The sequence below is a fragment of the Anas platyrhynchos genome, chromosome W (genome assembly GCF_047663525.1).
Source record: "Anas platyrhynchos isolate ZD024472 breed Pekin duck chromosome W, IASCAAS_PekinDuck_T2T, whole genome shotgun sequence".
NCBI lineage: Eukaryota > Metazoa > Chordata > Aves > Anseriformes > Anatidae > Anas > Anas platyrhynchos.
Genome location: NC_092620.1, coordinates 1,998,810 through 2,287,167, shown reverse-complemented (window position 1 = coordinate 2,287,167; position 288,358 = coordinate 1,998,810). Strand labels below are relative to the sequence as shown.

The 288,358-nt window shown below is 46.2% G+C and overlaps 3 protein-coding genes across 26 annotated transcripts; 2 read left to right on the top strand and 1 right to left on the bottom strand.

Moving 5' to 3' along the window:
* Positions 1–78,243: 78,243 nt before the first annotated feature.
* LOC140000541 (E3 SUMO-protein ligase PIAS2-like) lies at positions 78,244–102,010 on the top strand. The gene is made up of 6 exons (XM_072030532.1): positions 78,244–78,374; positions 94,944–95,049; positions 95,651–95,724; positions 96,585–96,745; positions 97,329–97,461; positions 97,884–102,010. Exons 2-5 carry the CDS (start codon positions 94,953–94,955, stop codon positions 97,456–97,458), a joined length of 462 nt encoding a protein of 153 aa, XP_071886633.1. The 5' UTR covers positions 78,244–78,374; positions 94,944–94,952; the 3' UTR covers positions 97,459–97,461; positions 97,884–102,010.
* On the bottom strand, positions 85,862–177,799 carry LOC113842159 (E3 SUMO-protein ligase PIAS2). 9 transcript variants are annotated; one of them, XR_011805585.1, is made up of 7 exons: positions 177,594–177,790; positions 166,722–167,196; positions 163,412–163,496; positions 162,719–162,769; positions 162,503–162,593; positions 103,084–109,968; positions 102,282–102,984 (listed from the first exon to the last, which is right to left on the bottom strand). XR_011805585.1 is itself a non-coding variant. In XM_038169427.2 (6 exons), exons 1-6 carry the CDS (start codon positions 177,615–177,617, stop codon positions 87,656–87,658), a joined length of 834 nt encoding a protein of 277 aa, XP_038025355.1. In that variant the 5' UTR covers positions 177,618–177,785; the 3' UTR covers positions 85,862–87,655. The 9 variants fall into 9 exon arrangements, 7 of the variants coding, with proteins under 7 accessions (XP_038025355.1, XP_038025353.1, XP_038025354.1 ...); XR_011805584.1 differs by having other exon boundaries at positions 102,282–103,215; positions 106,695–109,968; XM_038169427.2 differs by lacking the exons at positions 102,282–102,984; positions 103,084–109,968 and adding an exon at positions 85,862–87,763 and having other exon boundaries at positions 177,594–177,785.
* Positions 177,800–235,362: 57,563 nt separating this feature from the next.
* LOC101789923 (E3 SUMO-protein ligase PIAS2) lies at positions 235,363–287,199 on the top strand. Of its 16 annotated transcripts, XR_005261418.2 has the most exons (15): positions 235,369–235,538; positions 245,934–246,408; positions 249,635–249,719; positions 250,362–250,412; positions 250,538–250,628; positions 273,388–273,522; positions 275,847–275,952; positions 276,554–276,627; positions 277,488–277,648; positions 278,232–278,365; positions 278,814–278,985; positions 281,818–281,957; positions 282,444–282,502; positions 283,771–283,808; positions 285,197–285,214. XR_005261418.2 is itself a non-coding variant. In XM_038169518.2 (14 exons), the coding sequence occupies exons 1-14, from the start codon at positions 235,515–235,517 to the stop codon at positions 285,377–285,379; spliced, it is 1,812 nt and encodes a 603-aa protein (XP_038025446.1). In that variant the 5' UTR covers positions 235,363–235,514; the 3' UTR covers positions 285,380–287,199. The 16 variants fall into 16 exon arrangements, 11 of the variants coding, with proteins under 11 accessions (XP_038025446.1, XP_038025447.1, XP_071886624.1 ...); XM_038169518.2 differs by lacking the exon at positions 282,444–282,502 and having other exon boundaries at positions 235,363–235,538; positions 275,904–275,952; positions 285,197–287,199; XM_038169519.2 differs by lacking the exons at positions 282,444–282,502; positions 285,197–285,214 and adding an exon at positions 285,223–287,199 and having other exon boundaries at positions 235,365–235,538.
* Positions 287,200–288,358: the final 1,159 nt, after the last annotated feature.

The following is a 288,358-nucleotide window of genomic DNA, read 5'->3' as shown; positions in this document are numbered from 1 at the left end:
CTCCTGCAGCCGCTCCAGTCCCAGCTCCTGCAGCCGCTCCAGTTCCAGTTCCTGCAGCCGCTCCAGCTCCAGCTCCTGCAGCCGCTCCAGCTCCAGCTCCTGCAGCCGCTCCAGCTCCAGCTTCTGCAGCCGCTCCAGTTCCAGTTCCTGCAGTCGCTCCAGTTTCAGCTCCGGCCGCTACTCCAGTCCCAGTTCCTGCAACTGCTCCAGTCCCAGCTCCTGAAGCTGCTCCAGCTCCAGCTCCTGCAGCCGCTCCAGCTCCAGCTCCTACTGCTGCTCCAGTCCCAGCTCCTGCAACTGCTCCAGCTCCAGCTCCTGTAGCCGCTCCAGCTCCAGCTCCTACTGCTGCTCCAGTCCCAGCTCCTGCAACTGCTCCAGCTCCAGCTCCAGCTCCTGCAGCCGCTCCAGCTCCAGCTCCTACTGCTGCTCCAGTCCCAGCTCCTGCAACTGCTGCAGCTCCAGCTCCAGCTCCTGTAGCCACTACAGCTCCGGTTCCTGCAACTGCTCCAGCTCCTGCAGCCGCTCCAGCTCCTGTGGCCGTGTCAGAGAAACGAGCAGTAGCAGTGCAAGCTGCCCCTGTAGAGAAGGTGAAAATATGGTATAGAAATTCAAGTCGTTTAGAACGCAGAGAGTCTTCTGCCAATCCAGGTAAGGCTTCTGCCAAAACTAAGTATAGAGATGACGAAGATGATGACGACGCTGGGCCATCAAGGATTCAGGAGGAGGAAGATGAGGATGCCGAAAGAGCAACAGTAACTACCCGAAGCCTAAACGAGCGCGAGCTACGAGATGTGCGAAAAGATTTTGGTCGCTGTATAGGTGAGCAGCTTGTCACCTGGCTGCTCCGGTGCTGGGACTCTGGAGCCAATTGTGTGGAATTAGACGGCAGGGAAGCCAGACGGTTGGGATCCCTTGCTCGAGACGCCGGCATTGACAAAGCAATTGCAGATGGAGCACGACCCACCAGCCTCTGGAGGCGTCTCCTCTCAGCTGTGAGGGAAAGGTATCCCTTCAAGGAAGATATTTTATGTCTACCAGGCAAGTGGACCACTATGGAGAAGGGAATCCAGTACCTGAGGGAATTAGCCGTACGGGAAGTGATTTATGAGGATCCAGACCAGACACAAACATCCAAAGATCCAGATGAAGTCAAGTGTACACGACCCATGTGGCGGAAGTTTGTACGGAGTGCACCATCATCATATGCCAGCTCATTGGCAATAATGGCCTGGAAAGAGGATGAGGAACCCACAGTGGATGAAGCGGCTAAACAACTCCGGCAGTACGAAGAAAGTCTCTCCTCTTCCTTACAGGCCTGCGTCTCAGCTGTGGAGAAACTTTCTGAAAAGGTTCACCAACTTGAAGAGAATCTATTGTCCTCCCCACCTGAACCAACCAGTGCCCACCGACCAAAAGAGAACACCTGGGAGAAAACACTTTCTGAAAAGTTTCACCAACTTGAAGAGAGATTATTCTCCTCCGCACCTGTACAAAGCAGTGTCTCAGCTGTCAGGGGTAGGCGTTCACCCACACAAGGAAGACGATATGGTGGGTACTCACCCCGTGCCACCCTGTGGTTTTACTTACGAGACCATGGAGAGGACATGAGAAAATGGGATGGAAAATCTACCGCGACCCTAGAGGCACGGGTACGTGAGTTGCAAAAGAAAACAATCAGGAAAAAAGGATTCTCCGAAAAGTTTGCTGCTCCAACTTCCAGCAGACAATCCTTCAAACACAGAAACGAAGAAGATTCTGACCAGGATTAGGGGGGCCCTGCCTCCAGCCAGGGGGAGGAAAGGGACAATCGAGTTTATTGGACTGTGTGGATTCGATGGCCTGGCACATCACGCGCACAGAAGTATAAGGCTTTAGTAGACACCGGTGCACAATGTACTATAATGCCATCGAGCTATAAAGGACCAGAGCCCATCTATATTTGTGGAGTGACAGGAGGATCTCAGCAGTTGACTGTATTGGAGGCTGAAGTAAGTCTGACTGGGAATGAGTGGGAAAAGCACCGTATTGTGACTGGCCCGGATGCTCCATGTATCCTTGGCATAGACTATCTTAGAAGAGGATATTGCAAGGACCCAAAAGGGTTCCGGTGGGCTTTTGGTATAGCTGCCTTAGAGACAGAGGGCATTAAACAATTATCTACCTTGCCTGGTCTCTCAGAGGACCCCTCTGTTGTGGGGTTGCTGAGGGTCGAAGAACAGCAAGTGCCAATCGCTACCACAACTGTGCACCGGCGGCAATATCGCACTAACCGAGACTCCCTGATTCCCATCCATAAGCTAATTCGTCAATTGGAGAGCCAAGGAGTGATCAGTAAGACCCATTCACCTTTCAATAGCCCCATATGGCCAGTGCGAAAGTCTAATGGCGAGTGGAGACTAACAGTGGACTATCGTGGCCTGAACGAAGTCACGCCACCACTGAGTGCTGCAGTGCCGGACATGCTGGAACTTCAGTATGAACTTGAATCGAGGGCAGCCAAGTGGTACGCCACAATTGATATCGCTAATGCATTTTTCTCCATCCCTCTAGCAGCAGAGTGCAGGCCACAATTTGCCTTCACTTGGAGGGGAGTCCAATATACTTGGAATAGGCTGCCCCAGGGGTGGAAACACAGCCCTACCATTTGCCATGGGCTGATCCAGTCTGCGCTAGAGCAGGGGGAAGCTCCTGAACACCTGCAGTACATCGATGACATTATTGTGTGGGGTGACACAGCAGAGGAAGTTTTCGAGAAAGGGAAGAAAATAGTCCAAATCCTTCTGAAAGCCGGTTTTGCCATAAAACAGAATAAAGTCAAAGGACCTGCACGAGAGATCCAGTTTTTAGGAATAAAATGGCAAGATGGACGTCGTCAAATCCCAATGGATGTGATCAACAAAATAACAGCTATGTCTCCACCAACTAACAAAAAAGAAACACAGACTTTCCTAGGTGTTGTGGGGTTTTGGAGAATGCACATCCCAAATTACAGTCTGATTGTAAACCCGCTCTACCAAGTAACCCGTAAGAAGAATGAGTTTGAATGGGGCCCTGAACAACGACAAGCCTTTGAACAAATCAAGCAGGAAATAGTCCATGCAGTAGCCCTTGGGCCAGTTCGAACAGGACCAGATGTAAAGAATGTGCTCTACACTGCAGCCGGGGAGAACGGCCCCACCTGGAGCCTCTGGCAGAAAGAACCTGGGGAAACTCGAGGTCGGCCCCTGGGGTTTTGGAGTCGGGGATACAGAGGATCTGAGGCCCGCTATACTCCAACTGAAAAGGAGATATTGGCAGCATATGAAGGAGTTCGATCTGCTTCGGAGGTGGTCGGTACTGAAGCTCAGCTCCTCCTAGCACCCCGATTGCCGGTACTAGGCTGGATGTTCAAGGGAAGGGTCCCCTCTACGCATCATGCAACTGATGCTACATGGAGCAAGTGGGTTGCATTGATTACTCAGCGGGCTCGAATAGGAAACCCCAGTCGCCCAGGAATATTGGAAGTGATCATGGACTGGCCAGAAGGCAAATACTTTGGGATATCATCAGAGGAGGAGGTGGGTCGTGCTGAAGAAGCCCCACTGTACAACCAGTTACCAGAGAATGAAAAGAAATATGCCCTGTTCACTGATGGGTCCTGTCGTATTGTGGGGAAGCATCGGAGATGGAAGGCTGCTGTATGGAGTCCTACGCGACGAGTTGCAGAAGCTGCTGAGGGAGAAGGTGAATCGAGTCAGTTTGCAGAAGTGAAAGCCATTCAGCTGGCTTTAGACATTGCTGAACGAGAAAAATGGCCAGTTCTCTATCTCTACACCGATTCATGGATGGTAGCAAATGCCCTGTGGGGATGGTTACAGCAATGGAAGCAAAACAACTGGCAGCGTAGGGGCAAACCCATCTGGGCTGCTGCATTGTGGCAAGATATTGCTGCTCGGGTAGAGAACCTGGCTGTGAAAGTACGCCACGTAGATGCTCATGTGCCCAAAAATCGGGCTACTGAAGAACATCAAAACAACCAGCAGGTGGATCAGGCTGCTAAGATTGAAGTAGCTCAGGTGGACTTGGATTGGCAGCATAAAGGTGAATTATTTATAGCCCGATGGGCCCATGACACCTCAGGCCATCAAGGTAGAGACGCAACATACAGATGGGCTCGTGATCGAGGGGTGGACTTGACCATGGATGCTATAGCACAGGTTATTCATGACTGTGAAACATGTGCTGCAATCAAGCAAGCCAAACGGTCAAAGCCTCTTTGGTATGGAGGACGATGGCTGAAATATAAATATGGAGAGGCCTGGCAGATTGATTACATCACACTCCCTCAAACTCGCAATGGCAAGCGCCACGTACTTACAATGGTGGAAGCAACCACCGGATGGCTGGAAACATATCCTGTGCCTCATGCCACTGCCCGGAACACCATCCTGGGCCTTGAAAAGCAAGTCCTATGGCGACATGGCACCCCAGAAAGAATAGAATCAGACAATGGGACTCACTTCCGAAACAACCTTATAGACACTTGGGCCAAAGAACATGGTATTGAATGGGTGTATCACATCCCCTATCATGCACCAGCCTCCGGAAAAGTCGAACGATACAATGGCCTGTTAAAGACTACCTTGAAAGCAATGGGCGCTGGGACGTTCAAAAACTGGGATACGCATTTAGCAAAGGCCACTTGGTTAGTCAATACTAGGGGATCTACCAACCGAGCTGGACCTGCCCAATCAAACCTGTTACGTACTGTAGATGGGGATAAAGTTCCTGTAGTGCATGTAAAAAATATGCTGGGTAAAACAGTCTGGGCTACTCCTGCCTCAGGAAAAGGCAAACCTATTCGTGGAATTGTTTTCGCTCAGGGACCTGGATACACTTGGTGGGTGATGCAAAAGAACGGAGAGGTCCGGTGTGTACCTCAAGGAGATTTAATACTGGGTGAGAATAGCCCATGAACTGAATTGTACCATGTTAAATAGTATATTATACTGTATGTTATCACTACCATGATTACTATAGGTGACTAATTAGAATGTATGGAAAAGAGTGTAACCTGAGCATGACATAAATGGTATGGAATAAGGGGTGGATAGATGTCCTGGTTTCAGTTAGCACAGAATTAATTTTCTTCCTAGTAGCTGGTGGAATGCTGTGTTTTGGCTTAGGATGAGAAGAGTGCTGATAACACCCCGATGCTTTAATTGTTGCAGAGCAGTGCTTATACTAAGCCAAGGACATCTCAGCCTTTTGCTCTGTCCTGCCAACGGGCAGGCTGGGGGTGCAGTAAGAGCTGGGAGGGGACAGACCCAGGACAGGTGACCCAAACTAGCCAAAGGGGTATTCCATACCATCTGACGTCATGCTAAACAATATATAGGGGTGGCTAGCTGGGGGGGAAGGGGCCGGACTGCTCGGGGTTAGGCTGGGCATCGGTCAGCGAGTGGTGAGCAATTGCATTGTGCATCACTTGTTTGTACATACTATTATTACTTTCCTATTATCACCATTGTATTATTATTGTTATTATTTTTATTATTATTTTGTTATTATTATTTTCCTGTCTTATTAAACTGTCTTTATCTCAACTCACGGGCTTCACTTTCCATTTCTCTCCCCCGTCCCAGAGAGGGAGGGGGGAGGGTGAGCGAACGGCTGCGTGGTGTTTAGCTGCCGGCCGGGTTAGACCACGACACCACATCGCCCAACTGAGGAATTCAGAAAAATATTGTTACCCATAGCTGGCTTCAAGGGCAAAGTCTATGTGACTGCTAATCACAAGGGGGTTGTTTTCTCGCAGGTGGGGTTTTTTTCTTGCAGTTGTTTGTCTGAGTGCTTTTGACCAATAATCTTGTGTGAAACACTGTCCACCCCTGTTAAATTCACTATAAAAGTTAGGCTATTCGGGCAATAAGATGGAGCATGATCTGACTCTACTGGTGTCTGTCGTGCTTTCGGCCGTGCTTCCTCTAAAAGTAAATTGTTAGACTGGAATAACAGTGTTATTAATGGAGTGCTCTCAGGCCCTGAGAGCAAACATATATTCACCTCTGACTGGAAAGACCCTGAAATGGGGGCGGAAGCAACAATATAGGTGGACAATTTTACCTCAGGGGTTTACAGGGCCACCTATCTATTTGGGTAAGTTCTAAAAAAAAGATTTTGGAGCAATTGCAACCTCCCAAGGAGGTATTAATGTTACAAATATGTGGATCATTTTCTATTGTCAGGACAGGAGAAAAGAGTTGTGAAGAAAGCTACTAACAAGCTATTCAACTTTCTGGGAAAGCAGGGCTTGGGAGTATTAAAAAATAAATTACAATATGGAGAAAGAGAAGTCAGGTATTTAAGGCATCTAATGTTTGAGGAAAATGAAGAATAAATCCAGAGAGCATCCAGGGAATTGTTGAAAATTAAGAAAGAACTAAAAAGTTTTAAAAGAAAGATTTTTTTTAAGGAATCAGGAGCCATGAAGTCTGAAGGAAAATGGATACTCCCTGATGGGAGAGAAATGCTGAATAAAGTGATAATGAGGCAAATATTAACTGTTTTACATCAAAAGAGTCATTGGGAGGTGCAAGCAATGTGTGATGTTGTGCTAAGAAAGTATGTCTGTGTAGGAATATACACTTTAGGGAAGCACATATGCAGAGGATGTACCATATGTCAAAAGGTAAATAAAAAGGTCTTCTGTAACCCATGTAGAGGGGGACGGGAGCCAGGGGTTTGACCTTTCCAAAGTATACAGGTAGACTTTACTGAGTTACTTGTTTGTCCTAATTGACCACGTGACTGGATGGGTGTAAAGCTTTACTGCAAGGGTTAAAGCAGGCCTTAGAGACTGAGTGGGATTTTCACAGCCCCTGGCACCCCTCCTCTTCTGGGAAGGTGGAGCGAATGAATGTGTTGGGTCTGTCTGAGCTGGAGTCACCTTTTCCCTGCAGCAGCCCGCACAGTGCTGTACTCTGCACTCGTAGCTGATATCACTCCAGTGTTGTGTCTATTGCTGCAGAGTGCTGGCACAGCATCAGGACTCCTTCCGAGCCCCCAAGAGCCAGCAGGCTGGGGGTGGGCAAGTGATGGTGTCATGGTTTAACCCGGACGGCAGCTAAACACCACGCAGCCGTTCGCTCACCCTCCCCCCTCCCTCTCTGGGACGGGGGAGAGAAATGGAAAGTGAAGCCCATGAGTTGAGATAAAGGCAGTTTAATAAGACAGGAAAATAATAATAACAATAATAATAATAACAATAATAATAATAACAATAATAATAATACAATGGTGATAATAGGAAAGTAATAATAATATGTACAAACAAGTGATGCACAATGCAGTTGCTCACCACTCGCTGACCGATGCCCAGCCTAACCCCGAGCAGTCCGGCCCCCTCCCCCCGGCTAGCCACCCCTATATATTGTTTAGCATGACGTCAGATGGTATGGAATACCCCTTTGGCTAGTTTGGGTCACCTGTCCTGGGTCTGTCCCCTCCCAGCTCTTACTGCACCCCCAGCCTGCCTATTGGCAGGACAGAGCAAAAGGCTGAGATGTCCTTGGCTTAGTATAAGCACTGCTCTGCAACAATTAAAGCATCGGGGTGTTATCCGCACTCTTCTCATCCTAAGCCAAAACACAGCATTCCATCAGCTACTAGGAAGAAAATTAATTCTAACTGAAACCAGGACAGATGGGGAGGGGACATTGCCAGGGCAGCTGACCTAAACCAACCAAAGGGATACTCCATAACACCTGATGTCACACTCAGCAATAAAAGGGGGGGCTCTTGTGGGGGAGGGGGCTGTTCCTCCTGAACAACCACTACGCGTTTGAGGCCCTGCTTCCCAGGACGTGGCCGAACACCGCTCACTGATGGGAAGTAGAGAATAATTTTTTTCTTTCTCTGTGCTTCCGTGCGGACTGATTGTTTCTTTTGTTTCTGTTTTTCCTCCCCATTCCCTTTCCCTTTAATTAAACCTTTCTCATCTCAAACCTCGAGTTCTCTGTGTTGTATTTTCTCCCCCTTCCTCTTTGAGGAGAGGGGGAGAGAGAGAGCGGTTGTGGTAGAGCTCGGCTGCCCACCTGAGTAAAACCACCACAATGAACCAGACATTAAAGAAGCAATTAACTAAACTAGTGTTAGAAACCAAACTTCCTTGGGTAAAATGCTTAGTCCTACAGGTTCAAACAGCACCAAGAAAGGATATAGGAATTTCACCATATGAGATGCTGTTCAGATTGCCCTATCTGGGCAGAAGGGATGAGATACCACAATTCAAAACAAGAGAGTTTTCTTAAGAACTGTATTCTGGGGTTGTCCTCTTCTTTGTCATCTCTCAGGACCTGTGGGTTGTTGGCTCAAACCCCACTTTTGGAATTCCCCATTCACCACCATCACCCAGGAAACCGGGTCCCGATTCAGACCTGGAAAGGGTCAACTCCAGCCTGAACGGGAAGGACAATTACTAACCACTGAAACAGCCGTAAGAACTGCGGAAAAAGGTTGGACTCACTATACTCGAGTGAAGGCATCTGTCGACCCTAGTACCTGGGAAGCTGTTCCTACAGAAGACTTGTTGGAAGTTGAAATAGAAGAGAAAAATCTCATAGTGGACTCTGAGCAGGATAAAAGCTTACAATTGTAATCTAACCTTTTATTTGCACAGGTACCTAACGAGTGTGACTTGTGATTGAGAGAAAGGACAGACCTATAGCGAATTGCAGTGCTCCCAAAGGGGGGTTGTTATAGTAGTAGTGTACATCTTATTCTTTGTATAGATATTTTTTTGGAAACCTAAGGTTTAAAAATAATGACAGGGAAAAATCGATTACTAATTTTGTTTTTAGTGATTCTAGGCCTCAGAGAAGACCTCGGTCAATTGGCAACTTGGAAAAGGCATGACCAGATAATAGCAAAAACGGGATACCCCATCAAAATATGGGTGACTGTGACATAGGGTTATGCACCACAAGCCATCACGTTTGATGCTTGTGAGGTGTTAGCTTGTGGAGATTTAAATGCCCAACGACAATTGAGCAGAGAGAACAAATAACTGGGAGAGACCCAACAGCCAGATTGAGAATAGCTGTATGGAAACAATCCTCTATTGCCATCAGAGAAAGGGAGAAACTCAAGGAGAAAACAGGAGGCCCTCTGAAATGTGGCAGTTCAAACATTTGAGATTCAAACAGGGTATGGGGATGTGAATGCCTGGATAGAATGGGTCAAATAGACCGTCCAGAGTCTCAACCGTAGCTACTGCTATGCTTGTGCCTCGGGATGACCGATTGCCCAGATAGTGCCCTTCCCATGGGGGTGGACCTAAGACTCCCAAGGGATGCGATGTATGATTGCATTGTACCAAGAAAAGACTGCCTGGGGAAATGAGGCCTGTAAGTCTCTCTCTTTGCTATTCCCTTCCTTGCACGATAGCAATATCAGAGCTCCCCCTGCATTCTCTACAGCTATAGGTAACCATACAGCTTGCCTCTCACGGCAGGGTGTGAGTGCTACCTGGCATCTGGGAGAATTTACCTTAGGCTACCAAGGACTTGATGGGAAACTGCTCAAGACTTGAGATCCCCAGGGCAGATCTCTGGTGGTACGGTGGAGGGAAGATCTTACGGTCCACCCTACCATCTAATTGGGGAGGCACTTGTGCACTTGTTCAATTAGCTATACCCTTCACCCTGGCATTTGAAAGAGAAACATCACAAATGCCCAGAAGAACTAAAAGAGGCTTAGGAATATCATTTGATGATAGAGTATACATAGATTCTATTGGGGGTACCTAGAGGAGTTCCGGATGAACATAAAGCCAGAAATCAAATTGCTGCAGGGTTTGAGTCACTGTTCTGGTGGGTAACAATCAATAAAAATGTGGATTGGATTAATTATATATATTATAATCAGCAGAGATTCGTCAATTGTACCAGGGATGCGATGAGAGGAATCGCTGAACAACTAGATGCCAGCAGCAAAATGGTTTGGGAAAACAGAACATCATTAGATATGATGCTCGCAGAGGAAGGAGGGGTGTGTGTGTGTGTGTGTGTGTGATACTGAGCAACCATTGTTGCACTTTTACACCCAACAATACTGTCCCAGATGGCTCAGTAACTAGAGCATTGCAAGGGCTTACCACCCTTGCCAGTGAATTGGCAGAAAAAGTAGGCATATTTACATCTTTGATTGTAGTTGTAGGAGTTTTGACAGCCATTGGTTGTTGCATTATCCCCTGTGTAAGAGGACTAGTACAGTGGTTAACTGAAACAGCACTATTGAAACAAATGACCATGGAGCCACCACCTTACTCAGATAAGGTGATAATGAGGAGATGGAAAGCAAAGAAAGCGAAGAAGAAGAAATCTACCAAATTACACCTTAGAGAAAGGTTTTGCAAAAATCAACAGTTTATAAAAAAAGGAAAAGGGGGGAATTGTGGGAATAGAAATGTTGTTTTTGCAGAGTTACATTGTTTAGAAGGAAGGAATGTGGCAGACGACCTTGTAAAATGCAGACAACCAGACTCCTTAGGACAATTAGGTGAAAATCACGGTGTTAAGTCAAGTCAGATAAGTGAAGAAACATTACCACTTCAAGCAGTAAAAATGTCAAAAGCAATTTGAAATTTAACAGGCCGGCAACTGAAGGCCATGCATTGTCTGTGAAGCATCAGATAGATTGTGAACCTGGATTACCCACTCAGTGGGGAAACAGGGGAGGGTCCTGTCATCAAAAAGTATATAAACTGTGTTTTGGAACTAGTAGATGCGCTCTCTCCTGCTTGTGGGGCGCCCGCCCTTGCAATTGCGAATAAATTACTACTTCACTGAGATCCTCACCTGAGCCTAAGTTATTGGCTACGGAGTGTTTCTCACACCATGGTGGAGCAGAGTTCCGTGCTGCAGCTCCGCTGCCACAGTTACCACCGTGGACACCCTCTCAGCAAGAACCAGAGGGAGTGCCGGAGTGGATGTCTCCACAGTAACAGACGCCACCCTGTGGGGTACTCACGTTCATAAAATTCCATTGAACGTCAAAGGACCAATTGGGAATGACTGTAGTGTATTGCTGCTAGGACGATCAAGTACAACTTTGACCGGATTGTTCATTTTGCTGGGGATAACTGATGCCGACTATAATGGACAAATCCAAGCTATGGCTTGGACACCATCTCCACCACTGTCAATACCAAAGGGAACTAGAATCACAGAATCACAGAACTGTAGGGGTTGGAAGGGACCTCGAAAGGTCATCGGGTCCAACCCCCCTGCCAAAGCAGGTTCCTCAGAGCAGGCTGCCCAGGTAGGCGTCCAGACGGGCCTTGAATATCTCCAGAGAAGGAGACTCCACAACCTCCCTAGGCAACCTGTTCCAATGCTCCGTCACCCTCACCGTGAAGAAGTTCTTTCGCATGTCAGTGCGGAACTTCCTGTACTCTAACTTGCAGCCATTGCCCTTTGTCCTATCCCCACAAACCACTGAGAAGAGGTTGGCTACATCCTTCTGTCCCCCACCCCTCAGATATTTATATACATTGAGGAGATCCCCTCTCAGTCTTCTCTTCTCCAGGCTGAACAGACCCAGGTCTCTCAGCCTTTCTTCATAGGGAAGATGCTCCAGGCCCCGTATCATCTTTGTGGCCCTCCGCTGGACTCTTTCCAGGAGATCCCCGTCTTTCTTGTATCAGGGAGCCCAGAACTGGACACAGTACTCCAGGTGAGGCCTGACCAGGGCAGAGTAGAGGGGGAGGATCACCTCCCTTGACCTGCTGGCCACACTCCTTTTAATGCACGCCAGGATCCCATTAGCCCTCTTGGCCACAAGGGCACAGTGATGACTCATGGTCAACCTGTCGTCCACCAGGACCCCCAGGTCCTTCTCCACAGAGCTCCTCTCCAGCAGGTCGTTCCCCAGCCTGTACTGATACTTCGGGTTGTTCCTTCCCAGGTGCAGGACTCTACACTTGCTCTTATTAAATCTCATTGGGTTTCTTCCTGCCCATCTCTCCAGCCTGTCCAGGTCTCACTGAATGGCAGCACAGCCTTCTGGCGTGTCAGCCACTCCTCCCAGCTTTGTGTTATCGGCGTACTCTCTGAGGGTGGACACTATTCCCTCATCAAGGTCGTCAATGAAGACGTTGAACAAGACCGGACCCAGCACCGACCCCTGGGGAACACCGCTAGTCACAGGCCTCCAGCCAGACTCTGCTCCTCCGATCACCACCCTCTGAGCTCGGCCAGTCAGCCAGTTCTCAACCCACCTTGCCATCCACTCCTCTATCCCACCCTTTCTCAGCTTTGCTAGTAGGATGTCATGGGAGACAGTATCGAAAGCCTTGCTAAAGTCAAGGTAGATGACATCCACCGCTCTCCCACCATCTACCCAGCTGGTGATGCCATCATAGAAGGCAACGAGGTTGGTGGAGCACAACTTCCCCTTGGTGAATCCATGCTGACTACTCCTCATAACCTTCTTCTCTTCCAATTGCTTGGAGACGGCATCCAGAACAAGCTGCTCCAATACCTTTCCAGGGACAGAGGTGAGACTGACTGGCCTGTAGTTTCCCGGATCCTCCTTCCTGCCTTTCTTGAAGACCGGAGTGACATTGGCTATCCTCCAGTCTTCAGACACCTCACCCATTCTCCAGGACCTTTCAAAGATGATAGAGAGTGGTTCGGCGATCACATCTGCCAGCTCCCTTAGCACACGCAGATGCATCCCATCGGGACCCATGGATTTGTGTGCGTTAAATTGGTCAATTGATTCTTTTCCAAGCAGTAGTCTGCAGGAGTTGGTTCAAGAACAACTCCAACAAGGACATATTGTTCCGACAAACAGCCATGGAATTCACCGGTGTTTGTCATCAAGAAGAAGAGTGGGAAATTGAGATTACTGCATGATTTGCGACGAATCAATGCAGTGATCGAGGACATGGGCTCCTTGCAGCCAGAAAAAAAAAAAAAAGACAAAAAAGAAAAAAAAATGAAAAGAGAAAAAAAGAAAAAGAACAGTATCTTTGAATATTGTGTTTGACTCGCAATGTGCTGTAGGTGTCGCTCAGCGTATTGAGAGGGCACATTTGAGACATATCCCAAAGGAAAACTTGTTTCTAAAATTTAAAGAGCTGTTATTTTTGGTAGAGCAGCGAGTGCACCCGTATTGTATTATTTACATTATTTACACACCATGTTGCCCAGTATTTTTGCAGAGGGTAACGCATGCGCTGACCAGCTAACTAATATGACCCTGACTGCCCCAGTGCCTAAGGTGCTGGAGCAAGCACAGTTATCCAGTTATCCCATGCCTTTTTCCATCAATCTGCCAAAGTCTTGGCGAAACAATTCGCTATATTGACGCCAAATTGATTATCCAAACATGTCCTGACTGTCAACAACATGTTTCGACCCTGTCTTTAACAGTAAACCCTAGAGGTCCCTACAGTTATGGCAGACCAACATAATGCATATTCCAGAATTTGGTCGCTTGAAATATGTTCACGTATCAGTAGACACTTTCTCTCATGCTATTTGGGCAACATCTGCAGCGGGTGAAACTCGTCACCATGTCAAGGCTCACTTCCGTGTCACTTTCTCAGCACTAGGCATCCCAAAGGAAATAAAAACCGACAATGGCCCCACCTATGGTAGTCACTTCCTTCAAACCTTTTTTTAAACTTGGGGTATCCGACACATCACAGGAATTTCTCATTCCCCCACGGGTCAAGCCATTGTTGAGTGCACACATTGCACCTTGAAAGTACTGCTAAATAAACAAAAAGGGGGAGACACCCAGGAAACACCACAGAACAGGTTGGGAAAGGCACTTTACGTAATGAATCACCTATCATTACCCTTTCCTCACAAAGAGGTACCGCCCATAGTAAAACATTACAAAAATATGAATTGTACACTGTCACAGGTGCCACAATCAGAGCAGGCCTTAGTGATGGTAAAAAAATTAAATACAGGTCTTCGGGAGGGACCCCATCCTCTAATAACTTGGGGTCGAGGGCATGCATGTGTCTCCATGGGTCACGGACCAAGATGGGTACCAGCAAGGGGAGTAAGGCCATGGTTGGCCTCCCCTCACAATCACTGCTGTCATCGGTTATTGTCAGCCCTAGGTCTCCACACAACCACACCGCAACATCTGGGTCACCCTCATCAACATGACAAGACAAGAAGCGATGTGCCTGTCCCTGGCTAGTGCTAATGACGTGTTTACAACATGTCTGGTGGGGATCCTGGCAGATAACAAAGACTGGACTGTTTACTTACCGCAAGCACCCCTAGAGCCACAGGAATTAGATATCCTGGGAAGTATAACAGCAACAGCATGTGTAAGGTTCAATTACAAGGGCAAAAACCAAACCATGAAACAAATCGTCAGTGCCACACTTGCTCCTAATCACAATGCATCTCTTTGGTGTAATTATACAAAACTATAATAGCATCATTCCTTGCGCCAGGAGTCGCTGTGCTCGGCTGCAGGATCGACTGTGGAGTGGATGACCCTAGGTGCACACCAAGCATTTTCCTCGGAGGGGCCTCCACTCTCAGCCACTCACCACGGGAGTAAACAAGGACCTCCTGAAGCCATGGACAAACGGTATGTTTTACAGTACTGGAAGGGCCTGTAAGTTGTACGCGTGGCTGGGGCAGCTGGTAAATCACGCAGAGATGTCTGGCAGGCAGCATAGCAGCATAGTCCCCGTAAGGGAGGAGGGTACCCCACAGTCTTTGAGACAAAGTATTGCTGTGAAGTGAGTTACTCCACGAGGAACACGGCCAGAGATGCTGCAAGCAAGTTTGGTTATTGTTTTAAGTGATATAGTCTTGTGGTATGAATGAGAAGTGCAAGGGGCCTCTTTGCATGACTGCGTGATTGTGCTGTGTAAGTGAGACGCAGCATCGCTGCAAAGCAACATCCCTAGCGCTTAGTGGCTTGTTGACCGATGGAGATTCTATTAGGCACGCTACTTTACAATCGTAATTCTGCTTGTGATTTTCACTCTGTTGCTTATTGTACCTTGCTTATGGCAATGTCTGCGGTGCTGTCCAGGTTTCAGTTAGGACAGAGTTAATTTTCCTCCTAGTAGCTGGTAGAATGCTATGTTTTGGCTTGGGATGAGAAGAGTGCTGATAAAACCCCGATGTTTCAATTGTTGCAGAGCAGTGCTTACACCAAGCCAAGGACATCTCAGCTTCTTGCTCTGTCCGGCCAACGGGCAGGCTGGGGGTGCAGCAAGAGCTGGGAGGGGACAGACCCAGGACAGGTGACCCAAACTAGCCAAAGGGGTATTCCATACCATCTGACGTCATGCTAAACAATATCTAGGGGTGGCTAGCCGGGGGAGGGGGGCCGGACTGCTCGGGGTTAGGCTGGGCATCGGTCAGCGGGTGGTGAGCAATTGCATTGTGCATCACTTGTTTGTACACATTATTAGTAGTAGTACTATTATTATTATTGTTGTTATTATTGCACCGATGGGCTGAGGTCAACTGTATGAAGTTCAACAAGGCCAAGTGCCGGGTCCTGCACCTGGGGCGCAATAACCCCAAGCAGAACTACAGGCTGGGAGAGGAATGGTTGGAGAGCTGCCAGGCAGAGAAGGACCTGGGAGTGATGGTGGACAGTCGGCTGAATATGAGCCAGCAGTGTGCTCAGGTGGCCAAGAAGGCCAACGGCATCCTGGCTTGTATCAGAAACACTGTGACCAGCAGGGCTAGGGAGGTGATCGTCCCCCTGTACTCGGCTCTGGTGAGGCCGCACCTCGAGTACTGTGTTCAGTTTTGGGCCCCTCGCTACAAGAAGGACATCGAGGTGCTTGAGCGGGTCCAAAGAAGGGCGACAAAGCTGGTGAGGGGCCTGGAGAGCAAGTCCTATGAGGAGCGGCTGAAGGAGCTGGGCTTGTTCAGCCTAGAGAAGAGGAGGCTCAGGGGTGACCTTATTGCTCTGTATAAGTACATTAAAGGAGGCTGTAGCGAGGTGGGGGTTGGCCTGTTCTCCCATGTGCCTGGTGAAATATCTGGTCATGACTCTAACTTGGTATTTGTACTCAGCAACGTCGTCGACTCTATACTTTGGAAACTGCATCTCGGAAACTATTAGCAATTATACCTATCACCTTTTTTCATCAGGGAGTCAATTTGTGGAGGGGAAAGGGGAAGATATTTTTTCTTACTCGTTCACTCTCCCTTTCTTCTTCACCACCCCTTTATCCTCCTTGATCACTCTCCCTTTCTCCTTCACCACCCTCTTATCCTCCGAGCTTGTTACAATAGTTCTCCAAGATACTGAATATCCTTGGGATACTCAGACCAGCGTGGTCTTGTTGTTATGCCTCCTGAATGTGCTTCAGGTTTTGCTTAAAGTTAAACAACTACTTAGGAATCTCATCCAGAGATCTGCCCGGAGGCAGGATAGTTGTGAGTGCCAGGGAGTATGGGAGGATATGGGCAGGCATCTAGAGCATTGGGGACCTCCAGTGTTTTGGAAATTCACCCCTGAACAACTGCAAAATCCGAAAAAAATGGCAGAATGCTTGAAAAAAAGGTGTCATGACTCTGGCAGTTCCAAAGTGACACAAATCATTGTAACGTGCTGGGGCCTGGCTCATGCCTATCGAGCTGCCATTGATACTACTATCAACTTAGTGACAGACCCTGAGGCCACTCCAAGTCCTGTGACAGATCCAATGGCCACTCCGACCACTACGATGGACTCTGAAGCTGCTCCAGTTCCAGCTCCTGCAGCCGTTCCAGCTCCTGCAGCCACTCCAGCTCCTGTGGTTGGGTCGGAGAAACGAGCTGTAGCAGTGCAAGTTGTCCCTGTAGAGAAGGTGAAAAAATTCACCTCTCTTGTAGGCATGGTAGCTGCCACTGGAAGTCAGAGGAAAATCACTGATTACTTAAGGTATATTGTTCCCATCCTTTGGGTGTCTGAATGTGCTGAGAATTTTATAAACGGTTCCTTAAATTCTTAGCAAAGTTCTGGGGGGTTCATCTTGTCTGTGGAGACTGTTGAATAGCTCAGCGCAACTGAGCTTTTCTTTGAGATGGCTTTGAGAACAAAAGGATTTGGATGCTCAGACACATCAGATATAACAATGCTATTCTTAATTAAAATCTGACATAAATATGTGCTTTTTTAGTTGAACTCCTCTACCTCCACCATCAGACTGGAGTTAAGGAGAAATAAAACACAATGGTAGCAACCCATGTTAGGGGCCAGAGAAAGCCCAGCCTGTTCAACTAATTCTGTGAGACTGTATTGAAATGACAAAGATGATTTAGCATATAAACCAAGCTCTGTATCACTTTCATCCCATCACTGTAAGTCTGTATTAAAACCTAATACCTAAGAATGGCACATACCCATACAGCAGTTATGGGCATAAAGGAGAAACATGAGTTGATGACCTGGGGGAATGGGTATTACAACAGAAGCTAGATCAAGTTATTTTTATGGATCCTTTAAATTCTCAGTTACCCTATAACTACAACCTATCATCTGAATTTTCAATAAGAAAGTAAAGTACAAGATTCCCATAAGATCTTTATTCAAACCATCATTTGAAATGCAACATTTTGATGTGTCATTTGAAAATAGCATCAAAAATTCTATTTGACCTGAATTTCTGTTAGGTTCCCAATATAAAACCCTTATGTAGGAAAACCTTGTTATTTTTATCAGTGGTTCATGTTTACAGTTAACAGCAAAATCTGTGGGGGATCCAAACTTTGAGCTGTTCTGGAGAAGTTCTCATGCCACCCAGGGGAACTGTATGAAGAGAACATGCCCAGAAAACAACATCTCCAGCTATCTCCATGACGGCCTCCTAAAGCCAGAAGCATCTAAAGCTTCTGAATTTTGCCTTTTAAGTACATCCAGAAGTCAACTTGAAATGCTGGGAAGAGAGAAACCCAGAGGAAGGAGAAAGGGACTAGAGTATCACAAAATCACAGAATCACAGAATTTCTAGGTTGGAAGAGACCTCAAGATCATCGAGTCCAACCTCTGACCTAACACTAACAAGTCCTCCACTAAACTATATCACTAAGCTCTACATCTAAACGTCTTTTAAAGACCTCCAGGGATGGTGACTCAACCACTTCCCTGGGCAGCCCGTTCCAATGCCTAACAACCCTTTCAGTAAAGAAGTTCTCAGTATGTGACTGGAAAAAGCCCAAGAGCCTCCCAAAGCAATCTGCTACCAACTGGGAACATTTCTAACCTGTCAAAAACTGCTTTGAAGTGTTTCCTTCACCCCTCACTGAGGTTTTCACCACCTCAACTTTGCCAAAACCCAAACCAACCTCTGTGATGCAGCGAGGGGTAGAAAACTTGAGACTGAGGAAGAAGCCAATGCTGAGAAGACGGCAAGAGCAGAATATCAACAATTCTTAATAAGGAAGTAAACTTATTACTGTCAAGAAATACAGTAACTCAACAATCTTTTAAGAATGTGACTGTTTGGAAATGTGCGTGCATATTTTTCAAGGACACAAATACAGATTTATGAGTTCTGTAGAGGAAATTTTGTACTGTGTTTCATAAATAGTGACAAATCTAGGAAAAGACTTCCTCGGCCCCCATAAAGGAGATAAAGGTCATGCAACATGGACCTTCCTCTGGTCTCTCACCAAAAGCCTTGGGCTCTCCTTCTGACTTAATTGTTCAAATGGACATTCAGCCCTTATTAAAGAGCAGATGAAATCCATTGCACTTTTACATCTCCTATGTGCTTGGCTTAGTGGAGCTGGGGCTGAACAACTTATGTATTTTGAAAGCTGCTCCAGCTGAAATTGGTTTAAGAGCTCATCTGGTAGAGCCTGGCCAAAGCCCTGTGTGGATGTACTCCAGATACATTTCCAATACCAAACGGACTTCATAGGACTTCTGGATGGTCACTGCATTTTACAGGGTGAAGGGGTCCCCTATGACTATCAGTCCAGATACAAAGACAACTGTACCATTTTTCATCCTCCTTCAGTACTCATTTTTCTTACTGTGTTTGGTGTTATCCATTCTTTACTTTGGTTCATTGAGTGAGACAAGACTGGGACCCTGAATGTTCACATTTTACATAATGAATGGCTAGAGGCAGGAATACATCCCCACGCAACACTCAGTGCACTGCACACCACTCCCACCTCTCCCACCCCACTTCAGGGGGATAGCAGTGGATAATCCAAATCAGCCTCATGCTCTCTCTCAACCCAGTACTGGATTACAGTACCCTCTGTGCACCTCTGGACGGCTAAGAATGGCAAACATCTACATTAACATGTATTTTTATCTTTCCTGTGCACTTCTGGCTGTGCTGCTGTTAGAGAGCTGCAGCTCAGATGTCAAACAGCACGTTATTGCATGGCAAAGCTGGCTTCAGCCCGTGGCACAGTAAACAAAGTTGTCATTTTACGAAAGAGATGAAATTTCAAAGGGAGTCCCAGAGACTCCCTTTCATCAGCACTTGTTTACCCAATCCACAAACTAAAAAGAGAGAAGAAAAAGGATGTGCTACCAGAGAGGAAGAAGGATAAGGAGGAAAGGATTGCATTAAAAATAAACCATTTCTGGATCTGAAAAGAAATCCATGAAGCATCAATGCATTTGCAACAGAGTTGTTCTGTTACCCTACAGCTTAGAAAAGCACAGGGCTGTCCTGCAAATCTCACAAGTACTTCTCACAAGTACTTTGAATCCACATACTTCCAGAGTTTCCATCAGTCACTGGGAGAGTCAAATTCAGTTTGGCACCTTGGGACCTGCAGAGGAGGCTGGATGATATGCTGCTGATGGGATGCTTATAAGCATCCTGCAGCAAAGGCAGGGGACACTGCCTGCAGTGTCACTTCTGCACTGCGTGGGGAGAAGATGCTACTGGCCACAGGAGCTGCTTGACTGAAGCTAACTCATCCTGTCCACTGAAGCAGATGCTAAGCCTCCTTAGCTTTAATGCTCCTGATGCTGCAACACTCAGGTTGCAAACATTACTGACACTACAGCAGCATTAAGGAATTTGTGAGACGGTACCCAGTCAGCGGACTACCTTTTTTTCCCCCTCCCAGGAACATACATGCTCTTCAAAAACATCATACGATGGGTGAGCAATTGGCTAACGGGCAGGGCCCAAAGGGTTATGGTAAATGGGGCTGCGTCAGGCTGGCGGGCGGTCACCAGTGGGGTCCCTCAAGGCTCCATTTTAGGGCCGGTACTTTTCAATATTTTTATAAACGATCTGGATGTAGGAATAGAAGGTATTTTGAGCAAGTTTGCTGATGACACCAAACTTGGAGGAGTTGTGGACTCGAATGAGGGTGGAAAGGCCTTGCAGAGGGATCTGGATAGGTTGGAGAGCTGGGCGATCACCAACCGCATGAAGTTCAATAAGAGCAAGTGCCGGGTCCTGCACCTGGGACGGGGAAACCCTGGCTGCACGTACAGACTGGGCGATGAGACGCTGGAGAGCAGCCTAGAAGAGAGGGATCTGGGGGTCGTGGTGGACAGCAATTTGAATATGAGCCGGCACCGTGCCCTGGCAGCCAGGAGGGCCAACCGTGTCCTGGGGTGCATCAAGCACGGCATTGCTAGTAGGTCGAGGGAGGTGATTGTCCCGCTCTACTCTGCGCTGGTGCGGCCTCACCTCGAGTACTGTGTGCAGTTCTGGGCACCACAGTATAAAAAGGACATGAAACTGTTGGAGAGTGTCCAGAGGAGGGCTACGAAGATGGTGAAAGGCCTGGAGGGGAAGACGTATGAGGAACGGCTGAGGGCACTGGGCCTGTTCAGCCTGGAGAAGAGGAGGCTGAGGGGAGACCTCATCGCAGTCTACAACTTCCTCGTAAGGGGGTGTCGAGAGGCAGGAGACCTTTTCTCCATTAACACCAGCGACAGGACCCGCGGGAACGGGGTTAAGCTGAGGCAGGGGAAATTTAGGCTTGACATCAGGAGGGGGTTCTTCACAGAGAGGGTGGTTGCACACTGGAACAGGCTCCCCAGGGAAGTGGTCACTGCACCGAGCCTGTCTGAATTTAAGAAGAGATTGGACTGTGCACTTAGTCACATGGTCTGAACTTTTGGGTAGACCTGTGCGGTGTCAAGAGTTGGACTTGATGATCCTTAAGGGTCCCTTCCAACTCAGGATATTCTATGATTCTATGATTCATTTGCCCCACAGCCTCTCCTCCTCCTGCTTCAGACACCAAGGCAGATTATCAGAGGCAGCTCCCCACAGCTTGGGCTGACCTCTTCCCGCACAAGGGCTTCGTGCTGTCCTTTCCCCCAACACCAGGCTCTAATACAAGGAACACAAACTCCCTCAGCCCCTGTGGATGTTCTCTAAACCCAGCTCCTCTGCTCAGCGGGGCCTGGAGCCTGGTCCTGCCAGGAGGATTTAGAGAGCAGCCCGCCTGCTCTCCCACAGGAGGCATCAGTCTCACCCACTCCCCGGGCTCTGAGTGCTGCTCCTGCCTATTAACTCCCATTCCAAACCATGGAGCTCCCCTAAACAAAGACACGTTCACCTGCCAGAAAGCTTAATTAGTACCAATGGAAACTGTCCTCCCCGTTGTCTTCCTCAGTATAATATCCAGCTAAAATGTAAAGGTGTAGTGCAGTTTATTTTGATTTATGCTCTTGATTAGTGACAAGTTATACTCCTGACTACACTACTCCTTTTGCTATGAGGAAGGGTTGCATTTTAGCTTTCCAGGAATGACAGGCAGGTTTCACATCCATAAAACAGCGTTTAGATGGCACCCCAGAATCTCCTCTCCCTGTACTGCTTTGCTTTCCTTTGCTGAAATCTAAATAATTTTCAACCCTCAAAGGTCAGAATTCAATGGGAAAACCAGCCCAGGAATCCACGGTTCTTTACAAGAGGGAACACAATGACAACTGAATCACAGCAAACCTCGCAGTCACACAGAACTTCATTTTCCCATGGCATTGGGCAGTGCACACAACTCACTGCTCGATGTCCATTCAGGTCGGTTATAGCTTTCAAATATACATTTTTCCAGGATCAAATCCCGTATCTTAACACCACATGAGCCACAAGTGCTGGGAGAGGACTCTTTTTATGCTCCTCAGTACTGAATGTCCAGAAATGAGATGCTATTTGCTCTGTAAGTTTCCAGTTTTGAATAACCACAACTTTCTTCTTTTCTAACCATCATGTCTCCCATTGCAATCTCCTTCCAGCTGAGCAGCTTACTGAGCTTACAAGAGAGATCTGGTTTCCCAATACACCAGCTAACACTTAGGTCTTTGATCATCTGCAGTCGGGCTGCTCCTGCTTTGTTTAAAAGTAAGCTTTTTCTTGGTCATGCTACATGAATTAAAAAGCCTGAGACTTCAATCCTGTCTTCAAGTGACATTTGGATTGAGGCACTGATTTGTCTGATACATTGCACAAAGATTTGAAAATATAATTGAATGTAATTGTCAGGCGTGTTTTAAATGAAACCATTTTCTGCTGCACAAACCGCCCCCCTGTTTTGCTCATTCCTGCAGTGCTGGTTCTGCACTGCTCGTAGTGAGGCTTCGGCGTTTACGCTGCAAGAGAGCAGAGGAAGGATTCTACCTACCCTGCAGGAAAAACAAAGATCTTTCCAAAAATGCACATTATCTAGTGACTAAGAAACAAGAACAAGTGAACTAAGCCCTGCAGGCTTCCATTGAATACTTACTAAGAGAGATGTCCAATTTGCAGTACTTGCACTCATCAGTATGGGCAGAGCCATGGCCAAGTTCAAGTCTAGAGTCACCTTCCTCAATCAAGAACCTTGCAAGTGTGCTAAGGCACAATCCCCAAAGCACACCGGAACTCACATTCATCCAGGAGGGCTAGCAGAGGATCCTCAGACCTTTTTAGCAAAAGTATTGCTCAGGTTTAGCATATCATGGCTACAGGGGCTCTGGAAAATTCAGGCAAAACAAGATGTGAAATGTGTAGGTACTGACTTCATCAGCCCATTGTGAGGGACCAAATCCTGCCAGATTTTGCCTTTATTATTATTTAATAGCTATTAACTTATGAACCTCCTGAGTACCCACCTAGGATATTTTGAAAAGTTTGGCTACATATCTCCTCACAGTGTCACAAGTTTTTTCCATGGTTTTGGTAAGAGAGGGCATCAGAAATGTCCAGAAATGTCTCAGGATCCCCTGCCTATCTTCCACATGAAAGATTTTTATGTTAAAAACAAAACAAAACAAAAGTGCTTCCACAAACCAAACCTAAATTCAAATGGTTGATCTTCCACAGAGGAGGAGTGGCTTTTATATTTCTGTCCTTTAAAAGCAATAGCTCATAGCTCTACCTCCCAATTAACCTCAGAGAAGTGCATGCATCAGTCTGCCATATCTCAGAAGTGTCCTGTTTCCGGAGTCCTTATCTGAGCCGGTCACGTGACTTCACAGGCACTTTACACATCTATACAGATGAGATGAGTTTCGATACCTTGTGGATGTGTTTTTCACCACAACTATGAACGTTTCTGGCAAGCTAACACTTGATGCTGCCATTCTGCTTTTGATAACCTGTCCTCATGTCTTAATACACAGATCATTTGGGATTGCCTGGCTCTGCTATCCTATACCACATTAGGAGCATGAACTGACCACGCATCCACTCCTGCCAGTGCCACGTTTTTCCCTTCTCATCCATCCACTTCTTTGACACCAAGGTTTCCTCAGAATTTCTGTCTAACATACTGTTCAGTATAGCACAGCTGGGAGTGAAATAGCAGGATCTAAAGCAGAAACAGCCCTAGTTGACATAGCAAAGTCCCAGCTACCTCCTGCAGTATGTTCACTCACCAGGGATAAGCCCACCTTGCAGACCATACTCCCAAACCAACACCACAGCTCCCTGTGCCCCCTGGGTCTTCTCCCCCAGAGACTGCCATGCATCTTCATTTCGAGTTTTTTTCTACCACACAGTGTCACCCTCAGAACGATTTATTAGAGAGCATACTGAATGGGCTTTTTGGAGAAGACTTTGTTGTTTCTTTTCTTTCACGATCACCATATCAAAACAACACCGGCTGCTAACAAGCAGCAGCAGGGTATGCTGCAGGGAGTACTGTTTTACCAGAGTCATTTCAGTGCTCTCCAATTTTAATAAACTGCTGTTCAGCTGTTTTAATCAAGCCCATTCCTATCATTCTGATTGAAATAAGCCGCCGATGGTGTTATCCGTATGACCACCTGGGAGACATAACAAAACATATGACAATACTTATATATCAATAACATCTCAAAAACACATTTTAGTTTATCATTGCAAGCAATGACTTTTTTTTTTTTCCTTGTGTTTCTCAAGATTTTAGTATCCTTGTATGATAAAACCAGCAGGCCTGAAAGTACATGGCTCACTTCTTTTGCCCATCAAAGGCTTCTGTGGTCTTACTACCTATTGGGTCCTCTATTGAACCCTATCTTCAGCTCAGATGGACTGAAGGTGGCAGAGAACACCATAACCGGACCAATAGGCCAGATGTATCATCACACCATTAAGGCAGTTTAATTTTGGCAACAACAAATGCTTTAAGCATGAAGGTTCACAATCCCAGTAAGTTGCAAAACATATTAAAAGGAAAACAGAGCACTTCCGGCTCTAGAAAAGAGACGAAATCTAGGGAAGAATCTCTAGGAAAGTCCTCCTTAGGTTGAATGTACATACCTACAGCTGGCCTCACCACCCCATGGTTTTGGAGGGTTATATGTTTTACTAAGAACATATAAAGTATTTACTAAGAACAATAAAGTATTCACAACTTTATTGCTTCCTAGAAGATGTACAGCAATACACTATGCATGGAAATGAAGCTTTTGGTGCTCAAAAAGCCCCAGCAAGTACAGACCTCTGTGAGACAACTACTCACAACAATAACAGCTGCCACAAACCTGAGCCACACTCTCAGTTACACCACTTACTGAGCCAAGGTCGTGATACCATTTTTTAATCTCCATTGAACAGTTCTGTGCATTCTAAAGAAGTGTCTAATGCCCTGGGATGAGAGGCCTTGGTTAGCTTGGTTACTCTGGGACAGCAGAGCTGCCTGCAACTGGAGTAGGGCTCAATTTCTGAACTCCCCTGGACAGTAAAAAACATTCCAGCTGCGAGACACACTTTGCTTTGTACGTTAGTTAATGCCTGAATCAGTTCCTATTGAAATCAGACAACATGATGTTCTTCATTTCTGAGCTATTTGATCCTTTCTCCAGTGTTTGATCTTCACTGTTCATTGGTTTTGATATGGCCACTGCTCTTGTGAAGTATGGCTGCCTTGCAATTCTAATTAAATTATTTGCTCAGTATGCCTTTTGCTTTGGAAGTCCTTCATTTGCATCTAATAAATCACTCTTACAGAATGAGTAATAAGTTGTTAATGTCTCAGCACCATATATTAAGTTATATAGATAAAAGATAGAGTAATTATAGAATATACTTGGAACAATACCAGGCATGTATGAATAAACACATACCTATATACATGTAAATATATTAATTCTAGAAGCTAATGAAAAGAATATTTATATCTATTTCAATTGCTACCTCTAAACACAAAACCTTCTACAAGGAGGTGATACACAATAAACTGCAGAGCCATGCTGTGAAAGATATTTACTGTGCATATGCTGACATATAATTAGTTTTGTGCTCTTTAGACATCTCTCTGGAGACCTGTAAATGTATACAAGTAAAATGAGGCCAGCAAAATTTAGTCTTCAAGTTTTCTTTTTGGCGGAAAGAATTATTCACTAGAGGAAGGCTTGCTTTCAATTAATATCAACAGTTTGATGTTGGGTGTTATATTAAGACTCTCAGGAGAAGTCTAGTGGTAACAAAGTAAGAGTGTTATCAAAGGTAAACAGCAGTTTATGACATAGCTCTGCAGTTACTCACCAGAGTCACACCTCTACATGTATACAGATCTTTTTTATTTTGCTGTATACTTAGCTTTCAAGCAGTAGACAAATGGGTAAATAACATCTGTAACATTTATGTGCAATGCATGTCACAGCTAGATTTATCAGTAACTCAAAATCCCCATCTTTCAGCTCCACAGTCATTAACGTGACACTGACTTTGACATTTACGTATTTATATTAATATTATAACCTTTGGAATGTATACCTAACTCGTGCAATTAGATCCTGCTTGTATAAGAAACACTTGCGTCCTGAACCTCTTTCTTGTTAAAGAGGCTAAACAGATTGAGAGTAGAACTGCTATTCAGTGTTGTTCAGTATTAGCAAGTATTTTGCATTCAAACGTTTTGGTTCTCCATCCTGCACTCCATGATGGTTCAATTGTCTCTGCCAAGAGTGCCTAGAGAAATCTAGAAATCTGTATTTATTAATCCTCTATCTTCAAGAAGATATCTGTCTTTATGCTACATTTGGTCTTCTTACATGCCTAAACTGAAGACTTTGAATATACAGACTGTAGATGCACACACCAAAAATGCAACAAAACAGAGACAGACAGATACATGCATACATACATAAATACAGACTTAGAAGAATGAACCATCTTTCTCTTGTTCTGAGGTAAAAACTGCAGCTACTCTGTTTTTTTTCATAATGCTCCCATAACTAGTTAAACGAGCTGAGTGTTGGGCAGCACTGATATGGATCACATTCCAGCTAAGAGCCCAACAGGAATTGCAGCATTGCTGTGGTTCAGAGAGAGTTTTATTTATACATAGTTATTAAATGCAAGATTCTTTTAATTGTGGTTTGTTGTTTTTTTTCATTAACTTAAAGTGTTTCTAACACAGCAGAAGAAGCCAGCTTTCAGGAGAATTTAAATTATTTTCTTCCCTTTCTCAAAAACTTCCTCTGCTGTGTTACCCCATACGATGATATCATCAATGTACTGCAGGTGTTCAAGAGCTCCCCCCTGTTCCAGTGCGGTCTGGATCAGTCCATGGGAAGCGGTAGGGCTGTGTTTCCACCCCTGGGGCAGTCGATTCCAAGTATACCAAATGCCCCTCCAACTGAAAGCAAACTGGCCTGCACTCTGCTGCTGGAGGGATGGAGAAAAATGCATTAGCGATATCAATTGTGGTGTACCACTTGGCTGCCTTCGATTCGAGTTCGTACTGGAGTTCCAGCATGTCTGGCACTGCAGCACTCAGTGGTGGCGTGACTTCATTCAGGCCCCGATAGTCCACCGTTAGCCTTCACTCACCATTAGACTTTCGCACTGGCCATATGGGACTACTGAAAGGTGAATGAGTCTTGCTGATCACTCCTTGGCTCTCCAATTGACGAACTAGCTTATGGATGGGAATCAGGGAGTCTCGGTTGGTGCGATATTGCCGCCGGTGCACAGTTGTGGTAGCGATTGGCACTTGCTGTTCTTCGACCCTCAGCAACCCCACAACAGAGGGGTCCTCTGAGAGACCAGGCAAGGTAGATAATTGTTTAATGCCCTCTGTCTCTAAGGCAGCTATGCCAAAAGCCCACCGGAACCCTTTTGGGTCCTTGAAATATCCTCTTCTAAGGTGGTCTATGCCAAGGATACACAGAGCATCCGGGCCAGTCACAATGCGGTGCTTTTCCCACTCATTCCCAGTCAGACTCACTTCAGCCTCCAATACAGTCAACTGCTGAGATCCCCCTGTCACTCCATAAATACTGATGGGCTCTGGCCCTTTATAGCTCGATGGCATTAGAGTACATTGTGCACCGGTGTCTACTAAAGCCTTATACTTCTGTGCGTGTGACGTGCCAGGCCATCGAATCCACACAGTCCAATAAACTCGATTGTCCTTTTCCTCCCCCTGGCTGGAGGCAGGGCCCCCCTAATCCTGGTCAGAATCTTCTTCGTTTCTGTGTTTGAAGGACTGTCTGCTGGAAGTTGGAGCAGCAAACTTTTCAGAGAATCCCTTTTTCCGGATTGTTTTCTTTTGCAACTCACGTACCCGTGCCTCTAGGGTCGCGGTAGATTTTCCATCCCATTTTCTAATGTCCTCTCCATGGTCTCGTAAGTAAAACCACAGGGTGGCACGGGGTGAGTACCCACCATATCGTCTTCCTTGTGTGGGTGAATGCCTACCCCTGACAGCTGAGACACTGCTTTGTACAGGTACGGAGGAAAATAATCTCTCTTCAAGTTGGTGGAACTTTTCAGAAAGTTTCTCCCAAGTGTTCTCTTTTGGTCGGTGGACACTGTTTTTTTCAGGTGGGGAGGAAGATAGATTCTCTTTAAGTTGGTGGACCTCTTCAGAAAGTTTCTCCACAGCTGAGACTCAGGCCTGTAAGGAAGAGGAGAGACTTTCTTCGTACTGCCGGAGTTGTTTAGCCACTTCATCCACTGTGGGTTCCGCATCATCTTTCCAGGCCATTATTGCCAATGAGTTGGCATATGATGATGGTGCACTCTGTACAAACTTCCGCCACAAGGGTCGTGTACACCTGACTTCATCTGGATCTTTGGATGTTTGTCTGAGGTCTGGATCCTCATAAATCACTTCCCGTACGGCTAATTCCCTCAGGTACTGGATTCCCTTCTCCATAGTGGTCCACTTGCCTGGTAGACATAAAAGTCCTTCCTTGAAGGGATACCTTTCCCTCACAGCTGAGAGGAGACGCCTCCAGAGGCTGTGAGATTGTGCTCCATCTGCAATTGCTTTGTCAATGCCTTCCTCTCTAGCAAGGGATCCCAGCCGTCTGGCTTCCCTGCCCTCTAATTCCACACAATTGGCTCCAGTGTCCCAGCACCGGAGCAGCCAGGTGACTAGCTGCTCACCTATGCAGTGACCAAAATCTTTTCGCACATCTTGTAGCTCACGCTCATATGGGTTTCGGGTAGTTACTGTTGATTTTTCGGCATCCTCATCTTCCTCCTCCTGAATCCCTGATGGCCCAGCATCTCTATACCTAGATTTGGCAGAAGACTCTCTGCGTTCTAAACGACCTGAATCCCTATACAATTTTTTCACCTTCTCTACAGGGACAACTTGCACTGATACAGCTTATTTCTCTGACCCAGCTACAGGGTCTGCCACAGGGGTTGGAATACCCTCTGCAGGGGCAACTTGCACTGCTACAGCTCGTTTCTCCGACCCAACCACAGTGGCTGCAGGAGCTGGAACGGCTGCAGGAGCTGGAACTGGAGCAGCTTCAGAGTCCATCGTAGTGGTCGGAGTGGCCATTGGATCTGTCACAGGACTTGGAGTGACCTCAGGGTCTGTCACTAAGTTGATAGTAGTATCAATGGCAGCTCGATAGGCATGAGCCAGGCCCCAGCACGTTACAATGATTTGTGTCACTTTGGAACTGCCAGAGTCATGACACCTTTTTTTCAAGCATTCTGCCATTTTTTTCGGATTTTGCAGTTGTTCAGGGGTGAATTTCCAAAACACTGGAGGTCCCCAATGCTCTAGATGCCTGCCCATATCCTCCCATACTCCCTGGCACTCACAACTATCCTGCCTCCGGGCAGATCTCTGGATGAGATTCCTAAGTAGTTGTTTAACTTTAAGCAAAACCTGAAGCACATTCAGGAGGCATAACAACAAGACCACGCTGGTCTGAGTATCCCAAGGATATTCAGTATCTTGGAGAACTATTGTAACAAGCTCGGAGGATAAGAGGGTGGTGAAGGAGAAAGCGAGAGTGATCAAGGAGGATAAAGGGGTGGTGAAGAAGAAAGGGAGAGTGAACGAGTAAGAAAAAATATCTTCCTCTTTCCCCTCCACAAATTGACTCCCTGATGAAAAAAGGTGATAGGTATAATTGCTAATAGTTTCCGAGATGCAGTTTCCAAAGTATAGAGTCGACGACGTTGCTGAGTACAAATACCAAGTTAGAGTCATGACCAGATATTTCATCGTCTCATAAGCCACTGTTACAACGCACAGTACCATAACGATCTTAAACCAGGGCCCGGAGAGGATAAACAGCATGACAGGGAGCACATATGGAAAATAATGTGCTATAATATAATTTGGAAAACAGGCGCAGCAGACTTGAGATTAAAGCAATCGGCATTATGACAAGTAACTATTAAGCAGGTCTAATACTTATACCAATTTTAGTTTAACTCACTCTGGTCAGATCTGTTGTTAGCTCAACCCTTTGGGCCCCACGTTGGGCGCCAAAAGGACTGTCGTGGTTTAACCCGACCGGCAGCTAAACACCACATAACCGTTCACTCACCCTCTCCCCTCCCTCTCTGGGATGGGGGAGAGAAACGGGAAAGTAAAGCTCGTGAGTTGAGAGAAAGACAGTTTATTAAGACAGGAAAATAATAATAACAATAATAATAATAACAATAATAATAATAACAACAATAATAATAATAGTACTACTACTAATAATGTGTACAAACAAGTGATGCACAATGCAATTGCTCACCACCCGCTGACCGATGCCCAGCCTAACCCCGAGCAGTCCGGCCCCCCTCCCCCGGCTAGCCACCCCTAGATATTGTTTAGCATGACGTCAGATGGTATGGAATACCCCTTTGGCTAGTTTGGGTCACCTGTCCTGGGTCTGTCCCCTCCCAGCTCTTGCTGCACCCCCAGCCTGCCCGTTGGCCGGACAGAGCAAGAAGCTGAGATGTCCTTGGCTTGGTGTAAGCACTGCTCTGCAACAATTGAAACATCGGGGTTTTATCAGCACTCTTCTCATCCCAAGCCAAAACATAGCATTCTACCAGCTACTAGGAGGAAAATTAACTCTGTCCTAACTGAAACCTGGACAGCACCGCAGACATTGCCATAAGCAAGGTACAATAAGCAACAGAGTGAAAATCACAAGCAGAATTACGATTGTAAAGTAGCGTGCCTAATAGAATCTCCATCGGTCAACAAGCCACTAAGCGCTAGGGATGTTGCTTTGCAGCGATGCTGCGTCTCACTTACACAGCACAATCACGCAGTCATGCAAAGAGGCCCCTTGCACTTCTCATTCATACCACAAGACTATATCACTTAAAACAATAACCAAACTTGCTTGCAGCATCTCTGGCCGTGTTCCTCGTGGAGTAACTCACTTCACAGCAATACTTTGTCTCAAAGACTGTGGGGTACCCTCCTCCCTTACGGGGACTATGCTGCTATGCTGCCTGCCAGACATCTCTGCGTGATTTACCAGCTGCCCCAGCCACGCGTACAACTTACAGGCCCTTCCAGTACTGTAAAACATACCGTTTGTCCATGGCTTCAGGAGGTCCTTGTTTACTCCCGTGGTGAGTGGCTGAGAGTGGAGGCCCCTCCGAGGAAAATGCTTGGTGTGCACCTAGGGTCATCCACTCCACAGTCGATCCTGCAGCCGAGCACAGCGACTCCTGGCGCAAGGAATGATGCTATTATAGTTTTGTATAATTACACCAAAGAGATGCATTGTGATTAGGAGCAAGTGTGGCACTGACGATTTGTTTCATGGTTTGGTTTTTGCCCTTGTAATTGAACCTTACACATGCTGTTGCTGTTATACTTCCCAGGATATCTAATTCCTGTGGCTCTAGGGGTGCTTGCGGTAAGTAAACAGTCCAGTCTTTGTTATCTGCCAGGATCCCCACCAGACATGTTGTAAACACGTCATTAGCACTAGCCAGGGACAGGCACATCGCTTCTTGTCTTGTCATGTTGATGAGGGTGACCCAGATGTTGCGGTGTGGTTGTGTGGAGACCTAGGGCTGACAATAACCGATGACAGCAGTGATTGTGAGGGGAGGCCAACCATGGCCTTACTCCCCTTGCTGGTACCCATCTTGGTCCGTGACCCATGGAGACACATGCATGCCCTCGACCCCAAGTTATTAGAGGATGGGGTCCCTCCCGAAGACCTGTATTTAATTTTTTTACCATCACTAAGGCCTGCTCTGATTGTGGCACCTGTGACAGTGTACAATTCATATTTTTGTAATGTTTTACTATGGGCGGTACCTCTTTGTGAGGAAAGGGTAATGATAGGTGATTCATTACGTAAAGTGCCTTTCCCAACCTGTTCTGTGGTGTTTCCTGGGTGTCTCCCCCTTTTTGTTTATTTAGCAGTACTTTCAAGGTGCAATGTGTGCACTCAACAATGGCTTGACCCGTGGGGGAATGAGAAATTCCTGTGATGTGTCGGATACCCCAAGTTTAAAAAAAGGTTTGAAGGAAGTGACTACCATAGGTGGGGCCATTGTCGGTTTTTATTTCCTTTGGGATGCCTAGTGCTGAGAAAGTGACACGGAAGTGAGCCTTGACATGGTGACGAGTTTCACCCGCTGCAGATGTTGCCCAAATAGCATGAGAGAAAGTGTCTACTGATACGTGAACATATTTCAAGCGACCAAATTCTGGAATATGCATTATGTTGGTCTGCCATAACTGTAGGGACCTCTAGGGTTTACTGTTAAAGACAGGGTCGAAACATGTTGTTGACAGTCAGGACATGTTTGGATAATCAATTTGGCGTCAATATAGCGAATTGTTTCGCCAAGACTTTGGCAGATTGATGGAAAAAGGCATGGGATAACTGGATAACTGTGCTTGCTCCAGCACCTTAGGCACTGGGGCAGTCAGGGTCATATTAGTTAGCTGGTCAGCGCATGCGTTACCCTCTGCAAAAATACTGGGCAACATGGTGTGTAAATAATGTAAATAATACAATACGGGTGCACTCGCTGCTCTACCAAAAATAACAGCTCTTTAAATTTTAGAAACAAGTTTTCCTTTGGGATATGTCTCAAATGTGCCCTCTCAATACGCTGAGCGACACCTACAGCACATTGCGAGTCAAACACAATATTCAAAGATACTGTTCTTTTTCTTTTTTTCTCTTTTCATTTTTTTTTCTTTTTTGTCTTTTTTTTTTTTTTCTGGCTGCAAGGAGCCCATGTCCTCGATCACTGCATTGATTCGTCGCAAATCATGCAGTAATCTCAATTTCCCACTCTTCTTCTTGATGACAAACACCGGTGAATTCCATGGCTGTTTGTCGGAACAATATGTCCTTGTTGGAGTTGTTCTTGAACCAACTCCTGCAGACTACTGCTTGGAAAAGAATCAATTGACCAATTTAACGCACACAAATCCATGGGTCCCGATGGGATGCATCTGCGTGTGCTAAGGGAGCTGGCAGATGTGATCGCCGAACCACTCTCTATCATCTTTGAAAGGTCCTGGAGAATGGGTGAGGTGTCTGAAGACTGGAGGATAGCCAATGTCACTCCGGTCTTCAAGAAAGGCAGGAAGGAGGATCCGGGAAACTACAGGCCAGTCAGTCTCACCTCTGTCCCTGGAAAGGTATTGGAGCAGCTTGTTCTGGATGCCGTCTCCAAGCAATTGGAAGAGAAGAAGGTTATGAGGAGTAGTCAGCATGGATTCACCAAGGGGAAGTTGTGCTCCACCAACCTCGTTGCCTTCTATGATGGCATCACCAGCTGGGTAGATGGTGGGAGAGCGGTGGATGTCATCTACCTTGACTTTAGCAAGGCTTTCGATACTGTCTCCCATGACATCCTACTAGCAAAGCTGAGAAAGGGTGGGATAGAGGAGTGGATGGCAAGGTGGGTTGAGAACTGGCTGACTGGCCGAGCTCAGAGGGTGGTGATCGGAGGAGCAGAGTCTGGCTGGAGGCCTGTGACTAGCGGTGTTCCCCAGGGGTCGGTGCTGGGTCCGGTCTTGTTCAACGTCTTCATTGACGACCTTGATGAGGGAATAGTGTCCACCCTCAGAGAGTACGCCGATAACACAAAGCTGGGAGGAGTGGCTGACACGCCAGAAGGCTGTGCTGCCATTCAGTGAGACCTGGACAGGCTGGAGAGATGGGCAGGAAGAAACCCAATGAGATTTAATAAGAGCAAGTGTAGAGTCCTGCACCTGGGAAGGAACAACCCGAAGTATCAGTACAGGCTGGGGAACGACCTGCTGGAGAGGAGCTCTGTGGAGAAGGACCTGGGGGTCCTGGTGGACGACAGGTTGACCATGAGTCATCACTGTGCCCTTGTGGCCAAGAGGGCTAATGGGATCCTGGCGTGCATTAAAAGGAGTGTGGCCAGCAGGTCAAGGGAGGTGATCCTCCCCCTCTACTCTGCCCTGGTCAGGCCTCACCTGGAGTACTGTGTCCAGTTCTGGGCTCCCTGATACAAGAAAGACGGGGATCTCCTGGAAAGAGTCCAGCGGAGGGCCACAAAGATGATACGGGGCCTGGAGCATCTTCCCTATGAAGAAAGGCTGAGAGACCTGGGTCTGTTCAGCCTGGAGAAGAGAAGACTGAGAGGGGATCTCCTCAATGTATATAAATATCTGAGGGGTGGGGGACAGAAGGATGTAGCCAACCTCTTCTCAGTGGTTTGTGGGGATAGGACAAAGGGCAATGGCTGCAAGTTAGAGTACAGGAAGTTCCGCACTGACATGCGAAAGAACTTCTTCACGGTGAGGGTGACGGAGCATTGGAACAGGTTGCCTAGGGAGGTTGTGGAGTCTCCTTCTCTGGAGATATTCAAGGCCCGTCTGGACGCCTACCTGGGCAGCCTGCTCTGAGGAACCTGCTTTGGCAGGGGGGTTGGACCCGATGACCTTTCGAGGTCCCTTCCAACCCCTACAGTTCTGTGATTCTGTGATTCTAGTTCCCTTTGGTATTGACAGTGGTGGAGATGGTGTCCAAGCCATAGCTTGGATTTGTCCATTATAGTCGGCATCAGTTATCCCCAGCAAAATGAACAATCCGGTCAAAGTTGTACTTGATCGTCCTAGCAGCAATACACTACAGTCATTCCCAATTGGTCCTTTGACGTTCAATGGAATTTTATGAACGTGAGTACCCCACAGGGTGGCGTCTGTTACTGTGGAGACATCCACTCCGGCACTCCCTCTGGTTCTTGCTGAGAGGGTGTCCACGGTGGTAACTGTGGCAGCGGAGCTGCAGCACGGAACTCTGCTCCACCATGGTGTGAGAAACACTCCGTAGCCAATAACTTAGGCTCAGGTGAGGATCTCAGTGAAGTAGTAATTTATTCGCGATTGCAAGGGCGGGCGCCCCACAAGCAGGAGAGAGCGCATCTACTAGTTCCAAAACACAGTTTATATACTTTTTGATGACAGGACCCTCCCCTGTTTCCCCACTGAGTGGGTAATCCAGGTTCACAATCTATCTGATGCTTCACAGACAATGCATGGCCTTCAGTTGCCGGCCTGTTAAATTTCAAATTGCTTTTGACATTTTTACTGCTTGAAGTGGTAATGTTTCTTCACTTATCTGACTTGACTTAACACCGTGATTTTCACCTAATTGTCCTAAGGAGTCTGGTTGTCTGCATTTTACAAGGTCGTCTGCCACATTCCTTCCTTCTAAACAATGTAACTCTGCAAAAACAACATTTCTATTCCCACAATTCCCCCCTTTTCCTTTTTTTATAAACTGTTGATTTTTGCAAAACCTTTCTCTAAGGTGTAATTTGGTAGATTTCTTCTTCTTCGCTTTCTTTGCTTTCCATCTCCTCATTATCACCTTATCTGAGTAAGGTGGTGGCTCCATGGTCATTTGTTTCAATAGTGCTGTTTCAGTTAACCACTGTACTAGTCCTCTTACACAGGGGATAATGCAACAACCAATGGCTGTCAAAACTCCTACAACTACAATCAAAGATGTAAATATGCCTACTTTTTCTGCCAATTCACTGGCAAGGGTGGTAAGCCCTTGCAATGCTCTAGTTACTGAGCCATCTGGGACAGTATTGTTGGGTGTAAAAGTGCAACAATGGTTGCTCAGTATCACACACACACACACACACACACCCCTCCTTCCTCTGCGAGCATCATATCTAATGATGTTCTGTTTTCCCAAACCATTTTGCTGCTGGCATCTAGTTGTTCAGCGATTCCTCTCATCGCATCCCTGGTACAATTGACGAATCTCTGCTGATTATAATATATATAATTAATCCAATCCACATTTTTATTGATTGTTACCCACCAGAACAGTGACTCAAACCCTGCAGCAATTTGATTTCTGGCTTTATGTTCATCCGGAACTCCTCTAGGTACCCCCAATAGAATCTATGTATACTCTATCATCAAATGATATTCCTAAGCCTCTTTTAGTTCTTCTGGGCATTTGTGATGTTTCTCTTTCAAATGCCAGGGTGAAGGGTATAGCTAATTGAACAAGTGCACAAGTGCCTCCCCAATTAGATGGTAGGGTGGACCGTAAGATCTTCCCTCCACCGTACCACCAGAGATCTGCCCTGGGGATCTCAAGTCTTGAGCAGTTTCCCATCAAGTCCTTGGTAGCCTAAGGTAAATTCTCCCAGATGCCAGGTAGCACTCACACCCTGCCGTGAGAGGCAAGCTGTATGGTTACCTATAGCTGTAGAGAATGCAGGGGGAGCTCTGATATTGCTATCGTGCAAGGAAGGGAATAGCAAAGAGAGAGACTTACAGGCCTCATTTCCCCAGGCAGTCTTTTCTTGGTACAATGCAATCATACATCGCATCCCTTGGGAGTCTTAGGTCCACCCCCATGGGAAGGGCACTATCTGGGCAATCGGTCATCCCGAGGCACAAGCATAGCAGTAGCTACGGTTGAGACTCTGGACGGTCTATTTGACCCATTCTATCCAGGCATTCACATCCCCATACCCTGTTTGAATCTCAAATGTTTGAACTGCCACATTTCAGAGGGCCTCCTGTTTTCTCCTTGAGTTTCTCCCTTTCTCTGATGGCAATAGAGGATTGTTTCCATACAGCTATTCTCAATCTGGCTGTTGGGTCTCTCCCAGTTATTTGTTCTCTCTGCTCAATTGTCGTTGGGCATTTAAATCTCCACAAGCTAACACCTCACAAGCATCAAACGTGATGGCTTGTGGTGCATAACCCTATGTCACAGTCACCCATATTTTGATGGGGTATCCCGTTTTTGCTATTATCTGGTCATGCCTTTTCCAAGTTGCCAATTGACCGAGGTCTTCTCTGAGGCCTAGAATCACTAAAAACAAAATTAGTAATCGATTTTTCCCTGTCATTATTTTTAAACCTTAGGTTTCCAAAAAAATATCTATACAAAGAATAAGATGTACACTACTACTATAACAACCCCCCTTTGGGAGCACTGCAATTCGCTATAGGTCTGTCCTTTCTCTCAATCACAAGTCACACTCGTTAGGTACCTGTGCAAATAAAAGGTTAGATTACAATTGTAAGCTTTTATCCTGCTCAGAGTCCACTATGAGATTTTTCTCTTCTATTTCAACTTCCAACAAGTCTTCTGTAGGAACAGCTTCCCAGGTACTAGGGTCGACAGATGCCTTCACTCGAGTATAGTGAGTCCAACCTTTTTCCGCAGTTCTTACGGCTGTTTCAGTGGTTAGTAATTGTCCTTCCCGTTCAGGCTGGAGTTGACCCTTTCCAGGTCTGAATCGGGACCCGGTTTCCTGGGTGATGGTGGTGAATGGGGAATTCCAAAAGTGGGGTTTGAGCCAACAACCCACAGGTCCTGAGAGATGACAAAGAAGAGGACAACCCCAGAATACAGTTCTTAAGAAAACTCTCTTGTTTTGAATTGTGGTATCTCATCCCTTCTGCCCAGATAGGGCAATCTGAACAGCATCTCATATGGTGAAATTCCTATATCCTTTCTTGGTGCTGTTTGAACCTGTAGGACTAAGCATTTTACCCAAGGAAGTTTGGTTTCTAACACTAGTTTAGTTAATTGCTTCTTTAATGTCTGGTTCATTGTGGTGGTTTTACTCAGGTGGGCAGCCGAGCTCCACCACAACCGCTCTCTCTCTCCCCCTCTCCTCAAAGAGGAAGGGGGAGAAAATACAACACAGAGAACTCGAGGTTTGAGATGAGAAAGGTTTAATTAAAGGGAAAGGGAATGGGGAGGAAAAACAGAAACAAAAGAAACAATCAGTCCGCACGGAAGCACAGAGAAAGAAAAAAATTATTCTCTACTTCCCATCAGTGAGCGGTGTTCGGCCACGTCCTGGGAAGCAGGGCCTCAAACGCGTAGTGGTTGTTCAGGAGGAACAGCCCCCTCCCCCACAAGAGCCCCCCCTTTTATTGCTGAGTGTGACATCAGGTGTTATGGAGTATCCCTTTGGTTGGTTTAGGTCAGCTGCCCTGGCAATGTCCCCTCCCCATCTGTCCTGGTTTCAGTTAGAATTAATTTTCTTCCTAGTAGCTGATGGAATGCTGTGTTTTGGCTTAGGATGAGAAGAGTGCGGATAACACCCCGATGCTTTAATTGTTGCAGAGCAGTGCTTATACTAAGCCAAGGACATCTCAGCCTTTTGCTCTGTCCTGCCAATAGGCAGGCTGGGGGTGCAGTAAGAGCTGGGAGGGGACAGACCCAGGACAGGTGACCCAAACTAGCCAAAGGGGTATTCCATACCATCTGACGTCATGCTAAACAATATATAGGGGTGGCTAGCCGGGGGGAGGGGGCCGGACTGCTCGGGGTTAGGCTGGGCATCGGTCAGCGAGTGGTGAGCAACTGCATTGTGCATCACTTGTTTGTACATATTATTATTACTTTCCTATTATCACCATTGTATTATTATTATTGTTATTATTATTATTGTTATTATTATTATTGTTATTATTATTTTCCTGTCTTATTAAACTGCCTTTATCTCAACTCATGGGCTTCACTTTCCATTTCTCTCCCCCGTCCCAGAGAGGGAGGGGGGAGGGTGAGCGAACGGCTGCGTGGTGTTTAGCTGCCGTCCGGGTTAAACCATGACACCATCACTTGCCCACCCCCAGCCTGCTGGCTCTTGGGGGCTCGGAAGGAGTCCTGATGCTGTGCCAGCACTCTGCAGCAATAGACACAACACTGGAGTGATATCAGTGCTGTTCCAGCTACGAGTGCAGAGTACAGCACTGTGCGGGCTGCTGCAGGGAAAAGGTGACTCCAGCTCAGACAGACCCAACACATTCATTCGCTCCACCTTCCCAGAAGAGGAGGGGTGCCAGGGGCTGTGAAAATCCCACTCAGTCTCTAAGGCCTGCTTTAACCCTTGCAGTAAAGCTTTACACCCATCCAGTCACGTGGTCAATTAGGACAAACAAGTAACTCAGTAAAGTCTACCTGTATACTTTGGAAAGGTCAAACCCCTGGCTCCCGTCCCCCTCTACATGGGTTACAGAAGACCTTTTTATTTACCTTTTGACATATGGTACATCCTCTGCATATGTGCTTCCCTAAAGTGTATATTCCTACACAGACATACTTTCTTAGCACAACATCACACATTGCTTGCACCTCCCAATGACTCTTTTGATGTAAAACAGTTAATATTTGCCTCATTATCACTTTATTCAGCATTTCTCTCCCATCAGGGAGTATCCATTTTCCTTCAGACTTCATGGCTCCTGATTCCTTAAAAAAAATCTTTCTTTTAAAACTTTTTAGTTCTTTCTTAATTTTCAACAATTCCCTGGATGCTCTCTGGATTTATTCTTCATTTTCCTCAAACATTAGATGCCTTAAATACCTGACTTCTCTTTCTCCATATTGTAATTTATTTTTTAATACTCCCAAGCCCTGCTTTCCCAGAAAGTTGAATAGCTTGTTAGTAGCTTTCTTCACAACTCTTTTCTCCTGTCCTGACAATAGAAAATGATCCACATATTTGTAACATTAATACCTCCTTGGGAGGTTGCAATTGCTCCAAAATCTTTTTTTTAGAACTTACCCAAATAGATAGGTGGCCCTGTAAACCCCTGAGGTAAAATTGTCCACCTATATTGTTGCTTCCGCCCCCATTTCAGGGTCTTTCCAGTCAGAGGTGAATATATGTTTGCTCTCAGGGCCTGAGAGCACTCCATTAATAACACTGTTATTCCAGTCTAACAATTTACTTTTAGAGGAAGCACGGCCGAAAGCACGACAGACACCAGTAGAGTCAGATCATGCTCCATCTTATTGCCCGAATAGCCTAACTTTTATAGTGAATTTAACAGGGGTGGACAGTGTTTCACACAAGATTATTGGTCAAAAGCACTCAGACAAACAACTGCAAGAAAAAAACCCCACCTGCGAGAAAACAACCCCCTTGTGATTAGCAGTCACATAGACTTTGCCCTTGAAGCCAGCTATGGGTAACAATATTTTTCTGAATTCCTCAGTTGGGCGATGTGGGAACACTGTCATGGGAACTTCTCATAGTTGCCCTGGTAGCTTGGTTTGCTCAGCTACAGCAAGCCATGGGATTTTTGCTGTTTCAAAAAATCCCTCAACAATTCCCCCCTTTTTTTTTCTTTTTTTAGCAAACCACACCCAATATAACATTTTTGCAAGTAACCCTTTAACCACATTTATCACAATACCACATGCAATGATGATTGACACCACAGCAAACAGAATCCTTAATCCCTCTTTGACTAATCCCAGTAACCATCTATGCTTTGTTTCAAACAAGTCAGTGAGCCATTGATTGAAAGGATTGATACCATATTGAATCTTTCTCATGTGCTCTTTCAGGAAAGTAATGGATTTGTGAATTGACTCATTATGATCAAAAAGGTTTAAACAGTACATTCCCTTAAAGTCCTCACACCCATCCCTTGCATGTTTCCCTGGCTGTCCCCTTCGTACATCACCGGGAACGCCATGGGATCCTGACAGATGTCTGTAAATGCTCCTAATTGTTTTTCCTCCACAGCTTCGCCCATGATTCTCCGCCAATTAACTCTCCCCACTATCCTTCTTTCCCCTCTTTCATCTTTCCTATCCTTAGTCTTACGATATTCTTGCCCACTGACACGTTCTTCCTTCCCTTTGCTTAATTCTTCCGTAGCTCGATCTCCCTCCGGCGAAACGGCCTCTTTCCCTCGTGTAACCGCTACGGAGCCCCAACACGGAGGACCGGGAACCTTACTAGTACTAAAAAGCAAGGTGATGTCTTCCCCGGCGCCTGCTGCTGGCGCCCCACTCTCGGAACCTGACTCACCCTTTCCTCCACTCAATCTGTCAGATGCCACCGCTGCCAAGTTCCTTTTTACCTGATATCGCTTTATTGCATTTATCACGTCTCTCCACAGTTTCATCAATTTTTTTGCTACCTTGTCATCGTCTATTACCATATCCCAGAGTACATCCCCTAAATTTTTCCAAGCGGCTACTTCAAACAATGACTCTGTACTTGTGAAACATGATTTTACTCAACCGATCGCAACTAGTCCCGCTAGTTGCTTGAAGTCTACTCCCCGTTTTTCTAAAAAGCGCTGTAATAAATCTAGGGTGACTTCGTCCTCCATTTTCCTATGATTTTTGCCAGCACTATTTTCCTATGATTTCAGCCTGCACTATGGCGATATCCTGCACTATGGCAATATCCCGGGAATCTTCCTGCACTATGGCAATATCCTGCACTATGGCAATATCCTATGACAATAGCAAAAGGAAAGCGCGCAATACCCTGTAGTCAGCCTGCACTCGCTTTGCAGCGACGCTGCGTCTCATTCACACAGCACAATCACACACAGAGGCCTCTGGCACTTCTCAATCATACCACAAGAATATAATTTAGAATGATAACCAAACAAACCAGTATTGTCTCTGACTGTGTTCCTCGTGAAGTGACTTGTAACACTTTGTTTTAAACCCTTACACTGACACAAATACTTTCAAAACAAAATACCTGGCCATTTAAGAATAACGCATACAATTATTAACACTCCAGTTAGTATCCCTCCAGCAGGCGAAAACATACTGTTTGTCTGCAGCTTCAGGAGATCTTTGTCTGCTCCTGCGGTGAGCAGCTGAGAGTGGAGTCCCCTCTGAGTAAAACACTCAGGGTGCACCTAGGGGCGTCCACACCACAGCCGATCCCTGCAGCTGAGCAGAGTGTCTCCTCAAGTATCTCTGTCGTGGCATAGGCTTGCTTCTCGACCCAGCATACCAATTTTTCTAAGTTGTTACGTGCGGCCGCAGATGCCACTCCTGGCACTAAAATCGCCAATGCCGCTCTAGCTGCAACCCCACACAATTCAACATTAGCATTGCAATCCGGTGCAAGCAATGCCCATTTATGTCTGGTGATCTCACGCAACTGTGACAAGCTAGGAGCAAATACAATGAGTTTATCTAAGTAACATGGACATCTGATAGCATTTGCAGGGATACCTTGCCAGGCCCTATCCCCACAAATCAGAAAAACATCAGGAGGTAAGGCCAAAGCTGCACAATTGTTCCAAACACTGTAGTTGTTACCCCTTGTCTCCGTGCCATAAACCCCTAAACCCTACTTAGCAGCGTCATTGTAATCACAGGTGTTATTTGTATTTCTGTACCCGTATGGCCCTTTCTAGGTTCCTGTAGCAGGATTCATCTGATAGCCACGGCTACGTTCACATTTGTAGCCACCTTTCAGGTTGATACAGATTTGACTACAGATACCAGGGTTTTGGCATTCATCAATATCTCCACAGTTTCTCTTGTCTACAAACTCAAATCCAGCTGGACAGTCACATTCATTTATGTTGCATTCCTTCAGGGGCTCATCACCCCAGTCCTTGCAGTCTCTCTGCTGGTTACACACTTTATTGATATCTATGCATTCTCCACTTCTGCACTTGAATTTGCCAGGTCCAGAGCACTGAATAACATTGTTACAGTTTGCTTCATCAGTGCCATCCAGACAGTCTCTCACTCCACTGCACTGCCTACTCCCATGGACACAGTTCCCATCTTCACATCTGAACTGGTCTGGCCTGCAGGTCCGAGAAGGGCAGTTAATTTCATCACTTCCATCCTTGCAATCAGGATCTCTGTCACATCGCCACTTCTTGTAGATACATTCACCTGAGCCGCACTGCACCTCACTCACAGAACACTTCACCGGAGGTGCAGGCTGGCGGCCATACTGCTCCAAAGATTCATCCGAGTGGTCAGAGCAGTCACCTTGACTATTGCAGACAAAGCTTTTGGAAATACATTGCCCACTACTGCATGTGAACTCTGCTGCACTACAAGTCACATTGCCACAATTTTCTTCATCTTCTCCACTGTCACAATCTTTTTCACCATCACATTTCCAGGACACTGGGATGACTGGGACACTGGGTTGACTGAGGACCACAGCTGATTTCATTTACCCGGCATGTTCTCATATGACACAGCTCAGCACTCTCATCAGACCCATCTTCACAGTCCAGATCCCCATCACACTGCCATCTGTTTGGCACACACTGACCACTGTTGCACACAAAGTCAGATTCAGCACACGTCTTCTTCACACAAGCACTCTCATCACTGCCATCTGAGCAGTCTTCACATTTTGCTCTAGCACTGTCGGCAGCAGTGCACAGGCTGGCGAGGGCGAGCAGCAGGCAGAGTGCCCCGCAGCGCGGCAGCGCCCACCGCCGCCCCGCACCTGTGTCGCTTATACTACTCCTATTACCCGTGCTGTTAGTGTCAGTGGCATCCTCCTGGTACCGTTTCTGTCTTTGTCGCCCCTTATTCTCCCCCTTTTCTTTTTGCCACTGACCATTCACCACAAATGGATGAGACACATGATTACTAGTTAGGAAAGAGAGTGTAACGTCTGCTATACGGCTGCAGGCAGTGCCAGCTGCAGCCTTAGAAGCTGTTTGTGAAAGAGCCTGCCGGTGGTCATTTGGCAGTGTAATCTGCGTCTCTGCACTCCTGTCCCGCAATAAAGGTAAATCGTCATTAGTAATCCATAGAATGTGGCAACCCCACGGAATCTTATCCAGAAACATAGTTATAACACTGATCTGGGGACGAATAGTCTTTTTTGCATTGCAAGATAAACCTCTTATAAAAAGAATGCCAGAGAGAAGCAGCACAGCCGCCGCTGCTTCCATGGTTACGTCAGACAGGCTGCAGGGTCCTGATCTCCGCCCCTCTGCTCTGTGCTGACTCGCCACACGGTGAGGGTCGGCTGCCGTTGTCTGCTGACGCCTCTGGTCTCCCGTAGCAACTCGATCTCGGATGTCCCACGTCGCACTGCGATTACTTCAATTTCCCGCATTTTCCGCGGCTCCTTTTCCCGCGTTTTCTGCGGCTCCTTTTCCCACATCCCCCGCGGTTTCTTTTCCCCGTGTCTCACCACGAGTCCTTTGTCCGGGTCGGTGCTTTGAGTTTCTCAATGTTTCTCAGGTGTTCCGGCATCCGCCAGGTCTGTCCTTGTCTCTCGTAGTTGGCCGTAGCCCTGCAGCGTCAGTCAGTGCTCTCTCCGTGTAGTGGTAGACTTTCCGTGAGCCTCAGGTCTCCCGGCGCCGCTCCGGTGTCCCAGCGCTGCTGCAATCCCTCTGCCTGTTCGGGTCTCAGCGCCGCTCTGATGTCCCGGCAAGTCTGGGTCTTGGTCTGTGCGGGCCTCAGCCTGTTCGGGTCTCAGCCTGTTCGGGCGCCATTTGTTAGAGGAAGCATGGCCGAAAGCACGACACACCAGTAGAGACAGATTATGCTCCATTTTATTGCCCGAATAGCCTAACTTTTATAGTGAATTTAACAGGGGTGGACAGTGTTTCACACGAGATTATTGGTCAAAAGCACTCAGACAAACAACTGCAAGAAAAAAAACCCCACCTGCGAGAAAACAACCCCCTTGTGATTAGCAGTCACATAGACTTTGTCCCTGAAGCCAGCTACGGGTAACAATATTTTTCTGAATTCCTCAGTTGGGCGATGTGGGAACACTGTCATGGGAACTTCTCATAGTTGCCCTGGTAGCTTGGTTTGCTCAGCTACAACAAGCCATGGGATTTTTGCTGTTTCAAAAAATCCCTCAACAATTTACTAGTTGAATGCCCAATTTAATCAAATCCCTTCCCAACAAGTTAGTCCCTGCCTTGGATACATGCAATAATTGCCCAGTGATCATTTTATCCCCTGGTCTCAGCTTGGTATCCCTCAAAAGTGGCACCGTTATCCCAGCCCCTTCTACCCCCATCACTTTTTAGGGTTTCATTAGTTAATTTAATCCCTGATACTTTACAAGTCAGTAATGACCTAGCTGCCCCAGTGTATTGGGTTTGATGGCAAGGTTCGGGGGGTGTGAGGGGTGTGGGGGTGGGAAACTGCAGTGGCAGCCCCTGTGAGAAAAACCCAGAAGCCTCCCCGTGGCAGATAAGGGACAATTTCATCTGGCCCCAAAGGGGCCCACTGCTGCCCAAAGCTAAGCCATGAGCAACACAGTTGGTGCCTCTGTGAGAGCACATCCACGAAGACAAACAAAGAAACAAACAAAAACCTTCTGCTCAACAGCAGCTGGGAGAGCAAGGAGCGAGAAACCTCCCCGCAGACATCAAAGTCAGCGCAGAAGGAGAGGGAGGAGGCGCTCCAGGCGCTGGAGCCGAAGCCCCCCTGCGGCCTGTGGCTCCTGGTGGAGCAGGCTGTCCCCCCCGTCCCCCTCCCCAATACTTGGGAAACTGACCAAACACCACAGCAAATATACCAAAACTTCTAGACTGTTACTTAGATAATGCCTACATCCCCTTTCCCTGCTCATTCAACTTCAAACAGCTGTCAAACGCTACATACCATACCTTTAACACCTTCAGTAACCCTTTTTAACACTTCTGTTTTTCTCCAGCCTGTACTTTCACCAAAGGCTCAGTCATTGGCCAACTTAATTCCATACCTTTCTCCCTCCAGGATGCTGAAACAACATATCAGTATACCGTATTTCATCCCATTTTCCTTCTCTCCTCCTTCTTCCACTCTGGATATTCCTATTTGAAGTGGCCAGCCTGGCCACACAAAACATCAAAGCCTGTCCCTGCTAGGATTCAGGCCACAACACAGGCAGCCTTCCTTGCCTGCCATTCCTTCATCTCTCTTCCTCTCCTTTCCATCCTGGCTCTGATTCCCCCTGAAGATTTTTCTCCAACCCTCTGTCTCATTACCTGCTACACTGCCAATACCATTAGTTTTGCTCTCTGCTTTTCCTTCTCATCTCCCCTCCGGACACACACCTCCAGGGCCTCCCGCAGGAGGGTCCCCCAGTGACTGTTCACTACATCCCCCCACCTTCTGAAGCATTTTCTGCGTATCTTGCCAGGCTTTAATCACACAATGAACTTCCAAGAGCCCTTGGGATACCGGGTCCTCGGGACTCATCCCCAAGTACTTTCTCATTCTGACCCCAAGTCTCTCATATGATTTCTGTTGCACACTATTATTATTCCAGCCAGGATTGGCAAGTGGGTATTTCTGCTCTGCCAGTATTACCCCTGGTCCTGGAGGATGAGCTCTTTCCCATTCTTGTATAGCAGCTCTCCTCCTGATCATTCCCATTTCTTTCCCTGTAAACAACATACTTATAGACATAATTCCCTCCCCCAAGAGTATAAGTCAGGTCGTAGGAACTGGTCTAATTGTTCAGCTAGGCTGTTGGGGTCCTCGAATAAAGACTTCCTCTCCTTCTTAAAAGTCCTAACCTCTCTGCTGGTAAGGAGGGGGGGTAGTTCACCTAAGAGGATACACAGTTAGTGTTAGTACTGTTAGTATCAGGGAAGGCAAAATTCTCAACATATCTTCCACCTTGTTCTAATTCTTGCCAGAGCCTAGAGTACGATCCTTCTTTAGGGACAGTGTTAATTACAGTCCCTGTCTCCCTTCCTGGAGTGACTGCTGCTGTCACGGGTACAATATTAGGATTATAGGGAGCATAACTTGGCTCCTTCTCCGAAAAAGGAATCTTATTGTTTACACATAAATTTAAAACCTGAATTTTCATCAGACCCATATTTTGGCCAAAATACTGCTGTTTCCTTAATTGGTTCTTTTGTCCAGACTGATACACAATATTTAACTTATTTTTTTATTTTTTTTACAATCCCTCTAATTTTGAGATTATGTTTCCAATTTCTTATCATTCTTCAGGAAGAACTATTGGTAGGCACTCCCCCAGGGATATCTCCCTGTCCCCTGGAACTCATATTTCCCATTTTTCCTAGCCCTCGCCAGTATGTTGCTACAGAAATTTCCCTTCTGCAGTGTACCACACACTAACATTCCAATTCTGGAAAATGGGGGTGTACTGCCAAGCACTTCCCCGTGCAAGGATTACCGTACACCAAATTTCCCTGGTGTAGTGCCAGCACTTCCCTGTGCAAGGGCTTACCATACACCAGATTTCCGGAGACTCTTCACACAGAGTCTCACCCAACCCCCAAGGCAATACTTAATATTTCTTACCTTGGTCTGTGCACAGAGTTACTGGATCGATTCTTAAAAACCCGGAGTGCCTACCTTCTTCCTTTCCCCACTACTTCACGGATCGTGCCTCTTTAACCGGTCTCAGGCCCTCTGTCAGCTTTCCGCAGAACCGCCACCGTCGATGCACAGGACCGCTGAAATCAGCGGGGCATGCCTTCCTGCTGCTGTGACGGTGGGGCTCCCCAGTAGGTGACTGGATCCCAGACGAGCCCCCAAATTGTGAGAAACACTCCATAGCCAATAACTTAGGCTCAGGCGAGGATCCCAGTGAAGTAGTAATGTTTCTTCACTTATCTGACTTGACTTAACACCGTGATTTTCACCTAATTGTCCTAAGGAGTCTGGTTGTCTGCATTTTACAAGGTCGCCTGCAAAGCTTTCTTATCACTGTAAGCATATCTCAGTACCACATTCCTTCCTTCTAAACAATGTAACTCTGCAAAAACAACATTTATATTCCCACAGTTTCAAGGGTTAATGAAACGCGGGAAAAGCAATCACGTTTTGTTGCTTTCGGGAACCTTGTGGAGGGCAGAGCATGTGCAGAAGAAGAGGGAGGCAGTCGAAGCCGCCCCTGCAGTCTGGACAAGATCCAGGAACAAAAGGTTGCTAGCGGTGATGGGGGGGAACCGTGAGCCTTCATCCCCACGACCCCCAACGACCACCACAAAGAGAATTATAATACGAAGTGGGGATAGGATATACATATGTATAGGCGTACTCGGGTTTCTTATGAATATGTAAAAGCAATGTTCTATATATATTTAGAAAGTTTGACGGGTGGGTGTGCATGTTGGTAGAGCATAGACTCCCCGCCCACCCAGCACTGTTTACTTGCCTTTTATAAATATTACTACATTCAGATTGCATTTATAAGAAATTGGTGACCCCGACGTGATCTTCTTGGGCTTTGGATCTGCGACCGGTAAAGGGAGGCGCCCCACCTAGTGGCCCTTGCCGATAGCGGCGCTAGAGTCCAACAAGATTTTGAACATAAGAGGCAAGAACCAAGAGCTCTTCCTCTGTGACCCGTAATTCTGCGCGCGAAGACCTGAATGAAGAGGATTTGTGAGTATACCGTTCGGTTGGGTGGGATTTGGCTATGTGACTGTGTGTAAGGGTGTGACTGAGATGGAACGTAGTTCCAAAGCGAGTGCGGAGGTCTTCTAACCACGGTTCCGATCTCCTGTGAGGGACTCGGCTGGTGAAGGACCAAAGCGATTAGTCTAGGAATTTGTGGGTGGGTTAACCACTTGCAAGACACCTCCAGACACAGGCACAGCCAGGGATTCGGAACCTCTTTAAGGGTTCCAGGGATTCGGAACTTATTTGAAGCTTCCAGGGATTTGGAACTTATTTGAAGGTTCCAGGATGGGTCAGGAGGAAAGTAGATTCTCAGACCTGAGAGGCTCAAAGAGCCCGGACATTCCACCAGAAAGCCCATTAGGGATAATGTTAAAATATTGGGATGACTGGGAATTGAGGAAAGGAAAAAATAAAGAGAAAATGGCTCAATTTTTTATGATAAAATGCCCAAAGGAACCTTTAAGGCCACATGTTTTTTTGGCCAGTTTTCGGATCCTTTGAGGATTGGGTATGTCAGGCATTGAACCTCTATGTTAACTCTAAGAAGCCTTTTGACCAATGTGAGATATGTTCATCTGATTCGTGTCAGTATGGAACAATGCTAGGGCCACATGCATTGTGCATCACTTGTTTCATACACATTATTACTAGTAGTACTATTATCATCATTATTGTCATTATTATTATTGTTATTATTATTTTCTTGTCTTTATCTCAACTCACAGGCTTCACTTTCCCATTTCTCTCTCCCATCCCAGAGAAGGAGGGGGGGAGGTGAGCGAGCGGCCGTTTGTTGTTTAGCTGCCGGTCGGGTTAAACCACAACAGAAAGAAAAGCTGTAAATGAACTTGTAAAGGAAATGAAGAAAATTGCACATGTCCCAGTTCAAACTAGGAATCAAATCGACCTAAGAGGATTATGGAAGGGGGCTTTATGGGTGGTGATTGGTTTGCTAAAATAAGGGTGGTTGTATTGGGGATATGTGGAGGATTATTAATAATTCCATGTTTAATACCTTGTATTACCAGACTAATACACTCGGTTATACAAGGAATGCAAATATCTGTGGTACCTGTTGACCCAGAACCAGGGAAAGTGAAAACCCATTCCCTGATGATAATAAAAACAAAGAAAGATCCAAAATTGGTATCAATTGGAATCAATTCGGCAAGTATTGACTTGATTAGAAAGGAAAACACGAATCAATGACATGAAAAAGGAGATCATAGAATCATAGAATCATAGAATATCCTGAGTTGGAAGGGACCCTTAAGGATCATCAAGTCCAACTCTTGACACCGCACAGGTCTACCCAAAAGTTCAGACCATGTGACTAAGTGCACAGTCCAATCTCTTCTTAAATTCAGACAGGCTCGGTGCAGTGACCACTTCCCTGGGGAGCCTGTTCCAGTGTGCAACCACCCTCTCTGTGAAGAACCCCCTCCTGATGTCAAGCCTAAATTTCCCCTGCCTCAGCTTAACCCCGTTCCCGCGGGTCCTGTCGCTGGTGTTAATGGAGAAAAGGTCTCCTGCCTCTCGACACCCCCTTACGAGGAAGTTGTAGACTGCGATGAGGTCTCCCCTCAGCCTCCTCTTCTCCAGGCTGAACAGGCCCAGTGCCCTCAGCCGTTCCTCATACGTCTTCCCCTCCAGGCCTTTCACCATCTTCGTAGCCCTCCTCTGGACACTCTCCAACAGTTTCATGTCCTTTTTATACTGTGGTGCCCAGAACTGCACACAGTACTCGAGGTGAGGCCGCACCAGCGCAGAGTAGAGCGGGACAATCACCTCCCTCGACCTACTAGCAATGCCGTGCTTGATGCACCCCAGGACACGGTTGGCCCTCCTGGCTGCCAGGGCACGGTGCCGGCTCATATTCAAATTGCTGTCCACCACGACCCCCAGATCCCTCTCTTCTAGGCTGCTCTCCAGCGTCTCATCGCCCAGTCTGTACGTGCAGCCAGGGTTTCCCCGTCCCAGGTGCAGGACCCGGCACTTGCTCTTATTGAACTTCATGCGGTTGGTGATCGCCCAGCTCTCCAACCTATCCAGATCCCTCTGCAAGGCCTTTCCACCCTCATTCGAGTCCACAACTCCTCCAAGTTTGGTGTCATCAGCAAACTTGCTCAAAATACCTTCTATTCCTACATCCAGATCGTTTATAAAAATATTGAAAAGTACCGGCCCTAAAATGGAGCCTTGAGGGACCCCACTAGTGACCGCCCGCCAGCCTGACGCAGCCCCATTCACCATGACCCTTTGGGCCCTGCCCGTTAGCCAATTGCTCACCCATCGTATGATGTTTTTATTTAGCTGTATGGTGGACATTTTGTCCAGTAGGATCCTATGGGAAACCGTGTCAAAAGCCTTGCTGAAGTCCAAAAAAATCACATCAGCTGGTTTCCCTTGGTCCACCATACGGGTGATCTTATCATAAAAGGAAATAAGGTTAGTTAGGCAGGACCTACCCTTCACAAACCCATGCTGGCTGGGACCAATGACTGCTTTGTCCCCTAGGTGCGCCTCAATAAGTTTGAGAACCATCTTCTCCATGATTTTACCAGGCACTGACGTGAGACTGACAGGCCTGTAATTGCTAGGGTCTTCTTTCTGACCCTTCTTGAAAATCGGCACAACATTTGCCAGCTTCCAGTCTACCGGGACCTCTCCAGACTCCCAGGATCGTTGAAAAATAATTGAGAGAGGTTCCGCGATGACGTCCGCCAGCTCTTTCAGCACCCGGGGATGAATCCCATCTGGACCCATGGACTTGTAGGGATCCAGGTGGAGTAGCAAATCCCGCACACGTTCAGGGTCGGTTGGGAGTTTGTCATCCCCACCGTCCTGGTCCTCCAGCTCAGGGCACCCTGGGTCCCGAAGCCCATCATCGGCATTGAAGACAGAGGCAAAGAAGGCATTAAGCGTCTCTGCTTTGCCTATGTCACTCTCTGTGAGGAGACCTTCCCTATCAAGGAGCGGCCCTATGTATTCTTTAGTTCTCCTTTTTCCATTCACATATCTGAAAAAAACCTTTTTATTTTCTCTCACAGACACAGCCAGCTTCAACTCTAGGTGTGCTTTAGCCACACGAATTTTCTTCCTACAAACACGAACAGCATCCCTGTATTCTTTCCATGACACCTGGCCCTCCTTCCAGTAGCGAAACACTCTCTGTTTCCGCCTAATCTCCATTAGAATGTTCCTGGTCAGCCACGCCGGCTTCCTGCCCCGCCTGCCTGACTTGCGATATTTAGGAATTGCCTGATCTTGTGCTTCTAGGAGGCATCGCTTAAAGAATGACCAGCACTGGTGGACATCGAGGCCTTCAAGAGCAGTTTCCCAGGGGACCTTGCTGACTAGTTCCCTGAGCAGCCTGAAGTCCGCTTTCCCCATATCTAGGGATGAGGTTTTGGTGGCACTTTTCCTTCTGTCACCGTAAATTTTGAACTCAACCACTTCATGGTCGCTATGACCGAGGCGGCCACCAATCACCACATCTCCCACCAGACCCTCTCTGTTTTCTAGCAACAGGAGATAGGGGATTGTGAAATATGTTCATCTGATTCGTCTCAGTATGGAACAATGCTAGGGCTGCATGGTATGATGAATGTGACCTTCTGTCTTACATACCCTTGTATAACCACAAGGCTAAGAAAAACAGAGTGGTTAATGTATATAGTTCTTGCATCTTGCAAAGGAATGTTTTAGCAATTCGTGTCAATAGAGAGCTTGAAGGGCAATGTATTTGTAGGCTTTTCCTTGAAGTCTCTGATATCTGGGGGGTTTCAGAATAACTGCTAACTATTATGACTATTGCATGGGACACTATGCAAGTCTCTGATATCTGGCCAGGAGATTAAGGAGACAGGGAGAGCAGAAGAATGACTAAAAGACAAAGCTTGCAGGGGACGCTGCACAAGTCTCTGACATACAGCCAAGTTGGACAAAGGAGAAGGACAAGAGGGAGGAGGACTATGAGCCTTCAGCACGAGAGACCCCCAGAGACCCCCAGAGGGACCACCAGAGACTGATACACATGCTCCAGTAGGAGGGTTTGGATTCCAGAAACTAATTATGATAACCCTGTTTTTTTTAGAAGTAGTAATGAATATGTATTAGCCTAGGAGCATAAAAATCAGCTGCTTGATGTAAATGGTGTGCATCTTGGTGGATCAGAGACTCCCGGCGCACCCAGCGCTGTTTGCTTACCTCTATTCCTTTAATAAATTGTAAACTTTGATTATAGTCCTATTTTGAAGACTGAGCCATTTATTACACCAAGAAGAAAGTGGTTACACAGCTCTATGGATAGGAGCCTCAAACTCATTTCCCCCAACCCAAATATTCACTTTAAATATGAGAACTGACAGGGGAAAGGAAGAATGGAAGCCTCTGGATAATATACCCCCTCCCTATTGATGGCAACCAGAACCACCACCTGTTGAGTCGATTGCCCATGGCCCCTGTTCCCTCTCCCTCTCCTCCTGCACGAAGGACTAGAAATAACATAAGAGCCACAGAAAGGGAGGAAAGCGAAACACGAGGTCAGACTGACGATTTAGGAGGTCTTTACCCTTTGAGGGAGGTACCCCTTGGGGAGAACCAGGGGGGAATAGGGTTTGTAGCAGTTCCTTTGAATACGTCAGATGTAAGAAATTTTAAGAAGGAAATGGGAAACCTTTTAGATGACCCTTTAGGAGTTGCTGAAAGATTAGACCAGTTCTTAGGTCCGAACATGTATACCTGGGAAGAAATGCAGTCCATATTAGGGATCCTCTTCACTGCAGAAGAAAGAGGAATGATCAGGCAAGCAGGAATGAGACTGTGGGATGTGAAATGGCCAAATACCAACCCTAACTGGGATCATCAGGCTGCTCAGGGGAGGCAAAATATGAGGGATCTTAGGACCATAATGATACAAGGGATAAAAGAATCAGTTCCAAGGGGACAAAATATAAATAAAGCTTTTAACGAGTAGGGAAGACATCCGAAAGAAATTGGAGAAACTTGATGATTGGCATGAAAAAGGATTAGAAGAATTATTGAGGGAAGTGCAAAAAGTCTATGTGAGGAGAGATAGGGAAAAACAGAAGGCAAAAGCAAATGTTTTTATGGCAGCACTAAGGGAAAGTCAAAAACCAAGTGGACAGGAAAACAGGAAAGGATCAGGAAAAAAACAGGGTGAAAGAGAACCCATGGATAAATGGAAAGGACAACAAGATAGAATCCCTATCTGTTACTATTGTGGCAGAAAAGGGGCATCTTCAGAGGAATTGTAGAAAAAAAAGAAACAGGATGAAGAAATGTTTAAGGAAGACTAGGGGTGTCAGGGGCTATATCTTTTGGGGACCCGAACACCAAATGAGCCCTTGATAAAATTATTAATAGGTCCCCAGAGGGAAGAGGTGTGTTTTTTGGTAGATACTGGAGCATAGAAATCAACTATTAGAAAATTATATTTGTCCAAATGGGGGCTCATCCGGGATGGCTTTGGTTCCTGAATTCTGATTTGATCTAGGAGAGGCGCCCCAACATTTGGTGGCTCCTGTTTGAGTCAGGTCAGGACTAATGCCATCTTGAACCTGAATAAAGGTAAGCAAAGATTTTGATTTTTTTATGAGCTCCCTTGCCAACTGTAGCACTGTATTTTGCCCGTAATTCTCTGCGTGAAGATCCGAACGAAGACGACGGAGTCGTAAGAGTTTAAGGAGTATACCGTTTGGTTGGGTGGGATTCAGTTGCCTGTGTGTGTAAGAGTGTGACTAAGACGGAACTTAGTTCTGAAGTGAGTATGGAGGTCTTCTAACCGCTGTTCCAATATCCCGTGAGGGACTTGGCCGGTGAAGGACCAAAGCGATTCCTATAGGATTCGTGGGTGGGTGATAGGTCCTAAACCCCCTGCAAGACACTCTTACTAAGGTAACCAAGGGCTGTGGGAATTGCCATAGTAAAATTCCTAGATGGGTCAGACAGAATTGAAGACCAAGGACCAGAAGAAAGGGAGCAAATTACCAGACATACCACCAGAAAGTCCATTAGGAATAATGATTAGAAATTGGAACAATAGGGCCCCAGAAAATGAAAGAGTAAATAAAAAATGGTCCAGTATTGTATGACAGAATGATCAAAAGAACCCTTAAGATCCCATGTATTTTGGCCGATATTTGGGTCCACAGAAGACTGGGTCTGTCAGGCTTTGAACATTAATGTTAATGGTAGAATACCCGTGGATCCGGAAGAGAGCAAGTATGCTGTAGCTGAAACATTGGAATTAGAAATTAGAGAGCAATTGATTAAGAATGAATATGTGCTACATTTGCAATGTACTGTGCCTGTGCTGTGCTTAGACCTCCAGATAACAGGAGCCCCTTCAACACCGAGAACCAGATCAAAACAACCTCATGAATCAGACTTTAACCAAGGGGTCTGAGATAAGGAGGACTGTTCACAAAGGGACAGGTTATGCATATGTATAGGAGTGTTGGGAAACTTCATGTATATGTAACTCTTTACTAGATATAACCAAAGCAAGTTGCCACGTTAGGCGTACATGACTTTGGTGGGACTACCCCCACCACCCCCCCCGCCCCGTGCCGCCCAGCGCTGAGTAAACATACCTACTTTACAATCTTACTGATTGTGGAGTGTCGTGGTTCCGCTCGAGTGGGCAGCCGAGCCCCACCACAGCCGCTCTCTCACTCCCCCTCCTCAAAGAGGAATGGGGAGAAAATATGCGAAAAATGCTCAAGGATTGAGATAAGGACGAGAAAACCACGCAGTAATTATTGTAACGGGCAAAACAGACTCAGCATAAGAAGATAGATAGTAAGATTTATTGCTCATTACTAACAAGCTAGAGAAGTGAGAAACAAAGGAAAGAAAACAAAAGCACCTTCCCCCCCCCATCCACCCTCTTCCACCTCCTCCCCCCGAGCGGCGCAGGGGAACAGGGGAATGGGGTTTATGGTCAGTCTAACAGCGCTTCTCTGCCGCTCCTTCTCGGTCACTCTTATCCCCTGTGCTGTGGGGTCCCACCCACGGGACGCAGTCCTTGATGAACTGATCCGGCATGGGCTTCTCACAGGCAGCAGCTCTTCCAGAACTGCTCCAGATATGGGTCCGTACCACAGGGTCCATCCCTCAGGAGCAAACTGCTCCAACCTGGGTCCCCCATGGGCAGCAGCTCCTGCCAGGTCACCTGCTCCTGCATGGTCTCCTCTCCACGGGCTACAGGTCCGGCCCGGAATCTGCTCCGGCAGGGGTCTTCCACAGGCGGCAGCCTCCGTCGGTGCAGGGCCATCTGCTCCACCGTGGTCTCCTCCACGGTCTGCAGTGTGGAACCCTGCTCCACCGTGGTACTTCATGGGCTGCAGGGGGACATCCTGCACCTTCACCATGGTCCTCACCACAGGCCACAAGGAACTTCTGCACCTCTCCCCCTCCTTCTGCACTGCCCTTGCTGCCTGCAAGGCTGTTCCTCACTCCCTTCACTCTCCCGGCTGCTGTGTGGCGCAGCATTTTTTTCCCTGTCTTAAATATGCTCTCACAGAGGCGCAAAACAACATTGCTTATTGGCTCGGCTCTGGTCAGCAGTGGGGCCCTTCCCAAACATGGGGCAGCTTCTAGATCTTTCTCCCAGAAACCACCCCTATGGCTCCCTGCTACCAAAACCTTGCCACGTAAACCCACTACATTCCACCCCTCGCCTCTGTTAAAAGCATATTTAAGATTACTCACAATATACTCTTACTTTACAATTATCACAACAACCTTCAGAAACTTCACTTAAATCAAAAAGAAAAAGAATTCACCACACCAAAATAAACATAACATCATCACAGCACCGACAAGGTGGACATTTTACACACACACCACCCCTCGTCCCTTCACCAGGGGGATGAAAGACACAGACTCCTGATGGCTTTTGAACAGAAGAACTTTATTGCCATTTTTTCTCCACTATATATACATTCCCTGTAGCCCCATACGCTATTCACACGCCCATATCTGTCATACACTTGATCAGAGAGCCTCGGACACACGCCTCAAGCCAGCCAGCAATTGGCCACTGCGCAAAGCTCATCTTTAACACTGCAGCCAAGTTGTTTATCTTGACTTTGCTCAAGTTCTTGTTTCTACTGCTTATTTCCTCATTATCTCTAGTTCAGGGACGTGTCAAACAACTCAAGGCTACTTGCGAATTCCTTCCCCTCACATCTCCCATAGTTGTTAAATATGGTGGGCACTGGATCTTTCCTCTGATTTGTTGGCCATGCTAGCAAAGGATTTATCATTTATCATATTTGATGACTTCTCTAAATCACTCCATATTGCTGCTTCTCCCTAATTGGGAAGATGATATTTTTTAAGCAAATGCAAATCACCACCAACACAACTCATTGCAACGTTCACAAACTCATCCAACGTTCACAAACTCATTGCAAGTCTCATGATGCCTGCAATCTTCTGGAAACTCCACCTACAGCTGGGTAGAAAATTCACATGTATTTAAAAAAGCTGGGTCTGAAGAAACACTTGATAATACAAGCCAAATCCCTCCTATGGCTCAGAAGTCAACAAAAAAGAATCTTGCTGATTGTTATTTTTAAGCTTCTCCTTTTTAACCCAATGTCATATTTTCAGAAGCCTGGCAGCTGAGTTGTGAACATTAGGTGCTGCCAATACCGAAAGTTAACTTCCTGGCTGGGCTGTGTGGGAACAGCCAGGAAGCAATCTGACTGCCTGCTCTGCCCAGAAGAAAGGGCATCCAGGACCCCACTAGGTTTCTTGGTCAACTGGATGATTACAAGGACCGGAGCATCTCTCAGACCACATCCATCCCCTAGTTCAATTGGCAGCAGTTATCAGCCCAGGAAATTAAGAAGGACAGATATGGGGCATTAACAAAAGGCTCCTGCTTACCACAGCAGAAAAGTGGAGTAGCTCTGCAGGGCTCCCAAAGCATGCAGGAGGTATTTCTTTGTTCTGTACTGTGGAAACATGCGCATAACTTCCTTGTTGTCATAGCTTTTTAAGACAGCATTGTCCATCTGTCTTCAGTGCAGGCATTTCCACCTGAGCTAACTGTCTTGGTCCTTAAAAATCAGTAGAGATTGGCTCGATACCGTTAGTTTTGTGAAAGATTCACCCGATCAAAGGCTGGTCTTCCCCTAGGGGAGGCTGATCCCTGCTGCAAAGCTTCCCTCCATCATCAGCACAGGGAGCCCAGGGTTGCTTGTAGTGTGGGCACATGTGACAGAAGCATCTCACCACCCAAATTGTGCAATGCATGTCACCACAAATGTTTTTCTGACCTAAAAAATGACAAATTTTGAAAGGATTTATGATGGTTATTCTTGTATGTTTTGTGCCTTTTAACCTTTTTGTTTGTTGTTTTTTATATTGAAAACAAACTTTCTGGTAAAGGCATTTTGGGTGAGAAGGAATTCTGAGGGAGGTAGGGAGTGGTTTAAACACTGTGAACTGAAGAAAGAGCTGACATCCTAAACTGCCCCCTCAGCTTGGAAAATGACATCGAAGGGTGTGTAGGTTATACTATAATGCCTATAGGCTAATGCAGTGCTGTGGCTTACCAGGGAGTCCCATACCTTCGACACTGCTCTCACAGTTTTTAACCAGCTGAGGTTGCCCAAGGTAATGACTTCTAAGTAGAAGCTGGGTGTGAAGAAAATATGAGAAAATTCTCAATTTGACTAAGACACCTTCACTTTCAGGCTTGTTGAAATAAACACCCATGATTCTCCCCAAGCATCGTAGTCTAACACTTTTTTTGCTGCACTGTATGACTCTGGTAGAATAGTGTAAATGACCTTGTAAAATAACTGTATGGCCTTAAAAATGTGTTTTAACTGCTAAGGGCAGCAGTGAATGATGCATGGGGAGAGGGAGTAGAAGTGTGGGAAAACCAAGTTGGAATTGAATTTTTAAATTGGATTTAAATTGGCTATTTTGAGCTTGGATACTAACTTACAAACTAAAATACCATCAGTCTTGATAAGTAGCAGGCATCGATGCAGGTAACCTCAGAGGTTAACTCTCCTAAAGTGTAGCCAAAATTCAGGGAGATGAAATGAAGAATAAAACATTCAGTAAAGCCCCTTTCCTTATGTACATCTTCACTCTGCATGTAACAGCTGGAAGGAAAGATAAGTAAATGCTTAAAGACAGAGTGGGGATCTAAAGCAAAAGAAATGATAAAACCACTCTCTAATCCTCCCAACTCATCAAGCCTTTTTGGGAACACTGCGTACTGTTGCTGAGGCACCAAGTTTACAGGAGGACACACAAAAAGTCAGGAAGACTAACGGTAAGGAATGGTAGGTATGTCTCATGAGGAACAGCTTAAAATACTCAGCTTTGAAATGGTAGACCGGGGGACCTGAGGTACAGAAATATCTGATGAGGGCAAGCAGGGGCTGGGTATGACGCTTCTTCCTCTACACGGTAAGGAGAAAACACAAGGTGGTGAGCTGAGCTTAGGGTTAGGAGCAAGACAAGTGTCTGATCTTGAATGAGACAGGAAAAAGGGACTATCCAGTGCTCTTCTTCCAATGAGCAGGTGCTACAGAGTTTAGCACCATACAGACTTATATATACACAAATCATACCACAGAAGACACATTACAAGGCTCATAGGACTGTGTCTCACTGCAAGTCCACAAGACTGACACAAACTTTCACAAATTCATTACAAGTCTCATGATGCATGTCAGTCTTCTGGAAACTCCACCTATAGTTGGGTAGAAATTTCACATATATTTAAGAAAGCTGGGTCTGAAGAAACGCTTGACAATACAAGCCAAATCCCTCATAAAAAAAACAGCGCAAAGCCACCTGCGAATTCCTTCCCCACAAAACTGGACATAGGTGGCTGTTCTAAAATTTGCAATGACATCTGTATTTTCATGGAATCACAGAATCACTGAATCATACAATCATAGAATGGGTTGGGTTGGAAGAGACCTTAAAGAAGATCCAGTTCCAACCCCCCTGCCATGGTCAGGTACACCTCCCACTACACCTGGTTGCTCAAAGCCCCATCCAGCCTGGCACTGAACACTTCCAGGGATGGGGCATCCTTCTCTGGTCAACCTATGCCAGTGCTCCAGGTGCTTCAGCCTCTTGATCATCCTCGTGGCCCTCCTTTGGACTCATTCTAATACTTCCTTGTCCTTCTTGTGCTGGGCCCCAATTTTCCTGTGAAGTAATAACCTGCTCTTGGGACAAATGTTGTAGTCTCACATTAGGTAGAGATCACAAATGACAACTTATAGCACATTTCTGTTGAAGTGTAAGATAAGTGTTCTAGTATAAGGGTTATTGATAATCTTTGTTCTTCTTCAGGTATTTTGAGTTTTATGAAGGGCCTTTGGAATACAACTCCACCAAATGCCTGGAATTATGACAGGACATCATTGAGGTGAAGGTTTTGTCTATGTAAGTATGAATAAATGTTTGCTAAAAAGGTTACTTTTCAGGCAGGATGGAAATGATAACTTACGATGAAATTATGAAAGTTGTAAGGTGCAAAAGATTCTTTCAATAGGGATCTCATTGGGGATTCCTGAGGCAAGTAGTGACATTTGGATTTGATCTGAGATCTATTTGAAAAAAAATGGAGGTTTTTAAATACATTGAGACATTTTGTTCAGGACCAGTATTCCCAGTTTGGAATTAAATAGTGTTTGCAGTATTATGTGTAATATTATATTCCAAGCCCTCTACTGAAGGTAATTGAAGAGTAAGAACAGAGAGACTGACTCATGACTGGCTCATGCTCTGTCGTTGACGGTGGACAGTAGTGAAGGCTAAGAAATGAGGCCAAATGGTTAGCCCTACCTGATAACAAATACTGGCATGGGGTCTCTCTGAGTGGTAGGTGGTGTCTAGACTCCAGTAGTCAGAGTGGACAACAAACCTCTTTAAGTTGTTTGGATCTTTTCTGAGCCCATTTGTACGTTTGAGCCCACTGCCATAATTTCCTGCAGCAGTGAGTTTCAGTAATATCACTCAGTAAAAAGTATGGAAATACATTTCTGAGAAATCATACAATATCTGTATTTTGTCTTTTTTTTGGTGCTATATGTACATCAGGAAACTAATGAGTTGACTGAGATGTAGCCATGAAGCTATAGAGCTGAAGTCAGGCAAAAAAAGGTTGCCCATGGAGCTGATTGGACAAAGCAAAGCAGGATGGTTTTGTGTTGTCCTTCTTAATTTTCAGCATCACATTGTATTTAGGTGATTACATTATGTGTAGTCCCTTACTGTATCTACAACCAGTGGTGTAGTTATCTTACCTCCAATCCATAAGGTTTGTTAAGGTCTGTGAAGTGCACTGATGGTCTCAGCTGAAAGTGCAGCTGTATAAGAGCACAGCTTTAAGCGATCAAGGCTATGGCAAATAGAAGTTGTTGCTCTAGGTCTGCATGAATTTTGAGCATGTCTCCCTTGCTGACTTTGTGCACCAAAAAATGTAGGTTATGTCTTTGTCTTCTGTATTTGGTACCAGGTGAAGGATACACAAGTAGCAACTTTGCACTGCCTGCTGACTTGTAGTGCTTAAAATAAATAGAAGGGGTGAGAATGTGACACTTCTGCCAATGTTCTGCTGAAGATGGTGAGTTTTGAATTGCTTTTCTGCATACTTATTATATGGTACAAAGAATTACTCATTTCTCTTCATCTTTTCCAGTGGTACACAGAAGGCAGTGGACTCCTGCTCAGTTGGATAGGTAGCCTTACTTCTGTGATAGATGCCATTTGACATTAAGCTCTTTTACTATGCTGGATTCTTCTGATGTGCTTCCTTCTGATGTGGTACATTTCCTAAGTCAGCCCTTATGGTAATGGAAGATTTCCAAGTTAATATGCTCTGGTGGGCTACAGAAAGTACAATATGACCTAATTCCTTCCTCTAACTTACACAGCCTATGAAATCCTAAGTTCTACTCACTTTAAATATATAATTCTCTTAAAAGTCTTTGTTTTATTAGAACATTCAAAGCCCCCAAAGTTGAAGAGAATTCATTAATACCTATCAGTCTTGAATAATTCTCAGACTTCAAAATTTCCTAGCCATATTATAACATTGCTGTGTACCTCTAGGCGTTTGTAAGGCCTCTGTTATATCCATTGTCCAAATGCAGAAAAGTGTGTATGAACTGTTAGGTAGAAGTAGTTGGAATTGATACCACCTAAAATGTGTCACCCTTTGCTAGCCTACTAGAATTAGGAGCATCACTGCTTGATGTAGCTAAAAGTATATTTATTAACAGAGGGGGAGGGAGAGCTCCTTATGTAAAGAGGTTTTTGTGTTCTCTTCTCCTTACACATGCTTATCCCTGCACGTGTACAATTGCAGTTTATACAATGAATTTACCAACAGTGTTGTTCTGTATGAACTCATGGATTAACATACCCTCACCAAAATATATGGAAAGCCTCTAATAATGGTAGTTGGTGAAATTATATAAGTATCCTCTCTCTCAGTACCACCTCTGCTGGGCCTTTTTGCCAAGTGGAACTTTAAACCCCAAAGCCACTGATGCAGGCAGATACTCATAAGGCCTCTCCATATTTATATTTCAGCCATCGTCCTCCATACCAAAGAGGCTTTGACCGTTTGGCTTGCTTGACTGTAGCACATGTTTCACAGTCATGAATAACCTGTGCTATAGCGTCCATGGTCAGGTCCACCCCTTGATCACGAGCCCATCTGTATGTTGCATCTCTACCTTGATGGCCTGAGGTGTCATGGGCCCATCGGGCTATAAATAATTCACCTTTATGCTGCCAATCCAGGTCCACCTGAGCTACTTCAGTCTTAGCAGCCTGATCCACCTGCTGGTTGTTTTGATGTTCTTCAGTAGCCCGATTCTTGGGCACATGAGCATCTACATGGTGTACCTTTACAGCCAGGTTCTCTACCCGAGCAGCAATATCTTGCCACAATGCAGCAGCCCAGATGGGTTTGCCCCTGCGCTGCCAGTTGTTTTGCTTCCATTGCTATAACCATCCCCACAGGGCATTTGCTACCATCCATGAATCAGTAGAGAGATAGAGAACTGGCCACCTATCTCGTTCAGCAATATCTAAAGCCAGCTGAATGGCCTTCACTTCTGCAAACTGACTCGAGTCACCTTCTCCCTCAGCAGCTTCTGCAACTCGTCGTGTAGGACTCCATACAGCAGCCTTCCATCTCCGATGCTTTCCCACAATATGACAGGACCCATCAGTGAACAGGGCATATTTCTTCTCATTCTCTGGTAACTGGTTGTACAGTGGGGCTTCTTCAGCACGACCCACCTCCTCCTCTGATGATATCCCAAAGTATTTGCCTTCTGGCCAGTCCATAATCACTTCCAAGATTCCTGGGCGACTGGGGTTTCCTATTCGAGCCCGCTGAGTAATCAGTGCAACCCACTTGCTCCAGGTAGCATCAGTTGCATGATGTGTAGAGGGGACCCTTCCTTTGAACATCCAGCCTAGTACCGGCAGTCGGGGTGCCAGGAAGAGCTGTGCTTCAGTACTGACCACCTCCGAAGCAGATCAAACTCCTTCATATGCTGCCAATATCTCCTTTTCAGTTGGAGTGTAGCGGGCCTCAGATCCTCCGTATCCCCGACTCCAAAACCTCAGGGGCCGACCTCAAGTTTCCCCAGGTTCTTTCTGCCAGAGGCTCCAGGTGGGGCCGTTCTCCCCGGCTGCGGTGTAGAGCACATTCTTTACAGAATCACAGAATCACAGAATTTCTAGGTTGGAAGAGACCTCAAGATCATCGAGTCCAACCTCTAACCTAACACTAACAGTCCCCACTAAACCATATCCCTAAGCTCTACATCTAAACGTCTTTTGAAGACTTCCAGGGATGGTGACTCCACCACCTCCCTGGGCAGCCCGTTCCACTGCCTAACAACCCTTTCAGTAAAGAAGCTCTTCCTAACATCTAACCTAAAACTCCCCTGGCGTAACTTTAGCCCATTCCCCCTCGTCCTGTCACCAGGCACGTGGGAGAACAGGCCAACCCCCACCTCGCTACAGCCTCCTTTGAGGTACCTGTAGAGAGTGATAAGGTCGCCCCTGAGCCTCCTCTTCTCTAGGCTGAACAAGCCCAGCTCCTTCAGCCGCTCCTCATAGGACTTGCTCTCCAGGCCCCTCACCAGCTTTGTCGCCCTTCTTTGGACCCGCTCAAGCACCTCGATGTCCTTCTTGTAGCGAGGGGCCCAAAACTGAACACAGTACTCGAGGTGCGGCCTCACCAGAGCCGAGTACAGGGGGACGATCACCTCCCTAGCCCTGCTGGTCACAGTGTTTCTGATACAAGCCAGGATGCCGTTGGCCTTCTTGGCCACCTGAGCACACTGCTGGCTCATATTCAGCCGACTGTCCACCATCACTCCCAGGTCCTTCTCTGCCTGGCAGCTCTCCAACCATTCCTCTCCCAGCCTGTAGTTCTGCTTGGGGTTATTGCGCCCCAGGTGCAGGACCCGGCACTTGGCCTTGTTGAACTTCATACAGTTGACCTCAGCCCATCGGTGCAGCCTATCCAGATCCTCCTGCAGAGCCTTCCTACCCTCGAGCAGATCGACACACGCACCTAGCTTGGTGTCATCTGCAAACTTACTGAGGGTGCACTCAATGCCGTCATCCAGATCATTGATGAAGATGTTAAAGAGGACCGGCCCCAGCACCGAGCCCTGGGGGACGCCACTAGTGACTGGCCTCCAACTGGACTTGGCTCCATTTACCACAACTCTTTGGGCCCGGCTATCCAGCCAGTTTCTAACCCAACGAAGCGTGCGCCAGTCCAAGCCAAGAGCAGCCAGTTTCTTGAGGAGAATGCTGTGGGAGACGGTGTCAAAAGCCTTGCTGAAGTCAAGGTAGACCACATCCACAGCCTTTCCCTCATCCACCCAGCGCGTCACTTTGTCGTAGAAGGAGATCAGGTTCGTCAAGCAGGACCTGCCTTCCATAAACCCATGCTGGCTGGGCCTGATCGCCTGCTTGCCCTTCAAGTGCCGCATGATGACTCCCAAGAGGATCTGCTCCATGAGCTTCCCTGGTACTGAGGTCAAACTGACAGGCCTGTAGTTCCCCGGGTCTGCCCTCCGGCCCTTCTTGTAGATGGGCGTCACATTTGCTAGTCGCCAGTCAGCTGGGACCTCCCCCGATAGCCAGGACTGCTGATAAATGATGGATAGGGGCTTGGCCAGCTCCTCTGCCAGTTCTCTCAGTACCCTTGGGTGGATCCCATCCGGCCCCATCGATTTGTGGACATCCAAGTGCCGTAGCAGGTCACCAACCAGTTCTTCGTGGATGGTGAGGGCCTCATCCTGCTCCCCGTCCCCTTCCACCAGTTCTGGGTACTGGGTATCCAGAGAGCAACCGGTTTTGCCTCTAAAGACTGAGGCAAAGAAGGCATTAAGCACCTCCGCCTTTTCCTCATCTCTTGTAACTAAGTTTCCCCCCGCATCCAGTAAAGGATGGAGATTCTCCCTAGTCCTCCTTTTGGTGTTGATGTATTTATAAAAGCGTTTTTTGTTATCTTTAACGGCAGTAGCCAGATTGAGCTCCAGATGAGCTTTGGCCTTCCTAATCTTGTCCCTGCACAGCCTCGCTACATCCTTATAGTCCTCCTTAGTGGCCTGCCCAATTTTCCAAAGATTATAAACCCTCTTTTTTCTCCTAAGCTCAAGCCACAATTCTCTGTTGAGCCAGGCTGGTCTTCTTCCCCGCTGGCTCATCTTTGGGCGCATGGGAATAGACCGCTCCTGCGCCATTAGGATTTGCCTCTTGAAGAGCGCCCAGCCTTCCTGGACCCCTCTGCCCTTCAGAACCGCCTCCCATGGGACTCCACCAACTAGTGTCCTGAGCAGCCCAAAGTCAGCCCTCCGAAAGTCCAATACAGTGGTTTTACTGGTTCCCTTCCTGGCCCCGCCAAGAATAGTGAACTCCACCATTTCGTGGTCACTCTGCCCAAGACTGTTCCTGACAATCACATCCTCCACCAGTCCTTCTCTGTTTGTGAAGAGAAGGTCTAGCAGGGCACCACCCCTGGTAGGTTCACTAATCAGCTGCGTCAGGAAGCTATCTTCCACTTTCTCCAGAAACCTCCTAGACTGCTTCCTCTGGGCTGTGTTGTGCTTCCAGGATATGTCAGGGAAGTTGAAGTCCCCCACGAGTACAAGCGCCGACGATTTCGCAACTTCTGTCAGCTGCCTGAACAGGACCAGTTTACATCTGGTCCTGTTCGGACTGGCCCAATTGGCCAGTTCATGCAGTAGCATGAACTATTTCCTGCTTGATTTGTTCAAAGGCTTGTCGTTGCTCAGGGCCCCATTCAAACTCATTCTTCTTACGGGTTACTTGGTAGAGCAGGTTTACAATCAGACTGTAATTTGGAATGTGCATTCTCCAAAACCCCACAACACCTAGGAAAGTCTGTGTTTCTTTTTTGTTAGTTGGTGGAGACATAGCTGTTATTTTGTTGATCACATCCATTGGGATTTGACGACGTCCATCTTGCCATTTTATTCCTAAAAACTGGATCTCTCGTGCAGATCCTTTGACTTTATTTTGTTTTATGGCAAAACCAGCCTTCAGAAGGATTTGGACTATTTTCTTCCCTTTCTCGAAAACTTCCTCTGCTGTGTCACCCCACACAATAATGTCATCGATGTACTGCAGGTGTTCAGGAGCTTCCCCCTGCTCCAGCGCAGACTGGATCAGTCCATGGCAAATGGTAGGGCTGTGTTTCCACCCCTGGGGCAGCCGATTCCAGGTGTACTGGAGACCCCTCCAAGTGAAAGCAAATTGTGGCCTGCACTCTGCTGCTAGAGGGATGGAGAAAAGTGCATTAGCGATATCAGTTTTGGTGTACCACTTGGCTGCCTTCGATTCCAGTTCATACTGGAGTTCCAACATGTCTGGCACTGCAGCACTCAGTGGTGGCGTGACTTCGTTCAGGCCCCGATAGTCCCCTGTTAGTCTCCACTCGCCATTAGACTTTCGCACTGGCCATATGGGACTATTGAAAGGTGAATGAGTCTTGCTGATCACTCCTTGGCTCTCCAATTGACGAATTAGCTTATGGATGGGAATCGGGGAGTCTCGGTTGGTGCGATATTGCCGCCGGTGCACAGTTGTGCTAGCGATTGGCACTTGCTGTTCTTTGACCCTCAGCAACCCCACAACAGAAGGGTCCTCCAAAAGACCAGGCAAGGTAGACAACTGTTTAATGTCCTCTGTCTCTAAGGCAGCTATGCCAGAAGCCCACCGGAACCCTTTTGGGTCCTTGAAATATCCTCTTCTAAGGTGGTCTATGCCAAGGATGCACGGAGCATCCGGGCCAGTCACAATGCGGTGCTTTTCCCACTCATTCCCAGTTAGACTCACTTCAGCCTCCGATACAGTTAACTGCTGGGATCTCCCCGTCACTCCATAAATAGAGATGGGCTCTGGCCCTTTATAGCTTCATGGCATCAGAGTACATTGTGCACCTCCCTCTCTGGGATGGGGGAGAGAAACGGGAAAGTGAAGCCTGTGAGTTGAGATAAAGACAGTTTATTAAGACAGGAAAATAATAATAACAATAATGATAACAATAATGATGATAATCGTACTACTACTAATAACGTGTACGAAACAAGTGATGCACAATGCAATTGCTCACCACCCGCTGACCGATGCCCAGTGTTATAAATGGCTCAGGATTCAAATTAGGATTAAAATAAAAAAATAGGATTTATTAAAAGAATATAAAGGAATAGAGGTAAGCAAACAGCGCTGGGTGCACCGGGAGTCTCTGCTCCACCAGGACGCACACCAGTTACATCAAGCAGCTGATTTTTATGCACCTAGACTAATACATATTCATTACTACTTCTAAAAAAGTAGATTATTATAATTAGCTTCCGGGGTCCAGTTCCTCCTACTGGAGCATGCGCATCAGTCTCCTCTGGGGGTCTCTAGGGGTCTTTCATGCTGAAGGCTCGTAGTCTTCCTCTCACCCTTTGTACTTACTTGTCACTATTCCAAGTTTATGGAACACTCTCTGTACACTCTCCACAGGTCTTGTCTCCCAACCGTCCTTCAGCTTCTTTTTTCTTCCTCTTAATCTCTTGGCCCCCCCTGGCCAGATACCAAGGATCCTCCTAGTATCCCATAACAGTCACTAGTTGTTATCAGTTGTTCTGAAACTCCCAGACATCAAACACAAACAGCTTTCTTATTTGACGCTTCACGAGTAATTAAAACATTCTTCCCCAGCCATTCACAGACACATCTATAGCAGTGTTAAGTTAATCTCGAAGAAGACAGGAAAAAAGGCTGTAACTGTTAGAACTAGAAGTCAGGAATAACAAAAGCAAAAAGGTTCATAAATTTAAGGAGTGTTTTCTGAAGACGTGATAAATTGACTGGAATGAGGGGGAGACTGGGGCACACTGCATCTGTGGTTCAAGAATTAAACTGCCATTGCAGGGCCCAGAGGCAGACAGGATTCAAACAGAATTATTCTTTATGGACACGAATTTATGGACACGAATTGGAATTGTTAAAACATTCCTCACACCAGCCTAACCCCGAGCAGTCCGGCCCCCCCTCCCCTGGCTAGCCACCCCTATATATTGTTTAGCATGATGTCAGATGGGATGGAATACCCCCTTTGGCCAGTTTGGGTCACCTGTCCTGGGTCTGTCCCCTCCCAGCTCCTGCTGCACCCCCAGCCTGCCCACTGGCAGGACAGAGCGAGAAGCTGAGATGTCCTTGGCTTGGTGTAAGCACTGCTCTGCAACAATTGAAACATCAGCATGTTATCAGCACTCTTCTCATCCTAAGCCAAAACAGAGCATTCCACCAGCTACTAGGAGGAATATTAGCTGTGTCCTAACTGAAACCAGGACACATACTCAGGATTGACATTTCCCCCCCGAGAATACAAATTAGGCCTTTAGAAACGGATTCGACTGTTTTGCTAGGCCCTCAATTAAAGACTTCTTTTCCTTCTTAAAACTCCTAACCTCTCTGCTGGTAAGGGGGGGAGTGGCACCGGCCCTGCATCGGCCCTGCCAGCCCACCCCCCCCACCCCCGCTCCTGCCACTCCACGCTTCCAGGCGCGACTTCTCCAGGGACGGCATCGATTGCAGTCCCTGTCTCCCCTCCTGGAGCAGCTGCCACTGCCTCCCGTGCAATATTAGGATTATAGGGAGCATAACTTGATTCCTCATCCAAAAAAGGAGTCTTATTGTTTACATATAAATTCAAAGCCTGAATTTTCATCAGACCCATATTTTGGCCAAAATTCTGAAGTTCCTTTTATTGGCTTTTTAGGCCAGACAATTATACAATTTCAAACCATTTTTTAATTATATATTTTTTAATCTTTTCCCTAGTTTTTGGATCGTTTTTCCAAATTCTTATTCTCTCCAAAGGACTATCTTTAGGCACAGTCCTGGGGTCTCCATCCCCACACTGCTGACTCTTGGAACCGTTAATCCCCATCTCTTCCTGACGTGCTGCTGTGGACTTTACCACCCGGAGGGTACCACACGCCTTCACCTAGGATTAGGACAGAGGTGAGGTGTATCGCCAAGCACCTCACTTCACCATTCTCGGGGTCCTGGTTTCAGTTAGCACAGAATTAATTTTCTTCCTAGTAGCTGGTGGAATGCTGTGTTTTGGCTTAGGATGAGAAGAGTGCTGATAACACCCCGATGCTTTAATTGTTGCAGAGCAGTGCTTATACTAAGCCAAGGACATCTCAGCCTTTTGCTCTGTCCTGCCAACGGACAGGCTGGGGGTGCAGTAAGAGCTGGGAGGGGACAGACCCAGGACAGGTGACCCAAACTAGCCAAAGGGGTATTCCATACCATCTGACGTCATGCTAAACAATATATAGGGGTGGCTAGCCGGGGGGAGGGGGCCGGACTGCTCGGGGTTAGGCTGGGCATCGGTCAGCGGGTGGTGAGCAATTGCATTGTGCATCACTTGTTTGTACATACTATTACTTTCGTATTATCACCATTGTATCATTATTATTATTATTGTTATTATTATTTTTGTTATTATTATTTTCCTGTCTTATTAAACTGTCTTTATCTCAACTCACGGGCTTCACTCTCCATTTCTCTCCCCCGTCCCAGAGAGGGAGGGGGGAGGGTGAGCGAACGGCTGCGTGGTGTTTAGCTGCCGGCCGGGTTAAACCACGACAGCCTTTTTGGCGCCCAACGTGGGGCCCAAAAGGTTGAGATAACGGCAGATCTGACCAGAGTGTGTTAAACTAAAATTGGTGTAAGGATTAGACCTGCTTAATAGTCACTTGTCATGATGCTGATTGCTTTAATCTCGACTCTGCTGCGCCTGTTTTCCAAATTGAGTATTATAGTACATTATTTTCCGTATTTTCTCTCTGTAGTGTTGTTTATCCTCTCTGGGCCCTGGTTTCAGATCATTATGGTACTGAGTATTATAGCAATGGCTTATGAGACGATAAGATATCTGGTCATGACTCTAACTTGGTATTCATACTCAGTAACATCGTGGACTCTGTACTTTGGAAACAGTATCTTGGGAACTATTAGCAATTATACCTATTGTTTTTCTCCATTAGAGAGTCAATCTGTGGAGGGAAAAGGGGAAGATAATTTTTCTTACTTGATTACTCTCCCTTTCTCCTTCACCACCCCTGTATCCTCCTGGATCACTCTGCCTTCCTCCTTCACCACCCTCTTATCCCCTGAGCTTGTCAAAATAGCTCTCCAAGATATTGAATATTATTGGGATACTCAGAATACCATAGTCTTGTTGTTCTGCCTCATGAATGCACTTCAGGTTCTGCTTAAAGTTAAACAACTACTTGGGAAGCTCATCCGGAGATCTGCCCGGAGGCAGGATAGTTGTGGGTGGCAGGGAGTATGGGTGGATATGGGCAGGCATCTAGAGCAGTTGGCACCCCCAGTGTGTTGGAAATTCACCCCTGAGCAATGGCAAAATCCTCAAAAACTGGCAGAATGCTTGAAAAAAAGGTGTCATGATTCTGGCAGTTCCAAAGTAACACAAATCATTGTAACGTGCTGGGGCCTGGCTCATGCCTATCGAGCTGCCATTGATACTGCTATCAACTTAGTGACAGACCCTGCGGCCACTCCAAGCCCTGTGACAGATCCAACGGCCACTGTGACCCCTACAGTGGACTCGGCAGCCGCTCCAGATCCGGTTCCTGCAGCCGCTCCAGTCCCAGCTCCTGCAGCCACTCCAGTTCCAGCTCCTGCAGCCACTCCAGCTCCAGTTCCTGCAGCCGCTCCAGTTACAGCTCCTGAAGCCGCTCCAGCTCCGGTTCCTACAGCCGCTCCAATTACAGCTCCTGAAGCCGCTCCAGCTCCAGCTCCTGCCGCTACTCCAATCCCAGCTCCTGCAGCCGCTCCAGCTCCAGCTCCTGCAACCGCTCCAGCTCCAGCTCCTGCCGCTACTCCAATCCCAGCTCCTGCAGCCGCTCCAGCTCCAGCTCCTGCAACTGCTCCAGCTCCAGCTCCTGCCGCTACTCCAGTCCCAGCTCCTGCAACTGCTCCAGCTCCAGCTCCTGCAGCCGCTCCAGCTCCTGTGGCCGTGTCGGAGAAACAATCTGTAGCAGTGCAAGTTGACCCTGCAGAGGGTATTCCAATCCCTGTAACGGGGTCAGAGAAACGAGCTGTAGCAGTGCAAGTTGACCCTGCAGAGGGTATTCCAACCCCTGTAACGGGGTCAGAGAAACGAGCTGTAGCAGTGCAAGTTGACCCTGCAGAGGGTATTCCAACCCCTGTAACGGGGTCAGAGAAACGAGCAGTAGCAGTGCAAGTTGACCCTGCAGAGGGCATTCCAACCCCTGTGGCAGACCCTGTAACAAAGTCAGAGAAACGAGCAGTAGCAGTGCAAGCTGCCCCTGCAGAGGGTATTCCAACCCCTGTAACGGGGTCAGAGAAACGAGCAGTAGCAGTGCAAGCTGCCCCTGCAGAGGGCACTCCAACCCCTGTGGCAGACCCTGTAACAAAGTCAGAGAAACGAGCAGTAGCAGTGCAAGCTGCCCCTGTAGAGAAGGTGAAAATATGGTATAGAAATTCAGGTCGTTTAGAACGCAGAGAGTCCAGGTAAGGCTTCTGCCAAAACTAGGTATAAAGATGATGAAGATGACGACGACGCTGGGCCATCAAGGATTCAGGAGGAGGAAGATGAGGATGCCGAAAAAGCAACAGTAACTACCCGAAGCCTAAACGAGCGCGAGCTACGAGATGTGCGAAAAGATTTTGGTCGCTGTATAGGTGAGCAGCTTGTCACCTGGCTGCTCCGGTGCTGGGACTCTGGAGCCAATTGTGTGGAATTAGACGGCAGGGAAGCCAGACGGTTGGGATCCCTTGCTCGAGACGCCGGCATTGACAAAGCAATTGCAGATGGAGCACAATCCACCAGCCTCTGGAGGCGTCTCCTCTCAGCTGTGAGGGAAAGGTATCCCTTCAAGGAAGAACTTTTATGTCTACCAGGCAAGTGGACCACTATGGAGAAGGGAATCCAGTACCTGAGGGAATTAGCCGTACGGGAAGTGATTTATGAGGATCCAGACCTCAGACAAACATCCAAAGACCCAGATGAAGTCAAGTGTACACGACCCATGTGGCGGAAGTTTGTACGAAGTGCACCATCATCATATGCCAGCTCATTGGCAATAATGGCCTGGTAAGAGGATGAGGAACCCACAGTGGATGAAGCGGCTAAACAACTCCGGCAGTACGAAGAAAGTCTCTCCTCTTCCTTACAGGCCTGCGTCTCAGCTGTGGAGAAACTTTCTGAAGAGGTCCACCAACTTAAAGAGAATCTATCTTCCCCCCAACCTGAACCAACCAGTGTCCAACGACCGAAAGAGAACACCTGGGAGAAAACACTTTCTGAAAAGTTTCACCAACTTGAAGAGAAATTATTCTCCTCCGCACCTGTACAAAGCAGTGTCTCAGCTGTCAGGGGCAGGCGTTCACCCACACAAGGAAGACGATATGGTGGGTACTCACCCCGTGCCACCCTGTGGTTTTACTTACGAGACCATGGAGAGGACATGAGAAAATGGGATGGAAAATCTACCGCGACCCTAGAGGCACGGGTACGTGAGTTGCAAAAGAAAACAATCAGGAAAAAGGGATTCTCTGAAAAGTTTGCTGCTCCAACTTCCAGCAGACAGTCCTTCAAACACAGAAACGAAGAAGATTCTGACCAGGATTAGGGGGGCTCTGCCTCCAGCCAGGGGGAGGAAAGGGACAATCGAGTTTATTGGACTGTGTGGATTCGATGGCCTGGCACATCACGCGCACAGAGGTATAAGGCTTTAGTAGACACCGGTGCACAATGTACTATAATGCCATCGAGCTATAAAGGACCAGAGCCCATCTATATTTGTGGAGTGACAGGGGGATCTCAGCAGTTGACTGTATTGGAGGCTGAAGTGAGTCTGACTGGGAATGAGTGGGAAAAGCACCGCATTGTGACTGGCCCGGATGCTCCATGTATCCTTGGCATAGACTATCTTAGAAGAGGATATTGCAAGGACCCAAAAGGGTTCCGGTGGGCTTTTGGTATAGCTGCCTTAGAGACAGAGGGCATTAAACAATTATCTACCTTGCCTGGTCTCTCAGAGGACCCCTCTGTTGTGGGGTTGCTGAGGGTCGAAGAACAGCAAGTGCCAATCGCTACCACAACTGTGCACCGGCGGCAATATCGCACTAACCGAGACTCCCTGATCCCCATCCATAAGCTAATTCGTCAATTGGAGAGCCAAGGAGTGATCAGCAAGACTCATTCACCTTTCAATAGTCCCATATGGCCAGTGCGAAAGTCTAATGGCGAGTGGAGACTAACAGTGGACTATCGCGGCCTGAACGAAGTCACGCCACCACTGAGTGCTGCAGTGCCGGACATGCTGGAACTTCAGTATGAACTTGAATCGAAGGCAGCCAAGTGGTACGCCACAATTGATATCGCTAATGCATTTTTCTCCATCCCTCTAGCAGCAGAGTGCAGGCCACAATTTGCCTTCACTTGGAGGGGAGTCCAATATACTTGGAATAGGCTGCCCCAGGGGTGGAAACACAGCCCTACCATTTGTCATGGGCTGATCCAGTCTGCGCTAGAGCAGGGGGAAGCTCCTGAACACCTGCAGTACATCGATGACATTATTGTGTGGGGTGACACAGCAGAGGAAGTTTTCGAGAAAGGGAAGAAAATAGTCCAAATCCTTCTGAAGGCTGGTTTTGCCATAAAACAAAATAAAGTCAAAGGACCTGCACGAGAGATCCAGTTTTTAGGAATAAAATGGCAAGATGGACGTCGTCAAATCCCAATGGATGTGATCAACAAAATAACAGCTATGTCTCCACCAACTAACAAAAAAGAAACACAGACTTTCCTAGGTGTTGTGGGGTTTTGGAGAATGCACATCCCAAATTACAGTCTGATTGTAAACCCACTCTACCAAGTAACCCGTAAGAAGAATGAGTTTGAATGGGGCCCTGAACAACGACAAGCCTTTGAACAAATCAAGCAGGAAATAGTCCATGCAGTAGCCCTTGGGCCAGTTCGAACAGGACCAGATGTAAAGAATGTGCTCTACACTGCAGCCGGGGAGAATGGCCCCACCTGGAGCCTCTGGCAGAAAGAACCTGGGGAAACTCGAGGTCGGCCTCTGGGGTTTTGGAGTCAGGGATACAGAGGATCTGAGGCCCGCTATACTCCAACTGAAAAGGAGATATTGGCAGCATATGAAGGAGTTCGATCTGCTTCGGAGGTGGTCGGTACTGAAGCACAGCTCCTCCTAGCACCCCGATTGCCGGTACTAGGCTGGATGTTCAAGGGAAGGGTCCCCTGTATGCGTCATGCAACTGATGCTACATGGAGCAAGTGGGTTGCACTGATTACTCAGCGGGCTCGAATAGGAAACCCCAGTCGCCCAGGAATATTGGAAGTGATCATGGACTGGCCAGAAGGCAAATACTTTGGGATATCATCAGAGGAGGAGGTGGGTCGTGCTGAAGAAGCCCCACTGTACAACCAATTGCCAGAGAATGAAAAGAAATATGCCCTGTTCACTGATGGGTCCTGTCGTATTGTGGGAAAGCATCGGAGATGGAAGGCTGCTGTATGGAGTCCTACGCGACGAGTTGCAGAAGCTGCTGAGGGAGAAGGTGAATCGAGTCAGTTTGCAGAAGTGAAAGCCATTCAGCTGGCTTTAGACATTGCTGAACGAGAAAAATGGCCAGTTCTCTATCTCTACACCGATTCATGGATGGCAGCAAATGCCCTGTGGGGATGGTTACAGCAATGGAAGCAAAACAACTGGCAGCGTAGGGGCAAACCCATCTGGGCTGCTGCATTGTGGCAAGATATTGCTGCTCGGGTAGAGAACCTGGCTGTGAAAGTACGCCACGTAGATGCTCATGTGCCCAAGAATCGGGCTACTGAAGAACATCAAAACAACCAGCAGGTGGATCAGGCTGCTAAGATTGAAGTAGCTCAGGTGGACCTGGATTGGCAGCATAAAGGTGAATTATTTGTAGCCCGATGGGCCCATGACACCTCAGGCCATCAAGGTAGAGACGCAACATACAGATGGGCTCGTGATCGAGGGGTGGACTTGACCATGGACGCTATAGCACAGGTTATTCATGACTGTGAAACATGTGCTGCAATCAAGCAAGCCAAACGGTCAAAGCCTCTTTGGTATGGAGGACGGTGGCTGAAATATAAATATGGAGAGGCCTGGCAGATTGATTACATCACACTCCCTCAAACTCGCAATGGCAAGCGCCACGTACTTACAATGGTGGAAGCAACCACCGGATGGCTGGAAACATATCCTGTGCCTCATGCCACCGCCCGGAACACCATCCTGGGCCTTGAAAAGCAAGTCCTATGGCGACATGGCACCCCAGAAAGAATAGAGTCAGACAATGGGACTCACTTCTGAAACAACCTTATAGACACTTGGGCCAAAGAACATGGTATTGAGTGGATGTATCACATCCCCTATCATGCACCAGCCTCCGGGAAAGTTGAACGATACAATGGCCTGTTAAAGACTACCTTGAAAGCAATGGGCGCTGGGACATTCAAAAACTGGGATACGCATTTGGCAAAGGCCACCTGGTTAGTCAATACTAGGGGATCTACCAACCGAGCTGGACCTGCCCAATCAAACCTGTTACGTACTGTAGATGGGGATAAAGTTCCTGTAGTGCATGTAAAAAATATGCTGGGTAAAACAGTCTGGGCTACTCCTGCCTCAGGAAAAGGCAAACCTATTCGTGGAATTGTTTTCGCTCAGGGACCTGGATACACTTGGTGGGTGATGCAAAAGAACGGAGAGGTCCGGTGTGTACCTCAAGGAGATTTAATACTGGGTGAGAATAGCCCATGAACTGAATTGTACCATGTTAAATAGTATATTATACTGTATGTTATCACTACCATGATTACTATAGGTGACTAATTAGAATGTATGGAAAAGAGTGTAACCTGAGCATGACATAAATGGTATGGAATAAGGGGTGGATAGATGTCCTGGTTTCAGTTAGAACAGAATTAATTTTCTTCCTAGTAGCTGGTGGAATGCTGTGTTTTGGCTTAGGATGAGAAGAGTGCTGATAACACCCCGATGCTTTAATTGTTGCAGAGCAGTGCTTATACTAAGCCAAGGACATCTCAGCCTTTTGCTCTGTCCTGCCAACGGACAGGCTGGGGGTGCAGTAAGAGCTGGGAGGGGACAGACCCAGGACAGGTGACCCAAACTAGCCAAAGGGGTATTCCATACCATCTGACGTCATGCTAAACAATATATAGGGGTGGCTAGCCGGGGGGAGGGAGCCGGACTGCTCGGGGTGAGGCTGGGCATCGGTCAGCGAGTGGTGAGCAATTGCATTGTGCATCACTTGTTTGTACATACTATTACTTTCCTATTATCACCATTGTATCATTATTATTATTATTGTTATTATTATTTTTGTTATTATTATTTTCCTGTCTTATTAAACTGTCTTTATCTCAACTCATGGGCTTCACTCTCCATTTCTCTCCCCCGTCCCAGAGAGGGAGGGGGGAGGGTGAGCGAACGGCTGTGTGGTGTTTAGCTGCCGGCCGGGTTAAACCACGACAGGGTACTGTACACCTAAGGGCCCAAACCCCCCGAGAGTCTCTTTCGCTCGTCTCTCTTTCGCTTCATCCCTCTCCAGCCAAGGGGACTTTGTTCGTCCCCTTGCGGGACTACAGAACCTCGCGGATCGGGACTCCATGCTCGCTTTGCACTAAAAGTGCTTCTCATTCACATTCCATACAAGAGTCTCCCCGAACCCAACCCGAGGCAAGATACGGTAAAATTAAAAGATACGGAAAAAAAAGACCTTAGTCCGTGCACAGCTTCCCGGTCCAGGTTATCAGCAGTAATCCCCGTGCCTGTTCCTGATCGGGGCTGGACTATGTCTCAGCTGTGTCTGTGGTATATCAGTGCTGGCCTCCCTTCTCCCCAGAGCTTCTCAGAGCCTGTCTTCAGATTTACAGTCTCGGTCTTTTGCCGGCCATACCAAGATGACCCACCACCCCCGATGGGACCGCTGAAATCAGTGGGGTGCACCTTCCTGTCTGTGGTGGCAAGAAAGCTTCAGCAGGCGACAAGATCCCGGACGAGCCCCCAAATTATGAGAAAAATCTCAACTAATTTTCTTCAGACAGGACCTTCTGCTATTTTATTCACGATTGCAATGGTGGGCGTCCTGTCAATTAGGAGCACATTTTAGTAAACAAATCATAACCTTTTATTCCCTATTACCCGACACCTGATCACCTCCCCTGTTTCCTCATTGGCTGAGTACTACAGGTTCACAAGCTACTCGACGCTCCTCTATACCATATGTGTACAATTCTTCTTTTTTTCAACCCTTTAATTTCTCCTTTCTTATGTTTTGAGAACTTGTGATCTTTGTTTTACTGTTCCCACACTGCTCATCCTGTTTTTCTCAAGCTTCCACCTTATGTTGGAACAGTGAGGCCTTCTACTGTCCACTTATCTACTTACCATTTCTCCTTATTATGATTACACAACTACCCCGGAATACAGAAAATTAGTTCTCTACTGCAAAAACACAACTTAGTTTCTCACAGTGTTAACTCTTCATTAAAAAATGTATTTTTTCAGTGTATTGTTTCTGGAGAGTTTCTAGCGTAGAACAACAGTGTCTTGAACAGGATGAAATCTGGCAGTCAGTTCTTCTGTGCAAGATGCAGGCTCCAGTCTCTTATTGGCATCCTGATGCAAGATGAGATTGAGATGACCGGACTGCAGGATGTCTGCTTGATCTCCAGATTCCGGGTTCCTGTTACAGACTGGCTGCTTTCACAGTGATAGTTGCAGGATGAGATGAATAAGCTGCAGTTGGGCCACGTGCTTCGCATAGCACAAGTATCTTCTGCTTGAAATGTGCTTGCCTAGAAGCAAAAGGGAGCTGGATGGCTTCTAATTCAGTTGGCAAGCATTATATGCCGTAAAACTACAGAAAGTGGTCCAGCTTATTTGCGCAGCTTTGAAGAATTTCTTAGTACCTAGTAGATTTTTTCTTCTGCTGACAGCAGCAAAGTCTTTTAGCTCTTAAATACACCTGGTATTCTATGCATAGCTCATCTTCAGGGCCCTCACTGGAGTGTACAAATAACAACCTGTTGCTTATGAAGCTAGGTGTAGCTAATGCAAAGCAGACATCAAGGGGTTGTCGATCTCTTGGGACAAGAATTGAATTTACTGTTTCTTAAATAAGATCAATGAACCATTCTTTAGACATGAAAGACTGAATTAACAGTTTGTGACTTGCTGCCTTTTAAACTAATTTGCTGTTGGTTTTAAACTAATAAATTGTTTAAGCAGGTTTCAGAGTACAGAGGGAAGACTTGGTAATGCTTTTTGTTTTGTCTCTTCTTCCCGTAGGGATATGCTCCACCACCAAAAAGTGGAATTGAACAGAAGCGACCTGGGCGTCCCTTGAATATAACATCTCTAGTTAGGTTATCATCAGCAGTGCCAAACCAGATTTCCATTTCCTGGGCATCTGAAATTGGAAAGGTAAGCTGTATGTTTTGTAGGATGTGGGCAGTAGTCTGAATAACCTTGTCTAGTGTTCCTTCTAACCCACTGCCGGCAAGGCATGCGGTGTTATAAAGTGGCTGTGTTTATTTTTGATGCCAGGAAACAAAGCTAGCTCTAGAAGTACAGTAGCTTACAGTAACACACAAAACTTGCATACAGGTTGCAAAGACTTCCATATAGAGTTCACATAGATGGAGAGTATGGCTTTCTTTGAGAACTTTTTTGGGCAAGTTCGCCATTAGGGGTTGCCTGAAATATGTCAGAAATAGTCTTTTTGTGGTGTAAACACAGAACAGTTCAGACATAAAAGGGGAAGCTACTTTGTGGCCTAATGGTGTAATCATATAAACATGAGGTTATGTAGCCATGTCGTAAAGTTTTTTTCTCATTTTTTTTATGGCAATCTATTGGAGGAAGGCTTTTTAAAGTGACCAGATGTGCTAAGGCCCTGTGAGTGGGAGAGGAGACATGCATTTGCTCTTGATGTTTTTGTATTTTCTAACCAAATGATACCAAATAGTTCTACAAAAGGAATTTTTATTTTATAGGGAGAACTAGTTCATGGATATTTCCATCTTTTCTTTTGAGATTCCTTATTTTTACGTGAAAATGTCTTTTCTCCGTTATCGTTCAACTTTCCCGGAGGCTGGTGCATGATAGGGGATGTGATACACCCATTCAATACCATGCTTCCACCATTGTAAGTACGTGGCGCTTGCCATTGCGAGTTTGAGGGAGTGTGATGTAATCAATCTGCCAGGCCTCTCCATATTTATATTTCAGCCATCGTCCTCCATACCAAAGAGGCTTTGACCGTTTGGCTTGCTTGATTGCAGCACATGTTTCACAGTCATGAATAACCTGTGCTATAGCGTCCATGGTCAAGTCCACCCCTCGATCACGAGCCCATCTGTATGTTGCGTCTCTACCTTGATGGCCTGAGGTGTCATGGGCCCATCGGGCTATAAATAATTCACCTTTATGCTGCCAATCCAAGTCCACCTGAGCTACTTCAATCTTAGCAGCCTGATCCACCTGCTGGTTGTTTTGATGTTCTTCAGTAGCCCGATTCTTGGGCACATGAGCATCTACGTGGCGTACTTTCACAGCCAGGTTCTCTACCCGAGCAGCAATATCTTGCCACAATGCAGCAGCCCAGATGGGTTTGCCCCTACGCTGCCAGTTGTTTTGCTTCCATTGCTGTAACCATCCCCACAGGGCATTTGCTACCATCCATGAATCGGTGTAGAGATAGAGAACTGGCCATTTTTCTCGTTCAGCAATGTCTAAAGCCAGCTGAATGGCTTTCACTTCTGCAAACTGACTCGATTCACCTTCTCCCTCAGCAGCTTCTGCAACTCGTCGCGTAGGACTCCATACAGCAGCCTTCCATCTCCGATGCTTCCCCACAATACGACAGGACCCATCAGTGAACAGGGCATATTTCTTTTCATTCTCTGGCAACTGGTTGTACAGTGGGGCTTCTTCAGCACGACCCACCTCCTCCTCTGATGATATCCCAAAGTATTTGCCTTCTGGCCAGTCCATGATCACTTCCAATATTCCTGGGCGACTGGGGTTTCCTATTCGAGCCCGCTGAGTAATCAGTGCAACCCACTTGCTCCATGTAGCATCAGTTGCATGATGCGTAGAGGGGACCCTTCCCTTGAACATCCAGCCTAGTACCGGCAATCGGGGTGCTAGGAGGAGCTGCGCTTCAGTACCGACCACCTCCGAAGCAGATCGAACTCCTTCATATGCTGCCAATATCTCCTTTTCAGTTGGAGTATAGCGGGCCTCAGATCCTCTGTATCCCCGACTCCAAAACCCCAGAGGCCGACCTCGAGTTTCCCCAGGTTCTTTCTGCCAGAGGCTCCAGGTGGGGCCGTTCTCCCCGGCTGCAGTGTAGAGCACATTCTTTACATCTGGTCCTGTTCGAACTGGCCCAAGGGCTACTGCATGGACTATTTCCTGCTTGATTTGTTCAAAGGCTTGTCGTTGTTCAGGGCCCCATTCAAACTCATTCTTCTTACGGGTTACTTGGTAGAGCGGGTTTACAATCAGACTGTAATTTGGGATGTGCATTCTCCAAAACCCCACAACACCTAGGAAAGTCTGTGTTTCTTTTTTGTTAGTTGGTGGAGACATAGCTGTTATTTTGTTGATCACATCCATTGGGATTTGACGACGTCCATCTTGCCATTTTATTCCTAAAAACTGGATCTCTCGTGCAGGTCCTTTGACTTTATTCTGTTTTATGGCAAAACCGGCTTTCAGAAGGATTTGGACTATTTTCTTCCCTTTTTCGAAAACTTCCTCTGCTGTGTCACCCCACACAATAATGTCATCGATGTACTGCAGGTGTTCAGGAGCTTCCCCCTGCTCTAGCGCAGACTGGATCAGCCCATGGCAAATGGTAGGGCTGTGTTTCCACCCCTGGGGCAGCCTATTCCAAGTATATTGGACTCCCCTCCAAGTGAAGGCAAATTGTGGCCTGCACTCTGCTGCTAGAGGGATGGAGAAAAATGCATTAGCGATATCAATTGTGGCGTACCACTTGGCTGCCTTCGATTCAAGTTCATACTGAAGTTCCAGCATGTCCGGCACTGCAGCACTCAGTGGTGGCGTGACTTCGTTCAGGCCACGATAGTCCACTGTTAGTCTCCACTCGCCATAAGACTTTCGCACTGGCCATATGGGGCTATTGAAAGGTGAATGGGTCTTGCTGATCACTCCTTGGCTCTCCAATTGACGAATTAGCTTATGGATGGGAATCAGGGAGTCTCGGTTAGTGCGATATTGCCGCCGGTGCACAGTTGTGGTAGCGATTGGCACTTGCTGTTCTTCGACCCTCAGCAACCCCACAACAGAGGGGTCCTCTGAGAGACCAGGCAAGGTAGATAATTGTTTAATGCCCTCTGTCTCTAAGGCAGCTATACCAAAAGCCCACCGGAACCCTTTTGGGTCCTTGCAATATCCTCTTCTAAGATGGTCTATGCCAAGGATACATGGAGCATCCGGGCCAGTCACAATACGGTGCTTTTCCCACTCATTCCCAGTCAGACTCACTTCAGCCTCCAATACAGTCAACTGCTGAGATCCTCCTGTCACTCCACAAATATAGATGGGCTCTGGTCCTTTATAGCTCGATGGCATTATAGTACATTGTGCACCGGTGTCTACTAAAGCCTTATACTTCTGTGCGCGTGATGTGCCAGGCCATCGAATCCACACAGTCCAATAAACTCGATTGTCCCTTTCCTCCCCTTGGCTGGAGGCAGGGCCCCCCTAATCCTGGTCAGAATCTTCTTCGTTTCTGTGTTTGAAGGATTGTCTGCTGGAAGTTGGAGCAGCAAACTTTTCGGAGAATCCTTTTTTCCTGATTGTTTTCTTTTGCAACTCACGTACCCGTGCCTCTAGGGTCGCGGTAGATTTTCCATCCCATTTTCTCATGTCCTCTCCATGGTCTCGTAAGTAAAACCACAGGGTGGCACGGGGTGAGTACCCACCATATCGTCTTCCTTGTGTGGGTGAACGCCTACCCCTGACAGCTGAGACACTGCTTTGTACAGGTGCGGAGGAGAATAATCTCTCTTCAAGTTGGTGAACCTTTTCAGAAAGTTTCTCCACAGCTGAGACGCAGGCCTGTAAGGAAGAGGAGAGACTTTCTTCGTACTGCCGGAGTTGTTTAGCCGCTTCATCCACTGTGGGTTCCTCATCCTCTTTCCAGGCCATTATTGCCAATGAGCTGGCATATGATGATGGTGCACTCCGTACAAACTTCCGCCACATGGGTCGTGTACACTTGACTTCATCTGGATCTTTGGATGTTTGTCTGAGGTCTGGATCCTCATAAATCACTTCCCGTACGGCTAATTCCCTCAGGTACTGGATTCCCTTCTCCATAGTGGTCCACTTGCCTGGTAGACATAAAAGTCCTTCCTTGAAGGGATACCTTTCCCTCACAGCTGAGAGGAGACGCCTCCAGAGGCTGGTGGATTGTGCTCCATCTGCAATTGCTTTGTCAATGCCGGCGTCTCGAGCAAGGGATCCCAACCGTCTGGCTTCCCTGCCGTCTAATTCCACACAATTGGCTCCAGAGTCCCAGCACCGGAGCAGCCAGGTGACAAGCTGCTCACCTATACAGCGACCAAAATCTTTTCGCACATCTCGTAGCTCGCGCTCGTTTAGGCTTCGGGTAGTTACTGTTGCTTTTTCGGCATCCTCATCTTCCTCCTCCTGAATCCTTGATGGCCCAGCGTCGTCATCATCTTCGTCATCTCTATACTTAGTTTTGGCAGAAGCCTTACCTGGATTGGCAGAAGACTCTCTGTGTTCTAAACGACTTGAATTTCTATACCATATTTTCACCTTCTCTACAGGGGCAGCTTGCACTGCTACTGCTCGTTTCTCTGACTTTGTTACAGGGTCTGCCACAGGGGTTGGAATGCCCTCTGCAGGGTCAAATTGCACTGCTACAGCTCGTTTCTCTGACCCCGTTACAGGGATTGGAATACCCTCTGCAGGATCAACTTGCACTGCTACAGCTCGTTTCTCTGACCCCGTTACAGGGATTGGAATACCCTCTGCAGGATCAACTTGCACTGCTACAGCTCGTTTCTCTGACCCCGTTACAGGGATTGGAATACCCTCTGCAGGGTCAACCTGCACTGCTACAGCTCGTTTCCCTGACCCCGTTACAGGGGTTGGAATACCCTCTGCAGGGTCAACTTGCACTGCTACAGCTCGTTTCTCTGACCCCGTTACAGGGATTGGAATACCCTCTGCAGGGTCAACCTGCACTGCTACAGCTCGTTTCCCTGACACGGCCACAGGAGCTGGAGCAGTTGCAGGAACCGGAGCTGTAGCGGCTACAGGAGCTGGAGCTGGAGCGGCTTCAGGAGCTGGAGCTGGAGCAGCTTCAGGAGCTGGGACTGGAGCAGTTGCAGGAACTGGGACTGGAGTAGCGGCCGGAGCTGGAACTGGAGCGACTGCAGGAAATGGGACTGGAGCGGCTGCAGGAGCTGGAGCGGCTGCAGGAGCTGGAGCTGGAGCGGCTGCAGGAACTGGAACTGGAGCGGCTGCAGGAGCTGTAACTGGAGCGGCTGCAGGAGCTGGAGCTGGAGCGGCTGCAGGAGCTGGGACTGGGGCGGCTGCAGGAGCTGGGACTGGGGCGGCTGCAGGAGCTGGATTTGGAGCGGCTGCAGGAACCGGATCTGGAGCGGCTGCAGGAACCGGATCTGGAGCGGCTGCCGAGTCCACCGTAGGGATCACAGTGGCCGTTGGATCTGTCACAGGGCTTGGAGTGGCCGCAGGGTCTGTCACTAAGTTGATAGCAGTATCAATGGCAGCTCGATAGGCATGAGCCAGGCCCCAGCACGTTACAATGATTTGTGTTACTTTGGAACTGCCAGCATCATGACACCTTTTTTTCAAGCATTCTGCCAGTTTTTGAGGATTTTGCCATTGCTCAGGGGTGAATTTCCAACACACTGGGGGTGCCAACTGCTCTAGATGCCTGCCCATATCCACCCATACTCCCTGCCACCCACAACTATCCTGCCTCCGGGCAGATCTCCGGATGAGCTCCCCAAGTAGTTGTTTAACTTTAAGCAGAATCTGAAGTGCATTCATGAGGCAGAACAACAAGACTATGGTATTCCGAGTATCCCAATAATATTCAATATCTTGGAGAGCTATTGTGACAAGCTCAGGGGATAAGAGGGTGGTGAAGGAGGAAGGCAGATATTTTGAGGGAGAAGGCAGAGTGATCCAGGAGGATACAGGGGTGGTGAAGGAGAAAGGGAGAGTAATCAAGTAAGAAAAATTATCTTCCCCTTTTCCCTCCACAGATTGACTCCCTAATGGAAAAAAACAATAGGTATAATTGCTAATAGTTTCCAAGATACAGTTTCCAAAGTACAGAGTCGACGATGTTACTGAATCCAAATAACAAGTTAGAGTCATGACCACATATTTCATCGTCTCATAAGCCATTGCTACAACACACAGCACCATAATGATCTGAAACCAGGGCCCGGAGAGGATAAACAACACGACAGAGAGCAAATACGGAAAATAATGTACTATAATACTCAATTTGGAAAACAGGCGCAGCAGAGTTGAGATTAAAGCAATCAGCATTATGACAAGTGACTATTAAGCAGGTCTAATCCTTACACCAATTTTAGTTTAACACACTCTGGTCAGATCTGCCGTTATCTCAACCTTGCCGCCCCACGTTGGGCGCCAAAAAGACTGTCGTGGTTTAACCCGGCCGGCAGCTAAACACCACGCAGCCGTTCGCTCACCCTCCCCCCTCCCTCTCTGGGACGGGGGAGAGAAATGGAGAGTGAAGCCCGTGAGTTGAGATAAAGACAGTTTAATAAGACAGGAAAATAATAATAACAAAAATAATAATAACAATAATAATAATAATGATACAATGGTGATAATAGGAAAGTAATAATAATATGTACAAACAAGTGATGCACAATGCAATTGCTCACCACTCGCTGACCGATGCCCAGCCTAACCCCGAGCAGTCCGGCCCCCTCCCCCCGGCTAGCCACCCCTATATATTGTTTAGCATGACGTCAGATGGTATGGAATATCCCTTTGGCTAGTTTGGGTCACCTGTCCTGGGTCTGTCCCCTCCCAGCTCTTACTGCACCCCCAGCCTGCCCGTTGGCAGGACAGAGCAAAAGGCTGAGATGTCCTTGGCTTAGTATAAGCACTGCTCTGCAACAATTAAAGCATCGGGGTGTTATCAGCACTCTTCTCATCCTAAGCCAAAACACAGCATTCCACCAGCTACTAGGAAGAAAATTAATTCTGTGCTAACTGAAACCAGGACAAAACTGCACTTGTAAATAAAGTAAAACAGGTGGAATTTCCAGCTTGGAAAGCTCCTTGGTGGCAAGTTCCTGGAAAGTGTACAGGGAAGGTGTCAGGCTGCTAGTGCCAACTGCTCCAGAGTGATACATCTTGGTGATGCTGTGCTTGGGCCATAGTGGTGTGCGTCTGTAAGGCAGGGTATCTAAGCCACGTGCCCATTGTTAAAAAGGAAGAGTATTCCTGGAAGTTGGGGTAACTTGAGGGGGAGCTGACTTCTTGAGTGCAGATATAGGGAGTATTGGAGACCTGGGGGGGGAGAGAGAGAAAAGCATCTTCATAATGCAGTTCTTCATGGAGAGCTGCGCTGAGGGGGGGGAAAGTGTGCTGGGTTTCAGTGGCAGGAGATGAAGCAGGTGGTGACAGGTGTGATACCTTTTGCTCTCCGGTCCCTGTAGGTAAATTTCTGGTTTTGAGGAAATGAGAAGTTATTGGTTTAAAAGGAATTGGCCCTTCAAATGGCCAGGTGACTGCTTAGGCCTTAGCTTTTCTAAGTAGAAGAACTTGCATAGCAGGCCTTTGCTATTCATCTTCTAAATGACACTCTGATTCAAAGATCGAAGCCGAAATTCCTTTAAGTGGTATATTCTTTATTGCAGCGCTGGATGCACGGGGGATCTCTCCACCTATCGTGCATACCCAAAGCGGAAAGCAGTCTTGAATTTATACAATCAATCTATCAATATTCTACAAGCACCTATACATATGCATTACCTATCCCCGCCTTCCCTCGCTTCTCATGCTAATTAGCCTTTTGGCACCTTGCGCCTGCGTAGAGCCTCCCAAGAATTGTGGGCAGGGGTCTTTGGGACGTGGGCAGGGGTCTTTGGGAGGAAGACCCCGAGTCTTCCTCACAGTGTACTTTTCACCTTTGGTCAGGAATCTGCTGAATTGGCACGTTTCTTAATTGCGAGAGCTGGTTGTTGCTAATTCTTCTGTTTGTTGTATCTTTATAATGAATTCCAATGTCCAATTTTGAGATTTATAGTCCTTACATTTGTTTCTCTGTCCGTCTGCCGCTTCCTTATCATGAGTTCCAGTGTCTTGTTTCGAGATATACAGTCCATGTCTGGGGATTGTCCTTGCCTCCCCAATGCCTCCCCAATACCTCCTTAATCAATCCCCCCTTTTCTTTTCCCATGCAAATTCTTTTGCATCAGATACTTTCATTATTTACAGTAACACAACAAAGCAGGCATCTAAACAACATGCACACAAATATTCCTAACACTACTAATGTGATTAGAGCAATGAACACTTGTTTCAACCATTGGAAGTTGGGCAACCAGGAGGTTAACTTATTCCATATTTCACTAAAACTCCATGAAAGATCATCTTTACTGATCTCATGTAGGACTCTTGTCTGCTTCCATATTTCTTCCAGGTCGGTAGAGATCCTTCCACTCTGATCTACATACATACAACAACTTGTATTTATTACTGTACAGACTCCCCCTTGAGCGGCCAGTAACAAGTCTAGGGCCATCCGATTTTGTAATACTACCTGTGATAAACTAGATATCTCTTCTTGTTGAGCCTTTATAGCATCCAGAGTTTTGTTTTCTAACTTCTCTATAATTGCAGAAATATTAACTATCGCCTTTTCCAATTCACTCACTCCTAACCATGGGATAAACCATCGAACAAAACTATGAAAAGCGGTGTGTCTCTCTATCAATGGATTGTTAATTTTTCATCTAATTCTCTGGATATGATTTCTCAAATAACCTCGAGGCGATACATCATGTATGGTCAAATTGGGGACTACTGCTCCAAGAGTGCAAGTTCCCTTCCAATTCTCGGGCAAGACCTTACGGGCTGTATCATTGCATAGCCAATACCACCCTTTTCCTTCTGGAACCGGCCAGCTGGTTGAATTTGCCCAGCCGCTAGTCGTACTAATATCAATTGTTCGATTACAAGATGTCTGATTTCCCACATAAGTAGTATCTGTATTTATACAATCCTGTTTTCCCATACCCCTAGGTGGGTTACACCTTTGTACACATACATAGTAAGATTCCAACGGCACAAAGCTACTCACTTCTAGTTCCAAAACTTCTTCATATTTTCGACCCCAAGATGTGTTTTCCCACAAATTAGTCCAAGATAAGTTTGCAGGCAAGGGAATCCCAATTAACGATATACCCTTATTCCCATGCTCTGGCAGATGGGTGCATACCCAACAGTTCGTCTTATTAATCACTTGAGATACAGTTTGTATTAAGGTCAGGTGTAAGTTCTCGTCCCAAGTTGCCCATCCCAAATCTGACAACCACACTCCCACAATCATTAGGATCTGGAAAAACGCAATTTTGCTGGTCCAATTGGGGTCGTGGTCCATATCCTCGCCGGGGCCTTTTTCACTTTTGAATAGTGGATCCAAGCTGCTTGCTCCTTGACTTTGACTGCCGTATGTGTTGTAAGTAGTACTTGATATGGTCCCATCCACTTCTCTTCCAATGGACGACCTGTAAATAATTTTATATAAACATAATCCCCTGGCTTAATGGGATGAATTGGTAAGTCTAGTCCTTGGGTTCAGGCTCCGAAGACTGTCTTAGCTATTAGGTCCAAGTGTTTTTGGAGGCTTATCATATAGTTATACAAATACTCTGAACCCAACTGTGTTAGATCCTCCCCACTAAATAAGGATGTGTAGGGCCTACCATACAGTATCTCAAAAGGGCTCAAATTCTCTTTCAAACGTGGTTTCACCCTAATTCTAAGCAGCACTAGAGGAAGCGCTTGAGGCCAAGTCAAATTAGTTTCTTGTCCTATTTTGGCTATTTGTTGTTTAATCAAATGATTCATCTTTTCCACCTGTCCGCTCGCTTGGGGTCTATAAGGAGTGTGAAGATGCCAATCTATCCCTAAAGCCTGGCTTATTCACTGAACAATTTTTGCACCAAAATGCGAGCCTCTATCTGAGGAAATGGTTGTTGGGATCCCGAATCGGGGTATTATTTCATTCAATAATGCCTTAATTACCTCCTTAGCCTTATTAGTTCTGCAAGGGAAGACCTCGGGCCATCCCGAGAAGGTATCTGTTAAAACTAATAGGTACCGATACCCCCCTTTTCTTGGTAGTTCCGAGAAATCAATTTGCCAGTGCTGCCCAGGATAGTTCCCTTTATCAATGACACCAAATGTCACCCTATTTCCTGTATTGGGATTATGACGCATACAGGTGTCACATTGTTGGGTTACCTGCCTTATTGTGGTATACAGATTCCTTGCTACCAAGACTCGATTTAATAGTTTATACAGGGCATCGGCTCCCCAATGGGTTTTATTGTGTTCCCCCAAAACCATAGGCCACACCAAATTAGAGGGCATAACAACCCTGTTGTCCTTCAAATGAGCCCACCCATCAACATTCAGCTTCCCTTTTAGATCCTCGATCAACTTTAAATCTTCTTTTGAATATTTAGGAGCCTGTCCTTTCTCTAATGTCTGAATTTTACCGTCTGGTATTAAAGCAAGCACTTCCACTTGGCCTCTTTCCGCCGCCCTTCTTGCCTCTTTATCAGCCAATCTGTTCCCAATCTCGAAGTCGGTGGATCCTCTTTGATGCCCTCGGCAATGCATAATAGCCACTTTTTCTGGTTGTTTTACAGCCTCTAACAATTTTAAAATTTCTTCAGCATGTTTTATCTGTTTTCCCTGAGCAGTCAGTAATCCACGTTCTTTCCAAATCGCTCCATGAGCATGTACCACGCCGAATGCATATTTAGAATCTGTCCAAATATTTACCCTTTTTCCAGCTGCCAGCTCCAATGTTCTCGTGAGAGCAACTATCTCCGCCTTTTGAGCTGATGTTCCAGGGGGTAAAGGCTTAGACTCAATTACCTGCTGAGTAGTTGTTATAGCATATCCAGCTTTACGTTGTCCTTGTGTAACAAAACTGCTCCCATCCGTGAACCAAGTTTCTTCCGCATCTTCCATGGGCTCCTCCTTAAGGTCTGGTCGGCTGGAATACACAGTCTCCATAGTTTCTAAACAATCGTGAATCACAGGTTCCGCCGGAGCATCACTAAGAAAAGAGGCTGGATTCACAATATTAGTTATCACAATTTCCACATCGTCCTGTTCTACCAATATTGCTTGATATTTCAAAAATCTCTGAGGAGATAACCAATGAGCCCCCTTTTGTTCTAAAACTGCTGACACAGTGTGTGAGACAAACACTGTTATCTTCTGCCCCATTGTAAATTTCCGGGCTTCTTGTATATTCATAATTACGGCTGCCACTGCTCGCAGGCAGCCTGGCCATCCTTTACTTACTTCATCCAATTGTTTGGAGAAATAAGCCACTGCCCTTTTGTAAGGTCCCAACTTTTGTGCTAGTACCCCTAAGGCCATACCCTGTCTTTCATAGGAGTATAACCAAAAGGGTTTAGACAAATCTGGTAAACCAAGAGCTGGGGCTCGCATCAACTCCATCTTAAGCTTCTTAAAGGCTGCTCGGGCTTCTCCTGTCCATATTAGTCTTATGCAGTTATCTTTAATTAAATCATACAAAGGCCTTACAATTAATCCATAATTGTTGATCCATAATCTGCACCAACCTGTCATTCCTAGGAAAGTTCGTAATTCTTTAACAGTCTGTGGTTCTGGGGTATGACAGATTGCTTCCTTGCGTTCCGTCCCCAATTCACGCTGTCCTCCTGAGATCTCAAATCCTAGGTACGTCACGTGGGTTTGAACCAATTGTGCCTTCTGTTGTGAAACCCGGTATCCATTCATTCCTAGGAAATTAAGGAGGCTCACCGTCCACTGTATGCAGCTTCCCCTGTCTTCGGTAGCAATTAAGAGATCATCAACATATTGCAGCAGGACCCCTGCAGAATTGGGGGCTTCCCAGGATTCAAGTTCCTTTGCAAGTTGATTACCAAAAATCGTGGGGCTATTTTTAAACCCCTGAGGAAGCACTGTCCATGTCAACTGGACTTTTCGTCCTGAGTCAGGATTTTCCCATTCAAAGGCAAAGAGGTTTCGGCTTTCTGGGGCCAAGGTTAAACAAAAGAAGGCATCCTTTAAATCCAGCACGGTAAACCAGACCAACTTGTCCCTTAACTTGGTCAATAGCGTATAAGGGTTTGCTACCACAGGGTGTATGTCTTCAGTGATCCTGTTTATTGCTCTCAAGTCCTGTACTAACCTATAACTCTTCCCATCCGGTTTCTTAATTGGTAAGATGGGAGTATTATATTCCGATTCACACTCGACCAGTAACCCATATTGCAAAAACTTATCTATTGTATCTTTTATTCCTCTTCTATCTTCTATTCTAAGGGGGTACTGCTTAACCTTTACTGGCTTTTCTCCTGGTTTTAATTTTACCCTTATTAGTGCAGCATTCTTTGCTTTCCCAGGGACATCAGATTCCCACACCCCTGGATAAACCTGATCTTGGATTTCCGGAAGGGTTTCATTAAAAGAATCAGTTTGGATCAATACCAAACTTAGTGCACTTATAAGTCGGTCTTCTTTTACTCTTAACTCTACCCTTCCCTTTTCAAAGACAATTTCAGCTTCTAATTGCTCTAATAAATCCCGCCCCAATAAAGATCTAGGAGATCCCGGCAAATACAAAAACCTATGTATTCCCATTTGCTTCCCCAATTCATATTCTAATGGCTTTAAAAAGAAAGCTTTTTCGTGCCTACCCGTTGCCCCCACCACTGTCACAAAATCTTTATCTTCTGGCATCAACTTCTGATTTAACACTGAATATGTAGCTCCTGTATCTACTAAAAATTCTACTTCCCGACCCAATTTCCCTAGCTTAATTTTAACCAGTGGATCTGCTAGGGTAGAGTCCCCTGGTCTCCTTCATTGTTTTGTAGCCATTAATAGTTTGTTTTCCTCTTGCCGCTTCGGGCATTCCCTTTTCCAGTGTCCTATCTCTTTACAATAGGCACACTGTTCAGCCCGCAAGGGGAGTCGAATTACCTTCCCCCCCCTTCTCCTGCCTCGAAAAGATTCTTCCTGCTTTCGCAGGGCTGCCACAGTGGCTGCTGCAATCGTCTCACCTAACTTTTGCCTTTCATTCCCCTCACGATTTCTAAACACTCTCCAGGCTTCTTCTACTAATCTTTCCAAATCCCTTACGTCTGGTTCTTTCATTTTCTGAAGTTTTCGTCTAATATCTTCCGCCGATTGACCCAAAAATAGAGATACTAATTGAAGTCTACCCCCCTCAGAGGAAGGGTCTATAGTGGTAAACTTCTGCATTGCTGCCATCAGCCTTTCAAGAAATTCGGACGGGGTTTCTGAGGTCCCCTGTTTTATTGTATATAGTCTTGACCAATTCACAGATTTAGGTATTGCATTTTCTAAAGCAATCCTAATCCATTCTTGATATCTTTTTAGCATTCTATAATCATTCTCATCATTATAATCCCAATTAGGGTCTGCCCTAGGCACATGTACTTCCACTGTGCCGGGCAGGGCTCCCGAGGCTACCTGGATTTGTACCTGCGTTCTAGCAGTTTTAACTATTAGCTGTTTCTCGGTTTCTGATAATGCAGCCAGCATTATCTCTATATCCTTCCAATCTGGGTCTAAGTTTTTCACAATCAATTCAAATCTTTTAGCCACCACCTCTGGATCATCTCGATACCCTTTCACCGCCTCCTTCCAGGCATCTAGTTCATTAGTTGTGAAGGGTACTTTAATTCTAGCAGGTCCATTAGCTCCCATAGCCTGACGCAGAGGGGCTTGGATTATTGGTCCTATTTTACTTCATGTACGAGCAGTTATCAGAGTAAACCCCTTAGAGTCTATGTCATTTCCAGCGCCTTCAACTTCTATTCCAGCACCTGCATCACCATTTATAGGTGGTAAAACATAATCTTCCATCCTTTCTTCTGGCTCATTTAATTTTAAACACCTCTGCCCAATGCTACATGCCGAACAACACCTCTTTAATTTCCCCACTCCATCCCTCCTCATATCCTTTTCTATCGATAAAATCAAAGGGTCTTGTGGGGCCAAATTAATGCCACACTCCTTCTGCCATTCTGGGTGGTTTCTCAGAGTAAAAAACATATCCGCATATGAAACTTCATCCCATTTCCCTTCCCTCCTTAAGAATAACATTAATTGCAATAGCGTGTTGTAATTCAAGGTCCCATTTTTGGGCCATTTTTCCCCTTCTTGTAATTTATGAAGGGGCCACCACTGATTACAATATTTTATCAGGGTTTTCTTATTTTCACTTCCACCCGGAGCCCCCCCTATATCCTTCCAATGACTCAAAATACAACCCAGCGTACTTTTCTTAGGAATTTCACTGCTTACTCGCCCCCCCCATTTTCCAGTTCACACTTTCAGAATACACGTGTTACTTACAAAAGCGTATCACAAAAACGTATCACTCACAAAATTACAGGCACGCAATATCTTTCAGTAGCGATGTCACAAAGCTACTATTACCAGCAATATTGCTAAAATCACAATAACAATAGTCAGAGTCAAATTCCATATGCAATAAGTCAGAAAACCGAACTGTGTAACACCGTAACGATATCTTTCTTATAACAATGCCACGAACCTACTATTACCACCAGAAAAATAGCCAAAATCACAGTAACAATAACCAGAGTTAAATACCATACTCCATGAGTCAGAAAACCGAAATAGACAACACAATTCCAGATGGACCTTAAAGCGAGCTCCTTCCTTAAGGTCCCCAAACATATACTTATGGTGCTAACCACAAAGTATATACCAAACACTGCCTCGCAGAAGATCACCTTCTGACTTACAGACAGTTCCAGATGACCGGTCTACCAGAAAACCAAACCAGAATAAAGAATATACTCACTTACAATGATGGGGTCCTTGTCTGCCTCCGCAGTGATCCGGTGAGTAGAGGAGTCCCTCCGGGAAATCCCGGGGGTACCCTAGGGAGTCCTGTCCCCAGCGGGTCCTGCGGTCCGGCAGAAAGGTAGTCCCATCTGGGGTGCCAGATTGATTCAAAGATCGAAGCCGAAATTCCTTTAAGTGGTATATTCTTTATTGCAGCGCTGGATGCACGGGGGATCTCTCCACCTATCGTGCATACCCAAAGCGGAAAGCAGTCTTGAATTTATACAATCAATCTATCAATATTCTACAAGCACCTATACATATGCATTACCTATCCCCGCCTTCCCTCGCTTCTCATGCTAATTAGCCTTTTGGCACCTTGCGCCTGCGTAGAGCCTCCCAAGAATTGTGGGCAGGGGTCTTTGGGACGTGGGCAGGGGTCTTTGGGAGGAAGACCCCGAGTCTTCCTCACAGTGTACTTTTCACCTTTGGTCAGGAATCTGCTGAATTGGCACGTTTCTTAATTGCGAGAGCTGGTTGTTGCTAATTCTTCCGTTTGTTGTATCTTTATAATGAATTCCAATGTCCAATTTTGAGATTTATAGTCCTTGCATTTGTTTCTCTGTCCGTCTGCCGCTTCCTTATCATGAGTTCCAGTGTCTTGTTTCGAGATATACAGTCCATGTCTGGGGATTGTCCTTGCCTCCCCAATGCCTCCCCAATACCTCCTTAATCAACTCCATGCTGTCCCCAAGGGTGATACAGTAGGGCTTATACAGTAAGTATACAGTAGGCTGATACAGTAAGGGCTTATTAGCATCTACTTCTCTGATAGAAGAGGGCTTCTGAGGAGAGGAGGTATTTATCCCAGTCATCCTAGAGAGCTTATCAGGCTAGAGTCTGTAATATTAATCCTGTAGGCAATAAACAGTACAAAGCAGTCCATCTTTGCGAGGATAGGGAAAGCAAGACATTTGTCTTAGTGGCTTCCTGTGCATTTTGATAACTTTATCTGTTCATCTAGGTAAGAGCTGTCTCTGGTATTGCTGGTAAAGGAGGAGCAGGGTGGTAGATATTCTTAAAATTCCTGCGCAGTGTCTGGTTGTGTAAGAGCTACAAGAAGGTGGCTGGCAGGGAGTGGAAATGAGGGATTGCAGGTTGTGAGTGTTATGCAGATGAAACCATTATTATTCTGCAGTGGTGAGACTTGCAGATTCTTCTCCTCACTTGTGACCTTGGAGAGGAAATCCTGAACAAAGGAAGCTGGCAAGTGGCATGAATTAGGAAACAGCAGTAAATGCTAGGGAATATGGCCAGCCTGAGAGGAGCGGGTATGATATAACGAGGCTTGGCTTAAAAGCAGCAAGCTCAAGGTACAAAGAAATTGATGCTGTTGTGTGCCATTTGGAGGTGGTGTTTGCTCCCAAAACAACATCAATCATTTCTTTATAGCAAGTTTGTCTTTGAGCTCTGCTTTAAGATAGTGTCAGTGGAAAAAGGGAAATGTGTAGGAGACAAACACAAGAAGCTCTTACAGACTGCATGTTTTAAGAAAATGTATTGCCAGTCTAAGTCATCTTTTCAAGAAAAAGCCCAGATTGTCTCTTGGTTGTGGAGAATATTTTTTTGTAGTCAAGTCACAACTGGAGTGAGATAAATTGACTTGGATAGCAGAAGAATTCTGGCAGACTGCTGACTTTCATAGTAATGAAGTCATCTGTCAGTACTTCACAAAGTATTTCCATAACTACCAAACAAAAATTCAGTAACTTTTTGCTGTAGTGGAAGTACAGTGTTAAATCAATACTTCATCTTTAATTACTCTTTTTGTAGAATTACTCCATGTCTGTGTATCTTGTTCGTCAGCTCACTTCAGCTATGCTTTTGCAGAGGTTAAAAATGAAAGGTATCAGAAACCCCGATCATTCCAGAGCACTAAGTAAGTCAAATTTAACTTCCTGTTTTTCCTTACTGAGGGTGGTTGGCAGCTCTTTAAAACTAGAACTGGTAGTACCCAGGAGATTTGCAGCATTTTGAAAAGAAAGTCCGTGTCCAGAGTATCAAAGATTCTTTTTGCTGTTGCTGAGGTATCGTGCGTTGCTTCAGTGTAGGTCCCTAGCTAGGAGGGAGGAATACTTAGCGATTTTGTCTGAAATGTTCTCAAGAGAATTCTGAGAGCACTGCTTAGTGTAGTGGGCAGTGAGGTGCAGATAGATGGCCTAAATATGTGTTTTGTTCACCTGTATGTGCTGCTAATGGTCTTGTCTTTACACCTCACTCCCTGATGTGATGTGATGTCTCCTTGCACATTGGGTAGAGTTTGCTCTACTAAACATTGTGGCCAGAACTGCATCTGCTGCACATCAAAACAGTCTCACGATGCCTGTGAAGCTATTCTTATATGGTATTTGCTCTGAACTAGCTTCCTTAAATGCTCAGGGCTTCTTAGATAGCTGGAAACAAAGTATATGTACTAGAGAATCAAGATTAGCATTTTAAGTAGTTGTGCCCATCTCTAACTTCTTAATTTATTTTGGTAGTTAAAGAAAAACTAACGGCAGATCCTGATAGTGAGATTGCCACAACCAGTCTGCGGGTTTCTCTGATGTGTCCTGTAAGTAAGGCTGGAAATTACCATATACAGATTTGTGTTTTCATCTTTAGTGCAGAGTTGGTCTGCTTTTAAAACACCCTGCTTCAGAAACTTAACTGGCTTTTGTTATACTGATTCATTAATGCAAATGAGGAGAAGAACCAACTATAGTTTAGACCTGTGAATACTTAAGCTGTAATGCAGTCAGAGTCAAGTTGCTACTTGTGTGTATATTGAGGCCTTTAAAAGTAAAAGGAGCGATTTTGTGCATGGAGGCATTGAGCCTACCTGGGAAGGGTGATAGAATAATTAAAGGGCACAGTGAGAAACAGAACTTCAGACCTCCTGGTCCCGGTGATATTGCTTTTACTGCCAGCTACTATAAAGGAAACAAACAGATCACCTAGTAACAAGGTGGTGCTGCCTTGGGTTTTCTCTTTCCAGGTAGAAACTGACCTTGTGTTTGTGACTGGTCTGTTTAAGTCTTATGCTGAGATGGGTATAATGCCATTCTCAGTCTAACATAACTATAGTTCACAAAATAATCAAACCTTGAGGTATTTGGCAAAAAATGACAAAGGGGGTGCTTCAGTAGGTCTTCCTATTAAAAAATAAAATCCTAGAAATAATGTTGATGCAGGTCCACTTGAAATGTTTCTGACAGTTCTTAACTTAGTCATAAGACTTTGAGGACTGCTGTATTGTTCACTCAGGTACTTTGTATGTGCTTTGGAGTGGATTTGCATGCAGTGACCTAGTGTTGGGCACTCTATAATGAGAAGTGACTGTTACCTTGCTGGTTGCATCTGATTTCATTGTTAGCTATCCAGGTCTACTTTGCTTTCTTTTCTTTTGACATTCTTTAAATGCACCTCCTGCAGCTGGGAAAAATGAGACTGACAATCCCATGCCGGGCTGTTACTTGCACACACCTGCAATGTTTTGATGCTGCTCTTTATCTTCAAATGAATGAGAAGAAGCCTACCTGGATCTGTCCTGTCTGCGACAAGAAGGCAGCTTATGAGAGCCTAATACTAGATGGGTGAGAGACTGGGCTTGCAGAGTACAAAATTACTTCACATTTTTCATGTTGTACTAATTGTTTTTGTGACCTGAGGTTTAGCCATTTCTATTCTTGTTCTCAAAAGTACATTAGACTGTGAGGAACCATTAGAATCCTTTTGTTTCTATTCCCATGTAGCAAACTGCAAGAAATCATCTTGTAACTGCATCATCAAACTCCTGAGCCTCAGCATATCCTCTCTGGAGAAAATCAAATGTGACACCTACGGATGTCTCTCTTTTACATGAACTATCTGTGAGGCTATTAACTCTTAAAATTTAGCTTATAAACTGTGTAAAACTTGATTGAAAGGGTGATTGCTTCTACTGCTGTATGGGAATCTCTAAACTGCGATAATGTTGGAGTAGAACATGGGTAGGTTGGGATCATTTGATTTTGATGTATGGATGTCTGCAAAGGCTGTAACTACAGGTCTTCAGGGAAGACAAATTAGGGGGAGAGTATGTACTGTAGGTCAGTGTCGATTGTAATCAACTTCTTAACTGTCTCATTTTTGCTTAGGAAAAGACTGGAATCAAAATCACTTAACTTTATTTTTCAGGCTCTTTATGGAAATCCTTAATGAATGTTCAGACGTGGATGAGATTAAATTCCAAGAAGATGGTTCCTGGTGCCCCATGAGGCCTAAAAAAGATGCTGTGAAAGTTCAAGTCCACAGTGCACCAAAATAGAAAGTGAGTATGTCTTGGATATTGTTGAGGGAATTTTGAAACAGCATAGATCCCACGGCTTGCTGCAGCTGAGCAAACCAAGCTACCAGGGCAACTATGAGAAGTTCCCATGACAGTGTTCCCACATTGCTCAATTGAGGAATTTAGAAAAATATTGTTGCCAGCAGCTGGCTTCAATGACAAGGTCTATATGACTGCTAATCACAAGGGGGTTGTTTTCTCGCAGGTGGGGTTGTTTTCTTGCAGTTTTTTGTCTGAGTGCTTTTGACCAATAATCTTGGATAAGATAGTGAGACACTATCCACCCCTGTTAAGTTCACTATAAAAGTTAGGCTATTCGGGCAATAAAATGAAGCATGATCTGACCATACTGGTGTCTGTCGTGCTTTCGGCTGTGTTTCCTGCAACATATGGTGCCTGAACAGGCTGAGACCCGGACAGGCTGACAGACGGAGCAACGCTGAGAGATCCAACAGACGCTGAGAGACCTGAGACACACAGCGAGACTTCAGAGACACGGAGAGACCTGACAGAAGCCGGAACACCTGAGAGACATTGAGAAACTCCAAGCACCGACCTGGACAAAGGACTCGCGGTGAGACGTGGGGAAAAAAAAAAACGCGGGGAGACGTGGGGGGAAAAAAAAAAAAAAAAAAAAAAAATGCAGGGAGACGCGGGGAAACAAAGGAATCGCGGGGGGACGCGGGAAATTGACGTCATCGCGGTGCGACGCGGGACATCCGGGATCAAGTTGCTACGGGAGACCAGAGGCGTCAGCGGACAACGGCAGATGACCCTCACCGTGTGGCGAGTTGGCACAGAGCAGAGGGGCAGAGATCAGGACCCTGCAGCCCGTCTGACGTAACCATGGAGGCAGCGGCAGCTGTGCTGCTTCTCTCTAGCATTCTTTTTATGAGGCGTATCTTGCAATGCAAAAAAGACTATTCGTCCCCAGATCGTTGTTATAACTATGCTGTTACATAATTTGATAAATGTACAAATGTTCCTGGATAACATTCAGTGCGGTTGCCACGTTGTACGGATTACTAATGACGACTTAGCTATATTACTACCTTTATTGCGGTGCAGGAGTGCAGAGCCGCGGATTACACTACCAAATGACCACCGGCAGGCTCTTTCACAAATAGCTTCTAAGGTTGCAGCCGGCACTGCCTGCAGCCGTATAGCAGACGTTGCACTCTCGTTCCTAATTAGCAATCATGTGTCTCATCCATTTGTGGTGAATGGTCAGTGGCAAAAAGAAAAAGGGGAGAGTAAGGGGCGACAAAGACAGAAACGGTACCAGGAGGATGCCACTGACACTCACAGCACGGGTAATAGGAGTAGTATAAGTGACACAGGTGATGGCAAGGGTGGAATGATAGGGCAGCATTTTTGAGTTCTGGAATGGATTTTCCTACAGATTCAGCCTAAAACGAGTGTTCCATTTTTTTCCCACGGGCCAAGTGATGATTGAACGATCACATCAGGTTTTAAAGGAACAATTAGTGAGATTAAAAGAGATCAAGAACATCGATGAACGATTGTCCGAGGCATTGGTTGTCCTGAATCACTTATGTTTGACTGGTGACCGAGAAGACCCTCCTGCGAGTATTCATTTTCAAACAATAAATATAGCAGCACCCAATGTGTTACCACAAATAAGAATGAATTACCGAGATCCTGCTACAGGAACTTGGAAAGAGCCATACAGGTACAGAAATGCAAATAACACCTGTGATTACAATGACACTTGCTAGGCAGGGTTTAGGGGTTTATGGCACGGAGACAAGGGGTAACAACTATAGCGTTCGGAACAATCGTACAGCTTTGGCCTTACCTCCTGATGTTTTTCTGATTTGCGGGGATAGGGCCTGGCAAGGTATCCCTGCAAATGCTATTGGAGGTCTATGTTACTTAGATAAACTCATTATATTTGCTCCTAGCTTGTCACAGTTGCATGAGATCACCAGACATAAACGGGCATTGCTTGCACCGGATTGCAATGATAATGTTGAATCGCTTGGTGTTGCAGCTAGAGAGGCATTGGCAAGTTTAGTGCCAGGAGTGGCCTCTGTGGCCGCACTTAAGAACTTAGAAAAATTGGTATGCTGGGCCGAGAAGCAAGCCCATGCCACGACAGAGATACCTGAGGAGATGTTATCAGATCCAAATAGTCTGCAACATGTGCTTTTACTGGATCAAGCTGCTATTGACTTCTTGCTTTTAGCTCAAAGGAATGGGTGTGAGGACTTTGAGGGAATGTGCTGTTTAAACCTTTTTGATCATAATGAGTCAATTCACAAATCCATTACTTTCCAGAAAGAGCACATGAGAAAGATTCAATATGATATCAATCCTTTCAATCAATGGTTCACTGATTTGTTTGGGACGATGCATAGACGGTTACTGGGATTAGTCAAAGAGGGATTAAGGATTCTGTTTGTTGTGGTGTTAATCATCATTGGGTGTTGTATTGTAATAAATGTGGTTAAAGGGTTACTTGCAAAACTGTTACATCGGGCTTGGTTTGCTCAAAGAAAAAAAAAAGGGGGGGGAATTGTTGAGGGATTTTTTGAAACAGCAAAAATCCCATGGCAAAAAAAATTGTGCAAAAGCACAACTTTGTTTCTCACAACTGACACCTTTTCAGGATGGCCAGAAGCATTCCCATCCAGAACAGCCAAGACTTGGGAAGTAACTAAGATATTACTACAAGAAATAATACCTTGTTTTGGAGTTCCAGCAACTATATCCTCTGACAGGGGACCACACTTTACCTCAAAAGTGGTACAACAAATTAGCTGCCATTTGGGTATAGACTGGCAAATTCATATCCCATATCGCCCTTAGTCGAGTGGCCAAGTGGAAAAAAAAATGAACTACTTAATCAAACAGCAAATTGTGAAATTGGGACAAGAAGCAAATTTGGCCCTGCCTCAGTCTCTTCCTTTAGCCCTTCTGCGTATACGAACTAGACCAAGGGCAAAGGAAGGGCTAAGTCCCTTTGAAATCTTATATGGACGACCCTATGGAATACAAAGAGGAATATCCATGCAAGTAGGGGATGAAATCATGACCTCCTATATGGTGGCCTTAGGTAAACAGCTCAATGAAATTGGAAAGCATGTGACTGGGACTCGGGGTAGAGGGTTAGATGGACCAGTGCACAATATACAACCTGCAGATTATGTGTATATAAAGTCTCTTGCAGAGAAGAGCTTGAAATCTCAGTGGGAAGGATCATTCCAGGTACTCCTTACCTCTTTCACAGAGATCAGAATCACGGAGCAAAACGCCTGGATCCATCACACCAGAGTGAAAAAGACACCCAAGACCCCATGGAAGGTTACTCAGGTGTGACTTGGAAGGTTACATTTCTCACGGTCTTAATGGTATCATTGGTCAAGGAAACTGAACAGTGGGTGCACAATGCCTATGTGAAACTCACACAGGCAGTAAGTGATAGTTTACCTAAGAAATAGAACATGTCCATTTGGCAAGGATGATCATGAACATCTAGGGGAGAGATTTGAACTACTCCTATGTGAAAATGTTAACATATATACCAGATTCTAACTTGCTGTGTATATGTTAACAAACAAAACAAATTAACAAATTATGTTAACGAACAAAAACAGATTGAGACTGACCTGGAGAAAATAATAAAATTTTGCATGCAGTTGCTCAGGTTGATACATCCTGGGGATTTACAGATTTGGTAGAAAAATTGACTTCCTGGTTGCCAAACCTAACATGGCTGTAACAGTTGTTTATCACAATAGTTGTGGTCATAGTTTTGTCCATGGTTCTTTGCATGGTGAACCAGTGTACCTTATGGTGTTTTAAGAGTACTGGAAACTCCTACAGCGAGTGGAAAAAGAACCAATTCAGACGGAAACTGGAGTTTAACAGATATTTTGAAAGAGTGTTAGATAGAGAAACACTGTATTGAACCTAGAAATAGTAAAAGAATTTACTAACTTTTTAGAAAAGGGGGGACTGAGAGAGGGAGTGAGGAGAATCTTATCAAGTAGTGATAGAGCTCTGATGGCATTAAACTAGGGTGCTACTTAGTGTTTTTGCTAACTATGGTGCATTGTGCAAATTAACTAAAGAAGCCTTGGGCCCCTTACCAAGGCCAGTCTCCTAATAAGAGTGTGAGCCTATCTTAAGAAACTGGCAGAAACTGGTCCTGCGGATGGACAAGAGCCAAGGAGCAACTGAGTCTGCGCAAAGACAAGAGGTCAACTAGCAGTGATGAGGAAGAGTCATCAATCTTCATCCCCATGACCCCTGGCGACCACCACTAGAATACACTGTGCAAGCACAGATGGGAGGAGTTTATGGAAATGACTCCTTGGAACTAATTTTAATATGAAGTGGGGACATGTTATGCATATGTATAGGCGCATTGTGAAACTTCATGCATATGTAACTTGTTACTGCATATAACCATGGCAAGTTGCCATGTGTCGCATGTGCATGACTTTGGTGGGACTACCCCCCGTGCTGCCCAGCGCTGAATAAACATACCTACTTTACAGTCTTATTGATTGTGGAGTCTGTTTTCCACAAGTCAGTTGACTTAAAAAGTGAGACTCACTTGCTGTAAGCTCTTTACTTTTCCGTCTGGACATTCACTAGTTTGTAATAAGAATATTAATTTTTAAATGTTTTAAAATGTGTTTTCAATGCATTGTTAAGAGAGCTGGTGTAGTGGTTTTATTCAGGTGGGCAGCCGAGCTCCACCACAACCACTCTCTCACTCCCCCTCTCCTCAAAGAGGAAGGGGGAGAAAATACAACACAGAGAACTCGAGGTTTGAGATGAGAATGGTTTAATTAAAGGGAAAGGGAATGGGGAGAAAAAGAAAAATAAAAAAGAAACAATAAGGCCGTGCGGAAGCACAGAGAGAAGGGAAAAAAATTATCCTCTACTTCCCGTCAACGAGTGATGTTCGACCACGTCCTGGGAAGCAGGGCCTCAAAACGCGTAGTGGTTGTTCAGGAGGAACAGCCCCCTCCCCCATGAGAGCCCCCCTTTTTATTGCTGAGTGTAACATCAGGTGTTATGGAGTATCCCTTTGGTTGGTTTAGGTCAGCTGCCCTGGCAATGTCCCCTCCCCATCACTTGCCCACCCCCAGCCTGCTGGCTCTTGGGGGCTTGGAAGGAGTCCTGATGCTGTGCCAGCACTACTCAGCAATAGACACAACACTGGAGTGATACCAGTGCTGTTACAGCTACGAGTGCAGAGCACAGCACTGTGCGGGCTGCTGCAGGGAAAGGTGACTCCATCCCAGACAGACCCAACACAGCTGGGTAGAGCTGAGTCATTGTTCCTAACCTAGCCCTGTAGTGGAGCCATTCCATCAGATGTGGGATTTTGCAGTCTGGCCGGTTGGTTCACTCTCATTAGCAAGTGCTTCTGACTTCTAGGTTATCCTCCAGATTCTTGCACCTTCTCCCTGAGTTTTCCTTATGCAGGGCATCAGGGATCAATCTGGGCTTCCAGTTTAAGCCCTCCTGGAGACAGACAGGAGGGCAGGCAGTGGTAGGCACACTGAGCAGCAGTTTCATTATCGCTGTCCTTAGCACAGGAAAGCTACAGCTCTGCAAACTAACCTGTGTGGTGATGCTCAGCATCCATTCTGAATTAGACTCTTTTCTTGAGGCTGGCAGGAGCTGATGAAGCGTCAAGATAGGCAGAGTCCTTGCTTCTAAAGATTTTATTCCTTTTCAGTTCATGGCTCTAGACTTAAAAAATAAAAATCACATATTGTTAGTTTTTTGTCCTTCTGAGAACGTGCTCTCCAATTGGTTATTATTTTTCCTGAACCTCACACTGTACAATACAGAAGAGTTTGTGTCCTTAAGAGTGACCTTTTAATGGCAGAAGCACAAAGCAAGCAATCAGATACCATTAGCAGTCTTCTGCTGAATTAATGGCTAGCAAAATCTGGTGAAGATGCCTAGAGCATTCTAGCCTGGCTGTTGTGATTCTGCACATAATTGCCCATGAGCAGTTACACAACACCTAGCAAAACCTGGCTCAGCCATGGCATCGCTCTGTGCACCCATGTCTCTCCCCACCAGCTCTCCAGCTGTGGTCCATTGAAGGCAAGGGGCACACAGGGAGGTTGGTGGCACTGCTGTGGTTCACCCCACATCTCTGCATGGCTCTCAGACTTATCCTGTCCACTGCATGATACATCTTTCTCCTCCTGCCTGCAGAACACACTGGTTTTGCTGGAAAATCAGCCTGTGCTATGTGAAAACAGAGAGAGGTGCGATGCGATGTTGTCCAGAGGTTTCAGCAGAGTGTGCTTGAGAATGCCACAGGTCACTTATTCAGGCCACCATTTTGCAAATGCTTTCAGCTGACAAAAGCCAGCACAGCTACCAAAAGGAGTCCTCCTCCTCACTCGCCCTTATCCCTCTTCCCTGCTCCTGCCTCCTGCCTAGCATCCCCCCTCCTGTTTTCAGGAAATGTTTGCTTGTGTGCTGGATCTGGACTGGGAAGCTGATCCACGTGAAAGCTAACCTTTTAATTTCTTTTTCCTCTGGGTTTATTTTAAGCTGTACTACCTCTCTGATTATCACCACACATCTGTGCAAATACTGATGCCCTCAAAGGGAAGGAGTAGTGCCACAGCACCGACAGGTAGCTGGGAGCAGGACATGTTTGCTTTTTCTGTTAGTAGTAGCAGCTTAGGCCAGGTTGAAGGGCTTGTAATATTCCAGCTTCATGTTATCTTCAGACATTAAAACCATTCTGTCCTCGCACAACATGATCTTTTCCATAAAATAATCTAATCTGGAACAGCTAGCTGGAAATGTATGAAAATGTAATATTTTCTTACTTAATTAGGACCTGTTAGACCAGATGCTGTACTTTCATTAAGCAGCTGTGCAGAAGTAGGAGAGTTAAAAGAAGGCCAAACCCCTTTCTGTACCAAAGATGATATAATTTAGTCTCTTCCAGAGTCAGGGGCTGCTCTAATGCCTGGGGTAGTATGTGAACAGTAACACAGTGCACAAACCATTCTGCGGCTGCAGAAAATGTGAGGGGAGGAGAAAAAGCTTTTGATAGCCTCCCCAGGCTGCAAGGCAGAGGTCAGAGAGGGGAAGGAAGCTGTGGTACTTTGGATGTTCGACTTGTCACAATTTGTTTAGTGAAAAAACAGAAACATTTCCCAAAGCTTCTTTTACATTTTATAATAGCTTCCCATCCCCCAGCCAGATGGGATCAGGCTGAGGCAGCTGCAGTACAGGTCCCATAGGAAATGGTACAAAAAGTGAAATTACAAAAATTAGTTAATGCCTTTTTTATCCGGCTTGATCACAAATGGGGGGGGGGGGGGGGGGGGGATCAAAGAATCATAGAATCATAGAATATCCCGAGTTGGAAGGGAGTCAGGAGTTAGGTCAGAGGTTGGACTCGATGATCTTGAGGTCTCTTCCAACCAAGAAATTCTGTGATTCTGTGATTCTGCTTTGCCTATGTCATTGTCTGTGAGGTGACCTTCCTCATCAAGTAGAGGCCCTATGTTTTCTTTGGTTCTCCTTTTTCTGTTAACATATCTAAAAAAAAAAAACTTTTTTATTGTCTCCCACAGACATGGCCAGCTTCAGCTCTAGTTGGGCTTTGGCCACATGAATTTTCTTCCTACAAACATGAACAGCATCCCTGTATTCCTTCCTAATCGCCTGACCCTTCTTCCAGCAGCCGTACACTTTCTTTTTCTGTCTAAGCTCCAGTAGAAGATCCCTGGTCAGCCAGGCTGGCCTTCTGCCCCACCTGCTTGACTTCTGATATTTTGGAATTGCCTGATCCTGTGCTTTTAGGAGGCAGTGCTTAAAGACTGACCAGCACTGATGGACACCAATGCCTTCAAAAGCAGCTTCCCAGGGGACCTTGCTGACTAGTTCCCTGAGCAGCCTGAATTCTGCTCTCCCCATATCCAGGGCTGAAGTTTTGGTGGCAGTTTTCCTGCTGTCGCCATAAATTTTAAAGTCAACCACTTCATGGTCACCAATTGCCACATCCCCCTCAGGACCCTCTCTATTCTCCAGCAACAGATCAAGGAGGGCACCTTTCCTAGTTGGCTCCCTTAACTTCTTGGTGCAGGTGCTATCATCTAGGTGCTTTATGAACCTCCTAGACTTGCTCCTGTCAGCCGTGTGGTCTGTAATAGACTCCCACAACGACATCCCCTTTATTTGTTCGTCCCTTAATCCTTACCCAGAGGCTCTCAACTTTGCCATCGCCAACTTGAAGTTCCACGCAGTCCAGCCCATGCTTCACATACATCGCCACCACCCCACCTCGCCTACCCTGCCTGTCCCTCCTGAAGAGCCTGTAACCATCTATTGCAGCACACCAGCCACAGGACTCATCCCACCAGGTTTCGCTTATGCTGGTGATGTCGTAGCTATGGGACTGGGCCAAGACTTCTAGCTCATCCATTTTATTCCTCATACTGTGTGCGTTTGTGTGGAAGCACTTCCAGTGTGCCTCCCTGCGCCCAGCACCTTGTGGAGCAGACCGAAGGACCTCCCTAGCACACAGTCCTTCTGATTCTAGTGCGCCATCCCTTAGCTTATCACTGGTGTGCCTGGTTTTATCCCTTTCCCCCTTTGACTCTAGTTTAAAGCTCTATCTATCAGCCCCGCTAACTCCTGTGGAAAAAAAATAATGGTTGAAATAACAGTTCTACATATCAGATGATACTGGATGCTTCCCAGCACTGCTCTGTTGTCTCTAAGGCTTCAAAAGAGCTTATGAGTCCTTGGTTGGTTTCTGCATTAAAGATCTCTTGTAACAGTGGTAAGGGGAGCAGCTTGAATCACAGAATCACAGAATTGTCTAGGTTGGAAGAGACCTCAAGATCATCGAGTCCAACCTCTGACCTAACACTAACAAGTCCTCCACTAAACCATATCCCTAAGCTCTACATCTAAACGTCTTTTAAAGACTTCCAGGGATGGTGACTCCACCACCTCCCTGGGCAGCCCGTTCCAATGTCTAACAACCCTTTCAGTAAAGAAGTTCTTCCTAACATCCAACCTAAAACTCCCCTGGCGCAACTTTAGCCCATTCCCCCTCGTCCTGTCACCAGGCACGTGGGAGAACAGACCAACCCTATCCAGCCTATCCAGATCCTCTTGCAAAGCCTTCCTACCCTCGAACAGATCAACACACACACCTAACTTGGTATCATCTGCAAACTTACCGAGAGTGCACTCGATCCCCTCATCCAGATCATCGATGAAGATATTAAAGAGGACTGGCCCCAGTACCGAGTCCTGGGGAACGCCACTAGTGACCGGCCTCCAACTGGATTTGACTCCATTCACCACAACTCTTTGGGCCCAGCTATCCAGACAGTTTTTAACCCAACGAAGCATGCGCCAGTCCAAGCCACGAGCAGCAAGTTTCTTGAGGATAATGTTGTGGGAAACAGTGTCAAAAGCCTTGCTGAAGTCAAGGTAGACCACATCCACAGCCTTTGAAGCCACTTGGCAGTTTAAAATGTCATTGTGCAAACAACAGAAACAAAAAAGTTAGTCTGAATTGTTAATACTGTTATTCAGATTCTGCTTCCTTCCTTGAAAATCAAGATTGCCTCCATTGATTTAAGCACGTACTGGTTCTGATGAAGCAGTAATGCAGAATTTTCCTGATGATTCAACTTTATGGGGGTTGTACAAATGGAAGATACCAGGCCAAATATGTCTCTGGCACAACTCAGTGTATTTTGGCATTTTTCCAGTCATTAGCTGCTTGTGGTTCAAGGATTTCTCTGCTAACCTTCAGATGGTGCAGCAAGCGAAGATTTCTTTGGTAGGCATTAGGACAGGCATTAGTGTCTCTGAAGTGTTCATTGCAAATAAAGACAGACCCAGCACAACCAGGAGCTGTAGCCCCAGTGAGCTGCATTCGTTATTCCTGTAGCAGGGTGGTATTCAGTTCACAGCCAAAGACTGAACTATAACCTAAAACCAAGGCAGATTAATTTTATATTCCTGTTGCTGGTCCCTGCCATCCCTGTGGGGGAACCTGGAGGTCAGGCATTTTAGTGAAGGGCATGAAAATAAGGGTTTGTTGAATAATCCATGCTTCAGGTCATGCGAGGTGTTCCAATCTCCCATCCTCCTAGTGGATGATGACAGAATAGCCTAGCTGAGGCAGTTTGGGGCGGCTCAGACAGTGATACAGGGGTGTTAGTGTGCGATCTGTGAAGCTGTACGATGCTCCTGGCCTTTGCACAGACCATCAGCGGAGTTTTTTAATCTCAGCAAACACCTTGTGTTGTGGTAGAGACTACGTGCTGTATAACTAGGCATTTCCTTTGAATAGTTTCATGTTTCTTCATTTTTGTTGCTTTTTAAATTTGTTCAGTTCTAGGACAAATGCTATTTTAAAGCATCTGATTTTCTTTCCATTACTGTACTATCTGGTAATAGAATTCCCCTCCTCTCCTTACCCCAGACCATTTTTGGATGTTACGTGAGGGAAAGGAATATCACAGCTCCTAGATTTGCCTTGTTTTCCTTTTGACTGTGAGAAGAGGGTTAGCCCTGGAAGTGTTTAGGATGGTTAGCAAAGGGGAGCACTAGTCATGTGGACTGAACACCAGCAGCAAAGCTGGCACGTGTTGTTTCATTTGCATGAAAGTATGTTTTATTAATTTGCTGATGGTCATTTTCAGGTGCTATGAGAGAGAAAAAAAGACCAGAACATTTACTTGAAATCTTGGTGAAATTCTGTAGCTTTGTCTCCTTTCAATGACAGCTGGGTGCATCAAACATCAGCTCCTGTGACAGTTTTACTTGAATTAATGTAAGCACTTTCAGTGAATTAAATATTAAATGGGAAATATTCATAGCTCACTTCCTAATCTTATTTATTTAGCTTTAACTGCAGTTTGTTTTCATACTATCTTCATGCTTGGCCATCTCATCAACCTCTAGGCATCCACCCAGGTATCCAGGTACTCACGCAGATGCCTGTGACTGAGCTGGCCATCCCAAGCTCCCCTTAAAGTTAGGACAGAGAAAAGTATTTTTAGGATGTGGTTCATTTGACATAGCTTAGAAATTTACTTTAGGATGAAAAGACCTGCTTGACTCCATTGAGTGTATTGACTAAATCCCATCTAAGGGGGGTTTAGGTAGGCTGTAGGCACATAAATGTACAGTGGGTGCAGAGTGCACCTGTGTTTAATGCTATTAATACCTGGATTTCCTGGTTGCTACTATAGCAGGGACCCCATGTGATACTTTTCTGTCTTAACCAGGTGATTTTGGGGTATGTAAAGCAGTTCAGGAGGGCAGCACCTAGGGAACGGAATCCTGTGCCTAGCCAGGTGGATCCTGCTCTTGCAGTCCTCAGAGTTACAGAGCCATGTGTTGAAAGGCAGAAAGGTATTTTTGCCTTGTGCAAAAGTGGAAAGCATCATACATTTGTCCTTGTTACTCTGTACTGGGCCTGGCTATGATAGAGTTAACTTTCCCTGCAGCAGTCCATACAGTGCTGTGCTCTGCACTTGTAGCTAGAACAGCACTGTTGTGTCTGCTGCTGAGCAGTGCTGGCACAGCATCGGGACTCTCTCTAACCCTCCTAGGGGGTGGGCAAAAAGTGAGAAGCGAAACATCACCAGGGCAGCTGACCTAAACCAACCAAAGGGATATTCCATACCATATGATGTCACACTCAGCAATAAAAGGTGGAAAAAGGAGGAAGAGGGGAGGGGTGGGCTCTCATTGTGAAAACATCTGTCCTCCCGAACAACGGCTACATGTGTTGAGGCCCTGCTTCAAGGATGTGGTCAAGCATCACTCATTGGTGGGAAGTGCAGACGAAATAAATTACTTTTTTAGTAATTACAAGCCTTTGCTTGTTGTTTTTTTCCCCCTTTCCCCTTTCCCTTTTTTCCCGTTAGTTACATTATTTAATTAATAATATTTTTTCCTTAATCATTTTTTCCTTTAATTAAATTATCCTCATCTCAACCCATGAGTTGTTTTTTTCCTTTACTTCTTCCCCTCTTCTTCTGAGGAGGGGGAGTGAGAGAGCAGTTGTGGTGGAGTTCAGCTGCCTAGCAAGATAAAACCACCACATACTCTTGCAATAACCCTGCAAGGCTAAGAAATTCTATGATTGCCAGCTCACAAATGTGGGAAGAGATGCTGAGGAGGGCAAAGATGTTCCTCTGCATGACATATGGAGCGTAAGGTGAGGGGAATAGGTGCTAGATGACCCCACTGTGCCACGCAGAGATGGATGTTCGAGTGCTGAAAGCAGCCATGTTTCATAGAAGTGTTGTTTTGCCTTCCCAGGCCAGCTTGGAGATCTCAGCACTGCAGCACAGCTCTGCCTGAAGTCATGAAGGAAGGCTGGTGGAACATGGAGATGAGCACAAACCTCCGCCTCAATAACAAATGATTGCTAGGGCTTGTTGTCCCCCCTGGGATGAGGATAAGGATGGCTTGGCTTGTCACCTGCTGGGATGAAATGTAGGGGTTTACATCAAGAAAGAACTGGGTAGTTCTGCAAATAATAGCATACTAGGGAATTGTTGATGATTTTTAATTGCATCTTATTAATATTAAAATCTGTTAAAACAAATGGGGTGTGAAACACTTGGAGCTGATGTTTGAAGTCATCTTGGATGAATCTCATTGAACTGGAGTGTGTAACTTTTCACTAGCAGCTGGGAAGATAATTTAAGAGGAATATGCAAGTTCCAGAGCACAGACGTGCTAGGATGGGAGAGTGGGGATGGCAAGGAAGGGCTACACACTTGAAATGAAGTTAATGGCTTTCCTGCATGTTTTAGGGAAGGGTGATGTCCTGGTTCCAGGCAGCAGCTGGTGAATTTAAGCATGTATTTAGCATTCAGAGTCAAGCTCTGCTCTCCGTAGGGCCAGTCAGAGCTGGCAGGGATTTACTGGGTGTGTGGCCCAGAGCAAGGTATGTATTCTTGGCAAGTTGGTGACCATCTAAACTAAGTTTGTGTACTCCAGCACAATGTTTATTGTGAAAGCACTGATTTTTGCAGTTCCAGTAAATTCATCTGCTTCATCAACTGGAAGGAGCAATACTGTGGAAAGGGGCACGCCCTTTGCAGAAAGGAGAGAGCTGCTATGTGTAGAGATCTGAACTACAGCTTCCTTTATTTCCAAGCCAAACCTATATGAGGCAAGGGGATAACACCTGAACATGAGCTGTTAAAGAGATGTTGAAGGCTGTGCCATAATTCCCTGCTGCTCTGCAAGGCCTTAGTTCTTTATTGCTTTGTATTTGGTACAGTGCATTTTTTCCAGTTGGGAAAAGGGAATGGAGAAATGCTTGCCAAAGCAGTGTATGGTAGAGATGGCTCCAGGCTTGAAGGATGAGAAGCAAGAGGAAACAGGAACTCACAGACAGCGGGAAACTAGAAAGTGGTAAATTTAAAAGGGATAAGGGATAATAGTCATATACTCTTTCTACCTTTCTTTAAATTTCATTGTTGAACCTCAGAGCATAAGTTCAGCCAGTTTCTAATGACACTACGCAGCTGTATAACATATATGCTTCATAACCTCTTTGTCTTTGCCACAGCGGAAAAAAAAAATTAGTCAAAAAAACCTCATAAATTAGTCTTCTTTTGAACCCATGATCCTTTCCACATACATCTTATGTGCTGGTTCTTCTTACATACTGCACAGATTTGCAAAAGAGGAATACTGATTTGGCTGTTCCTGTGTCATCCACATCTGTGAAGTGGGAATCAATATAGCACCACAAAACAAAGATCCAAAATACAGATATAATGCCTAAAATTATTTAAAAAAAAAAAAAGAAAAAAGAAAAAAAAGGCAACTACCTGATGTAGAATACCTTCATCAGTGACTTTTATCTGCTTAATATCACAACATACTGAATCATAATTTAAATTTAGATGCATTGAAGAATGTGCTTGTAGACTCAGCCCAAACAAACGTGTTTTGCCATGCTTGAATCCTAGCTTTATCTTAATTTTTTACCCAGGTCCAAACCCTTTGTCACTCACTACTGCTAGCTATTTTGTTGCTGCTGTTAGCTCATGCGTATCTTATTTATTGTCATTTAAAAGAAACAAAAAACACAGCTCAGAAAATACACACCAAGAGTACTTTGTGCCCAGCAAGACCTTTTTAGCTATGCAGTAACATGAAAGTATCGAAGTGCCAGGAGAACTTTTAAAAACTAAACTGCCCTGATGCTAAAATAAGCTTTAATTGATTGAGAATTGCACTGAGCCTGACAATCTGTGCCACTTATTATTGTTTTTCCTTTCAAGCTTCAGATTCATGTGATTCAAAGTGACTGGATTACAGTTCCCACATACCTTCCTGCCCACGCTGCAGGAAAAAAAAAAAACACCCACAAACCTCTTAGCTCCAGAGGAGCTGCTGGATACAGAAAACAAAAAAGCTGACTGAAAGCAAAGTTTAAATAAAGATGATGGGAATGTTCAGCAAAAATGCCCCTCTTCTGGCTAAATGCCATGCCGTGCTTCCTTCTCCCCAGATGAGAGCTCTCCTGGGGGGCTGTCTCTCCCTGTCAAAGGCATTTCTTTAATGCCTACTTGTAGAGCACTTGATCCCATCGGCCAGATGCTGCCATAACTCCTTGTGTTGGAGATTAATACTGGATTGTGGATAAACTACTGCTCTGTCTTCTCTCTTTTAGGTTTTTAATAAAAAAAAAAACACAACCGAGTTGCTGTCATCTTGGTTATTTAAATTAATAACCTGTTGCAGGCTGTCTAGAAAAAGGTCAGCACCACCAGCAAAGGCTGCTGATAAATGTGCACAACTTTCTGGCCCATGGTAAGGGGTCTGTACTGACTGTCCAGAGCTGGGGAGAAAGCACTGGAAGCAGGAGGAATATAGCATGTGTTAATGGGGTCAGTTATGGGGTTTCTTCTCAGCAGTATGTTGTGGGGGATGCAAGCCTGGTCAGACATTAATTAGTCATAGCTCATGATACTGAAAAAAGTGTGTCAGCTGAGCTCAGGGCACCTCTGGGTGTGCAAACAGGGAAGGAAGGTGTGGATCACTGCCTTCAGCCTGGGGATGGTTTTGGACTCACTTCAGTGTTATAGGGCTCATGGGTAGCTGCAGTTTCCCTGAGGACTATGCCGTGTTCAGGCAAGGATAACCCATAGTCCCATCTCCCTGAAAGGCCTAATCTGAATCGTAGCACTGGACCATTCACTGCAGCCAAGATCCAACCACCGGCTGTCATTTAACTCCCAGAATTTCAGAGGAAGATGCTTATGTCCCTTTTTACGTGGCCTTCGATCTCCCTGCCAATGTCAGCACTGCCTGTGTGAGTGCTGGGTCTGGATCTGCAGAGCAGTGCTATCAGCCATTACTTCTAAACCTCAGTTCCTGTTCTCTGCCAAAGGAGCTCATAAATCCCTCCCTTACCTCACTGTCTTGACAGTGGAAATTATAAACTCTCATGGCAAAGACTGACTCTGCTAATGCCCAGCTACAGCACCCAGCACAGTCCTGCTCCAGGAGTGGTCTCTAAGCATGACATAGGAATTTATTACAAATCACAGCTCCAAATGAAGGAATTTGGAAGGGTTGCCAGTTTTATTAATAGTCATCTCTGTAACCACATGCACGTAAGACCGGACACTGTGCAGAGCTTAAAAGCTGGATCCACACTGTCACAAAAGGGACAGAAGGATGTGGCTAGTCACAGTACTTCAGGAATAGAGATTACTTTCTTTACAGCTGGTTGTCCAGCTTTCCAATGAGCACTTCCAGAGTGCCAGAAGAGCAAAATAAAATAGATTTCAGGAAAAGTGAATATTTTTGAAGACCACAGAAGCAAGGCATATATATGTGTACATATATATATATTTGAATTTATGTCATGGACTGAAGTACGTAAGATTCAAGATTGATTGCAAAAATCACGCTGTGTCTGAAAACATCCTGGCTTTGCCTGGACTAGTAGCTCAGGTAATCAGGTAGACTATCCAAGATGACACCTGTTGCATGCAGTGTGTGGTTAGTAATGTAATCCGTGCTGTAGAAGGGCATCATGAAGAATGTCATAAGAGCTCAATGCCTGGACCATTTGGAAGTTCTTGGGATTGAAGTTGATGGTTACATCAAGAGGTACACACTTTATGGCTTATTATGCAGAAGAATCTTTACTATTTCCTGTTTACCCCTGTTCTGATGAGTGCAATTTACTAAGATGACAAAACATATGCCAAAATCAGAGCCACGATGATTCTGTGGTATTCCCACAATGATTCTGTGGTATTCTTTCTGTCACGTTTAATTCTGTTAATTAAATCTAACTTTATATGCCATATTTTAGTGTGTCTTTTTTTTTCTTTTAATATCTCAAATTAACATTTTTATTCCTGCTGTAAAATTGTGTTCTTAAAATAGTGGAATAAATATAAATTGGGTTTGTCACCATTAGATAATGTGTGATCCTTATTCTGACCATAGGAAATATTTGTTCATTGCTTAACAGCTAGAATATTTTTTCTAGAAAAAGTAATCTCAAAACTTTCGACTGCCATTACACTTGTAACATGAGTGTCACTGACTCCAGCACTTTATAGTCTTTCACTGGAAAGTTTTATGTTCGGTTTTGATGAAATAAGTGGGAGTTATGACTTGCTTGGGACAGAGTTAAGTGTCACCCATAGAAACCCCCCGGGCCCCTGTATGATTCTGGCAACACCTCAGTCCTGTTGATTTGATGCTAAATCCAGTGCTCCCATGTGGTGCTCCGAAATTGAACTGATGCTTTTAACAGATGATTCATGTAAAAGCAATTTAATTCTGTTTCTTTTTTTCCCTACAGTGAAACTGAACTTCCATCATTCTGAGTGATTTGCAGGGTTCTTGTGAGCATATGCAGGATCATAAAAATCAAGTTACACTGCCTGTATTTTCTAGAAATCTGGGAACGCCACTGGGAGAGCAAGGCTTCCCCTAGCATCGAGCTCTGATTAATTTTGCACTTTGCTACACGTTTTAGCAATCCTTGGTATATAAGCAAAACAATAGCTGTGGTGTTAGAGCTTCCTACTAGCAAGAGGAAGACCTCATTCCTTTTCCAACTGAGATATTGTCAGCAGTATAAAAAAGGGGTATTTTATTCATGGAGGTAATTTCTCCACCAGTACCCATGAGAGCCATAGTTGGAGGGAAACTGGATGATGATGTAATGGATATCCAGTGTACAGACCATATGTTATCCTCAGGATGTGTCCTCCAATCCAGGCACCTCCACAGGTGGCTCTGGTGCCAGCATAGCCCTTGTCATCCCCTTGGGCCTTTGCCTAGCTCTGGAGGAAAAAAATGTTTACAGCTTAGCTGAATCCTTTCAGCTTTCTTTAATACCCCAGTTTAGACATACAGGCTAATGGTAGGAATGGGGGACTAGCGGGTTTTCAAGAGAGGCTTAGAGGGAACAGAATGTCTCTCGCACAACACACCCTGCCTGCGCTGGAAGAGCTCTGAGAGATGATTTTAGATGTTCCCCGCATCTGAATATCTTGGAAACTTTACCGTGGAAGCAAGCCATTGTGTGCAATCCTGGAGCTCACATCCAAAAAGGGCAAGGAAGGGGCAGCAGGGCTGAACAATGGGATATCTTGTCCTTGGATTGCTCAGAGAAAAGCCAGCAAACGTTCCCCTTGGCTTCCCAGCAAAAAGGGTGTGAAGGGGACAATGAACTGAATTCTACCCAGCGGAGCTTCAGTGGCTTTTCAGAAGGATGGGATACACTGACCCTTCGTCAAGCAGGGATTTGCTGAGAAACAGAACTTTGTTCTTCATATTCATCTGTGCCTTTGCCATGGTCACCTTGCTGCAGCAGATCCTCTACAGGAGAAACTATCTCAAAAGGTAAGGGTGTGGGAAGGAATGGGAAAAGTTGTCTGATGGGACTGGATGGAGGCAGAGATCGAGCCTTACCATTACACCGGTTCAAACCACTTCCTGGTGTTACACTGACAATATTAATAGGTTGTCAGTCTGGGAGAGTGCATCTGGTGTCTGTAGTGTCTGATAGATTATTAATAACAGGTAACAGTGGGCAGGTAGGCATATAATGACTTGTGTGTTTCTTAGATTGTGGTTTAGTCCTCAGATATTATTAAATTCTAGGTCTTATTTTATTTAAGCTAGACTGACTTGTATCACCTGAGTATCTGCCCCGATCAGACCCTGCCATATAAGCATTTCTCCTTACGTAAATTCAAGCTGAAAGGGCTTGAATTAAGGCAGCGTGGTCATTGGCTAAACTTTAGCGTCATTAGAAACAAACATGATGCAGTTCCTAAAATCAAAGTAGCAATACAGTTCCAAATACCAAAGAGAGCACTTTATTTTCTCAGTGCTATATTCTCACGAATATACTGCTGAGACTGCTTTGTTGTAGAGCACATCAGCCTTTGATCTGCAAGTGGTCCTGCTCTTATTACAGCAAGCACCAGTAGGGATCTACGGGTATTTAACCTTGACCCACGCAGAGTTTATTTTACTAAAATCTAGTTTGAAGAGTTGTGGCTTGTATGATTTTAATTAAAGCCCGTTTCTCTTACAGGCTTGGAGGTAAGTGGGTTTCAGTAACATAGGCATTTAGTTGAAACTTGCCAAAAGAGATCAGTGGTTTGGTTCTTGCCAGGTTTACAACTCATGTAGTTGTTTGCCTTGTGCCAAGAGCAAGCAAAATGCTGACAAATCAGCAAATGTTTCTCACGGGGGGGGGGGGGGGGGGGGGGGGCAGTGGGAATACCAAGCATGATATTAATATGTATAGACAAAAGTGTTGTAGATTAGCAAGGAGCAATTTGTGTGCCCTGTGAAGCTTTGGCTGAGGGACTCTGGTTTTGGGCACCTCACTGCCAGAAAGATGTGGCTCAGTTGGAAGGAACCAAAGGAAAGCAGCAGGTGTAGAAAACATGGCAAATAACTGGGCTTGTTTTCCTTGGGGTAAATTGAGGGGAGACATGGTAACTGGCTTGAAATACCCAGTATCTGCGAAGATGCAGGTAATGAACACATCTCTCTGACAGCTCCTGAGATGACAAGAAGTGATAAGCTTAAATTACAGCAGGAAAGATTTGAGTTTAACCATGAGGGAAAGTTTTTAAGGATTTAAAGGATAAGGCTAGCTAAGAGAGTATAAAATCTCCACCTTTGGGGGCTTCTGGGACCAATTAGGTAGACCAGGGTAGTACTGAGCTGCCTTGTCGAGAAGATAACTTGATGGCCAGCTGAGGTCTCATCTTGCCTTCCTTTCTTAGTTTTTCCCACTTGTCCTAGGGGCCTTGTAGCCAGTACTTTCTTTCCTAAGTGTAAATGACTGCAACAGGATAAGAGCACTGAAATTAAAATCAGCCAAGTAAAATTAAAATGGTGAGAAGATAGAACTAAGATACAACCGGAAGCCTGTCCTGTTGTCAGAGGCTGTCAGGGAATGGAAAAAAGGGTGATGTCCAATTCTCAGATGTGTTAGGAAAAAGTTTGGTTTCCAGCACTGCCATCCACGGGGTTCAAGCAGGGACGTGTGCATATGTTTTGTCACTTTGACTGCAAAACACTATTTTTTTTTATTTCAGCTTGTAACAATTTGTCATTTTTCCTTCTTTTTTATCACATGAAAGAGCCTCAAAGAGGGTTTCCCCCTCACTTAGTGCAGGGAAAAAACACTGAGCCTCCTTTCTGCTGGGAAGTGGTAGTTCCCATCCATCGTGGAAATAAAAATGCAGGATGTGGCAGTGTCAGGCTGCCAGTTCTTAACGATATAAAAGTAATTTACCTGCCAGCGTATATCGTTACCTTAATATCATCATGAGGGTGCTTCTTCACTTTTTCTTTCCCTAAAGAACATTGCAGTGACTGTTCCCATGTTGGTTTTCTGCTGGCTGCTCCGTGCAGGGCTGGCTGTAACCTTTGATGGGTCTCTCCTTTCACAAACCTCCCACATTCAGTGCTCTGCTAGAAGCTGATGCTGGCTGCTCCTTGGACGCATTGTAGCATGCACCCCCAGGGACCATGGTGGAGCTGGTGGTTTTGGAGAGCATCCTTGTAGAAAGGAAGTGGGATATTTATAGCTTAATTGCTGCTTGCCAAGCTGGAGCTTGGGGATACTGCCTAAACCTAAAGCCATTCACTTGCCAGGATTCAACATGCTGCCTTTGCTTTCGTCCCAACATCTGCAACAACAACAGGCCTCTGGGCCTCTTCCCAAGGCAGCAGCAAGAAATTCAGTAGTATATTTAGAGAAACCTGAAAATTGTCCTGACATACTATACCAGTAAACGTACGGTGCTTTTAAGCCTAAATAGAGTACAGGGTTGTCTCGTTTCTCTGCAAGAGGATGGGGGTAGTGGCTGAAGGCCAGCGAGGACTAAAGCAAACAGCTGAAACAAGCAGCTTGGGCACAACACAGGGGAATGCAGAGATGGGACTGTTCCCAGTAAGTGGTGTGGACATCTTTCTGAAAGTGAGATGGAAAGAAGCAGGGAATGAGCTAGTTTTATTGCCATAAACCCCCCGAAGATCCCTGTGGGGGTGCTGTGGAGGCTGGTGGTCCTGCATCCACCCGTGGCCATGCTCCCAAGCCTGGCTGCAGGGATGACAGGACTACAGGCAGGAGAGGATGTTCCAGGAAAGAAACTCTGGTCAGAGGAATTCGAGAAGGGGTCCAACCTCCAGTCAGGTCCTCTCTTTCCCTTTAATGAGCTATTAATGAGCTCCTGGTGTCACCGGGCAAAGGGGAGAACATAGAGATCAGGTTTCTAGGTATTCACACATTTTTCACCCACCATATAATGTTCTCTGCTCCTTTACCTGCTGTTTTATAATGTGCTATTGGAAAGCTGAATCCTGCCCCTTTTTCCCCCTTTTTCCTTTTGGCTTTTCTTCCTCTTTCCCATCCTTTAGCAGGATGAATGTCAGTGCCCTCAGCAAGGCCAGTCTCTCATCCCCAAAACAGCTAATGTCTTAACAAGAGACTTAAACTCCAGGCTGGAGAACGACTTCGATAAGCTCTGGTCTCTGTAGCTCCTGATCCTGAGTAAAAAGCATGATGAAATGAGACATAATTAAGGGACTTTAATACAGATCTCTGGGGTAATGTCCAGGTTTCAGTTAGAACAGAATTAATTTTCTTCCTAGAAGCTGGTGGAATGCTGTGTTTTGGCTTAGGATGAGAAGAGTGCTGATAACACCCCGATGCTTTAATTGTTGCAGAGCAGTGCTTATACTAAGCCAAGGACATCTCAGCCTTTTGCTCTGTCCTGCCAACGGGCAGGCTGGGGGTGCAGTAAGAGCTGGGAGGGGACAGACCCAGGACAGGTGACCCAAACTAGCCAAAGGGGTATTCCATACCATCTGACGTCATGCTAAACAATATATAGGGGTGGCTAGCCGGGGGGAGGGAGCCGGACTGCTCGGGGTTAGGCTGGGCATCGGTCAGCGAGTGGTGAGCAATTGCATTGTGCATCACTTGTTTGTACATATTATTATTATTTCCCTATTATCACCATTGTATTATTATTGTTATTATTGTTATTATAATTTTGTTATTATTATTTTCCTGTCTTATTAAACTGTCTTTATCTCAACTCACGGACTTCACTTTCCATTTCTCTCCCCCGTCCCAGAGAGGGAGGGGGGAGGGTGAGCGAACGGCTGTGTGGTGTTTAACTGCCGGCCGGTTTAAACCACGACAGTCCTTTTGGCGCCCAACGTGGGGCCCGAAAGGTTGAGATAACAGCAGATCTGACCAGAGTGTGTTAAACTAAAATTGGTGTAAGGATTAGACCTGCTTAATAGTCACTTGTCATGATGCTGATTGCTTTAATCTCAACTCTGCTGCGCCTGTTTTCCAAATTGAGTATTAGAGTACATTATTTTCCGTATTTGCTCTCTGTCGTGTTGTTTATCCTCTCCGGGCCCTGGTTTCAGATCATTATGGTACTGTGTGTTGTAGCAATGGCTTATGAGACGATGAAATATCTGGTCATGACTCTAACTTGGTATTTGTACTCAGTAACATCGTCGACTCTGTACTTTGGAAACAGTATCTTGGGAACTATTAGCAATTATACCTATTGTTTTTTTCCATTAGGGAGTCAATCTGTGGAGGGGAAAGGGGAAGATATTTTTTCTTACTTGCTTACTCTCCCTTTCTCCTTCACCACCCCTGTATCCTCCTGGATCACTCTGCCTTCCTCCTTCACCACCCTCTTATCCCCTGAGCTTGTCACAATAGCTCTCCAAGATATTGAATATTCTTGGGATACTCAGACCACCATAGTCTTGTTGTTCTGCCTCCTGAATGCACTTCAGATTCTGCTTAAAGTTAAACAATTACTTAGGAAGCTCATCCGGAGATCTGCTCGGAGGCAGTATAGTTGTGGGTGGCAGGGAGTATGGGTGGATATGGGCAGGCATCTAGAGCAGTTGGCACCCCCAGTGTTTTGGAAATTCACCCCTGAACAATGGCAAAATCCTCAAAAACTGGCAGAATGCTTGAAAAAAAGGTGTCATGATTCTGGCAGTTCCAAAGTAACACAAATCATTGTAACGTGCTGGGGCCTGGCTCATGCCTATCGAGCTGCCATTGATACTGCTATCAACTTAGTGACAGACCCTGCGGCCACTCCAAGTCCTGTGACAGATCCAACGGCCACTGTGACCCCTACGGTGGACTCTGCAGCCGCTCCAGTCCCAGCTCCTGCAGCCGCTCCAGTCCCAGCTCCCGCAGCCGCTCCAGCTCCAGCTCCTGCAGCCGCTCCAGTTCCAGCTCCTGAAGCCGCTCCAGCTCCAGCTCCTGCAGCCGCTCCAGTCCCAGCTCCTGCAGCCGCTCCAGTTCCAGCTCCTGCAGCCGCTCCAGTCCCAGTTCCTGCAGCTGCTCCAGCTCCTGCAGCCGCTCCAGCTCCTGTGGCCGTGTCAGAGAAATGAGCTGTAGCAGTGCAAGTTGACCCTGCAGAGGGTATTCCAACCCCTGTAACGGGGTCAGAAAAACGAGCTGTAGCAGTACAAGTTGACCCTGCAGAGGGTATTCCAACCTCTGTGGCACACCCTGTAACAAAGTCAGAGAAACGAGCAGTAGCAGTGCAAGCTGCCCCTGCAGAGGGTATTCCAACCCCTGTGGCAGACCCTATAACAAAGTCAGAGAAACGAGCAGTAGCAGTGCAAGCTGCCCCTGTAGAGAAGGTGAAAAAATGGTATAGAGATTCAGGTCGTTTAGAACGCAGAGAGTCTTCTGCCAATCCAGGTAAGGCTTCTGCCAAATCTAGGTATAGAGATGACGAAGATGACGACGACGCTGGGCCATCAAGGATTCAGAAGGAGGAAGATGAGGATGCCGAAAAATCAACAGTAACTACCCGAAGCCTAAACGAACGCGAGCTACGAGATGTGCGAAAAGATTTTGGTCGCTGTATAGGTGAGCAGCTTGTCACCTGGCTGCTCCGGTGCTGGGACTCTGGAGCCAATTGTGTGGAATTAGACGGCAGGGAAGCCAAGCGGCTGGGATCCCTTGCTCGAGATGCCAGCATTGACAAAGCAATTGCAGATGGAGCACAATCCACCAGCCTCTGGAAGCGTCTCCTCTCAGCTGTGAGGGAAAGGTATCCCTTCAAGGAAGAACTTTTATGTCTACCAGGCAAGTGGACCACTATGGAGAAGGGAATCCAGTACCTGAGGGAATTAGCCGTACGGGAAGTGATTTATGAGGATCCAGACCTCAGACAAGCATCCAAAGATCCAGATGAAGTCAGGTGTACACGACCCATGTGGCGGAAGTTTGTACGGAGTGCACCATCATCATATGCCAGCTCATTGGCAATAATGGCCTGGAAAGAGGATGAGGAACCCACAGTGGATGAAGTGGCTAAACAACTCCGGCAGTACGAAGAAAGTCTCTCCTCTTCCTTACAGGCCTGCGTCTCAGCTGTAGAGAAACTTTCTGAAAAGGTTCACCAACTTGAAGAGAATCTATCTTCCTCCCCACCTGAACCAACCAGTGTCCAACGACCGAAAGAGAACACCTGGGAGAAAACACTTTCTGAAAAGTTTCACCAACTTGAAGAGAGATTATTCTCCTCTGTACCTGTACAGAGCAGTGTCTCAGCTATCAGGGGTAGGCGTTCATCTACACAAGGAAGACGTTATGGTGGGTACTCACCCCGTGCAACCCTGTGGTTTTACTTACGAGACCATGGAGAGGACATGAGAAAATGGGATGGAAAATCTACCGCGACCCTAGAGGCACGGGTACGTGAGTTGCAAAAGAAAACAATCAGGAAAAAAGTTTGCTGCTCCAACTTCCAGCAGACAGTCCTTCAAACACAGAAACGAAGAAGATTCTGACCAGGATTAGGGGGGCCCTGCCTCCAGCCAGGGGGAGGAAAGGGACAATCGAGTTTATTGGACTGTGTGGATTCGATGGCCTGGCACGTCACGCGCACAGAAGTATAAGGCTTTAGTAGACACCGGTGCACAATGTACTATAATGCCATCAAGCTATAAAGGACCAGAGCCTATCTGTATTTGTGGAGTGACAGGGGGATCTCAGCAGTTGACTGTATTGGAGGCTGAAGTGAGTCTGACTGGGAATGAGTGGGAAAAGCACCGCATTGTGACTGGCCCGGATGCTCCATGTATCCTTGGCATAGACTATCTTAGAAGAGGATATTGCCAGGACCCAAAAGGGTTCCGGTGGGCTTTTGGTATAGCTGCCTTAGAGACAGAGGGCATTAAACAATTATCTACCTTGCCTGGTCTCTCAGAGGACCCTTCTGTTGTGGGGTTGCTGAGGGTCGAAGAACAGCAAGTGCCAATCGCTACCACAACTGTGCACCGGCGGCAATATCGTACTAACCGAGACTCCCTGATTCCCATCCATAAGCTAATTCGTCAACTGGAGAGCCAAGGAGTGATCAGCAAGACTCATTCACCTTTCAATAGTCCCATATGGCCAGTGCAAAAGTCTAATGGCGAGTGGATTCTAACAGTGGACTATCGTGGCCTGAACGAAGTGACGCCACCACTGAGTGCTGCAGTGCCGGACATGCTGGAACTTCAGTACGAACTTGAGTCAAAGGCAGCCAAGTGGTACGCCACAATTGATATCGCTAATGCATTTTTCTCCATCCCTCTAGCAGCAGAGTGCAGGCCACAATTTGCCTTCACTTGGAGGGGAGTCCAATATACGTGGAATCGGCTGCCCCAGGGGTGGAAACACAGCCCTACCATTTGCCATGGGCTGATCCAGTCTGCGCTAGAGCAGGGGGAAGCTCCTGAACATCTGCAGTACATCGATGACATTATTGTGTGGGGTGACACAGCAGAGGAAGTTTTCAAGAAAGGAAAGAAAATAGTCCAAATCCTTCTGAAAGCCAGTTTTTCCATAAAACAAAATAAAGTCAAAGGACCTGCACGAGAGATCCAGTTTTTAGGAATAACATAGCAAGATGGACGTCGTCAAATCCCAATGGATGTGATCAACAAAATAACAGCTATGTCTCCACCAACTAGCAAAAAAGAAACACAGACTTTCCTAGGTGTTGTGGGGTTTTGGAGAATGCACATCCCAAATTACAGTCTGATTGTAAACCTGCTCTACCAAGTAACCTGTAAGAAGAATGAGTTTGAATGGGGCCCTGAACAACGACAAGCCTTTGAACAAATCAAGCAGGAAATAGTCCATGCAGTAGCCCTTGGGCCAGTTCGAACAGGACCAGATGTAAAGAATGTGCTCTACACTGCAGCCGGGGAGAATGGCCCCACCTGGAGCCTCTGGCAGAAAGAACCTGGGGAAACTCGAGGTCGGCCTCTGGGGTTTTGGAGTCAGGGATACAGAGGATCTGAGGCCCGCTATACTCCAACTGAAAAGGAGATATTGGCAGCATATGAAGGAGTTCGATCTGCTTCGGAGGTGGTCGGTACTGAAGCACAGCTCCTCCTAGCACCCCGATTGCCGGTACTAGGCTGGATGTTCAAGGGAAGGGTCCCCTGTATGCGTCATGCAACTGATGCTACATGGAGCAAGTGGGTTGCACTGATTACTCAGCGGGCTCGAATAGGAAACCCCAGTCGCCCAGGAATCTTGGAAGTGATCATGGACTGGCCAGAAGGCAAATACTTTGGGATATCATCAGAGGAGGAGGTGGGTCGTGGTGAAGAAGCCCCACTGTACAACCAGTTACCAGAGAATGAAAAGAAATATGCCCTGTTCACTGATGGGTCCTGTCGTATTGTGGGGAAGCATCGGAGATGGAAGGCTGCTGTATGGAGTCCTACGCGACGAGTTGCAGAAGCTGCTGAGGGAGAAGGTGAATCGAGTCAGTTTGCAGAAGTGAAGGCCATTCAGCTGGCTTTAGACATTGCTGAACAAGAAAAATGGCCAGTTCTCTATCTCTACACCGATTCATGGATGGTAGCAAATGCCCTGTGGGGATGGTTACAGCAATGGAAGCAAAACAACTGGCAGCGTAGGGGCAAACCCATCTGGGCTGCTGCATTGTGGCAAGATATTGCTGCTCGGGTAGAGAACCTGGCTGTGAAAGTACGCCACGTAGATGCTCATGTGCCCAAGAATCGGGCTACTGAAGAACATCAAAACAACCAGCAGGTAGATCAGGCTGCTAAGATTGAAGTAGCTCAGGTGGACCTGGATTGGCAGCATAAAGGTGAATTATTTATAGCCCGATGGGCCCATGACACCTCAGGCCATCAAGGTAGAGATGAACATACAGATGGGCTCGTGATCGAGGGGTGGACCTGACCATGGACGCTCTAGCACAGGTTATTCATGACTGTGAAACATGTGCTGCAATCAAGCAAGCCAAACGGTCAAAGCCTCTTTGGTATGGAGGACGGTGGCTGAAATATAAATATGGAGAGGCCTGGCAGATTGATTACATCACACTCCCTCAAACTCGCAATGGCAAGCGCCACGTACTTACAATGGTGGAAGCAACCACCGGATGGCTGGAAACATATCCTGTGCCTCATGCCACCGCCCGGAACACCATCCTGGGCCTTGAAAAGCAAGTCCTATGGCGACATGGCACCCCAGAAAGAATAGAGTCAGACAATGGGACTCACTTCCGAAACAACCTTATAGACACTTGGGCCAAAGAACATGGTATTGAGTGGATGTATCACATCCCCTATCATGCACCAGCCTCCGGGAAAGTTGAACGATACAATGGCCTGTTAAAGACTACCTTGAAAGCAATGGGCGCTGGGACGTTCAAAAACTGGGATACGCATTTGGCAAAGGCCACCTGGTTAGTCAATACTAGGGGATCTACCAACCGAGCTGGACCTGCCCAATCAAACCTGTTACGTACTGTAGATGGGGATAAAGTTCCTGTAGTGCATGTAAAAAATATGCTGGGTAAAAACAGTCTGGGCTACTCCTGCCTCAGGAAAATGCAAACCTATTCGTGGAATTGTTTTCGCTCAGGGACCTGGATACACTTGGTGGGTGATGCAAAAGAACGGAGAGGTCCGGTGTGTACCTCAAGGAGATTTAATACTGGGTGAGAATAGCCCATGAACTGAATTGTACCATGTTAATTAGTATATTATACTGTATGTTATCACTACCATGATTACTATAGGTGACTAATTAGAATGTATGGAAAAGAGTGTAACCTGAGCATGACATAAATGGTATGGAATAAGGGGTGGATAGATGTCCTGGTTTCAGTTAGAACAGAATTAATTTTCTTCCTAGAAGCTGGTGGAATGCTGTGTTTTGGCTTAGGATGAGAAGAGTGCTGATAACACCCCGATGCTTTAATTGTTGCAGAGCAGTGCTTATACTAAGCCAAGGACATCTCAGCCTTTTGCTCTGTCCTGCCAACGGGCAGGCTGGGGGTGCAGTAAGAGCTGGGAGGGGACAGACCCAGGACAGGTGACCCAAACTAGCCAAAGGGGTATTCCATACCATCTGACGTCATGCTAAACAATATATAGGGGTGGCTAGCCGGGGGGAGGGAGCCGGACTGCTCGGGGTTAGGCTGGGCATCGGTCAGCGAGTGGTGAGCAATTGCATTGTGCATCACTTGTTTGTACATATTATTATTATTTCCCTATTATCACCATTGTATTATTATTGTTATTATTGTTATTATTATTTTGTTATTATTATTTTCCTGTCTTATTAAACTGTCTTTATCTCAACTCACGGGCTTCACTTTCCATTTCTCTCCCCCGTCCCAGAGAGGGAGGGGGGAGGGTGAGCGAACGGCTGTGTGGTGTTTAACTGCCGGCCGGTTTAAACCACGACAGTCCTTTTGGCGCCCAACGTGGGGCCCGAAAGGTTGAGATAACAGCAGATCTGACCAGAGTGTGTTAAACTAAAATTGGTGTAAGGATTAGACCTGCTTAATAGTCACTTGTCATGATGCTGATTGCTTTAATCTCAACTCTGCTGCGCCTGTTTTCCAAATTGAGTATTAGAGTACATTATTTTCCGTATGTGCTCTCTGTCGTGTTGTTTATCCTCTCCGGGCCCTGGTTTCAGATCATTATGGTACTGTGTGTTGTAGCAATGGCTTATGAGACGATGAAATATCTGGTCATGACTCTAACTTGGTATTTGTACTCAGTAACATCGTGGACTCTGTACTTTGGAAACAGTATCTTGGGAACTATTAGCAATTATACCTATTGTTTTTTTCCATTAGGGAGTCAATCTGTGGAGGGGAAAGGGGAGGATATTTTTTCTTACTTGCTTACTCTCCCTTTCTCCTTCACCACCCCTGTATCCTCCTGGATCACTCTGCCTTCCTCCTTCACCACCCTCTTATCCCCTGAGCTTGTCACAATAGCTCTCCAAGATATTGAATATTCTTGGGATACTCAGACCACCATAGTCTTGTTGTTCTGCCTCCTGAATGCACTTCAGATTCTGCTTAAAGTTAAACAATTACTTAGGAAGCTCATCCGGAGATCTGCTCGGAGGCAGTATAGTTGTGGGTGGCAGGGAGTATGGGTGGATATGGGCAGGCATCTAGAGCAGTTGGCACCCCCAGTGTTTTGGAAATTCACCCCTGAACAACTGCAAAATCCTCAAAAACTGGCAGAATGCTTGAAAAAAAGGTGTCATGATTCTGGCAGTTCCAAAGTAACACAAATCATTGTAACGTGCTGGGGCCTGGCTCATGCCTATTGAGCTGCCATTGATACTGCTATCAACTTAGTGACAGACCCTGCGGCCACTCCAAGCCCTGTGACAGATCCAACGGCCAATGTGACCCCTACGGTGGATTCTGCAGCCACTCCAGTCCCAGCTCCTGCAGCCGCTCCAGTCCCAGCTCCTGCAGCCGCTCCAGCTCCAGCTCCTGCAGCCACTCCAGTCCCAGTTCCTGCAGCCGCTCCAGTCCCAGCTCCTGCAGTCGCTCCAGTTCCAGCTCCTGAAGCCGCTCCAGCTCCAGCTCCTGCAGCCGCTCCAATCCCAGCTCCTGCAGCCGCTCCAGTCCCAGCTCCTGCAGCCGCTCCAGTCCCAGCTCCCGCAGCCGCTCCAGTTCCAGCTCCTGCAGCCGCTCCAGTTCCAGCTCCTGAAGCCGCTCCAGCTCCAGCTCCTGCAGCCGCTCCAGTCCCAGTTCCTGCAGCCGCTCCAGTCCCAGCTCCTGCAGTCGCTCCAGTTCCAGCTCCTGCAGCCGCTCCAGTCCCAGTTCCTGCAGCTGCTCCAGCTCCTGCAGCTGCTCCAGCTCCTGTGGCCGTGTCAGAGAAACGAGCTGTAGCAGTGCAAGCTGACCCTGCAGAGGGTATTCCAACCCCTGTGGCAGACCCTGTAACGGGGTCAGAGAAACGAGCTGTAGCAGTGCAAGTTGACCCTGCAGAGGGTATTCCAACCCCTGTGGCAGACCCTGTAACGGGGTCAGAGAAACGAGCTGTAGCAGTGCAAGTTGCCCCTGCAGAGAAGGTGAAAAAACGGTATAGAGATTCAGGTCGTTTAGAACGCAGAGAGTCTTCTGCCAAATCTAGGTATAGAGACGACGACGACGCTGGGCCATCAGGGATTCAGGAGGAGGAAGATGAGGATGCCGAAAAATCAACAGTAACTACCCGAAACCTAAACGAGCGTGAGCTACGAGATGTGCGAAAAGATTTTGGTCGCTGCATAGGTGAGCAGCTTGTCACCTGGCTGCTCCGGTGCTGGGACACTGGAGCCAATTGTGTGGAATTAGACGGCAGGGAAGCCAGGCGGCTGGGATCCCTTGCTAGAGAGGAAGGCATTGACAAAGCAATTGCAGATGGAGAACAATCTCACAGCCTCTGGAGGCGTCTCCTCTCAGCTGTGAGGGAAAGGTATCCCTTCAAGGAAGAACTTTTATGTCTACCAGGCAAGTGGACCACTATGGAGAAGGGAATCCAGTACCTGAGGGAATTAGCCGTACGGGAAGTGATTTATGAGGATCCAGACCTCAGACAAACATCCAAAGATGCAGATGAATTCAAGTGCACACAACCCATGTGGCGGAAGTTTGTACGGAGTGCACCATCATTATATGCCAGCTCATTGGCAATAATGGCTTGGAAAGAGGATGAGGAACCCACAGTGGATGAAGCGGCTAAACAACTCCGGCAGTACGAAGAAAGTCTCTCCTCTTCCTTACAGGCCTGCGTCTCAGCTGTGGAGAAACTTTCTGAAGAGGTCCACCAACTTGAAGAGAGATTATTCTCCTCTGCACCTGTACAAAGCAGTGTCTCAGCTATCAGGGGTAGGCGTTCATCTACACAAGGAAGACGATATGGTGGGTACTCACCCCGTGCCACCCTGTGGTTTTACTTACGAGACCATGGAGAGGACATGAGAAAATGGGATGGAAAATCTACCGCGACCCTAGAGGCACGGGTACGTGAGTTGCAAAAGAAAACAATCCGGAAAAAGGGATTCTCCGAAAAGTTTGCTGCTCCAACTTCTAGCAGACAGTCCTTCAAACACAGAAACGAAGAAGATTCTGACCAGGATTAGGGGGGCCCTGCCTCCAGCCAGGGGGAGGAAAAGACAATCGAGTTTATTGGACTGTGTGGATTCAATGGCCTGGCACGTCAGATGCACAGAAGTATAAGGCTTTAGTAGACACCGGTGCACAATGTACTCTAATGCCATAGAGATATAAAGGGCCAGAGCCTATCTGTATTTGTGGAGTGACAGGGGGATCTCAGCAGTTGACTGTATTGGAGGCTGAAGTGAGTCTGACTGGGAATGAGTGGGAAAAGCACCGCATTGTGACTGGCCCGGATGCTCCATGTATCCTTGGCATAGACCATCTTAGAAGAGGATATTGCAAGGACCCAAAAGGGTTCTAGTGGGCTTTTGGTATAGCTGCCTTAGAGACAGAGGGCATTAAACAATTATCTACCTTGCCTGGTCTCTCAGAGGACCCCTCTGTTGTGGGGTTGTTGAGGGTCGAAGAACAGCAAGTGCCAATCGCTACCACAACTGTGGACCGGCGGCAATATCGCACCAACCGAGACTCCCCGATTCCCATCCAAAAGCTAATTCGTCAACTGGAGAGCCAAGGAGTGATCAGCAAAACTCATTCACCTTTCAATAGTCCCATATGGCCATTTGCCGAGGCGATCGGCTCCGGGGCAGACGCGTTCTGCAGCGGAGCGGGGGATCGGGCCAGGCAGGGCTAATTTTCCGGCATCGAGCCGACTTCAGGGAGTCGCCAGGACCCGGCAGCCCTCGTGAGGGAGGCTGACGAGGCGAAGGCGGAGCCAGCAGCGCCCCCTCCCCGGCCGTTCAAAAGCAGCCCCTAGGGAGCGCGAGCGACCAGGAGCGCGGCGGCCAGGACGGGCAAACAGGGCGTGGCGCGTCAGAGGGGAGTGGCGCGGCAGTTCGCGCGGCAGTTCGCGCAGGCAGGGCGAGCAGTAAGGGCGGAGAGAAACCCCCTGCCCACAGGAACACCTCTTAACGACAGTCTTTAGCTAGGTGATAATGGTCTCCACCAGGCACGGAGCGCTCTGCAGGAGGTCGGTATACACCCAGACCGACTGCCCGTTAAAGAATGCAGCGGTTCAGGTCACCGGATGCAGGGAGTGTCAGAGCCTGCTGCTGCCATCGGCGGGAGGCAGAGACGCTGCGTGCGTGAGGTGTGAGCAGGTGGACGACCTGATCCGCATGGTGGCGGAGCTCAAGGAGGAGGTGGAGAGGTTGAGGGCCATCAGGGAGTGAGGATAAGAGGGTGGTAAAGGAGGAAGGGAGAGTGATCCAGGAGGATACAGGGGTGGTGAAGGAGAAAGGGAGAGTAATCAAGTAAGAAAAAATATCTTCCCCTTTCCCCTCCACAGATTGACTCCCTAATGGAAAAAAACAATAGGTATAATTGCTAATAGTTTCCAAGATACAGTTTCCAAAGTACAGAGTCGACGATGTTACTGAGTACAAAAACCAAGTTAGAGTCATGACCAGATATTTCATCGTCTCATAAGCCACTGTTACAACACACAGTACCATAATGATCTGAAACCAGGGCCCGGAGAGGATAAACAACATGACAGAGAGCACATACGGAAAATAATGTACTATAATACTCAATTTGGAAAACAGGCGCAGCAGACTTGAGATTAAAGCAATCAGCATTATGACAAGTGACTATGAAGCAGGTCTAATCCTTACACCAATTTTAGTTTAACACACTCTGGTCAGATCTGCCGTTATCTCAACCTTTCGGGCCCCACGTTGGGCGCCAAAAAGACTGTCATGGTTTAACCTGGCCGGCAGCTAAACACCACGCAGCCGTTTGCGCACCCTCCCCCCTCCCTCTCTGGGACGGGGGAGAGAAATGGAAAGTGAAGCCCGTCAGTTGAGATAAAGACAGTTTAATAAGACAGGAAAATAATAATAATAATAACAATAATAATAATAACAATAATAATAATAATAATACAATGGTGATAATAGGTAAGTAATAATAGTATGTACAAACAAGTGATGCACAATGCAATTGCTCACCACTTGCTGACCGATGCCCAGCCTCACCCCGAGCAGTCCGGCCCCCTCCCCCCGGCTAGCCACCCCTAGATATTGTTTAGCATGACGTCAGATGGTATGGAATACCCTTTGGCTAGTTTGGGTCACCTGTCCTGGGTCTGTCCCCTCCCAGCTCTTACTGCACCCCCAGTCTGCCCGTTGGCAGGACAGAGCAAAAGGCTGAGATGTCCTTGGCTTGGTATAAGCACTGCTCTGCAACAATTAAAGCATCGGGGTGTTATCAGCACTCTTCTCATCCTAAGCCAAAACACAGCATTCCACCAGCTACTAGGAAGAAAATTAATTCTGTTCTAACTGAAACCAAGACAGCAACTCACGTACCCGTGCCTCTGGGGTCGCAGTAGATTTTCCATCCCAGTTTCTCATGTCCTCTCCATGGTCTCGTAAGTAAAACCACAGGGTGGCATGGGGTGAGTACCCACCATATCGTCTTCCTTGTGTGGATGAACGCCTACCCCTGATAGCTGAGACACTGCTTTGTACAGGTGCGGAGGAGAATAATCTCTCTTCAAGTTGGTGAACCTTTTCAGAAAGTCTCTCCACAGATGAGACTCAGGCCTGTAAGGAAGAGGAGAGACTTTCTTCGTACTGCCGGAGTTGTTTAGCCACTTCATCCACTGTGGGTTCCTCTTTCCAGGCCATTATTGCCAATGAGCTGGCATATGATGATGGTGCACTCCGTACAAACTTCCGCCACATAGGTCGTGTACACCTGACTTCATCTGGATCTCTGGATGTTTGTCTGAGGTCTGGATCCTGATAAATCACTTCCCGTACGGCTAATTCTCTCAGGTACTGGATTCCCTTCTCCATAGTGGTCCACTTGCCTGGTAGACATAAAAGTCCTTCCTTGAAGGGATACCTTTCCCTCACAGCTGAGAGGAGACGCCTCCAGAGGCTGTGAGATTGTGCTCCATCTGCAATTGCTTTGTCAATGCCTTCCTCTCTAGCAAGGGATCCCAGCCGCCTGGCTTCCCTGCCGTCTAATTCCACACAATTGGCTCCAGTGTCCCAGCACCGGAGCAGCCAGGTGACTAGCTGCTCACCTATACAGCGACTAAAATCTTTTCGCACATCTCGTAACTCACGCTCATATGGGTTTCGGGTAGTTACTGTTGATTTTTCGGCATCCTCATCTTCCTCCTCCTGAATCCCTGATGGCCCAGCGTCGTCGTCGTCTCTATACCTAGATTTGGCAGAAGACTCTCTGTGTTCTAAACAACCTGAATCTCTATACCATTTTTTCACCTTCTCTGCAGGGGCAACTTGCACTGCTACAGCTCGTTTCTCTGACCTCGTTACAGGATCTGCCACAGGGGTTGGAATACCCTCTGCAGGGTCAGCTTGCACTGCTACAGCTCGTTTCTCTGACCCCGTTACAGGGTCTGCCACAGGGGTTGGAATACCCTCTGCAGGGTCAGCTTGCACTGCTACAGCTCGTTTCTCTGACCCCATTACAGGGTCTGCCACAGGGGTTGGAATACCCTCTGCAGGGTCAACTTGCACTGCTACAGCTCGTTTCTCTGACCCCGTTACAGGGTCTGCCACAGGGGTTGGAATACCCTCTGCAGGGTCAGCTTGCAGTGCTACAGCTCGTTTCTCTGACCCAGCCACAGGAGCTGGAGCAGCTGCAGTAGCTGGGACTGGAGCGGCTGCAGGAACTGGAGCTGGAGCAGCTGCAGGAACTGGAGCTGGAGCGGCTGCATGAGCTGGAGCGGCTGCAGGAACTGGGACTGGAGCGGCTGCAGGAACTGGAGCTGGAGCGGCTGCAAGAGCTGGAGCGGCTGCAGGAGCTGGGACTGGAGCGGCTGCAGAGTCCACCGTAGGGGTCACAGCGGCCGTTGGATCTGTCACAGGGCTTGGAGTGGCCGCAGGGTCTGTCACTAAGTTGATAGCAGTATCAATGGCAGCTCGATAGGCATGAGCCAGGCCCCAGCACGTTACAATGATTTGTGTTACTTTGGAACTGCCAGAGTCATTACACCTTTTTTTCAAAAAAGTTTTTTGAAAAAAAAAAAGTTTTTGCCAGTTTTTTAGGATTTTGCAGTTGTTCAGGGGTGAATTTCCAAAACACTGGGGGTGCCAACTGCTCTAGATGCCTGCCCATATCCTCCCATACTCCCTGCCACCCACAACTATACTGCCTCCAGGCAGATCTCCGGATGAGCTTCCTAAGTAGTTGTTTAACTTTAAGCAGAATCTGAAGCGCATTCAGGAGGCAGAACAAGAAGACTATGCTGGTCTGAGTATCCCAAGGATATTCAATATCTTGTAACAAGTTCGGAGGATAAGAGTGTGGTGAAGGAGGAAGGGAGAGTGATCGAGTAAGAAAAAATATCTTCCCCTTTCCCCTCCACAGATTGACTCCCTAATGAAAAAAGGCAACAGATATAATAGCTGATAGTTTCCAAAATACAGTTTCCAAAGTATAGAGTCGACGATGTTACTGAGTACAAATACCAAGTTAGAGTCATGACCAGATATTTCATCGTCTCATAAGCCACTGTTACAACACTCAGTACCATAATGATCTGAAACCAGGGCCCGGAGAGGATAAACAACATGACAGAGAACAAATACGGAAAATAATGTGCTATAATACTCAATTTGGAAAACAGGCGTAGCAGACTTGAGATTAAAGCAATCAGCATTATGACAAGTGACTATGAAGCAGGTCTAATCCTTACACCAATTTTAGTTTAACACACTCTGGTCAGATCTGCCGTTATCTCAACCTTTCGAGCCCCACGTTGGGCGCCAAAAAGACTGTCGTGGTTTAACCCGGCCGGCAGCTAAACACCACACAGCCGTTCGCGCACCCTCCCCCCTCCCTCTCTGGGACGGGGGAGAGAAATGGAAAGTGAAGCCTGTGAGTTGAGATAAAGGCAGTTTAATAAGACAGGAAAATAATAACAATAATAATAATAATAATAATACAATGATGATAATAGTACTACTAATAATAATGTGTACAAACAAGTGATGCACAATGCAATTGCTCACCACCCGCTGACCGATGCCCAGCCTAACCCCGAGCAGTTCGGCCCCCTCCCCCCGGCTAGCCACCCCTAGATATTGTTTAGCATGACGTCAGATGGGATGGAATACCCCTTTGGCTAGTTTGGGTCACCTGTCCTGGGTCTGTCCCCTCCCAGCTCTTGCTGCACCCCCAGCCTGCCCGTTGGCAGGACAGAGCAAGAAGCTGAGATGTCCTTGGCTTGGTATAAGCACTGCTCTGCAACAATTAAAACGTCAGCATGTTATCAGCACTCTTCTCATCCTAAGCCAAAACACAGCATTCCACCAGCTACTACGAAGAAAATTAATTCTGTTCTAACTGAAACCAGGACATTGTCTCAAATTGAGGTAATTCATTCCCTTTGTACAGCAATCCAAATAATATTTCACATGGTGAAACTCCCACATCGTTTCTTGGTGCAGTTTGAATTCAGAGAAGTGCCAAAGGTAAGCGCTTTGTTTGGGGAAGCCGAGTTTCCAGAACTTAGTCAATTACTTCCTTACTGTCTGATCTTCTCCACCCTTGCAGAAGAGGAAGGATGCCAAGGAGTGTGAAGTTTCCACTTGATTCCTAGAGTCCACATTAGCCCTTGCAATATTTCTGACATAAAGTGATTTCCTCGATCAGTCGGTATTTTCAACAGTTCCATACCTGGTAGTTATTTGTTCTAGAATTATTTTAGTTACCATGTTCGCAGCAGCAGATACTGAAGGGAAAGCTTCCACTCACCCTGACAAATGATCTACTGAGACTAATAAGCATTTAAATCTACCTACTCTAAGGAGTTCTGTAAAATCTACCTGTACATTTTGGAAGCGTTGAATTCCTGGTTCTCGCCCCCTTTGGGCTGACTGTGGATAATTTTCCTATTTACCTTTTGACATACTACACAACTCCTGCGTACTCGTTCAGCCAGAGCATATATATATATTCCTACACATACATATTTCCATAGCACAGCGTCACACATTGCTTGAACTCCCCAATGACCCTCTTGATGCAAAACAGTTAATATTTGCCTCGTTAGCACTTTCTTCAGCATTTCTCTCCCTTCAGGGAGTATCTATTTTCCTTTGGAGTTTGTGACTCCTAATTCCTTAAAAACCTCTTTCTCTTAAAACTTTTTAGTTCTTTTTAGTTTTGGGTAGGGGTAGCTCAACAATTCCCTGCATCCCCTCTGGATTTATTCTTCATTCCCCCTCAGCCACTAGATGCCCTAAATACTTGACTACTCTTTCTACAAATTTAATTTTAATTTCCAATATTTTCAATCCCTGTTTTCCCAGAAAGCTGAATAGCTTGTTAGTGGCTTCCTTCACAGCTGTTTTCTCCTGTCCTGACAATAAAAGATCATCCACATATTGTAACAGTAACACCTCCTCGGGAGGTTGGAATTGCTCCAAAATCTGTTCTAGAACTTGCCCAAATACATTGGTGGCCCTGTAAAACCCTGAAGTAAAACTGTCCATCTGTATTGCTGCTTCCACCCCCATTTCAGGGTCTTTCCAGTCATTGGTGAATATATCTTTGCTCTCAGGGTCTGAGAGTACCCCATTAACAACACCGTTATTCCAGTCTAACGATTTACTATTTGAATGCCCAATGTAATTATCAAATCCTTTCCCAACAAGTTAGTCCCTGCCTGGGGTGCATACAATAACTGCCCAGTGATCGTTCTATCCCTAGTCTCAGCTTGGTGTCCCCAAAAAGTGGCACTGTTATCCCAGTCCCTTCTACCCCCATTGCAGTTAGGGTTTCATTAGTTAGTTTAATTCCTGATACTTTACAGGCCAGCAATGACCTAGCTGCCCCATTATATTGGGTTCACAGGGTGAGGCTCTGGTAGTGGAGGGGCTGCACTGGTAACACCTGTGAGAAGGATCTATCAGCTGCCCCATGTTAGATAAGGGCCAGTTTCATCTGGCTCCAAAGGGGCCCACCGCTGCCAAGAGCCAAGCCTTGAGCAATGCAGTTTGTGCCTCTGTGAGAGCACATCCAAGAAAAGCAAAAAATAAAAAACTGCTGCACAACAGCAGCTGGGAGAGCGAGGAGTGAGAAACCTCCCTGCAGACACCAAGGTCAGTGTAGAGGAGGGGGAGTGTAGCGCAGAGGTGTTCCAGGTGCCAGAGCCGAAGCCCCCTGGTGGCCCACAGAGAGGCCCCTGGTGGGGAAGGCAGACCCCCGCAGCCTGTGGTGTACCACAGTGGAGCAGATCTCCACACTGCAGCCTGTGGAGAGGAGCCCATGCAGGAGCAGGTGATCGTGGGGGTTGGACCCCAGGGGGTCCCAAGCCAGACCAACCCGCTCCTGACGAATAAACCCCACGGCACAGACCCACACCTGGAGCAGCTCCCAAAGAGCCTGTTTTTCGCTGCCTGTGGAGAAGCCCACGCAGGACCACCCCAGGAAGGTCGGCACCCCACGAGAGGGGCCCCACAACAGAGCAGGGGGGAGAACGATTGTGAAAGAGCAGTGGAAACTTTGTGAGTGGAAACTGTTTGTGAGCAGCACCACGGACTGATGGCAGCCCCCGCTCCTAGCTCCCCTGCACCACTCAGGGCAGGGAAGAGGTGGAAGAGAGTGGATGGGGGAAGGTGCCCCCAGCTTGTTTCTCTGTTTCTCACTGCTCTAGCCTGTCAGAAATAGGTAATAAATTTTATTAATCTTCCTATGTCTGTTTTGCCTGTAACGATAATTGTGAAGTGATCCCCACTGAGGTACACTTGAGGAGCCCTTGAGGTACACTTTTTCCATTATCAGGGAACTAGCTTTCTGAGAAGCCCTGACTCCCCTATTCTGAATTTATAATAGCAATCTCTCCTCCTTCTTCCACTCCGGATATTCCTGTTTGAAGTGGCCAGCCTGGCCACACTTAAAACATCTTCTCAAAGCCTGTCCCTGCTAGGATTTAGGCTGCAACACAGGCAGGGAGTGTGAGCGGGAGATAGACTTGTGGAGCAACTCCCTGCAGGGCCTCAAGGAGAGGTATCGAGGTGAGACACCCCAAATGGGGATGGACCCCCTGCCCTGTCGCCGTCGGGCAGAGGGAGGGGATCTGGGAGGTGAGGAGGAATGGAGACAGGTCCCTGCTCGACATCGCAGGCGATGCCCTCCCCTTCCGGCCCCACCTTCCCAGGTGCCCTTACGGAACAGGTTTGAGGCCCTGGAGATTGACAGACCAGCAACTGAGGAAGAGGTAGAAAGTGTTCCCAGGAGGATGCCTAGGGCGAGGAGGTCGACTCCACGCCTCAGGACTGCCTCCACCAAGAAAGACAGGAGGGTGATTGTTGTGGGAGACTCTGTCCTTAGGGGAACAGAGGGTCCTATTTGTCGGCCTGACCCTACCCGTAGGGAAGTCTGCTGCCTCCCTGGGGCCAGGGTCAGGGATGTTGCCAAGAAAGTCAAGCGCCTGGTACGGCCCACTGACTACTACCCGCTACTGGTCTTTCAGGCTGGTAGCGATGAAGTAGCAACGAGAAGTCCGAAGGCGATCAAAAGAGACTTTAGGGATTTGGGGCAACTACTTAGAGGATCAGGCGCACAGGTTGTGTGTGCCTCTGTCCTTCCGATAGGGGGGATCGAAGCTGAAAGGTGTGCTGTTCACATAAACTCGTGGCTTCGAGACTGGTGTGACCGGCAGAACTTTGGGTTCTTTGATCACGGGAAGGTCTATGCTACACCGGGCCTGATGGCACCGGATGGGAAGGGCCTCTCTCGGAGAGGGGTAAGGATCTTTGGTCAGGAGTTGGCAGGACTGATAGATAGGGCTTTAAACTAGAGTCGAAGGGGGAAGGGGCTAAAACCAGGCACGCCGGTGAAGACCTAAGGGATGGTACGCTAGAATCAGAGGGGCTGTGTGCCAGTGAGGTCCTTCGGTTAGATCCACAAGGTGCTGAGTGTAAGGAGACGCACCTGAAATGCTTCTACACGAACGCATGCAGTACGAGGAATAAAATGGATGAGCTAGAAGTCCTGGCCCAGTCCCGCAACTACGACATCATCGGCATAAGCAAAACCTGGTGGGATGAGTCCTGTGACTGGGGTGTTGCGATAGATGGTTACAGGCTCTTCAGGAGGGACAGGCAGGGTAGGCGAGGTGGTGGGGTGGCGATGTATGTGAAGCAGGGGCTGGACTGTGTGGAGCTTCAGGTCGGCGATGGCAAAGTTGAGAGCCTCTGGGTAAGGATCAAGGGACGAACGAATAAAGGAGATGTCGTTGTGGGAGTCTATTACAGACCGCCTGGCCAGGACGATAGCGCCGATAAATTATTCTTTACAGAACTAAGAGAGGCCTCAAGATTAACTCCCCTTGTCCTTATGGGGGACTTCAACCTGCCAGACGTTAACTGGGAGTGCCACACGGCTGACACGAGCAAGTCCAGGAGGTTCATGAAGCACCTAGATGATAACTTCTTGGTGCAGGTGCTAACGGAGCCAACTAGGAAAGGTGCCCTCCTAGACCTGTTGCTAGAAAACAGAGAGGGTCTGGTGGGTGATGTGGTGATCGGTGGCCGCCTCGGTCATAGCGACCATGAAGTGGTTGAGTTCAAAATTTACGGTGACAGAAGGAAAAGTGCCACCAAAACCTCATCCCTAGATATGGGGAAAGCGGACTTCAGGCTGCTCAGGGAACTAGTCAGCAAGGTCCCCTGGGAAACTGCTCTTGAAGGCCTCGATGTCCACCAGTGCTGGTCATTCTTTAAGCGATGCCTCCTAGAAGCACAAGATCAGGCGATTCCTAAATATCGCAAGTCAGGCAGGCGGGGCAGGAGGCCGGCATGGCTGACCAGGAACATTCTGATGGAGATTAGGCGGAAACAGAGAGTGTTTCGCTACTGGAAGGAGGGCCAGGTGTCATGGAAAGAATACAGGGATGCTGTTCGTGTTTGTAGGAAGAAAATTTGTGTGGCTAAAGCACACCTAGAGTTGAAGCTGGCTGTGTCTGTGAGAGAAAATAAAAAGGTTTTTTTCAGATATGTGAATGGAAAAAGGAGAACTAAAGAATACATAGGGCCGCTCCTTGATAGGGAAGGTCTCCTCACAGACAATGACATAGGCAAAGCAGAGACGCTTAACGCCTTCTTTGCCTCTGTCTTCAATGCCGATGATGGGCTTCGGGACCCAGGGTGCCCTGAGCTGGAAGACTGGGACGGTGGGGATGACAAACTCCCAACCGACCCTGAACGTGTGCGGGATTTGCTACTCCACCTGGATCCCTACAAGTCCATGGGTCCGGATGGGATTCATCCCCGGGTGCTGAAAGAGCTGGCGGATGTCATCGCGGAACCTCTCTCAATTATTTTTCAACGATCCTGGGAATCTGGAGAGGTCCCGGTAGACTGGAAGCTGGCAAATGTTGTGCCGATTTTCAAGAAGAAGGGTCAGAAAGAAGACCCTAGCAATTACAGGCCTGTCAGTCTCACGTCAGTGCCTGGTAAAATCATGGAGAAGATGGTTCTCGAACTTATTGAGGCGCACCTGGGGGACAAAGCAGTCATTGGTCCCAGCCAGCATGGGTTTGTGAAGGGTAGGTCCTGCCTAACTAACCTGATTTCCTTTTATGATAAGATCACCCGTATGGTGGACCAAGGGAAACCAGCTGATGTGATTTTTTTGGACTTCAGCAAGGCTTTTGACACGGTTTCCCATAGGATCCTACTGGACAAAATGTCCACCATACAGCTAAATAAAAACATCATACGATGGGTGAGCAATTGGCTAACGGGCAGGGCCCAAAGGGTTATGGTGAATGGGGCTGCGTCAGGCTGGCGGGCGGTCACCAGTGGGGTCCCTCGAGGCTCCATTTTAGGGCCGGTACTTTTCAATATTTTTATAAACGATCTGGATGTAGGAATAGAAGGTATTTTGAGCAAGTTTGCTGATGACACCAAACTTGGAGGAGTTATGGACTCGAATGAGGGTGGAAAGGCCTTGCAGAGGGATCTGGATAGGTTGGAGAGCTGGGCGATCACCAACCGCATGAAGTTCAATAAGAGCAAGTGCCGGGTCCTGCACCTGGGACGGGGAAACCCTGGCTGCACGTACAGACTGGGCGATGAGACGCTGGAGAGCAGCCTAGAAGAGAGGGATCTGGGGGTCGTGGTAGACAGCAAGTTGAATATGAGCCAGCAGTGTGCCCTGGCAGCCAGGAGGGCCAACTGTGTCCTGGGGTGCATCAAGCACGGCATCGCTAGTAGGTCAAGGGAGGTGATTGTCCCGCTCTACTCTGCGCTGGTGAGGCCTCACCTCGAGTACTGTGTGCAGTTCTGGGCACCACAGTATAAAAAGGACATGAAACTGTTGGAGAGTGTCCAGAGGAGGGCTACGAAGATGGTGAAAGGCCTGGAGGGGAAGACGTATGAGGAACGGCTGAGGGCACTGGGCCTGTTCAGCCTGGAGAAGAGGAGGCTGAGGGGAGACCTCATCGCAGTCTACAACTTCCTCGTAAGGGGGTGTCGAGAGGCAGGAGACCTTTTCTCCATTAACACCAGCAACAGGACCCGCGGGAACGGGGTTAAGCTGAGGCAGGGGAAATTTAGGCTTGACATAAGGAGGGGGTTCTTCACAGAGAGGGTGGTTGCACACTGGAACAGGCTCCCCAGGGAAGTGGTCACTGCACCGAGCCTGTCTGAATTTAAGAAGAGATTGGACTGTGCACTTAGTCACATGGTCTGAACTTTTGGGTAGACCTGTGCGGTGTCAAGAGTTGGACTTGATGATCCTTAAGGGTCCCTTCCAACTCAGGATATTCTATGATTCTATGATTCAGCCTTCCTTGTCTGTCCTTCCTTTGTCTCTCTTCCTCTCCTTTCCATCCTGGGCCCTCTATCTCCCCCTCTGCCTCACTACCCAGTACACTGTGAATGCCATTAGTTTCGCTCTCTACTTTTCCTTCTCATTTCCCCTCCTGGCATACACCTTCATACTATGTACACTGTTCACTACATCCTCCCACCTTCTGGAGCTTTTTCTGTATACCTGCCAGGCTTTAATCATAAAATGAACTTTAAAGAGCCCTTGGGCTACTGGGTCCTCAGGATTCATCCCCGAGTACTTTCTCATTCTGAACCCGAGTCTCTCATGTGATTTCTGTGTTGTGGGTTGTTGTTATCCCAGTTAGATAAGCAGATATTTCTGCTCTATCAGAATTACTCTCGGTCCAGGGGGGGCTGGGGGGCTGGCAGCTAAACACCACGCAGCCGTTCGCTCACCCTCCCCCCTCCCTTTCTGGGATGGGGGAGAGAAACGGGAAAGTGAAGCCTGTGAGTTGAGATAAAGACAGTTTATTAAGACAGGAAAATAATAATAATTGTTATATCTGTTGTTCAGCATGACGTCAGATGGGATGGAATACCCCTTTGGCCAGTTTGGGTCAGCTGTCCTGGGTCTGTCCCCTCCCAGCTCTTGCTGCACCCCCAGCCTACCCATTGTCAGGACAGAGCAAGAAGTTGAAACATCTTTGGCTTGGTGTAAGCACTGCTCTGCAACAATTAAAACATCGGGGTGTTATCAGCACTCTTCTCATCCTAAGCCAAAACATAGCACCCTACCAGCTACTAGGAGGAAAATTAACTCTGTCCTAACTGAAACCAGGACATCTAGCCACCCCTTATTCCATACCATTTATGTCATGCTCAGAATCACAGAATCACAGAATTTCTAGGTTGGAAGAGACCTCAAGATCATCGAGTCCAACCTCTGACCTAACGCTAACAGTCCCCACTAAACCATATCCCTAAGCTCTACATCTAAACGTCTTTTAAAGACTTCCAGGGATGGTGACTCCACCACCTCCCTGGGCAGCCTGTTCCAGTGCCTAACAACCCTTTCAGTAAAGAAGTTCTTCCTAACATCTAACCTAAAACTCCCCTGGCGCAACTTAAGCCCATTCCCCCTCATCCTGTCACCAGGCACGTGGGAGAACAGGCCATCCCCCACCTCGCTACAGCCTCCTTTGAGGTATCTGTAGAGAGCAATAAGGTCGCCCCTGAGCCTCCTCTTCTCCAGGCTAAACAAGCCCAGCTCCCTCAGCCGCTCCTCGTAGGACTTGTTCTCCAGGCTACACTCAGGTTACACTCTTTCCCGTACATTCTAATTAATCGCCATTTTCATCTATGGTATATAGCAGTCATAGTAGTGATGACATACAGTATTATATGATAATTAACATGATACAATTCAACTCATGGGCTATTCTCACCCAGTATTAAATCCCCTTGAGGTACACACCGGACCTCTCCGTTCTTTTGCATTACCCACCATGTGCATCCAGGTCCCTGAGCAAAAGCAATTCCACGAATGGGTTTGCCTTTTCCTGAGGCAGGAGTAGCCCAGACTGTCTTCCCCAGCACATTTCTCATGTGCACTACAGGAACTTTATCCCCTTCTACAGCACGTAACAGGTTTGATTGGGCAGGTCCAGCTCGGTTGGCAGATCCCCTAGTATTGACTAACCAGGTGGCCTTTGCCAAATGCGTATCCCAATTTTTGAATGTCCCAGCGCCCATTGCTTTCAATGTAGTCTTTAACAGTCCATTGTATCGTTCAACTTTCCCGGAGGCTGGTGCATGATAGGGGATGTGATACACCCACTCAATACCATGCTCTTTGGCCCAAGTGTCTATAAGGTTGTTTCGGAAATGAGTCCCATCGTCTGACTCTATTCTTTCTGGGGTGCCATGTCGCCATAGGACTTGCTTTTCAAAGCCCAGGATAGTGTTCCGGGCGGTGGCATGAGGCACAGGATATGTTTCCAGCCATCCGGTGGTTGCTTCCACCATTGTAAGTACGTGGTGCTTGCCATTGCGAGTTTGAGGGAGTGTGATATAATCAATCTGCCAGGCCTCTCCATATTTATATTTCAGCCATCGTCCTCCATACCAAAGAGGCTTTGACCGTTTGGCTTGCTTGATTGCAGCACATGATTCACAGTCATGAATAACCTGTGCTAGAGCGTCCATGGTCAGGTCCACCCCTCGATCACGAGCCCATCTGTATGTTGCATTTCTACCTTGATGGCCTGAGGTGTCATGGGCCCATCAGGCTATAAATAATTCACCTTTATGCTGCCAATCCAGGTCCACCTGAGCCACTTCAATCTTAGCAGCCTGATCCACCTGCTGGTTGTTTTGATGTTCTTCAGTAGCCCGATTCTTGGGCACATGAGCATCTACGTGGCGTACCTTTACAGCCAGGTTCTCTACCCGAGCAGCAATATCTTGCCACAATGCAGCAGCCCAGATGGGTTTGCCCCTGCGCTGCCAGTTGTTTTGCTTCCATTGCTGTAACCATCCCCACAGGGCATTTGCTACCATCCATGAATCAGTAGAGAGATAGAGAACTGGCCACCTATCTCGTTCAGCAATGTCTAAAGCCAGCTGAATGGCCTTCACTTCTGCAAACTGACTCGATTCACCTTCTCCCTCAGCAGCTTCTGCAACTCGTCGTGTAGGACTCCATACAGCAGCCTTCCATCTCCGATGCTTCCCCACAATACGACAGGACCCATCAGTGAACAGGGCATATTTCTTTTCATTCTCTGGTAACTGGTTGTACAGTGGGGCTTCTTCAGCACGACCCACCTCCTCCTCTGATGATATCCCAAAGTATTTGCCTTCTGGCCAGTCCATAATCACTTCCAAGATTCCTGGGCGACTGGGGTTTCCTATTCGAGCCCGCTGAGTAATCAGTGCAACCCACTTGCTCCATGTAGCATCAGTTGCATGATGCGTAGAGGGGACCCTTCCTTTGAATATCCAGCCTAGTACCGGCAGTCGGGGTGCCAGGAAGAGCTGCGCTTCAGTACTGACCACCTCCGAAGCAGATCGTACTCCTTCATATGCTGCCAATATCTCCTTTTCAGTTGGAGTATAGCGGGCCTCAGATCCTTCGTATCCCCGACTCCAAAACCCCAGGGGCCGACCTCGAGTTTCCCCAGGTTCTTTCTGCCAGAGGCTCCAGGTGGGGCCGTTCTCCCCGGCTGCGGTGTAGAGCACATTCTTTACATCTGGTCCTGTTCGAACTGGCCCAAGGGCTACTGCATGGACTATTTCCTGCTTGATTTGTTCAAAGGCTTGTCGTTGTTCAGGGCCCCATTCAAACTCATTCTTCTTACGGGTTACTTGGTAGAGCAGGTTTACAATCAGACTGTAATTTGGGATGTGCATTCTCCAAAACCCCACAACACCTAGGAAAGTCTGTGTTTCTTTTTTGCTAGTTGGTGGAGACATAGCTGTTATTTTGTTGATCACATCCATTGGGATTTGACGACGTCCATCTTGCCATTTTATTCCTAAAAACTGGATCTCTCGTGCAGGTCCTTTGACTTTATTTTGTTTTATGGCAAAACCAGCCTTCAGAAGGATTTGGACTATTTTCTTCCCTTTCTCGAAAACTTCCTCTGCTGTGTCACCCCACACAATGATGTCATCGATGTACTGCAGGTGTTCAGGAGCTTCCCCCTGCTCCAGCGCAGACTGGATCAGCCCATGGCAAATGGTAGGGCTGTGTTTCCACCCCTGGGGCAGCCGATTCCAAGCATATTGGACTCCCCTCCAAGTGAAGGCAAATTGTGGCCTGCACTCTGCTGCTAGAGGGATGGAGAAAAGTGCATTAGCGATATCAGTTGTGGTGTACCACTTGGCTGCCTTCGATTCCAGTTCGTACTGAAGTTCTAGCATGTCCGGCACTGCAGCACTCAGTGGTGGCGTGACTTTGTTCAGGCCATGATAGTCCACCGTTAGCCTCCACTCGCCATTAGACTTTCGCACTGGCCATATAGAATCATAGAATCATAGAATCATAGAATATCCTGAGTTGGAAGGGACCCTTAAGGATCATCAAGTCCAACTCTTGACACCGCACAGGTCTACCCAAAAGTTCAGACCATGTGACTAAGTGCACAGTCCAATCTCTTCTTAAATTCAGACAGGCTCGGTGCAGTGACCACTTCCCTGGGGAGCCTGTTCCAGTGTGCAACCACCCTCTCTGTGAAGAACCCCCTCCTGATGTCAAGCCTAAATTTCCCCTGCCTCAGCTTAACCCCGTTCCCGCGGGTCCTGTCGCTGGTGTTAATGGAGAAAAGGTCTCCTGCCTCTCGACACCCCCTTACGAGGAAGTTGTAGACTGCGATGAGGTCTCCCCTCAGCCTCCTCTTCTCCAGGCTGAACAGGCCCAGTGCCCTCAGCCGTTCCTCATACGTCTTCCCCTCCAGGCCTTTCACCATCTTCGTAGCCCTCCTCTGGACACTCTCCAACAGTTTCATGTCCTTTTTATACTGTGGTGCCCAGAACTGCACACAGTACTCGAGGTGAGGCCTCACCAGCGCAGAGTAGAGCGGGACAATCACCTCCCTTGACCTACTAGCGATGCCGTGCTTGATGCACCCCAGGACACAGTTGGCCCTCCTGGCTGCCAGGGCACACTGCTGGCTCATATTCAACTTGCTGTCTACTACGACCCCCAGATCCCTCTCTTCTAGGCTGCTCTCCAGCGTCTCATCGCCCAGTCTGTACGTGCAGCCAGGGTTTCCCCGTCCCAGGTGCAGGACCCGGCACTTGCTCTTATTGAACTTCATGCGGTTGGTGATCGCCCAGCTCTCCAACCTATCCAGATCCCTCTGCAAGGCCTTTCCACCCTCATTCGAGTCCATAACTCCTCCAAGTTTGGTGTCATCAGCAAACTTGCTCAAAATACCTTCTATTCCTACATCCAGATCGTTTATAAAAATATTGAAAAGTACCGGCCCTAAAATGGAGCCTCGAGGGACCCCACTGGTGACCGCCCGCCAGCCTGACGCAGCCCCATTCACCATAACCCTTTGGGCCCTGCCCGTTAGCCAATTGCTCACCCATCGTATGATGTTTTTATTTAGCTGTATGGTGGACATTTTGTCCAGTAGGATCCTATGGGAAACCGTGTCAAAAGCCTTGCTGAAGTCCAAAAAAATCACATCAGCTGGTTTCCCTTGGTCCACCATACGGGTGATCTTATCATAAAAGGAAATCAGGTTAGTTAGGCAGGACCTACCCTTCACAAACCCATGCTGGCTGGGACCAATGACTGCTTTGTCCCCCAGGTGCGCCTCAATAAGTTCGAGAACCATCTTCTCCATGATTTTACCAGGCACTGACGTGAGACTGACAGGCCTGTAATTGCTAGGGTCTTCTTTCTGACCCTTCTTCTTGAAAATCGGCACAACATTTGCCAGCTTCCAGTCTACCGGGACCTCTCCAGATTCCCAGGATCGTTGAAAAATAATTGAGAGAGGTTCCGCGATGACATCCGCCAGCTCTTTCAGCACCCGGGGATGAATCCCATCCGGACCCATGGACTTGTAGGGATCCAGGTGGAGTAGCAAATCCCGCACACGTTCAGGGTCGGTTGGGAGTTTGTCATCCCCACCGTCCCAGTCTTCCAGCTCAGGGCACCCTGGGTCCCGAAGCCCATCATCGGCATTGAAGACAGAGGCAAAGAAGGCGTTAAGCGTCTCTGCTTTGCCTATGTCATTGTCTGTGAGGAGACCTTCCCTATCAAGGAGCGGCCCTATGTATTCTTTAGTTCTCCTTTTTCCATTCACATATCTGAAAAAAACCTTTTTATTTTCTCTCACAGACACAGCCAGCTTCAACTCTAGGTGTGCTTTAGCCACACAAATTTTCTTCCTACAAACACGAACAGCATCCCTGTATTCTTTCCATGACACCTGGCCCTCCTTCCAGTAGCGAAACACTCTCTGTTTCCGCCTAATCTCCATCAGAATGTTCCTGGTCAGCCATGCCGGCCTCCTGCCCCGCCTGCCTGACTTGCGATATTTAGGAATCGCCTGATCTTGTGCTTCTAGGAGGCATCGCTTAAAGAATGACCAGCACTGGTGGACATCGAGGCCTTCAAGAGCAGTTTCCCAGGGGACCTTGCTGACTAGTTCCCTGAGCAGCCTGAAGTCCGCTTTCCCCATATCTAGGGATGAGGTTTTGGTGGCACTTTTCCTTCTGTCACCGTAAATTTTGAACTCAACCACTTCATGGTCGCTATGACCGAGGCGGCCACCGATCACCACATCACCCACCAGACCCTCTCTGTTTTCTAGCAACAGGTCTAGGAGGGCACCTTTCCTAGTTGGCTCCGTTAGCACCTGCACCAAGAAGTTATCATCTAGGTGCTTCATGAACCTCCTGGACTTGCTCGTGTCAGCCGTGTGGCACTCCCAGTTAACGTCTGGCAGGTTGAAGTCCCCCATAAGGACAAGGGGAGTTAATCTTGAGGCCTCTCTTAGTTCTGTAAAGAATAATTTATCGGCGCTATCGTCCTGGCCAGGCGGTCTGTAATAGACTCCCACAACGACATCTCCTTTATTCGTTCGTCCCTTGATCCTTACCCAGAGGCTCTCAACTTTGCCATCGCCGACCTGAAGCTCCACACAGTCCAGCCCCTGCTTCACATACATCGCCACCCCACCACCTCGCCTACCCTGCCTGTCCCTCCTGAAGAGCCTGTAACCATCTATCGCAACACCCCAGTCACAGGACTCATCCCACCAGGTTTTGCTTATGCCGATGATGTCGTAGTTGCGGGACTGGGCCAGGACTTCTAGCTCATCCATTTTATTCCTCGTACTGCATGCGTTCGTGTAGAAGCATTTCAGGTGCGTCTCCTTACACTCAGCACCTTGTGGATCTAACCGAAGGACCTCACTGGCACACAGCCCCTCTGATTCTAGCGTACCATCCCTTAGGTCTTCACCGGCGTGCCTGGTTTTAGCCCCTTCCCCCTTCGACTCTAGTTTAAAGCCCTATCTATCAGTCCTGCCAACTCCTGACCAAAGATCCTTACCCCTCTCCGAGAGAGGCCCTTCCCATCCGGTGCCATCAGGCCCGGTGTAGCATAGACCTTCCCGTGATCAAAGAACCCAAAGTTCTGCCGGTCACACCAGTCTCGAAGCCACGAGTTTATGTGAACAGCACACCTTTCAGCTTCGATCCCCCCTATCGGAAGGACAGAGGCACACACAACCTGTGCGCCTGATCCTCTAAGTAGTTGCCCCAAATCCCTAAAGTCTCTTTTGATCGCCTTCGGACTTCTCGTTGCTACTTCATCGCTACCAGCCTGAAAGACCAGTAGCGGGTAGTAGTCAGTGGGCCGTACCAGGCGCTTGACTTTCTTGGCAACGTCCCTGACCCTGGCCCCAGGGAGGCAGCAGACTTCCCTACGGGTAGGGTCAGGCCGACAAATAGGACCCTCTGTTCCCCTAAGGACAGAGTCTCCCACAACAATCACCCTCCTGTCTTTCTTGGTGGAGGCAGTCCTGAGGCGTGGAGTCGACCTCCTCGCCCTAGGCATCCTCCTGGGAACACTTTCTACCTCTTCCTCAGTTGCTGGTCTGTCAATCTCCAGGGCCTCAAACCTGTTCCGTAAGGGCACCTGGGAAGGTGGGGCCGGAAGGGGAGGGCATCGCCTGCGATGTCGAGCAGGGACCTGTCTCCATTCCTCCTCACCTCCCAGATCCCCTCCCTCTGCCCGACGGCGACAGGGCAGGGGGTCCATCCCCATTTGGGGTGTCTCACCTCGATACCTCTCCTTGAGGCCCTGCAGGGAGTTGCTCCACAAGTCTATCTCCCGCTCACACTCCCTGCCTGTGTTGCAGCCTAAATCCTAGCAGGGACAGGCTTTGAGAAGATGTTTTAAGTGTGGCCAGGCTGGCCACTTCAAACAGGAATATCCGGAGTGGAAGAAGGAGGAGAGATTGCTATTATAAATTCAGAATAGGGGAGTCAGGGCTTCTCAGAAAGCTAGTTCCCTGATAATGGAAAAAGTGTACCTCAAGGGCTCCTCAAGTGTACCTCAGTGGGGATCACTTCACAATTATCGTTACAGGCAAAACAGACATAGGAAGATTAATAAAATTTATTACCTATTTCTGACAGGCTAGAGCAGTGAGAAACAGAGAAACAAGCTGGGGGCACCTTCCCCCATCCACTCTCTTCCACCTCTTCCCTGCCCTGAGTGGTGCAGGGGAGCTAGGAGCGGGGGCTGCCATCAGTCCGTGGTGCTGCTCACAAACAGTTTCCACTCACAAAGTTTCCACTGCTCTTTCACAATCGTTCTCCCCCCTGCTCTGTTGTGGGGCCCCTCTCGTGGGGTGCCGACCTTCCTGGGGTGGTCCTGCGTGGGCTTCTCCACAGGCAGCGAAAAACAGGCTCTTTGGGAGCTGCTCCAGGTGTGGGTCTGTGCCGTGGGGTTTATTCGTCAGGAGCGGGTTGGTCTGGCTTGGGACCCCCTGGGGTCCAACCCCCACGATCACCTGCTCCTGCATGGGCTCCTCTCCACAGGCTGCAGTGTGGAGATCTGCTCCACTGTGGTACACCACAGGCTGCGGGGGTCTGCCTTCCCCACCAGGGGCCTCTCTGTGGGCCACCAGGGGGCTTCGGCTCTGGCACCTGGAACACCTCTGCGCTACACTCCCCCTCCTCTACACTGACCTTGGTGTCTGCAGGGAGGTTTCTCACTCCTCGCTCTCCCAGCTGCTGTTGTGCAGCAGTTTTTTATTTTTTGCTTTTCTTGGATGTGCTCTCACAGAGGCACAAACTGCATTGCTCAAGGCTTGGCTCTTGGCAGCGGTGGGCCCCTTTGGAGCCAGATGAAACTGGCCCTTATCTAACATGGGGCAGCTGATAGATCCTTCTCACAGGTGTTACCAGTGCAGCCCCTCCACTACCAGAGCCTCACCCTGTGAACCCAATATAATGGGGCAGCTAGGTCATTGCTGGCCTGTAAAGTATCAGGAATTAAACTAACTAATGAAACCCTAACTGCAATGGGGGTAGAAGGGACTGGGATAACAGTGCCACTTTTTGGGGACACCAAGCTGAGACTAGGGATAGAACGATCACTGGGCAGTTATTGTATGCACCCCAGGCAGGGACTAACTTGTTGGGAAAGGATTTGATAATTACATTGGGCATTCAAATAGTAAATCGTTAGACTGGAATAACGGTGTTGTTAATGGGGTACTCTCAGACCCTGAGAGCAAAGATATATTCACCAATGACTGGAAAGACCCTGAAATGGGGGTGGAAGCAGCAATACAGATGGACAGTTTTACTTCAGGGTTTTACAGGGCCACCAATGTATTTGGGCAAGTTCTAGAACAGATTTTGGAGCAATTCCAACCTCCCGAGGAGGTGTTACTGTTACAATATGTGGATGATCTTTTATTGTCAGGACAGGAGAAAACAGCTGTGAAGGAAGCCACTAACAAGCTATTCAGCTTTCTGGGAAAACAGGGATTGAAAATATTGGAAATTAAAATTAAATTTGTAGAAAGAGTAGTCAAGTATTTAGGGCATCTAGTGGCTGAGGGGGAATGAAGAATAAATCCAGAGGGGATGCAGGGAATTGTTGAGCTACCCCTACCCAAAACTAAAAAGAACTAAAAAGTTTTAAGAGAAAGAGGTTTTTAAGGAATTAGGAGTCACAAACTCCAAAGGAAAATAGATACTCCCTGAAGGGAGAGAAATGCTGAAGAAAGTGCTAACGAGGCAAATATTAACTGTTTTGCATCAAGAGGGTCATTGGGGAGTTCAAGCAATGTGTGACGCTGTGCTATGGAAATATGTATGTGTAGGAATATATATATATGCTCTGGCTGAACGAGTACGCAGGAGTTGTGTAGTATGTCAAAAGGTAAATAGGAAAATTATCCACAGTCAGCCCAAAGGGGGCGAGAACCAGGAATTCAACGCTTCCAAAATGTACAGGTAGATTTTACAGAACTCCTTAGAGTAGGTAGATTTAAATGCTTATTAGTCTCAGTAGATCATTTGTCAGGGTGAGTGGAAGCTTTCCCTTCAGTATCTGCTGCTGCGAACATGGTAACTAAAATAATTCTAGAACAAATAACTACCAGGTATGGAACTGTTGAAAATACCGACTGATCGAGGAAATCACTTTATGTCAGAAATATTGCAAGGGCTAATGTGGACTCTAGGAATCAAGTGGAAACTTCACACTCCTTGGCATCCTTCCTCTTCTGCAAGGGTGGAGAAGATCAGACAGTAAGGAAGTAATTGACTAAGTTCTGGAAACTCGGCTTCCCCAAACAAAGCGCTTACCTTTGGCACTTCTCTGAATTCAAACTGCACCAAGAAACGATGTGGGAGTTTCACCATGTGAAATATTATTTGGATTGCTGTACAAAGGGAATGAATTACCTCAATTTGAGACAATGTCCTGGTTTCAGTTAGAACAGAATTAATTTTCTTCGTAGTAGCTGGTGGAATGCTGTGTTTTGGCTTAGGATGAGAAGAGTGCTGATAACATGCTGACGTTTTAATTGTTGCAGAGCAGTGCTTATACCAAGCCAAGGACATCTCAGCTTCTTGCTCTGTCCTGCCAACGGGCAGGCTGGGGGTGCAGCAAGAGCTGGGAGGGGACAGACCCAGGACAGGTGACCCAAACTAGCCAAAGGGGTATTCCATCCCATCTGACGTCATGCTAAACAATATCTAGGGGTGGCTAGCCGGGGGGAGGGGGCCGAACTGCTCGGGGTTAGGCTGGGCATCGGTCAGCGGGTGGTGAGCAATTGCATTGTGCATCACTTGTTTGTACACATTATTATTAGTAGTACTATTATCATCATTGTATTATTATTATTATTATTATTGTTATTATTTTCCTGTCTTATTAAACTGCCTTTATCTCAACTCACAGGCTTCACTTTCCATTTCTCTCCCCCGTCCCAGAGAGGGAGGGGGGAGGGTGCGCGAACGGCTGTGTGGTGTTTAGCTGCCGGCCGGGTTAAACCACGACAGTCTTTTTGGTGCCCAACGTGGGGCTCGAAAGGTTGAGATAACGGCAGATCTGACCAGAGTGTGTTAAACTAAAATTGGTGTAAGGATTAGACCTGCTTCATAGTCACTTGTCATAATGCTGATTGCTTTAATCTCAAGTCTGCTACGCCTGTTTTCCAAATTGAGTATTATAGCACATTATTTTCCGTATTTGTTCTCTGTCATGTTGTTTATCCTCTCCGGGCCCTGGTTTCAGATCATTATGGTACTGTGTGTTGTAACAGTGGCTTATGAGACGATGAAATATCTGGTCATGACTCTAACTTGGTATTTGTACTCAGTAACATCGTCGACTCTATACTTTGGAAACTGTATTTTGGAAACTATCAGCTATTATACCTGTTGCCTTTTTTCATTAGGGAGTCAATCTGTGGAGGGGAAAGGGGAAGATATTTTTTCTTACTCGATCACTCTCCCTTCCTCCTTCACCACACTCTTATCCTCCGAACTTGTTACAAGATATTGAATATCCTTGGGATACTCAGACCAGCATAGTCTTGTTGTTCTGCCTCCTGAATGCGCTTCAGATTCTGCTTAAAGTTAAACAACTACTTAGGAAGCTCATCCGGAGATCTGCCCGGAGGCAGTATAGTTGTGGGTGGCAGGGAGTATGGGAGGATATGGGCAGGCATCTAGAGCAGTTGGCACCCCCAGTGTTTTGGAAATTCACCCCTGAACAACTGCAAAATCCTAAAAAACTGGCAAAAACTTTTTTTTTTTCAAAAAACTTTTTTGAAAAAAAGGTGTAATGACTCTGGCAGTTCCAAAGTGACACAAATCATTGTAACGTGCTGGGGCCTGGCTCATGCCTATCGAGCTGCCATTGATACTGCTATCAACTTAGTGACAGACCCTGCGGCCACTCCAAGCCCTGTGACAGATCCAACGGCCGCTGTGACCCCTACGGTGGACTCTGCAGCCGCTCCAGTCCCAGCTCCTGCAGCCGCTCCAGCTCTTGCAGCCGCTCCAGCTCCAGTTCCTGCAGCTGCTCCAGCTCCAGTTCCTGCAGCCGCTCCAGTCCCAGCTACTGCAGCTGCTCCAGCTCCTGTGGCTGGGTCAGAGAAACGAGCTGTAGCACTGCAAGCTGACCCTGCAGAGGGTATTCCAACCCCTGTGGCAGACCCTGTAACGGGGTCAGAGAAACGAGCTGTAGCAGTGCAAGTTGACCCTGCAGAGGGTATTCCAACCCCTGTGGCAGACCCTGTAACGGGGTCAGAGAAACGAGCTGTAGCAGTGCAAGCTGACCCTGCAGAGGGTATTCCAACCCCTGTGGCAGATCCTGTAACGAGGTCAGAGAAACGAGCTGTAGCAGTGCAAGTTGCCCCTGCAGAGAAGGTGAAAAAATGGTATAGAGATTCAGGTTGTTTAGAACGCAGAGAGTCTTCTGCCAAATCTAGGTATAGAGACGACGACGACGCTGGGCCATCAGGGATTCAGGAGGAGGAAGATGAGGATGCCGAAAAATCAACAGTAACTACCCGAAACCCATACGAGCGTGAATTACGAGATGTGCGAAAAGATTTTAGTCGCTGTATAGGTGAGCAGCTAGTCACCTGGCTGCTCCGGTGCTGGGACTCTGGAGCCAATTGTGTGGAATTAGACGGCAGGGAAGCCAGGCGGCTGGGATCCCTTGCTAGAGAGGAAGGCATTGACAAAGCAATTGCAGATGGAGCACAATCTCACAGCCTCTGGAGGCGTCTCCTCTCAGCTGTGAGGGAAAGGTATCCCTTCAAGGAAGGACTTTTATGTCTACCAGGCAAGTGGACCACTATGGAGAAGGGAATCCAGTACCTGAGAGAATTAGCCGTACGGGAAGTGATTTATCAGGATCCAGACCTCAGACAAACATCCAGAGATCCAGATGAAGTCAGGTGTACACGACCTATGTGGCGGAAGTTTGTACGGAGTGCACCATCATCATATGCCAGCTCATTGGCAATAATGGCCTGGAAAGAGGAACCCACAGTGGATGAAGTGGCTAAACAACTCCGGCAGTACGAAGAAAGTCTCTCCTCTTCCTTACAGGCCTGAGTCTCATCTGTGGAGAGACTTTCTGAAAAGGTTCACCAACTTGAAGAGAGATTATTCTCCTCCGCACCTGTACAAAGCAGTGTCTCAGCTATCAGGGGTAGGCGTTCATCCACACAAGGAAGACGATATGGTGGGTACTCACCCCATGCCACCCTGTGGTTTTACTTACGAGACCATGGAGAGGACATGAGAAACTGGGATGGAAAATCTACTGCGACCCCAGAGGCACGGGTACGTGAGTTGCTGTCTTGGTTTCAGTTAGAACAGAATTAATTTTCTTCCTAGTAGCTGGTGGAATGCTGTGTTTTGGCTTAGGATGAGAAGAGTGCTGATAACACCCCGATGTTTTAATTGTTGCAGAGCAGTGCTTATACCAAGCCAAGGACATCTCAGCCTTTTGCTCTGTCCTGCCAACGGGCAGACTGGGGGTGCAGTAAGAGCTGGGAGGGGACAGACCCAGGACAGGTGAACCAAACTAGCCAAAGGGGTATTCCATACCATCTGACGTCATGCTAAACAATATCTAGGGGTGGCTAGCCGGGGGGAGGGGGCCGGACTGCTCGGGGTGAGGCTGGGCATCGGTCAGCAAGTGGTGAGCAATTGCATTGTGCATCACTTGTTTGTACATACTATTATTACTTACCTATTATCACCATTGTATTATTATTATTATTATTGTTATTATTATTATTGTTATTATTATTATTATTTTCCTGTCTTATTAAACTGTCTTTATCTCAACTGACGGGCTTCACTTTCCATTTCTCTCCCCCATCCCAGAGAGGGAGGGGGGAGGGTGCGCGAACGGCTGCGTGGTGTTTAGCTGCCGGCCAGGTTAAACCATGACAGTCTTTTTGGCGCCCAACGTGGGGCCCGAAAGGTTGAGATAACGGCAGATCTGACCAGAGTGTGTTAAACTAAAATTGGTGTAAGGATTAGACCTGCTTCATAGTCACTTGTCATAATGCTGATTGCTTTAATCTCAAGTCTGCTGCGCCTGTTTTCCAAATTGAGTATTATAGTACATTATTTTCCGTATGTGCTCTCTGTCATGTTGTTTATCCTCTCCGGGCCCTGGTTTCAGATCATTATGGTACTGTGTGTTGTAACAGTGGCTTATGAGACGATGAAATATCTGGTCATGACTCTAACTTGGTTTTTGTACTCAGTAACATCGTCGACTCTGTACTTTGGAAACTGTATCTTGGAAACTATTAGCAATTATACCTATTGTTTTTTTCCATTAGGGAGTCAATCTGTGGAGGGGAAAGGGGAAGATATTTTTTCTTACTTGATTACTCTCCCTTTCTCCTTCACCACCCCTGTATCCTCCTGGATCACTCTGCCTTCCTCCTTTACCACCCTCTTATCCTCCGAGCTTGTTACAATAGCTCTCCAAGATATTGAATATCCTTGGGATACTCAGACCAGCATAGTCTTGTTGTTCTGCCTCCTGAATGCGCTTCAGATTCTGCTTAAAGTTAAACAACTACTTAGGAAGCTCATCCGGAGATCTGCCCGGAGGCAGTATAGTTGTGGGTGGCAGGGAGTATGGGAGGATATGGGCAGGCATCTAGAGCAGTTGGCACCCCCAGTGTTTTGGAAATTCACCCCTGAACAACTGCAAAATCCTAAAAAACTGGCAGAATGCTTGAAAAAAAGGTGTAATGACTCTGGCAGTTCCAAAGTGACACAAATCATTGTAACGTGCTGGGGCCTGGCTCATGCCTATCGAGCTGCCATTGATACTGCTATCAACTTAGTGACAGACCCTGCGGCCACTCCAATTCCTGTGACAGATCCAACGGCCACTGTGACCCCTACGGTGGACTCTGCAGCTGCTCCAGTCCCAGCTCCTGCAGCCGCTCCAGTCCCAGCTCCTGCCGCTACTCCAACTCCGGTTCCTGCAGCCGCTCCAGCTCTGGTTCCTGCGGCTGCTCCAGCTCCTGCAGCCGCTCCAGCTCCTGTGGCTGGGTCAGAGAAACGAGCTGTAGCACTGCAAGCTGACCCTGCAGAGGGTATTCCAACCCCTGTGGCAGACCCTGTAACGGGGTCAGAGAAACGAGCTGTAGCAGTGCAAGTTGACCCTGCAGAGGGTATTCCAACCCCTGTGGCAGACCCTGTAATGGGGTCAGAGAAACGAGCTGTAGCAGTGCAAGTTGACCCTGCAGAGGGTATTCCAACTTCTGTGGCAGACCCTGTAACAAGGTCAGAGAAACGAGCAGTAGCAGTGCAAGCTGCCCCTGCAGAGGGTATTCCAACCTCTGTGGCAGACCCTGTAACAAGGTCAGAGAATCGGGCTACTGAAGAACATCAAAACAACCAGCAGGTGGATCAGGCTGCTAAGATTGAAGTAGCTCAGGTGGACCTGGATTGGCAGCATAAAGGTGAATTATTTATAGCCTGATGGGCCCATGACACCTCAGGCCATCAAGGTAGAAATGCAACATACAGATGGGCTCGCGATCGAGGGGTGGACCTGACCATGGACGCTATAGCACAGGTTATTCATGACTGTGAATCATGTGCTGCAATCAAGCAAGCCAAACGGTCAAAGCCTCTTTGGTATGGAGGACGATGGCTGAAATATAAATATGGAGAGGCCTGGCAGATTGATTATATCACACTCCCTCAAACTCGCAATGGCAAGCACCACGTACTTACAATGGTGGAAGCAACCACCGGATGGCTGGAAACATATCCTGTGCCTCATGCCACCGCCCGGAACACTATCCTGGGCTTTGAAAAGCAAGTCCTATGGCGACATGGCACCCCAGAAAGAATAGAGTCAGACGATGGGACTCATTTCCGAAACAACCTTATAGACACTTGGGCCAAAGAGCATGGTATTGAGTGGGTGTATCACATCCCCTATCATGCACCAGCCTCCGGGAAAGTTGAACGATACAATGGACTGTTAAAGACTACATTGAAAGCAATGGGCGCTGGGACATTCAAAAATTGGGATACGCATTTGGCAAAGGCCACCTGGTTAGTCAATACTAGGGGATCTGCCAACCGAGCTGGACCTGCCCAATCAAACCTGTTACGTGCTGTAGAAGGGGATAAAGTTCCTGTAGTGCACATAAGAAATATGCTGGGGAAGACAGTCTGGGCTACTCCTGCCTCGGGAAAAGGCAAACCCATTCGTGGAATTGTTTTCGCTCAGGGACCTGGGACCTGAATACACTTGGTGGGTGATGCAAAAGAACGGAGAGGTCCGGTGTGTACCTCAAGGAGATTTAATACTTGGCTTATACCAAGCCAAGGATATCTCAGCCTTTTGCTCTGTCCTGCCAACGGGCAGGCTGGGGGTGCAGTAAGAGCTGGGAGGGGACAGACCCAGGACATGTGCCCCAAACTAGCCAAAGGGGTATTCCATCCCATCTGACGTCATGCTAAACAATATCTAGGGGTGGCTAGCCGGGGGGAGGGGGCCGGACTGCTCGGGGTTAGGCTGGGCATCGGTCAGCGGGTGGTGAGCAATTGCATTGTGCATCACTTGTTTGTACACATTATTAGTAGTAGTACTATTATCATCATTGTATTATTATTATTATTACTGTTATTATTTTCCTGTCTTATTAAACTGTCTTTATCTCAACTCACAGGCTTCACTTTTCATTTCTCTCCCCCGTCCCAGAGAGGGAGGGGGGAGGGTGCACGAACGGCTGCGTGGTGTTTAGCTGCCGGCCGGGTTAAGCCACGGTAGACAATGAGACAAAAGATGCTTTTCTTAAGAACTATATACTCAGGCTGTCGTCCTCTTTGTCATCTCTCAGGACCTGTGGACTGTTAGCTCAAACCCACCCTCGGTAGCCCTGATCCATCCATTCCGAGAAGGAGATTGGGTTCTGATGTGAACATTGAGAGAATCCAAACTGCAACCTGAGTGGGACAGACTGTTCCAAGTGCTCCTGACTACTGAGACAACAGTAAGAACGGCTGAGAAAGGGTGGACTCATACCTGGGTAAAAGCATCAGTTAACCCTGATACCTGAGAGACTGCATTAACAAAGACTTTTAAGGTTAAAACTGTTAAATTTATCTGTTGTAGACCTTTAACTTCTCCTTCAAAGGACTCTTAATGAATTAATGAGTAAAAGGGATTGAATTACACAGAATTGGAGTCTTTCCAGGGAACACTCCCTGGAAGTGGGAGAAAGGGGGGGGGGGGCTTTAACCCCCACCAGAAGAATCCTTATTTATTTGTGATTTTCATTGTTTTTCTTAATTATTATAGGGGTGTAATATATACATAGAAATGGTGTATTTTAAGTTTATCTTAGTAATACCTATTCTCAATGGATTAGCGATAGGATGGAGGGAAAAAACAGCATTTCCAATTAATACAGAACATCTCTCGAGGTCTGTCTCGAAATAATTGTTGGATTTGCACCCAGATGCCTAGAAAGACTGAAAAACTGAAAAAGGCCTTGTCTCTGATTGCTATTTCCAGCAGCTACTGTGTCTGGATTCTCTAGATTTCTAAAAGTGACAGACCATACTCAGTCCCGGGAAGGAATAGATTTTGAAGTTGAGCTCCCTACACATAATCCTGGCTAAAATATACTGTGTTATCAAAGGTGCCTTTTAAACAACGTTGATAGAAAACTCAGGGGGCAATAGTACTGACCCTGGGTGTGGAAATATCCATGAAGTAGGGAATCATCCATACTGTACTGAATATGGTAGCCACGGGAATGCTAATATACATAATGCACACAAGATACAACAGGAGAATCCTGTAACCGGATGGCCTGTCCCGAATGACAAGGGGTGGTACTGGCTATGTGGCAATAAAGCCAGGAAGATGCTGCCCCTAGGATGGAAGGGAGCTTGCACCCTGGGGGCAATAATTCCAAATGTAACTATTATTGAAGACCCACAAAGCCAAACCCCCTTGAGACCACACGCAGAATTAAGCGGACTCCAGATAATCCTCTAGTAAAATTCTCTAGCATTTCACAGTTTTGCAAGGTGGTTTTTACCTTGGTTAGGGGTGAGCGAATTAGAAAACGCTATTGTAAATATCTCAGCTATAACTGAAGAACTAGAAAGTAAGTTTGATAAGTTTGCAAAAATAGTACTCTAGAATCAAATAGTATTAAATGTATTAATAACCTCATAAGGAGGAGCGTGCACTGTAATTAATACTAGTTGCTGTATATATGTAGATCAAATAGGACAAATTTGACTGATCTCAAAAATATTTGGGAAAAAAACAACAAACAACATCCTACATAGAGTAGCTCAAGATGACACTTCCTGAGGACTTAGAAAAATTTGGGAGAAACTAACTTTGAGACAATTCTATTCAGGTAACCACAAACAACTATTTGTTGGTATTGTAATAATAATGGCATTGTATATCTATCATCCCTCGTGACATCCAAAGAAGAATATTGCGCCTTAATGTTGGAAAAACTCAAGAGTGCGGTATGTGAAGAGGTGCAAAAACAACAATAGGAGTAAGAACAGAAGAGGGGGGAATTGTGAGAAACTAAGTTGTGTTTTTGCAGTAGAGAACTAACTTTCTGTATTCCAAGGTAGCTGTGTAGTCATAACAAGGAGAAATGCTAAGTAGATAAGTGGACAGTAGAAGGCCTCACTGTTCCAAAATGAGGTAGAAGCTTGAGAAAAACAGGATGAGCAGTGTGGGAACAGTAAAACAAAGATCACAAGCTCTCAAAACATAAGAAAGGGGAGAGGAAAAAAAAAAAAAAGGAGAAATTAAAGGGTTGAAAAAAAATTTTACATATAGAGGAGCATCGAGAAAGATTATGATTTGTTTACTATAATGCCTATAATGTGCTCCTAATTAGTGGGATGCCCGCCACTGCAATCGCAAATAAAATAGCTTCACAGAAGGTCCTGTCTGAAGAAAATTAGTGGAATGTGTGTGTTGTGAGAAAAATCTCGTGGTCTAATGCTTAAAAACAGAGTTACTGTGAAAGAGTTCTGAAAATAAAAACTAGAAATAAGCAACAATTGCTGATGTATGCTACTTCATCAGAAACTCTCCCACAGAGCACACAGCACATGTTCAATGTTCACCTAATGATATGGGAAAGCAATCTGGAGAGCTCCTGTACTAGTAGAGTCAGCACAACTTCCAGCCTTCGGTAGGAACCTGAGCAGGAGCGTCTCTACACAGTTTTATTGCACCAGAAGCGCAGCACAGCCAATATTCCCAGGCCACCTCTTCAAACCGTGGATCAGGCAACCCAGTATAAAACAGACTGTCTTGCCATTTTTAATTTATTTCAAGGATTAGGAATGATAGCCTCGATGTTTCATTTAATTCTTAGCTCCAAGGCGGAATTTTAGGAATATCTTCACACGGCATTTAGGCAGTATTTCTGAAGTTTCCAGACACTTTCCTTCCCTCCCCCCCCAAATATTTGCCTTCATAGCTAGCACGTAAGCAAGACCAGAACTTCTGGTGTATCTTTTGTCTTGACACAGAAGTCATCTCATGCAACTCAGAACTGGAAGCCTCTTCTGCTTACTGGAAGAGCATACTACCATAGGATAACCACTGGATAACTACTGCCCTTAATCCAGGGAGGACTCAATAGTTGTCATTTACCAGGTTTCCAGAGCAGTTCTACCACTAGTCCATACTCTTCCCTGGAAAGCCCACCCATGGCTGTACTTCAGTACTGCCCTTTATTAATCATTTGCACAGGGCTACTGCCTGCAGCAACAGAACAGGGACCCAGGTCTGCCAGGCCAGAGCAGAGGACAGCAATTGCTGAAAGAAGTCTTCCAAAACTGGTTCTCGCCCCAGATAAGTGACAATAGCTATGAGGAGTCTTCCCACGTGTGCTTTATCACAGAATATGGAAGCAGCAGATGCCAAAAAAATAAAAATAAAAAAAATAGTTGCATTCTTTGCTTTTTTACACATCTCCCATTTTTCCCTTTTTGAAGGCTGACCACTGCTCACATGCTTCAATTCAGTCAAGCTTTTGATGTTTTCTCCCACAAAGCAAAGACCCTCAGGGGTCAGACTCAATCTTGTACTCCTAAAACACATTAAGGTCTTCTGTTCCTAGCCTTCTGGGACTTAAAGAGAGAATGCTCTGCTTGCCTATCACAACCAGCATGGCCTAATACTGCTCAGTTAGGTTGCCAATTCTAGCAGCTAGCATGTGCCAGAGTTATTTGGGTCTAAGTCTTCCATACTTCTTCCAAGAACCATAACAGTCAAAACATGTGGACTCTGCTGTAACCAAACAAAAAAAAGTATCAAAAGAAAGTCTGATTGCTCTTCCATGTGGTCATTTCCAGCCTGCCTTGACAGATTTCATTTTTGTTCTTTGAAAGAGACCTGCAGTGGTCTAGAGAGGTTTCCTTGGAAGAAAAGCAGGTTACTTCTTTGGACTTTTGGGTTTTGTCTTGCCTACACTCACATGAGAAGGCAACAGGAGAATCACCTGTTGTAGACATTACATATAAAATCCTCGTTACTTGCCAAGACGCCAGCATGCAATGCTCCATGTTTATTCTTTTCAAGTCAGAAGACACACTGTAAGAGGTAGACACAGACAGTTGCAGGAACAGAAGAAAACACTGTGGTAGCACGAGCTGGCACAACCTAAAGCAGTATTGGCACACTAGCAGCACTTCTCTGAAGTTTCTGATAAGAATCGCAGCCAAGGAGATAACCTAGAATAATTCAGACATCTGCAGAGGCATGAACTGCTATATGAGGAAAAGGCAGAACAGTACTCATTTAAGAATTGTACAAGTTGACAACAGAGACTGGTATCACCGATTAGTTACTTAACACTACTGAAGCGGACAATTGTTGTCTCTGAGGCAGAAAAGTTGCCAAGACAAAAGTCATTTTATTTGCTTCCTCACTTCAGGTTTCTATTGAACAGAACAACAAGCCATCTTACAGCGTGCAGAAAGAACCTACAGGACTTTCACTTTGCTTCAGATTTAAATCCAAAAATCACAGAGAATTTTTGCTACAACTGTAGCATGTTACACATAAAATGGATAGCATAACACAGTGTAACAAGTATAAGGTATATTAACAAGACTGAGAAGAATCAGTCATTGATATCCACAGGATAAACATCAGACCCAATTCTTTTGGGTTGCTTGAAGAAAGGAAAACCTTCAAGTTTATCACAGAACAGCTTGTGTCTGCAGGAAGTACTGACCAGGAAATGTCTCAAAGAAACACTTTTAGATGCTGAAGACAGAAGAGTGGTGCAATCGTTATAGAAGCAGGTAGAGTAATTTAGGTTGAGAGACAAGAAAGTCATGGTTGCACATGAAGGGGAGGCAGCACAAGGGAAAAACAGGACATGATAAACATATCTGACATGCCAAGAAGGTGGATAACATTTCACACCTCCATTCCCACCAAACATTTTACATATACTGCTGGAAAAACTATTTTTCCATCTTCCAGAAGCATTTCAGAATGAATTAGGTAAGAGCTTCCCCCATTCTGTTGTACAGAAATACCTGTTTAATAGGAATGCTGCTCCCTTTTCACATATATTCGAGACTCAAGGTGGCCCTGCCCCACCCAGTAATTTTTACAGTAGAAACCAAAGTGCCTGACTGCTAACACTGTTCTATTCCAGCAACTGCTGGGAGCCCTACAACATGCCCGCTCATCATCCCTGCAATGAACGCTGCTCTAACCAGAGAGGTACAGAACAGTATACAAACATCCACAAGATGATGTTTCCTCACAACAAGTAGGAACTCGCACCAGTACACAAATAGATATACTAACCAGTGAGGGCTACTGCCAATCAAGTCAAACTCAATTTTAAGACCCATAAAGAAGATGCCTCGTGTTCTTGTTGTATTGCCTGCACAGATGAGGCTTACTACAATTGGCTAAAATGTAATTAAGCCATGCGATAGCTGTATCATGGCTGATAGCAGTAACGGCTACCTCACAGAGGCACACAATCCGGGCATTTGTTAACATTAATATCTGGAGAAATTTGAGTGATAATAAAGTGCTGGATTATTTTAGCAAGCTAGCATTACAGAAAGACAAACACCCCAAGTCAAAGAAACCACAAATACGTGCAAGCACAAGCTTACCGGCAATGGAAACAGCTTCCCATTTACTTTAATGCACAAACTATTAGGGTAATTATCTTCTTGAGGACAGCTTGTCTCTGCCAGGCATAACCTATATCCCAAAAAAGAGAAAGCATAATTTTCAAGTGTCACTACATTCACGTGTCTCCACAAACATCAAGACATAACTTCTTGATTAGCTAATATAACATAAAGGGAATATCATGAAACAGGTACCTTAGCTGAACTTGGACTGTGTAATCTCTCCTGCCCCCTGGCAAGAAGTCCCTATGACAAAGAGAAAGGAAAAGAGAAGCACCTATTTAGACAGCAGGTCTCATAATCCAGTCATATGCAGAAAGAACTAATACACCTATCCCATCACTAAGTTTTGCTCTTATTTTGTTAAGTTATGAACAAGTCTTATGAGCGACACCCCGATTAGGTACTGCAAGTTAAGCATGACTTTAGGATCACCAAGCTCTGTCAACAGCTTATAGTAACAAAAGTATGATGCTGGGGGGGGGGGGCGGGGAACGGACGGGACACAACAGGTTTTTTTTTGCTATCCAAAAAGACTGTTCACATCACAGGTCCTGTAAGAACATGAATCCCGGGACAAAAGATAAAAGCAGCCTTCCATTCCTGCAGCCAGGAAACACGCAGGGAATAAAAGCCTACCACCTCTCTAAATAGTAACAATTACCGTTTCAAATAATTATCAGCTCCTCAATAGCATCAGATTTACCCCAACTACATAAAAATTCTGTGCTAATTCCAGAAGAAGCCAGAACAGATTAATTCAGCATAACTATCATGCAGATCATCATTCCCCACCTGCAAGCTTATGGGATGCATCAAAAAATAAAGAATCCCCTTGTCCTGAACTTTTGTAAAAGTGGTTACCACACTATGCCAAACACTTCTTACCTGGAAATACAGATTTCTCTGACCTGCTGAGGTGTTAAAGCAAAGATAAAAAACTTCTCTTGGAACCTCTGAATACTGCTCTGTACTAGAAAAAAAAAAAAAAAAAAAAAAGAGACAAGAGGAGGTTTAGCCATTATGATTAAAATAATTGATTAGAACAGGACCTGCAAGTGAGTTTTTTCCTGAAACAACACACAGGTCATTTAAGAACACAAACAAATTGTTGTTGAACTGCAAGCCACTGTCAACAGGAAAGCAACAGAACAAATCATTCATTCAGCTATATTCAGATGGCTAATATCACATTACATTTCAGTACTAAACAAGTTTGGCAACCTGCACTGTAATCCTCAGGGGAAGAAAGGTACAAACAACAAAATGTAACACTGGGTACCTGGAGAAAGTACCACCAGAGAGATGTTTACAACTATTTTAAGGTACTATAATGGGAAAGTGCACACCAGGAGCTATTAATGGACAGCTGGAAAATTACTCAGTGCAGAAACAGCTAGATGTAGCTAAGTTGTTGGGGGAGGAAGGTAGGGAACAACTCCTAATGCCAAAGAAGCCAGCTGCACTCTGCATCTGGGAATAGTCAGCACTAAACTTTAGGGAGGGAGCCAGAAATAAAGATAACTTGCATATCAGAATCCTACTTGTCTGTCAGCGATGGCAGGCAATAGTATTTTTGTATTAAGGATTTATAGTATGTACATAGTTCTTTTCACTTGAACAGTTAGAAAACTTGACCTGAAATAAAGGTAGACTAGACTTGTCCAACAGTTTAAAGTATCCAGCAAGAAGAACAAGCCTAAAAACAACACCATTAAACCAGCCAAATGGAAGAGCTAGGCTGTCACATACACTGTAACATTAAGAGAAGAAAAATCTGCCTGGAAAACATACAAAAAGGACAAATCCAGGTGGAATAAAAACACACGCAAGTTCCTCGAGCAATTCAAACACATGGTATCATGCACATGTTAGACAGCATTTTATATTTCAAAATATTGGGACACATTTAAAATTGAAACTTGTACTGTACCAAGTGGTGGATTAAAGCTAAATCCCACATCCACAGCCGCTCTTATGGCCTCATAAAAGAATACATATGTAGATGCCTTTCAAAGAGCTGCAATGAAGCAGACTATACTCCTAGCACTGAGCTACGTGCCCGTTTGATTTCTGAATTCTTAAACACACATTTATTTCATGTCTCAGCCACCCATATCTATTAACTTGGACTATGATCTACCCATATCAATCTGAAAATATTTAATAAGGGTTTCTTTCAAATTTGCTCACGAACCCACGCTAAAGTCACTAATTCATTATTTACGCAGCAAGCCATTCCTCACTTCTCATTTACCTACTCCTCACGTAGAGCTGCAGCTCCAGCTGCTGCCATCCTCAGATATTGTGTGGCAGGGAAGAATTTTAAGGCAAGCAGGTACTCAGTTACATTCCTTCTGTCCCTCTCACCCACATACAGACATTGGAGAATCAGATAACCCTACTTCTATGAGAGCTGTGCAACACCAAGAGAGCCTACAGTTTTCAAGGGAAAGAGGATTTTCATGCAACTTTAACTATAACACACTGACACCCTGATGAAGCATTCAGTTTAAGAAGCAAGCATTTCCAAAACTGAAAACAGCTGTTACAGATTGTTTTCCAGCATATTACTGCTGCCTCCAGATATCACTGACCAAAACCAGTAACTGCATAACAGAAATACAATGCAGAGGACACACCACATTAGATGGGAGAAGGTGACCACACATCTGGCAACAAGCCTGGTTAACTATGAGCCAACAGTTGTCCTGTAATACAGGATAATTAAGGAACGTTGAGGGATTTTTGAAAGAGCAAGGAGGCCATGACTTGCTGCAGCTGAGCAAACCAAGCTACCAGGACGACTATGAGAAGTTCCCATGACAGTGTTCCCACATCACCCGATTGAGGAATTTAGAAAAATATTGTTGCCAGCAGCTGGCTTCAAGGACGGGATCTACTACGTGACTGCTAATCACAAGGGGGTTGTTTTCTTGCAGTTGTTTGTCTGAGTGCTTTTGACCAATAATCTTGTGTGAGACACTGTCCGCCCCTGTTAAGTTTGCTATAAAAGTCAGGCTATTCGGGTAATAAAGGGAGAGCATGATCTGACCATACTGGTGTCTGTCGTGTTTTTGGCCGTTCTTCCTGCAACAAAGGAATATAATTAATGTATTCAGCTACTGTATAGAGTGAACGTGAGGAGGAGGAGGAAGAAGCTGGGATGAGCTGTAGAGTCAGACAATACCAAAGCACACATTAATATCAAGCCCATCCATGCATTAAGACAATAATAGGGAGAGGGACCCTCTCCCTAACAGGATGTCATGACACAAGCACAAGTGACTACAAGTAGCGTAAGGAACACTTGCTAGTAATGCTTGCTGCTTTAGATACTGGAGGATGACTAGCATATGCCTCACTTCGGTAAAATGTCACAACCTAAGACGCTTATCACTTAAAAAAATAAAGAGTTTAGCGGGATGCAAACAGCTTGCAAAATGCTAACAGTGTTTCTAAACAGTATTGCTAAATCATCACAGAACATTTTCTACCCTATAAGGTAAAAAAAAAAAAAAAAAAGAGTTAAATTTCAAGCCTATTTCTAAATAAATAGGCTCAAGAATGAGGCATTTGAGTAAGCTAACTCAGACTTCGAGTTGTTTGGAAGACAAAGATCTTCTCTGCATTTTAACATCCAGTATGGCGACAGCCAGCAGGCTGAGAAGCTACCAGTAAACCAAGCACAAAATTCAGCATTTGATGCCCAAAGAAAGCATCTCAATGCAAGATGCCAGAACCTGCAGAACTGTTGCCTCTGTTGCAACGAGATAAATACAAGCTAACAAAACGGTGAACTTGTTCTCATTACACTGCAGGAACTTAACTACTGACCCTGAAATCTTTCTCCTGCTGGCCTGACAGGTGTTCCTCCCTTGTATCAAACAGATACTTTAGGTCCAAATCATTCAGACAGAAGTAATTGAAGAAGCATTGAAAAGAGAGTCACGTTTATCTTTAAATCTAGGGTATCAGCAGAACACAATACTTTTTTTTATTATTACTAAAGCGGGGCTTGGCCCTTTGGGGGGCAAGAGGTAGAGAAAGGGCAGTGCCAGCACTAAGAAGGGAAGGGAACTTCCACTTTTCCCCAGCTGGAAAAAAAAAAAAAAAAAAAGTAAGCCTGGACTTCGCGCTGTCATAAGCAATACCTATCATCCAAATTAAACAACCTGCAGTACTATCAAACACTTACCTAGACTTGTAGGTTTTATGAGCACATCTAGCACATCATAAAAAGGCAGGCTTTTCAGCTGAACGTCAGGATGAACAGGTGGAATTGGAGGGGACGGCTGCTGCATCTCAAAGTGAGCTTTAGTGTCCTGGAGAAGCACGGAGCTGACAGGGGAGGAAGGAGACTGAGGCGTGACTGAAGTAGAAGAGAGCGTGTGAATCCCAGCAACAGCCAGGTCAGGCTCCACAGGAGAGGAACTACTGTCCAAATTGAAAACGATGGGTTTTATAGCTGATAAGTCTGAGAGTCCTTCAATTGTCCTTGGGTACCGACACCTATAGAGTTCTTGGATTTTTATCTGCACTGCTGAGCTGCATCCGCTCTTCAGTAAGTGCAGTGCCCTCATCAGGAGGTCATGTTTCCGTCCACTTTTATTACGTCCAGCAAAGCCCAACAACACTTGCAGTTCAGACACACGAAAACTTGATACCATATTCTGGAAAGATAAATCAAGAGAAGCATAAGTGCACCGACAGTATAGTAAGTCATCTGTTCTGAAGGGCATGGTGAAGATCTGAACTTCCATCGTTCCAGTTCTTCCCCAGTCATCTTAGATACTACCCATACTCTTACCCAGAACAAGAGTACAGTTAGCTTAAAGCAAAGTAACATGTCTAGGAAGGTTGAGCTTGGTTGTGTTATTGGTTATAAGGACTTGTAGTTGAGTTGTTTCCACTTTCAACACCAAAAAAACAATGCAATGCTATCCTAACTCCACAGGAAACTAGAAGCATCATCTGATGCAAAATATCTCACTTCATGAAAAAATAAAAAATAAAAAAAAAAATCAGATAAATCAGTGTTATCTGTTCTCCAGTACATTTTAAGAAATAAAACAAGTGTTATAAAATAAGTTCTGCATAGCTTATTCTGAGACACTGTGGTGGTTTTACTTGGGTGGGCAGCCGAGCTCCACCACAACCGCTCTCTCACTCCCCCTCCTCAAAGGGAAAGAGAGAGAAAATACAACGCAAAGGGCTCAATGGTTGAGATAAGGACGGGGAGATTGCGCAGTAATTATTGTGACGGACAAAACAGACTCAGCATAGGGAGATAGTAAGATTTATTTCCTTTTACTAACAAGCTAGAGAAGTGAGAAACAAAGGAAAGGAAACAAGAACATCTTCCCCTGCATCCACCCTCTTCCACCTCCTCCCCCCGAGCAGTGCAGGGGAACAAGGGTTGTGGTCAGTCTATAGTGCTTTGTCTCCACCGCTCCTTCTCAGTCACTCTCATCCCTGCGCCATGGGGTCCCTCCCATGGGATGCAGTCCTTTCCAAACAGATCCAGCATGGGCTTCCCACAGGCAGCAGCTCTTCCAGAGCTGCTCCAGATATGGGTCCGTACCACGTGGTCCATCCCTCGGGAGCAAACTGCTCCAACCTGGGTCCCCCACGGGCAGCAGCTCCTGCCAGGTCACCTGCTCCTGCGTGGCCTCCTCTCCACGGGCTACAGGTCCGGCCCAGAATCTGCTCCGGCAAGGGTCTTCCACAGGCGGCAGCCTCCATCAGTGCAGGGCCACCTGCTCCACCGTGGTCTCCTCCACGGGCTGCAGCGTGGAACCCTGCTCCACCGTGGTACTCCATGGGCTGCAGGGGGACAGCCTGCTTCACCATGGTCCTCACCACAGGCCGCAGGGGACTTCTGCTCCGGCGCCTGGAGCACCTCTCCCCCACCTTCTTCACTGACCTTGGCGCCTGCAAGGCTGTTCCTCACTCCCTTCACTCTCCCAGCTGCTGTGTGGCGCAGCGTTTTTTTTCCCCTGTCTTAAATATGCTCTCACAGAGGCGCAAAACAACATTGCTTATTGGCTCGGCTCTGGTCAGCAGTGGGGCCCTTACCAAACATGGGGCAGCTTCTAGATCCTTCTCACAGAAACCACCCCTATGGTCCCCTGCTACCAAAACCTTGCCACGTAAACCCACTACAATCGCCCAGCTCTCCAATCTGTCCAGTTCTCCCTGAAAGGCCTTTCCACCCTCATCCGAGTCCACAACTCCTCCAAGTTTAGCGTTGTCGGCAAATTCGCTCAGAACAACTTTTAGTCCTACATCCAAATCATTTATAAAGACATTGAAGAGGACTGGCCCTAAAACGGAGCCTTGAGGGACCCCACTAGTGATCATCCACCAGCCAAATGTGGCCCCATTAACCACAACATTTTGAGCCCTGCCCGTCAGCCAATTGCTCACCCATCGTATGATGTTTTTGTTTAGCTGTATGCTGGACATTTTGTCCAGTAAGATCCTATGGGAAACCGTGTCAAAAGCCTTGCTGAAGTCCAAAAAGATCACATCAGCTGGTTTCCCTTGATCAACTAGACAGGTGATCTTATCATAAAAGAAAATCAAATTTGTTAAGCAGGACCTACCCCTCATGAACCCATGTTGGCTGGGACCAATGACTGCACTGTCCCCCAGGTGTGCCTCAATAACTTCAAGAATCATCTTCTCCATAATTTAGAGGCTAGCACACTCATTTCCGAGGCACTCCAGGTTACAAAGTAAGATGAATGGAAACGTCAGAAGGCATCTGTTCAGACTAGCACTTTAAAAAAAAAAAAAAAGTGCTGATACTTTATTTCCAGTGAAGAAAGGAGAGTTCTGCAGTTGACCTGAAATCCCGTTCCCTTTTCCCCCTCCGTATTTCCTGTGTTACTTTTGGAAAGCACCTCAGATGCATACAATCTCAAAGGCATGTAGGTACCCAATTCCCAAACTATCTATCAATACTTACACATATCTAGATAAAGGAGCACGGTGCATCAGAAAATGCAAGTCACGGCCCTGGCTCAAACATCAAGAGGAGCTACAAGAAGGAGAGCAATCTCTGCTAGTTAACAGCAGGGGTTTAGCCATCTCCAGAGCTACACCCTCTGAGAGCTCTTAAAAAGCAGGCTGCAAGTGAGTCAGAACACGAAGCAAGAAAACATACAAGCACAAGTTAAAAATAACCTTTGAACAACTGAGGAAAAAATAAGGCAATGCTTCTTAAACCCAAGATTGAGATAGAGCACTGCTTTCTCCAGTAGGAGCACTGCTTTCTCCAGTAGGGGAACACAATTCTTTCCCTGAGGTGTTCGTGACTGAGCTCCTCACCTACATCAGAGCAGTGTTAGTGCTGAAGAAGCCCTGGCATAGGATATTCTCTGGTGATTGCAGCACATTTCCCACCACTGGTCAGACTATGACCAGTGGTGGGAAATGCACAGCCATCAGACCTTTCTCTATGCAGAAGCCTAACTCCGCAGCCACATTTCACTGGCACAGCAGAGTTAGGCTGGGGGCAGGGAGGGCTTCGGCATCCCTGAGGCATTCAGTTGGCAGCACTTGTGCAGGTGGGGATGCCAGGCAAGGGCAATGCTTCCCTTCTCACCAAAGGCACCAATGGATCGGCCAAGAAACACGAGGGAAGAAGGCAGGAAGAAATGAAATAAGCACCGCAAACAGTTCTCTGTGGACACACCTAAACCCCTTTGTGGGCACCCCCCGCCGAAGCCTGTCACACAAGAGCTGTAAAATAAAAGGTTAAAGCCAACACGTCTGCGAGGAAATACAGTGATTAAGGAGGTATTGGGGAGGCATTGGGGAGGCAAGGACAATCCCCAGACATGGACTGTATATCTCGAAACAAGACACTGGAACTCATGATAAGGAAGCGGCAGACGGACAGAGAAACAAATGTAAGGACTATAAATCTCAAAATTGGACATTGGAATTCATTATAAAGATACAACAAACGGAAGAATTGGCAACAACCAGCTCTCGCAATTAAGAAACGTGCCAATTCAGCAGATTCCTGACCAAAGGTGAAAAGTACACTGTGAGGAAGACTCGGGATCTTCCTCCCAAAGACCCCTGCCCACGTCCCAAAGACCCCTGCCCACAATTCTTGGGAGGCTCTACGCAGGCGCAAGGTGCCAAAAGGCTAATTAGCATGAGAAGCGAGGGAAGGCGGGGATAGGTAATGCATATGTATAGGTGCTTGTAGAATATTGATAGATTGATTGTATAAATTCAAGACTGCTTTCCGCTTTGGGCATGCACGATAGGTGGAGAGATCCCCCGTGCATCCAGCGCTGCAATAAAGAATATACCACTTAAAGGAATTTCGGCTTCGATCCTTGAATCAATCTGGCACCCCAGATGGGACAACCTCTCTGCCGGACCGCAGGACCCGCTGGGGACAGGACTCCCTAGGGTACCCCCGGGATTTCCCGGAGGGACTCCTCGACTCACCGGATCACTGCGGAGGTAGACAAGGACCCCATCATTGTAAGTGAGTATATTCTTTATTCTGGTTTGGTTTTCTGGTAGACTGGTCATCTGGGACTGTCCAGTAAGTCGGAAGGTGACTTCTGCAGGACAGTGTTTGGTATATACTTTGTGGTTAGTACCACAAGTATATTTGGGGACCTTGGGGTCCATCTGGATCTGGAACTGTCTGTAAGTCAGAAGGTGATCTTCTGCGAGGCAGTGTTTGGTATATACTTTGTGGTAAGCACCATAAGTATATTTGGGGACCTTAAGGAAAGAGCTCGCTTTAAGGTCCATCTGGAATTGTGTTGTTTATTTCGGTTTTCTGACTCATGGAGTATGGTATTTAACTCTGGTTATTGTTACTGTGATTTTGGCTATTTTTTTGGTGGTAATAGTAGGTTCGTGGCATTGTTATAAGAAAGATATCGTTATGGTGTTACACAGTTCGGTTTTCTGACTTATCGCATGTGGAATTTGACTCTGACTATTGTTATTGTGATTTTAGCAATATTGCTGGTAATAGTAGCTTTGTGACATCGCTACTGAAAGATATTGCGTGCCTGTAATTTTGTGAGTGATACGTTTTTGTGATACGCTTTTGTAAGTAACACGTGTATTCTGAAAGTGTAAACTGGAAAATGGGGGGGCGAGTAAGCAGTGAAATTCCTAAGAAAAGTGCGTTAGGATGTGTTTTGAGTCACTGGAAGGATATTGGAGGATCTGCCGGTGGAAGTGTGAACAGGAAAACATTGATAAAATATTGTAATCAATGGTGGCCGCTTTATAAGCTGGAATGTGGAGAAAAGTGGCCCCTAAATGGAACTTTAAACTCTAATGTTTTGCTACAGTTAATGTTGGTTTTGAGAAGGAGAATAGGATGAAATGTTGTATACTGATGTTGTTTCAGCATCTTGGAGGGAAAAGGTACGGAATTAAGTTGGCCCCTGACTGAGCCTTTGATGTTGGCATTAGAGAAGTACAGGCTGGAGAAAGATAAAGGAAGTGTTAAAAGGGTTGTTGAAAGTGTTAAAGGTGTTTGAGGTTGAATGAGCAGGGAAAGAGCATGTAGGAATGTTAATAGTTCTGCCTCTGCTCTAGGCAGAGATCTTAAAATCATGGGTGTTAGCCCTTTGGGGCAAAGAGATCATGATGGGTCCGAGAGAGAGTTGTTATGGAAACAGAAAAGCAGTTAACTCTTAAAACAACCTGAGTTCATGTGCGAGCTCAGATTACCGATGGGACCGCTCAGGGAACTGTGAACAACTGCATTCCCCTGACCGACCCCACTGAGACCCTAATCATCCCTAAAATTATGAACGGCTAAGTAAATACTAAAATATGGATGAATTGGGAATTGAGAATATGCTTCCAACAAGGTCTAAAAGAAACCCCTATGGAATTTTTGGACCAACTCTGAAATGTAATGAAAATAAATAAATAAATAAATAAAACAAAACGGTTTGGACCTGGCTTCGGAGGACAAATTGACTAGCCTTTTTCTAGGGTAATCATTGGTCCCTGATTTCAACAGGAATAACGAGGACCTGGGGAATCTACCCTAGCGGATCCTCCACTGATTATAATGAAGATAGGGGAGGAATGGAAGTGAAATTTCTTATTGATATGGGGCAACGTATTCAGTTCTAAATCAAGCATTAATGCCTTTACGGAATGATTATGTTAAGGTAAAAGGGTGTAACCGAAAAGGCTTATTTTTGTGAACCTTTGAAATACAAGTTGGGGAAATGTTATATATGGAGTGGTAATTCGTGTCAAGAAAATGGTTGATATTAACAAAGAAGGGTGATTCAGGAGACTCCATGCAGTCTGGGGTTTCTTGTTCTCCAGGTGGTTTCTTGTTCTCCAACCGTTAAGGCATGGATGTTTCTGGGTGTTTGCTGTTGTTGTTACATTCAAAGTTGTTTGACTAATTAAACAGTTGTTTTGAAAAGAACTGCTGTGGAGAGAAGGGTATTAGAGGGGAGCCTGCTCTTTAAAAAAAAAAAAAAAAAAAAAAAAAAAAAAAAAAAGCAACACTATGAAGTTACATCGGTACAGAAGCAGGAAAAAGAAGTGAAGAGGAACAGGCTGGCAGAATGGGGACTGTTAAGTTATGGAACTCAAAGGATTGTTTGTTACCTATCCTGATTGTATGTATGTATAGGCATACTCGGGTTATTATGTAAAGCAATGTTCTGTATACATGTATTTAGAACGTTTGATGTTTGTGTGTGCGTGTTGGTGGAGCGTAGACTCCCTGCACACCCAGCGCTGTTTACTTGCTTTTTATATACCTTTTAGAAATATTTGTTTTATAAATATTACAAAATTCAGACCTCATTTATAACAGGAAACAAATGGGGATACATAGGTTTTTATATCTACCTGGATCTCCAAAATCTCTATTAGGTTGAGATCTGTTAGAACAATTAGAAGCAGAAATTATCTTCGAAAAAAAAGGAAAATGGAATTAAGGATAGGAGAAGAACAACTAATAAATGTGTTAAGCCTGGCACTAATACAAACCGACCCTAAAAGTGAAATACCCTTAGAGATCATAAATCAAGTATATCCAGGAGTTTGGGCCACTGAAGTCTCTGGAAGAGCTAAAAATGTGACCCCAATAATTATTAAATTAAAGCCAGGAGAGAAACCCATTAAGGTTAAGCAATATCCTTTGAGGATAGAAGATAGGAAAGGAATTAAAGAGATAATTGATAGATTTATACAGTATGGATTATTGATTGAATGTGAACCAGAATACAATACACCCATATTGCCAATTAAAAAGGCAGATGGGAAAAGATATAGGCTAGTTCAGGATTTGAGGGCCATAAGTAAAATCACTGAGGATATACATCCAGTAGTGGCAAACCCTTATACTTTGCCGACTAAATTAAAGAATAGTCAAGTCTGGTTTACCGTACTGGATTTAAAAGACGCCTTCTTCTGCCTAGCCTTAGCCACAGAAAGCCAAAACCTATTTGCCTTTGAATGGGAAAATCCCAATTCAGGCAGAAAGACGCAGCTTACGTGGACATTACTACCTCAAGGATTCAAGAATAGCCCCACTATTTTTGGAAACCAATTAGCAAGGGAACTCGAAACATGGATGCCTCCGGACACTGAAGGTGCTTTGTTACAATATGTAGATGATCTCTTAATAGCTACCGAGACTAAAGGGAGCTGTATTCAATGGACTATAAGTTTTCTTAATTTCTGGGTTTAAAATGGATATCAAGTCTCTTGACAGAAAGTCCAGCTGTCTCAACAAAGTGTGACCTATCTGGGATTTGAAATTTCGGGAGGACAACGAGAACTAGGAACTGAACATAAGGAAGTCATTTGCCGGACTCCAGAACCTCAAACGGTAAAGGAGCTACAAACCTTTTTAGGAATGACAGGTTGGTGTCGCCTTTGGATTTATAATTATGGACGATTGGTAAAGCCTCTATGTGAATTGATAAAGATTAACCGGTCAAAGTTAGTCTGGACTGGAGAAGCACAAAAAGTCTTTAAACAACTTAAACAAGAATTGATGATTTTAAAATATCAAGCAATATTAGTAGAACAAGATGATGTGGGAATTGTGGTCATTAACATCGTAAATCCAGCTTCTTTCCTTAGTGGAACTCTGGATCAACCCATAACCCATGATTGTATAGAAACAATGGAGACTGTGTATTCTAATCGACCCGATCTTAAGGAAGAACTTTTAGAAGATGCTGACGAATCTTGGTATACTGATGGAAGCAGCTTTGTGAAACAAGGACAACGTAAGGCAGGGTACGCCATTACAACCACTCAACAGGTAATCAAGTCCAAACCATTACCCCTGGGACGTCCACCCAGAAAGCAGAGACAATTGCTCTTATGCGAGCACTGGAACTAGCAGCAGGAAGGAAAATAAATATTTGGACAGATTCTAAATATACATTCGGCATGGTACATGCTCATGGAGCAATTTGGAAAGAAGAAATTTTAAAACTGTTAGAGGCTGTAAAACAACCAGAAAAGGTAGCTATCATGCATTGTCAGGGACACCAAAAGGGGAACACCGATTTTGAAATTGGAAATCGATTGGCAAAGGCTAAGCGGGCAGCTGAAATAACTGAGGTGAAGGCATTGTCTTTGATACCAGACGGTAAAATCCAAACTATATCCAAATTATACAAAAGAAGACTTAAAATTTGGAATAATCAGTAAAGGAAATTATTCGGGGCAACTGTGGCAAATTGATTCTTCAGAACTCCCTAGAAAAGGGGGGTATTGTTATTTACTGGTTCTGACTGACATGATTTCAGGAAGGCCTGAAGCCTTTCCCTGTCGAACAAACAAAGCAAGAAGAAGTGGTTAAAGTCTTGTTAAATGAAATAATACCATGCTTTGGGATTCTAGTAGCAATGTCTTCTGATAGAGTTTCACATTTTTGTGTGCAAGTGGTACAACAGATAAGTAAGATTCTAAAGATATTCTAAAGACAACTGCATACTCTTTATAGACCGCAGGCAAGTGGACAGGAAGAAAAAATGAAACATTTAATTAAACAACAAATACCTAAAATCGGACAAGAATCTAATTTGTCATGACCTCAATCCCTCCCTTTAGCATTACTTAGAATTTGAGTTAAACCTAGAATAAAAGGGAATTTGAGTCCCTTTGAAATCTTATATGGAAGGCCGTATCCATTTCTATTTAGTGGAGAGGATCGAACGCAGTTAGGATTAGAATATTTATATGCATATATAACTGAACTTCAGAAATAATTAAATAAAGTACATAAATTTGTTCTCAGGACCTGGGCTAGATGGTTGGATCAACCAATCCACCCTTTTAAGCTCAGGGATTATATATATAAAGACTTTTTCAGGACAACCCCTAGAGGAAAAACGGAAGGAAAGTGGACGGGACCATACCAGGTATTATTGACAACACACACCGCCATTAAGATTAAGGAGCAAGCAGCTTGGATCCACGATTCAAAGGTGAAAAAGGCCCCGGCGAGGATATGGACCACGACCCCAATTGGACCAGCAAAATTGTGTTTTTCCAGATCCTAATGATTGTGGGGGTGTGGTTGTCAGATTTGGGATGGGCAACTTGGGACGAGAACTTACACCTGACCTTAATACAAACTGTATCTCAAGTGATTAATAAGACGAACTGTTGGGTATGCACCCATCTGCCACAGCATGGGAATAAGGGTGTATCGTTAATCAGGAAAAGGCGATAGTTAATATTTCTGCAATTATAGAGAAGTTAGAAAACAAAACTCTGGATGCTATAAAGGCTCAACAAGAAGAGATATCTAGTTTATCACAGGTAGTATTACAAAATCGGATGGCCCTAGACTTGTTACTGGCCGCTCAAGGGGGAGTCTGTACAGTAATAAATACAAGTTGTTGTATGTATGTAGATCAGAGTGCAAGGATCTCTACCGACCTGGAAGAAATATGGAAGCAGACAAGGGTCCTACATGAGATCAGTAAAGATGATCTTTCATGGAGTTTTAGTGAAATATGGAATAAGTTAATTGGTTGCCCAATTTCCAATGGTTGAAACAAGTGTTCATTGCTCTAATCACATTAGTAGTGTTAGGAATATTTGTGTGCATGTTGTTTAGATGCCTGCTTTGTTGTGTTACTGTAAATAATGAAAGTATCTGATGCAAAAGAATTTGCATGGGAAAAGAAAAGGGGGGATTGATTAAGGAGGTATTGGGGAGGCATTGGGGAGGCAAGGACAATCCCCAGACATGGACTGTATATCTCGAAACAAGACACTGGAACTCATGATAAGGAAGCGGCAGACGGACAGAGAAACAAATGTAAGGACTATAAATCTCAAAATTGGACATTGGAATTCATTATAAAGATACAACAAACAGAAGAATTGGCAACAACCAGCTCTCGCAATTAAGAAACGTGCCAATTCAGCAGATTCCTGACCAAAGGTGAAAAGTACACTGTGAGGAAGACTCGGGATCTTCCTCCCAAAGACCCCTGCCCACGTCCCAAAGACCCCTGCCCACAATTCTTGGGAGGCTCTACGCAGGCGCAAGGTGCCAAAAGGCTAATTAGCATGAGAAGCGAGGGAAGGCGGGGATAGGTAATGCATATGTATAGGCGCTTGTAGAATATTGATAGATTGATTGTATAAATTCAAGACTGCTTTCCGCTTTGGGTATGCACGATAGGTGGAGAGATCCCCCGTGCATCCAGCGCTGCAATAAAGAATATACCACTTAAAGGAATTTCGGCTTCGATCTTTGAATCAACAGCAATTTGTGCTTCATGGAGGAGACAAGCCCGGCGCCGGCTTCCACCCCGGTTCGGACCACGGGCAGCCGCCCCGACTTTCTAAGACGTTGAGAGGGGGAGGAAGAAAGAAGGAAAAAAAAATAAAGGAAAAAAAAAAAAAGTAACCCCGCTTCCCCACGGGAAAGGCGAAGGCAGCCCTAGCCCTGGTCCGAGTTCTCGCCTCCCAAGGGGAAAGGCCGAAGTAAAACCCACCCACGCACACCCCCCACGCGGCCAGGCAGCATATCGGCCCCGCCGCGCCTCTCCCTCCTCACCCGCAGCTCCTCGAAATCCGCCATTTTCTACCCGCGCCGCCGCCACCACCATCGGGAACCCAGTGCGCGCTCCCGTCACGTGACGGGAAAGGGCGGCTCCGGTGGGGAAAACAGGCAAATAAAAATTAAAGGCCCCCGGCCGGCCCCCAACCTCGGGGAGGCAGGGAGCAGGCGGCCCGCGGGACACCGGGCAGTTTGCGGGCCTGCCCCACCTCAGGGCTAGGGGCTCTGAGGGGCGTCGCTGTAAGGGCGCCCAGCGCCATCCCGCACCCCCGGGCGCTGCTTTTTCCCTCCCAATTAAGGGCGCCGCTTCTTCCAAAATTAAGTTTAAGCACGCAAATATGTCTTTTAGGTAACCTCTAGGCCCCGCATTTCAATCATCACCATCCTACAGGCAAATATACACACATCCTACAAGGCCTTGCACACGACTTAAGCAGAATTAAAATTCAAATTTTTGGGAGGCTTCGCGCAAGCGCAAGGACTGATAAGCTAATTAGCATACGAAGCGAGAGTAGGCGGGTTTAGGTAATGAATATGTGTCCTGGTTTCAGTTAGGACAGAGTTAATTTTCTTCCTAGTAGCTGGTAGAATGCTGTGTTTTGGCTTAGGATGAGAAGAGTGCTGATAACACCCCGATGCTTTAATTGTTGCAGAGCAGTGCTTATACTAAGCCAAGGACATCTCAGCTTCTTGCTCTGTCCTGCCAGCGGGCAGGCTGGGGGTGCAGCAGGAGCTGGGAGGGGACAGACCCAGGACAGGTGACCCAAACTAGCCAAAGGGGTATTCCATCCCATCTGACGTCATGCTAAACAATATCTAGGGGTGGCTAGCCGGGGGAGGGGGGCCGGGCTGCTCGGGGTTAGGCTGGGCATCGGTCAGCGGGTGGTGAGCAATTGCATTGTGCATCACTTGTTTCGTGCACATTAGTAGTAGTATTAGTATTATCATCATTGTTGTTATTATTATTATTGTTGTTGTTATTATTATTATTATTTTCCTGTCTTAATAAACTGTCTTTATCTCAACTCACGGGCTTTACTTTCCTGTTTCTCTCCCCCATCCCAGAAAGGGAGGGGGGAGGGTGAGCGAACGGCTGTGTGGTGTTTAACTGCCGGATGGGTTAAACCACGACAATATGTATAGGCGTTAATTGAATGTTCATTGTTTTGCTGTATAAATATGAGATAGTTTGTCACTTCGAACATGCACGTTAGGCGGAAGGATCCCCCGTGCATCCAGTGCTGACAATAAAGGATACTTCGTCACTAAGAAATTTCGGCTTCGTTCTTTGAATCAGTCCTGCAGACGGACAAGAGCCAAGGAGCAACTGAGTCTGCGCAAAGACAAGAAGTCAACTAGCGGTGACGAGGAAGAGTCATCAATCTTCATCCCCACGACCCCCGACAAGACAACCACCACCAGGAGACACTGCGCAAGCGCAGATGGGAGGAGTTTATGGAATTGACTCCTTGGAACTAATTTTAATATGAAGCGGGGACAGGTCATGAATATGTACAGCCGTATTGTGAAACTTCATGCATATGTAACTCTTTACTGCGTAGAACCAAGGCAAGTTGCCGCGTCAGGTGCGCATGACTTTGGCGGGACTACCCCCCCGTGCTGCCCAGTGCTGAATAAACATACCTACTTTACAATCTTATTGACTGTGGAGTCTGTTTTCCTCAAGTCAGTTTGGTGAGCCAGCCAGGAGATGCTCTGCTCGACTGCGGAGTGGACACCCCTAGGTGCACCCTGAGTATTTTCCTCAGAGGAGCCTCCACTCTCAGCTGCTCACCGCGGAAGCAGACAAAGACCTCCTGAACCCGTGGACAAAAGGTATGTTTTACAGTACAGGAAGGGCCTGTAAGTCATACGCGTGGCCGGGGCAGCTGGTAAATCACGCAGAGACATCTGGCATGCAGCACAGTCCCCATATGGGAGGACGGTACCCTACAGGCTGACCAATAGAGAGGTCAAGGGGGATTTGGTGACCAAAAGAGTGGTCAAGGGGTATTTGCTGACCAATAGAATCAAGGGGGATTTGCTGACCGATAGAGCGGTCGCTAGCAATCTTGGGAGTAGATTGAGCAAATCCGAGGTTACCGCTTCATCCCTGTTTTGGGAGCCAGGACGGACCTGCTAATGACTGTATAAGAAGCAGGAGAAGGGTAAGCGGGCCTCTCACAATTGTGACAAGGTTATCTGGGTAATATTTGCAGCTGCTGAAGGGATATTAATTGGAGTGGTAATAATTGTATGTCTTATTTGTGGATGCCTGGGTATCTCACGTTGAAAGCATTTGTGTAAGTGTATGTGTTTGAGACAAAGTGTTGCGAAGCACGGACGAAAGCACGACAGACACCAGCAGAGTCAGATCATGCTTTTCCATTTTATTGCCCGAATAGCCCAACTTTTATAGTGAATTTTACAGGGATGGACAGTGTTTCACACAAGATTATTGGTCAAAAGCACTCAGACAAACCGTTAAGAAAATAACACCACCTGTAAGAAAAGAACGCCCCTTTTGATTAGAAGTTAGGAAAACAACCCCCTTTGTGCTTAACGGTCACGTAGACCTAGTCCTTGAGGCCAGCTGCTGATAACAATATTTTCTGAGTTCCTTAATTGGGTGATGTGGGAGTCATTGCCGTGGGAGCTTCTCACAGTTACTCTGGCAGCTTGGTTTGCTCAGCTACAGCAGGCCCTGAGATTTCTAAGGCCTACCCCTGGTTGCTTATGTCCACGTCCTGTATGCCAATTCCCAACAATTCCCCCGTTTTCTTTTTGTACAAGCAGTACTTGGTTTTACAACAGATGTCAAATACATAACATAACACAACTGTACAACTTAACCCTAATAACACCACAATTACTGTAAGCACTTAATGGTAACACAATTTAATAGTAAGTAACACAACTTAATAGTAACACACCTAAACCTAATCACTTGATGGTGATCAAAGGCTGTTCTTGACAGTCCTTGAGGTGTCACAGCCCATGTCATTGTCAGAATGATTATCAGGAACCTCTTCATGGTCGTCTTCAGCGTGTGCAGATTCTAAAACTGCTTCGGTTCACTTTACAGTGATCCACTGGGTACCTGTTCCCGGCACCACTTCAAAATCCCTATAATATTCTGCAAGTAACCCTTTAACCACATTTATCACAATACTACGTGTAATGATGATTGACACCACAATGAACAGAATCCTTAATGCCCCTTTGACTAATCCCAGTAACCATCTATGCATTGTTTCAAACAAATCAGTGAACCATTGATTGAAAGGATTGATATCAAATTGAATCTTTCTAATAAATCCATTTTTCTATGATTTTTGCCGGCACCAATTACCTATGCTTTTAGCCTGCACTGTGGTTATATCCCGGGATCCTACACTATGGCAACAATAACCTGTACTAAGGCTATATTCCGGAATCCTGCACTATGGCAACAATAACCCGTACTGTGGCTATATGCGCTCTCACTCACACAGTACACAGTACAATCACACATACAGAGCACAATCGTACACCCAGAGGCCTCTGGCACATCTCACTCTCAATCATACCACAAGAATATAATTTAGAATGATAAGCAAACAAACAAGTATTGTCTCTCATTGTGTTCCTCGTGAAGTGACTTGCAACACTTTGTTTTAAAACCTTACCCTTACACAAATACTTTCAACACAAAATACCTGGACATTTAAGAATAACACATACAATTATTAATGCTCCAGTTAGTATCCCTCCAGCAGCTGAAAACCTACTGTTTGTCTGCAGCTACAGGAGATCTTTGTCTGCTCCTGCGGTGAGCAGCTGAGAGTGGAGTCCCCTCCGAACAAAACGCTCAGGGTGCACCTAGGGGCGTCCACACTGCAGCTGATCCCCGCAGCTGAGCAGTTGTTACATGCGGCCACAGATGCCACTCCAAGCACTAAAATTGCCAATGCCGCTCTAGCTGCAACCCCACACAATTCAACATTAGCATTGCAATCCGGTGCAAGCAATGCCCATTTATGTCTGGTGATTTCATGCAACTGCAACAAGCTAGAAGCAAATACAATGAGTTTATCTAAGTAACATGGACATCTGATAGCATTTGCAGCGATACCTTGCCAGGCCCTATCCCCACAAATCAGAAAAACATCAGGAGGTGTCCTGGTTTCAGTTAGAACAGAATTAATTCTGTTCTTCCTAGTAGCTGGTGGAATGCTGTGTTTTGGCTTAGGATGAGAAGAGTGCTGATAACACCCCGATGCTTTAATTGTTGCAGAGCAGTGCTTATACTAAGCCAAGGACATCTCAGCCTTTTGCTCTGTCCTGCCAACGGGCAGGCTGGGGGTGCAGTAAGAGCTGGGAGGGGACAGACCCAGGACAGGTGACCCAAACTAGCCAAAGGGGTATTCCATCCCATCTGACGTCATGCTAAACAATATATAGGGGTGGCTAGCCGGGGGAAGGGGGCCGGGCTGCTCGGGGTTAGGCTGGGCATCGGTCAGCGAGTGGTGAGCAATTGCATTGTGCATCACTTGTTTGTACATACTATTATTACTTTCCTATTATCACCATTGTATCATTATTATTATTATTGTTATTATTATTTTTGTTATTATTATTTTCCTGTCTTATTAAACTGTCTTTATCTCAACTCACGGGCTTCACTTTTCCATTTCTCTCCCCCATCCCAGAGAGGGAGGGGGGAGGGTGAGCGAACGGCTGCGTGGTGTTTAGCTGCCAGCCGGGTTAAACCACGACAGTCTTTTTGGCGCCCAACGTGGGGCTCGAAAGGTTGAGATAACGGCAGATCTGATCAGAGTGTGTTAAACTAAAATTGGTGTAAGGATTAGACCTGCTTAATAGTCACTTGTCATGATGCTGATTGTTTTAATCTCAACTCTGCTGCGCCTGTTTTCCAAATTGAGTATTATAGTACATTATTTTCCGTATTTGCTCTCTGTAGTGTTGTTTATCCTCTCCGGGCCCTGTTTTCAGATCATTATGGTACTGAGTGTTATAGCAATGGCTTATGAGACGATAAGATATCTGGTCATGACTCTAACTTGGTATTTATACTCAGTAACATCGTGGACTCTGTACTTTGGAAACAGTATCTTGGGAACTATTAGCAATTATACCTATTGTTTTTCTCCATTAGGGAGTCAATCTGTGGAGGGGAAAGGGGAAGATATTTTTTCTTACTTGATTACTCTCCCTTTCTCCTTCACCACCCCTGTATCCTCCTGGATCACTCTGCCTTCCTCCTTCACCACCCTCTTATCCCCTGAGCTTGTCACAATAGCTCTCCAAGATATTGAATATTCTTGGGATACTCAGACCACCATAGTCTTGTTGTTCTGCCTCCTGAATGCACTTCAGATCCTGCTTAAAGTTAAACAACTACTTAGGAAGCTCATCCGGAGATCTGCCCGGAGGCAGTATAGTTGTGGGTGGCAGGGAGTATGGGTGGATATGGGCAGGCATCTAGAGCAATTGGCACCTCCAGTGTGTTGGAAATTCACCCCTGAACAATGGCAAAATCCTCAAAAACTGGCAGAATGCTTGAAAAAAAGGTGTAATGACTCTGGCAGTTCCAAAGTAACACAAATCATTGTAACGTGCTGGGGCCTGGCTCATGCCTATCGAGCTGCCATTGATACTGCTATCAACTTAGTGACAGACCCTGCGGCCACTCCAAGTCCTGTGACAGATCCAACGGCCACTGTGACCCCTACGGTGGACTCTGCAGCTGCTCCAGTCCCAGCTCCTGCAGCTGCTCCAGTTCCAGCTCCTGCCGCTACTCCAATCCCAGATCCTGCAGCCGCTCCAGCTCTGGTTCCTGCGGCTGCTCCAGCTCCTGCAGCCGCTCCAGCTCCTGTGGCCGTGTCAGAGAAACAATCTGTAGCAGTGCAAGTTGACCCTGCAGAGGGTATTCCAACCCCTGTAACGGGGTCAGAGAAACGAGCTGTAGCAGTGCAAGTTGACCCTGCAGAGGGTATTCTAACCCCTGTAACGGGGTCAGAGAAACGAGCTGTAGCAGTGCAAGTTGACCCTGCAGAGGGTATTCCAACCCCTGTAACGGAGTCAGAGAAACGAGCAGTAGCAGTGCAAGCTGACCCTGCAGAGGGTATTCCAACCTCTGTGGCAGACCCTGTAACAAAGTCAGAGAAACGAGCAGTAGCAGTGCAAGCTGCCCCTGTAGAGAAGGTGAAAAAATGGTATAGAGATTCAGGTCGTTTAGAACGCAGAGAGTCTTCTGCCAATCCAGGTAAGGCTTCTGCCAAAACTAGGTATAGAGATGACGAAGATGACGACGACGCTGGGCCATCAAGGATTCAGGAGGAGGAAGATGAGGATGTCGAAAAATCAACAGTAACTACCCGAAGCCTAAACGAGCGCGAGCTACGAGATGTGCGAAAAGATTTTGGTCGCTGTATAGGTGAGCAGCTTGTCACCTGGCTACTCCAGTGCTAGGACTCTGGAGCCAATTGTGTGGAACTAGACGGCAGGGAAGCCAAGCGGCTGGGATCCCTTGCTCGAGACGCCGGCATTGACAAAGCAATTGCAGATGAAGCACAATCCACCAGCCTCTGGAGGCGTCTCCTCTCAGCTGTGAGGGAAAGGTATCCCTTCAAGGAAGAACTTTTATGTCTACCAGGCAAGTGGACCACTATGGAGAAGGGAATCCAGTACCTGAGGGAATTAGCCGTACGGGAAGTGATTTATGAGGATCCAGACCTCAGACAAACATCCAAAGACCCAGATGAAGTCAAGTGTACACGACCCATGTGGCGGAAGTTTGTACGGAGTGCACCATCATCATATGCCAGCTCATTGGCAATAATGGCCTGGAAAGAGGATGAGGAACCCACAGTGGATGAAGCGGCTACACAACTCCGGCAGTACGAAGAAAGTCTCTCCTCTTCCTTACAGGCCTGTGTCTCAGCTGTAGAGAAACTTTCTGAAAAGGTTCACCAACTTGAAGAGAATCTATCGTCCTCCCCACCTGAACCAACCAGTGTCCACCGACCAAAAGAGAACACCTGGGAGAAACTTTCTGAAAAGGTTCACCAACTTGAAGAGAGATTATTCTCCTCCGCACCTGTACAAAGCAGTGTCTCAGCTGTCAGGGGCAGGCGTTCACCCACACAAGGAAGACGATATGGTGGGTACTCACCCCGTGCCACCCTGTGGTTTTACTTACGAGACCATGGAGAGGACATGAGAAAATGGGATGGAAAATCTACCGCGACCCTAGAGGCACGGGTACGTGAGTTGCAAAAGAAAACAATCAGGAAAAAGGGATTCTCCGAAAAGTTTGCTGCTCCAACTTCCAGCAGACAGTCCTTCAAACACAGAAACGAAGAAGATTCTGACCAGGATTAGGGGGGCCCTGCCTCCAGCCAGGGGGAGGAAAAGACAATCGAGTTTATTGGACTGTGTGGATTCGATGGCCTGGCACATCACGCGCACAGAAGTATAAGGCTTTAGTAGACACCGGTGCACAATGTACTATAATGCCATCGAGCTATAAAGGACCAGAGCCCATCTATATTTGTGGAGTGACAGGGGGATCTCAGCAGTTGACTGTATTGGAGGCTGAAGTGAGTCTGACTGGGAATGAGTGGGAAAAGCACCGCATTGTGACTGGCCCAGATGCTCCATGTATCCTTGGCATAGACTATCTTAGAAGAGGATATTGCAAGGACCCAAAAGGGTTCCGGTGGGCTTTTGGTATAGCTGCCTTAGAGACAGAGGGCATTAAACAATTATCTACCTTGCCTGGTCTCTCAGAGGACCCCTCTGTTGTGGGGTTGCTGAGGGTCGAAGAACAGCAAGTGCCAATCGCTACCACAACTGTGCACCGGCGGCAATATCGCACTAACCGAGACTCCCTGATCCCCATCCATAAGCTAATTCGTCAATTGGAGAGCCAAGGAGTGATCAGCAAAACCCATTCACCTTTCAATAGTCCCATATGGCCAGTGCACAAGTCTAATGGCGAGTGGAGACTAACAGTGGACTATCGGGGCCTGAACGAAGTCACGCCACCACTGAGTGCTGCAGTGCCGGACATGCTGGAACTTCAGTACGAACTTGAATCGAAGGCAGCCAAGTGGTACGCCACAATTGATATCGCTAATGCATTTTTCTCCATCCCTCTAGCAGCAGAGTGCAGGCCACAATTTGCCTTCACTTGGAGGGGAGTCCAATATACTTGGAATCGCCTGCCCCAGGGGTGGAAACACAGCCCTACCATTTGCCATGGGCTGATCCAGTCTGCGCTAGAGCAGGGGGAAGCTCCTGAACATCTGCAGTACATCGATGACATTATTGTGTGGGGTTACACAGCAGAGGAAGTTTTCAAGAAAGGAAAGAAAATAGTCCAAATCCTTCTGAAAGCCGGTTTTGCCATAAAACAAAATAAAGTCAAAGGACCTGCACGAGAGATCCAGTTTTTAGGAATAAAATGGCAAGATGGACGTCGTCAAATCCCAATGGATGTGATCAACAAAATAACAGCTATGTCTCCACCAACTAACAAAAAAGAAACACAGACTTTCCTAGGTGTTGTGGGGTTTTGGAGAATGCACATCCCAAATTACAGTCTGATTGTAAACCCACTCTACCAAGTAACCCGTAAGAAGAATGAGTTTGAATGGGGCCCTGAACAACGACAAGCCTTTGAACAAATCAAGCAGGAAATAGTCCATGCAGTAGCCCTTGGGCCAGTTCGAACAGGACCAGATGTAAAGAATGTGCTCTACACTGCAGCCGGGGAGAATGGCCCCACCTGGAGCCTCTGGCAGAAAGAACCTGGGGAAACTCGAGGTCGGCCCCTGGGGTTTTGGAGTCGGGGATACAGAGGATCTGAGGCCCGCTATACTCCAACTGAAAAGGAGATATTGGCGGCATATGAAGGAGTTCGATCTGCTTCGGAGGTGGTCGGTACTGAAGCGCAGCTCCTCCTAGCACCCCGACTGCCGGTACTAGGCTGGATGTTCAAGGGAAGGGTCCCCTCTACGCATCATGCAACTGATGCTACATGGAGCAAGTGGGTTGCACTGATTACTCAGCGGGCTCGAATAGGAAACCCCAGTCGCCCAGGAATATTGGAAGTGATCATGGACTGGCCAGAAGGCAAATACTTTGGGATATCATCAGAGGAGGAGGTGGGTCGTGCTGAAGAAGCCCCACTGTACAACCAGTTGCCAGAGAATGAAAAGAAATATGCCCTGTTCACTGATGGGTCCTGTCGTATTGTGGGAAAGCATCGGAGATGGAAGGCTGCTGTATGGAGTCCTACGCGACGAGTTGCAGAAGCTGCTGAGGGAGAAGGTGAATCGAGTCAGTTTGCAGAAGTGAAAGCCATTCAGCTGGCTTTAGACATTGCTGAACGAGAAAAATGGCCAGTTCTCTATCTCTACACCGATTCATGGATGGCAGCGTAGGGGCAAACCCATCTGGGCTGCTGCATTGTGGCAAGATATTGCTGCTCGGGTAGAGAACCTGGCTGTGAAAGTACGCCACGTAGATGCTCATGTGCCCAAGAATCGGGCTACTGAAGAACATCAAAACAACCAGCAGGTGGATCAGGCTGCTAAGATTGAAGTAGCTCAGGTGGACCTGGATTGGCAGCATAAAGGTGAATTATTTATAGCCCGATGGGCCCATGACACCTCAGGCCATCAAGGTAGAGACGCAACATACAGATGGGCTCGTGATCGAGGGGTGGACTTGACCATGGACGCTATAGCACAGGTTATTCATGACTGTGAAACATGTGCTGCAATCAAGCAAGCCAAACGGTCAAAGCCTCTTTGGTATGGAGGACGATGGCTGAAATATAAATATGGAGAGGCCTGGCAGATTGATTACATCACACTCCCTCAAACTCGCAATGGCAAGCGCCACGTACTTACAATGGTGGAAGCAACCACCGGATGGCTGGAAACATATCCTGTGCCTCATGCCACCGCCCGGAACACCATCCTGGGCCTTGAAAAGCAAGTCCTATGGCGACATGGCACCCCAGAAAGAATAGAGTCAGACAATGGAACTCACTTCCGAAACAACCTTATAGACACTTGGGCCAAAGAACATGGTATTGAGTGGATGTATCACATCCCCTATCATGCACCAGCCTCCGGGAAAGTTGAACGATACAATGGCCTGTTAAAGACTACCTTGAAAGCAATGGGCGCTGGGACGTTCAAAAACTGGGATACGCATTTGGCAAAGGCCACCTGGTTAGTCAATACTAGGGGATCTACCAACCGAGCTGGACCTGCCCAATCAAACCTGTTACGTACTGTAGATGGGGATAAAGTTCCTGTAGTGCATGTAAAAAATATGCTGGGTAAAACAGTCTGGGCTACTCCTGCCTCAGGAAAAGGCAAACCTATTCGTGGAATTGTTTTCGCTCAGGGACCTGGATACACTTGGTGGGTGATGCGAAAGAACGGAGAAGGTCCGGTGTGTACCTCAAGGAGATTTAATACTGGGTGAGAATAGCCCATGAACTGAATTGTACCATGTTAAATAGTATATTATACTGTATGTTATCACTACCATGATTACTATAGGTGACTAATTAGAATGTATGGAAAAGAGTGTAACCTGAGCATGACATAAATGGTATGGAATAAGGGGTGGATAGATGTCCTGGTTTCAGTTAGAACAGAATTAATTCTGTTCTTCCTAGTAGCTGGTGGAATGCTGTGTTTTGGCTTAGGATGAGAAGAGTGCTGATAACACCCCGATGCTTTAATTGTTGCAGAGCAGTGCTTATACTAAGCCAAGGACATCTCAGCCTTTTGCTCTGTCCTGCCAACGGGCAGGCTGGGGGTGCAGTAAGAGCTGGGAGGGGACAGACCCAGGACAGGTGACCCAAACTAGCCAAAGGGGTATTCCATCCCATCTGACGTCATGCTAAACAATATATAGGGGTGGCTAGCCGGGGGAAGGGGGCCGGGCTGCTCGGGGTTAGGCTGGGCATCGGTCAGCAAGTGGTGAGCAATTGCATTGTGCATCACTTGTTTGTACATACTATTATTACTTTCCTATTATCACCATTGTATCATTATTATTATTATTGTTATTATTATTTTTGTTATTATTATTTTCCTGTCTTATTAAACTGTCTTTATCTCAACTCACGGGCTTCACTTTTCCATTTCTCTCCCCCATCCCAGAGAGGGAGGGGGGAGGGTGAGCAAACGGCTGCGTGGTGTTTAGCTGCCGGCCGGGTTAAACCACGACAAGGCCAAAGCTGTACAATTGTTCCAAACACTGTAGTTGTTACCCCTTGTCTCCATGCTATGAACCCCTAAACCCTGCCTAGCAGCGTCATTGTAATCACAGGTGTTATTTGTATTTTTGTACCGGTATGGCCTTTTCCAGGTTCCCGTAGCAGGAATCATCTGATATCCAGGGCTACGTTCACATTTGTAGCCACCTTTCAGGTTGATACATATTTGACTACAGATACCAGGGTTTTGGCATTCATCAAAATCTCCACAGTTTCTCTTGTCTACAAACTCAAACCCAGCTGGACAGTCACATTCATTTATGTTGCATTCCTTCAGGGGCTCATCACCCCAGTCCTTGCAGTCTCTCTGCTGGTTACACACTTTATTGATATCTATGCATTCTCCACTTCTGCACTTGAATTTGCCAGATCCAGAGCACTGAATAACATCATTACAGTTTGCTTCATCAGTGCCATCCAGACGGTCTCTCACTCCACTGCACTGCCTACTTCCATGGACACAGTTCCCATCTTCACATCTGAACTGGTCTGGCCTGCAAGTCTGAGAAGGGCAGTTAATTTCATCACTTCCATCCTTGCAATCAGGATCTCTGTCATAGTCTTTTTCACCTGAGCCGCACTGCATCTCACTCACAGAACACTTCACCAGAGGTGCAGGCTGGCGGCCATACTGCTCCAAAGATTCATCCGAGTGGTCGGAGCAGTCACCTTGACCATTGCAGACAAAGCTTTTGGAAATACATTGTCCACTACTGCATGTGGACTCTGCTGCACTACAAGTCACAATGCCACAATTCTCTTCATCTTCTGCACTGTCACAGTCCTTTTCACCATCACATTTCCAGGACACTGGTGCCCGCCGCCCCGCACCTGTGTCACTTATACTACTGCTATTACCCGTGCCGTCAGTGGCATCCTCCTGGTACCGTTTCTGTCTTTGCCGCCCCTTACTCTCCCCCTTTTCTTTTTGCCACTGACCATTCACCACAAATGGATGAGACACATGATTACTAGTTAGGAAAGAGCGTGTAACATCTACTATACGGCTGCAGGCGATCTGCTGGTTTTGGTAATACTCTAGCTGCCTCTGTGCCAGGTCCACGTGCTGCAGCAGTTTCTCAATGAAGTGCTGGAGCCTGGCTTTTCCCCGCAATTCTTTTTCTGCCTCCTCCTCGAACTCGCTGAGGCGCTGCTTCAAGGCCGCGATCATCTCCACCGCCACGTCCACCTGCCTGCTGAGCACCCGCTCCCTCCGCTGCACCTCCTGCTTCTTCTGCGAGAGCTGCACGAAGGCCTCCCGCACCTTCAGTAGCTCCGCCGTCTTCTGGGCCAGCTCCCCGGTCAGCCTGTCGAGCCGCTTCTCCATCGTCTTGTCCACGGCCTCCACCATCCTGCTGAACTTTGCCCTGACATGCGCGCCGCGGCCGAACCGACCGCGCTCCCCGCAGCGCGGGCAGCGGAACGGCAGCGCCGGGCCGGCCGCGGGCAGCGGCTCCGGCCACGGGAAGCCGCCCTGCTCCGCGCCACCCTGCTGCATCCTCCGCCTCGGCGGGGCGGGCTTGGGAAACTTCGGGCACAGGGACCGGGACCGGCCCCAGCCGAGAGGTGGCCGCCCGCGGCCGCGCTGCCCCGGCCGGTGCCGGCGCCGGGGCCGGGGCCGGGAGCGGAGCGGCCGCGGGAGGCGTTTGCGACTCTTCCCGCTGTTCCGGCCGTTTCCCGGCACGTTGCGTCGACATGCCGCTTCCTTGTGATTGTTCGACTGACAATTTGAGCACCATACTGCCCCAGCTTTGCAGTATCGTCTCACGTGTCCAAAAGCACCACAACGATAACATCGGCAGCGGTGTGGTAATTGGTTACTAGGGGGTGGTACTTGACCACCGGCGGTTTGCAAAGGAGCAAGAGCTGCAAGGACCTGACTCTGTGTAGACTGAACATGCTCTTTCACAGCCTGTGCCTGTTCTCGCATGCTGTCACCTAATTGCTTTACTGCCTCTACTAACATAGCCTGTGGGCCTACTGGTACCTGAGCCATTCTTTCCAACCCTTCCTCGATTGTCCATGTCCCGGGTAAGGAAGCTAATATAGTGCGGGTAGAGGGGTTGCTATTCTGAATTGCGCACTGTTTTAATATCATGCCCTTGAGGTAATCGGGCACCCCTGCCGCCTGTATGGCGTTTGCTACGCGATCAATAAAAAGCCCAAATGGTTCCTCTCTACCCCGTTTGATTCCCATGTAGGAAGGTATTCCCCCTGGCCCCTTTATCCGATCCAATGCTCTTCTGGCCGTTCTCATTGATTCCTTGGCTTTATCAGGTCCCAGCAATGCCTGTGCTTCTGTCCTAAAATACGGTCCTATCCCCATCAACTTTTCCAGTGTGACCCCATGTAAAGGGTCCCCCGGTGCTCTTATCACTGCAACTGCTTCTTGACAAGCGGAGTGCCAATGGGCATTAAATAAGAGCTGCTGATGTTGGGTCAAAATTAACTTCATTATGTTGCGTATGTCTCCTGGAAGCAAAATATTTGTTCCCCAAATATAGTCCAGCATGTGTCTCGTAGGTTCACCTTTCAGACCTGAGTCATTTACTGTGGACCGCAGCTGAGTTAACAATTTCCAGTCCAAATTCACTAGATTAACCGTAACATTACCCTGGGCGTCCGGCGGTGAGTATATTACCGGGAAGGCCTCTGGAATCAATTGTGCAGCTATCTCGTGTTCACCCTCACGTAGGGCCTCATTTGCTATTTGGTTCCACATCCTCTGCCTCTGTTGAACACCGTCTGTAAACGGGCTTGTGTTTTTTCTGTCTGGTTTTTGCTCTCTTATTTCCTCGTCCATCTGAGGGTTAACACTAGCAGCTCTTCCTGGCAATCCCAGTCGCTCTGTAGCGGCAGCAGCGACTCTCTGCTCAGCCTGATGTATAGCTAAGGCGTTAGTGACTGCTTTCCAAGGCTTCGATAATTTTTTAGCAGTCTTATTGTCATTAATAACTTCATCAAACAATTTGTCCCCAAATTTGCGCCACTCTGCTTGTTCAAAAACTGTATCCGGATTGATAAAACAACCCTTTGTTACTCCATATGCTAATAATCCTGGTAAATCCTTTTTGCAGTCTATACCCTGCGTGCTGTGGTTTTCTAAAAAGCATTTGAGCAAATCATATGCCTCCATGCCTTTATTTATGCTGTTGCAGCCTTTGCGAGACACATGACTGACAGGGACCCTCTATAGGTGCTCTCGGGTGCGGGGATTCCGCGTTTACGTCCCGTTACGTCCCATTCACCTGTCAGACTGCGGGTGCGGGGATTATCGTCCCTTTCACCTCCACCGCGATTACTTCAGTGTCCCGCGATTACTTCAATTTCCTGCGCGGTTCCGTTTCCCGCGTCTCTCACCGTGAGTCCCCGCGTCCCCGCATCCCACCGTTTCCCGCGTCTCTCACCGGGAGTACCGCGTTTTCCGCGTCTCTCACCGGGAGTACCGCGTCTCACCGTGAGTCCTGTGTACAGCGTTTGCGGCTCGGTGTCTGGTCAGCTGCAGCGCCGGTCCGATGTCCGCTCCGAAGTTCCAGCGGCGCTCCGATGTCCCGCGCCGCTCCGATGTCTCAGTCTCGGCGCTGTGACCCCGGCGCTGGTCCCCGGCAGCACTGGTCCCGGCGCCGCGCCGATGTCCCGGCGCCGCTGGTCCCGACGCCGCTGGTCTCCTGCTCTACCTGCGTTCCGATGTGCCGGCGCCGCTGGTGTCCCGCTGCGCTGGTGTCCCGCTGCGCTGCGATGTTTGCCCCGGCGCCGCTGCGATGTCCGTACTCGGCTGCGATGTCTGCTCCGGTGCTGCGATGTCCTGCTCCGGTGCTGCGATGTCCTGCTCCGGTGCGATGTCTGTCTCGCTGCGATGTCCTGTTCAGGCCCTGTTCAGGTCTCCTGCTGCGATGTCCTGTTCAGGCCCTGTTCAGGTCTCAGCCTGTTCGGGCGCCATTTGTTGCGAAGCACGGACGAAAGCACGACAGACACCAGCAGAGTCAGATCATGCTTTTCCATTTTATTGCCCGAATAGCCCAACTTTTATAGTGAATTTTACAGGGATGGACAGTGTTTCACACAAGATTATTGGTCAAAAGCACTCAGACAAACCGTTAAGAAAATAACACCACCTGCAAGAAAAGAACCCCCCTTTTGATTAGAAGTTAGGAAAACAACCCCCTTTGTGCTTAACGGTCACGTAGACCTAGTCCTTGAGGCCAGCTGCTGATAACAATATTTTCTGAGTTCCTTAATTGGGTGATGTGGGAGTCATTGCCGTGGGAGCTTCTCACAGTTACTCTGGCAGCTTGGTTTGCTCAGCTACAGCAGGCCCTGAGATTTCTAAGGCCTACCCCTGGTTGCTTATGTCCACATCCTGTATGCCAATTCCCAACAACAAAGTATTGTTGTTGTGAGAAACACTCCGTAGCCAATAACTTAGGCTCAGGCGAGGATCTCAGTGAAGTAGTAATTTATTCGCGATTGCAATGGCGGGCGCCCCACAAGCAGGAGAGAGCGCATCTACTAGTTCCAAAACACAGTTTATATACCTTTTGATGGCAGGACCCTCCCCTGTTTCCCCACTGAGTGGGTAATCCAGGTTCACAATCTATCTGATGCTTCACAAACAATGCATAGTCTTCAGTTGCCGGCCTGTTAAATTTCAAATTTCTTTTGACATTTTTACTGCTTGAAGTGGTAATGTTTCTTCACTTATCTGACTTGACTTGACACCGTGATTTTCACCTAATTGTCCTAAGGAGACTGGTTGTCTGCATTTTACTAGGTCGCCTGCTAAGCTTTCTTATCACTGTAAGCATATCTCAGTACCACATTCCCTCCTTCTAAACAATGTAACTCTGCAAAAACAACATTTCTATTCCCACAATTCCCCCCTTTTCTTTTTTTATAAACTGTTGATTTTTGCAAAACCTTTCTCTAAGGTGCAATTTGATAGACTTCTTCTTCTTTGCTTTCTTTGCTTTCCATCTCCTCATTATCTCCTTATCTGAGTAAGGTGGTAGCTCCATGGTCATTTGTTTCAATAGTGCGGTTTCAGTTAACCACTGTACTAGTCCTCTTACACAGGGGATAATGCAGCAACCAATGGCTGTCAAAACTCCTACAACTACGACCAATGTTGCAAATATGCCTATTTTTTTTTATTTTATTTTTTTTTTTTTCTGCCAATTCACTGGCAAGGGTGGTAAGCCCTTGCAATGCTCTTGTTACCGAGCCATCTGGGACACTATTGTTGGGTATAAGAGTGCAACAATGGTTGCTCAGTATTACACACACAAACACACCTACTTCCTCTGCGAGCATCATATCTAATGCTATCCTGTTTTCCCAAGCCATTTTGCTGATGGCATCTAGTTGTTCAGCGATTCCTCTCATCGCATCCTTGGTATAATTGATGAATCTCTGCTGATTATAATAGAAATAATTAATCCAATCCACATTTTTATTGATTGTTACCCACCAGAACAGTGACTCAAACCCTGCAGCAATTTGATTTCTGGCTTTATGTTCATCTGGAACTCCTCTAGGTACCCCAATAGAATCTATATATACTCTATCATCAAATGATATTCCTAAGCCTCTTTTACTTCTGGGTATTTGTGATGTTTCTTTTTCAAATGCCAGGGTGAAGGGTATAGCTAATTGAACAAGTGCGCAAGTGCCTTCCCAATTAGATGGTAGGGTGGACTGTAAGATCTTCCCTCCACCGTACCACCAGAGATCTGCCCTGGGGATCTCTAGTCTTGAGCAGTTTCCCATCAAGTCCTTGGTAGCACAAGGCAAATTCTCCCAGATGCCAGGTAGCACTCACACCCTGCCGTGAGAGGCAAGCTGTATGGTTACCTATAGCTGTAGAGAATGCAGGGGGAACCGCGATATTGTTATCATGCAAGGAACAGCAAAGAGAGACTTACAGGCCTCATTTCCCCAGGCAGTCTTTTCTTGGTACAATGCAATCATACATCGCATCCCTTGGGAGTCTTTGGTCCACCCCCATGGGAAGGGCACTATCTGGGCAATCGGTCATCCCGAGGCACAAGCATAGCAATAGCTACGGTTGAGACTCTGGACGGTATATTTGACCCATTCTATCCAGGCATTCACATCCCCATACCTTGTTTGAACTGACACATTTCAGAGGGCTTCCTGTTTTCTCTCCTGTTTTCTCCTTGAGTTTCTCCCTTTCTCTGATGGCAATAGAGGATTGTTTCCATACAGCTATTCTCAATCTGGCTGTTGGGTCTCTCCCAGTTATTTGTTCTCTCTGCTCAATTGTCGTTGGGCATTTAAATCTCCACAAGCTAACACCTCACAAACATCAAACGTGACAGAATGTGGTACATAACCCTCTGTCACAGTCACCCATATTTTGATGGGGTATCCCGTTTTTGCTATTATCTGGTCATGCCTTTTGCAAGTTGCCAATTGACCAAGGCCTTCTCTGAGGCCTAGAATCACTAAAAACAAAATTAGTAATCAATTTTTCCCTGTCATTATTTTTAAACCTTAGGTTTCCAAATAATTATCGATACAAAAAAAAAATAAGATGTACACTACTACTATAACAACCCCCCCTTGGGAGCACTGCAATTCGCTATAGGTCTGTTCTTTCTCTCAATCACAAGTCACAGTCGTTAGTTACCTGTGAAAATAAAAGGTTAGTTTACAATTGTAAGCTCTTATCCTGCTCAGAGTCCACTATGAGATTTTTCTCTTCAATTTCAACTTCCAACAAGTCTTTCGTAGGAACAGCTTCCCAGGTACTAGCGTCGACGGATGCCTTCACTCGAGTATAGTGAGTCCAACCTTTTCCGCAGTTCTTACGGCTGTTTCAGTGGTTAGTAATTGTCCTTCCCATTCAGCAGGCCCTGAGATTTCTAAGGCCTACCCCTGGTTGCTTATGTCCACATCCTGTATGCCAATTCCCAACAACAAAGTATTGTTGTGAAGTGAATTACTCTAAGAGGAACATGGCCGGAGACCATACAAACAAGTTTGGTTATTGTTTTAAGTGATATTCTTGTGGTATGAGCAAGAAGTGCAAGGGGCCTTTCTGTCTGATTGCGTGATTGTGCTGTGTGAGTGAGACGCAGCATCGCTGAGAAGCGAGTGCAGAGTTCCGATCCGCGGTTCCGTATTCTCTGCGAGGGGAGTGGCCGGAGACGAACAAAGCGCATGACAGACCGAAAAGAAGTGCTGTTTTATCCAAGTGTTGATTGGTGGTGCCCAATATACAGGCCTGGTGGTGCATCTTGCAATCCTATTTTGTTCTTAAATGTTTTGAGTGTGACAAGGAGGAAGGTGGGAGCATTATCTAAGTAAGAGTTTAGAAGTTTTGGTATATTCGCAGTGGTGTTTGTTCGGTTTCCCAAGTATGGGGGGGGGTCTGACTGATTATCAAAGCAGTAGAACAGAGAGTCACTTCTTTGGTGGTTCGGGCTTGAGTCCTGGGAATTTGGTAAGAAGGTAGCCTTAGGCTTCTTAATTAATTGTTTTTTTCTATCCCATAGCCATTTACTTTTTAAATTAACACTAGGGAAAGTAGATGGGAAATTGTAATCAAGTGATGCTGAACACCTATACCCCTCTGCTGTTAGCTCTAAAGGAGTATATAGAGCTTTACAGGGCCCCTTGTTTACTCTGCTGCCTGTAAAAATATGGGCTTTAACTATAAGACAAGATGTTCTGAGTTGGATACTTGTTATTGGAAAGAAATCTTCATGTGGGTGCTTTGTATCTGCACTTTATGTTGCCCTGCTGACAAACACAGAGCTTAGATAGGACATAATATTGTATCTGTTATGTCAAAACATACAGTGAAGTTATATATGTGTGATATATGGAGTAATAATTCGTGTCAAGAAGATGGTTGATGTTAATAAAGAAGGGGGAGATGTGGGAGTGTGGCTATGGGGGTCGGCAAGCCCTATGATTGGTGATAACATCACTCTTAACGATGAAGCCATCAGGAATGTAAAGAGTTTAGAGGGAACAAAGAAGGGTGGTGATTCAGGAGACTCCATGCAGTCTCGGGTTGCTTGTTCTCCAGCCGTTAAGGCATGGAAGTTTCTGGGTGTTTGCTGTTGTTGTTATATTCAATGTTGTTTGACCAATGAAAAGTTGTTTTTGAAAAGGACTGCTGTGGGGAGAAGGGTATAAGAGGGGAGCCTGTCCTCAAGATAAAAAAAAAAAAGGCAACACGATGAAGTTATGTCATCAATAAAGAAGTAGAAAGAAGGAATGAAAAGGAACAGGCTAGCATAACGGAGACCAGGACGGGAACAGGCACATTGATCGCCTCATGAAGATAGGTTCGGCCAAACTCAGCAAACCGCTCAGAGAAACTGGAAATGGGCGCACCGGAGCTGCGAAGAAGCGCGAGCTGAGAGAAGCGGACCTGCGCACACAACTGCCCCTCGCTGGTAAGCAGCTGCGTATTATGGGGAATCATACGTCCTTAGAAACAAAGACTGTCCTGGTAACCTTACAGCTAATTCTCCTTATTAACAATCGGACAGTTTATGAGCCTGAAATATGGGACCAAATTGAGGTCAAGGTGTGGGACTCTGCAACTAAAAACGACAAGGTTGCGGTGGGATTGCTCGGCACCTGGCGAGCAGTCTCTGAGGCCTTAAAGAGCCATGTGGGGCCACAATCAGAAACGTGTGGTTTGCCAGACAGTGAGGGAGCTGCGGGCTCGTTTACTGATTCGACTGCTATGCCATCGGCCCCTCTGCTGCTACAGCCATCGCAGGCTTTTGCTGTTACGCCCCCTGGTGACCTGGACTTGCTTTTTGACACAGGCCTTATTGGCCTTGAAAAGGAGATGGTTATGTTTTTCGTCAGTCCGGGAAGATTAAGATACATAAGGCCCGAAGATCGAGTTGCTTGACAACTTAAAGCGAAACATATTTTTCCCATGACTAGCCCTGGAATTCTTCGGTGTTTGTAATCAAGAAAAGGAATGGAAAATGGAGACTGTTATAAGTCATGGAAGATACGGGAGCACTTCAACCAGGCCAACTATGCTCCCCCAGTCATGGACATTGATAGTAATAGACTTAAAGGATTGTTTGTTACCTTTTCTGATTGTACATATGTATAGGCATACTCGGGTTTAGTATGTAAAAGCGATGTTCTGTATATTTAGAAGGTTCGTGTGTGCGTGTTGGTAGAGCATAGACTCCCCGCACACCCAGCGCTGTTTACTTGCCTTTTATGAATATTTCTTTTATAAATATTACTAAATTCAGATTGAGTTGAGACTTCATTTATAACACTTTAGTCTGGCCTGTGTTGCTAGGTGCTTTAACGATCTAAGAGCTCTTAACCTGTGGATTACTTCTTTAGTCTGGTATTGAAATGCAGAGAAAAAGAAATGTTTGATGGACTTGCTTAGTTCACCGAGTTGAACTTGTGCAATGGTGTGGCAGAGAGCAGGTGTTATTAGACTAAAAGCTGCAAATTCCTTCTTCTGACTAACAAAAGCAGTCTGGAATTACTAAAGTCCTTATGTTTAAATCTTCAAAGAAATGACTATTGCAAGACCAGGTATAGGACCAGTTTATGTAGTCAAGGACTAGCTGTATGTGGTTATGGTTTAAAGCTTTAGCGCTTTAGAACTAAGGGGTTTGTCTTGGACTAGCTGATAAATAAAAAGGAAAGCCTGCCTCAAATGGCTATTGCAAAATTACTCTTAGTAATGTTAACTATTGAGTTCCCATGTGACTGGATCTTGTAGTGATATTGAGTGACTGTAGCTAGCATGTATGGTGGGCATCAATACCTGCTGTAAAAGCTGAGAAGCTTATTGACAGCTGTGCTGAGTGGAGATATGTATTGGAGTCCTGCGACACCCTTTCCTTTTTCTGGTGCCCCAGGGTGCCAGAATTGTCTCTGCTATCCATTTCCAAAACTGTCTACCAGAATACCTTCTAGCGAAGCTGGACTTGGCCCGTTAAGAGGCTCCTGGCTTGGTGTACTCAATTTGTTCCGAGGTATTTTGTGGCTTACTCACCACTCTGAGCCCGTCAGTCTCACAAAAAATGCTGCTTTTTGGTTCATACTGGAAAGCGTATTTTGCGTTTCAGACCTTTTTTCCAATGTTCCTACAACTTCTTGTTTTGGCTACAACTTGAGTTGTTTTGGCTGCTTGCATGCTTGTTGGCTCAGTCTTTGCTTCTAATTGGAATAAATGAGTAGTTTGGTTTAATGACTCAGTTGCCAGTGAAACTGATTATTGGCTGCTTTTGAAAATAGTATTCTCAGCTGCACCTCAATGTTTATTTTTCTGTAAATGTCTCAATGTTTCCCTTACAGCAGGAAACCCATTTTCCAGTTTTGAAGTTTACTGCCAGCTGATTCGTGGAAGAACTCTACAACTCAAAGCAAATAAGTTATAAAGTAGGTATGTGGTTTATTTCGGCGCCAGGTGTGTGTGGGATAGCTCCCAAAGGCATGCGCGCCTTAACGCAGCAACTTGCTTTGGTTATATGCAGTAAAAAGTTACATATGCATGAAGTTTCCCAATACGGCTATACATATTCATAACCCATCCCCACTTTGTATTAAAATTAGCTCCAAGAAGTCATTTCCATAAACTCCTCCCTTCTGCACCTGCGCAGTGCCTTCTGGTGGTGGTTGGGGGGGGTGGGTCATGGGGATGAAGTTCGATAACTCCTCTTCATCACCACTAGCTGACCCCCTGCCTTTGTACAGACTCAGCTGCTCCTTGGCTCTTGTCCAAATCACAAGGTCGGTCTCAGCTGTTTTTTGAGACAGGTTCCCCATTTTTGTCAGGAAACATCCTCTGTGAGGGGCCCCGAGACTCCTTGTTTCAGTTAATTTTCACAGTAGTAAGCAAAGACACTCAGCAATATCTATTTTAAAGCGATTAAGCAAGCCCCCATTCTTCTATCCCTGGCTTCACTCCCCCCTTTTCTTGGAAGTTCAGAAAAGTGAATCTGCCATTGTTGTCCAGGCCCATGGCCTTTCCCAAGTTGGCCCAATTTCGGTTTGGGGGTATTTTTGGGGTTGGTCTGGAGGCAGAGGTCACGTTGTTGGGTTACTTGTGTGACAGTAGCATACAAATTCCTAGCCATAATTTTCCCAATCAGATAGTTATATAGGGAATTTATTCCCCAATGAGTTTTCCGGTGTTCTTCCCTTACTAGTGACCACAGCAAATTAGAGGGGATGACTAATTTCCCTTTCCCTTCTTTGGTAATAACCCATCCCTCTTGGTTATACTCTCCCTTTTGACTTTCAATTAATTTTCTGTCCTTTTTGTTATATACAGGCTTACCTTCAAGGGGGATCTGCCTGTCTGGGATTAGGGCTCCTTCAGTTGCTACCTCACCTTTTGCTGCTTCTTTTGCCTCTCTGTCCACCAGATCATTTCCTTCCTCCAATTCTGAGCTCACCTTCTGGTGTGCCTTAATGTACATGATTGCTACCTTTTCAGGCAGCTGAACTGCTTCCAATAATCACATTATTTCTGTTGCATGTTTGATGTTTTTCCCTTGTGAATTTAACAGTCCTCTTTCTTTCCAGATGGCTCCATGTGCATGTACAACCCCAAATGCATATCTTGAGTCCGTATAGATGTTTATTTTCTTTCCTTTTGCTATTTCTAAGGCACAGGTCAGAGCAATTATCTCGGCCTTTTGTGCAGAGGTATCTGTTGGCAAAGGTCCAGATTCTATTACCTCTTTGCAAGTGGTAACTGCATACCCAGCATGTTGTTTTCCGCTGATGACGTAGCTGATCCCATCAGTGAACCAGATTTCCACATCATCAAAAGGAGTTTACGGCTGGAGTAGGTAGCTTCGATGGTCTCCAGGCAGTCGTGGTGTACTGGCTCCCCTTGGTTTCCACTGAGGAAAGAAGCTGGGTTGACAATGTTAGTTACCACTATTTCTACATCATCTACTGAGATAGCTTGGTATTTCAGGAACCTTTGTGGGGAAAGCCAGTGACCACCTTTCACTTCCAGCACTGCGGACACTGTGTGAGACACTAGCACAGTTATTTTCTGGCCCAAGTTGAACTTGCATGCTTCCCGGATATTTAGCACCACTGCTGCAATGGCTCTGAGGCATCCCGGCCATCCCTTGGCGGCAGCATCCAGCTGCTTAGAAAAATAAGCATATGGGCCCAGGTCCTGTGCTAATATTCCCAGGGCAATCCCCTGTTTCTCAGGGGAGAAGAGGAAGAATGGTTTATTCACATCTGGAAGTCCCAGAGCTGGAGCTGACATGAGAGCCTTCTTTAGTTGGTCAAAGGCTCGCGTGGCCTCCTTTGTTCACTGGAGGTCCCTGTTCCCATTTGCAATGAGTGCATACAGTGGTTTTACAAGCAATCCGTAATTACAGATCCACAATCTGTACCACCCCGTCATTCCCAAAAAGGTTCGTAGTTCTTTTATTGTTTCAGGTTTCAGGGTGGGGCTATTCTTGAACCCCTGTGGTAACACAGTCCAAATAAGCTGAGTTTTTCGTCCTCTATTAGGATTTTCCCATTCAAAGGCACAGAGTTTCTGGCTTTCAGTTGCCACAGGAAGGCAGAAAAAGGCATCCTTTCAATCTAGTACCGTGAACCAAACTTGACTTTTTTCTAATTTTGTCAAAAGGTTATTTCCATTTTTCCTTGTTCAAAAGAAATTTTTGCATCCAATTTTTCCAGCAAGTCCCTTCCTAAGAAGGACCTTGGCAAACTGGGTAAGTATAAAAATTGATGAATTCCAATCATTTTTCCCAATTTAAATTTCAAGCATTGCAAATAAAAACACCTTTTCCTGTTTCCATGACAACTCTCTCAGACCCATCATGATTCCTCTGCCCCAGAGGGCTCACACCCGTGATTTTTTGAGATTTCAGCCTCAGGTTAAGGCAGAACTACTAGAATTCCTACATGCTCTTTCCCTGCTCATTCAACTTCAAACAGCTCTGTCAAATACTACATGCCACACCTTTAACACCTTCAACAACCCTTTTAACACTTCCTTTATCTTTCTCCAGCCTGTACTTTTCTCATGCCAACACCAAAGGCTCAGTCAGGGGCCAACTTAATTCCATACCTTTTCCCTCCAAGATGCTGAAACAACATATCAGTATACAACATTTCATCCTATTTTCCTTTTCTCCTCAAAAACAACATTAACTGCAAGATAGTGTTATAGTCCATTGATCCATAAAGAGGACATTCAGCTTATATAGTGGCCACCATTAATTGCAATACTTAGTGAAAGTCCTCTTGCTTTCTGTGCCCCCAGTTCTAACAATATCCTTCCAATGTGCCAATATGCACCCAAGGAGGCTTTCTTTAAAACGTCTTTGTTTTGTATATTACCCATTTCCTTGATTTCCCATTCATTCCCTTTTGTTTATTTATATTAGTTACCGTCCATACCACTACAAGAAGCTGTGTTAGGTTACTCGGGATTGGTACATTCCCGAACTCCAAAGGGGCCTCTCTGGCAAGTTATAAGATCGTATAAATGGCAGGTAGTACCACGGCTTTCATCCCGACCAGTGGTGGGTCGCACTGTGTACACTGATGCAGGTGCAGTAAGAAGGCTGTGTGTGTGTGGTACGAGAACAGAAGTTGGGAGAAATACATAATTCCAGGGGAGACAGGGGATTCATTACAAACATTGGCGTTGTCTGCAGTTGTTTGGGCTTGTCAATGCTGGATGCATGAGCCGATTAATATCGTCTCAGACTCTCTGTATGTTGTCAATGTGGTAAACCGGATAGAGGATGCCTTGATATGGCACACTAAGAGAGACAGATTGTTGTCATTATTTCTGCAGCTGCGAGATGCCATTCAGGGGAGAACTGCACCTTACCGTGTTATCCATATCCGTAGTCGTCAGTTCTCAATTGGGTTAGCAGAAGGTAATTCACAAGCAGACAAGTTGGTAAGTATAGTCACAGCGGGGCCTGAGAGTGATTTTGCACATGCACGAGTGTCGCATGGAATGTTCCATCAGAATGCAAAGGGTCTTCGGAGAATGCTTGGATTTACTTGGATAGAGGCGAAAGGAATAGTAAGAGCGTGCCCTTCCTGCAGTCATCATGGACCAGGGTTAGGTTTGGGTATTAATCCACGGGGTGTTAAGGCACTTGAGGTATGGCAAATGGATGTAACGCATGTACCGGAATTTGGTACTAAAAGATACGTGCATGTGAGTATTGATACTTTTTCAAGATTCATATGGGCAACAGCGCAGGGGGGAGAAAAAGCACACCTTGTGTGTAGACATTTGCCCCCAGCCAATTCTGTTCTGCGTCACTCTGCTCTTTTATTTTGGATTCTACCTGGGCTAGTTGGGATATGTCACGTTCTACATCGGCAGTTACATTCGGAATGTCTATACAACAATGGTCAGCCTTTTCTTTCAGGTATCCACAGACACCGTGTTCTTTTAACAAAAGCATATCCAGGGCCAATCTATTCTGCAGGGTCATTCTTGTTGTGGCTTGTAACTGTATATTCAAGTCCTTAAACCCCTTTCTGGTAATGCTGGCCAATCTATGTACTTGCCCCATCAAATTGTAAATCATCTCTCTGTTGTGGTAGGAAGCTATCGGGGCAAACAACAATTCTGCCATCCATCCAATTTTAATCCCAGTGGACGGTTTCTGCCACTCATCATTTTCTTCACTTACTTCTCTTTTTGTCCTTTTCCCTATGAGTGAGGATTTCTTCCAAAGTGGGCAAAGGGTGGGCAATCCTAAAGTTATTTCTTTTACTGGGCGATCCAAACTTAAATGAGTTGTCCAAGTCCCATCACTGGCAGCCCACACAAAATGTCCCATGCTTCGTATAGTTGAAGATTTACAATTCACTAAGATCTTTTCCCTGCCAGTCTGGCTGGCTATATTCCAGTTGGTTATACTCATGTTAACTTGTAGACCTCTGCATGCACATCCGGTGGCTAAGGCTATCTTTACCAGGAGCAGAGATATTGTTTCTAAATCAGTGTCGCAATTGAGTATTTGTGTACAATTCTACCACGGGACTGCCTTTACCCTCTCCCGACTACTAGTTTCTCTCTGAGCCATCTCATATAGTAAACTTTGGTCATTATTCGTCTTTCCTACCCATTGCAAACACCAAGGAGTATTCCCCCCGTATTGGTATTTCTGCAGTATACTTGATGCCCATGCTGACTCCCAACCCTCTAATCCACCTGTCTCGTTACCTTCTTTGCACTTCCATATAATCTTTTCCTTTTGTCGTGTGCGCGGTGCATCATACTCACACATCCCTAGCCGTCCACTAAAGGTGTTCATAACCGTAAATTTGTAATTTCTTTCCTTTTCACATCCAGAATGATAGCGAAGCTGACACTCTCTATAAAACCCTCCCAGCATTATTGTCTCTATTACCTTTTCTGTTTCACATTGGACTGTTTTGTTTTTCTCAATCTGGGGTATCGGTGATATGATTATACCCCAGGGTATAGGATCACCTGCGGATTTAGGTATAGGTAAACAAGCGGTCACTTGACTCACGTTCTGCATTTTTGCGAAATCTCTAATTAACCCTATCATTAAATTTTCCTCTTGATTGCTCCTTGCTTGCTGTGTGTACTGAGCTGACCTTTTATCTCTCATTCTTAACAACACCGGAATTTTACAGACTCCTGCTGCAGTCTTAATAGATTCATGGGTTGCTCATGGGCTGCGAGCAGTGCGATGCGGCCACAATAGCAGACCCATAGAGCACAAACCAAGTGTCCTGTTAGCTGGGATCACCTTCCAAGCACGTTTCTGAGAACAGAGCAACCAATAGGGGTTAGGTAAGCGCCAATGAGCAGAGTTCAAAACATGTTCTGCTTTACCACCTGAGCTTTTTCTTTGATACCCTGTACCCCTGGAGTCCCAGAAAGTTTAGGAGGCTTACCATCCAGGCCACACAAGCTTCTTCTGTCTGGGTGGCTATTAGGAGGTCATCTACCTACTGCAACAGCCTTCCTTCTCCTGATGGGGCTTCCCAGGTCTCCAAGTCCTTTGCAAGTTGTTCTCTGAACAAGGTGGGTGAGTTCTTAAAGCCCTGAGGCAACCTTGTCCATGTGAGCTGTGTTTTGCGCCCACTCTTAGGGCTTTCCCACTCCAATGCAAAGATTTTCTGGCTGGCTTCATGGAGAGGGAGGCAAAAGAAGGCATCCTTCAGATATAAAACGATAAACCAGGTTAGCTGGTCGTTGTGTCCATTTGTCCCGGGGTTTTTCGGTCGGGATATCCGACATATGGTGACCCCGACGTGATACGATCCCCGACGTGAAACCAGTTGGCGCGAGTTAGGCGCGGCGCAAGTTAGGCGCGGTGCGTACATGCTAGGTACGCGGGTGGCCATGGGGCCTGGAGTCGATGAGGTGGTGAGTACTGTTAAATCCTTGGCCAAGGAAGTAGGGATAACACTACGAAAGAAGGACGTACGTTCCCTCTTGTTCTGGGCGACACGCCGGAATCTGGCGGGGTCTCCTGTCCATTGCTTGAGACAGACCGTTTTAGAAACGGTGGGACGGGATTTATGTGATAGCGCTTGCGTCGGGAACAAAGAGGCGCAGACTTTATTACCGACATATGGGTCGATGCGAGCGGTTTTGGAAAAGGTAGCCAACGTGACATGCCTGTGGGCTGCTGTGCACCGCATGCTTTTGTCTGATGGGGACGGTGAGGATAAGCGGGCTCCTATGGAGCTGCCGGTAAATAACAATCTAAAGGAGGGGTCAGGGCAGGCGAAGGAGGAGGCTCGATCGGGAGATGAAAATAATGTGGAGCAGGAGAAAGAAGAAGGTGGGAACCCCCTTGTGGCCCCCCTGCGAGTTCGGTTGGATCATGAAAGAATAGCAATGCCTAGTGCTCCCCCGGCGGAAGGGAGAGCGGTACATACTTAATCAGACGGGTCCTTTTGGGGGGTAAATAAGAAGGGCTCCCTTATCCTATTCCCTGCCGGGGGTCCAGAAGGGGCAGGGGTGGCATTTGGGCAAGCGCCGGCGTTTTCGGGCTCCCTCCGGCCGCCGCTGTATGCCCCTCCAGCGTTTGAGTCTGGAGAGTGGGAGGGGGGGCAAGCGCGGGTGGAGTATTTTTCGGAGAAGCCCCTACCATCGTCCGTGTGTTGCGTTCCCGTTCCGTCGGGTGCTGCACCCCAAGAGAGAGAACGAGTGGATAGTGATAGTTCAACATGTTAGGAATGTTTTAACAATTCGTGTCCATAAAAAACAGTCCTGTCTGCCTCTGGGTCCTGCACTGGCAATTTAATTCTTGAACCACAGATGCAGTGTGTCCCAGTCTCCCCCTCATTCTAGTCAATTTATCAAGTCTTCAGAAAATACTCCCCAAATTTATGAACCTGTTTTGCCTTTGTTATTCCGGACTTCTATTTCTAACAGTTACAGCCTTTTACAGCCTTTTTTTTTTTTTTTTTTTTTTTTTTTATCTTCTTGGAGATTAACTTAACACTGCTATAGGTGTGACTGTCCCTGTGAATGGCTGGTGAGGAATGTTTTAATTACTGGTGAAGTGTCAATAAGAAAGCTATTTGTGTTTGTATGAAGTCTTTGATGTCTGGGGGTTTCAGAACAACTGATAACAACTAGTGACTGTTATGGGATACTATGCAGGCCTCTGTTATCTGGCCAGGTGGCCAAGAGATTAAGAAGAAGAAAAAAAAGAAGCTGAAGGAAGGCTGGGAGACAAGACCTGCAGGGGATGCTGTATAAACTTGACCCGGTGCCAAGGAGTACAAAGGGGAAGGACGAGAAAAAAAACTTGGAGAGGAAGACTACGAGCCTTCAGCATGAAAGACCCCTAGAGACCCCCAGAGGGATCACCGGAGACTGATGCGCATGCTCCAGTAGGAGGGACTGGACCCCGGAAGCTAATTATAATAACCTATTTTTTTTAGAAGTAGTAATGAGTAAAGTAAGTAAAGTAATGAGTAAAATAAGTAAAGTAGACTTGATAAATTGACTAGAATGAGGGGGAGACTGGGACACACTGCATCTGTGGTTCAAGAATTAAATTGCCAGTGCAGGACCCAGAGGCAGACAGGACTGTTTTTTATGGACACGAATTGTTAAAACATTCCTAACATGTTGAACTATCACTATCCACTCGTTCTCTCTCTTGGGGTGCAGCACCCGACGGAACGGGAACGCAACACACGGACGATGGTAGGGGCTTCTCCGAAAAATACTCCACCCGCGCTTGCCCCCCCTCCCACTCTCCAGACTCAAACGCTGGAGGGGCATACAGCGGCGGCCGGAGGGAGCCCGAAAACGCCGGCGCTTGCCCAAATGCCACCCCTGCCCCTTCTGGACCCCCGGCAGGGAATAGGATAAGGGAGCCCTTCTTATTTACCCCCCAAAAGGACCCGTCTGATTAAGTATGTACCGCTCTCCCTTCCGCCGGGGGAGCACTAGGCATTGCTATTCTTTCATGATCCAACCGAACTCGCAGGGGGGCCACAAGGGGGTTCCCACCTTCTTCTTTCTCCTGCTCCACATTATTTTCATCTCCCGATCGAGCCTCCTCCTTCGCCTGCCCTGACCCCTCCTTTAGATTGTTATTTACCGGCAGCTCCATAGGAGCCCGCTTATCCTCACCGTCCCCATCAGACAAAAGCATGCGGTGCACAGCAGCCCACAGGCATGTCACGTTGGCTACCTTTTCCAAAACCGCTCGCATCGACCCATATGTTGGTAATAAAGTCTGCGCCTCTTTGTTCCCGACGCAAGCGCTATCACATAAATCCCGTCCCACCGTTTCTAAAACGGTCTGTCTCAAGCAATGGACAGGAGACCCCGCCAGATTCCGGCGTGTCGCCCAGAACAAGAGGGAACGTACGTCCTTCTTTCGTAGTGTTATCCCTACTTCCTTGGCCAAGGATTTAACAGTACTCACCACCTCATCGACTCCAGGCCCCATGGCCACCCGCGTACCTAGCATGTACGCACCGCGCCTAACTTGCGCCGCGCCTAACTCGCGCCAACTGGTTTCACGTCGGGGATCGTATCACGTCGGGGTCACCATATGTCGGATATCCCGACCGAAAAACCCCGGGACAAATGGACACAACGACCAGCTAACCTGGTTTATCGTTTTATATCTGAAGGATGCCTTCTTTTGCCTCCCTCTCCATGAAGCCAGCCAGAAAATCTTTGCATTGGAGTGGGAAAGCCCTAAGAGTGGGCGCAAAACACAGCTCACATGGACAAGGTTGCCTCAGGGCTTTAAGAACTCACCCACCTTGTTCAGAGAACAACTTGCAAAGGACTTGGAGACCTGGGAAGCCCCATCAGGAGAAGGAAGGCTGTTGCAGTAGGTAGATGACCTCCTAATAGCCACCCAGACAGAAGAAGCTTGTGTGGCCTGGATGGTAAGCCTCCTAAACTTTCTGGGACTCCAGGGGTACAGGGTATCAAAGAAAAAGCTCAGGTGGTAAAGCAGAACATGTTTTGAACTCTGCTCATTGGCGCTTACCTAACCCCTATTGGTTGCTCTGTTCTCAGAAACGTGCTTGGAAGGTGATCCCAGCTAACAGGACACTTGGTTTGTGCTCTATGGGTCTGCTATTGTGGCCGCATCGCACTGCTCGCAGCCCATGAGCAACCCATGAATCTATTAAGACTGCAGCAGGAGTCTGTAAAATTCCGGTGTTGTTAAGAATGAGAGATAAAAGGTCAGCTCAGTACACACAGCAAGCAAGGAGCAATCAAGAGGAAAATTTAATGATAGGGTTAATTAGAGATTTCGCAAAAATGCAGAACGTGAGTCAAGTGACCGCTTGTTTACCTATACCTAAATCCGCAGGTGATCCTATACCCTGGGGTATAATCATATCACCGATACCCCAGATTGAGAAAAACAAAACAGTCCAATGTGAAACAGAAAAGGTAATAGAGACAATAATGCTGGGAGGGTTTTATAGAGAGTGTCAGCTTCGCTATCATTCTGGATGTGAAAAGGAAAGAAATTACAAATTTACGGTTATGAACACCTTTAGTGGACGGCTAGGGATGTGTGAGTATGATGCACCGCGCACACGACAAAAGGAAAAGATTATATGGAAGTGCAAAGAAGGTAACGAGACAGGTGGATTAGAGGGTTGGGAGTCAGCATGGGCATCAAGTATACTGCAGAAATACCAATACGGGGGGAATACTCCTTGGTGTTTGCAATGGGTAGGAAAGACGAATAATGACCAAAGTTTACTATATGAGATGGCTCAGAGAGAAACTAGTAGTCGGGAGAGGGTAAAGGCAGTCCCGTGGTAGAATTGTACACAAATACTCAATTGCGACACTGATTTAGAAACAATATCTCTGCTCCTGGTAAAGATAGCCTTAGCCACCGGATGTGCATGCAGAGGTCTACAAGTTAACATGAGTATAACCAACTGGAATATAGCCAGCCAGACTGGCAGGGAAAAGATCTTAGTGAATTGTAAATCTTCAACTATACGAAGCATGGGACATTTTGTGTGGGCTGCCAGTGATGGGACTTGGACAACTCATTTAAGTTTGGATCGCCCAGTAAAAGAAATAACTTTAGGATTGCCCACCCTTTGCCCACTTTGGAAGAAATCCTCACTCATAGGGAAAAGGACAAAAAGAGAAGTAAGTGAAGAAAATGATGAGTGGCAGAAACCGTCCACTGGGATTAAAATTGGATGGATGGCAGAATTGTTGTTTGCCCCGATAGCTTCCTACCACAACAGAGAGATGATTTACAATTTGATGGGGCAAGTACATAGATTGGCCAGCATTACCAGAAAGGGGTTTAAGGACTTGAATATACAGTTACAAGCCACAACAAGAATGACCCTGCAGAATAGATTGGCCCTGGATATGCTTTTGTTAAAAGAACACGGTGTCTGTGGATACCTGAAAGAAAAGGCTGACCATTGTTGTATAGACATTCCGAATGTAACTGCCGATGTAGAACGTGACATATCCCAACTAGCCCAGGTAGAATCCAAAATAAAAGAGCAGAGTGACGCAGAACAGAATTGGCTGGGGGCAAATGTCTACACACAAGGTGTGCTTTTTCTCCCCCCTGCGCTGTTGCCCATATGAATCTTGAAAAAGTATCAATACTCACATGCACGTATCTTTTAGTACCAAATTCCGGTACATGCGTTACATCCATTTGCCATACCTCAAGTGCCTTAACACCCCGTGGATTAATACCCAAACCTAACCCTGGTCCATGATGACTGCAGGAAGGGCACGCTCTTACTATTCCTTTCGCCTCTATCCAAGTAAATCCAAGCATTCTCCGAAGACCCTTTGCATTCTGATGGAACATTCCATGCGACACTCGTGCATGTGCAAAATCACTCTCAGGCCCCGCTGTGACTATACTTACCAACTTGTCTGCTTGTGAATTACCTTCTGCTAACCCAATTGAGAACTGACGACTACGGATATGGATAACACGGTAAGGTGCAGTTCTCCCCTGAATGGCATCTCGCAGCTGCAGAAATAATGACAACAATCTGTCTCTCTTAGTGTGCCATATCAAGGCATCCTCTATCCGGTTTACCACATTGACAACATACAGAGAGTCTGAGACGATATTAATCGGCTCATGCATCCAGCATTGACAAGCCCAAACAACTGCAGACAACGCCAATGTTTGTAATGAATCCCCTGTCTCCCCTGGAATTATGTATTTCTCCCAACTTCTGTTCTCGTACCACACACACACAGCCTTCTTACTGCACCTGCATCAGTGTACACAGTGCGACCCACCACTGGTCGGGATGAAAGCCGTGGTACTACCTGCCATTTATACGATCTTATAACTTGCCAGAGAGGCCCCTTTGGAGTTCGGGAATGTACCAATCCCGAGTAACCTAACACAGCTTCTTGTAGTGGTATGGACGGTAACTAATATAAATAAACAAAAGGGAATGAATGGGAAATCAAGGAAATGGGTAATATACAAAACAAAGACGTTTTAAAGAAAGCCTCCTTGGGTGCATATTGGCACATTGGAAGGATATTGTTAGAACTGGGGGCACAGAAAGCAAGAGGACTTTCACTAAGTATTGCAATTAATGGTGGCCACTATATAAGCTGAATGTCCTCTTTATGGATCAATGGACTATAACACTATCTTGCAGTTAATGTTGTTTTTGAGGAGAAAAGGAAAATAGGATGAAATGTTGTATACTGATATGTTGTTTCAGCATCTTGGAGGGAAAAGGTATGGAATTAAGTTGGCCCCTGACTGAGCCTTTGGTGTTGGCATGAGAAAAGTACAGGCTGGAGAAAGATAAAGGAAGTGTTAAAAGGGTTGTTGAAGGTGTTAAAGGTGTGGCATGTAGTATTTGACAGAGCTGTTTGAAGTTGAATGAGCAGGGAAAGAGCATGTAGGAATTCTAGTAGTTCTGCCTTAACCTGAGGCTGAAATCTCAAAAAATCACGGGTGTGAGCCCTCTGGGGCAGAGGAATCATGATGGGTCTGAGAGAGTTGTCATGGAAACAGGAAAAGGTGTTTTTATTTGCAATGCTTGAAATTTAAATTGGGAAAAATGATTGGAATTCATCAATTTTTATACTTACCCAGTTTGCCAAGGTCCTTCTTAGGAAGGGACTTGCTGGAAAAATTGGATGCAAAAATTTCTTTTGAACAAGGAAAAATGGAAATAACCTTTTGACAAAATTAGAAAAAAGTCAAGTTTGGTTCACGGTACTAGATTGAAAGGATGCCTTTTTCTGCCTTCCTGTGGCAACTGAAAGCCAGAAACTCTGTGCCTTTGAATGGGAAAATCCTAATAGAGGACGAAAAACTCAGCTTATTTGGACTGTGTTACCACAGGGGTTCAAGAATAGCCCCACCCTGAAACCTGAAACAATAAAAGAACTACGAACCTTTTTGGGAATGACGGGGTGGTACAGATTGTGGATCTGTAATTACGGATTGCTTGTAAAACCACTGTATGCACTCATTGCAAATGGGAACAGGGACCTCCAGTGAACAAAGGAGGCCACGCGAGCCTTTGACCAACTAAAGAAGGCTCTCATGTCAGCTCCAGCTCTGGGACTTCCAGATGTGAATAAACCATTCTTCCTCTTCTCCCCTGAGAAACAGGGGATTGCCCTGGGAATATTAGCACAGGACCTGGGCCCATATGCTTATTTTTCTAAGCAGCTGGATGCTGCCGCCAAGGGATGGCCGGGATGCCTCAGAGCCATTGCAGCAGTGGTGCTAAATATCCGGGAAGCATGCAAGTTCAACTTGGGCCAGAAAATAACTGTGCTAGTGTCTCACACAGTGTCCGCAGTGCTGGAAGTGAAAGGTGGTCACTGGCTTTCCCCACAAAGGTTCCTGAAATACCAAGCTATCTCAGTAGATGATGTAGAAATAGTGGTAACTAACATTGTCAACCCAGCTTCTTTCCTCAGCGGAAACCAAGGGGAGCCAGTACACCACGACTGCCTGGAGACCATCGAAGCTACCTACTCCAGCCGTAAACTCCTTTTGATGATGTGGAAATCTGGTTCACTGATGGGATCAGCTACGTCATCAGCGGAAAACAACATGCTGGGTATGCAGTTACCACTTGCAAAGAGGTAATAGAATCTGGACCTTTGCCAACAGATACCTCTGCACAAAAGGCCGAGATAATTGCTCTGACCTGTGCCTTAGAAATAGCAAAAGGAAAGAAAATAAACATCTATACGGACTCAAGATATGCATTTGGGGTTGTACATGCACATGGAGCCATCTGGAAAGAAAGAGGACTGTTAAATTCACAAGGGAAAAACATCAAACATGCAACAGAAATAATGTGATTATTGGAAGCAGTTCAGCTGCCTGAAAAGGTAGCAATCATGTACATTAAGGCACACCAGAAGGTGAGCTCAGAATTGGAGGAAGGAAATGATCTGGTGGACAGAGAGGCAAAAGAAGCAGCAAAAGGTGAGGTAGCAACTGAAGGAGCCCTAATCCCAGACAGGCAGATCCCCCTTGAAGGTAAGCCTGTATATAACAAAAAGGACAGAAAATTAATTGAAAGTCAAAAGGGAGAGTATAACCAAGAGGGATGGGTTATTACCAAAGAAGGGAAAGGGAAATTAGTCATCCCCTCTAATTTGCTGTGGTCACTAGTAAGGGAAGAACACCGGAAAACTCATTGGGGAATAAATTCCCTATATAACTATCTGATTGGGAAAATTATGGCTAGGAATTTGTATGCTACTGTCACACAAGTAACCCAACAACGTGACCTCTGCCTCCAGACCAACCCCAAAAATACCCCCAAACCGAAATTGGGCCAACTTGGGAAAGGCCATGGGCCTGGACAACAATGGCAGATTCACTTTTCTGAACTTCCAAGAAAAGGGGGGAGTGAAGCCAGGGATAGAAGAATGGGGGCTTGCTTAATCGCTTTAAAATAGATATTGCTGAGTGTCTTTGCTTACTACTGTGAAAATTAACTGAAACAAGGAGTCTCGGGGCCCCTCACAGAGGATGTTTCCTGACAAAAATGGGGAACCTGTCTCAAAAAACAGCTGAGACCGACCTTGTGATTTGGACAAGAGCCAAGGAGCAGCTGAGTCTGTACAAAGGCAGGGGGTCAGCTAGTGGTGATGAAGAGGAGTTATCGAACTTCATCCCCATGACCCACCCCCCCCAACCACCACCAGAAGGCACTGCGCAGGTGCAGAAGGGAGGAGTTTATGGAAATGACTTCTTGGAGCTAATTTTAATACAAAGTGGGGATGGGTTATGAATATGTATAGCCGTATTGGGAAACTTCATGCATATGTAACTTTTTACTGCATATAACCAAAGCAAGTTGCTGCGTTAAGGCGCGCATGCCTTTGGGAGCTATCCCACACACACCTGGCGCCGAAATAAACCACATACCTACTTTATAACTTATTTGCTTTGAGTTGTAGAGTTCTTCCACGAATCAGCTGGCAGTAAACTTCAAAACTGGAAAATGGGTTTCCTGCTGTAAGGGAAACATTGAGACATTTACAGAAAAATAAACATTGAGGTGCAGCTGAGAATACTATTTTCAAAAGCAGCCAATAATCAGTTTCACTGGCAACTGAGTCATTAAACCAAACTACTCATTTATTCCAATTAGAAGCAAAGACTGAGCCAACAAGCATGCAAGCAGCCAAAACAACTCAAGTTGTAGCCAAAACAAGAAGTTGTAGGAACATTGGAAAAAAGGTCTGAAACGCAAAATACGCTTTCCAGTATGAACCAAAAAGCAGCATTTTTTGTGAGACTGACGGGCTCAGAGTGGTGAGTAAGCCACAAAATACCTCGGAACAAATTGAGTACACCAAGCCAGGAGCCTCTTAACGGGCCAAGTCCAGCTTCGCTAGAAGGTATTCTGGTAGACAGTTTTGGAAATGGATAGCAGAGACAATTCTGGCACCCTGGGGCACCAGAAAAAGGAAAGGGTGTCGCAGGACTCCAATACATATCTCCACTCAGCACAGCTGTCAATAAGCTTCTCAGCTTTTACAGCAGGTATTGATGCCCACCATACATGCTAGCTACAGTCACTCAATATCACTACAAGATCCAGTCACATGGGAACTCAATAGTTAACATTACTAAGAGTAATTTTGCAATAGCCATTTGAGGCAGGCTTTCCTTTTTATTTATCAGCTAGTCCAAGACAAACCCCTTAGTTCTAAAGCGCTAAAGCTTTAAACCATAACCACATACAGCTAGTCCTTGACTACATAAACTGGTCCTATACCTGGTCTTGCAATAGTCATTTCTTTGAAGATTTAAACATAAGGACTTTAGTAATTCCAGACTGCTTTTGTTAGTCAGAAGAAGGAATTTGCAGCTTTTAGTCTAATAACACCTGCTCTCTGCCACACCATTGCACAAGTTCAACTCGGTGAACTAAGCAAGTCCATCAAACATTTCTTTTTCTCTGCATTTCAATACCAGACTAAAGAAGTAATCCACAGGTTAAGAGCTCTTAGATCGTTAAAGCACCTAGCAACACAGGCCAGACTAAAGTGTTATAAATGAAGTCTCAACTCAATCTGAATTTAGTAATATTTATAAAAGAAATATTCATAAAAGGCAAGTAAACAGCGCTGGGTGTGCGGGGAGTCTATGCTCTACCAACACGCACACACGAACCTTCTAAATATACAGAACATCGCTTTTACATACTAAACCCGAGTATGCCTATACATATGTACAATCAGAAAAGGTAACAAACAATCCTTTAAGTCTATTACTATCAATGTCCATGACTGGGGGAGCATAGTTGGCCTGGTTGAAGTGCTCCCGTATCTTCCATGACTTATAACAGTCTCCATTTTCCATTCCTTTTCTTGATTACAAACACCGAAGAATTCCAGGGCTAGTCATGGGAAAAATATGTTTCGCTTTAAGTTGTCAAGCAACTCGATCTTCGGGCCTTATGTATCTTAATCTTCCCGGACTGACGAAAAACATAACCATCTCCTTTTCAAGGCCAATAAGGCCTGTGTCAAAAAGCAAGTCCAGGTCACCAGGGGGCGTAACAGCAAAAGCCTGCGATGGCTGTAGCAGCAGAGGGGCCGATGGCATAGCAGTCGAATCAGTAAACGAGCCCGCAGCTCCCTCACTGTCTGGCAAACCACACGTTTCTGATTGTGGCCCCACATGGCTCTTTAAGGCCTCAGAGACTGCTCGCCAGGTGCCGAGCAATCCCACCGCAACCTTGTCGTTTTTAGTTGCAGAGTCCCACACCTTGACCTCAATTTGGTCCCATATTTCAGGCTCATAAACTGTCCGATTGTTAATAAGGAGAATTAGCTGTAAGGTTACCAGGACAGTCTTTGTTTCTAAGGACGTATGATTCCCCATAATACGCAGCTGCTTACCAGCGAGGGGCAGTTGTGTGCGCAGGTCCGCTTCTCTCAGCTCGCGCTTCTTCGCAGCTCCGGTGCGCCCATTTCCAGTTTCTCTGAGCGGTTTGCTGAGTTTGGCCGAACCTATCTTCATGAGGCGATCAATGTGCCTGTTCCCGTCCTGGTCTCCGTTATGCTAGCCTGTTCCTTTTCATTCCTTCTTTCTACTTCTTTATTGATGACATAACTTCATCGTGTTGCCTTTTTTTTTTTTATCTTGAGGACAGGCTCCCCTCTTATACCCTTCTCCCCACAGCAGTCCTTTTCAAAAACAACTTTTCATTGGTCAAACAACATTGAATATAACAACAACAGCAAACACCCAGAAACTTCCATGCCTTAACGGCTGGAGAACAAGCAACCCGAGACTGCATGGAGTCTCCTGAATCACCACCCTTCTTTGTTCCCTCTAAACTCTTTACATTCCTGATGGCTTCATCGTTAAGAGTGATGTTATCACCAATCATAGGGCTTGCCGACCCCCATAGCCACACTCCCACATCTCCCCCTTCTTTATTAACATCAACCATCTTCTTGACACGAATTATTACTCCATATATCACACATATATAACTTCACTGTATGTTTTGACATAACAGATACAATATTATGTCCTATCTAAGCTCTGTGTTTGTCAGCAGGGCAACATAAAGTGCAGATACAAAGCACCCACATGAAGATTTCTTTCCAATAACAAGTATCCAACTCAGAACATCTTGTCTTATAGTTAAAGCCCATATTTTTACAGGCAGCAGAGTAAACAAGGGGCCCTGTAAAGCTCTATATACTCCTTTAGAGCTAACAGCAGAGGGGTATAGGTGTTCAGCATCACTTGATTACAATTTCCCATCTACTTTCCCTAGTGTTAATTTAAAAAGTAAATGGCTATGGGATAGAAAAAAACAATTAATTAAGAAGCCTAAGGCTACCTTCTTACCAAATTCCCAGGACTCAAGCCCGAACCACCAAAGAAGTGACTCTCTGTTCTACTGCTTTGATAATCAGTCAGACCCCCCCCCATACTTGGGAAACCGAACAAACACCACTGCGAATATACCAAAACTTCTAAACTCTTACTTAGATAATGCTCCCACCTTCCTCCTTGTCACACTCAAAACATTTAAGAACAAAATAGGATTGCAAGATGCACCACCAGGCCTGTATATTGGGCACCACCAATCAACACTTGGATAAAACAGCACTTCTTTTCGGTCTGTCATGCGCTTTGTTCGTCTCCGGCCACTCCCCTCGCAGAGAATACGGAACCGCGGATCGGAACTCTGCACTCGCTTCTCAGCGATGCTGCGTCTCACTCACACAGCACAATCACGCAATCAGACAGAAAGGCCCCTTGCACTTCTTGCTCATACCACAAGAATATCACTTAAAACAATAACCAAACTTGTTTGTATGGTCTCCGGCCATGTTCCTCTTAGAGTAATTCACTTCACAACAATACTTTGTTGTTGGGAATTGGCATACAGGATGTGGACATAAGCAACCAGGGGTAGGCCTTAGAAATCTCAGGGCCTGCTGAATGGGAAGGACAATTACTAACCACTGAAACAGCCGTAAGAACTGCGGAAAAGGTTGGACTCACTATACTCGAGTGAAGGCATCCATCGACGCTAGTACCTGGGAAGCTGTTCCTACGAAAGACTTGTTGGAAGTTGAAATTGAAGAGAAAAATCTCATAGTGGACTCTGAGCAGGATAAGAGCTTACAATTGTAAACTAACCTTTTATTTTCACAGGTAACTAACGACTGTGACTTGTGATTGAGAGAAAGAACAGACCTATAGCGAATTGCAGTGCTCCCAAGGGGGGGTTGTTATAGTAGTAGTGTACATCTTATTTTTTTTTTGTATCGATAATTATTTGGAAACCTAAGGTTTAAAAATAATGACAGGGAAAAATTGATTACTAATTTTGTTTTTAGTGATTCTAGGCCTCAGAGAAGGCCTTGGTCAATTGGCAACTTGCAAAAGGCATGACCAGATAATAGCAAAAACGGGATACCCCATCAAAATATGGGTGACTGTGACAGAGGGTTATGTACCACATTCTGTCACGTTTGATGTTTGTGAGGTGTTAGCTTGTGGAGATTTAAATGCCCAACGACAATTGAGCAGAGAGAACAAATAACTGGGAGAGACCCAACAGCCAGATTGAGAATAGCTGTATGGAAACAATCCTCTATTGCCATCAGAGAAAGGGAGAAACTCAAGGAGAAAACAGGAGAGAAAACAGGAAGCCCTCTGAAATGTGTCAGTTCAAACAAGGTATGGGGATGTGAATGCCTGGATAGAATGGGTCAAATATACCGTCCAGAGTCTCAACCGTAGCTATTGCTATGCTTGTGCCTCGGGATGACCGATTGCCCAGATAGTGCCCTTCCCATGGGGGTGGACCAAAGACTCCCAAGGGATGCGATGTATGATTGCATTGTACCAAGAAAAGACTGCCTGGGGAAATGAGGCCTGTAAGTCTCTCTTTGCTGTTCCTTGCATGATAACAATATCGCGGTTCCCCCTGCATTCTCTACAGCTATAGGTAACCATACAGCTTGCCTCTCACGGCAGGGTGTGAGTGCTACCTGGCATCTGGGAGAATTTGCCTTGTGCTACCAAGGACTTGATGGGAAACTGCTCAAGACTAGAGATCCCCAGGGCAGATCTCTGGTGGTACGGTGGAGGGAAGATCTTACAGTCCACCCTACCATCTAATTGGGAAGGCACTTGCGCACTTGTTCAATTAGCTATACCCTTCACCCTGGCATTTGAAAAAGAAACATCACAAATACCCAGAAGTAAAAGAGGCTTAGGAATATCATTTGATGATAGAGTATATATAGATTCTATTGGGGTACCTAGAGGAGTTCCAGATGAACATAAAGCCAGAAATCAAATTGCTGCAGGGTTTGAGTCACTGTTCTGGTGGGTAACAATCAATAAAAATGTGGATTGGATTAATTATTTCTATTATAATCAGCAGAGATTCATCAATTATACCAAGGATGCGATGAGAGGAATCGCTGAACAACTAGATGCCATCAGCAAAATGGCTTGGGAAAACAGGATAGCATTAGATATGATGCTCGCAGAGGAAGTAGGTGTGTTTGTGTGTGTAATACTGAGCAACCATTGTTGCACTCTTATACCCAACAATAGTGTCCCAGATGGCTCGGTAACAAGAGCATTGCAAGGGCTTACCACCCTTGCCAGTGAATTGGCAGAAAAAAAAAATAAAATAAAATAAAAAAAAATAGGCATATTTGCAACATTGGTCGTAGTTGTAGGAGTTTTGACAGCCATTGGTTGCTGCATTATCCCCTGTGTAAGAGGACTAGTACAGTGGTTAACTGAAACCGCACTATTGAAACAAATGACCATGGAGCTACCACCTTACTCAGATAAGGAGATAATGAGGAGATGGAAAGCAAAGAAAGCAAAGAAGAAGAAGTCTATCAAATTGCACCTTAGAGAAAGGTTTTGCAAAAATCAACAGTTTATAAAAAAAGAAAAGGGGGGAATTGTGGGAATAGAAATGTTGTTTTTGCAGAGTTACATTGTTTAGAAGGAGGGAATGTGGTACTGAGATATGCTTACAGTGATAAGAAAGCTTAGCAGGCGACCTAGTAAAATGCAGACAACCAGTCTCCTTAGGACAATTAGGTGAAAATCACGGTGTCAAGTCAAGTCAGATAAGTGAAGAAACATTACCACTTCAAGCAGTAAAAATGTCAAAAGAAATTTGAAATTTAACAGGCCGGCAACTGAAGACTATGCATTGTTTGTGAAGCATCAGATAGATTGTGAACCTGGATTACCCACTCAGTGGGGAAACAGGGGAGGGTCCTGCCATCAAAAGGTATATAAACTGTGTTTTGGAACTAGTAGATGCGCTCTCTCCTGCTTGTGGGGCGCCCGCCATTGCAATCGCGAATAAATTACTACTTCACTGAGATCCTCGCCTGAGCCTAAGTTATTGGCTACGGAGTGTTTCTCACAACAACAATACTTTGTTGTTGGGAATTGGCATACAGGATGTGGACATAAGCAACCAGGGGTAGGCCTTAGAAATCTCAGGGCCTGCTGTAGCTGAGCAAACCAAGCTGCCAGAGTAACTGTGAGAAGCTCCCACGGCAATGACTCCCACATCACCCAATTAAGGAACTCAGAAAATATTGTTATCAGCAGCTGGCCTCAAGGACTAGGTCTACGTGACCGTTAAGCACAAAGGGGGTTGTTTTCCTAACTTCTAATCAAAAGGGGGGTTCTTTTCTTGCAGGTGGTGTTATTTTCTTAACGGTTTGTCTGAGTGCTTTTGACCAATAATCTTGTGTGAAACACTGTCCATCCCTGTAAAATTCACTATAAAAGTTGGGCTATTCGGGCAATAAAATGGAAAAGCATGATCTGACTCTGCTGGTGTCTGTCGTGCTTTCGTCCGTGCTTCGCAACAAATGGCGCCCGAACAGGCTGAGACCTGAACAGGGCCTGAACAGGACATCGCAGCAGGAGACCTGAACAGGGCCTGAACAGGACATCGCAGCGAGACAGACATCGCACCGGAGCAGGACATCGCAGCACCGGAGCAGGACATCGCAGCACCGGAGCAGACATCGCAGCCGAGTACGGACATCGCAGCGGCGCCGGGGCAAACATCGCAGCGCAGCGGGACACCAGCGCAGCGGGACACCAGCGGCGCCGGCACATCGGAACGCAGGTAGAGCAGGAGACCAGCGGCGTCGGGACCAGCGGCGCCGGGACATCGGCGCGGCGCCGGGACCAGTGCTGCCGGGGACCAGCGCCGGGGTCACAGCGCCGAGACTGAGACATCGGAGCGGCGCGGGACATCGGAGCGCCGCTGGAACTTCGGAGCGGACATCGGACCGGCGCTGCAGCTGACCAGACACCGAGCCGCAAACGCTGTACACAGGACTCACGGTGAGACGCGGTACTCCCGGTGAGAGACGCGGAAAACGCGGTACTCCCGGTGAGAGACGCGGGAAACGGTGGGATGCGGGGACGCGGGGACTCACGGTGAGAGACGCGGGAAACGGAACCGCGCAGGAAATTGAAGTAATCGCGGGACACTGAAGTAATCGCGGTGGAGGTGAAAGGGACGATAATCCCCGCACCCGCAGTCTGACAGGTGAATGGGACGTAACGGGACGTAAACGCGGAATCCCCGCACCCGAGAGCACCTATAGAGGGTCCCTGTCAGTCATGTGTCTCGCAAAGGCTGCAACAGCATAAATAAAGGCATGGAGGCATATGATTTGCTCAAATGCTTTTTAGAAAACCACAGCACGCAGGGTATAGACTGCAAAAAGGATTTACCAGGATTATTAGCATATGGAGTAACAAAGGGTTGTTTTATCAATCCGGATACAGTTTTTGAACAAGCAGAGTGGCGCAAATTTGGGGACAAATTGTTTGATGAAGTTATTAATGACAATAAGACTGCTAAAAAATTATCGAAGCCTTGGAAAGCAGTCACTAACGCCTTAGCTATACATCAGGCTGAGCAGAGAGTCGCTGCTGCCGCTACAGAGCGACTGGGATTGCCAGGAAGAGCTGCTAGTGTTAACCCTCAGATGGACGAGGAAATAAGAGAGCAAAAACCAGACAGAAAAAACACAAGCCCGTTTACAGACGGTGTTCAACAGAGGCAGAGGATGTGGAACCAAATAGCAAATGAGGCCCTACGTGAGGGTGAACACGAGATAGCTGCACAATTGATTCCAGAGGCCTTCCCGGTAATATACTCACCGCCGGACGCCCAGGGTAATGTTACGGTTAATCTAGTGAATTTGGACTGGAAATTGTTAACTCAGCTGCGGTCCACAGTAAATGACTCAGGTCTGAAAGGTGAACCTACGAGACACATGCTGGACTATATTTGGGGAACAAATATTTTGCTTCCAGGAGACATACGCAACATAATGAAGTTAATTTTGACCCAACATCAGCAGCTCTTATTTAATGCCCATTGGCACTCCGCTTGTCAAGAAGCAGTTGCAGTGATAAGAGCACCGGGGGACCCTTTACATGGGGTCACACTGGAAAAGTTGATGGGGATAGGACCGTATTTTAGGACAGAAGCACAGGCATTGCTGGGACCTGATAAAGCCAAGGAATCAATGAGAACGGCCAGAAGAGCATTGGATCGGATAAAGGGGCCAGGGGGAATACCTTCCTACATGGGAATCAAACGGGGTAGAGAGGAACCATTTGGGCTTTTTATTGATCGCGTAGCAAACGCCATACAGGCGGCAGGGGTGCCCGATTACCTCAAGGGCATGATATTAAAACAGTGCGCAATTCAGAATAGCAACCCCTCTACCCGCACTATATTAGCTTCCTTACCCGGGACATGGACAATCGAGGAAGGGTTGGAAAGAATGGCTCAGGTACCAGTAGGCCCACAGGCTATGTTAGTAGAGGCAGTAAAGCAATTAGGTGACAGCATGCGAGAACAGGCACAGGCTGTGAAAGAGCATGTTCAGTCTACACAGAGTCAGGTCCTTGCAGCTCTTGCTCCTTTGCAAACCGCCGGTGGTCAAGTACCACCCCCTAGTAACCAATTACCACACCGCTGCCGATGTTATCGTTGTGGTGCTTTTGGACACGTGAGACGATACTGCAAAGCTGGGGCAGTATGGTGCTCAAATTGTCAGTCGAACAATCACAAGGAAGCGGCATGTCGACGCAACGTGCCGGGAAACGGCCGGAACAGCGGGAAGAGTCGCAAACGCCTCCCGCGGCCGCTCCGCTCCCGGCCCCGGCCCCGGCGCCGGCACCGGCCGGGGCAGCGCGGCCGCGGGCGGCCACCTCTCGGCTGGGGCCGGTCCCGGTCCCTGTGCCCGAAGTTTCCCAAGCCCGCCCCGCCGAGGCGGAGGATGCAGCAGGGTGGCGCGGAGCAGGGCGGCTTCCCGTGGCCGGAGCCGCTGCCCGCGGCCGGCCCGGCGCTGCCGTTCCGCTGCCCGCGCTGCGGGGAGCGCGGTCGGTTCGGCCGCGGCGCGCATGTCAGGGCAAAGTTCAGCAGGATGGTGGAGGCCGTGGACAAGACGATGGAGAAGCGGCTCGACAGGCTGACCGGGGAGCTGGCCCAGAAGACGGCGGAGCTACTGAAGGTGCGGGAGGCCTTCGTGCAGCTCTCGCAGAAGAAGCAGGAGGTGCAGCGGAGGGAGCGGGTGCTCAGCAGGCAGGTGGACGTGGCGGTGGAGATGATCGCGGCCTTGAAGCAGCGCCTCAGCGAGTTCGAGGAGGAGGCAGAAAAAGAATTGCGGGGAAAAGCCAGGCTCCAGCACTTCATTGAGAAACTGCTGCAGCACGTGGACCTGGCACAGAGGCAGCTAGAGTATTACCAAAACCAGCAGATCGCCTGCAGCCGTATAGTAGATGTTACACGCTCTTTCCTAACTAGTAATCATGTGTCTCATCCATTTGTGGTGAATGGTCAGTGGCAAAAAGAAAAGGGGGAGAGTAAGGGGCGGCAAAGACAGAAACGGTACCAGGAGGATGCCACTGACGGCACGGGTAATAGCAGTAGTATAAGTGACACAGGTGCGGGGCGGCGGGCACCAGTGTCCTGGAAATGTGATGGTGAAAAGGACTGTGACAGTGCAGAAGATGAAGAGAATTGTGGCATTGTGACTTGTAGTGCAGCAGAGTCCACATGCAGTAGTGGACAATGTATTTCCAAAAGCTTTGTCTGCAATGGTCAAGGTGACTGCTCCGACCACTCGGATGAATCTTTGGAGCAGTATGGCCGCCAGCCTGCACCTCTGGTGAAGTGTTCTGTGAGTGAGATGCAGTGCGGCTCAGGTGAAAAAGACTATGACAGAGATCCTGATTGCAAGGATGGAAGTGATGAAATTAACTGCCCTTCTCAGACTTGCAGGCCAGACCAGTTCAGATGTGAAGATGGGAACTGTGTCCATGGAAGTAGGCAGTGCAGTGGAGTGAGAGACCGTCTGGATGGCACTGATGAAGCAAACTGTAATGATGTTATTCAGTGCTCTGGATCTGGCAAATTCAAGTGCAGAAGTGGAGAATGCATAGATATCAATAAAGTGTGTAACCAGCAGAGAGACTGCAAGGACTGGGGTGATGAGCCCCTGAAGGAATGCAACATAAATGAATGTGACTGTCCAGCTGGGTTTGAGTTTGTAGACAAGAGAAACTGTGGAGATTTTGATGAATGCCAAAACCCTGGTATCTGTAGTCAAATATGTATCAACCTGAAAGGTGGCTACAAATGTGAACGTAGCCCTGGATATCAGATGATTCCTGCTACGGGAACCTGGAAAAGGCCATACCGGTACAAAAATACAAATAACACCTGTGATTACAATGACGCTGCTAGGCAGGGTTTAGGGGTTCATAGCATGGAGACAAGGGGTAACAACTACAGTGTTTGGAACAATTGTACAGCTTTGGCCTTGTCGTGGTTTAACCCGGCCGGCAGCTAAACACCACGCAGCCGTTTGCTCACCCTCCCCCCTCCCTCTCTGGGATGGGGGAGAGAAATGGAAAAGTGAAGCCCGTGAGTTGAGATAAAGACAGTTTAATAAGACAGGAAAATAATAATAACAAAAATAATAATAACAATAATAATAATAATGATACAATGGTGATAATAGGAAAGTAATAATAGTATGTACAAACAAGTGATGCACAATGCAATTGCTCACCACTTGCTGACCGATGCCCAGCCTAACCCCGAGCAGCCCGGCCCCCTTCCCCCGGCTAGCCACCCCTATATATTGTTTAGCATGACGTCAGATGGTATGGAATACCCCTTTGGCTAGTTTGGGTCACCTGTCCTGGGTCTGTCCCCTCCCAGCTCTTACTGCACCCCCAGCCTGCCCGTTGGCAGGACAGAGCAAAAGGCTGAGATGTCCTTGGCTTAGTATAAGCACTGCTCTGCAACAATTAAAGCATCGGGGTGTTATCAGCACTCTTCTCATCCTAAGCCAAAACACAGCATTCCACCAGCTACTAGGAAGAACAGAATTAATTCTGTTCTAACTGAAACCAGGACATCTATCCACCCCTTATTCCATACCATTTATGTCATGCTCAGGTTACACTCTTTTCCATACATTCTAATTAGTCACCTATAGTAATCATGGTAGTGATAACATACAGTATAATATACTATTTAACATGGTACAATTCAGTTCATGGGCTATTCTCACCCAGTATTAAATCTCCTTGAGGTACACACCGGACCTCTCCGTTCTTTCGCATCACCCACCAAGTGTATCCAGGTCCCTGAGCGAAAACAATTCCACGAATAGGTTTGCCTTTTCCTGAGGCAGGAGTAGCCCAGACTGTTTTACCCAGCATATTTTTTACATGCACTACAGGAACTTTATCCCCATCTACAGTACGTAACAGGTTTGATTGGGCAGGTCCAGCTCGGTTGGTAGATCCCCTAGTATTGACTAACCAGGTGGCCTTTGCCAAATGCGTATCCCAGTTTTTGAACGTCCCAGCGCCCATTGCTTTCAAGGTAGTCTTTAACAGGCCATTGTATCGTTCAACTTTCCCGGAGGCTGGTGCATGATAGGGGATGTGATACATCCACTCAATACCATGTTCTTTGGCCCAAGTGTCTATAAGGTTGTTTCGGAAGTGAGTTCCATTGTCTGACTCTATTCTTTCTGGGGTGCCATGTCGCCATAGGACTTGCTTTTCAAGGCCCAGGATGGTGTTCCGGGCGGTGGCATGAGGCACAGGATATGTTTCCAGCCATCCGGTGGTTGCTTCCACCATTGTAAGTACGTGGCGCTTGCCATTGCGAGTTTGAGGGAGTGTGATGTAATCAATCTGCCAGGCCTCTCCATATTTATATTTCAGCCATCGTCCTCCATACCAAAGAGGCTTTGACCGTTTGGCTTGCTTGATTGCAGCACATGTTTCACAGTCATGAATAACCTGTGCTATAGCGTCCATGGTCAAGTCCACCCCTCGATCACGAGCCCATCTGTATGTTGCGTCTCTACCTTGATGGCCTGAGGTGTCATGGGCCCATCGGGCTATAAATAATTCACCTTTATGCTGCCAATCCAGGTCCACCTGAGCTACTTCAATCTTAGCAGCCTGATCCACCTGCTGGTTGTTTTGATGTTCTTCAGTAGCCCGATTCTTGGGCACATGAGCATCTACGTGGCGTACTTTCACAGCCAGGTTCTCTACCTGAGCAGCAATATCTTGCCACAATGCAGCAGCCCAGATGGGTTTGCCCCTACGCTGCCATCCATGAATCGGTGTAGAGATAGAGAACTGGCCATTTTTCTCGTTCAGCAATGTCTAAAGCCAGCTGAATGGCTTTCACTTCTGCAAACTGACTCGATTCACCTTCTCCCTCAGCAGCTTCTGCAACTCGTCGCGTAGGACTCCATACAGCAGCCTTCCATCTCCGATGCTTTCCCACAATACGACAGGACCCATCAGTGAACAGGGCATATTTCTTTTCATTCTCTGGCAACTGGTTGTACAGTGGGGCTTCTTCAGCACGACCCACCTCCTCCTCTGATGATATCCCAAAGTATTTGCCTTCTGGCCAGTCCATGATCACTTCCAATATTCCTGGGCGACTGGGGTTTCCTATTCGAGCCCGCTGAGTAATCAGTGCAACCCACTTGCTCCATGTAGCATCAGTTGCATGATGCGTAGAGGGGACCCTTCCCTTGAACATCCAGCCTAGTACCGGCAGTCGGGGTGCTAGGAGGAGCTGCGCTTCAGTACCGACCACCTCCGAAGCAGATCGAACTCCTTCATATGCCGCCAATATCTCCTTTTCAGTTGGAGTATAGCGGGCCTCAGATCCTCTGTATCCCCGACTCCAAAACCCCAGGGGCCGACCTCGAGTTTCCCCAGGTTCTTTCTGCCAGAGGCTCCAGGTGGGGCCATTCTCCCCGGCTGCAGTGTAGAGCACATTCTTTACATCTGGTCCTGTTCGAACTGGCCCAAGGGCTACTGCATGGACTATTTCCTGCTTGATTTGTTCAAAGGCTTGTCGTTGTTCAGGGCCCCATTCAAACTCATTCTTCTTACGGGTTACTTGGTAGAGTGGGTTTACAATCAGACTGTAATTTGGGATGTGCATTCTCCAAAACCCCACAACACCTAGGAAAGTCTGTGTTTCTTTTTTGTTAGTTGGTGGAGACATAGCTGTTATTTTGTTGATCACATCCATTGGGATTTGACGACGTCCATCTTGCCATTTTATTCCTAAAAACTGGATCTCTCGTGCAGGTCCTTTGACTTTATTTTGTTTTATGGCAAAACCGGCTTTCAGAAGGATTTGGACTATTTTCTTTCCTTTCTTGAAAACTTCCTCTGCTGTGTAACCCCACACAATAATGTCATCGATGTACTGCAGATGTTCAGGAGCTTCCCCCTGCTCTAGCGCAGACTGGATCAGCCCATGGCAAATGGTAGGGCTGTGTTTCCACCCCTGGGGCAGGCGATTCCAAGTATATTGGACTCCCCTCCAAGTGAAGGCAAATTGTGGCCTGCACTCTGCTGCTAGAGGGATGGAGAAAAATGCATTAGCGATATCAATTGTGGCGTACCACTTGGCTGCCTTCGATTCAAGTTCGTACTGAAGTTCCAGCATGTCCGGCACTGCAGCACTCAGTGGTGGCGTGACTTCGTTCAGGCCCCGATAGTCCACTGTTAGTCTCCACTCGCCATTAGACTTGTGCACTGGCCATATGGGACTATTGAAAGGTGAATGGGTTTTGCTGATCACTCCTTGGCTCTCCAATTGACGAATTAGCTTATGGATGGGGATCAGGGAGTCTCGGTTAGTGCGATATTGCCGCCGGTGCACAGTTGTGGTAGCGATTGGCACTTGCTGTTCTTCGACCCTCAGCAACCCCACAACAGAGGGGTCCTCTGAGAGACCAGGCAAGGTAGATAATTGTTTAATGCCCTCTGTCTCTAAGGCAGCTATACCAAAAGCCCACCGGAACCCTTTTGGGTCCTTGCAATATCCTCTTCTAAGATAGTCTATGCCAAGGATACATGGAGCATCTGGGCCAGTCACAATGCGGTGCTTTTCCCACTCATTCCCAGTCAGACTCACTTCAGCCTCCAATACAGTCAACTGCTGAGATCCCCCTGTCACTCCACAAATATAGATGGGCTCTGGTCCTTTATAGCTCGATGGCATTATAGTACATTGTGCACCGGTGTCTACTAAAGCCTTATACTTCTGTGCGCGTGATGTGCCAGGCCATCGAATCCACACAGTCCAATAAACTCGATTGTCTTTTCCTCCCCCTGGCTGGAGGCAGGGCCCCCCTAATCCTGGTCAGAATCTTCTTCGTTTCTGTGTTTGAAGGACTGTCTGCTGGAAGTTGGAGCAGCAAACTTTTCGGAGAATCCCTTTTTCCTGATTGTTTTCTTTTGCAACTCACGTACCCGTGCCTCTAGGGTCGCGGTAGATTTTCCATCCCATTTTCTCATGTCCTCTCCATGGTCTCGTAAGTAAAACCACAGGGTGGCACGGGGTGAGTACCCACCATATCGTCTTCCTTGTGTGGGTGAACGCCTGCCCCTGACAGCTGAGACACTGCTTTGTACAGGTGCGGAGGAGAATAATCTCTCTTCAAGTTGGTGAACCTTTTCAGAAAGTTTCTCCCAGGTGTTCTCTTTTGGTCGGTGGACACTGGTTGGTTCAGGTGGGGAGGACGATAGATTCTCTTCAAGTTGGTGAACCTTTTCAGAAAGTTTCTCTACAGCTGAGACACAGGCCTGTAAGGAAGAGGAGAGACTTTCTTCGTACTGCCGGAGTTGTGTAGCCGCTTCATCCACTGTGGGTTCCTCATCCTCTTTCCAGGCCATTATTGCCAATGAGCTGGCATATGATGATGGTGCACTCCGTACAAACTTCCGCCACATGGGTCGTGTACACTTGACTTCATCTGGGTCTTTGGATGTTTGTCTGAGGTCTGGATCCTCATAAATCACTTCCCGTACGGCTAATTCCCTCAGGTACTGGATTCCCTTCTCCATAGTGGTCCACTTGCCTGGTAGACATAAAAGTTCTTCCTTGAAGGGATACCTTTCCCTCACAGCTGAGAGGAGACGCCTCCAGAGGCTGGTGGATTGTGCTTCATCTGCAATTGCTTTGTCAATGCCGGCGTCTCGAGCAAGGGATCCCAGCCGCTTGGCTTCCCTGCCGTCTAGTTCCACACAATTGGCTCCAGAGTCCTAGCACTGGAGTAGCCAGGTGACAAGCTGCTCACCTATACAGCGACCAAAATCTTTTCGCACATCTCGTAGCTCGCGCTCGTTTAGGCTTCGGGTAGTTACTGTTGATTTTTCGACATCCTCATCTTCCTCCTCCTGAATCCTTGATGGCCCAGCGTCGTCGTCATCTTCGTCATCTCTATACCTAGTTTTGGCAGAAGCCTTACCTGGATTGGCAGAAGACTCTCTGCGTTCTAAACGACCTGAATCTCTATACCATTTTTTCACCTTCTCTACAGGGGCAGCTTGCACTGCTACTGCTCGTTTCTCTGACTTTGTTACAGGGTCTGCCACAGAGGTTGGAATACCCTCTGCAGGGTCAGCTTGCACTGCTACTGCTCGTTTCTCTGACTCCGTTACAGGGGTTGGAATACCCTCTGCAGGGTCAACTTGCACTGCTACAGCTCGTTTCTCTGACCCCGTTACAGGGGTTAGAATACCCTCTGCAGGGTCAACTTGCACTGCTACAGCTCGTTTCTCTGACCCCGTTACAGGGGTTGGAATACCCTCTGCAGGGTCAACTTGCACTGCTACAGATTGTTTCTCTGACACGGCCACAGGAGCTGGAGCGGCTGCAGGAGCTGGAGCAGCCGCAGGAACCAGAGCTGGAGCGGCTGCAGGATCTGGGATTGGAGTAGCGGCAGGAGCTGGAACTGGAGCAGCTGCAGGAGCTGGGACTGGAGCAGCTGCAGAGTCCACCGTAGGGGTCACAGTGGCCGTTGGATCTGTCACAGGACTTGGAGTGGCCGCAGGGTCTGTCACTAAGTTGATAGCAGTATCAATGGCAGCTCGATAGGCATGAGCCAGGCCCCAGCACGTTACAATGATTTGTGTTACTTTGGAACTGCCAGAGTCATTACACCTTTTTTTCAAGCATTCTGCCAGTTTTTGAGGATTTTGCCATTGTTCAGGGGTGAATTTCCAACACACTGGAGGTGCCAATTGCTCTAGATGCCTGCCCATATCCACCCATACTCCCTGCCACCCACAACTATACTGCCTCCGGGCAGATCTCCGGATGAGCTTCCTAAGTAGTTGTTTAACTTTAAGCAGGATCTGAAGTGCATTCAGGAGGCAGAACAACAAGACTATGGTGGTCTGAGTATCCCAAGAATATTCAATATCTTGGAGAGCTATTGTGACAAGCTCAGGGGATAAGAGGGTGGTGAAGGAGGAAGGCAGAGTGATCCAGGAGGATACAGGGGTGGTGAAGGAGAAAGGGAGAGTAATCAAGTAAGAAAAAATATCTTCCCCTTTCCCCTCCACAGATTGACTCCCTAATGGAGAAAAACAATAGGTATAATTGCTAATAGTTCCCAAGATACTGTTTCCAAAGTACAGAGTCCACGATGTTACTGAGTATAAATACCAAGTTAGAGTCATGACCAGATATCTTATCGTCTCATAAGCCATTGCTATAACACTCAGTACCATAATGATCTGAAAACAGGGCCCGGAGAGGATAAACAACACTACAGAGAGCAAATACGGAAAATAATGTACTATAATACTCAATTTGGAAAACAGGCGCAGCAGAGTTGAGATTAAAACAATCAGCATCATGACAAGTGACTATTAAGCAGGTCTAATCCTTACACCAATTTTAGTTTAACACACTCTGATCAGATCTGCCGTTATCTCAACCTTTCGAGCCCCACGTTGGGCGCCAAAAAGACTGTCGTGGTTTAACCCGGCTGGCAGCTAAACACCACGCAGCCGTTCGCTCACCCTCCCCCCTCCCTCTCTGGGATGGGGGAGAGAAATGGAAAAGTGAAGCCCGTGAGTTGAGATAAAGACAGTTTAATAAGACAGGAAAATAATAATAACAAAAATAATAATAACAATAATAATAATAATGATACAATGGTGATAATAGGAAAGTAATAATAGTATGTACAAACAAGTGATGCACAATGCAATTGCTCACCACTCGCTGACCGATGCCCAGCCTAACCCCGAGCAGCCCGGCCCCCTTCCCCCGGCTAGCCACCCCTATATATTGTTTAGCATGACGTCAGATGGGATGGAATACCCCTTTGGCTAGTTTGGGTCACCTGTCCTGGGTCTGTCCCCTCCCAGCTCTTACTGCACCCCCAGCCTGCCCGTTGGCAGGACAGAGCAAAAGGCTGAGATGTCCTTGGCTTAGTATAAGCACTGCTCTGCAACAATTAAAGCATCGGGGTGTTATCAGCACTCTTCTCATCCTAAGCCAAAACACAGCATTCCACCAGCTACTAGGAAGAACAGAATTAATTCTGTTCTAACTGAAACCAGGACACCTCCTGATGTTTTTCTGATTTGTGGGGATAGGGCCTGGCAAGGTATCGCTGCAAATGCTATCAGATGTCCATGTTACTTAGATAAACTCATTGTATTTGCTTCTAGCTTGTTGCAGTTGCATGAAATCACCAGACATAAATGGGCATTGCTTGCACCGGATTGCAATGCTAATGTTGAATTGTGTGGGGTTGCAGCTAGAGCGGCATTGGCAATTTTAGTGCTTGGAGTGGCATCTGTGGCCGCATGTAACAACTGCTCAGCTGCGGGGATCAGCTGCAGTGTGGACGCCCCTAGGTGCACCCTGAGCGTTTTGTTCGGAGGGGACTCCACTCTCAGCTGCTCACCGCAGGAGCAGACAAAGATCTCCTGTAGCTGCAGACAAACAGTAGGTTTTCAGCTGCTGGAGGGATACTAACTGGAGCATTAATAATTGTATGTGTTATTCTTAAATGTCCAGGTATTTTGTGTTGAAAGTATTTGTGTAAGGGTAAGGTTTTAAAACAAAGTGTTGCAAGTCACTTCACGAGGAACACAATGAGAGACAATACTTGTTTGTTTGCTTATCATTCTAAATTATATTCTTGTGGTATGATTGAGAGTGAGATGTGCCAGAGGCCTCTGGGTGTACGATTGTGCTCTGTATGTGTGATTGTACTGTGTACTGTGTGAGTGAGAGCGCATATAGCCACAGTACGGGTTATTGTTGCCATAGTGCAGGATTCCGGAATATAGCCTTAGTACAGGTTATTGTTGCCATAGTGTAGGATCCCGGGATATAACCACAGTGCAGGCTAAAAGCATAGGTAATTGGTGCCGGCAAAAATCATAGAAAAATGGATTTATTAGAAAGATTCAATTTGATATCAATCCTTTCAATCAATGGTTCACTGATTTGTTTGAAACAATGCATAGATGGTTACTGGGATTAGTCAAAGGGGCATTAAGGATTCTGTTCATTGTGGTGTCAATCATCATTACACGTAGTATTGTGATAAATGTGGTTAAAGGGTTACTTGCAGAATATTATAGGGATTTTGAAGTGGTGCCGGGAACAGGTACCCAGTGGATCACTGTAAAGTGAACCGAAGCAGTTTTAGAATCTGCACACGCTGAAGACGACCATGAAGAGGTTCCTGATAATCATTCTGACAATGACATGGGCTGTGACACCTCAAGGACTGTCAAGAACAGCCTTTGATCACCATCAAGTGATTAGGTTTAGGTGTGTTACTATTAAGTTGTGTTACTTACTATTAAATTGTGTTACCATTAAGTGCTTACAGTAATTGTGGTGTTATTAGGGTTAAGTTGTACAGTTGTGTTATGTTATGTATTTGACATCTGTTGTAAAACCAAGTACTGCTTGTACAAAAAGAAAACGGGGGAATTGTTGGGAATTGGCATACAGGACGTGGACATAAGCAACCAGGGGTAGGCCTTAGAAATCTCAGGGCCTGCTGTAGCTGAGCAAACCAAGCTGCCAGAGTAACTGTGAGAAGCTCCCACGGCAATGACTCCCACATCACCCAATTAAGGAACTCAGAAAATATTGTTATCAGCAGCTGGCCTCAAGGACTAGGTCTACGTGACCGTTAAGCACAAAGGGGGTTGTTTTCCTAACTTCTAATCAAAAGGGGGGTTCTTTTCTTACAGGTGGTGTTATTTTCTTAACGGTTTGTCTGAGTGCTTTTGACCAATAATCTTGTGTGAAACACTGTCCATCCCTGTAAAATTCACTATAAAAGTTGGGCTATTCGGGCAATAAAATGGAAAAGCATGATCTGACTCTGCTGGTGTCTGTCGTGCTTTCGTCCGTGCTTCGCAACACTTTGTCTCAAACACATACACTTACACAAATGCTTTCAACGTGAGATACCCAGGCATCCACAAATAAGACATACAATTATTACCACTCCAATTAATATCCCTTCAGCAGCTGCAAATATTACCCAGATAACCTTGTCACAATTGTGAGAGGCCCGCTTACCCTTCTCCTGCTTCTTATACAGTCATTAGCAGGTCCGTCCTGGCTCCCAAAACAGGGATGAAGCGGTAACCTCGGATTTGCTCAATCTACTCCCAAGATTGCTAGCGACCGCTCTATCGGTCAGCAAATCCCCCTTGATTCTATTGGTCAGCAAATACCCCTTGACCACTCTTTTGGTCACCAAATCCCCCTTGACCTCTCTATTGGTCAGCCTGTAGGGTACCGTCCTCCCATATGGGGACTGTGCTGCATGCCAGATGTCTCTGCGTGATTTACCAGCTGCCCCGGCCACGCGTATGACTTACAGGCCCTTCCTGTACTGTAAAACATACCTTTTGTCCACGGGTTCAGGAGGTCTTTGTCTGCTTCCGCGGTGAGCAGCTGAGAGTGGAGGCTCCTCTGAGGAAAATACTCAGGGTGCACCTAGGGGTGTCCACTCCGCAGTCGAGCAGAGCATCTCCTGGCTGGCTCACCAAACTGACTTGAGGAAAACAGACTCCACAGTCAATAAGATTGTAAAGTAGGTATGTTTATTCAGCACTGGGCAGCACGGGGGGGTAGTCCCGCCAAAGTCATGCGCACCTGACGCGGCAACTTGCCTTGGTTCTACGCAGTAAAGAGTTACATATGCATGAAGTTTCACAATACGGCTGTACATATTCATGACCTGTCCCCGCTTCATATTAAAATTAGTTCCAAGGAGTCAATTCCATAAACTCCTCCCATCTGCGCTTGCGCAGTGTCTCCTGGTGGTGGTTGTCTTGTCGGGGGTCGTGGGGATGAAGATTGATGACTCTTCCTCGTCACCGCTAGTTGACTTCTTGTCTTTGCGCAGACTCAGTTGCTCCTTGGCTCTTGTCCGTCTGCAGGACTGATTCAAAGAACGAAGCCGAAATTTCTTAGTGACGAAGTATCCTTTATTGTCAGCACTGGATGCACGGGGGATCCTTCCGCCTAACGTGCATGTTCGAAGTGACAAACTATCTCATATTTATACAGCAAAACAATGAACATTCAATTAACGCCTATACATATTGTCGTGGTTTAACCCATCCGGCAGTTAAACACCACACAGCCGTTCGCTCACCCTCCCCCCTCCCTTTCTGGGATGGGGGAGAGAAACAGGAAAGTAAAGCCCGTGAGTTGAGATAAAGACAGTTTATTAAGACAGGAAAATAATAATAATAATAACAACAACAATAATAATAATAACAACAATGATGATAATACTAATACTACTACTAATGTGCACGAAACAAGTGATGCACAATGCAATTGCTCACCACCCGCTGACCGATGCCCAGCCTAACCCCGAGCAGCCCGGCCCCCCTCCCCCGGCTAGCCACCCCTAGATATTGTTTAGCATGACGTCAGATGGGATGGAATACCCCTTTGGCTAGTTTGGGTCACCTGTCCTGGGTCTGTCCCCTCCCAGCTCCTGCTGCACCCCCAGCCTGCCCGCTGGCAGGACAGAGCAAGAAGCTGAGATGTCCTTGGCTTAGTATAAGCACTGCTCTGCAACAATTAAAGCATCGGGGTGTTATCAGCACTCTTCTCATCCTAAGCCAAAACACAGCATTCTACCAGCTACTAGGAAGAAAATTAACTCTGTCCTAACTGAAACCAGGACACATATTCATTACCTAAACCCGCCTACTCTCGCTTCGTATGCTAATTAGCTTATCAGTCCTTGCGCTTGCGCGAAGCCTCCCAAAAATTTGAATTTTAATTCTGCTTAAGTCGTGTGCAAGGCCTTGTAGGATGTGTGTATATTTGCCTGTAGGATGGTGATGATTGAAATGCGGGGCCTAGAGGTTACCTAAAAGACATATTTGCGTGCTTAAACTTAATTTTGGAAGAAGCGGCGCCCTTAATTGGGAGGGAAAAAGCAGCGCCCGGGGGTGCGGGATGGCGCTGGGCGCCCTTACAGCGACGCCCCTCAGAGCCCCTAGCCCTGAGGTGGGGCAGGCCCGCAAACTGCCCGGTGTCCCGCGGGCCGCCTGCTCCCTGCCTCCCCGAGGTTGGGGGCCGGCCGGGGGCCTTTAATTTTTATTTGCCTGTTTTCCCCACCGGAGCCGCCCTTTCCCGTCACGTGACGGGAGCGCGCACTGGGTTCCCGATGGTGGTGGCGGCGGCGCGGGTAGAAAATGGCGGATTTCGAGGAGCTGCGGGTGAGGAGGGAGAGGCGCGGCGGGGCCGATATGCTGCCTGGCCGCGTGGGGGGTGTGCGTGGGTGGGTTTTACTTCGGCCTTTCCCCTTGGGAGGCGAGAACTCGGACCAGGGCTAGGGCTGCCTTCGCCTTTCCCGTGGGGAAGCGGGGTTACTTTTTTTTTTTTTCCTTTATTTTTTTTTCCTTCTTTCTTCCTCCCCCTCTCAACGTCTTAGAAAGTCGGGGCGGCTGCCCGTGGTCCGAACCGGGGTGGAAGCCGGCGCCGGGCTTGTCTCCTCCATGAAGCACAAATTGCTGTTGATTCAAAGATCGAAGCCGAAATTCCTTTAAGTGGTATATTCTTTATTGCAGCGCTGGATGCACGGGGGATCTCTCCACCTATCGTGCATACCCAAAGCGGAAAGCAGTCTTGAATTTATACAATCAATCTATCAATATTCTACAAGCGCCTATACATATGCATTACCTATCCCCGCCTTCCCTCGCTTCTCATGCTAATTAGCCTTTTGGCACCTTGCGCCTGCGTAGAGCCTCCCAAGAATTGTGGGCAGGGGTCTTTGGGACGTGGGCAGGGGTCTTTGGGAGGAAGATCCCGAGTCTTCCTCACAGTGTACTTTTCACCTTTGGTCAGGAATCTGCTGAATTGGCACGTTTCTTAATTGCGAGAGCTGGTTGTTGCCAATTCTTCTGTTTGTTGTATCTTTATAATGAATTCCAATGTCCAATTTTGAGATTTATAGTCCTTACATTTGTTTCTCTGTCCGTCTGCCGCTTCCTTATCATGAGTTCCAGTGTCTTGTTTCGAGATATACAGTCCATGTCTGGGGATTGTCCTTGCCTCCCCAATGCCTCCCCAATACCTCCTTAATCAATCCCCCCTTTTCTTTTCCCATGCAAATTCTTTTGCATCAGATACTTTCATTATTTACAGTAACACAACAAAGCAGGCATCTAAACAACATGCACACAAATATTCCTAACACTACTAATGTGATTAGAGCAATGAACACTTGTTTCAACCATTGGAAATTGGGCAACCAATTAACTTATTCCATATTTCACTAAAACTCCATGAAAGATCATCTTTACTGATCTCATGTAGGACCCTTGTCTGCTTCCATATTTCTTCCAGGTCGGTAGAGATCCTTGCACTCTGATCTACATACATACAACAACTTGTATTTATTACTGTACAGACTCCCCCTTGAGCGGCCAGTAACAAGTCTAGGGCCATCCGATTTTGTAATACTACCTGTGATAAACTAGATATCTCTTCTTGTTGAGCCTTTATAGCATCCAGAGTTTTGTTTTCTAACTTCTCTATAATTGCAGAAATATTAACTATCGCCTTTTCCTGATTAACGATACACCCTTATTCCTATGCTGTGGCAGATGGGTGCATACCCAACAGTTCGTCTTATTAATCACTTGAGATACAGTTTGTATTAAGGTCAGGTGTAAGTTCTCGTCCCAAGTTGCCCATCCCAAATCTGACAACCACACCCCCACAATCATTAGGATCTGGAAAAACACAATTTTGCTGGTCCAATTGGGGTCGTGGTCCATATCCTCGCCGGGGCCTTTTTCACCTTTGAATCGTGGATCCAAGCTGCTTGCTCCTTAATCTTAATGGCGGTGTGTGTTGTCAATAATACCTGGTATGGTCCCGTCCACTTTCCTTCCGTTTTTCCTCTAGGGGTTGTCCTGAAAAAGTCTTTATATATATAATCCCTGAGCTTAAAAGGGTGGATTGGTTGATCCAACCATCTAGCCCAGGTCCTGAGAACAAATTTATGTACTTTATTTAATTATTTCTGAAGTTCAGTTATATATGCATATAAATATTCTAATCCTAACTGCGTTCGATCCTCTCCACTAAATAGAAATGGATACGGCCTTCCATATAAGATTTCAAAGGGACTCAAATTCCCTTTTATTCTAGGTTTAACTCAAATTCTAAGTAATGCTAAAGGGAGGGATTGAGGTCATGACAAATTAGATTCTTGTCCGATTTTAGGTATTTGTTGTTTAATTAAATGTTTCATTTTTTCTTCCTGTCCACTTGCCTGCGGTCTATAAAGAGTATGCAGTTGTCTTTAGAATATCTTTAGAATCTTACTTATCTGTTGTACCACTTGCACACAAAAATGTGAAACTCTATCAGATGACATTGCTACTAGAATCCCAAAGCATGGTATTATTTCATTTAACAAGACTTTAACCACTTCTTCTTGCTTTGTTTGTTCGACAGGGAAAGGCTTCAGGCCTTCCTGAAATCATGTCAGTCAGAACCAGTAAATAACAATACCCCCCTTTTCTAGGGAGTTCTGAAGAATCAATTTGCCACAGTTGCCCCGAATAATTTCCTTTACTGATTATTCCAAATTTTAAGTCTTCTTTTGTATAATTTGGATATAGTTTGGATTTTACCGTCTGGTATCAAAGACAATGCCTTCACCTCAGTTATTTCAGCTGCCCGCTTAGCCTTTGCCAATCGATTTCCAATTTCAAAATCGGTGTTCCCCTTTTGGTGTCCCTGACAATGCATGATAGCTACCTTTTCTGGTTGTTTTACAGCCTCTAACAGTTTTAAAATTTCTTCTTTCCAAATTGCTCCATGAGCATGTACCATGCCGAATGTATATTTAGAATCTGTCCAAATATTTATTTTCCTTCCTGCTGCTAGTTCCAGTGCTCGCATAAGAGCAATTGTCTCTGCTTTCTGGGTGGACGTCCCAGGGGTAATGGTTTGGACTTGATTACCTGTTGAGTGGTTGTAATGGCGTACCCTGCCTTACGTTGTCCTTGTTTCACAAAGCTGCTTCCATCAGTATACCAAGATTCGTCAGCATCTTCTAAAAGTTCTTCCTTAAGATCGGGTCGATTAGAATACACAGTCTCCATTGTTTCTATACAATCATGGGTTATGGGTTGATCCAGAGTTCCACTAAGGAAAGAAGCTGGATTTACGATGTTAATGACCACAATTCCCACATCATCTTGTTCTACTAATATTGCTTGATATTTTAAAATCATCAATTCTTGTTTAAGTTGTTTAAAGACTTTTTGTGCTTCTCCAGTCCAGACTAACTTTGACTGGTTAATCTTTATCAATTCACATAGAGGCTTTACCAATCGTCCATAATTATAAATCCAAAGGCGACACCAACCTGTCATTCCTAAAAAGGTTTGTAGCTCCTTTACCGTTTGAGGTTCTGGAGTCCGGCAAATGACTTCCTTATGTTCAGTTCCTAGTTCTCGTTGTCCTCCCGAAATTTCAAATCCCAGATAGGTCACACTTTGTTGAGACAGCTGGACTTTCTGTCAAGAGACTTGATATCCATTTTAAACCCAGAAATTAAGAAAACTTATAGTCCATTGAATACAGCTCCCTTTAGTCTCGGTAGCTATTAAGAGATCATCTACATATTGTAACAAAGCACCTTCAGTGTCCGGAGGCATCCATGTTTCGAGTTCCCTTGCTAATTGGTTTCCAAAAATAGTGGGGCTATTCTTGAATCCTTGAGGTAGTAATGTCCACGTAAGCTGCGTCTTTCTGCCTGAATTGGGATTTTCCCATTCAAAGGCAAATAGGTTTTGGCTTTCTGTGGCTAAGGCTAGGCAGAAGAAGGCGTCTTTTAAATCCAGTACGGTAAACCAGACTTGACTATTCTTTAATTTAGTCGGCAAAGTATAAGGGTTTGCCACTACTGGATGTATATCCTCAGTGATTTTACTTATGGCCCTCAAATCCTGAACTAACCTATAGCCTTTTCATCTGCCTTTTTAATTGGCAATATGGGTATATTGTATTCTGGTTCACATTCAATCAATAATCCATACTGTATAAATCTATCAATTATCTCTTTAATTCCTTTCCTATCTTCTATCCTCAAAGGATATTGCTTAACCTTAATGGGTTTCTCTCCTGGCTTTAATTTAATAATTATTGGGGTCACATTTTTAGCTCTTCCAGAGACTTCAGTGGCCCAAACTCCTGGATATACTTGATTTATGATCTCTAAGGGTATTTCACTTTTAGGGTCGGTTTGTATTAGTGCCAGGCTTAACACATTTATTAGTTGTTCTTCTCCTATCCTTAATTCCATTTTCCTTTTTTTTCGAAGATAATTTCTGCTTCTAATTGTTCTAACAGATCTCAACCTAATAGAGATTTTGGAGATCCAGGTAGATATAAAAACCTATGTATCCCCATTTGTTTCCTGTTATAAATGAGGTCTGAATTTTGTAATATTTATAAAACAAATATTTCTAAAAGGTATATAAAAAGCAAGTAAACAGCGCTGGGTGTGCAGGGAGTCTACGCTCCACCAACACGCACACACAAACATCAAACGTTCTAAATACATGTATACAGAACATTGCTTTACATAATAACCCGAGTATGCCTATACATACATACAATCAGGATAGGTAACAAACAATCCTTTGAGTTCCATAACTTAACAGTCCCCATTCTGCCAGCCTGTTCCTCTTCACTTCTTTTTCCTGCTTCTGTACCGATGTAACTTCATAGTGTTGCTTTTTTTTTTTTTTTTTTTTTTTTTTTTTTTTTTAAAGAGCAGGCTCCCCTCTAATACCCTTCTCTCCACAGCAGTTCTTTTCAAAACAACTGTTTAATTAGTCAAACAACTTTGAATGTAACAACAACAGCAAACACCCAGAAACATCCATGCCTTAACGGTTGGAGAACAAGAAACCACCTGGAGAACAAGAAACCCCAGACTGCATGGAGTCTCCTGAATCACCCTTCTTTGTTAATATCAACCATTTTCTTGACACGAATTACCACTCCATATATAACATTTCCCCAACTTGTATTTCAAAGGTTCACAAAAATAAGCCTTTTCGGTTACACCCTTTTACCTTAACATAATCATTCCGTAAAGGCATTAATGCTTGATTTAGAACTGAATACGTTGCCCCATATCAATAAGAAATTTCACTTCCATTCCTCCCCTATCTTCATTATAATCAGTGGAGGATCCGCTAGGGTAGATTCCCCAGGTCCTCGTTATTCCTGTTGAAATCAGGGACCAATGATTACCCTAGAAAAAGGCTAGTCAATTTGTCCTCCGAAGCCAGGTCCAAACCGTTTTGTTTTATTTATTTATTTATTTATTTTCATTACATTTCAGAGTTGGTCCAAAAATTCCATAGGGGTTTCTTTTAGACCTTGTTGGAAGCATATTCTCAATTCCCAATTCATCCATATTTTAGTATTTACTTAGCCGTTCATAATTTTAGGGATGATTAGGGTCTCAGTGGGGTCGGTCAGGGGAATGCAGTTGTTCACAGTTCCCTGAGCGGTCCCATCGGTAATCTGAGCTCGCACATGAACTCAGGTTGTTTTAAGAGTTAACTGCTTTTCTGTTTCCATAACAACTCTCTCTCGGACCCATCATGATCTCTTTGCCCCAAAGGGCTAACACCCATGATTTTAAGATCTCTGCCTAGAGCAGAGGCAGAACTATTAACATTCCTACATGCTCTTTCCCTGCTCATTCAACCTCAAACACCTTTAACACTTTCAACAACCCTTTTAACACTTCCTTTATCTTTCTCCAGCCTGTACTTCTCTAATGCCAACATCAAAGGCTCAGTCAGGGGCCAACTTAATTCCGTACCTTTTCCCTCCAAGATGCTGAAACAACATCAGTATACAACATTTCATCCTATTCTCCTTCTCAAAACCAACATTAACTGTAGCAAAACATTAGAGTTTAAAGTTCCATTTAGGGGCCACTTTTCTCCACATTCCAGCTTATAAAGCGGCCACCATTGATTACAATATTTTATCAATGTTTTCCTGTTCACACTTCCACCGGCAGATCCTCCAATATCCTTCCAGTGACTCAAAACACATCCTAACGCACTTTTCTTAGGAATTTCACTGCTTACTCGCCCCCCCATTTTCCAGTTTACACTTTCAGAATACACGTGTTACTTACAAAAGCGTATCACAAAAACGTATCACTCACAAAATTACAGGCACGCAATATCTTTCAGTAGCGATGTCACAAAGCTACTATTACCAGCAATATTGCTAAAATCACAATAACAATAGTCAGAGTCAAATTCCACATGCGATAAGTCAGAAAACCGAACTGTGTAACACCATAACGATATCTTTCTTATAACAATGCCACGAACCTACTATTACCACCAAAAAAATAGCCAAAATCACAGTAACAATAACCAGAGTTAAATACCATACTCCATGAGTCAGAAAACCGAAATAAACAACACAATTCCAGATGGACCTTAAAGCGAGCTCTTTCCTTAAGGTCCCCAAATATACTTATGGTGCTTACCACAAAGTATATACCAAACACTGCCTCGCAGAAGATCACCTTCTGACTTACAGACAGTTCCAGATCCAGATGGACCCCAAGGTCCCCAAATATACTTGTGGTACTAACCACAAAGTATATACCAAACACTGTCCTGCAGAAGTCACCTTCCGACTTACTGGACAGTCCCAGATGACCAGTCTACCAGAAAACCAAACCAGAATAAAGAATATACTCACTTACAATGATGGGGTCCTTGTCTACCTCCGCAGTGATCCGGTGAGTCGAGGAGTCCCTCCGGGAAATCCCGGGGGTACCCTAGGGAGTCCTGTCCCCAGCGGGTCCTGCGGTCCGGCAGAGAGGTTGTCCCATCTGGGGTGCCAGATTGATTCAAGGATCGAAGCCGAAATTCCTTTAAGTGGTATATTCTTTATTGCAGCGCTGGATGCACGGGGGATCTCTCCACCTATCGTGCATGCCCAAAGCGGAAAGCAGTCTTGAATTTATACAATCAATCTATCAATATTCTACAAGCACCTATACATATGCATTACCTATCCCCGCCTTCCCTCGCTTCTCATGCTAATTAGCCTTTTGGCACCTTGCGCCTGCGTAGAGCCTCCCAAGAATTGTGGGCAGGGGTCTTTGGGACGTGGGCAGGGGTCTTTGGGAGGAAGATCCCGAGTCTTCCTCACAGTGTACTTTTCACCTTTGGTCAGGAATCTGCTGAATTGGCACGTTTCTTAATTGCGAGAGCTGGTTGTTGCCAATTCTTCCGTTTGTTGTATCTTTATAATGAATTCCAATGTCCAATTTTGAGATTTATAGTCCTTACATTTGTTTCTCTGTCCGTCTGCCGCTTCCTTATCATGAGTTCCAGTGTCTTGTTTCGAGATATACAGTCCATGTCTGGGGATTGTCCTTGCCTCCCCAATGCCTCCCCAATACCTCCTTAATCACTGTATTTCCTCGCAGACGTGTTGGCTTTAACCTTTTATTTTACAGCTCTTGTGTGACAGGCTTCGGCGGGGGGTGCCCACAAAGGGGTTTAGGTGTGTCCACAGAGAACTGTTTGCGGTGCTTATTTCATTTCTTCCTGCCTTCTTCCCTCGTGTTTCTTGGCCGATCCATTGGTGCCTTTGGTGAGAAGGGAAGCATTGCCCTTGCCTGGCATCCCCACCTGCACAAGTGCTGCCAACTGAATGCCTCAGGGATGCCGAAGCCCTCCCTGCCCCCAGCCTAACTCTGCTGTGCCAGTGAAATGTGGCTGCGGAGTTAGGCTTCTGCATAGAGAAAGGTCTGATGGCTGTGCATTTCCCACCACTGGTCATAGTCTGACCAGTGGTGGGAAATGTGCTGCAATCACCAGAGAATATCCTATGCCAGGGCTTCTTCAGCACTAACACTGCTCTGATGTAGGTGAGGAGCTCAGTCACGAACACCTCAGGGAAAGAATTGTGTTCCCCTACTGGAGAAAGCAGTGCTCCTACTGGAGAAAGCAGTGCTCTATCTCAATCTTGGGTTTAAGAAGCATTGCCTTATTTTTTCCTCAGTTGTTCAAAGGTTATTTTTAACTTGTGCTTGTATGTTTTCTTGCTTCGTGTTCTGACTCACTTGCAGCCTGCTTTTTAAGAGCTCTCAGAGGGTGTAGCTCTGGAGATGGCTAAACCCCTGCTGTTAACTAGCAGAGATTGCTCTCCTTCTTGTAGCTCCTCTTGATGTTTGAGCCAGGGCCGTGACTTGCATTTTCTGATGCACCGTGCTCCTTTATCTAGATATGTGTAAGTATTGATAGATAGTTTGGGAATTGGGTACCTACATGCCTTTGAGATTGTATGCATCTGAGGTGCTTTCCAAAAGTAACACAGGAAATACGGAGGGGGAAAAGGGAACGGGATTTCAGGTCAACTGCAGAACTCTCCTTTCTTCACTGGAAATAAAGTATCAGCACTTTTTTTTTTTTTTTAAAGTGCTAGTCTGAACAGATGCCTTCTGACGTTTCCATTCATCTTACTTTGTAACCTGGAGTGCCTCGGAAATGAGTGTGCTAGCCTCTAAATTATGGAGAAGATGATTCTTGAAGTTATTGAGGCACACCTGGGGGACAGTGCAGTCATTGGTCCCAGCCAACATGGGTTCATGAGGGGTAGGTCCTGCTTAACAAATTTGATTTTCTTTTATGATAAGATCACCTGTCTAGTTGATCAAGGGAAACCAGCTGATGTGATCTTTTTGGACTTCAGCAAGGCTTTTGACACGGTTTCCCATAGGATCTTACTGGACAAAATGTCCAGCATACAGCTAAACAAAAACATCATACGATGGGTGAGCAATTGGCTGACGGGCAGGGCTCAAAATGTTGTGGTTAATGGGGCCACATTTGGCTGGTGGATGATCACTAGTGGGGTCCCTCAAGGCTCCGTTTTAGGGCCAGTCCTCTTCAATGTCTTTATAAATGATTTGGATGTAGGACTAAAAGTTGTTCTGAGCGAATTTGCCGACAACGCTAAACTTGGAGGAGTTGTGGACTCGGATGAGGGTGGAAAGGCCTTTCAGGGAGAACTGGACAGATTGGAGAGCTGGGCGATTGTAGTGGGTTTACGTGGCAAGGTTTTGGTAGCAGGGGACCATAGGGGTGGTTTCTGTGAGAAGGATCTAGAAGCTGCCCCATGTTTGGTAAGGGCCCCACTGCTGACCAGAGCCGAGCCAATAAGCAATGTTGTTTTGCGCCTCTGTGAGAGCATATTTAAGACAGGGGAAAAAAAACGCTGCGCCACACAGCAGCTGGGAGAGTGAAGGGAGTGAGGAACAGCCTTGCAGGCGCCAAGGTCAGTGAAGAAGGTGGGGGAGAGGTGCTCCAGGCGCCGGAGCAGAAGTCCCCTGCGGCCTGTGGTGAGGACCATGGTGAAGCAGGCTGTCCCCCTGCAGCCCATGGAGTACCACGGTGGAGCAGGGTTCCACGCTGCAGCCCGTGGAGGAGACCACAGTGGAGCAGGTGGCCCTGCACTGATGGAGGCTGCCGCCTGTGGAAGACCCTTGCCGGAGCAGATTCTGGGCCGGACCTGTAGCCCGTGGAGAGGAGGCCACGCAGGAGCAGGTGACCTGGCAGGAGCTGCTGCCCGTGGGGGACCCAGGTTGGAGCAGTTTGCTCCCGAGGGATGGACCACGTGGTACGGACCCATATCTGGAGCAGCTCTGGAAGAGCTGCTGCCTGTGGGAAGCCCATGCTGGATCTGTTTGGAAAGGACTGCATCCCATGGGAGGGACCCCATGGTGCAGGGATGAGAGTGACTGAGAAGGAGCGGTGGAGACAAAGCACTATAGACTGACCACAACCCTTGTTCCCCTGCACTGCTCGGGGGGAGGAGGTGGAAGAGGGTGGATGCAGGGGAAGATGTTCTTGTTTCCTTTCCTTTGTTTCTCACTTCTCTAGCTTGTTAGTAAAAGGAAATAAATCTTACTATCTCCCTATGCTGAGTCTGTTTTGTCCGTCACAATAATTACTGCGCAATCTCCCCGTCCTTATCTCAACCATTGAGCCCTTTGCGTTGTATTTTCTCTCTCTTTCCCTTTGAGGAGGGGGAGTGAGAGAGCGGTTGTGGTGGAGCTCGGCTGCCCACCCAAGTAAAACCACCACAGTGTCTCAGAATAAGCTATGCAGAACTTATTTTATAACACTTGTTTTATTTCTTAAAATGTACTGGAGAACAGATAACACTGATTTATCTGATTTTTTTTTTTATTTTTTATTTTTTCATGAAGTGAGATATTTTGCATCAGATGATGCTTCTAGTTTCCTGTGGAGTTAGGATAGCATTGCATTGTTTTTTTGGTGTTGAAAGTGGAAACAACTCAACTACAAGTCCTTATAACCAATAACACAACCAAGCTCAACCTTCCTAGACATGTTACTTTGCTTTAAGCTAACTGTACTCTTGTTCTGGGTAAGAGTATGGGTAGTATCTAAGATGACTGGGGAAGAACTGGAACGATGGAAGTTCAGATCTTCACCATGCCCTTCAGAACAGATGACTTACTATACTGTCGGTGCACTTATGCTTCTCTTGATTTATCTTTCCAGAATATGGTATCAAGTTTTCGTGTGTCTGAACTGCAAGTGTTGTTGGGCTTTGCTGGACGTAATAAAAGTGGACGGAAACATGACCTCCTGATGAGGGCACTGCACTTACTGAAGAACGGATGCAGCTCAGCAGTGCAGATAAAAATCCAAGAACTCTATAGGTGTCGGTACCCAAGGACAATTGAAGGACTCTCAGACTTATCAGCTATAAAACCCATCGTTTTCAATTTGGACAGTAGTTCCTCTCCTGTGGAGCCTGACCTGGCTGTTGCTGGGATTCACACGCTCTCTTCTACTTCAGTCACGCCTCAGTCTCCTTCCTCCCCTGTCAGCTCCGTGCTTCTCCAGGACACTAAAGCTCACTTTGAGATGCAGCAGCCGTCCCCTCCAATTCCACCTGTTCATCCTGACGTTCAGCTGAAAAGCCTGCCTTTTTATGATGTGCTAGATGTGCTCATAAAACCTACAAGTCTAGGTAAGTGTTTGATAGTACTGCAGGTTGTTTAATTTGGATGATAGGTATTGCTTATGACAGCGCGAAGTCCAGGCTTACTTTTTTTTTTTTTTTTTTTCCAGCTGGGGAAAAGTGGAAGTTCCCTTCCCTTCTTAGTGCTGGCACTGCCCTTTCTCTACCTCTTGCCCCCCAAAGGGCCAAGCCCCGCTTTAGTAATAATAAAAAAAAGTATTGTGTTCTGCTGATACCCTAGATTTAAAGATAAACGTGACTCTCTTTTCAATGCTTCTTCAATTACTTCTGTCTGAATGATTTGGACCTAAAGTATCTGTTTGATACAAGGGAGGAACACCTGTCAGGCCAGCAGGAGAAAGATTTCAGGGTCAGTAGTTAAGTTCCTGCAGTGTAATGAGAACAAGTTCACCGTTTTGTTAGCTTGTATTTATCTCGTTGCAACAGAGGCAACAGTTCTGCAGGTTCTGGCATCTTGCATTGAGATGCTTTCTTTGGGCATCAAATGCTGAATTTTGTGCTTGGTTTACTGGTAGCTTCTCAGCCTGCTGGCTGTCGCCATACTGGATGTTAAAATGCAGAGAAGATCTTTGTCTTCCAAACAACTCGAAGTCTGAGTTAGCTTACTCAAATGCCTCATTCTTGAGCCTATTTATTTAGAAATAGGCTTGAAATTTAACTCTTTTTTTTTTTTTTTTTTACCTTATAGGGTAGAAAATGTTCTGTGATGATTTAGCAATACTGTTTAGAAACACTGTTAGCATTTTGCAAGCTGTTTGCATCCCGCTAAACTCTTTATTTTTTTAAGTGATAAGCGTCTTAGGTTGTGACATTTTACCGAAGTGAGGCATATGCTAGTCATCCTCCAGTATCTAAAGCAGCAAGCATTACTAGCAAGTGTTCCTTACGCTACTTGTAGTCACTTGTGCTTGTGTCATGACATCCTGTTAGGGAGAGGGTCCCTCTCCCTATTATTGTCTTAATGCATGGATGGGCTTGATATTAATGTGTGCTTTGGTATTGTCTGACTCTACAGCTCATCCCAGCTTCTTCCTCCTCCTCCTCACGTTCACTCTATACAGTAGCTGAATACATTAATTATATTCCTTTGTTGCAGGAAGAACGGCCAAAAACACGACAGACACCAGTATGGTCAGATCATGCTCTCCCTTTATTACCCGAATAGCCTGACTTTTATAGCAAACTTAACAGGGGCGGACAGTGTCTCACACAAGATTATTGGTCAAAAGCACTCAGACAAACAACTGCAAGAAAACAACCCCCTTGTGATTAGCAGTCACGTAGTAGATCCCGTCCTTGAAGCCAGCTGCTGGCAACAATATTTTTCTAAATTCCTCAATCGGGTGATGTGGGAACACTGTCATGGGAACTTCTCATAGTCGTCCTGGTAGCTTGGTTTGCTCAGCTGCAGCAAGTCATGGCCTCCTTGCTCTTTCAAAAATCCCTCAACGTTCCTTAATTATCCTGTATTACAGGACAACTGTTGGCTCATAGTTAACCAGGCTTGTTGCCAGATGTGTGGTCACCTTCTCCCATCTAATGTGGTGTGTCCTCTGCATTGTATTTCTGTTATGCAGTTACTGGTTTTGGTCAGTGATATCTGGAGGCAGCAGTAATATGCTGGAAAACAATCTGTAACAGCTGTTTTCAGTTTTGGAAATGCTTGCTTCTTAAACTGAATGCTTCATCAGGGTGTCAGTGTGTTATAGTTAAAGTTGCATGAAAATCCTCTTTCCCTTGAAAACTGTAGGCTCTCTTGGTGTTGCACAGCTCTCATAGAAGTAGGGTTATCTGATTCTCCAATGTCTGTATGTGGGTGAGAGGGACAGAAGGAATGTAACTGAGTACCTGCTTGCCTTAAAATTCTTCCCTGCCACACAATATCTGAGGATGGCAGCAGCTGGAGCTGCAGCTCTACGTGAGGAGTAGGTAAATGAGAAGTGAGGAATGGCTTGCTGCGTAAATAATGAATTAGTGACTTTAGCGTGGGTTCGTGAGCAAATTTGAAAGAAACCCTTATTAAATATTTTCAGATTGATATGGGTAGATCATAGTCCAAGTTAATAGATATGGGTGGCTGAGACATGAAATAAATGTGTGTTTAAGAATTCAGAAATCAAACGGGCACGTAGCTCAGTGCTAGGAGTATAGTCTGCTTCATTGCAGCTCTTTGAAAGGCATCTACATATGTATTCTTTTATGAGGCCATAAGAGCGGCTGTGGATGTGGGATTTAGCTTTAATCCACCACTTGGTACAGTACAAGTTTCAATTTTAAATGTGTCCCAATATTTTGAAATATAAAATGCTGTCTAACATGTGCATGATACCATGTGTTTGAATTGCTCGAGGAACTTGCGTGTGTTTTTATTCCACCTGGATTTGTCCTTTTTGTATGTTTTCCAGGCAGATTTTTCTTCTCTTAATGTTACAGTGTATGTGACAGCCTAGCTCTTCCATTTGGCTGGTTTAATGGTGTTGTTTTTAGGCTTGTTCTTCTTGCTGGATACTTTAAACTGTTGGACAAGTCTAGTCTACCTTTATTTCAGGTCAAGTTTTCTAACTGTTCAAGTGAAAAGAACTATGTACATACTATAAATCCTTAATACAAAAATACTATTGCCTGCCATCGCTGACAGACAAGTAGGATTCTGATATGCAAGTTATCTTTATTTCTGGCTCCCTCCCTAAAGTTTAGTGCTGACTATTCCCAGATGCAGAGTGCAGCTGGCTTCTTTGGCATTAGGAGTTGTTCCCTACCTTCCTCCCCCAACAACTTAGCTACATCTAGCTGTTTCTGCACTGAGTAATTTTCCAGCTGTCCATTAATAGCTCCTGGTGTGCACTTTCCCATTATAGTACCTTAAAATAGTTGTAAACATCTCTCTGGTGGTACTTTCTCCAGGTACCCAGTGTTACATTTTGTTGTTTGTACCTTTCTTCCCCTGAGGATTACAGTGCAGGTTGCCAAACTTGTTTAGTACTGAAATGTAATGTGATATTAGCCATCTGAATATAGCTGAATGAATGATTTGTTCTGTTGCTTTCCTGTTGACAGTGGCTTGCAGTTCAACAACAATTTGTTTGTGTTCTTAAATGACCTGTGTGTTGTTTCAGGAAAAAACTCACTTGCAGGTCCTGTTCTAATCAATTATTTTAATCATAATGGCTAAACCTCCTCTTGTCTCTTTTTTTTTTTTTTTTTTTTTTTCTAGTACAGAGCAGTATTCAGAGGTTCCAAGAGAAGTTTTTTATCTTTGCTTTAACACCTCAGCAGGTCAGAGAAATCTGTATTTCCAGGTAAGAAGTGTTTGGCATAGTGTGGTAACCACTTTTACAAAAGTTCAGGACAAGGGGATTCTTTATTTTTTGATGCATCCCATAAGCTTGCAGGTGGGGAATGATGATCTGCATGATAGTTATGCTGAATTAATCTGTTCTGGCTTCTTCTGGAATTAGCACAGAATTTTTATGTAGTTGGGGTAAATCTGATGCTATTGAGGAGCTGATAATTATTTGAAACGGTAATTGTTACTATTTAGAGAGGTGGTAGGCTTTTATTCCCTGCGTGTTTCCTGGCTGCAGGAATGGAAGGCTGCTTTTATCTTTTGTCCCGGGATTCATGTTCTTACAGGACCTGTGATGTGAACAGTCTTTTTGGATAGCAAAAAAAAACCTGTTGTGTCCCGTCCGTTCCCCGCCCCCCCCCCCCAGCATCATACTTTTGTTACTATAAGCTGTTGACAGAGCTTGGTGATCCTAAAGTCATGCTTAACTTGCAGTACCTAATCGGGGTGTCGCTCATAAGACTTGTTCATAACTTAACAAAATAAGAGCAAAACTTAGTGATGGGATAGGTGTATTAGTTCTTTCTGCATATGACTGGATTATGAGACCTGCTGTCTAAATAGGTGCTTCTCTTTTCCTTTCTCTTTGTCATAGGGACTTCTTGCCAGGGGGCAGGAGAGATTACACAGTCCAAGTTCAGCTAAGGTACCTGTTTCATGATATTCCCTTTATGTTATATTAGCTAATCAAGAAGTTATGTCTTGATGTTTGTGGAGACACGTGAATGTAGTGACACTTGAAAATTATGCTTTCTCTTTTTTGGGATATAGGTTATGCCTGGCAGAGACAAGCTGTCCTCAAGAAGATAATTACCCTAATAGTTTGTGCATTAAAGTAAATGGGAAGCTGTTTCCATTGCCGGTAAGCTTGTGCTTGCACGTATTTGTGGTTTCTTTGACTTGGGGTGTTTGTCTTTCTGTAATGCTAGCTTGCTAAAATAATCCAGCACTTTATTATCACTCAAATTTCTCCAGATATTAATGTTAACAAATGCCCGGATTGTGTGCCTCTGTGAGGTAGCCGTTACTGCTATCAGCCATGATACAGCTATCGCATGGCTTAATTACATTTTAGCCAATTGTAGTAAGCCTCATCTGTGCAGGCAATACAACAAGAACACGAGGCATCTTCTTTATGGGTCTTAAAATTGAGTTTGACTTGATTGGCAGTAGCCCTCACTGGTTAGTATATCTATTTGTGTACTGGTGCGAGTTCCTACTTGTTGTGAGGAAACATCATCTTGTGGATGTTTGTATACTGTTCTGTACCTCTCTGGTTAGAGCAGCGTTCATTGCAGGGATGATGAGCGGGCATGTTGTAGGGCTCCCAGCAGTTGCTGGAATAGAACAGTGTTAGCAGTCAGGCACTTTGGTTTCTACTGTAAAAATTACTGGGTGGGGCAGGGCCACCTTGAGTCTCGAATATATGTGAAAAGGGAGCAGCATTCCTATTAAACAGGTATTTCTGTACAACAGAATGGGGGAAGCTCTTACCTAATTCATTCTGAAATGCTTCTGGAAGATGGAAAAATAGTTTTTCCAGCAGTATATGTAAAATGTTTGGTGGGAATGGAGGTGTGAAATGTTATCCACCTTCTTGGCATGTCAGATATGTTTATCATGTCCTGTTTTTCCCTTGTGCTGCCTCCCCTTCATGTGCAACCATGACTTTCTTGTCTCTCAACCTAAATTACTCTACCTGCTTCTATAACGATTGCACCACTCTTCTGTCTTCAGCATCTAAAAGTGTTTCTTTGAGACATTTCCTGGTCAGTACTTCCTGCAGACACAAGCTGTTCTGTGATAAACTTGAAGGTTTTCCTTTCTTCAAGCAACCCAAAAGAATTGGGTCTGATGTTTATCCTGTGGATATCAATGACTGATTCTTCTCAGTCTTGTTAATATACCTTATACTTGTTACACTGTGTTATGCTATCCATTTTATGTGTAACATGCTACAGTTGTAGCAAAAATTCTCTGTGATTTTTGGATTTAAATCTGAAGCAAAGTGAAAGTCCTGTAGGTTCTTTCTGCACGCTGTAAGATGGCTTGTTGTTCTGTTCAATAGAAACCTGAAGTGAGGAAGCAAATAAAATGACTTTTGTCTTGGCAACTTTTCTGCCTCAGAGACAACAATTGTCCGCTTCAGTAGTGTTAAGTAACTAATCGGTGATACCAGTCTCTGTTGTCAACTTGTACAATTCTTAAATGAGTACTGTTCTGCCTTTTCCTCATATAGCAGTTCATGCCTCTGCAGATGTCTGAATTATTCTAGGTTATCTCCTTGGCTGCGATTCTTATCAGAAACTTCAGAGAAGTGCTGCTAGTGTGCCAATACTGCTTTAGGTTGTGCCAGCTCGTGCTACCACAGTGTTTTCTTCTGTTCCTGCAACTGTCTGTGTCTACCTCTTACAGTGTGTCTTCTGACTTGAAAAGAATAAACATGGAGCATTGCATGCTGGCGTCTTGGCAAGTAACGAGGATTTTATATGTAATGTCTACAACAGGTGATTCTCCTGTTGCCTTCTCATGTGAGTGTAGGCAAGACAAAACCCAAAAGTCCAAAGAAGTAACCTGCTTTTCTTCCAAGGAAACCTCTCTAGACCACTGCAGGTCTCTTTCAAAGAACAAAAATGAAATCTGTCAAGGCAGGCTGGAAATGACCACATGGAAGAGCAATCAGACTTTCTTTTGATACTTTTTTTTGTTTGGTTACAGCAGAGTCCACATGTTTTGACTGTTATGGTTCTTGGAAGAAGTATGGAAGACTTAGACCCAAATAACTCTGGCACATGCTAGCTGCTAGAATTGGCAACCTAACTGAGCAGTATTAGGCCATGCTGGTTGTGATAGGCAAGCAGAGCATTCTCTCTTTAAGTCCCAGAAGGCTAGGAACAGAAGACCTTAATGTGTTTTAGGAGTACAAGATTGAGTCTGACCCCTGAGGGTCTTTGCTTTGTGGGAGAAAACATCAAAAGCTTGACTGAATTGAAGCATGTGAGCAGTGGTCAGCCTTCAAAAAGGGAAAAATGGGAGATGTGTAAAAAAGCAAAGAATGCAACTATTTTTTTTATTTTTATTTTTTTGGCATCTGCTGCTTCCATATTCTGTGATAAAGCACACGTGGGAAGACTCCTCATAGCTATTGTCACTTATCTGGGGCGAGAACCAGTTTTGGAAGACTTCTTTCAGCAATTGCTGTCCTCTGCTCTGGCCTGGCAGACCTGGGTCCCTGTTCTGTTGCTGCAGGCAGTAGCCCTGTGCAAATGATTAATAAAGGGCAGTACTGAAGTACAGCCATGGGTGGGCTTTCCAGGGAAGAGTATGGACTAGTGGTAGAACTGCTCTGGAAACCTGGTAAATGACAACTATTGAGTCCTCCCTGGATTAAGGGCAGTAGTTATCCAGTGGTTATCCTATGGTAGTATGCTCTTCCAGTAAGCAGAAGAGGCTTCCAGTTCTGAGTTGCATGAGATGACTTCTGTGTCAAGACAAAAGATACACCAGAAGTTCTGGTCTTGCTTACGTGCTAGCTATGAAGGCAAATATTTGGGGGGGGAGGGAAGGAAAGTGTCTGGAAACTTCAGAAATACTGCCTAAATGCCGTGTGAAGATATTCCTAAAATTCCGCCTTGGAGCTAAGAATTAAATGAAACATCGAGGCTATCATTCCTAATCCTTGAAATAAATTAAAAATGGCAAGACAGTCTGTTTTATACTGGGTTGCCTGATCCACGGTTTGAAGAGGTGGCCTGGGAATATTGGCTGTGCTGCGCTTCTGGTGCAATAAAACTGTGTAGAGACGCTCCTGCTCAGGTTCCTACCGAAGGCTGGAAGTTGTGCTGACTCTACTAGTACAGGAGCTCTCCAGATTGCTTTCCCATATCATTAGGTGAACATTGAACATGTGCTGTGTGCTCTGTGGGAGAGTTTCTGATGAAGTAGCATACATCAGCAATTGTTGCTTATTTCTAGTTTTTATTTTCAGAACTCTTTCACAGTAACTCTGTTTTTAAGCATTAGACCACGAGATTTTTCTCACAACACACACATTCCACTAATTTTCTTCAGACAGGACCTTCTGTGAAGCTATTTTATTTGCGATTGCAGTGGCGGGCATCCCACTAATTAGGAGCACATTATAGGCATTATAGTAAACAAATCATAATCTTTCTCGATGCTCCTCTATATGTAAAATTTTTTTTCAACCCTTTAATTTCTCCTTTTTTTTTTTTTTCCTCTCCCCTTTCTTATGTTTTGAGAGCTTGTGATCTTTGTTTTACTGTTCCCACACTGCTCATCCTGTTTTTCTCAAGCTTCTACCTCATTTTGGAACAGTGAGGCCTTCTACTGTCCACTTATCTACTTAGCATTTCTCCTTGTTATGACTACACAGCTACCTTGGAATACAGAAAGTTAGTTCTCTACTGCAAAAACACAACTTAGTTTCTCACAATTCCCCCCTCTTCTGTTCTTACTCCTATTGTTGTTTTTGCACCTCTTCACATACCGCACTCTTGAGTTTTTCCAACATTAAGGCGCAATATTCTTCTTTGGATGTCACGAGGGATGATAGATATACAATGCCATTATTATTACAATACCAACAAATAGTTGTTTGTGGTTACCTGAATAGAATTGTCTCAAAGTTAGTTTCTCCCAAATTTTTCTAAGTCCTCAGGAAGTGTCATCTTGAGCTACTCTATGTAGGATGTTGTTTGTTGTTTTTTTCCCAAATATTTTTGAGATCAGTCAAATTTGTCCTATTTGATCTACATATATACAGCAACTAGTATTAATTACAGTGCACGCTCCTCCTTATGAGGTTATTAATACATTTAATACTATTTGATTCTAGAGTACTATTTTTGCAAACTTATCAAACTTACTTTCTAGTTCTTCAGTTATAGCTGAGATATTTACAATAGCGTTTTCTAATTTGCTCACCCCTAACCAAGGTAAAAACCACCTTGCAAAACTGTGAAATGCTAGAGAATTTTACTAGAGGATTATCTGGAGTCCGCTTAATTCTGCGTGTGGTCTCAAGGGGGTTTGGCTTTGTGGGTCTTCAATAATAGTTACATTTGGAATTATTGCCCCCAGGGTGCAAGCTCCCTTCCATCCTAGGGGCAGCATCTTCCTGGCTTTATTGCCACATAGCCAGTACCACCCCTTGTCATTCGGGACAGGCCATCCGGTTACAGGATTCTCCTGTTGTATCTTGTGTGCATTATGTATATTAGCATTCCCGTGGCTACCATATTCAGTACAGTATGGATGATTCCCTACTTCATGGATATTTCCACACCCAGGGTCAGTACTATTGCCCCCTGAGTTTTCTATCAACGTTGTTTAAAAGGCACCTTTGATAACACAGTATATTTTAGCCAGGATTATGTGTAGGGAGCTCAACTTCAAAATCTATTCCTTCCCGGGACTGAGTATGGTCTGTCACTTTTAGAAATCTAGAGAATCCAGACACAGTAGCTGCTGGAAATAGCAATCAGAGACAAGGCCTTTTTCAGTTTTTCAGTCTTTCTAGGCATCTGGGTGCAAATCCAACAATTATTTCGAGACAGACCTCGAGAGATGTTCTGTATTAATTGGAAATGCTGTTTTTTCCCTCCATCCTATCGCTAATCCATTGAGAATAGGTATTACTAAGATAAACTTAAAATACACCATTTCTATGTATATATTACACCCCTATAATAATTAAGAAAAACAATGAAAATCACAAATAAATAAGGATTCTTCTGGTGGGGGTTAAAGCCCCCCCCCCCCCTTTCTCCCACTTCCAGGGAGTGTTCCCTGGAAAGACTCCAATTCTGTGTAATTCAATCCCTTTTACTCATTAATTCATTAAGAGTCCTTTGAAGGAGAAGTTAAAGGTCTACAACAGATAAATTTAACAGTTTTAACCTTAAAAGTCTTTGTTAATGCAGTCTCTCAGGTATCAGGGTTAACTGATGCTTTTACCCAGGTATGAGTCCACCCTTTCTCAGCCGTTCTTACTGTTGTCTCAGTAGTCAGGAGCACTTGGAACAGTCTGTCCCACTCAGGTTGCAGTTTGGATTCTCTCAATGTTCACATCAGAACCCAATCTCCTTCTCGGAATGGATGGATCAGGGCTACCGAGGGTGGGTTTGAGCTAACAGTCCACGGGTCCTGAGAGATGACAAAGAGGACGACAGCCTGAGTATATAGTTCTTAAGAAAAGCATCTTTTGTCTCATTGTCTACCGTGGTTTAACCCGGCCGGCAGCTAAACACCACGCAGCCGTTCGCGCACCCTCCCCCCTCCCTCTCTGGGACGGGGGAGAGAAATGGAAAGTGAAGCCTGTGAGTTGAGATAAAGACAGTTTAATAAGACAGGAAAATAATAACAGTAATAATAATAATAATACAATGGTGATAATAGTACTACTACTAATAATGTGTACAAACAAGTGATGCACAATGCAATTGCTCACCACCCGCTGACCGATGCCCAGCCTAACCCCGAGCAGTCCGGCCCCCTCCCCCCGGCTAGCCACCCCTAGATATTGTTTAGCATGACCTCAGATGGGATGGAATACCCCTTTGGCTAGTTTGGGTCACCTGTCCTGGGTCTGTCCCCTCCCAGCTCTTACTGCACCCCCAGCCTGCCCGTTGGCAGGACAGAGCAAAAGGCTGAGATATCCTTGGCTTGGTATAAGCCAAGTATTAAATCTCCTTGAGGTACACACCGGACCTCTCCGTTCTTTTGCATCACCCACCAAGTGTATTCAGGTCCCAGGTCCCTGAGCGAAAACAATTCCACGAATGGGTTTGCCTTTTCCCGAGGCAGGAGTAGCCCAGACTGTCTTCCCCAGCATATTTCTTATGTGCACTACAGGAACTTTATCCCCTTCTACAGCACGTAACAGGTTTGATTGGGCAGGTCCAGCTCGGTTGGCAGATCCCCTAGTATTGACTAACCAGGTGGCCTTTGCCAAATGCGTATCCCAATTTTTGAATGTCCCAGCGCCCATTGCTTTCAATGTAGTCTTTAACAGTCCATTGTATCGTTCAACTTTCCCGGAGGCTGGTGCATGATAGGGGATGTGATACACCCACTCAATACCATGCTCTTTGGCCCAAGTGTCTATAAGGTTGTTTCGGAAATGAGTCCCATCGTCTGACTCTATTCTTTCTGGGGTGCCATGTCGCCATAGGACTTGCTTTTCAAAGCCCAGGATAGTGTTCCGGGCGGTGGCATGAGGCACAGGATATGTTTCCAGCCATCCGGTGGTTGCTTCCACCATTGTAAGTACGTGGTGCTTGCCATTGCGAGTTTGAGGGAGTGTGATATAATCAATCTGCCAGGCCTCTCCATATTTATATTTCAGCCATCGTCCTCCATACCAAAGAGGCTTTGACCGTTTGGCTTGCTTGATTGCAGCACATGATTCACAGTCATGAATAACCTGTGCTATAGCGTCCATGGTCAGGTCCACCCCTCGATCGCGAGCCCATCTGTATGTTGCATTTCTACCTTGATGGCCTGAGGTGTCATGGGCCCATCAGGCTATAAATAATTCACCTTTATGCTGCCAATCCAGGTCCACCTGAGCTACTTCAGTCTTAGCAGCCTGATCCACCTGCTGGTTGTTTTGATGTTCTTCAGTAGCCCGATTCTCTGAACTTGTTACAGGGTCTGCCACAGAGGTTGGAATACCCTCTGCAGGGGCAGCTTGCACTGCTACTGCTCGTTTCTCTGACCTTGTTACAGGGTCTGCCACAGAAGTTGGAATACCCTCTGCAGGGTCAACTTGCACTGCTACAGCTCGTTTCTCTGACCCCATTACAGGGTCTGCCACAGGGGTTGGAATACCCTCTGCAGGGTCAACTTGCACTGCTACAGCTCGTTTCTCTGACCCCGTTACAGGGTCTGCCACAGGGGTTGGAATACCCTCTGCAGGGTCAGCTTGCAGTGCTACAGCTCGTTTCTCTGACCCAGCCACAGGAGCTGGAGCAGCTGCAGTAGCTGGAGCAGCCGCAGGAACCAGAGCTGGAGCGGCTGCAGGAACCGGAGTTGGAGTAGCGGCAGGAGCTGGGACTGGAGCGGCTGCAGGAGCTGGGACTGGAGCAGCTGCAGAGTCCACCGTAGGGGTCACAGTGGCCGTTGGATCTGTCACAGGAATTGGAGTGGCCGCAGGGTCTGTCACTAAGTTGATAGCAGTATCAATGGCAGCTCGATAGGCATGAGCCAGGCCCCAGCACGTTACAATGATTTGTGTCACTTTGGAACTGCCAGAGTCATTACACCTTTTTTTCAAGCATTCTGCCAGTTTTTTAGGATTTTGCAGTTGTTCAGGGGTGAATTTCCAAAACACTGGGGGTGCCAACTGCTCTAGATGCCTGCCCATATCCTCCCATACTCCCTGCCACCCACAACTATACTGCCTCCGGGCAGATCTCCGGATGAGCTTCCTAAGTAGTTGTTTAACTTTAAGCAGAATCTGAAGCGCATTCAGGAGGCAGAACAAGAAGACTATGCTGGTCTGAGTATCCCAAGGATATTCAATATCTTGTAACAAGTTCGGAGGATAAGAGTGTGGTGAAGGAGGAAGGGAGAGTGATCAAGTAAGAAAAAATATCTTCCCCTTTCCCCTCCACAGATTGACTCCCTAATGAAAAAAGGCAACAGGTATAATAGCTGATAGTTTCCAAAATACAGTTTCCAAAGTATAGAGTCGACGATGTTACTGAGTACAAATACCAAGTTAGAGTCATGACCAGATATTTCATCGTCTCATAAGCCACTGTTACAACACTCAGTACCATAATGATCTGAAACCAGGGCCCGGAGAGGATAAACAACATGACAGAGAACAAATACGGAAAATAATGTGCTATAATACTCAATTTGGAAAACAGGCATAGCAGACTTGAGATTAAAGCAATCAGCATTATGACAAGTGACTATGAAGCAGGTCTAATCCTTACACCAATTTTAGTTTAACACACTCTGGTCAGATCTGCCGTTATCTCAACCTTTCGAGCCCCACGTTGGGCGCCAAAAAGACTGTCGTGGTTTAACCCGGCCGGCAGCTAAACACCACACAGCCGTTCGCGCACCCTCCCCCCTCCCTCTCTGGGACGGGGGAGAGAAATGGAAAGTGAAGCCTGTGAGTTGAGATAAAGGCAGTTTAATAAGACAGGAAAATAATAACAATAATAATAATAATAATAATACAATGATGATAATAGTACTACTAATAATAATGTGTACAAACAAGTGATGCACAATGCAATTGCTCACCACCCGCTGACCGATGCCCAGCCTAACCCCGAGCAGTTCGGCCCCCTCCCCCCGGCTAGCCACCCCTAGATATTGTTTAGCATGACGTCAGATGGGATGGAATACCCCTTTGGCTAGTTTGGGTCACCTGTCCTGGGTCTGTCCCCTCCCAGCTCTTGCTGCACCCCCAGCCTGCCCGTTGGCAGGACAGAGCAAGAAGCTGAGATGTCCTTGGCTTGGTATAAGCACTGCTCTGCAACAATTAAAACGTCAGCATGTTATCAGCACTCTTCTCATCCTAAGCCAAAACACAGCATTCCACCAGCTACTACGAAGAAAATTAATTCTGTTCTAACTGAAACCAGGACATTGTCTCAAATTGAGGTAATTCATTCCCTTTGTACAGCAATCCAAATAATATTTCACATGGTGAAACTCCCACATCGTTTCTTGGTGCAGTTTGAATTCAGAGAAGTGCCAAAGGTAAGCGCTTTGTTTGGGGAAGCCGAGTTTCCAGAACTTAGTCAATTACTTCCTTACTGTCTGATCTTCTCCACCCTTGCAGAAGAGGAAGGATGCCAAGGAGTGTGAAGTTTCCACTTGATTCCTAGAGTCCACATTAGCCCTTGCAATATTTCTGACATAAAGTGATTTCCTCGATCAGTCGGTATTTTCAACAGTTCCATACCTGGTAGTTATTTGTTCTAGAATTATTTTAGTTACCATGTTCGCAGCAGCAGATACTGAAGGGAAAGCTTCCACTCACCCTGACAAATGATCTACTGAGACTAATAAGCATTTAAATCTACCTACTCTAAGGAGTTCTGTAAAATCTACCTGTACATTTTGGAAGCGTTGAATTCCTGGTTCTCGCCCCCTTTGGGCTGACTGTGGATAATTTTCCTATTTACCTTTTGACATACTACACAACTCCTGCATACTCGTTCAGCCAGAGCATATATATATATTCCTACACATACATATTTCCATAGCACAGCGTCACACATTGCTTGAACTCCCCAATGACCCTCTTGATGCAAAACAGTTAATATTTGCCTCGTTAGCACTTTCTTCAGCATTTCTCTCCCTTCAGGGAGTATCTATTTTCCTTTGGAGTTTGTGACTCCTAATTCCTTAAAAACCTCTTTCTCTTAAAACTTTTTAGTTCTTTTTAGTTTTGGGTAGGGGTAGCTCAACAATTCCCTGCATCCCCTCTGGATTTATTCTTCATTCCCCCTCAGCCACTAGATGCCCTAAATACTTGACTACTCTTTCTACAAATTTAATTTTAATTTCCAATATTTTCAATCCCTGTTTTCCCAGAAAGCTGAATAGCTTGTTAGTGGCTTCCTTCACAGCTGTTTTCTCCTGTCCTGACAATAAAAGATCATCCACATATTGTAACAGTAACACCTCCTCGGGAGGTTGGAATTGCTCCAAAATCTGTTCTAGAACTTGCCCAAATACATTGGTGGCCCTGTAAAACCCTGAAGTAAAACTGTCCATCTGTATTGCTGCTTCCACCCCCATTTCAGGGTCTTTCCAGTCATTGGTGAATATATCTTTGCTCTCAGGGTCTGAGAGTACCCCATTAACAACACCGTTATTCCAGTCTAACGATTTACTATTTGAATGCCCAATGTAATTATCAAATCCTTTCCCAACAAGTTAGTCCCTGCCTGGGGTGCATACAATAACTGCCCAGTGATCGTTCTATCCCTAGTCTCAGCTTGGTGTCCCCAAAAAGTGGCACTGTTATCCCAGTCCCTTCTACCCCCATTGCAGTTAGGGTTTCATTAGTTAGTTTAATTCCTGATACTTTACAGGCCAGCAATGACCTAGCTGCCCCATTATATTGGGTTCACAGGGTGAGGCTCTGGTAGTGGAGGGGCTGCACTGGTAACACCTGTGAGAAGGATCTATCAGCTGCCCCATGTTAGATAAGGGCCAGTTTCATCTGGCTCCAAAGGGGCCCACCGCTGCCAAGAGCCAAGCCTTGAGCAATGCAGTTTGTGCCTCTGTGAGAGCACATCCAAGAAAAGCAAAAAATAAAAAACTGCTGCACAACAGCAGCTGGGAGAGCGAGGAGTGAGAAACCTCCCTGCAGACACCAAGGTCAGTGTAGAGGAGGGGGAGTGTAGCGCAGAGGTGTTCCAGGTGCCAGAGCCGAAGCCCCCTGGTGGCCCACAGAGAGGCCCCTGGTGGGGAAGGCAGACCCCCGCAGCCTGTGGTGTACCACAGTGGAGCAGATCTCCACACTGCAGCCTGTGGAGAGGAGCCCATGCAGGAGCAGGTGATCGTGGGGGTTGGACCCCAGGGGGTCCCAAGCCAGACCAACCCGCTCCTGACGAATAAACCCCACGGCACAGACCCACACCTGGAGCAGCTCCCAAAGAGCCTGTTTTTCGCTGCCTGTGGAGAAGCCCACGCAGGACCACCCCAGGAAGGTCGGCACCCCACGAGAGGGGCCCCACAACAGAGCAGGGGGGAGAACGATTGTGAAAGAGCAGTGGAAACTTTGTGAGTGGAAACTGTTTGTGAGCAGCACCACGGACTGATGGCAGCCCCCGCTCCTAGCTCCCCTGCACCACTCAGGGCAGGGAAGAGGTGGAAGAGAGTGGATGGGGGAAGGTGCCCCCAGCTTGTTTCTCTGTTTCTCACTGCTCTAGCCTGTCAGAAATAGGTAATAAATTTTATTAATCTTCCTATGTCTGTTTTGCCTGTAACGATAATTGTGAAGTGATCCCCACTGAGGTACACTTGAGGAGCCCTTGAGGTACACTTTTTCCATTATCAGGGAACTAGCTTTCTGAGAAGCCCTGACTCCCCTATTCTGAATTTATAATAGCAATCTCTCCTCCTTCTTCCACTCCGGATATTCCTGTTTGAAGTGGCCAGCCTGGCCACACTTAAAACATCTTCTCAAAGCCTGTCCCTGCTAGGATTTAGGCTGCAACACAGGCAGGGAGTGTGAGCGGGAGATAGACTTGTGGAGCAACTCCCTGCAGGGCCTCAAGGAGAGGTATCGAGGTGAGACACCCCAAATGGGGATGGACCCCCTGCCCTGTCGCCGTCGGGCAGAGGGAGGGGATCTGGGAGGTGAGGAGGAATGGAGACAGGTCCCTGCTCGACATCGCAGGCGATGCCCTCCCCTTCCGGCCCCACCTTCCCAGGTGCCCTTACGGAACAGGTTTGAGGCCCTGGAGATTGACAGACCAGCAACTGAGGAAGAGGTAGAAAGTGTTCCCAGGAGGATGCCTAGGGCGAGGAGGTCGACTCCACGCCTCAGGACTGCCTCCACCAAGAAAGACAGGAGGGTGATTGTTGTGGGAGACTCTGTCCTTAGGGGAACAGAGGGTCCTATTTGTCGGCCTGACCCTACCCGTAGGGAAGTCTGCTGCCTCCCTGGGGCCAGGGTCAGGGACGTTGCCAAGAAAGTCAAGCGCCTGGTACGGCCCACTGACTACTACCCGCTACTGGTCTTTCAGGCTGGTAGCGATGAAGTAGCAACGAGAAGTCCGAAGGCGATCAAAAGAGACTTTAGGGATTTGGGGCAACTACTTAGAGGATCAGGCGCACAGGTTGTGTGTGCCTCTGTCCTTCCGATAGGGGGGATCGAAGCTGAAAGGTGTGCTGTTCACATAAACTCGTGGCTTCGAGACTGGTGTGACCGGCAGAACTTTGGGTTCTTTGATCACGGGAAGGTCTATGCTACACCGGGCCTGATGGCACCGGATGGGAAGGGCCTCTCTCGGAGAGGGGTAAGGATCTTTGGTCAGGAGTTGGCAGGACTGATAGATAGGGCTTTAAACTAGAGTCGAAGGGGGAAGGGGCTAAAACCAGGCACGCCGGTGAAGACCTAAGGGATGGTACGCTAGAATCAGAGGGGCTGTGTGCCAGTGAGGTCCTTCGGTTAGATCCACAAGGTGCTGAGTGTAAGGAGACGCACCTGAAATGCTTCTACACGAACGCATGCAGTACGAGGAATAAAATGGATGAGCTAGAAGTCCTGGCCCAGTCCCGCAACTACGACATCATCGGCATAAGCAAAACCTGGTGGGATGAGTCCTGTGACTGGGGTGTTGCGATAGATGGTTACAGGCTCTTCAGGAGGGACAGGCAGGGTAGGCGAGGTGGTGGGGTGGCGATGTATGTGAAGCAGGGGCTGGACTGTGTGGAGCTTCAGGTCGGCGATGGCAAAGTTGAGAGCCTCTGGGTAAGGATCAAGGGACGAACGAATAAAGGAGATGTCGTTGTGGGAGTCTATTACAGACCGCCTGGCCAGGACGATAGCGCCGATAAATTATTCTTTACAGAACTAAGAGAGGCCTCAAGATTAACTCCCCTTGTCCTTATGGGGGACTTCAACCTGCCAGACGTTAACTGGGAGTGCCACACGGCTGACACGAGCAAGTCCAGGAGGTTCATGAAGCACCTAGATGATAACTTCTTGGTGCAGGTGCTAACGGAGCCAACTAGGAAAGGTGCCCTCCTAGACCTGTTGCTAGAAAACAGAGAGGGTCTGGTGGGTGATGTGGTGATCGGTGGCCGCCTCGGTCATAGCGACCATGAAGTGGTTGAGTTCAAAATTTACGGTGACAGAAGGAAAAGTGCCACCAAAACCTCATCCCTAGATATGGGGAAAGCGGACTTCAGGCTGCTCAGGGAACTAGTCAGCAAGGTCCCCTGGGAAACTGCTCTTGAAGGCCTCGATGTCCACCAGTGCTGGTCATTCTTTAAGCGATGCCTCCTAGAAGCACAAGATCAGGCGATTCCTAAATATCGCAAGTCAGGCAGGCGGGGCAGGAGGCCGGCATGGCTGACCAGGAACATTCTGATGGAGATTAGGCGGAAACAGAGAGTGTTTCGCTACTGGAAGGAGGGCCAGGTGTCATGGAAAGAATACAGGGATGCTGTTCGTGTTTGTAGGAAGAAAATTTGTGTGGCTAAAGCACACCTAGAGTTGAAGCTGGCTGTGTCTGTGAGAGAAAATAAAAAGGTTTTTTTCAGATATGTGAATGGAAAAAGGAGAACTAAAGAATACATAGGGCCGCTCCTTGATAGGGAAGGTCTCCTCACAGAGAGTGACATAGGCAAAGCAGAGACGCTTAATGCCTTCTTTGCCTCTGTCTTCAATGCCGATGATGGGCTTCGGGACCCAGGGTGCCCTGAGCTGGAAGACTGGGACGGTGGGGATGACAAACTCCCAACCGACCCTGAACGTGTGCGGGATTTGCTACTCCACCTGGATCCCTACAAGTCCATGGGTCCGGATGGGATTCATCCCCGGGTGCTGAAAGAGCTGGCGGATGTCATCGCGGAACCTCTCTCAATTATTTTTCAACGATCCTGGGAATCTGGAGAGGTCCCGGTAGACTGGAAGCTGGCAAATGTTGTGCCGATTTTCAAGAAGAAGGGTCAGAAAGAAGACCCTAGCAATTACAGGCCTGTCAGTCTCACGTCAGTGCCTGGTAAAATCATGGAGAAGATGGTTCTCGAACTTATTGAGGCGCACCTGGGGGACAAAGCAGTCATTGGTCCCAGCCAGCATGGGTTTGTGAAGGGTAGGTCCTGCCTAACTAACCTGATTTCCTTTTATGATAAGATCACCCGTATGGTGGACCAAGGGAAACCAGCTGATGTGATTTTTTTGGACTTCAGCAAGGCTTTTGACACGGTTTCCCATAGGATCCTACTGGACAAAATGTCCACCATACAGCTAAATAAAAACATCATACGATGGGTGAGCAATTGGCTAACGGGCAGGGCCCAAAGGGTTATGGTGAATGGGGCTGCGTCAGGCTGGCGGGCGGTCACCAGTGGGGTCCCTCAAGGCTCCATTTTAGGGCCGGTACTTTTCAATATTTTTATAAACGATCTGGATGTAGGAATAGAAGGTATTTTGAGCAAGTTTGCTGATGACACCAAACTTGGAGGAGTTATGGACTCGAATGAGGGTGGAAAGGCCTTGCAGAGGGATCTGGATAGGTTGGAGAGCTGGGCGATCGCCAACCGCATGAAGTTCAATAAGAGCAAGTGCCGGGTCCTGCACCTGGGACGGGGAAACCCTGGCTGCACGTACAGACTGGGCGATGAGACGCTGGAGAGCAGCCTAGAAGAGAGGGATCTGGGGGTCGTGGTAGACAGCAAGTTGAATATGAGCCAGCAGTGTGCCCTGGCAGCCAGGAGGGCCAACTGTGTCCTGGGGTGCATCAAGCACGGCATCGCTAGTAGGTCAAGGGAGGTGATTGTCCCGCTCTACTCTGCGCTGGTGAGGCCTCACCTCGAGTACTGTGTGCAGTTCTGGGCACCACAGTATAAAAAGGACATGAAACTGTTGGAGAGTGTCCAGAGGAGGGCTACGAAGATGGTGAAAGGCCTGGAGGGGAAGACGTATGAGGAACGGCTGAGGGCACTGGGCCTGTTCAGCCTGGAGAAGAGGAGGCTGAGGGGAGACCTCATCGCAGTCTACAACTTCCTCGTAAGGGGGTGTCGAGAGGCAGGAGACCTTTTCTCCATTAACACCAGCAACAGGACCCGCGGGAACGGGGTTAAGCTGAGGCAGGGGAAATTTAGGCTTGACATAAGGAGGGGGTTCTTCACAGAGAGGGTGGTTGCACACTGGAACAGGCTCCCCAGGGAAGTGGTCACTGCACCGAGCCTGTCTGAATTTAAGAAGAGATTGGACTGTGCACTTAGTCACATGGTCTGAACTTTTGGGTAGACCTGTGCGGTGTCAAGAGTTGGACTTGATGATCCTTAAGGGTCCCTTCCAACTCAGGATATTCTATGATTCTATGATTCAGCCTTCCTTGTCTGTCCTTCCTTTGTCTCTCTTCCTCTCCTTTCCATCCTGGGCCCTCTATCTCCCCCTCTGCCTCACTACCCAGTACACTGTGAATGCCATTAGTTTCGCTCTCTACTTTTCCTTCTCATTTCCCCTCCTGGCATACACCTTCATACTATGTACACTGTTCACTACATCCTCCCACCTTCTGGAGCTTTTTCTGTATACCTGCCAGGCTTTAATCATAAAATGAACTTTAAAGAGCCCTTGGGCTACTGGGTCCTCAGGATTCATCCCCGAGTACTTTCTCATTCTGAACCCGAGTCTCTCATGTGATTTCTGTGTTGTGGGTTGTTGTTATCCCAGTTAGATAAGCAGATATTTCTGCTCTATCAGAATTACTCTCGGTCCAGGGGGGGCTGGGGGGCTGGCAGCTAAACACCACGCAGCCGTTCGCTCACCCTCCCCCCTCCCTTTCTGGGATGGGGGAGAGAAACGGGAAAGTGAAGCCTGTGAGTTGAGATAAAGACAGTTTATTAAGACAGGAAAATAATAATAATTGTTATATCTGTTGTTCAGCATGACGTCAGATGGGATGGAATACCCCTTTGGCCAGTTTGGGTCAGCTGTCCTGGGTCTGTCCCCTCCCAGCTCTTGCTGCACCCCCAGCCTACCCATTGTCAGGACAGAGCAAGAAGTTGAAACATCTTTGGCTTGGTGTAAGCACTGCTCTGCAACAATTAAAACATCGGGGTGTTATCAGCACTCTTCTCATCCTAAGCCAAAACATAGCACCCTACCAGCTACTAGGAGGAAAATTAACTCTGTCCTAACTGAAACCAGGACATCTAGCCACCCCTTATTCCATACCATTTATGTCATGCTCAGAATCACAGAATCACAGAATTTCTAGGTTGGAAGAGACCTCAAGATCATCGAGTCCAACCTCTGACCTAACGCTAACAGTCCCCACTAAACCATATCCCTAAGCTCTACATCTAAACGTCTTTTAAAGACTTCCAGGGATGGTGACTCCACCACCTCCCTGGGCAGCCTGTTCCAGTGCCTAACAACCCTTTCAGTAAAGAAGTTCTTCCTAACATCTAACCTAAAACTCCCCTGGCGCAACTTAAGCCCATTCCCCCTCATCCTGTCACCAGGCACGTGGGAGAACAGGCCATCCCCCACCTCGCTACAGCCTCCTTTGAGGTATCTGTAGAGAGCAATAAGGTCGCCCCTGAGCCTCCTCTTCTCCAGGCTAAACAAGCCCAGCTCCCTCAGCCGCTCCTCGTAGGACTTGTTCTCCAGGCTACACTCAGGTTACACTCTTTCCCGTACATTCTAATTAATCGCCATTTTCATCTATGGTATATAGCAGTCATAGTAGTGATGACATACAGTATTATATGATAATTAACATGATACAATTCAACTCATGGGCTATTCTCACCCAGTATTAAATCCCCTTGAGGTACACACCGGACCTCTCCGTTCTTTTGCATTACCCACCATGTGCATCCAGGTCCCTGAGCAAAAGCAATTCCACGAATGGGTTTGCCTTTTCCTGAGGCAGGAGTAGCCCAGACTGTCTTCCCCAGCACATTTCTCATGTGCACTACAGGAACTTTATCCCCTTCTACAGCACGTAACAGGTTTGATTGGGCAGGTCCAGCTCGGTTGGCAGATCCCCTAGTATTGACTAACCAGGTGGCCTTTGCCAAATGCGTATCCCAATTTTTGAATGTCCCAGCGCCCATTGCTTTCAATGTAGTCTTTAACAGTCCATTGTATCGTTCAACTTTCCCGGAGGCTGGTGCATGATAGGGGATGTGATACACCCACTCAATACCATGCTCTTTGGCCCAAGTGTCTATAAGGTTGTTTCGGAAATGAGTCCCATCGTCTGACTCTATTCTTTCTGGGGTGCCATGTCGCCATAGGACTTGCTTTTCAAAGCCCAGGATAGTGTTCCGGGCGGTGGCATGAGGCACAGGATATGTTTCCAGCCATCCGGTGGTTGCTTCCACCATTGTAAGTACGTGGTGCTTGCCATTGCGAGTTTGAGGGAGTGTGATATAATCAATCTGCCAGGCCTCTCCATATTTATATTTCAGCCATCGTCCTCCATACCAAAGAGGCTTTGACCGTTTGGCTTGCTTGATTGCAGCACATGATTCACAGTCATGAATAACCTGTGCTAGAGCGTCCATGGTCAGGTCCACCCCTCGATCACGAGCCCATCTGTATGTTGCATTTCTACCTTGATGGCCTGAGGTGTCATGGGCCCATCAGGCTATAAATAATTCACCTTTATGCTGCCAATCCAGGTCCACCTGAGCCACTTCAATCTTAGCAGCCTGATCCACCTGCTGGTTGTTTTGATGTTCTTCAGTAGCCCGATTCTTGGGCACATGAGCATCTACGTGGCGTACCTTTACAGCCAGGTTCTCTACCCGAGCAGCAATATCTTGCCACAATGCAGCAGCCCAGATGGGTTTGCCCCTGTGCTGCCAGTTGTTTTGCTTCCATTGCTGTAACCATCCCCACAGGGCATTTGCTACCATCCATGAATCAGTAGAGAGATAGAGAACTGGCCACCTATCTCGTTCAGCAATGTCTAAAGCCAGCTGAATGGCCTTCACTTCTGCAAACTGACTCGAGTCACCTTCTCCCTCAGCAGCTTCAGCAACTCGTCGTGTAGGACTCCATACAGCAGCCTTCCATCTCCGATGCTTTCCCACAATACGACAGGACCCATCAGTGAACAGGGCATATTTCTTCTCATTCTCTGGTAACTGGTTGTACAGTGGGGCTTCTTCAGCATGACCCACCTCCTCCTCTGATGATATCCCAAAGTATTTGCCTTCTGGCCAGTCCATAATCACTTCCAAGATTCCTGGGCGACTGGGGTTTCCTATTTGAGCCCGCTGAGTAATCAGTGCAACCCACTTGCTCCAGGTAGCATCAGTTGCATGATGCGTAGAGGGGACCCTTCCTTTGAACATCCAGCCTAGTACCGGCAGTCGGGGTGCCAGGAGGAGCTGTGCTTCAGTACTGACCACCTCCGAAGCAGATGGAACTCCTTCATATGCTGCCAATATCTCCTTTTTGGTTGGAGTGTAGCGGGCCTCAGATCCTCCGTATCCCCGACTCCAAAACCTCAGGGGCCGACCTCAAGTTTCCCCAGGTTCTTTCTGCCAGAGGCTCCAGGTGGGGCCATTCTCCCCGGCTGTGGTGTAGAGCACATTCTTTACATCTGGTCCTGTTCGGACTGGCCCAATTGGCCAGTTCATGCAGTAGCATGAACTATTTCCTGCTTGATTTGTTCAAAGGCTTGTCGTTGTTCAGGGCCCCATTCAAACTCATTCTTCTTATGGGTTACTTGGTAGAGCGCGTTTACAATCAGACTGTAATTTGGAATGTGCATTCTCTGAAACCCCACAACACCTAGGAACGTCTGTGTTTCTTTTTTGCTAGTTGGTGGAGATATAGCTGTTGTTTTGTTGATCACATCCATTGGGATTTGACGACGTCCATCTTGCCATTTTATTCCTAAAAACTGGATCTCTCGTGCAGATCCTTTGACTTTATTTTGTTTTATGGCAAAACCAGCCTTCAGAAGGATTTGGACTATTTTCTTCCCTTTCTCAAAAACTTCCTCTGCTGTGTCACCCCACACAATAATGTCATCGATGTACTGCAGGTGTTCAGGAGCTTCCCCCTGCTCCAGCACAGACTGGATCAGTCCATGGCAAATGGTAGGGCTGTGTTTCCACCCCTGGGGCAGCCGATTCCAAGCATATTGGACTCCCCTCCAAGTGAAAGCAAACTGTGGCCTGCACTCTGCTGCTAGAGGGATGGAGAAAAGTGCATTAGCGATATCAATTGTGGTGTACCACTTGGCTGCCTTCGATTCCAGTTCGTACTGGAGTTCTAGCATGTCCGGCACTGCAGCACTCAGTGGTGGCGTGACTTCGTTCAGGCCCCGATAGTCCACTGTTAGTCTCCACTCACCATTAGACTTTCGCACTGGCCATATGGGACTATTGAAAGGTGAATGAGTCTTGCTGATCACTCCTTGGCTCTCCAATTGACGAATTAGCTTATGGATGGGAATCAGGGAGTCTCGGTTAGTACGATATTGCCGCCGGTGCACAGTTGTGGTAGCGATTGGCACTTGCTGTTCTTCGACCCTCAGCAACCCCACAACAGAAGGGTCCTCTGAGAGACCAGGCAAGGTAGACAACTGTTTAATGTCCTCTGTTTCTAAGGCAGCTATGCCAGAAGCCCACCGGAACCCTTTTGGGTCCTTGAAATATCCTCTTCTAAGGTGGTCTATGCCAAGGATGCACGGAGCATCCGGGCCAGTCACAATGCGGTGCTTTTCCCACTCATTCCCAGTTAGACTCACTTCAGCCTCCGATACAGTTAACTGCTGGGATCTCCCCGTCACTCCATAAATAGAGATGGGCTCTGGCCCTTTATAGCTTCATGGCATCAGAGTACATTGTGCACCTCCCTCTCTGGGATGGGGGAGAGAAACGGGAAAGTGAAGCCTGTGAGTTGAGATAAAGACAGTTTATTAAGACAGGAAAATAATAATAACAATAATGATAATAACAATAATGATGATAATCGTACTACTACTAATAACGTGTACGAAACAAGTGATGCACAATGCAATTGCTCACCACCCGCTGACCGATGCCCAGCCTAACCCCGAGCAGTCCGGCCCCCCCTCCCCTGGCTAGCCACCCCTATATATTGTTTAGCATGATGTCAGATGGGATGGAATACCCCCTTTGGCCAGTTTGGGTCACCTGTCCTGGGTCTGTCCCCTCCCAGCTCCTGCTGCACCCCCAGCCTGCCCACTGGCAGGACAGAGCGAGAAGCTGAGATGTCCTTGGCTTGGTGTAAGCACTGCTCTACAACAATTGAAACATCAGCATGTTATCAGCACTCTTCTCATCCTAAGCCAAAACAGAGCATTCCACCAGCTACTAGGAGGAATATTAGCTGTGTCCTAACTGAAACCAGGACACATACTCAGGATTGACATTTCCCCCCCGAGAATACAAATTAGGCCTTTAGAAACGGATTCGACTGTTTTGCTAGGCCCTCAATTAAAGACTTCTTTTCCTTCTTAAAACTCCTAACCTCTCTGCTGGTAAGGGGGGAGTGGCACCGGCCCTGCATCGGCCCTGGCAGCCCACCCCCCCCACCCCCGCTCCTGCCACTCCACGCTTCCAGGCGCGACTTCTCCAGGGACAGCATCGATTGCAGTCCCTGTCTCCCCTCCTGGAGCAGCTGCCACTGCCTCCGGTGCAATATTAGGATTATAGGGAGCATAACTTGATTCCTCATCCAAAAAAGGAGTCTTATTGTTTACATATAAATTCAAAGCCTGAATTTTCATCAGACCCATATTTTGGCCAAAATTCTGAAGTTCCTTTTATTGGCTTTTTAGGCCAGACAATTATACAATTTCAAACCATTTTTTAATTATATATTTTTTAATCTTTTCCCTAGTTTTTGGATCGTTTTTCCAAATTCTTATTCTCTCCAAAAGACTATCTTTAGGCACAGTCCTGGGGTCTCCATCCCCACACTGCTGACTCTTGGAACCCTTAATCCCCATCTCTTCCTGACGTGCTGCTGTGGACTTTACCACCCGGAGGGTACCACACGCCTTCACCTAGGATTAGGACAGAGGTGAGGTGTATCGCCAAGCACCTCACTTCACCATTCTCGGGGTACTGTACACCTAAGGGCCCAAACCCCCCGAGAGTCTCTTTCGCTCGTCTCTCTTTCGCTTCATCCCTCTCCAGCCAAGGGGACTTTGTTCGTCCCCTTGCGGGACTACAGAACCTCGCGGATCGGGACTCCATGCTCGCTTTGCACTAAAAGTGCTTCTCATTCACATTCCATACAAGAGTCTCCCCGAACCCAACCCGAGGCAAGATACGGTAAAATTAAAAGATACGGAAAAAAAAGACCTTAGTCCGTGCACAGCTTCCCGGTCCAGGTTATCAGCAGTAATCCCCGTGCCTGTTCCTGATCGGGGCTGAACTATGTCTCAGCTGTGTCTGTGGTATATCAGTGCTGGCCTCCCTTCTCCCCAGAGCTTCTCAGAGCCTGTCTTCAGATTTACAGTCTCGGTCTTTTGCCGGCCATACCAAGATGACCCACCACCCCCGATGGGACCGCTGAAATCAGTGGGGTGCACCTTCCTGTCTGTGGTGGCAAGAAAGCTTCAGCAGGCGACAAGATCCCGGACGAGCCCCCAAATTATGAGAAAAATCTCAACTAATTTTCTTCAGACAGGACCTTCTGCTATTTTATTCACGATTGCAATGGTGGGCGTCCTGTCAATTAGGAGCACATTTTAGTAAACAAATCATAACCTTTTATTCCCTATTACCCGACACCTGATCACCTCCCCTGTTTCCTCATTGGCTGAGTACTACAGGTTCACAAGCTACTCGACGCTCCTCTATACCATATGTGTACAATTCTTCTTTTTTTCAACCCTTTAATTTCTCCTTTCTTATGTTTTGAGAACTTGTGATCTTTGTTTTACTGTTCCCACACTGCTCATCCTGTTTTTCTCAAGCTTCCACCTTATGTTGGAACAGTGAGGCCTTCTACTGTCCACTTATCTACTTACCATTTCTCCTTATTATGATTACACAACTACCCCGGAATACAGAAAATTAGTTCTCTACTGCAAAAACACAACTTAGTTTCTCACAGTGTTAACTCTTCATTAAAAAATGTATTTTTTCAGTGTATTGTTTCTGGAGAGTTTCTAGCGTAGAACAACAGTGTCTTGAACAGGATGAAATCTGGCAGTCAGTTCTTCTGTGCAAGATGCAGGCTCCAGTCTCTTATTGGCATCCTGATGCAAGATGAGATTGAGATGACCGGACTGCAGGATGTCTGCTTGATCTCCAGATTCCGGGTTCCTGTTACAGACTGGCTGCTTTCACAGTGATAGTTGCAGGATGAGATGAATAAGCTGCAGTTGGGCCACGTGCTTCGCATAGCACAAGTATCTTCTGCTTGAAATGTGCTTGCCTAGAAGCAAAAGGGAGCTGGATGGCTTCTAATTCAGTTGGCAAGCATTATATGCCGTAAAACTACAGAAAGTGGTCCAGCTTATTTGCGCAGCTTTGAAGAATTTCTTAGTACCTAGTAGATTTTTTCTTCTGCTGACAGCAGCAAAGTCTTTTAGCTCTTAAATACACCTGGTATTCTATGCATAGCTCATCTTCAGGGCCCTCACTGGAGTGTACAAATAACAACCTGTTGCTTATGAAGCTAGGTGTAGCTAATGCAAAGCAGACATCAAGGGGTTGTCGATCTCTTGGGACAAGAATTGAATTTACTGTTTCTTAAATAAGATCAATGAACCATTCTTTAGACATGAAAGACTGAATTAACAGTTTGTGACTTGCTGCCTTTTAAACTAATTTGCTGTTGGTTTTAAACTAATAAATTGTTTAAGCAGGTTTCAGAGTACAGAGGGAAGACTTGGTAATGCTTTTTGTTTTGTCTCTTCTTCCCGTAGGGATATGCTCCACCACCAAAAAGTGGAATTGAACAGAAGCGACCTGGGCGTCCCTTGAATATAACATCTCTAGTTAGGTTATCATCAGCAGTGCCAAACCAGATTTCCATTTCCTGGGCATCTGAAATTGGAAAGGTAAGCTGTATGTTTTGTAGGATGTGGGCAGTAGTCTGAATAACCTTGTCTAGTGTTCCTTCTAACCCACTGCCGGCAAGGCATGCGGTGTTATAAAGTGGCTGTGTTTATTTTTGATGCCAGGAAACAAAGCTAGCTCTAGAAGTACAGTAGCTTACAGTAACACACAAAACTTGCATACAGGTTGCAAAGACTTCCATATAGAGTTCACATAGATGGAGAGTATGGCTTTCTTTGAGAACTTTTTTGGGCAAGTTCGCCATTAGGGGTTGCCTGAAATATGTCAGAAATAGTCTTTTTGTGGTGTAAACACAGAACAGTTCAGACATAAAAGGGGAAGCTACTTTGTGGCCTAATGGTGTAATCATATAAACATGAGGTTATGTAGCCATGTCGTAAAGTTTTTTTCTCATTTTTTTTATGGCAATCTATTGGAGGAAGGCTTTTTAAAGTGACCAGATGTGCTAAGGCCCTGTGAGTGGGAGAGGAGACATGCATTTGCTCTTGATGTTTTTGTATTTTCTAACCAAATGATACCAAATAGTTCTACAAAAGGAATTTTTATTTTATAGGGAGAACTAGTTCATGGATATTTCCATCTTTTCTTTTGAGATTCCTTATTTTTACGTGAAAATGTCTTTCTCCGTTAAAACTGCACTTGTAAATAAAGTAAAACAGGTGGAATTTCCAGCTTGGAAAGCTCCTTGGTGGCAAGTTCCTGGAAAGTGTACAGGGAAGGTGTCAGGCTGCTAGTGCCAACTGCTCCAGAGTGATACATCTTGGTGATGCTGTGCTTGGGCCATAGTGGTGTGCGTCTGTAAGGCAGGGTATCTAAGCCACGTGCCCATTGTTAAAAAGGAAGAGTATTCCTGGAAGTTGGGGTAACTTGAGGGGGAGCTGACTTCTTGAGTGCAGATATAGGGAGTATTGGAGACCTGGGGGGGGAGAGAGAGAAAAGCATCTTCATAATGCAGTTCTTCATGGAGAGCTGCGCTGAGGGGGGGAAAGTGTGCTGGGTTTCAGTGGCAGGAGATGAAGCAGGTGGTGACAGGTGTGATACCTTTTGCTCTCCGGTCCCTGTAGGTAAATTTCTGGTTTTGAGGAAATGAGAAGTTATTGGTTTAAAAGGAATTGGCCCTTCAAATGGCCAGGTGACTGCTTAGGCCTTAGCTTTTCTAAGTAGAAGAACTTGCATAGCAGGCCTTTGCTATTCATCTTCTAAATGACACTCCATGCTGTCCCCAAGGGTGATACAGTAGGGCTTATACAGTAAGTATACAGTAGGCTGATACAGTAAGGGCTTATTAGCATCTACTTCTCTGATAGAAGAGGGCTTCTGAGGAGAGGAGGTATTTATCCCAGTCATCCTAGAGAGCTTATCAGGCTAGAGTCTGTAATATTAATCCTGTAGGCAATAAACAGTACAAAGCAGTCCATCTTTGCGAGGATAGGGAAAGCAAGACATTTGTCTTAGTGGCTTCCTGTGCATTTTGATAACTTTATCTGTTCATCTAGGTAAGAGCTGTCTCTGGTATTGCTGGTAAAGGAGGAGCAGGGTGGTAGATATTCTTAAAATTCCTGCGCAGTGTCTGGTTGTGTAAGAGCTACAAGAAGGTGGCTGGCAGGGAGTGGAAATGAGGGATTGCAGGTTGTGAGTGTTATGCAGATGAAACCATTATTATTCTGCAGTGGTGAGACTTGCAGATTCTTCTCCTCACTTGTGACCTTGGAGAGGAAATCCTGAACAAAGGAAGCTGGCAAGTGGCATGAATTAGGAAACAGCAGTAAATGCTAGGGAATATGGCCAGCCTGAGAGGAGCGGGTATGATATAACGAGGCTTGGCTTAAAAGCAGCAAGCTCAAGGTACAAAGAAATTGATGCTGTTGTGTGCCATTTGGAGGTGGTGTTTGCTCCCAAAACAACATCAATCATTTCTTTATAGCAAGTTTGTCTTTGAGCTCTGCTTTAAGATAGTGTCAGTGGAAAAAGGGAAATGTGTAGGAGATAAACACAAGAAGCTCTTACAGACTGCATGTTTTAAGAAAATGTATTGCCAGTCTAAGTCATCTTTTCAAGAAAAAGCCCAGATTGTCTCTTGGTTGTGGAGAATATTTTTTTGTAGTCAAGTCACAACTGGAGTGAGATAAATTGACTTGGATAGCAGAAGAATTCTGGCAGACTGCTGACTTTCATAGTAATGAAGTCATCTGTCAGTACTTCACAAAGTATTTCCATAACTACCAAACAAAAATTCAGTAACTTTTTGCTGTAGTGGAAGTACAGTGTTAAATCAATACTTCATCTTTAATTACTCTTTTTGTAGAATTACTCCATGTCTGTGTATCTTGTTCGTCAGCTCACTTCAGCTATGCTTTTGCAGAGGTTAAAAATGAAAGGTATCAGAAACCCCGATCATTCCAGAGCACTAAGTAAGTCAAATTTAACTTCCTGTTTTTCCTTACTGAGGGTGGTTGGCAGCTCTTTAAAACTAGAACTGGTAGTACCCAGGAGATTTGCAGCATTTTGAAAAGAAAGTCCGTGTCCAGAGTATCAAAGATTCTTTTTGCTGTTGCTGAGGTATCGTGCGTTGCTTCAGTGTAGGTCCCTAGCTAGGAGGGAGGAATACTTAGCGATTTTGTCTGAAATGTTCTCAAGAGAATTCTGAGAGCACTGCTTAGTGTAGTGGGCAGTGAGGTGCAGATAGATGGCCTAAATATGTGTTTTGTTCACCTGTATGTGCTGCTAATGGTCTTGTCTTTACACCTCACTCCCTGATGTGATGTGATGTCTCCTTGCACATTGGGTAGAGTTTGCTCTACTAAACATTGTGGCCAGAACTGCATCTGCTGCACATCAAAACAGTCTCACGATGCCTGTGAAGCTATTCTTATATGGTATTTGCTCTGAACTAGCTTCCTTAAATGCTCAGGGCTTCTTAGATAGCTGGAAACAAAGTATATGTACTAGAGAATCAAGATTAGCATTTTAAGTAGTTGTGCCCATCTCTAACTTCTTAATTTATTTTGGTAGTTAAAGAAAAACTAACGGCAGATCCTGATAGTGAGATTGCCACAACCAGTCTGCGGGTTTCTCTGATGTGTCCTGTAAGTAAGGCTGGAAATTACCATATACAGATTTGTGTTTTCATCTTTAGTGCAGAGTTGGTCTGCTTTTAAAACACCCTGCTTCAGAAACTTAACTGGCTTTTGTTATACTGATTCATTAATGCAAATGAGGAGAAGAACCAACTATAGTTTAGACCTGTGAATACTTAAGCTGTAATGCAGTCAGAGTCAAGTTGCTACTTGTGTGTATATTGAGGCCTTTAAAAGTAAAAGGAGCGATTTTGTGCATGGAGGCATTGAGCCTACCTGGGAAGGGTGATAGAATAATTAAAGGGCACAGTGAGAAACAGAACTTCAGACCTCCTGGTCCCGGTGATATTGCTTTTACTGCCAGCTACTATAAAGGAAACAAACAGATCACCTAGTAACAAGGTGGTGCTGCCTTGGGTTTTCTCTTTCCAGGTAGAAACTGACCTTGTGTTTGTGACTGGTCTGTTTAAGTCTTATGCTGAGATGGGTATAATGCCATTCTCAGTCTAACATAACTATAGTTCACAAAATAATCAAACCTTGAGGTATTTGGCAAAAAATGACAAAGGGGGTGCTTCAGTAGGTCTTCCTATTAAAAAATAAAATCCTAGAAATAATGTTGATGCAGGTCCACTTGAAATGTTTCTGACAGTTCTTAACTTAGTCATAAGACTTTGAGGACTGCTGTATTGTTCACTCAGGTACTTTGTATGTGCTTTGGAGTGGATTTGCATGCAGTGACCTAGTGTTGGGCACTCTATAATGAGAAGTGACTGTTACCTTGCTGGTTGCATCTGATTTCATTGTTAGCTATCCAGGTCTACTTTGCTTTCTTTTCTTTTGACATTCTTTAAATGCACCTCCTGCAGCTGGGAAAAATGAGACTGACAATCCCATGCCGGGCTGTTACTTGCACACACCTGCAATGTTTTGATGCTGCTCTTTATCTTCAAATGAATGAGAAGAAGCCTACCTGGATCTGTCCTGTCTGCGACAAGAAGGCAGCTTATGAGAGCCTAATACTAGATGGGTGAGAGACTGGGCTTGCAGAGTACAAAATTACTTCACATTTTTCATGTTGTACTAATTGTTTTTGTGACCTGAGGTTTAGCCATTTCTATTCTTGTTCTCAAAAGTACATTAGACTGTGAGGAACCATTAGAATCCTTTTGTTTCTATTCCCATGTAGCAAACTGCAAGAAATCATCTTGTAACTGCATCATCAAACTCCTGAGCCTCAGCATATCCTCTCTGGAGAAAATCAAATGTGACACCTACGGATGTCTCTCTTTTACATGAACTATCTGTGAGGCTATTAACTCTTAAAATTTAGCTTATAAACTGTGTAAAACTTGATTGAAAGGGTGATTGCTTCTACTGCTGTATGGGAATCTCTAAACTGCGATAATGTTGGAGTAGAACATGGGTAGGTTGGGATCATTTGATTTTGATGTATGGATGTCTGCAAAGGCTGTAACTACAGGTCTTCAGGGAAGACAAATTAGGGGGAGAGTATGTACTGTAGGTCAGTGTCGATTGTAATCAACTTCTTAACTGTCTCATTTTTGCTTAGGAAAAGACTGGAATCAAAATCACTTAACTTTATTTTTCAGGCTCTTTATGGAAATCCTTAATGAATGTTCAGACGTGGATGAGATTAAATTCCAAGAAGATGGTTCCTGGTGCCCCATGAGGCCTAAAAAAGATGCTGTGAAAGTTTCAAGTCCACAGTGCACCAAAATAGAAAGTGAGTATGTCTTGGATATCGGTTGCAAACAACCAGAAAAGCTTAATGCCTTGAGACTTAATTGTAGCTGGGATAATGGGTATGGATGTTGATGTTTTTTGTGGGATGTGTGCGAAGTAACTTATTTAAACTAAAAAGAAAGGATTGTATCTCTAAAAATGTGCATTTGTGGGTTTTGTCTCTATTCTTTATAGTAGCACTTTAAAAAAGTTGCTCTTGTTGTAGGTCCTTAAACTTAAGTGAAGATTAAAGCTCGTGCTCAATAATTCTCACACAGAATACTACTACTAATATTACTAATAAAACTGTTCCTGGGCCATGATGGCCTCTGCAATGGTCAGGAAGATGAGCTAAAATAGTATTTTGAGATGCTGGTTCTGCTGCAAATTGAAACTGCTGATGTCAATGGCCTTTTTTAAAAAAAGTGGTATTTTATTTTCTGGTTTAGGTTCCAGTGTTGTTAGCAAACCATGTTCTGTGACAGTGGCCAATGAGGTAAACAAGAAGAAAGTTGATGTGATTGACTTGACAATTGAAAGCTCTTCTGACGAAGATGATGATCCTCCTGCCAAAAGGAAGTGTATATTTATGTCTGAAGCACAAGGAAGCCCAACCAAAGGGTTTGTCAATTTTAAAGTTAGTTATTTTGTAATGTCTCAGATAAACTGATGTGTAGACATATGGGATGCAGGTCTACTTCCCCTTCTTTACATGGGGGATTTTGGGCCCTTGCTTTGCCAGGGGAGGCCCGGGACAGCAGTGTGACCAGGCAGCACCTGCCAGCTCTTGTGAGAGAGACTGACAGGGAGTGGGCATTGCCAGGGCAACAGCCCCATGCCCTCTGCCTAGAAACTGCCTCCAGGAGGGCAGTGATGTTCACTGCCCACTGCAAGCAGGGAGGGGCAACCAGTGTGTGAGAACCACCCACAGTGTGCTGCAGCGGTGGGTGTGAGAGCTCATGTGGCGGGGCACAGGGATTCTGTCCCTCCTCCCTTTTGAGTTCATCCTATCTAGTGGCAGTCTCTGTGACCACAGTTTTTACCATGGTCTCAACCAGGCAGAGAGCTTGCCCCAAAAAGACTGTGCTGACCCAAATGGAGGGGCTGTCCAGAGCTGTCTGGACACATACAGGTCTCTGGCTGCAGGGAGTGCCAGAGCCTGCTGCTGATGGGGGAGGGTGGCAGGTATTCCACCTGTGTGAGGTGTGAGCAGGTGGAAGATCTGGTCAGCATGATGGCAGAGATGAAAGAGCAGGTTAAGAGACTGAGGGCGATCAGGGACTCTGAGCAGGAGATGAACTGGTAGAGTAGCTCCCTGGTGTGCCAGAGGGAGAGGTGCCAGGGATATACCTCACAATTGGTGCTTGACCCCCTGCCCTGCTCCTGTTGGACAGAGGAGGGGGACCTGAGGAATGGAGAGAGTCCCTGCTCGGCATCGTGGGTGAACACCCCCACTTCCCTCGCGTCCCCAGGTCCCCCTAAGCAATAGGTTTGTAGCATTGAACATTGAAGGGGGAGGTAAGTGGGGAGGTGCGGGAAGGTTCCCCAAAGAGGTTACTAAGGACAAGGCAGTAGACTCCATGCATTCAGGCTGCCTCTGCCAGGAAAGAAAGAAGGGTGGTTGTGGTAGGTGACTCCCTTCGCAGAGGAATGGAGGGTCCCATTTACAGACCAGACCCGGACCTGAGCCATAGGGAAGTGTGCTGCCTACCTGGGGCCCGGGTCAGGGACATAACTAGAAAACTCCCAGAGCTGGTTCACCCCACTGATTATTACCTATTACTCATAGTTCAAGTGGACAGTGATTAAATCACTCAGAGAAGCCTGTGAACTATGAAGAGAGTGAACTATGAAGAGAGATTTCAGGGGTTTAGGGTGAATAGTTCAAGGAGTGGGAGCGCAAGTCATGTTTTGTTCTATTTCTTCTGGGGAGGTGAAGGACATGGAGAGGGCTAGGAAAACACAGGTAATGAATAATTGGCTGAGAGGCTGGTGTTGAGACAGGAACTTTGGGTTCTTTGACCATGGGGCAGTTTACTTGACCCCGGCTTGTACTTGACCCCTGGCTTGTTGTCGATTAATGGAACTCACCTGTCCCAAAAGGGGAAATGAATCCTAGTGCAGGAGCTAGCAGGACTTGTGGAGAGAGCTTTAAACTAACTGTGACAGGGGAAGGGGGTAAAAACAGGGCTCACCAGAGAAGTGCATAGGGGAACAATGCTGAAGCTGGTAGTGAGGCAGATGTCTCATCTGAAGTGCATCTATACCAATGCATGCATCATGGACAACAAACAGGAGGAGCTAGAAGTGATTGTGTGAGAGGCTAACTTCAACCTAGTTGCAATAACTGAAACATGGTGGGATCACTCCTACGACTGGAGTACTGTGATGGATGGCTACAAGCTCTTCAGAAGGGATAGACAAGGTAGGAAGGGTGGTGGTGTGGCTCTTTAATATAAAGTGTTTTGATGTTGAAGAGCTTGCGGTTGGGAATGATAAAGTTGAGTGTCTATGGATAAGAATCAGGGGGAAGGCCTGTAGGGGTGACATCTTGGTGGGGGTCTGTTATAGACCACCTAATCAGGATGAAGAGATGGATGAGGCATTCTATGAGCAGCTTGCAATAGTTACACGATCGCCAGCACTCATTCTCATGGGAGGCTTCAACTTCCCTGATATATGCTGGAAGTATAACACTGCGCAGAGGAAGCAGTCCAGGAGGTTTCTAGAGTGTGTGGAAGATAGCTTCCTGACACAGCTGGCTCAAGAGCCTACCAGGGGAGGTGCACTGCTCTGCAACAATTAAAACATCGGGGTGTTATCAGCACTCTTCTCATCCTAAGCCAAACATAGCATTCTACCAGCTACTAGGAAGAAAATTAACTCTGTCCTAACTGAAACCATGACAGTGGGAATAGAGAAAGACTTTAACTGGCTGCATGTTCCTAGGGAGCTGAGCTTAGCTTGGGTTCAGCTGTGAGCAAAGATGGGTTTGATGCTTAACTCTTGTGTTGGTATTCTGTGCTCCAGGGGTTGAATAATGTCAGTTGCATCCTTGGCAAGACAGGTTATCCCTGAGGAACAGTGATGTGGAGAAACTTAGTGCCCTTCTCCTGGCTCAGACTACATGTGCATCCCTCCCAGGGCGCTCTGCAGATACAGAGAGCCACTTCTGATCCCAAACGGACTGTTGTCAATGACTCCAGCACTGTACTTTGTTTTAATACCAACTTGCTCTTATGTCACAGCTGCTGTTGAGAGCCAAGATGTGATCATGTTATTATGAAGACTGTTATGAAAGAGGAAATTAGAGTGGAGTACTGTGTAGTGAGTAGCCACACTGTAGTTGTGCTGGAACACAGTGACTGTGTGAAGGAGTGCACAGCTGTGCATAAATTCTCTTCTGTAACTAATGGCCAGGCTGTTTGTAACATCCCATGCTGTTTAAAACAGGGTTCTCATGTATCAGCCATCTACTGTCAGACTGCCCAGTGTGACAACGGTTGATACTGCTGCTATTCCTCCTTCGTTAACAGACTACTCAGTGCCATTCCATCGCCCACCAATATCTAGTATTTCCTCGGACTTGCCAGGTAGGTGGTGGCTATTTTTCACGTGCATTCTGACAGCCTTATTAAATCTCTGGGGTGGGTAAAAACAAGAAATGGAGATCAGTTTTTTTAAATGGGACAAGACTGTATGTAGTATTGCACTGATGTGATGTCTAGACAAGTTTAGTACAAGCTGTCTTCCCAGTGTGAAACTATGCTTCAACAGTGATGTGAAAGACTTTGCTTCTGAGGTACACCCTGACACTGGTGCTCTGAAACGGCAGCCAGAAACACTTCTTGCTGTATTCAGTTAGACTTTATGTAAACGTCCAATTGTTATGTGTGGTAGATGTGAGGGAGAATAGCTGCTTATTTAAATTCTAGAAATATAATGGCACTGACTCATCCCAGCCGTTAATGTAGAGATTTCTGCTAGCTGATTCTAGTGGTGCTCTGTCTAGACTGTATGAAAAAGGTTAAGGTGAGCTACAATATGTAAGCTGACCTCTATTGACTTTCTTTACCTAGACATACCCTAAATGCCTATGATGTATTCTTCAACACTGCTGCTAAATATCAGACAAAAGGTGGGGATAATGATTGTTTTCTATCCTGGCTCCTTGAAAAGAATTGTGTAGGGGGACTCTGGGGGTTCTCTTTGCTGGCCGTAGTGAACACAGAGCCCAGGAAACAGTGACTTGTGACAAGAGGTGTCACATGGGCCTCCTGTACTTCCCTCACCCACTCTGTTGCCTGTCTTCATTTTTCCCCTGCAACATCTCTGGGTTTTTTCCTCTTTTTTCAGTACCAGTTTGGCAAGGGGATGGATATCCTTCCCCTTGTTTCTCTGTTGCCTTACTGCTCCCTACCTCCACTTCTCCCTTGGTGAGAAATCCATAGTATTTCCAAATTGGATAGGAGACTAATCTGAGAGAACAGAAGCTTAGAACTGTTTTGTTTATCTTGTACATCTCTATCAATTGAAGTTTGAGAGTATTCATGACCAAAAGCTGTGAATTCTATAAAAGCAGCTGGGCTTAAATCTCCTTCAAAACTTTTCTATGACTTTCTCTGATGGAGGAAAGGAGAGATGCTGCTGGCCAGAACAGACCTGGAGGGTAATGAGAGAGGGAGGGAGGAAGCTTACCATTTCTTTCTGTTGACATAGTGAACACAAGGCCAAGATTTCAAAACAAAAAAAAGGCTGTGATTTTTCATTGGTTTCATATTTTTAAACATCTTGCCTTAAATGCTTATACACTAATGATGTATAAGATGGACACTAGTTCTCGCTGCTCATAGAGGATATACCTTGAACTACTTGTAGTTTCCTCTTCATTCCTTTTATCTGTCTAGACACAAAGCGGGGATGATATTAGAAAAGTTTCCTTATTGGCTGCCCATGGGTGGAGGAAGAGACCTGCTGCTTGTTTTTGGACTTGTGCATGTTGTGACTTTACTTCATTCCAGCATCTTTAATGTGATGACACTCTTCATGTCCCAGTTTGGCCAAGTCAGGTACAATATGCAGTGAAACTTGCATTATGAACCAACAGCTCCAACTGGCAACCTCCATCTAAGCAACCACATTGAACCACCCTGCAATATCCAGTGAATGCATTGCAATATCCAGTGAATACATTGTCATTCTCATTCTTAAAAAGAGACACTTGTACTAGAAAACATGTTTTGCTGCTGCCTGAAGTAATTAAGAGTTGGTGTTACAGTGATATACTTCATTTAGAAACTGTATAGCAATTGCAAAATCTGTTCTACAAAAACAACAAAGTTCCTTAAACTTCTTCTTTATGAAGAGAATAAAGATGCATCAGTTTATTATCCTTCTTCTTTCTAGGTCTGGATTTTCTTTCAATAATCCCAGTTGATTCACAGGTATGTTTGTGAACTGCTGTGGGCTTAACTTCTAAGCCTGTTTTTTTGACATACTGATCAAGTAACTCTCAGGATGTTGTCATCCATATTGTGCTTGCGATCCACTTGCTTAGACCTAACCACAGACCAGGAAAATGCATTTGCCCAACAAGAGGTGGTAAAAAGAAAAGAGGCATTAAGAAAGGATTCAGTTTGACTTCACTGTGATAAATTCAAGCACAGGAAACTACTGATAGTTTATCTTTGCCTTACAGAAGCAGATACTTGCACACATGCTGCTGCCATGAATACAACCATGCATTCATGCTCTTAGTTCACACTGTATCTGCAGGCCAGATTGACTTTTGTAAACATACTTCACTGCTGTTTCTGTTTCTGTTGGTTTTAATATTAGTTGTGGATTGAGTTCTAATGATGGGATCTTCATTAGTTTGGGCACGTTACTGAACACTTTCACAAGTCCCTCAGTGTGATTACTTGATGCCTCACTTATAATCCAAAGCCAATGGAGTTTATGGAAATTTTGTAGGTCAAAAGTAACCAGTTAGTGCTTTTCCTTCCATGGAAACAAACTTTACACAATTAAGAATGTAAGAATCTAGTTACAGTAAGTATCACAGATGGACTACAGCCTTCAAGGGGGGAATGCTGTCTCCTTAACTAAGATAGTATTCAACCTGGGGCCTTGTAAGAGCAGAGCTGAGGGAGAGAATCACCTCCCTTGATCTGCTGGCCACCTTGAGTTGTAGCCTGGGATATAATTGGCTTTCTGGGCTGCAAGTACACTGCTAGCTCGTATCTAGCTATTCATTCACTAGCACTCCCAAGTCCTTCTCAGCAGGGCTGCTCTCAACCTATTCATCCCCTAGTCTGTGCTGATATTGGGGATCACCCTGACCCATGTGCAGGACCTTGGTCTGCTCCTTAAGCCTGTCAAGGTACCTCTGGATGGCATCCCATCTTTCTAGTGCATCAAATGCACCTTTGAGCTTGGTGTTACCTGTGATTTGCTGAGGGTGCACTCCATCCCACTATGTCATTAATGAAGATACTAAATAGTACTGGTTCAAGTATGGTCTCTTAGGGGATGCCATTCATTACAGGTTTCCAGTTGGATGCTATGGGGGATGCTATAGTGTTTCCTAATGTGCCAGTAAATGCTCAAGCTAGCCTGTTCACAGGAGATATAACAGGGAGGAAGAGGAAGGAAGAGTTTGTGCTACCACCCCTGCTTGCTTACTGTTTTGCAGAGCTCTGGTCTTGCTGTGCATGTGTTAATGAAGTTCTGCTAGTAACCCGTTTTGTACCTGTAGGGAAGATGTATCTTCAAAGCATATATTTCCCTTGTGCAGTTAGTCTCTTCATTCTTCATTGTTTGTTTCAAACAGTACTGTCCTCCTATGTTTTTGGATAGTCTCACCTCAACCTTAACAAGCAGCACACCTGGCAGCATCATCACATCAACCAGTCACCACGAAAGCAGCATGCACATTAGCTCCTCCAGCAGGAGCAAGACAGGAGTTATAACCAGCAGTGGAGGCAGTGCTCCTGACATCATCTCACTGGACTGAAACAAGAGGCAGCCTTGGAACTCCAGGAGAAATTGCACAGAGCTGCTTGTTGTATCTCTGGAACTTCAGCATCTCAGAAGTTACACTGATATTTATTGAAAGGATATGCCTTCTGGAAATGGAGTAAACTCATCTACACTAGGAACAGAAGTGATAGACTTTTTTTTTCTTGCTTGCTAAATATCTGGTAGAGAAAAGGCCCCTTCAAAACATACTTTTATGCTTCTGGCTTGTTCTGGGGAAACTGACTTTTTGTTGTTAGATAGAGTCCACAAATGGGTTTTAATTTTGTTGTAAAACACAGCAATAATGTAAAAAACTTTTTTAAATAAAAAAGGCACTTAACCACTCTAGAACAACAACCTGGACAATGATGCAGAAGTGTATGCATTGGTGAATTTTTAATATTTTCACTGGGGCCTGTAATAAACTTCATTTAAGAAAATGAAGCTTTGTGAAATAGCCATGACTTGTGTTTTATGTTTTCTGCTCCCCGCTTTTCCCTTACTGGGGAAAGTAGGGAAAGCCTCTGAAACTGTGTGTTTTTTTCCTTGATTTCATGTTGTTCACAACTGTAACACACTCCAAACTGTGACTTCTTCCTCTTTAATGTGTTTTGAGCTGGGGGAGGGAACAAACTATCTATGGAAGCCTTGCATTATACACATTATACAATCTCTGTGTGCTGCCATGTCAGAAGTGGGACACCTTCCCATCACCACCAGAACCCCCAAAGTATGCAGTTGAACCATAGTTGAGTTTCTGGTTTGGTAACGTTAAGAGGTGATAGAAAGAAAACCTTTCGACTTCTTAAAGTCCTTGGTGCCCTTCTGTGCCATTACCAGTGACGTGCATGCTTTCTATGGTACCTGTATGGAGTCTGTAGTGATTACTTTCTCCAGAGTGGAAGTGTTTTCTAGGACGGCTTTGCCACTTCAGTAACTGCTTGGGCATGCTGCAGTCTGACTTGCCACAGTGGAATCATGGCTTTTGGGAAGAGAAAAAGCTGTAGATGCACACTGCTCCCACCAAACTGGAACTGTTTAGGGTTTAATAATGCTTTGTCCTACAGTAGAAAAGACATGATTAAAAGGCCATGTAATCAACTAGGAATAATTTCCTCCTCCTTTTTTACTCCGAATCAGCTGCTTTGTTCAGTATATGCGGTGTCTCCCTGCATGTTTCTAAGGGTAATTTTGGCAGTACTGTATTGGAAGAGATTACAGACCAGGAAAATCAAGTAATTTCCATAGAGCTGGAATAATGATATTGTCTGTATATGTTGACATAGCAACTTTTCCATGCATTGTTTCTGAGTAACTGTATTTGAGATTACTCTTTTGCCTAGTTATCAGTGTTCATTTTGCCCTGATTTTGTTCTGTATTTTTGTATTTCTTTAGTCAGATGTCTGGTGCTTTTTGCCTTCTATTACTGTTACAGTATTTGAACTAAGTATATGGATAAGAAATATTGAAGCAGGATGTATTGTATCTCTTGTTTGTCCTGTAATTCCATCTGTAATGCTGCATTGCTATTCTTCATTGCCTTTTCATTACCTTTCACATCAATCTTCAATTCACCTGTTGGTCTTATTGCATCAATTTTCTTCTCATTTCCTTATCTGTTAAATTTTTGTACCTGTTAAGGATCAGTTTTTAGCATGATTTATTTCCAATAAAGCCATGCGACTCATGACATTTTTTCCTAATGCCCTGCAGCTGATCAGTGCTCTCTGCATCACAACTGCACAGTAACTTGAACTAGAAATAGAGGGGGGGAGAGATTTGAAAGCCACTGTGAATAAACTGTTTAAAACTTACCTGTTACTGAAGATGCTGTTTGTACTATTAATTTGCAAACTGACCGGCTGAAGTGAGGTAAGCATCTGTGGTGGTTTTACTCGGGTGGGCAGCTGAGTTCCACCATGGCCGCTCTCTCACTCCCCCTCCTCAAAGAGGAAGGGAGAGAAAATATGACACAAAGAGCTCAAGGGTTGAGATAAGGATGACTTAATTAAAGGGAAAAGGGAGAGGGAAGAAAAAACAAAACAAAAAAAAGGCTGTGCAGAAGCACAGGGAGAGAGGGGAAAAAGAGTTATTCTCTTATTTCCTTGTTTGTGTTTTTTGTTTGTTTGTTTGTTTAAACAGAAATATGCACCTAAAATAATTTTCTATCAATTTTAACAGCTGTAAACATGTATATGTCTTTACAGAAGATGCTTCAGACAACATTAAAGTAGTTTGGCACTGCTCCCTTATCTAAGCCAGCATTATTTTGATAACGGTCACTCAGGGGCTTTGTAAATTTTATATATTGTTTTCTGCTCCATAATTTTACACCATCATTATAGCAATTTAAAGGGGCAGGCAGGTCCAGCCTATCCAGATCCTCACAGAATCACAGAATCACAGAATTTCTAGGTTGGAAGAGACCTCAAGATCATCGAGTCCAACCTCTAACCTAACACTAACAGTCTCCACTAAACCATATCCCTAAGCTCTACATCTAAACGTCTTTTGAAGACTTCCAGGGATGGTGACTCCACCACCTCCCTGGGCAGCCTGTTCCAATGTCTAACAACCCTTTCAGTAAAGAAGTTCTTCCTAACATCTAACCTAAAACTCCCCTGGTGCAACTTAAGCCCATTCCCCCTCGTCCTGTCACCAGGCACGTGAGAGAACAGGCCAACCCCCACCTCACTACAGCCTCCTTTAAGGTATCTGTAAAGAGCAAAGTTTACATTAATGTAAACTTCATGCACATTTTTCTCCCACTTGACTGAATGTTCTCCTACAGGCTGTTCATATAGTCTGCGATAGGATGGTATTGGAGTTGTAAAATCCCTGATCCGTGCCTAAAAATAACAAAGCCTTACCCTCCAGTTGGGATAATCATATCCCCTTTTGTAAAAGTAGAAGGAGAAGATATATGGAGTGACCATTATAAAAAACATGGATGTGAAATGTCAGTTTTATGGG

Bases quoted from the DNA above. Each gene is read 5' to 3' on its own strand.
- LOC140000541 (XM_072030532.1), top strand. From the start codon at position 94,953: ATGTCTGTGTATCTTGTTCGTCAGCTCACTTCAGCTATGCTTTTGCAG. The intron at 95,050-95,650 runs GTAAGTCAAATT...TTATTTTGGTAG, and splicing joins CGATCATTCCAGAGCACTAA to TTAAAGAAAAACTAACGGCA. The intron at 95,725-96,584 runs GTAAGTAAGGCT...CACCTCCTGCAG, and splicing joins GGGTTTCTCTGATGTGTCCT to CTGGGAAAAATGAGACTGAC.
- LOC113842159 (XM_072030529.1), bottom strand. From the start codon at position 177,617: ATGGCGGATTTCGAGGAGCTGCGG. The intron at 167,197-177,593 runs GTGAGGAGGGAG...TTATCTTTCCAG, and splicing joins CGGATTTCGAGGAGCTGCGG to AATATGGTATCAAGTTTTCG. The intron at 163,497-166,721 runs GTAAGTGTTTGA...TTTTTTTTCTAG, and splicing joins CATAAAACCTACAAGTCTAG to TACAGAGCAGTATTCAGAGG.
- LOC101789923 (XM_038169517.2), top strand. From the start codon at position 235,515: ATGGCGGATTTCGAGGAGCTGCGG. The intron at 249,720-250,361 runs GTAAGAAGTGTT...TCTTTGTCATAG, and splicing joins AGAGAAATCTGTATTTCCAG to GGACTTCTTGCCAGGGGGCA. The intron at 277,649-278,231 runs GTGAGAGACTGG...TTTATTTTTCAG, and splicing joins GAGAGCCTAATACTAGATGG to GCTCTTTATGGAAATCCTTA.